This window comes from Vipera ursinii (genome assembly GCF_947247035.1).
Source record: "Vipera ursinii genome assembly, chromosome: 17".
Taxonomy (NCBI): domain Eukaryota; kingdom Metazoa; phylum Chordata; class Lepidosauria; order Squamata; family Viperidae; genus Vipera; species Vipera ursinii.
In genome coordinates this window covers 1,730,029-2,007,728 of record NC_139530.1, presented here as the reverse complement: position 1 = coordinate 2,007,728, position 277,700 = coordinate 1,730,029, and the positions used below count along the sequence as shown (strand labels likewise).

The 277,700-nt window shown below is 46.7% G+C and overlaps 14 protein-coding genes and 1 long non-coding RNA gene across 29 annotated transcripts in view; 9 read left to right on the top strand and 6 right to left on the bottom strand.

The window, feature by feature from the left end:
- LOC310648058 (ATPase family AAA domain-containing protein 3-like) overlaps window positions 1–7,490 on the bottom strand; it is a 12,120-nt gene extending 4,630 nt beyond the window's left edge. The window contains exons 1-12 of the mRNA XM_083375716.1: window positions 7,074–7,490; window positions 6,036–6,112; window positions 5,124–5,225; window positions 4,191–4,250; window positions 3,772–3,841; window positions 3,072–3,237; window positions 2,790–2,859; window positions 2,268–2,423; window positions 1,786–1,842; window positions 1,122–1,247; window positions 671–795; window positions 65–116 (exon numbers count right to left, since the gene is read on the bottom strand). Coding sequence (XP_083231842.1) covers window positions 65–116; window positions 671–795; window positions 1,122–1,247; window positions 1,786–1,842; window positions 2,268–2,423; window positions 2,790–2,859; window positions 3,072–3,237; window positions 3,772–3,841; window positions 4,191–4,250; window positions 5,124–5,225; window positions 6,036–6,112; window positions 7,074–7,287 — 1,275 coding nt within the window. The 5' untranslated portion in view covers window positions 7,288–7,490. The remainder of the gene's footprint in view (window positions 1–64; window positions 117–670; window positions 796–1,121; window positions 1,248–1,785; window positions 1,843–2,267; window positions 2,424–2,789; window positions 2,860–3,071; window positions 3,238–3,771; window positions 3,842–4,190; window positions 4,251–5,123; window positions 5,226–6,035; window positions 6,113–7,073) is intronic.
- A 33-nt stretch (window positions 7,491–7,523) lies between these two features.
- Window positions 7,524–13,131, top strand: LOC310647872 (uncharacterized protein). 3 transcript variants are annotated; one of them, XM_083375438.1, is made up of 7 exons: window positions 7,524–7,727; window positions 8,391–8,527; window positions 9,332–10,145; window positions 10,879–11,052; window positions 11,279–11,449; window positions 12,142–12,256; window positions 13,000–13,131. In XM_083375438.1, coding segments are annotated over exons 1-6 (1,347 nt in total). In that variant the 5' UTR covers window positions 7,524–7,677; the 3' UTR covers window positions 12,143–12,256; window positions 13,000–13,131. The 3 variants fall into 3 exon arrangements, with proteins under 3 accessions (XP_083231564.1, XP_083231563.1, XP_083231562.1); XM_083375437.1 differs by having other exon boundaries at window positions 11,279–11,491; window positions 11,948–12,256; XM_083375436.1 differs by having other exon boundaries at window positions 11,279–12,256.
- A 1,722-nt stretch (window positions 13,132–14,853) lies between these two features.
- VWA1 (von Willebrand factor A domain containing 1) lies at window positions 14,854–30,291 on the bottom strand. Its single transcript, XM_083375434.1, has 6 exons — window positions 29,415–30,291; window positions 20,681–21,256; window positions 17,140–17,418; window positions 16,386–16,658; window positions 15,855–16,124; window positions 14,854–15,074 (listed from the first exon to the last, which is right to left on the bottom strand). The coding sequence occupies exons 1-6, from the start codon at window positions 29,485–29,487 to the stop codon at window positions 15,034–15,036; spliced, it is 1,512 nt and encodes a 503-aa protein (XP_083231560.1). The 5' UTR covers window positions 29,488–30,291; the 3' UTR covers window positions 14,854–15,033.
- Window positions 30,292–54,653: 24,362 nt separating this feature from the next.
- On the top strand, window positions 54,654–63,090 carry LOC310648194. Its single transcript, XR_014494031.1, has 3 exons — window positions 54,654–54,668; window positions 56,890–57,053; window positions 63,019–63,090. It is a non-coding gene; the product is annotated as an uncharacterized lncRNA (long non-coding RNA).
- TMEM278 (transmembrane protein 278) lies at window positions 61,001–67,615 on the bottom strand (the record flags this gene model as incomplete). The annotated part of the gene is made up of 2 exons (XM_083375945.1): window positions 61,001–61,270; window positions 67,346–67,615. 2 exons carry the CDS (start codon window positions 67,613–67,615, stop codon window positions 61,001–61,003), a joined length of 540 nt encoding a protein of 179 aa, XP_083232071.1.
- A 7,070-nt stretch (window positions 67,616–74,685) lies between these two features.
- LOC310648192 (large ribosomal subunit protein bL20m-like) lies at window positions 74,686–87,769 on the top strand. Of its 4 annotated transcripts, none has more exons than XM_083375942.1 (6): window positions 74,686–74,730; window positions 80,264–80,454; window positions 81,085–81,313; window positions 82,458–83,007; window positions 83,482–83,913; window positions 86,264–86,374. In XM_083375942.1, exons 2-5 carry the CDS (start codon window positions 80,448–80,450, stop codon window positions 83,878–83,880), a joined length of 1,185 nt encoding a protein of 394 aa, XP_083232068.1. In that variant the 5' UTR covers window positions 74,686–74,730; window positions 80,264–80,447; the 3' UTR covers window positions 83,881–83,913; window positions 86,264–86,374. The 4 variants fall into 4 exon arrangements, with proteins under 4 accessions (XP_083232068.1, XP_083232067.1, XP_083232069.1 ...); XM_083375941.1 differs by lacking the exon at window positions 74,686–74,730 and adding an exon at window positions 78,377–78,481; XM_083375944.1 differs by lacking the exons at window positions 74,686–74,730; window positions 80,264–80,454; window positions 81,085–81,313; window positions 82,458–83,007; window positions 83,482–83,913 and adding exons at window positions 85,365–85,590; window positions 86,953–87,030; window positions 87,501–87,769.
- A 1,836-nt stretch (window positions 87,770–89,605) lies between these two features.
- CCNL2 (cyclin L2) lies at window positions 89,606–103,804 on the top strand. 3 transcript variants are annotated; one of them, XM_083375711.1, is made up of 11 exons: window positions 89,606–90,166; window positions 92,663–92,737; window positions 93,768–93,877; window positions 94,528–94,648; window positions 96,295–96,359; window positions 99,597–99,696; window positions 100,105–100,209; window positions 100,523–100,661; window positions 101,290–101,410; window positions 101,784–101,879; window positions 102,322–103,804. In XM_083375711.1, the coding sequence occupies exons 1-11, from the start codon at window positions 89,621–89,623 to the stop codon at window positions 102,680–102,682; spliced, it is 1,839 nt and encodes a 612-aa protein (XP_083231837.1). In that variant the 5' UTR covers window positions 89,606–89,620; the 3' UTR covers window positions 102,683–103,804. The 3 variants fall into 3 exon arrangements, with proteins under 3 accessions (XP_083231837.1, XP_083231836.1, XP_083231838.1); XM_083375710.1 differs by having other exon boundaries at window positions 100,105–100,251; XM_083375712.1 differs by having other exon boundaries at window positions 100,105–100,251; window positions 101,784–101,961; window positions 102,322–102,462.
- A 91-nt stretch (window positions 103,805–103,895) lies between these two features.
- AURKAIP1 (aurora kinase A interacting protein 1) lies at window positions 103,896–109,292 on the top strand. Of its 3 annotated transcripts, none has more exons than XM_083375714.1 (4): window positions 103,896–104,434; window positions 106,101–106,163; window positions 107,438–107,910; window positions 108,972–109,292. In XM_083375714.1, exons 2-4 carry the CDS (start codon window positions 106,112–106,114, stop codon window positions 109,077–109,079), a joined length of 633 nt encoding a protein of 210 aa, XP_083231840.1. In that variant the 5' UTR covers window positions 103,896–104,434; window positions 106,101–106,111; the 3' UTR covers window positions 109,080–109,292. The 3 variants fall into 3 exon arrangements, with proteins under 3 accessions (XP_083231840.1, XP_083231839.1, XP_083231841.1); XM_083375713.1 differs by lacking the exon at window positions 103,896–104,434 and adding an exon at window positions 105,806–105,846; XM_083375715.1 differs by lacking the exon at window positions 103,896–104,434 and adding an exon at window positions 105,881–105,899.
- An 11,949-nt stretch (window positions 109,293–121,241) lies between these two features.
- Window positions 121,242–135,475, top strand: MXRA8 (matrix remodeling associated 8). 2 transcript variants are annotated; one of them, XM_083375873.1, is made up of 10 exons: window positions 121,242–121,896; window positions 126,181–126,204; window positions 126,800–127,099; window positions 128,189–128,290; window positions 130,067–130,525; window positions 132,180–132,338; window positions 133,276–133,306; window positions 133,604–133,680; window positions 134,248–134,325; window positions 135,351–135,475. In XM_083375873.1, exons 1-10 carry the CDS (start codon window positions 121,848–121,850, stop codon window positions 135,374–135,376), a joined length of 1,305 nt encoding a protein of 434 aa, XP_083231999.1. In that variant the 5' UTR covers window positions 121,242–121,847; the 3' UTR covers window positions 135,377–135,475. The 2 variants fall into 2 exon arrangements, with proteins under 2 accessions (XP_083231999.1, XP_083231998.1); XM_083375872.1 differs by lacking the exon at window positions 135,351–135,475 and having other exon boundaries at window positions 134,248–134,484.
- A 4,844-nt stretch (window positions 135,476–140,319) lies between these two features.
- DVL1 (dishevelled segment polarity protein 1) lies at window positions 140,320–176,651 on the top strand. Of its 2 annotated transcripts, none has more exons than XM_083375871.1 (15): window positions 140,320–141,401; window positions 154,634–154,703; window positions 157,387–157,508; window positions 159,853–159,965; window positions 161,680–161,818; window positions 164,318–164,411; window positions 164,877–164,946; window positions 165,139–165,278; window positions 165,506–165,582; window positions 166,901–166,968; window positions 167,918–167,995; window positions 169,863–169,994; window positions 170,507–170,674; window positions 171,563–171,769; window positions 174,239–176,651. In XM_083375871.1, the coding sequence occupies exons 1-15, from the start codon at window positions 141,232–141,234 to the stop codon at window positions 174,658–174,660; spliced, it is 2,070 nt and encodes a 689-aa protein (XP_083231997.1). In that variant the 5' UTR covers window positions 140,320–141,231; the 3' UTR covers window positions 174,661–176,651. The 2 variants fall into 2 exon arrangements, with proteins under 2 accessions (XP_083231997.1, XP_083231996.1); XM_083375870.1 differs by having other exon boundaries at window positions 167,918–168,067.
- Window positions 176,652–179,361: 2,710 nt separating this feature from the next.
- CPTP (ceramide-1-phosphate transfer protein) lies at window positions 179,362–185,357 on the bottom strand. 3 transcript variants are annotated; one of them, XM_083375867.1, is made up of 3 exons: window positions 185,320–185,357; window positions 183,749–184,078; window positions 179,362–182,188 (listed from the first exon to the last, which is right to left on the bottom strand). In XM_083375867.1, exons 2-3 carry the CDS (start codon window positions 183,868–183,870, stop codon window positions 181,666–181,668), a joined length of 645 nt encoding a protein of 214 aa, XP_083231993.1. In that variant the 5' UTR covers window positions 183,871–184,078; window positions 185,320–185,357; the 3' UTR covers window positions 179,362–181,665. The 3 variants fall into 3 exon arrangements, with proteins under 3 accessions (XP_083231993.1, XP_083231995.1, XP_083231994.1); XM_083375869.1 differs by having other exon boundaries at window positions 183,749–183,950; window positions 185,320–185,332; XM_083375868.1 differs by lacking the exon at window positions 185,320–185,357 and having other exon boundaries at window positions 183,749–184,094.
- Window positions 185,358–185,788: 431 nt separating this feature from the next.
- Window positions 185,789–194,735, top strand: INTS11 (integrator complex subunit 11). Of its 2 annotated transcripts, none has more exons than XM_083375925.1 (18): window positions 185,789–185,808; window positions 186,059–186,153; window positions 186,879–186,976; window positions 187,482–187,555; window positions 188,194–188,422; window positions 189,089–189,187; window positions 189,489–189,523; window positions 189,761–189,899; window positions 190,301–190,365; window positions 190,721–190,910; window positions 191,087–191,170; window positions 191,572–191,661; window positions 192,085–192,247; window positions 193,013–193,120; window positions 193,283–193,344; window positions 193,646–193,788; window positions 193,942–194,071; window positions 194,165–194,735. In XM_083375925.1, exons 2-18 carry the CDS (start codon window positions 186,126–186,128, stop codon window positions 194,228–194,230), a joined length of 1,803 nt encoding a protein of 600 aa, XP_083232051.1. In that variant the 5' UTR covers window positions 185,789–185,808; window positions 186,059–186,125; the 3' UTR covers window positions 194,231–194,735. The 2 variants fall into 2 exon arrangements, with proteins under 2 accessions (XP_083232051.1, XP_083232052.1); XM_083375926.1 differs by lacking the exon at window positions 185,789–185,808 and adding an exon at window positions 185,957–185,974.
- Window positions 194,736–194,825: 90 nt separating this feature from the next.
- LOC310648136 (lysophosphatidic acid receptor 6-like) lies at window positions 194,826–196,952 on the bottom strand. Its single transcript, XM_083375856.1, has 2 exons — window positions 196,781–196,952; window positions 194,826–196,432 (listed from the first exon to the last, which is right to left on the bottom strand). Exon 2 carries the CDS (start codon window positions 196,282–196,284, stop codon window positions 195,193–195,195), a length of 1,092 nt encoding a protein of 363 aa, XP_083231982.1. The 5' UTR covers window positions 196,285–196,432; window positions 196,781–196,952; the 3' UTR covers window positions 194,826–195,192.
- A 727-nt stretch (window positions 196,953–197,679) lies between these two features.
- PUSL1 (pseudouridine synthase like 1) lies at window positions 197,680–209,787 on the bottom strand. Its single transcript, XM_083375620.1, has 8 exons — window positions 209,675–209,787; window positions 206,776–206,833; window positions 205,233–205,420; window positions 203,394–203,543; window positions 202,161–202,334; window positions 200,140–200,194; window positions 198,441–198,603; window positions 197,680–198,017 (listed from the first exon to the last, which is right to left on the bottom strand). Exons 1-8 carry the CDS (start codon window positions 209,731–209,733, stop codon window positions 197,998–198,000), a joined length of 867 nt encoding a protein of 288 aa, XP_083231746.1. The 5' UTR covers window positions 209,734–209,787; the 3' UTR covers window positions 197,680–197,997.
- Window positions 209,788–213,999: 4,212 nt separating this feature from the next.
- On the top strand, window positions 214,000–267,176 carry ACAP3 (ArfGAP with coiled-coil, ankyrin repeat and PH domains 3). The gene is made up of 24 exons (XM_083375455.1): window positions 214,000–214,204; window positions 236,846–236,903; window positions 237,885–238,004; window positions 239,759–239,812; window positions 246,692–246,750; window positions 247,507–247,690; window positions 248,695–248,739; window positions 249,126–249,221; window positions 249,868–249,942; window positions 256,982–257,094; window positions 257,577–257,628; window positions 257,859–257,959; window positions 258,783–258,894; window positions 259,152–259,360; window positions 259,776–259,845; window positions 260,384–260,478; window positions 260,766–260,980; window positions 261,309–261,407; window positions 262,097–262,198; window positions 263,084–263,176; window positions 263,295–263,515; window positions 264,216–264,325; window positions 265,173–265,283; window positions 265,546–267,176. Exons 1-24 carry the CDS (start codon window positions 214,158–214,160, stop codon window positions 265,691–265,693), a joined length of 2,589 nt encoding a protein of 862 aa, XP_083231581.1. The 5' UTR covers window positions 214,000–214,157; the 3' UTR covers window positions 265,694–267,176.
- The last annotated feature ends 10,524 nt before the right edge of the window (window positions 267,177–277,700 follow it).

Below are 277,700 nucleotides of genomic sequence, written 5' to 3'. Positions count from 1 at the left end.
TGACCAACCCAGCAGTATCCAGGAGTGAGCATACGGATGATGGGAGAAACAGGAGGAGACCTACCGTTGCTCTTTTCCGCAGGAATGCATCAGCTTCATCCACGAACAGCAAGAGGCTGGAAAGGGAAAGTATTAAACGCTAAAAATTAACAAAACCCACAGTAAGGAGCTGAAGATTTTGTCTGGAAAGCTTCCTGGGTATAGATAAATGTGGGTGTCCGGTTGTGAAATTCATGCGGAAGGCCCTCTTTCCCCACCCACCCCACCCCCCGGCTCACACTCTGAATTTTAGGCCCCAGATAGGAGATTGGCGAAGGGCTGGTGGAAATAATCACAATGAATCTGGGTCCCTAAACACCACTCTAAAGGAGTTTGTTGGGCAGACTTCAAAATGTGTTTTTTTTTTAAGCGGAAGATTTGTCTTCCCCACCCCCTGCATCCTTCTATTTAAAGAGGGAGGTGAAAAGCAAGGTGCAAAATGAAGACACTGGGTGATAAAATGTGGCAGAGCATCACGGCGGACAATGAGAGCGTGTGCAAGCCAGAATGGATCAAAGGACAAGCGTGTTACCTATTAGTGCCACCAATCTGAACTCGTTCCCTGTTCCTCCTTTACTTGCTCCCCTCGTGAGATCAAAAGCTCCGGATATCCATCCCGAAGCCAACTTACCCTCTCCGGCTTGTGTTGGCCCAGTCAAAAACTTTGTGCATGGCAGTCACGCCTTCACGCCCCATAGGGGCCACATCACCGCCCGTCATGATGGCGTAATCCATGCCAGAATGCATGGCTAATTTCTAGAAAGGAAAAGAGAGTTTAAGAACAAAGGTCGACTTGGTGAAGGTCATAAGTATTTCGGAGCATCTAGTATGAAAGCCCACTATGGACTTTTTGGGACCCCCCCCAAAAAAGAGAGAACTTAATGATTTGTGTGTTTGAGGACTGCAGAAGATAATAGTCCCCCTTCCCCCCACCACAGATCCCCAAAGCCAGAAACGTTGGGGAACTCTGGACTAGCAGAGCTCCACGATTCCTTCCAATTCTCTTATATTAGCCTGGAATCAAAGCACAACCAGGTCAATAACCCTCTTGGGACAGAACGATGATAAAACTGGGGTGCTACCTTGGCAAAGAGGGTCTTCCCTGTCCCTGGAGGCCCATACATGAGGATATTCCGATACAGGCTTCTGTTATTCCTTGTGTTCCGGGTCGCAATGGCTATGTCTCGCACCCGCTCCTCCAGCTTTGGCTGCAAAGAAAGGGACACAACACCCCGCAAACAACATTAAAGCTCAGCAGGTGAAAAGTTCAGTCCTGGGTATTTCCTGACCCTGCACCGTGTTTTCAAAATGGCCAATCTTTTTTTAAAAAAACCCTCATTAAAGCAGCCATTATTCACACATCTTTTGGCCACAGGCACCTATAAAGAGCTACACTGGGCTAGGGATTAAGGCACCAGGCTAGAAAGCAAGGCACCGTGAATTCAAGTCCTGCCTTAGCCTCAAAAGCCAGCTGGATGACTTTGGGCCAGCCACTCACTCTCTCTCTCTCTGTCTAACCCACCTCACAGGGTTGTTGTGGAAAATAGGAGGAAGGAGATGTGTTGGACAGGTTAGCCCCACCTTGAGTTATTTGCAAAAAAATAACAAAAGGCGGGCTACAAATAAATAACTAAAGAGGATGGAGTTTTGATCATGTGGTTGGTAGTTTTGACCCGCAATTAATGAATACGCCCAATGCCAGTGGCTTCATTCTGGTATAGCTATCAAGGATAATTGTTCACTCACATTGAGGACGACCCCTTCCAAAGCGTCCTGGGCCTTGCTGGTCAGTCGCCTGCCAACCTAGAAAACCAAGCAGACAGGAGAAATGATCCTCTACAGAGAAGGTGGGGATAATCTGAACACAGGTATGTCTGTCTGAGCTGTTAAAGAGACAACAAACGACAACTGATCAAGGGGAAAGATATGAGAAAGACCCCAAGGAATCCCACCTTAATTCTGTCTTGATGGGCTGAGAGAAATTCTGGCAGGCCGCCGGTCCTTCAGAGTAGACCAAACGTGGAAACCAAAGACACACAAGCTAAGGCTATTTCTATTCGAAGTTTGTAGTAGCCAAATCTTGCCAATCTGAATGGGGCTTAGGTGGCGATTCCTTCTACCCATTGCAACGGGCTTTGAAGATTTCCTTCTCATACCCAGCAAGGTGGCCTGTCTAGAATGCGGTGTGTTTCCTCCCTCGGCCTAACTCAAAAGGCAGAACGTTTCACCTGGATGGGATGCTTGAACGCTTCGAGGACGGTAATACGGGAGGTTTCTCTCACCAGCGAGGGTTTGCCCAGCCGAGCTTCGATGTACCGCCCAGCCACAGCGGTGGCGTTTTTGGCACTGTAGATGCCAACGGCCAGCAGAGTCAGCCCTGCCACCTGCCGAGAATCGGAAAAGAGTTGCTTTCAGATCTTTTTTTTTTCCTCCCCAACCACGCGTATAATTCGAACCGTGCGGGGATTTTTTTTTTTTTAAGGAACAAACCCTGGGAGGGATTCTGAGGAAAGAATTCTTTTTTTCTCCTTGAACCGCAAAACCTGTTGGCTTGGCTCAGTGTGTGAATAAACTGCGATTTATCTGCATCTGTTTCCCTTTGGTGGCATGCCCAGGCTGTGTTGGAAGATGTATTGACCAACCTCGGGATTTGCCTTAAGCCCTGGCAAAAACTTAACCCTTGCATTGGTCTCTAAAAATCAGTCCAGAAGAGAGATGGGGCGGTCTCTTAAATTTGATACGTGGCTTACCGTGGCTGTTACTTTATCCCAGTCAGTAACAAAGGCACGGAAACCTTCCCCAAACAGGGTCCCAGCTGTCCTAAAGAGAAAAAAGAGCAAACCCTTTTTAAAAGCGGCACATCCTGACATCCATTTGCAAACCTGTAACCTAATAACGTTACTGTGTTTATTCGCTAAGGGTCACGATTTCCTTTTTCTCCCTCTCCACATTCTCTTTTCCTCTGCTCATTTTGCCACCGCAGCCTAGTCTTCCACAAACCTGCCCGTTTTCACGCTTCTAAGCAAACGTACTTGAGGGAATCCAAGACAGTCTGACGGTGCTCGGCGGCTTTTAGCCGGATTTGTTCCCGGATGAGATCCGCGTTGTCTCGCTCCGCCCTGGCGCGAGCCTGGGCTTCCGCCTCGATACGCAGCATCTCGTTCTTGTGTCGCAGTTCCATCTCGCGCTCCACCGTCGCTACAAAGGAAGCCGAGAACTTAAATCAATGGGAAAACAGTCATCCGGGGTCGCAACGGCCTTCCGAATTTCACCGGCCGATGCAGCCACTGGCAAAGGATTGCGAGATTCTGGGGGAGACGGGCGCTGTAGTTCAACCTCCTTTCCCAAAGACCACTTAGGTAGAGCGTTGTTCTTTCGTGCTGGGGGCGGAGCAGGGGATTTGCTCCTCCCACCCAGAAACGAGAAGTTGCCTCTGCATGCTAGCTGAGGAATTCTGGGAATTGAAGTCCACACCTCATCATAAAGATGCCAAGGCCGACGTAGCAGATAGCAGGGAGGGAAAACACCTATTTTTACCTTTGAATTTCCCTTTCTCAAAAATCTACCCACCGTCCCCGTATTTCCTGGTTATTTCCTTCCAACTTATCCTGTTCCTTAGGGATTCTTCGCCCTTCCCTTTAATATTTTCTCCAGCCCCCCTTTTAGCATCTCAACTCTTAAAGGCCTTCTGGCAGACCTGAAGGAATCTGTCCCTTTGACACCGTCCCCTACCTCTCCTCATGGCTTCCTGCTTCTGAACCGATTCTTCTTGCTTCCTCAAATTATCTTCGTTAAGGAGTTGCTGGGGGAGAAGAACAGAGTTCAGTCTGCGGACAACTGGGAAAGCCACTGGGCTTAAAAGAACTTGCTCCTTGGTTTCTATCTCCCCATAAAAACAGCAGCGGCATATTTTCCAATGTCCAACTACTGGGTATGTTTTCCCCCCACCTTGTTTACAGTGCAGGCCATCGCCTCCCTTTCCACACAAAAGGCTTTTAACTAACCCAGGCGAAGGATCTGTGCAAGCAGCATTCCTATTTATTAAGTAATTCTTAACCCACTGCCCCACCCCTCGGAGGTACCGAGAAGTCGATGGTTCCCCCTCTGTGATCTCAATCTTCCCTCCCCACGTTTAAGAAACGGGACCCCACCTGCTGTCGTAACTGGTCCTCGTAACGTTGCCGGGCTAATTTGTCCTGGTACTGGGCTCTCTTTAAGATAAAAACAGACATAGGGGAAATTGAGTGACACTTAAGAGGAAAGTGAGACAAATCTTAAGACAGGGAAGACTGCAACCCCACTCGAGCTGAATTTAATACCGAAATAAATCTATTTCCCTGATATATGTTACGGAGGATTGAACCTGGGATGGCTTTCCTGCAAAGCAGCAGCTATGCTGCTCGGTTGTGGGGAAACGACCACGGTTAATAGTAATGCTTATTAGGTCAATTCTTCCTTCCCCAAGATGGACTTGCTAATTAAATTTAAGCTTTGGAGGCACAGAAGATCTTTGGGGGAAGCCGATCTGCTTGGGGTAAACCTCTGCAGAGGTAGGGAAGGAGTGGCAGAAGCTGGGGCTGGAATTAAAAGAGGGATCACTTTAGAATCTTTTGCCACAAGCAAAAGCAGTCCAACCCTCCCCCCCCCACACACACACTTGAATTCCAGTGATCCTTAGATAAGGATCTAACCAAGTGCTGACCATTGAGAATGTTTTCCTGTGCACAGGCACGAGTAGCAACCAATCAGCATAATTGGACCTTCATCTGATCTTTCATGACCGACAGGTTGCATGCCTTTGATGGAAAAAAAAAGGAGGGCTCGCTCCCAAGCGTTGGGTTTCAGACCAAAGCATTTTAAAGTTCAACAGGGGATTCCAAGGATGCTCTGACAGGTGACCGGACAAGCGAGGCGGTCCCTGTTAAGTCATTTTCCTCTACACAGACAGTAAGAGAGCTGCCAGGGGTTCAGGAATGGGGATCCTGCTCATGCCAAGTGTGAAATACGGGTCTGGGTAGGGCACTTTATTCATCTGGTCATTTTAACTTTACACGGCTCAGTAAAGAGTAAAACAGCCAAGTTACCGCTTGTTGTTGCCTTGTCTCTTCGTTAAGAGTTTTCCTCCTCTCATCCGCTTGTATCCGGACTTGCTCGTTCTTCAACTGTTCTATGGCAGCTTCGTATTCCTAGGGATGAGGAGAAAAATCAGTCAGGAATTATAGCACAAACCTGCGGGAAGATACGTTCACCTCCAGCTTTTTCATACAAGAAATTCTGTTAAGTTCCCCAACTGAAAAGAAAAAGGAAAAAAAAAAGGCATGGACTTGGATCACGGGGATCTTAAAAGTGCCCTAGGGAAAACTTGATCTAATAATAGCCACTTGCAACATCAAGATGAGAATTTTTACAAATAACAGGATGAGAGAAGGGACCTCCTGATTGAGCAAGAAATCCTGTACCATTTCAGACAAATGTCTGCCCAATCTCTTCTTAAAAACCTCCATGGAGCACCCACAACTTCTGGAGGCAAGCTGTTCCACTGGTTAATTGTTCTCAACGTTAGGAAATTTCCCCTTAGTTCTAGCTGCTTCCCTCCTTCATTAGTTTCCATCCATTCTTCTTGTCCTGCCTTCAGATGCTTTGGAGAATAGGTGGGCCCCTTCTTCTCTGTGGCAGCCCCTCAAATATTGGAACGCTGCTCTGATGTCTCCCCTAAGTCTATGTTTTCACTAGACTAGCCATACCCAATTCTTGCAATTGTTCTATGTATATTTTGCCCTGTAAACCGCCCTGAGTCCTCCGGGAAAGGGCGGTATATAAATCTAATAAAATAAAAATAAATAAATAAATATTTTAGCTTCCAGGCTCCTAATTATCATTGCTGCTCTTCTCTGCACTCTTTCTAGAGCCTCATCATCAAATGATCAAGCAAAAAGGAGGGGGGAGAAGGGGAATCAACTGTAATAGCACAGCCTGAACTGTTACGTTTTGCTCACCTTTACTTTAGACTGCTGCTCCAGCTGTAGTGTCTGTTCCTGTAGCTGAGCTAAGCCTAGGGCTTCTTTGGCATGTCCTGAAAAGAAAATATTGCCCATCAGTTGTTTTCCATCATTCAAAAAAATAATTCTTAGAAACCACTCCACCCAACAGTGATTTTGTCCATGATAATTTGTCGCAATTCTGGTTGCCCAATGGTTAAGCTGTATGCAGGTAAGCCCTGCTACAAATGACACAAGGTTGTCCGAACCAGAGATTCTGGCTCGTGCATTGCAGAAGGAAGAAAAATGAAAAAGGATGCTCTTTTTTGGTTTAAATTTTGGCTGCTCCTAACAATACATCAGAGTTAAAAACTCTTTCGGCCAGCCCTTCCTGGCTTTGCTTTCAGGGGCAAAAGCCACGCTAGAAGCTGAAGAAAATCACATGGGAGCTAGAAGGTCAAAGGTCATTGGTGATGGTGTTCTCACGTGCCAAGAGCTTCAGTTCAAATAGTCTATAGTCTTCGACTTACGACAGTTCGTTTAGTGACTGTTCCAAGTTATAACAGCACTGAAACAAAGGACTTAGGATCAGTTTTCTCACGTACCATGGCCACGGGATGAAAGTTCGGGCGCTAGGCTCATATTTACGACGGTCGCAGTGTCCCAGGGTCACGTGATCGATCGATCCCCTTTTGTGACCTTCTGACAAGCACGGTCAATGGGGAAGCCGGACAAATTTTGGCCTCTAATGCGGTCGTAGGCCGAGGACTACCTTGTAGTCGCCATTCAAAGCTCCGAATAAGAATAGAGCTGGAAAGGGACCCTTGGAGGTCTTCTAGTCCAGCCCCGCCCCCCCCCCCCGCTGAAGATCCACTGAGCTTTTCCTCGGGGCCAATTCCTGTTCCGTCGCGCCCCACCGAAAGCTCTCCTCGGGACCAGATCCAGGAGGGGGTGCCTAGCCAGAGGATCCCTGTCAATCTAGTCACGGGATCCAGTGGATCTCCTCCCCGCAGGGGCTCCAGGCAAGAGATCCCGCCACTCCCCCCTCCGACTCACGGGAAGCGTCGAGCTCTCGGGCGGCCTTGGCAGCGCGCTCCAGGCCGGTGGGATCGAAGTTGCTCCATTTGTCCTTGGGGCGGCTCCCCTCGCCCGTCCCCTCTTTCGATCCCCCGCCGGGCGGAGGCGGCAGGGGAGGTAGCCCGGCTCCGGGACCCGCGTCCCCGCCACCGCCGCCGCCGCCGCCGCGGTTCAGCCCGAAGAGCCACGACATCTTCCCTCCCAGGCGCAGCCCAACCGGCAAGTTGCGAATCCCCACTCAACACACACGTGGACCCCCTGCCGCCGGTTCTGCGCAGGCGCCGGCCCGCCTCTTCCGTTCCCCGCCGCTGCTCATTGGCGGAAAAGCTCAGCGGAGCCATAGAGTCGCGCTGTCGTAGAGGGCAGAGCGAGCCAATAACCTCCGCTTGTCTTCTTCCCGCCCCCACCTCAGTCACGTGCGTTGAAAGAAAAAGAAAAAAAAAAGCACGGCGAGGGACGGTCTGCGAAGAGGGCCAATCTTAGTCAAGCGCAGTCGTCCAGGAGGCGGCCCTTCACCCGTAGCAACGGGGATGTTGAGGCCGTCGCTAAGGGAGACTGAGGCGATGCCCCAGGTAGGCCGCGCATGGCGGAGGCGGCCGCTTTGCGAGTGCGAGGCCGCGGAGCCTCCCTCAGGTAATTGGGCTTTGGAAGGAAAGGAGGTTGAGGACCTCCGCGGAGGTTTCCGAGGAGTGGGGTTGGTGGCTGGGGAGGATGGGAATTGTGCTCCCTCCGGTCCGGAAGGGAGTATAGGCCCCTGGCAGAGAGAGGTTGGATCCCAAGCCCCATTCCCTCCACCCACCCAGCCACCCCCGTGCCTATGCTGGTTGGGAACGATGGAGGTGGCAGTCCCAGCCCTAGAAAAGAGGGGGTGTATTTTAATGCAGTTGTTTTATTTTACTTATGCATTTCTCAACCACTTCACTATAAATACTTGGGTCATTCACAAAGTTGTTGTATACTGAGGTTCTGGGCTCCTCAGATCTTCTTTATTTATTTATTAAACAATATTAAATGGCCACCCAACTCATTGACACATGAGCATTTTTTGCACTCAGGGCCTTTCTCAGCCTTGTGAGAGGGGAAAAAAAAGCTGTTCCTACTTTGGTTGCTGCAAGCATAATTTTTTGTTTAAAAAAAGAAAAGGCCCAGCTATGTCTTTTGGGGTGAGCTAAGAAAAAAAACAACCCTATACCAGTATGGGATAATTCTTAAAAATATATGGAGACGGTTGTTGTTTCTGGATTAACTTTAACAGCCGACACTAAAGTGATGTCATTTTCTTCTTTCTTTCTCTAGAGAGGCCTCAAAGGAGCTCCTTGGCAACAGCCAAAAAATCAACACAACCCACAACATTGACTTTCTAAACCTAGGGAGGTGCCCGGCTCTTCATGAGGATGAGCAGAGAAAATCGTTGTTGTTTGAGGAAGAAAATGGTAAGAGTGCTGAGTGGACCCAGGTTGGAAGCCTCGTAGTTCTGGGGAGCATGCAGAGTGACTTTGAGTGGTCATAAGTCCCTTTTTTCAGTGTCATTGTAACTTTGACTGGTCACTAACTGAATGGTTTGCAAGTCAAGGACTACCGTTATTCCTAAAAATCTTGAAGTCCTCAAAAGAAAACTGCTTCTGTCTCCCTCTTAACAGTCAGTGGTGACATTTTGGCTGCCTCCAGATACACATTTATTTCTCCGTATTGGGGAAAAAGGGACGCGGTGGCTCAGTGGGTTAGGATGCTGAGCTTGTGGATCAGAAGGTCGGCAGTTTGGCGGGTCGAATCCCAAGTGCCGCATAGCAGAGTGAGCACCTGTTACTCATCCCGGCTTCTGCCAACCTAGCAGTTCAAAAGCACATAAAAATGCAAGTAGAAAAATAGGGACCGCTACGGTGGGAAGGGAACAGCGTTCCGTACGCCTTTGGCGTCTAGTCATGCCGGCCACATGACCACGGAGACATCCTCGAACAAGCACTGGCTCTTCGGCTTTGAAACGGAGATGAGCACCGGCTCCTAGAGTCGGAAACGACTAGCACGCGTGTGTGGAGGAACCTTTACCTTTACCTTATTGGGGGGAAAAAAGAGAGAACGGTATAAACGCATAAGAAATCAACACAGTGTCTCCTTCAAAAGAGAGGCAACCAAGAATAATAATTGGCTGTCATTTTGATTGAAATTTGGTAGTCTTCATTCCGGGTCAGTTTATATTTTCAGTTTTCTAACTGCATGGATTTTCCACTCTGTGACAGGGGTCTCCACCATTGAAGACTTGGAAGAAAGCTTACGAAAACTGAAGGTTCAAGTGGACAGCTTAGCCTCCAGTCTCACTGTCCATCCAGATCGAGATGACACTTCTGCTCTTGAACACGCGGCTGACCCTGGACCCTTAATTTCCCAGTGGCACCCATCAGGGCCACCCACTGAGACCGAATGCTTACCGAAACCAAAGCATCTTGCGAGACCGTTAGGGGATAACTTGAATTTGATGGATTGGGCCATTCCAACCTTAGATTCACCCCCACTGAACGAAAATTTAGGTTTACTTGGCACTGCGACTGTGAGTCGGAACTCTCCCCTCTTGGCGGGTCTTGCTGTCCCTTTGAAACTTGGGGCCCCTCACGTGATTGGCGTCAAGTCTTTGCTGCCCCCCACGATTCCAGTCCGAGCTTGCTTGCCAGAAAGGTCCTCTTTCACGCTCCGCCGAGGCCGTTCGCTTAGTCACTCTGAGGCCACCCGCTCCTGCTCCTTCTCTCCGGATGCCAAACGCCCGCGCTGGCTCCGATCGCGCTCTCAGTCTCCGAGGCCTGCCTGGAGACCCACCTCGGCTAAGGCTAATGCCTGTGCTCAGCCTCCGCCTCAGCTGGGGAAGCCCAGGGGAGTCAGAAAGAAAAGCCTATCCAGCAGACAATCACGGTTGAGGTTCTTCAGGCCAGGCACGTTAGCCTTGAAATCCTGGACTTTCACCAAGGCAGCTGGAGAGAGGATACCGAGGGAGTCTTGGAGTCCTTACAGTTTGGCTTCTCCTGGGATCTCCTCGCCCACGGCAGAGGAGATCCACAAGCGGTAAGAAGTGGCCTCTGGGCCTCTAGCAGACTTTACTCTGAAATCAGAATTGAGAACAAGTGAGGAGCATCTGGCTTCATAGCATACGCTAGCTTTGTTATACCTTGAAGGAGCGGTTTCCTGGGATGGAATGACAATAAAAGTTGAGCCTCAGCTGAGCTCAAGAGATTATCTGAGAAAGAAACCAACTTCGAGGAGCTACAGAGAGGGATTAATGTTTCTTATTATTTAATTTTGTTTTGTGGGTTTTGTTAGAGTTCATTTGTTTGTTTAATTTATCGACAATTTTGCCACAAGATACAATATTTTAGTATCTCAGTGCCAGCTGCCTGTGGTTGTAACATTTAATGTTTCTTGTTTTTTTTGTTTTGTTTCCTTTTAGCTTTGTACACCATCCAGAGTCTGCTGGAATTGAGCGGCTAATACTTTTTAAATAAATAATAACACGTGAGCCCAGTAGTGTGTTGAAACCTCAGTTCCCAGACTGTTTTAACAAAAAAAGACTGGAATTGCTTGTCCTGGGAAATTTCCCCAGCTTTTTGGCAAACGGCAAAACGCTCAATTAGGCCAGACAATCTCCTGCCCGATAGTAGTTTCTCGTGCAATAGTCCTTTGCAGCCCATCACCAACAAAATAAAGTTGGGCACAGAGCAGTGTTTCCTAGAGAGCAGTTGGCTTGGAGAAAGCGCAAGACATTTAACTATCCTTTTTTTTATTTTTATTCGGGGTTCAGATTCCTGCAGACGCTTTCTGAAAGCACGGTGGGGCGAGAGCTGATTGAAATGTCTCCGTACCAGAAAGAGCTGGCTCGGCTCCGACTCGAGCGCCTGCGTGTGGAAGAGGGCTGGGTGTTGGAAGTAAAGAGGCAGCAGGAACTGGAACGAACCCGTGGCCCCAGACCCAAGTGGTGAGGACCTGCTCTCCAAGGCTTGGGCCGGAGTTGTTGATTCTTTGGATTAGGGGCTGAGAGTAAATTCGGCAGGGCCATATGGAAATCTGGTGAGATTTGATGGACCCATGAGAGATATTTTGGACATACTAATCCTGGGGTTCATTTGTAAGCAGAGTGCCAGCAAGACCCCCTCTGCGCCCTGAATCAAGCCCCTTTTCTCCTTCCTTCCTTGTGGTTTTAGGTATGAAATGAGGGACTCTCAATTCCACTACGAAGCCCACAAGAACAACAAGCTTCTGAGAAGCAGCCCGGAGACACAGTCCGTCTTTGGTTACAGGGAGGCCCTATCGAGAGCATCGAGTGAGTTCCAGCAGCGGCAGAAGCCCACTTCCACCTCCCTCGAGGCCTACTGGTAAAGAGCCAAAGGGCATCAGAGGAGATAGAAGAAAGGCAGGTCAGGATAAACAGGGCATTCGTCTGTTCCCAGTGAATGATAATGGCTTGTTTGGAGGGATGGCGGTGTGATTCCGGTGTGATTCCAGCCCAGCCATTTTTGTGCCTTGTTCTCGAGCGCTCAGAGCTGATTTAAACCTTGAGAAGTGCCACGGGACAGGGTCTGTTTAGTGGAATGAAATGAAATGAGCCAAGATTCCTTGCTAGAGAAAAAGGTGATGAAATGTCCTGGTTTACTGGGGTGGGGGAGGGAACTACACAAAACATCTGACATCTCTGTGTCAAAGGCAGTGGTGGGCTATTTTCTGGCTTGGTGTGTGCAGTTTTGATGTGTGCACGTGTGCGTGTGCCTTTTTCAAGACCATGATTTGATTATTATTGCCTGCAGTCTCAAAACTAGTTCAGCAAAGAACATTCACTTTGGATTTTCTCTCGTTTGTTTTAACTCTTTGATTAGGAGGGCACTCTGAATAAAAAAAAACTTGATTACCAATACTTCTTTGGCTCAAAAAAACCCCACATAAATATTACACTAGAAGAAAAAATCACGTACATTTTCCATCTTTTATAGAACGCTTCTATGCCTGGTTGCTTTCCTATTTCAATGTAATGGTGGTTTTAAATATTTTTTGAGGTTTATTTAATTCTCAGATTTGCAAAGAGAAGATATTTAATCTGTTACTGACATGCCAGAGCGGTTCTAGATGGATGTATGTCTTTTATTTATTTTTATGGCTGGCCCACAAGCATTTTCGTATCGTCCTTGGTGTGTAACTGCAGAAACGTTTTGACATAGAATGAATCTAGCCGGGCAACCAAAACCATCTCCTTACTAGCAAAAATTATTCTGTGATGAATTATCTTCATTGATCAATCAATGCCTGTGCCCTGAATTTGTGAGTGAAACGGCAGATCTGAAAAAAAACAAAGGCAGCCTGCATTAACAGCAAAGATTCCTTTGAAATAGCTATTCAGACCAGCTTTCCCAAACTTCTTTTCACCTTTACGGAATCTTTTATCCAATCAATCTTTTATTCCTTAATAGGATAGCAGTCTTGAGTCCATACGTTCCAAAACATTTGCATTTTATCCAGTTTCATACTTAACAACTTGCCGGTTGACAAGAAAATCCACGCTGGCCAAGGATGGATATCTTTTCTCCACCAATCAATTTTGTTTGTAGAAGCTCTCTTTACTGGTCTGATTTTGCTAGCTCACTCGATGGAAAGATATTTCTTTTTATTATTTTCAAACCTGGAGATTTTTAACTGGTCTTCTACATTGACTGTACAGACGTCATTACACTGGCAATTTGCTAGCAAGCTAATTAAAACTACAGACTTGATCAGCCAATTAATCTCTTCCCTCCCTTTTTAAACTTCTGCTCCTCCCCACCCTACTGCGTGGTTGTTTATATACTTCTGTTGGTTTGATCTTTCCTGACATGACACAGGATCTGAGTGTCCTCAAGTAGCCTGTAGGAAATTAAATCTCTCTTTCTTTCCCCAGTTTCTGCTCTCCAAAAATCCCGTGTCAACAGATCACAATGTTCCCGAGTCTCATACCTTGAAAATGAACCGTGAATGCCATGGCATTGCATTTGGTGGGACCGCATCCAAAAGAGAAAAAAAAATATTCCAAATTACCCGGCTCATTTGTTCTCTCTTTAATTCACCTTATTTCAAAGGATACATTACAATGTTTCTGAAGTAAGCTGGGGAGACAATGGCTACTGTATTAGTAAAACCGTACACAAAAGAATTAACAGAGAATATGAAATGGGTTTCTGACTCGCAAGATGATTTTGACCATCGCACACATTCTGAAGCAGGAAGGAAGCCACCGTAAGCTTTCGGGTTTCAAAACAAACAGCAACAAGCCACAATGTTACTTGCATTATTACAATTGTCTCTTTTTTAAAAAAAAAACACAAAAAAGACACTGCCTTTCTGTTACCTACTTTGCGCTGAGAAATTTCACTGTTAACTGGGCTAATTCAATTCTCATGCAGGTGGAGGCTGACATGATGAAACCGTAAAACAAAACATGCACGGAAAAACAAGCATTTCAGGACTAGCTGAACTTCATCTTGAGGGGCTAATTGTCTAAGATGCAGGGATTTATGGCAGAGACCCTTGCTTGTGTGTCTTAGGTCCACCATCTCCAGTTGGGTGGTCCCCAAATCTATTGGGGTCCGCCTCCCAGGATGGTCATGATAATACTGTTATTTTTCAACTTGCAAACTACTTTTTTCCCCAAAGGGCCAACGCAGCTTGGGAACAACGTCCCCGGTGCCCAACAATTTTTGTGAAAAAGTGCCTCAGGCTGTGACTTCTGAACAGAACATCTGATTTTGCTGGATGATCTCAGGTTTGAGGCAGCCCAGCCACCTCTCTCACATTTCCAGAAAAGTGCAGTACGTCTTCTGCATAGGTCACACTTCAGTCCAGGCAGTCACAGATGGATCCAGCCACGTGTTATGATCGCTGCATTTGCACAATACACATTACCTTGTTCCCAAAGTGACCCCGCCGAGCATCTGAGCTACCCTCTGATCTCTATCTTCATCTCTGCTTACGAGGTAATTCTCTCTGCTACTTCCCAGTATCTGTGGCAGGGGCGCTCCGTTTTATTTCCCTAAATGATTGCGTGCCCCCCCCCCAAAAAAATGTAATTTCTGATGCCACCCAAAGTAGAAGCGAGGTTAAACATGTTCATCGGCCTACTAGTTTCACGGTTCAGTAACCGTATCTCTCGATTTTATTCGGTCACATATAATTATATCCTGGCCCACTACTCAAAGGTTAATGTGACACTTGGCCTGAAGAAGAGTTTTACATCCTGGCAGTCTTAACTATTTCCTTCCAAGAACAGAGCAAAGGTGCATAAATAAAAACAGGAAATATCGGTGGGCAGCGGTTTTGCTCTCAGCTCTCCCTCAGTCTCAAGGAAGTCTTCGGAATTCTGTTATACCTGGTTAATTCAGATGGCAACCGCGTTCAACTGCTTAAGATTTGGGGCCACTGCCAAGGAATCATTTTGGATCTGCTGCGTGCTTCTAATTCCTCTCCCCCACCCCCACCAAAACTGCCATAGCTTTTGAAGCAGAAGGATATTCTTAGAATTCAGAATGCAGGTTAGAAGGTGAAAGTTCTCACTGGCGGGTGAGAAAGGAACCATGATTCTTTTGCTCTCTCTCCTCCCTCCCATTTAATACAAAACAAATAAATAAGAATGCAAAGGAAGTGGGAGACGATTCCCAGTCTTTTAGCTGGAATCCCAAGGAAAGGAAACAAAACCCGGTGAGCAAGGATTCCTTTTTCTAGCAAGATCCAATATCCCCCCCCCCCCCGTGAAGCTGTGTTTTTTTTGTAACAGCCAAATTGGGGCATTTGTAGGCAAGCCAGTTGCAAAAGAGAACAGGGTGGGTAGCCGGAGGTTGAAAAGGCTTGGGGCTGTGGTCTTCCTCATCCTGGCGTCTTGCTACCTTTTGTCCCAGGCCATCCTTGCCTTCTGACCCGCAAAGATTTCACTGGCAAACTCTCACGGGCTCTGCCGTTGCCTGTAGCGACCTGCGGCTGAAGCTGCAGAGGGAAAGAGCCAAAGAATCAAAATCTTCCTCAGGTGGACGAACAAGGTTGCCTTGCCAAGTCTCTCTATTTGCAGAATACGCTGAAGTGGGGGAAAAAGCTATAAAAATTACAAGTCGTTATGTAAAGCGATAAGAAGCTCAGGAAGTAGCAGTATAACGAGGCTTCTGCAGAATTCCCTACCGGCTGGGTACCCCTGTTTCTGCTTAAACTTCTATTTCACAGGGAACTTTTCAGGGAGAGCCACCAGGGGGAGCATGTTCCTTACAAATTCCTTATCTGACTCTGAATTCCTTATCTGCTGCATTTGGGGATTAAAAAAAAAACTTGTGCCGTGTTCCCTCCTCCTGCTTAAAACTGAAAATGCTTGGTTACCTTCCAGGCGCAACTGGAGACTTGGAAAGAGAAGTCATAAATTTCTTAGGAAAAAAAAACAACAAACCCCCCCAAAACCCTAAATTTCTCTTTTGGGCACCTGGCACTTATTCAAGGGATCCAGGCGAAAATATTGCCCTGCCTTCCGAACCATTGTCTTTTCTTCCTTTCCGCTATATTCGGTTAGAATAACTCTTTAAAAAGTTTCATCCAGTGAGAATTCAAATTGGTTCAGCAACCGTGGACAAGCAGCTGTGCATTTAAAACAACAACACAGCAACTCTCGTGTTTCTGCCTAGTTTGCTTACCCTCCCTTCATCCTAGAGATTCCTGCTAAGATAGCAAGGCCTATCACAGGGCAGCAGAACCTAAATTATTTTCCTTTCCTGTGCCTCTTACCAGGCTGCTGGTGAATCACTCGACACAGTCTTTTCCCAGGATGGGTTTTGTACACAGGCTTCACACACACTTTGTTGGTGCTGCCGGGGGTCAGATCTGACAGCAAAACGCTGTGGATCTGCGGTGAGACACTGAGGAGGGTCGAAGGGCCGGCTTGCCGCCGACACAGAACACGGTAGCCCAACACGTCTCCTTCTGCTGGATCCCAGGAGGCCTTTACAGAGCTGGGGCTCAAATCTTTAAAATGGAGGTGCTTTATTTTGGAATATTCTGTCCATCGGAGGAAAGAAGAAAGAAGAATGAGGATGGTTGCATGGGCTTTCTCCAGTGACGGAGGCAGAAACGGGGTTGGGGGAAATAATCAGAATTTGTGCTGGGATCAGCCAAAAGTGGGCAACCCATGAGAAAAGGAGATGTTGGCATCCTAGCCAAAGGGTGACAGTCCATCAGCCTTATTCTGCAGCTGTTTGGGATCCTAACGGCGCCCAGTTCTTCCCTCCCCTCCTTTCTTTGTCGTCTTTTCCTACTCACCTTCCCGCGTGCAAGCTTTAGCGGAGAGGCCTTTCTCTCTGCCAGATTTGTAAATGGCAGACACCGTCACCAAGTAGCTGGTGTTGGCCAGAAGGTTTTCCAGGACGGTGCTATTGAGCCTCCCGTCCACCTCTTGCAGCTGGACTAAATTGTCATTCAAGGGACCGTACATGACTTGATAGGCAGCCACGCTGTCTAGGATGGGAGACCAGCTGACCCGGAAACTGTGGGGCTTGGACTCCGAGATAAGAATCTGGGCCGGGCTGACCACCTCTGCGGAGAGAAGCAACGCAATAAGGAAGAGAGCCTGGCCAGATCAAAGTTTCCCAGATTTTTTTAAAAATATATATATACATTTTTTTTTACTGCAGAAATGTTGAATGAGCGAAAAGCAGCACCATTGTCAGGAAAGAAGCAAAAGAAAAGGCAGACCTTACAACGAATAGCTAAGACAGAAAAACACGGTGCCTTCTGATCTTTTTGACAGCAGTTATAAACGTGCAAGTAGCCTTTGACACACGACCGCAGCTGACCTCCAAATTTCTGTTGCTAAGCAAGACGGTTGTTAAGTGACATTTGCCCCGTTTTATGACCTCTCATGCCACAGTTGTTAAGTGAATCTGCCGAACCGGTGCGAACCGGCTGAATCCCACCACTGGAGCTACCGTAATTAACCATGGCAAGGCGAGTCCTAGCCAGTCAGATGCATATTCTTAAAAATTAAAAAAAAAACAACCAATGGGGCAATGTTTACCTTCCAGCGTGGTGACCCTGGTGGTTTGTGGCGGGATGTATTTCTCGTTGGACTCTGGGATGAGAGCAACCTCATAGGTGGTTTGCGAGTCTAGCTGTGTCACCACAATGCTGGTATGGTCACCAGTGAGTTGTTTGGTCACCTTCCGCCGGGGCTGGCCACTCGGGGCGTACTCCAAGATGTAGTAGCCGGTGTCCCGTGTCAGGAGCTGGGGCCAGGTGAGACGGAAGCTGCTTGAGGAGATATCTGTGGCTCTCAGGCACTTGGCCTGCATGGCGGCTGAAAGGGAAGAGAGGAAAGATTTGGCTGTCTTCCTGCCACCTGGTTAGCTTAGAGTAGGGGTCCCCAAACTTGGCAACTTTAAGACTCGTAGACTTCAAGTCCCAGAATTCCCCAGTCAGCGTGGGACATTCTGGGAGTTGAAGTCCACCGGTCTTAAAATGGCCAAGGTTGGAGATCCCTAAGCTTAGATGGTTCCTCTCTTATTAGAATTTGCTAAACTTAGTTTTAACGTGAGTTCTTTTTTTTTTTTTTAATCTTGGGTTTAGTCCTACGAAGTCAGCTCCTTTGGTTGAGAGATGATTGAAGGTGCAAACCCCTAATTATATAATGCTTTTCGATAGACCAAATCTAAGAGTTTATAATGCTTATGCTAGATCAAATATAATAGTTTTTCATACATGCTAGACTGAGCTAGACCTACCGTGCGTGTGTTGGATCAACTCTTTACCTGGCAGTTAGAATCATAGAATCGTAGGAGGTAGACCTTATATTGAAGGGTGTATTTAACATCTCTGTGGGGGAAGTTTGTGGTGTACAAGATAATGCAAAAAAAGTGGGTAGGATTATGTTACCTGCATGATTTTATATTCAGGTTTAGTGGGTAATGTTGGTTCTCCCTCCTGCAATATTTTTTAACCTCCCATTTTGCTGCTTATCCACTCTTGGTTATCTCTACTGGGGCTTCCTTCTGAGATCTGAGGGACCTGTAGCTTCTAGAGAGACCATGTCTCTTGCCTACAAACCAACAGAGCTAACTCCAGTCTCCACCCTTTGGGGACTTGTTGTAAAAAAAAAGAGGAACAAATGGGGAAGGGCTGGAGTGTAATTTTGCATTATACGAAATGTGGAAAGATGCTTTTAGAAAAAGCAGGTGTGTATCTCCGATCTCGCCAGCAGATGGCAACAAAGACTGCAAATGCAAGGATGGGAGATTTTTTTTTTCTTTTCAAAGTTCCCGCTTAGCCAAAAAAAAAAATACAAGCCTTAAACAAAATACCAGAGTCTTACCATCATCTACTGGATTGAAATGTCTCTAAGTCCCGAATTAGATCTCCAAGGAGATACTTGCACTGCGTTAAAGGTGTAAGTCCCATATTACATATGTAGATTTATGTAATGTATGAAGGTATGTCATCTGTATAACCTTAAATCCTCTTTCCTGTTTGTGTTTTTACACGGTCTGAGTTTTAGACTTCCTTATGTGAGCAGGTCCACAGAGAATCCAGCCATACATGAGGGTTTTAAAAGCAACCAACAGACCCTTAAATCTTCTGGTTTAGCCTCCTAGCCTTGTTTAAATTCCTAGGTTTGCAGACAGCCGATCTCTGAGGGTTTGCTAGAGAAACATTGTTTTTTATTTTACAAGCTACTACTTTCATAAAGATTCATGGTACTCAATTGCAAGAAAGAAAGAAGGAAGGGAGGGAGGGAGGGAGGAAGGAAGGAAGGAAAAAAATATCTTGTGGAACTTGAAAGAGCTTATTATTGGTTTACTATCACATGTGCCTTTCTGGATTGCTATGCAGTGATTCTCTGGACTAACAGAAACACCACAAAATTAATGGTTTTTCATCCACAGAAGGAAGGAGAAGCTCTCTCTTGCCAATGAACTGTTGCTGTCGGTTACCACCAATACCTTTGGCAGCGAACCACGGCAAGTTGGTGCCAGTTAGCTGTGGCCACTGAAGTCCAAACAACAAAGCCGGTTTGGTGAGCTGGGTGGCCTGTGCCTTGAATACAAAATGACAGCCTCAGGTTTATGAACGTGAGTAACCTGTATTTGTTTTGGATGAAGCCTTGCCTAGCCCAGAGTATTCTAACCACATCCCGCAGGCCCTGGATTCCTAGGTTTCCCACCCGAACAAGCAGCCCGGGCTTACGTCTATTCAGGTCTGGCTGTCGAACGCTCTTCAGGTCTGCACATTTTAGACTTTCAAAATGCCAGGCGTGAGTCTCAGGTGTTGTGGAGAATAAGTTGACTGCCTCTTCTCTGTAGTAGCCCCTCAAATATTGGAAAATGCGATCACGTCGCCTCTAGTAAAGTTAGACTTACCCAGATTTAACAAAAATTACCTGCTTGTTTACTTAGGATGTCAAAACTACATCTGGGACTGTTGTGTCTGTCTGTCTGTCTGTCTCTCTCTCTCTCTCTTAACCGGCCCTCTCCCTCTGGAGAGCTGGGTTTGGTCCCTCAGCACTGGTGTTATTATAGCCTACCCAACAAGAGGCTCCATTCCAAAGGGGATAGGCAGGCAGTTATGTCTCTTCGGTTCCTCAAAAAGTTGCCCGCACTCCACTGGCGGATCTGAGGCATTCAAGAGAAAGACAGGCCCATCTGAAAAACAATGCCCTTCTGTGCTACCACAAAGGGAGCCTTTGACAAGATCTCATATGATGTGATACTACAGTGCCGTTTCTGGGTCTCTTCCAGCCCTGGAGCCCAGATTCCAGTCTTCAGTCGCTTTGTGTCCTTCCAAATGTACACATGGGAACTAGCTGGAGTTGGGAAAACCACAGGCCCAGGACAGAAAAGGAGAGTGCTTGGCTGTATCGGATCCAAGTTTGCTGAGGATTGGGCAGGAACCTCCCTGAGGGCTATAATTTGTTGGGTGTTTTTTTTTTCCTAAGATGGCTGTATCAACTACACAGAGAAAAGGTCTGTTCATGCCTCTTAACTGGGCTGATTGCAGTCCACCTCTGAATACGAGACACTGACTAAAGCAACGTCGGGATTTCAGCTGGCCCTGTGGTGGACAGAAGCTTTTGAGGCCGTGGAACAGCCGAGTGAAAGTCTAGTTTAATGAAAAGGAAGACTAGGGATGGCGTGATGATAGCGGCGTTGCAATATCTGAGGGGCTGCTACAAAGAAAGGGGGGGGGGTCAGCCTAGTCTCCAAAGCACCTGAAGGCAGGACAAGAAGCAAGAGATGGAAACTAACCCAGGAGAGGACCAACCTAGAACGGAGGAGAAACTTCCTGACAGTGAGGACAATAAACCAATGGAACAGAAGTTGCCACCAGAAGTTGTGGGTGCTCCATCACTGGAGCTTTTTCAGAAGAGCCTGGACAACCATTTGTCCAGAATGATACGGAGTCTCCTGGACTAGAAGACCCCCCAAGGTCCCTTCCAGCTTTGTCCTTCTGTCCTTCTGTAAACCACCCGATGGTAACGACGGCCGATGAAACCCATAATAACGCTCCGCGCTCCCATTTAAACTCCCCTGGGTCCCCGGGGAGGAGAGGGCGCTCTCTCCCAATACCTGCAATGGAGTCCTGCAGCTCCTTGGTGATGAGGCCCAAGTCATCCACGTCGACAAAGTGGAGGTGCTTCTCCGGCGGAGGGCTGGCCGCAGCCGAGAGCTCCACGTAGTTTCCCCTCCCCGTGCTGACGATGAAGACGGTGACCCCCAGGTCCTTCAGAAGCTGCATGGGCTGGGCCACGTCGCCCTTGGAGAAGCCGTCGGTCACCCACACCAGCACTTTGGGGACGTTCGGACGGGCCCCCGCTTCCGCTGTGAAGAGCTTCTGCTTGGCGAAGGAAATGCTCTCGCCGGTATTGGTGTCCCCCATCACCTGCTTGACGTTGCGGACAGCGTGCTGGACGGCCTGGGTGGAGGAATGCCGGTCGAAGGGGAACTCCAGGATGGGCGTGGTACTGATGTGGACAATGCCAGTCTGGACATTGTCAGGGCCAAAGGCAAACGGGAGAAGCAGCTCAGCAATGAACTCCTTGATCCTGGAGAATTCGTAGTAGGAGACGCTGCCGGAGCTGTCCAACAGGAAGAGCAGATCCCCCTCTAAGTCAGGAAGGGTGGGTTGAAGACCTGGGAAACACACTGGAAGAGAAACGGAGTGTCTCGTGATCAGGATACCTCCCTAAGTTCAAGGCATAAGTCAGAATCAGCTGGGAGCCTAAAACCACCCATTTCTGAAGTGTAAAACCCTTCTAAGATAAACCAAAACCGGGCCTTTTACCACCCGAGGAAGATCACTCAATAAATTGAGCTTTCTTCCCGGTGTCTTCCTAGCTACTTCTGCCAGGCTCTGACATTTTTAATTTCATTTTTTTTTTGTCGTCTTTTAACTTTCCAGTCTGGCCTACAACCTGAGTTGTTCCTTTGGAGACTTCCCGTCCACGTACTTCCGTTCTCTTGTCTTCCTTTTCCCCCCTCCGCCCCCTTTCGCTTCCCAGCCTGGTCTGTTTTTTGGTTCTGAAACTTGCCAACGGCGGAGTCTTCTGGTGGCAATTAGCGGGCGAGCTACTCCGGGAGCACTCGGGATGCGGAAACAAACAAGCCAGTTAATCGGTTTGCTTCTGTAAATGCAGACCCGGATCTCTGGCAGCCCGAAATGGCAAAATTCATCCCAGATGGGATGGGAATCTCCCTTTTGGCCAGCTGGGAAATTGGCCCTCTTACACTCTGGGCTCCCAAAATGCGAGTCTGGGTTTTGGAGAACAGAGAGACCCTCTCGGTTTGGACTCTGAATGCTTCAGATCCATGCAGGCTTTACAAATTGCCACCACAAGCAGAATGGAAACCTTCCCAGTAGCACATGATGGAAATCAGATGTTCCACAGCTCCGGCAGCCTTTTCCCTGCTTGGGGAAACGGCCTCCTCCTTCTCTCGGCCATGCATGCTGCCCAGGCCAAATTTTGCCAGTTATATTCGCCTTTCCCCATCCGGTAAGAAATTCGGGATGGCTCCGCCACCCTTGAGGGCATGCCTTAAATCTCCCCAGAGAGATTTTCTTCTCCATGTTCCCCATTAAAAAAAAAAACACCGTTTCCTCCAGGATGGTTTTCAAGCAAAGGGGGAAGAGATTTGTGCTGCTATTGGGGGGGGGGAAAAGGAGAGGGCGCCGAATGTGACTTTTCCCAGAAGGCGGCTGAATTGAGAGGCGATGCCCTTTTTATTTTGTCTTAAAGCTCATTCACACACGGATTTACACTCCTCTGCGGCAGAGGGGGGAAAAAAGGGCCACCCCCACAAACAAAGCATATTTACTTAGGGTCCCTAAATAAATTCTGTCATCTCAGCCTCCAAACTGGACCCCGGAGCCTGAATGTCTCTTCTGAATTTAGACTGTCTGTCTGAGCCCATTTGGAAGTCATTGTTGCCTCTGGAGGACACTGGTTGGAATAAGCTGTTTGGCTCTTTGGGGGGAACCCTAACCCTCACCCCCAATATATCTGTCAGGATTGCTTCCTAGACTTCAGCCTCTTAGGAATCTTCCGTCCCGTGCGTTTTTTCACCGCGCTTCAAAAGGAGAGAAGTCCCTGGAAAATCACAGATGGGCTTGTTTGAAGAAAAAAGGGAACATTCGAATCCCCCCAAACCACAAGAACCGGGCTTGAGATGCCAGCAGAGTTATTCTTAATATACTTACATAGCAACAGACTCAGATGAAACGCCTCCCCCCCCACCTCCCCTTCTCAAAGAATGCACAGACAGGAGGAGAGGACTTGGGCTGCGTAAACAGGAGGTTGGCCTAATGTTAGCCATAAAGAAAATCTTTAAACCTCAGTGGGACTGGAGCTTAAGTCTTGTTTTGCAACTGCAAAAGGAGGAAGAATAAATGAAACCACACCGCCAGGGAGACAGTGGAAAAATTTTACAAAAGTGGAAAGCAAAAAAAAACAAACACACACACAAAAAAAGGGATGCTCTGTTCCATCCCCTTTTACCGAATTACCCGTCATTTCGAGCCAGCTACATTGATTACTTTTCAGCTGATGCACCTCATTGGTCTTTCAGCGATAAAATTGCGCTGTTGTGTTTTTTTTCCTTTTCCACCCAGTTAGCTTCAAAGCCGCTGCAATCATTGCCGCCGAATTACACTTCTTAATGTGGCAGAGGAGGGAAAAATCAACCTGATGGCTGTTTTTTTTTTTCATCGCATCATTGGGATTTTTATTTGAACGGAAAGAAATCTAACCCCTAGGCCAGCTGTTTGGAAAGGCGTGTTCCCTGCTTTCCCTACTAATAACTCAAGCAGAGAGGTGCAATCCTGCCCTCTCCCTGTTGTATCTGCACAGCAACAAACCCTGTGAGGGTGGGCAGAGGAGGCCAGCTAAACTCCTGTAAGGCTTCTGATCCAGGCTCTGTCCACTGCTCTGTCCTGTGTGATATGCACTTGGTCTCTAACCCTGACAGATATATACATACAGGCAGTCCTCGGCTGATGACCACAATGGGTCCCGGCATTTCCGTTGCTAAGCGAGACAGTTGTTAAGCGAGCTTTGCTCCATTGTGTGACCTTTCTTGCCACAGTTGTTAAGTGAACCCCTGCGCTTGTTAAGTTAGTAACACAACTGTGAAGTGAATCTGGCTTCCCCATTGGTGTTGCTTGTTGGAAGGTTGCAACAGGGGGATCACACCATCCCGGGACACTGCAACAGTCATAAATACATGCCAGTTGCCAAGGATCTGAATTTCAATCACCTGACCATCGGGATGCTGCAGCGGTCACAAGTGTGAAAAACTTACCGTAAGTCACTTTTTTTCCAGTGCTGTTATAACTTCGAGCGATCATTACCCAAATGGTTGTAAGTCAAGGACCATCTGTAACTGATTTTTTGGGGGAGGGGTGTCCTACATCTAAAAACCCTGATCTGCATTTTCCCTGGAATTTAAATCAAAGATGGAGACATTTGCCTCCAGAAATAAAACAGGACCTACTACTTCTCCAGAGCATTGCATCAAAGGAAAGCACTAAACTCTATTGTTTAATAATTAATTGTCCTTCTGGCCATGTGCTTAATCATGGACGATGACGAGGAAGAAATAGACCAGCAACGGGAGCGGTTAAGCAGAGACGGAATGCAAAATAAACCTTATTATATTACGTCTGTCAATGATTCCCAGCATCCGTTGTAATTCCAGCAGTATTTTTTACTGAGTTGCCGTAGTGGGCTCAGCCTAAAAGTCTGTGCGATGCTGATTTCCATTCCCTCCGGTCTGATTGCCCTATTATTTCCCTTAACAAAGGAGACAGTATACCAGTATTCTTTAGCTTCCTCGGTGTAGGTCCTAATAAGGAATACCTCTGGATTTTTTTTCCCTTTGGCAGAGGCATTTTCTTAAACCCCCCCCCCCAAAACCCTTTCTGCTGAAAATGGGAAGGGCTGAGCTCAGCCCTCACTGCTTCCGAAGCAAGGGTGGGGGACGGCCTCATCTCTCCTCCCGTGGTGGCCTTTTTTTCACCAAGTCAACCGACCAGACCAGCTGATTCTGTCATCGTGCCCGCCTGCCTTGGTTCCTCAGCAAGCAAAGGCCTTGGGCCGTCCCCGTGGAGGGGCTGCTGCACGAGTGCTCTGCCTCTCGATTCCTACCAACTTCGACGGACCTTCTGATCAGAAGGTGGCAGCCAGTCTGTTCTCTCCATTGCACAGACTTTTCTAGACCTTCCCTCCCCCTGGCAGATCCCATGGTTTGGGGGGGAAAGAGAAGAGCTAAGACTTAAGTGAAAGTTCAGATAACAATATGGAACCAGGAAAGAATATAGCACAGGGGACAAATTGGAAGAGCTTCACATCCTGTTTTTATCTGTTTTCCTGGGAGATTTCCAGCAGGCTTTTGTTAAAACAGGATGCTAGATAGGGTGATGTCACCTGCCTAAGGATATTTTAACAATTTCCAGGAAAGCATGCATCTTCCTTTCCTCTCCTCTCCTTTCTCCTCTCCTCTCCCTAAATTTAAGTCCAGGAGACAAGGGATGCTTCATCTCCATCGAGGTTGACTACATATGGTGGAGTTCAGGCCACGTTAATTGTGCTTTCATTCACAGCAGGAGATTCTAGTCCACAATGGAGACGTGGCTTGCGTAGGCAAGGACTCGAATCCTTGACCTGGATCAATTTCCTGCCCCAATTGGATGATGTCTGTCTAGAAGCCGTTAAACATTGGCCAAATCTGGAGATGTTTGTGGGAAAGTGGGAATGGAAAACACACTCGTTAAACTTTGGAGCTTACGGTTTTCCGGCCTCTTTGAGTTATACAATGGCAGGATCAGCAATTAAGCGGCCACATTCCTGGTAACCTAAAGGGGATGCGAAGCGAGTTTTTCTTCCCCGAAGGGCGTCCAAAGCCAGTTGGCTTTCATTTTTGGAGTGCAGAGGACAATGCAAACCCACTGTTAAGCTTCATTGGCAGTTCTGCTCAGGTTTCCAGAAACCCCATTCCTCCCCCCCCCCAGTTTCTATTATTCCAGATGTGGCTCACTCTGGGTTGTGTTGCAAATACTAGCTGCGTGGGATGCTGGCTTTAGCTAATTCCCAGGGCCCCCAGCCTGCGAGACAGAGAGATTAAGCAAATTCACCTAAAGGAGAGAACGGCTCTTGGTTCGGAGATGGCACGGAAAGACAGGTGGTGCTTCCTCTTGCTAAGAGAGACGTTTCTTAAGTGGGTTTCGCCCCATTTTACCACCTTTCTAGGCCCAGTTGTTCAGCGAATCACTGCAGTTGTTAAGTCAGTCACATGATTCTGAAGTTGAATCCAGCTTCCCCGTTGACTTCGCTCGTCAGAAGGTCGCAAAAGGGGATGGCGTGACTCCGGCACACTGCGACCGTCATCAATGTGAATCAGTTGCCAGGCTTTTGAATTTTGACCAGGTGACCACGGGGACGCCGCAGCAGTCGTTAAGTGCGAGAAACAGTCGTAGACTGTCACGTTTTTCCCCCAGTGCCGTTGTAACTTCAGATGGTCACTAAATGGAACAGTTGCAAGTTGAGGACTACCTGTATTTAGACCTAGTCTATCATTCAACAGCGGAACAGAAAGATAATTTGGGGCCTCCGACTGATGGTGCTCGCCTTTTAGATACTTACGGATGTCACTTTAGCTGCAAAACATCACAACTTCTATGTGACCTTTCGGAACCGGTCTCTTTCTTTCTTTTTTTTTCTTCCTCCCCCAGCAAAACAGAACCGAAGGCAAACATCCTGCTAGGTCAGCAAAACTTTTGCATTTCCATCAGGCCTTACAAGTGGGTGGCCAAAGGCAAGCGGTGATGCAGCACGCGTGGGCACTAGAAAGTGGGAGAAATCCTGCCTGGGTGCCAGAACTGGGACGCCGTGTCACTCTAATCTGCTGGGATTCAGGAAAAGAAAAAAAAAACCCAACTTATTTATACTTCAGTTGCTGCAGTTTCTCAAAAGTGCCAATTCCCCCAGGGCGGGCAGGGGAGCCAAAAATAAATCTGGGATTGGCGTCATGATGCTCAGAGAAAAAGAGTGGCTCCCACTTCTCAGAACATTCTCGTCCACAGAGTTACAAACCGTGAAGTAACTGCCTTTCAATCTTTGGTCTTCCGATACGTTGACATGTTGAAACCGATTGGGCCAATGCCGCTAATCAATAGCGCACCGCAGACAATCTTATCTAGGACAAAATGCTTTAAAAACTAGGGCTGCAGCTCTGAAGCTATGCTGGGTTGGTTGGTTCGGCGTGGATACGTGCCCGATTGCATCAGAAATCTCTTCCAAATGGATTTTGTGAACCTGGGCCCGCCTTTTGCATTATTTCATCGTCTGTTTCCATCTCTCTTGCCGTTTGCATCACGTCTTTGAGCTCTGAAGCCTGTAGGGATATCCACCTTCTCCTTTGATTTTACACAAATCATTTCTGGAGCTTTTCCAAGTTTCAGCTCTGATTCAGTAAAGCAAGAATTTATTCCTGTCCCAGGTACTGCCCAATTATGTCCAGGATGACTGTGCTTGTTCCTTCAGAAAGAAGGCTGAGTCACATACCTTGGAAAGAGGTGTGGCAGAACATTACGAATATCAGCAGAAAAAGTTGGAGGTCGTTTTATAAAAGTCCTGTTGCTCAAACTGGGACATATAACGAGGTTAATTTTAAGCATCCTTCTCACGTTATACTGAACAAGCGTGGCAGACGTCTTCTGGATATAACTATTTCTCTCTCTCTCTCTCTTCCGTTCCCCTCTCCATCCTCAAGGGAAAATGTAATATAGAAGAAATTGGAAGAAGGAGAAAGAATTTCAACACTTTTTCCCCCCTTGCCCAGATGTTGCAGTTGGAGGGGACTGTGAACTTTAGGCAGTCTATTCTCTCGCTGGTGCGGTGAAGGCAAATCCACCCCATTCCTGACAGACACACCTACTACGAAATCCGCTCTTTATCTCACAAAGTTCTACTCAAGGTTGCCTCTCTTGTTGGCTTAGGACCTTCCCTGTCTGGGTAAACTGGAGAACACACACTTTGACCTCCTCCATCAACCAACCAAGAGTGGGATAGCTCTTCCCACAGAGATGGTGGCTGGGTTGCCAAGAGAGAGGCAGGTGCTTGAAAGAGTCACGAAGGCTAGGAGAATGGATGGCTCTTTTTTCTTTACTGGAAACGTTTTTTCCTAATTTCTCTCAGAAGCTTGTTGCACAGAAACCTATTTCCTGACAGTCATGACATCTCCTGTCTTCCCCAGCGAACACTGATGATCTGTGGGAAATGAGGTGTAAGAAATGCATTTGGACCCACCGTGGGTTATGAGTGTAGGAGGAACAGCAGCTGAAGCAAAGATGGATAGAGGAACGGAAAGGAAAGGAAGAGGAAGGAAGGAAGGAAGGAAGGAAGGAAGGAAGGAAGGAAGGAAGGAAGGAAGGAAGGAAAGAAAGAAAGAAAGAAAGAAAGAAAGAAAGAAAGAAAGAAAGGGAGGGAGGGTTCATTTTGCACAAAAGTTATTTGGAAAATTGGAATAAGTGTTGACATATAAATTAAGAGGCAGATTTGGCCAAAGTTGATCTCTGCTGCATTAGGACCACACCTTTTGGCTTTGCCTCCGAGAATTCTCCAGAAAATAACCACCTGCGGAGTGACCACCTATTCAACCTTGAGTTTGGGAAGCCGAGCGGGATCTTGTCCCATATTCCAGCACAGCCTCTGCCTTGCTTGCAGGAAGCTCTAAATTCCACGGCCAGCAGCTCCCTTATCAAAGAAGAAGGCCGAGAGGCCTTAGAGGGAGATTTTAGCCAGAGCAGAGGACACCGGCTTCGACGGAGGGGTGCAGCGGTCAAATTAGATCCCTCATGTGGCTCAGTGACGGGGCAACTGCTCTGCACACTGCGGTTCTTCCTGGCCACTTCCAAGTAAATAGGATCTCCTGTCACTCTGGGAAAGCTCCAACTCTGCTTGAAAGCTCCAAGAGCCATCAACAACGGCAGCCCCAGACTGGGCTGGACACACGGACGAATGGATCCCCATCTGCATTTAAGCAGTCGCAGTCCGTCTCCGAGCCACTCACGTTTCCCCTGCCAGAAGCCATCGAGCTGCCTCAGATTGCAGCTTCCCATCATCCCCAGGCAGCCGGGCCTGGGGGGAAAACGGCTCCGCCACCTCTCGGCATAACTCTGGGGAAGAGGTAGACTTCCTAGCCAAACCAAAGTTCTCCCTTCATTCCCTCAACGTCTTGCCAGCCGCCTTCAGACAACACCCATCCAAAGGCAAATCGATGGAATAAAGGGCCCGCCAGTTTCTCGCATGGTTGTTGCGGCTTCGTGAGGATTTCAGCCTCGGGACCTCGCCTGGCTTAACCTGCCTGTACATGGGTAAAAAAAATCTCCAGTTTTGTGGCTTGCATTTGCTTCTCCCCTGAATCAGGCCACTGCTAAGACAGAGGGGAGCGATTTTCAAAGGAGGGCAAAACCTCCACCTTCCTTTCCTAAAGCCAGGAAGCTTCAGTCAGGACCTAGCCAGCCTCTTAAAGTCCCACTGCCTTCACATCCACCCGGATTGGCCAGCTCTGGCCCCCTCAAGACCCCCTCTTCAAAACCCACACTCAAAGCCCGATCTTCCCAGGATCGTAGCCTCCCATCGTCCCCCCCAAGCAGCCAGACCTTCAGGAAGGCTACTCCGTGACCCGTCTGCGCAATCCTGGTGGAGAGGTCCTCTTTCCCAGCCGTGCTAAAATCCGAATCCAAAACCCCATCTCCAAAACCCAACGAATCCGAATCCAAAACCCGGTATCCACTGAAGCCGCTCACCTCTTGCGGGACCTTGGGCCAGGACAGCGCCGAGCAGGCAGAGCATCCGGAGCAAAGCAACTGGGGGACTCATAGCAAGTCGTCTCCGAAGCGGATGGGCAGCATCTACCTTAAACCCAACGCCTTGACATGGGCGAGGAGGCCAAGCGTGCGTCTGGACTCAGGCATGTTCTGAGGTCTTGCAGCTGGAGAGCTAATCGGCGCTTTTATCCTACCCTGGCCTTGACTGGGACAGTCACCCTCTCCAGCCTTGAAACATATACATATTTCTCCCCTCCCCGCAGGGTTGCGAAATCTCTGCGAGTTAGTTTCTGCCACTCTCTTTTCCTTTTTCCTTTTTTTTAAATCTCTCTCTCTCTCTCTCTCCTCTCTCCAGAGTCATGAATCCTTTCTGACACAGCCCTTTCCCCTCCCCTTACCGCTGCTGCTCTCCGCTGACTTTCCGTGTGGAGGGCGGAATTTGGTGGCGGGCGGCAGAAAGGGCGTTTGCCAGCTTTCCCCAAACTTCCTTCCCTGTCTGGCAGCCAGCCGGGTTGGTGTCGGTTGGTGGGCAAAATTTAGCGGAAGAGGGTGACTTCCAAAAGGGGGGGGGGAATCTGTCTGCCGGGTGGAAATTGGCAACCCCAAAAGTTGATGTGTCGTGATTTAGAAGGGAGATTGTTTAGATTTCTCAGTCTGTTAAATTAGGCAGGGATGGAGCGGTTTTTTTTCCTGTTTTTCTTTTTAAAGTTAAACATGCAGTAAATCCATTTCGCTTGAAACCTGTGTTTCTCTCGCAGGCAAGAAGCCTGTATTTATTTTTCTTCCCGGAGGTGAATCCCTCTGATCCCAATTAGGCTTTTTAAAAGCTTCCAATCAACTCTTGAAAGTTGAATGCTTGGAGGCTGCCAACTCTTCCCCCCACCCACCCAGCCCTGGGTTTTTAGAAAATTCACAAGCCGCGCTGGTCTTCAGCAAGCAAAGTTTTTCCTGGCCCGGAGACTCAGGATTGGAAGGGGTGGGTGAATTTCTCCTGATGCAGCCGTTGGGATGCAGAGGAGTCTGTCGAGGGGGTGGAAACGGGCAAATCAGTACTTACAATAAGAGATTGATTGTCCCCTCACCAATTCTCCTGTACAGGTAAGTCCTTGACTTACGACCACAATCGAGGCCATAATTTTAGTTGCTCTTCACACACCCCTCCCTTTATAAAATGCACCAATGCTTTAGCACTTAACTGTACTTTTACTACTGTCCCAGCCAAGGGTGGGAAGGAAAGAATAATTTTTTCCACAGAGAGTAAAAAGGTTTTATTTTATTTCCCCCCCTCCCATCCCCAGAGGCCACCTCAATTCCCTCAAAGAAATTACACCACACACACACACACACACACACACACACACACGGATGATGAGTTTGTACAGACGCAACAGTTGGCTTCCAAACTTCCATCATCTCTTGGTCATCCTTAGTGACAAATTTCCCAGTGCGGAAAACTGGAAAAAAAAACAGAACTGAGAATTTGCTTCCAGTCTGAACAGCATCTCTCCTGCTAGGTTTTGCAGTGGATATAGAAAACTCTTGTTCTTCCTAGTCTCAACTCTTTCAAGAGCCAAGCCACACACACCATGTGCCTAGGGAGGAGATATTTGCCTTTTTTTTTTTTTTTACAGACCACTGTGGTGCAAACTTCGTCATGCTTAACTCGTAGCCGGTTGCTTCTCATACAAAAGCAGGGCTTGGTTTGCACACAGGGCAGATAAATTGGCATGCTGGGGGTGCCGTCGGTAACGTAACCCATAGCCCAGTCTCATTTGGTTGCCAACACCTTGACCCACTCTGCCAAGTTGAGGGCTGTTGCAAAGCACAGCTGCAGAGACCTGGGGAAAGTTGGCAACTTAAGCGCCGACGAAGAGAGAGGCAGACGTCAGAGGGCTAAAAAACTTTCAAGCTTCTCCTGAGCACGCTTAGATTAAAGATCAAATTACCCCACTGGGTAACGGATCAGATTCCTGTACCCTCCTTACCTTCCCTCCTCCGTGGGGTTATTATTATATCAGATGAGTTGCAAGGGGTAATGTTTATCCAAGAAATTACATCTGACTGCTGCTGCTGCTGAATTTTGAATAACCCTATCTGGGTGATTCAGCCTCCCCTGCCTGCTTATTCAGAAGACCCAGAATAATTTTGCAAACCTAACAAAACCCAGGGCTGTAGCATGTTGTGACTGGTGGGGCGTGAAGGCAGAAGAGAGAGTGTGAGTTCTGTGATTTTGTTTGGGGGGAAAAAAAAGCAATTCCATTCCGTTATTTGTGCCAAGGGCCAGGCCTGGCCTGCTATCACTGCCGTCTGCAAAGTAGTTCGGACGTGGAGTAGAAATCAACTCCCAAGGAGGAGTGAGGTTTGAACCCGGGTCCTCCAGTCCTGATTGGCAAGGTGGCAACCTGAGTTGACATTGATTGATCTTAAGAAGTCAAATTCATTTAGGCTTGGGTTGTTCTCGGCTGGAAGCTCCAGGACACCGGAAGGCAGTGGGCTAGACTGGGAAGGAAAATGACAAATCTTCACAGAGAGATGTCCATGAAGTCAGGAATCAAACTGGACTTGAAGGACTGTTTTATTTTCACCGTAGACATATACTACCTCTATCGTAGCTTAGTAGTTCTTCATCCCATTGGCTCTGAAAGCCCATCCTCTGCCTTTAGCCACACCCACCCAGCATTCCCCTGGCACGGAAACTTAATGCCTGCCTCCTGTGATCCCCGCCAACAGTAGCATACCTAACAGAAGACGATTCAATCAACTTAGTGAGATTTATATAACTCCCCAATTTCAGGAATCCAGTACAGTTGCCATCAAGCTACGGAACAGACAATCCAATTATTCCCTGTGGCTCCCAGCTTCTTAGAACCGGTTGATCTGCTGAATGCTGCCCTGCCACTTGATTTATTCATTTCTGCGGCATATGGCATATCCTACGTGGACTTGCGATGTGTGTTAACCTTTCTTTAAAAACACAGCAGAATGTGAACGTTGTACAACTTGGTAGGAGACGGGGTAGCCCGCCGTCGCTGCCCCAGCAAAGTTGCGACTTGATCTGACCAAGCGGACGTTTTTGCAACTGAAGCCCCAGCGTAGAAGAAAACTCGGTGTGAATTCCGGTCCTTAAAAGAGCAGACAGGTTCCTATTGGAGAAAATGATTTTTCAGATACCTTGTGCCGAAGTTCCACTGTGGTTAATCTCACTGACGTGGGATAAGATATCAGCTGACTGAGCCAAGGTTTCTGGAGGGGGGTTGTGTTTTTTTGGGGGTGTGTGTGGAGGAACAAATGGAACGAGAAGTTTCCACCGGAGTGCAAGAAAGCTTCTTGAAAATGTCCTCTTTGAAGGACTGAGCTGACCATCACCTCAAGGAGCATTTGGGGAAGAAATCGTGACGCTGACAGGCATCAAGCAAAGCCATTTTCGCCGATATCATGGAGGCCACTTTCTTCCCAACCCATGAAAAGTTCCCCCAATTTTTTTTTAAAAAAAGTAGGCTCTGAATTAGCTGCTAAGCAGGCTGGTAATATGACAGAGGGAAATCAACAGAAGACAAGGTGGAGAAAAGTAGATACCCCCCTCTCCTTCAGTAGAGAAGTCTGGGTGCTTATCCACTCTCACCTTGACATGTTCTCCCATGGATCTTGTAATCTGACTCTCCCCACTTGATCCCTACCCTTTGTTTTGATCAGGATCCCAGGTTGAAAGGTGACACCTCAGATGGTTCATTATTGACCTTCTGTGACTCGTTGGTCTACTATTTATACTACATGACCGCTGTTTATACTGCGGGGAGGAACTATGGACCCAAAACATGTCCTCATTCAACCTTGCCCGTCAGAACCAGCAGTCCTGAGCTGGTGGGACCAACGGTCTGATCAAGGAAAGCATTTTCCTTTGAGGGAGAGACAGCTACTTCAGCGGCAGAGTATAAATCAGCAGTTGAGTATCCATGATGCATGCAGAACAGTCCACCAGGATTTCCTGTAATAGAATTGGGCAGCTTATAAATATAATAAAATAAAGGAAAAGCTGACTCTTTGAAGGGCAGCTTCAAATGTCCCTTCCGAAGCTTTGATGCATCAAGCGATCCTGCGACCAGCGAAGACCTGTTGCTAATCCATCAAAAGAGAGTAAAAAGATGTACAGCCGGGCTGAGCTTTGCCAGAACAATAAAAAATCCATCCAATATATCTGTAGAAATATAAGCCTCCTTCATAGAACTGTTTTGGAATATCCCGCCTCATATTCCCCAAAGCACCTGAGGGCAGGACGAGAAGCAACGGAGAGAAACTAATCAAGGAGAGAAGCAACCTGGAACTAAGGAGGAATTTCCTGGCAGTTACAACAATTAACCAGTGGAACAACCTGCCTCCGGAAGTTGTGGATGCTCCATCACCGGAGGTTTTCAAGAAGATCAGGATGGTATAGGATCTCCTGACTGAGCAGAGGGTTGGACTAGAAGACCTCCGAGGTCCCTTCCCACTCTGTTATTCTGTTGTATATATTGTCTTGGCACTCATTTCGATAATGGCTGCTTAAAATGGCCTGCAGGATTTCTTTCTCGTTTGTTCAATTTGTGGCTGGTGCCATACCTCTAAGCAGAAAGGATAGCACGTGTTTCTGGTTTCATTAGACCGGAGACCCTGGAGTGTGTCCTAGACACAAGGGGAACCAGTGGGCCACAAAATTCATGTTTGTGTGTGTCTCTCTCTCTGTGTGTGTATAAAAGTGCAGGCTCTGAGCTAGTGAACGTCCACAAACTTCGCTTCCTCTATCAGAACGCGAGACCCATTACAGTGCCGACCACAAAGGAGGATTATTTTAGATTAACGAGGCTGGATGTGCCGCGAGGGATTTTTGCGGAGGACGGAGCAGTCCTGATCCATTAGTGGTTCGCCGTGAAGTCGCTCTGGATCAGCCTGCCTGTCATTTGAGGCCGCCTGGGGAATGGCGGCCTGTCGTGCTGCACCAGTCATTCATGGCCAATCGCAGAATTCAAAGTGATTTGTTTGGCCACGTGCAGGGGAAGATGGTCTTTTGGGGAGAGAGGAGTATCACTAGGCAATCCTTGGTTTTCTAAAAGAGACTTGGCCTGTTCTTGACTTGTAAGTCCTTGACTTTGCAGCCACTTCTTTAGCGGACGTTCCGAGTTACAACGGTACTGGAAAAAAAGTAACTTTACGACCGTTTACACACAATCGTTGGCGCATCCCCCACGGTCAGGTGGTCAAAACTGAGACGCTTGGGCAAGAGATTCCTATTTAGGACGGTTGCAATGTCCTGGGATCACGCGATCCCCTTTTGTGACCTTCTGACAAGCATAGTCAACGGGGGAGTCAGACTCCTTTAATAACTCCAGGGATTCACTTAACGATGGCAGGAAAGGTCGTAAAATGGGGCAAAAAACCCTCACTCAGCCGTCTTTCTTAGCCATGGGCTCCCTTATGGTCGTAAGTCAGGGAGTGCCTGTACTGCCATTGTTGGGAGAAGCTGAAAAGGCCGGCGCAAAGCATTGTGGAAATTGTGGGGCTTACTCGGGGAAGGTGTTTACCAATGGGACATTGATGGCCGGTGGCTAGTATAAGCAGAGAAACCACCCGCTTTTGATCAGAACTAATGGAACAATAGGGACGCTGATGGCTCAGTGGGTGAGGACGCTGAGCTTGTCGATCGGAAGATCGGCAGTTTGGCGGGTCGAATCCCGAGTGCCGCGTAGCAGAGTGAGCGCCTGTTACTCGTCCCAGCTTCTGCCAACCTAGCAGTTCGAAAGCACGTAAAAATGCAAGTAGAAAAATAGGCACCACTACGGTGGGAAGGTAACAGCGTTCTGTGCGCCTTTGGCGTCTAGTCACGCCGGCCACATGACCACGGAGACGTCCTCGGACAAGCGCTGGCTCTTCGGCTTTGAAACGGAGATGAGCACCGGCCCCTAGAGTCGGAAACGACTAGCACGCATATGTGGGGGAACCTTTAGCTTTAATGGAACAATCTTATTTTATTCGCTGCCTTCTTTCTGTCGTTCTATCTCCTTTTTTTGCTCTCCATCATCCCATTTCTCTCTCCCTACCTCTGCCTTTCACAGGAAAGGGATGTGCTGTTTTTGCCAGATCCTTTCCAGGGTTCATTTACTGGCCAAAGTTCTTTTTCTCTCTCTTTCCCCCCCCCTTCTGCCCCCTCAGTCCATCTCCTGCTTTTGCCGGTCAGCTCCCAATAGGGAGATAGCAGAAGATGCCTTTGGGTTTGTGGCTTCTGGAACGCCGCACACACACTTGGATGAGAAACCCTCATTCCCAGCGTGGATTTATAGCTTTGCACTCTTCTATCAGCCCAAGCTCTTGCTTTTTTTAAAAAAAAATAATCTTAAAATCCTCCCTTGCTTTGTCTTCTTAGTTTGGAGTCTGTCAAAGGAGCCGTGGCTTCATTAAAAGCTTGCAACGTGTCTGGGTGGACACGCCATACTGGTAGCACCCAAACTTTGGGAAGCTAGCCATGACCTCCCCTCTTCCCCACCTAAACACACACACACACACACACACACACACACACACACACACACACACACACTTCAGTAGCAGGATAAAGTAGGAGTCTGGAGGGCCTCCAGAGGGTTGGAGAGGGGGATTGTGAAACGGGCAAGCCGCCGGGCAGATTCCTTGGGAGGAATTCTTCCACCTCAGCTCCAAATAAATTATTCCCTGGGATTGTCTCCAGATAAAGACTGCAGTCAGGTCATCTTGGCTGGTCTCAAGCTGCTGAGAAAGTGGGGGTATCCGAGCGAAGTAAACCTCGGTGGGAGAGGAGGAGAAGGAAGGGGGTCTTGAAAGACGCTGTCCGGAAGGAAAAAGGTGGGAATCCGGTAGCAGCCAGAAGGACCTTTCCGACGCGGGTTCATTTTGAAGCAGCTCAGCAGGGTCTGACTTGCTTAGAGATGGATGAGGGACCACCAGGAGAGCCTAGGAGGTGCGAGTGAAAATGGGGGAGGCAATGCAATGCAGATTTCTTCTGCATCGTTGCTCAGAAAAACTGGAAAGACACAGTTGTGTCATGAGAGGAGTTGGGCTCACCCCTAAAGAGGCTTGGCCTTTTAAAGAATAGGTTTCAAAGCATGAGAAGGGTAAACTTAATTGATGCTTACGTATTTTCCGAGTTCTCCTTTAAAACGCAAAACAGAGGTCCCCTCCTTTGCGTGTCCTGAGGTTAAAGTCTGGCTTTTGTCCCACCCCACCCCCCAAGTTCTTATTTTCATACTGAAAGTCACTGGGGCTCTGTCGAGGGAAACATTATTATCTTCAGGGGTGCTTCCCCCCCCCCCTCTTAAGTGGAAGGAGCAAAACAAAATAGCTGAGGTTTTTCCTGCCAATAAATCAGTAGCATGGCCCTTTCTGGAGACCTGTATATTTATTTCCTGTTGTTGTTGCTGCTGCTACAAAAAAAAAAGATCTTTAAAGGAGTCTGCGGGGAGGGGGGGTAGAGATAAGGAGGCAAATACTGCAACTCGAAATTATTTAAAATGAGGTCTGCTTGGGGAGTTCAGATTGTTTGCCTGGACGAATGCTGGCCTATGCAAGCAGACTCAAGGTGCAAAGCCAAGACTTAAGATGGTGAACTTGCCAGATTCCAGGCAATAAATGACTGCTGCATTCCGGAAATTGTGGCCCAGCCCAGCTGGTGCTTCTGCACTGTTTATTCCTCGGGGTGTGCTCCAGTGACATCCCCTCCATTCTGCATTCTGCCATTAAACAAAGGAGATTTCCTGCTCCAAGTGATCCTCTGCTTTAAGGGGAAGGGGCTGCGGCAAAAAAACAACAAAACAAAAAAAAAACACCCAATCTGGAAGGGAGGAAAAAGGAGATGAAGTTGCCAAAAGGGGAGTTGGAGAAATGTGGATTTTTACGCCAATTTGGACGTACACTGATTTGATTGACGGCTTCTAGGCAAACAGTTCCCTGTTTGCGATGAGGGAAGAGAAGCAAAAAAACCATGTCCTGTTAGGGTGCACGAGCCAAATATGGCAGGGGTGTCACATTCTCTACAAATCTCTCTGGTTCCATCGCATGGACAAATAAGGGCCCGTGAATTTCCCAGATCAGAAGGTGAGACTTCGTAGGAAGAAGACGGATCAAAGAATGAATGCCAGACTTGCACCTTTCGACATGCTGGTGTTCTTTGCATTTTCTAAAGCCGAGCCAGGTTCAATATTTACCCAAGACACTGGGGAAAAGCCATCTGCAGCTGGCCTCCTCCATTCTTTGGTGAGTGAAATGTGCAGGTCACACCCCTGCGGTCCCATTTCACCATTGATGTTTTTTTTGGCAACCATCCTCAGACTATTAAAGGAGCAAACAGGAAGCCCCATGGGAGGTCTCGGAGACAAATTCAGGATGTCCTGGAAGAATTACGAAAGAATCAAGAGAGGTCCTTTGTTCTAAGGGTTCCCCTTCTCTGTTGCCTTCTTTAAAACAGGCTTATGATGGGCAGATCTTGTAAACGGAAGACAAAGCTCCAAGATTGTTCTTGGGGGACCACTAAGAAAGGGAAGGAAGGAGAATTTGGGAAATGTCATAGATTTTAACTGATTCTCCTCCTCCTCCTCCTCCTCCCTTCCCCGCGGCCTGGTGGTAGATACGATGGTACTTCGTCAGCATGCATAGCGACCTCTTGCCAACCATAACACAGGTGCAGACAATAGCTTTTACAAAGAAACCTACTCAGGCTCCAACACAAGGAAAAGACCCAAGCGTGAAAGCCAGGAGCATTTGAAGAACCCAGACAGAGACGCTCATTTGAAAGACAATGTCAATCACTGGAATTCTTACGTTAGGAATTTAGCCTTTAGTTCGTGTTCTTAACCAGTCTGACTCATGGTTGGATTAGTTGCTACCCTGAGTTTCCAGCCTTGGGATCCTTTACCATAGGCTGGCTGGGGTGTCTCTTTTAAAAAATTTTTTAAAAATGGGAATAATTTTTTTTTTAACTCTTCACATCAACAAAATGAGGCGAAGCACGGCGGCTGGATTTTCCCCAAATCATTTTGCTTAGGGTTTGGTTTTTTTCTTCCCCACTGCAGGGAGAAGCTTGCTTTGCTCTTTTGTCACAAGTTGCTCTTAATCTTTAGTCCTCTGGTAGATGCTTCTCTTCCAGAACTGAAAACTCAATTTTTTTCCCCCCACCAAGTCAGCCTTTGCAGCTCTTTGGAGCAAGGCAAGCTTGAGCAACGGAGAGGGTTGGTCAGTTCCTCAGCCAGTCGAAAGGTCCTGATGCTGAGACTGGGCTGAGATGAAAATGCAAAAGGAGACATTTGATCTTCCGCCCGATTGGTCGTGGAAACTGGGAGCGCTATAAGATGCCTCTGGGGGAAAGAGTCCCCAGGGCTGGGATTTGACCACTGAAAGTCATATACAGCACCTCACAGGAAGCGGAAAGACAACTGGACTGAATTAACCCCTTTCATTCCTTTCCCCATCGGAGCCAAATTAAAAGATCCCGCCGACTCAAGGCAGGATTTGGGGATGTCTGGAGCTTGCCATCTTGAGGCTAAGGCGTCCAATTTCTGTGTCTCTTTCTTTAAAAACTTCCCTTTGCGCATCACGTACTCCCTGTGACTGGCAGCATGAAAAGAGAACAACAATGGTAACAATTATAGGCACGGAGAGACAAGACAATTACAGAAAGACGAATAGGAGCATCTGCTGCGTCAAATAAGACTATCTCTCTTCTGTCAGTGTTCTGTCTCCACCAGCCTGCCAATTGCCGGATCTTTATTGGATGTCTGCAAACACAGACTTGTAACTAATTAAAAAAGATAAACAGCATTGTTCTGCCTCTAGTTTGGTAATAAGGGGCATTCAGAAGTACAAAGCCACCAAATGGGAAGGCTCCAGTTTTCCTCTTCCCTCCCCAGCAAGTATTCTTCTTGTGCCATCCCCTTTTCAGTTAATCTTCTTCTTCTTCTTCTTCTTCTTCTTCTTCTTCTTCTTCTTCTTCTTCTTCTTCTTCTTCTTCTTCTTCTTCTTCTTCTTCTTCTTCTTCTTCTTCTTCTTCTTCCTCTCCTCCTCCTCCTCCTCCTCCTTCTTGGAATTTCCTGGATTGCAACCCAACCTTATGGCTCCAGTCTTTTCTAGGAGAATTTTTAACCAGCCACAAGAAACAAATTGTCAGAATCTCTCCTTTTCTTTTGGCCAAGGCTGAAGGTTAGCAGAAAAGGAAGGAATCCAGTAAAAGAGTTAAAAATAGATAACCTTTGGGCAGGAAAGTGTGATTTCCCCCCCCTTCCCTTATATGGGTTTTTTTCCTGTGTCTCTAGTGATTCAAGGAAATCCAAATTCGGGGGGGGGGGAAACCGGTTGTTTAAAATTAGAAATGACCCCAGAAAACTTCACGTCTCTCCTGCTTCCCTTTTAAAGTGAACCCATTGTCCAAGGGGTCCTGGAAGGCTATGCCTATAGAAGGACCCAACTTATAAAATGCAATCCTGCTTGGCTTCTTGCCCTGGCTTGGTTGCTTCTGCCGTTAGCTGTTTGTCATGGGGAATGACAAGAAAAAAGGCAACCAGCATTTAATGGAGCACCATCAACTCTGTTTACGCCTCTTTCAACTGCAGTTAGACGTTAACAACCTAAAGGCCACTTTGGATGATAGCATCCCACACATTGGTGAGGAGGTGAGATTTAAGTTTCATTTGCTTCGGTCTCCTGGAAAAATGGTGGAGCGTGAGTGAAAGGCCGGGTTTTAACCCACACACCCCCCTCCGAAAATGCAGGACTGTTCAATTTCCAAGTATTTACCTCTCCATGTATATTTTTTTTCCTTTACTTAAATTCCAGGGCTGACTCTCAGTCGGAGGGAAAACATTGTGGGATTAATGCTTCTTAAGAAGAAACTAAATAATTCGGAGACAATTCGACCTTCTTTATCTCACAGTCTTTGGCTACCGAAAAAACACCCTGGCATTCTGCCTTGAAACCATTCATTCATAAACCATCCCAACAACTTGGGGGGGGGGGTTCCACCAGATATTCTTTCTGCTGCTTTTGCATTGCTAATTCGCTGAAGACCTTTCCCTTGATCTGTGATGGGTATGGAAAACGTTTGCCATTCTGTTGGCACCAAAGGGGACCATTTTCTTTGGACCTCTCTGTGGAAAAGCTGAACCATTTTGCTTTTTTACAGAGAACAAAAAAGCATCTGTTCCAGAGTTTATTTGGGTCATGGTTTGGCCTTGAAAGGATCGGGCAAGATACTATACTGTCCGCCTCCACTGGATGACGCCATTAGAGGAGAGAACGAGAGACTTTTTCACCAGAAAACAGAGCACTTTCTCCTCTGCCCGGCATATAAAATGAGCTTCTTGTTTACTTCATCCAAGAAACATGAACCAGGATCCTGGATAAATGCACCCAGTTTGGCGAGGAAAGGGAATTTCACCTACTCACGGGCTGTGCGTTATTCTCTAAATATTTACTGGACCAAACATTTATCCCACTCCATTTCCAAAAATGGAGGAAAAAGGAAAACATGGCATGTTTCTGGGAGATGTGAAGGACAGTTGTAATAGAATAAGAGAGTTAGCAGGGACTTGCAGCTGTGGCAAGTAAAATGGGGCAGAACTCATTTAACCACCGTCTTGCTTAGCAACAGAAACTTTGCGCTCAGTTTTGGCCCTCGTGTCTTGTAAGGACCCAGATGGTTGGGGGCAATAAGCTGACTTTGTAATAATGCCGCTTGGGGGTGGGGGGGACGAAAGCCCTAATAAGTAGGCATATACATAGAATGAAGGCTATTGCTAAGCACATTGATTTGTGCTTTAAAATTGTAATCCGCCCTGAGTCTTCGGAGAAGGGCGGGATGTAAATGGGATTAAAATAAATAAAAATAAAAATAATGTCTCCCTGAGATATTTCCTGAGCTGTGGCGCTTCCTCCTGTCTCCCAAGGTCATTCTCACAGCCCATTCTGGAGATTTTTGGAAGCCTGGGAAAGATACAGAGCTGACACGAGGAGGAGACGTTCCTTCTGAGGGCATCCAGTCAGATGAACCTGTGTCCTAATTTATTGATTTCTCTTTGGAGAGCCACCAGAAGATGGCCTTCTATTGGAAGCATTCTCGGAAAGGACCATATAAAGGTAATGGAGAACAGCACAAGCTGCAGAGTCTCCCTCTCTTCCCATTTTACTTATAGCCATTATTTTTACATTTGCTTCTCCGCATATGAATGAGCGCTAGCAAAACTGGATCCAGGATGACGCAGGTCCTCTTTGGCAGCTGAGGGCAGCTCTATAAAAGACCACCTGCCTCCCCCCCCCCTCCAAAGCAGGTTAATGTATGCCATTGAGCTAACCTTGGCTTGGGTTGAGAAGAAACACAAAGAATTGGACCTGGTTAATGCTGGACGGAGGGGCCGCAGGAGACGTCCAAATAAAAGCAAAGGCAAACCACTTCAAACAAGGCTCCTGCCAGGAAGAAACGGACAGGAAAGGAACCATTCCTCAATAACAGAACGAGTGCAACCACGCTGAAGCACGTATGGCTGGTGGCCTGTGGGTCGAAGGAAAGCCAGGTTGTCCGGAAGGCGTCCACGTGGCTAAAAGTTACTTCTAAACGTTTTGGAATGGTTCTGAGTCGAGACGCCAACTGATGCGGACCCCCCCCCAAGTTTTGTCCTGAAACAGAAAGGAAAAAAAAAATGAAGACATCCAGTCAAGACATTTGGGGCATTTTATTTTTAAAATTTGAATTTGAAGAAGATTCCGAGAAGGAACGACATAACCGCCTCTGTAATATTGGAGAAGCTAATTGCAGGGGGTGAAAGAGAAAGAGAGAAAAGGGGAAAAAAAGAGCCTGTCTACTTAATTACACGGTCTCCCAAGTTTCTAATTGTTCTGTCAGTGATGGGTCGTTTGGGGGGGGGGGAAGCATCAAAATCTGTAGAACTTTAATGATTAAGGTTACTGGTTGTTTTTTAAGGCTTCGTGAGATCTATTTCGGTTCTTCTGTTAACGCTTGAGGCGGTCCGGCTTCAGAACAAAGCCTGCTAGGAAAAAAACTAACATTTGTGAATTTATTGCATTTGTTGTCCTGAGTTGAACTCTGGGGAGAAAGTATTTGGAACCCAGCAAGCTTTTGGGCACGGGTGCTTTTGTCTTACAAACTTCACCGGTGTGCTGTTTCTAACAAAGTACAGAGACCGAATTACAAAGAGGAGCTCTCCTCTCATCCTACCCCCAAACTCTGGAAAGTGATGATTCTGAAATATTATTGAAAGGTGGGAAATCCCGAGTCTGGTCTTATTTTGTCTGTTCTGCAGAAATGCCAAGTCAGAAGACTTCTCTTGGATCCCAACGCAGGAAGTCAAGATGTTAAAGCAGCTTCCCCCAAAATCTGGTGTACTCCAGATGTGCTGGGATTACAGCTTGCCAGATGCTCAGCCAGCAGGCCAGCAAAAGGCTCATCTCAGAAGAAAGACAGAATCCAGACGGATGTAGGCAATGCCTGGAGAGCTGACAGCCAGCGTTTTCTTTGCCGTTCTCCATCTTGGCCGAAAGCCTGGCTGTGCCAGAATTTCAAGAGAGCAGCTTTTCGGCGGATGGAGTTGGAGAAGAAGCCTTTCTTTGTCTATAATTTTATGAGGGAAGGGGGTGGATTAGAAGTGACAAGGAAGAAAAGTTGGAAACAGTCGCCTCTGGGATTAATAATGCCATTTAAATGCTAAATAAAGGCCGGCTCGGCTGAGCCAGAATGTAAACTGTGGAGAGAAAGCGCTAAAAAACAATGAAATAACATCCAGGCTATTCATAACCCTTAAAAAAATTGCACCTGTCTTGGGAAGATTAGAGACATTCATAAAATCTGGAACTCTCTTTTGCATTCCGGGACAGTACGTGAGTAGCAAATCGTTAATTGAGGGCATTCCAGTTTAAGACTCTAGAGGCATAAACAGGCATCTTTACTGGATCTGTCAGCCTTATAAGGTAGACCAGACAGAGAAAAAGCTACTGCGGGGGCCTAAAGCTACTTTTATTAGAACAGCTGTCATAACTGAATCTTGCAAAATATGCAGACTTCTCCTTCCTCTTATTTCTTCATGCTTAGAAGGGGGAGGGCTGTCTGTGACGATCCGGTAAATCTTTTTTTCTTGGTGTGGGCTCAATCCACGTTGTTGCCATAGTGAAGGATGTCCCTTCTGTCCATCACGGTTATCCTCCAGTCCCCTTCAGATGTTTGTCCTCTCCAACATGCTCCAAATTCTGACCGTTGGTGTCCTTGGTCCTCATTAAATAGCCTGGTTTGCTGCTTCCAACATCGTCTGAGGGCTGGTGGCGACTCTCCTGAGCTCAAGGATTCGAAAACAGGCTATGCCTCCCTTAGCGCCCAATCAGCGGAAGAAAGTTTCATGTTGCTGTCATCTCTAGCAAGGGTAATTTATTTATGATATTCCTTTTTTCCCCAGCCAAGTGCTTAGAAGAGCTTCAGACAGATAAGGATAGAAGATTTAAGAGCTAAGCATCTTCAGATAAAATCTGCCTGGATTACGTTTGGCAAGCGCTGCATCTTCGTGCTTTCTCAACTTGCAAACAAAGGGAAAGAAACCATCTTTGGTGATCTTGGACTGCCTCGCAAATGTGACAGACGCAGGAACACAGGAGCAAATCCTGGCAAATCCTGGCACACACTCGTCTTCTCCTCACCATTTACTGTATCCTTGAAGGCACCAGACAGATAATAGACGAAGAGGGACATCACAGGAAACTGTACCTATTCAGTCTGAAACACTAGGAGAGATTTGAGGGACTCGGAAACAAAGCCGCAAAGACAAAAAACAGATTTCCAAGCTTGGACAACTGTGGAATTGGAACATAGCTTGCAAAGATGACTTGAGAAGGTGTCAGAGAACTAAACCGGCATCCTCAACGTTTACAGCGGCTGATTTTTATTTCCAAAAGGAGTTGATTTTGCCGAATCTGAGCTGGACTGGTTAACAAGCTCTCTCCAAGTTCTTGACTGCCCCTCCAAGAATTCTCCACGGCATGTCAAACTTTAATCTCCGTTATCTGGCAAAACACACCCTGCCAGAGAAAATAAACTCCGAATCTCTTCTTAAAACCCTCCAGTGATGGAGAACCCCTAATGTCTGGAGGCAAGCTGTTTCATAATTGTTCTTATTTTCAGGACATTTCCCCTCCACCCTTAATTCTAAGAAATTTATCCTGAATTCTCTCTTTGATGAGTTTCCTTCCATTCTCGAAGTTCTAAAAGTAAGTTCTCCCCAGCCACAAACTTCCCCCACCCCCTCAATTCACGCAGAGCTGTGGAACATGATGGGGTTTTCAAGTGGAAAGCTGAACCCCGTCAATCGGAGAGGAAACGGAACAACCAATCGCCCTGCGTTTGTAGGAGGAAGCAGGGTGCAAGACGTCAGGTCACCGTGTGGGAGCTGGGAAGAAAACAAACATTGAGAGCTTTGGAATGTCAGAATCCCCCCATAAGAATCCTCTTCTTTCCAGTCTGATGCAGCTTTATTTCGAAGTCCTTGACTTTTCCTGGCGGCAGCAGCGATACAACAACAACAACAGCAGTAAATCATGAAAACTGGTGGAAATTGCGAGGCCTTCTGTAGCTTTCTGTTTTCTCAGATGGAGAGGTCATGGAAAAAGTTAAAATCTCAGAAAGCTCCCCAAAGATCTCTTGAGAAACCCCAACTCCTGACCTCTAAATTCAGCCTGAAGCTGAGGGCTTGAAATTCACCCCCAGAGCTGATTTATCCCTCTCCTTGGATTATCTTCTATTAGCCTTACAGCTTCTATCATGCTGTCATTCCCCAGCTAATGAGATAATTTGGAGGCATTGGAAGTCGGTTTATTTATTCAGCCCGGCTGATCTGCTTGTTTACTTTGCATGAGATAATAGCCCACTGTCCAAGATAAGTTATCTGCAAAAACCCTTCAGCAGAGTGCAGGCAAAACAAAAGAAAAATGCGGAACAGCATTTTGCCTAGTAAAACGTGTTGCCAGGTCTCTCTTAAAATCCAACAGTGAAAAAGAACGAAAGAGAAGATTGAGAATCCAACCTAATGCCCAGGTTGAAAACAAATGCGGTACATATTCTTTCCGGAGCTGCAAGCCTACTAAGGGACCGGTGCTTCTGACTCATCAATTAGACATCATCCAGGAGATGAATAAGCCACCATTTATAATCCACCTGGCGACTAGTTGGAACTTGCAAACTTTTATGTTGGGGAGAAGATAAGGCAGTCAGAGTGGCCAGTTGGCAAACTTGGGTTTGAATCGGAATCCAGAGCCGGGGAGTCACTGCCCACCTGTCACAAACCAGAATGACATGGTTCTTACTCAACATTTGCTTGTTGGAACAGAAGACAAGCTCGGTTAGGAAGGAACCAGTTTATTTATTTAGCATATGACATATCATACATGGGCTAGCAATACATTCATCTAGATTAGTAGAACACAACAAAATGTATACGTTAAAAAGACATGTGTTCAAACACCAAAGTCTGGACCAACGTCTAGTGATTTGGGATTTTTTAAAAAAAGGAAGAAAAACAAAACATTGAGGGAACCATTGATTTGGGACTTGTCTGAACTTCAGGAAACCACCACAGGAAATAAATTTTTGGATGTCACCAGATTACAAACACTTCCCAAACAAAGCCAGGTGAGTGTGCAGAGGGGAACGGGGACTCACACCCCATTATCCATGTCTGCCTAGATAGTACCTTTTCTAGGATCCACCAAAAGGGACACCAAAGGTTGATCTTTTTTTTTTTCAGTTTGTTGGACTTTTTTTATTGGACTAAAAGAAAGAGAGTTGGAAGGGACCTTGGAGGTCATCTAGTCCAACCCCCTGCTCAGGCAGGAAGCCCTATACCAGGGGTAGGCAACCTCGGCTCTTTTATGACTCATGGACGTCAACTCCCAGAATTCCTGAGTCAGCATAGCCCCGATGCCAGGTAAGAGAAGAATGATTGAATAGGTCATCCTGAAGATGCCCTTGCCAGCAGAGGAACGAAAAATCTCAACTTGAGAACAGACGGCGATGAGATATCCTGTCTCCAGAAAGGAATGTCCCATCCACACCCGGATTTCCTCTCGGGCTGAAGCTCAAGTTCTGGGTAAAACAGCTCTTTTCAGGTTATTTTTATCTTTCCTCTTCCTGGCCCAGTTGGAGAGCCCTGCCTCAGAGGATGCTTTGCTCAGTTCATCTGCTGGTGAACTTCCCTTTGACAACTGGGCAGTCACAGTGGGAAGAGCCTGTTGGGCTAGCTAGCCGGAATGGCCACTGGATGCACATTAAAAAAAAACAGCAACAAATTACAAACTGGAAAGTGACAGGGGAAACCATGAACCCAATGTGTCCAGTTAGCACCAGAGGTGTTTTTATTAGGGACCCATTCCTTTGGAACATGGTCCCTGACAGCTTCAGCTTATTTGTGCATTCCTCCTTTGTCTAGCCCAGCACACGCTTACCTTCTTCTACAAAGGTCAGGGAAAGGTATTCGGGATCCTTCACCCTTTGGAGCATGGATGGAACAGGGGATTTTGGCGGGCTGCACCGTCCCGGTGTCTCCAGTTCTTTCCAACGGCAATGCTGGAATGGTTGAGCGAGCTGCCCTGGGGAAACCTCTGCTTTGAAGGGCATCAGTTGCAAAATTAATCAACTAGCTCATTCAGAAGTCCCTGTCTCTGGCCACTGATGAGAGCAGTGGGAGAAGAGGATTCGAAAGAGAGAGATAAACGGGGGAAAAGGAGAAACAAGACTGTGAAGCAGACAGGCTCAGCTGGTGGGAAGGAAGATTTGACTTCTGCACACCCATGGGGTCTCCTTCGGCAGCCACGCACACTTGCCTCCTTCCTGTGCTGAACATCATCTGTAGGCGATGTTACATCGCTGTTAGGCCCTAACCACTCTTCAGCCTTCACCAGGGGCGATTGATCCATGGCCAAAGAGATTTGCATATTTTTTTCCAATCTTCAAGAACACAGTGTGGGGGCAGGTGTGGAGAGAAAGAGAGAGAGAAGGAAACACGCCCATTTATATTCCAGTGGCTGCTCGGTGGCTACGCCAGCATTGGACTCATTAATTTTCAGGGTTCCGTGGTTTTCCCCCAAGAGATAGCCTTCAAGCAGGTGCTAACACTGCAGTACTCTAGTCTCCCTGAACGTGGAAAGTTAAGCGCGGCTCTTTAGAATACCGATGGAAGCTCAGGAGCTGAGCTCCAGCGGATGAATCCAAGAGGTTTTCCAGGCAGTAATTTAGGGCATCTTCTGCAGCCGTTCAAGGTGGTTGTGCCAACTCACCATCATCCTGAGACAGGCTTTACCGCTATCAAAGCGATAGTGACTGAGTGAGCGGGCGGCTTGTGTGATTACTGGGGACGTAGCTGTGGATGAGCGAAATCCCAACGCCTACTTAATTTCACTTCTTCTCCAAGATCTGGAGTAGCCTTTTGCCCACTAATACCTTTATTCCGCCACGGGTCAGCATGTTCTCCAGCTGTCATTGCTTGCATCATGTCCTAAACATTGTGTGCTGGCCTGACCGCAGTAAACAAGACGTCCTTCCAACTCTGGCAGTGAAAAGGAGGATTTGAAGGAAAGCCCCCTTCGTTATGGTCCAGATCTTGAGAGCAGCTGCTCTAAGAACGGATGCATCCTTACGCCACGAGTGGGACTCGGATTCCTCCAGAGACCTCTTTATGTTTCCTCTTGTACGCAGACAATACCGCACTTCCCATAAGCCTGTCTAACCCATGAGGTCATTTCTGGAAATTGGCCCACTAGCCAACATCAGGCACGGTCAGTCTGGGGGCAGGAGGATTAAAAACAAAATTCTTGTCGGCTTCAAGCCACCCCTCCTCCCACGCTTCTTTCACAGACGGAAGGAGGCACCTGCTTTGATTCTAGTTAGCTGTAAAGCCAGTTCCAGCATGTAATCAGCGTGAAGGGCACTTCGTGGACTGAATTAATTTCCTCTCTGTTGTTCTGAAGGATGGTTGCTGGGGTTGTTCAACTGCTAAGCCGTGTCTGACTCTTGCAGCCCCGTGGACCGCGGCACGCCAGGTTCCCCCCCCTGTCCTCCAGTGTCTCCCTGAATTTGCCCAAACCCATGCCCGCTCTCTAGCCATCCCCTCCTCTGCCTGCCGTCCCCTTCGCCTCTTGCCTTCCATCTTTCCCAACCCTTTCCCCGTGAGTCCTCATTTGGTGGCCCACGTTTTTGATTCTTCCGCTTCAGTATTTCTCCTTCCAAGGAACGAGGCGTGATTTCCTATCAGACTGACTGATTTGATCTCCTTGCAGTCCATGGGACTCCTCAAGAGTCTTTTCCCAACATCACGGTTGGAAAGCATCCATTTTTTATGGTCCCGTTCTCACAGCCATACATTACGATGGGGAAACCGTAGCAACGATTGTACGAACCTTGATGGGCAGCGCGATGCTTCTGCTTTTTGATATGCTGTTTCTGAAGGATGGTGCTTGCATCAAATCAAGGGTGCCCTACCCGCCCATCCCTTGAACGTCTGTTCTTGTGAAAAGAAGGACTAGGGGTGATGTGAGAACAGTGTTCCAATACTTGAGGGGCTGCCACAAAGAAGAGGGGGATCCAGCTATTCTCCAAAGCCCCTGAAGGCAGGACAAGACTAATCAAGGAAAGAAGCCAGCTAGAACTAAGGAGGAATTTCCCGACAGTGAGAAAAATCAACCAGTATGTTTGAACATCCACTCCCAGGATTCGATGCTGGCTGGGGCATTCTGGGAGTTGTAGTCCACATGTCTTCCAGCTGCTAAGGTTGAAACGCACAGATTTAAAGGCTCGGAAAGTTTTTGCTCGGAAAGTTGAACACCCAGTTCGTAGGAACAGAACCACATTGCCATCTGGAGGCAGGTGTGGGATGAACATGAAAAGACAGGGGGGATTCCAGAAAAAGAGAACAAAGATAAGCACCCCCAGTATTGCCCAATCGTTATACCATCCTTTCTTTTCAGGGGCCTTCAGCATCTACAGAATCCCTTGTGGCTGGGAGCAGAAAGCGGAAAGGGTGATCTCTCCATTTGTAGAGCATGTCATTCTGCGAGTGAGGCGGGGCCTTTTGGAGAGGCACTCTCTGAGATGGACGGTATTTAAACTTAATAAATAAAATAAATGCACCGCTTCGGCTGCAACTGGGAAATACGGAGGTGAACACCATTACAACAAAGATGGGGAACTTTTATCAAAGAACAGTTCTTCCCTCACCACGTAAAAGAGAATATTTTTTCCTCTCAACCAGCTTTGACAAAAGGTCTGGAAGGTCTTCTAGTCCAACCCCGCTGCTGATGCAGGAGAGACCCTGTCCCATTCCAGACCAGTGGCTGGTCCAGTCTCTTCTTAAAAGCCTCCAGGCATGGATCACCCAGAAGTCCTGGAGGGAAGCCATTCCACTGGTTAATTGTTTTGATTTTCTCATCCTCTTTTTTTTTATTTTAGGAGTGGAGGAGCTTTGATGCTCCCCAGAGTTTCAAGCTGAAGCCTTCCCAGCCATTCTTGTAGATGCCAAGGAAGGAAGCGGGCACAGTTTTTCCACACGCGAAGCATGTTTTGCTGTTGCTGTAATGTAATTTTTACCCCTCTAGGCACGGCTCTTTTTTTTTTCCATCTGCAAGAAATTAATTTTGTTCTTGTTCGCTAATTCCCCAGTGCTTCTGTGGCCTGGAGCAAAATAAGAAAAGATGGCTATATATGCGGTAAAGTTCCTGGAAGTTGATTAATTCACATGTAAGAGTGCATTTTGAAATAGAGACGGAGGGAGAGGGAGGGAGGGAGGGAGAGAGAGAGAGAGAGAGAGAGAGAGAGAGAAGAAAATGTGACAAACACAAGTAGGATCAAAGGCAGAAAAGCAGTTTGAATGGGAGTCTGTTGAGCATCTCCTAGCAAAAAGGGAGCTGAACTTTCAAAATGGGTCCCCTTTGGAAGGTGGTCACAAAAAGACAACAGAGCAAAAACTGCCGCAGGACAGGACATTTGTTTTTTTTCCCCTAGTGAGAGAGATGGCCAGGGTTTTGTCTTGGTTTTGAACACTGCAGGGAAACAAAAGGATTCGATTCAGGCACGCCTTTTCTGTTCTTGTTCTGGCGGGCACCTTCTTGGAGCTTACAACGGAAACGAATTGCTGGGCGAGATGAGCTTTAGTTGCGACGCAGCAGCACGAAGCTCTTGAGGGTGAAACCTCGTCGTGTGCCTTCCCTACTTTAGATTCTAGCGGCATCCATTTTGGCGATCTGGCCCATAAACCACCCATTTGCAACCCCAGCCAGAACACACACACACACACCCATTTAAGTGTGCGATGCTTTGTTTTTCCCCTATTTATCGTTTTCTAATTCGCCATCAGCTAAGAGTTAATTAATCCAAATTTCACGTCAGATGCGCAGATCCCGTCCATCCAAACAGCAGCCTTTAAGGATGATCGATAAGCGATGAAATACGCAGAAGCTTGAACAGAAGCGCTGGCAAAACAGCATTTCATGCTCCTGTGGCTGTCAGCCCTTCTCACATAAACAATGCAGAAATAACCATTTGGCTATCAACCTGTCTGACTCGGCACATATTCTCCAGGCTTTGTAATGGAGTCACTATTTCTCCACCAACAAATGGAAGAGTGCAGATGCCTGTGTGTCAGCCAGCCACATCAGGAGGGTTTTAATCTGTTTTCCCTCGGAGGCTGATGGGGAGAACAACTGGGTCGGAATAAATATAGATGCTCAGGACTCTTGATTTCCTCCCCCCTCCCCCTTCCTCTCCGCTGTGCCTTTCCACTTTCCAATGTATTGCTAAAAAACGCTGCCGTATCACCTCTCATTAACCGCTGCAGAGATGTACAGATGGATGGCTTTAAACCTGGCAGCAAGTGAGGTCGGGTTATCGTTTTTATCACCGCAGCATCCAAAATCAATGTGAAAAGTGCGGAGTGGGAGACCTAACCGTGCCTCAAAGCGATTCTTTTCCAAGTACAATTCTCTCGGCATCTTCTTTAATAAGATTTATTAAGACGAAAGGAATGGGTTACAAGAATACCTGCAGCCGGAGTCATTCCCGGGTATATTTCCAATGAATACATCACCCGGGTCCCGGGGGGGGGGCAGAGAGACCTTCTAAAAGCCTTTCAGTAAACTCTGAATTCTGGGAGTGGACGTCCAGGCATCGTCAAACTTTTGCCAAGGTTGAGAAACAGTGGAGTGAAGTGAACTTCAGAATGGAAACTCTTGATAACCAGAATTGATAGCCTTGAGCCGACATCTCAATCTTCACACCCATGATCTGTCTGGTGGGCTGTTAAAGAAGGATCTGGTCCTCAAAGGAAATTACCTAGTCCTTCCACCTGTCCACAGAGTTGGGACTCCAAGGGAGAGCTCCACACTTGGGTCTTACCTGGACCAGGCTGTGAAGGGCCTACCTGGATTGCATCCCTCCTATGGAAGAGAGCCATAATGTAACTGTGGCAGAATAAATGCCGATTAGCAATAGCACTAGGAGCTTAGACTTATCTACCACTTCACGGCGCTTTACGCAGTGGTGGGATTCAAATAGGTGAACAACCTGTTCTCTGCGCGGATGCCGCTTCCGGAACTCCGTTCTGGGCCTGGGCAACAAAGAATTAGCTACCGGTTCTGCCAAAGTGGTGCGAACCGGCTGAATCCCACCCACCACTGGCTTTACAGCACTTTTTAAACAGTTTACAACGTCAGCATATCCTCCCCGACAATCTGGGTCCCCGTTGGACCCATCTCGAAAGGATGGAAAGCTGAGTCAACCTTAAACCTGTCAGGATCGAACTCCTGGCAGTGGGCAGAGTTAGCCTGCCGTGCTGCGTTCTAACCATTAGGCCACCAGAGATTCGCCACAGCACCCCCAGTTCTGAAACGGGCTAGTAAATATCGGGCTGCCTACCCCATCTGAGATTAACACCCCCCCTCCCAATGTTTCTGCTAAGGAAATATTAGTGAAAAAGCCCCACTGGGAACTTGCAGCAAAATTAATGCCAGTCGACCTCCCCACTCATTTTTCAGTGTAATAACTGCTGGGGAAGTGCCGTGCATCCCTTGTAACACAGTCAAAAAAACAGATTGTCTGGGAAGTTCATTTTTTTGTTAGTTTTTTGCGGTGTTTGTTTCTGTTTGCTGGTCGCTCTTCTTGTTCACAAACAGCCTGCTGTTCGTGGCAATCGAAAGCTCCCTCGGTCTCCACGCAGTCTGCTTTGTAAACCGATTATCCGTGTCAACGAGACATCTGCACTGCCTTGCCAATGTCTGACTGCAAAATAACTTTGTTTAACCTTGGGGGTTTGGGGGTTTTTTTGGGGAGGGGGGTGAGGCGGGTGTGGGTTCAAACACCTCCGTCTCTAAAAAACGAAAAAATAACCATATAAAGGATTGCTAACGTTTTCTCTCCTGCCTTTTGTTAGTTTCTTCGTTTTATCTCTCTCACCCAAACAGAATGCAAAGTGGAACCGTGCAGATTAAAGGGTGTGATCCTGCAGATGATACAAACTGGCTTTTCTTTTCTTTTCTTTTCTTTTTTGTATGCACAGTCAGTTTTATTAAAGGCAAGCTGGTTAATTTAATTAATTAAAATTCCGCTGGTTAATTTAATCAAAATAACAGGGTTGGAAGGGTCCTTGGAGGTCATCTAGTCCAACCCCCTGCTCAAGCAGGGAACCCTATATCATTTCAGACAAATGGCTGTCTAATCTCTTCTTAACAACTTCTGTTGATGGAGCACCCACAATCTCTGGAGGCAAACTGCTTTCTGTAATTATTATTATTATTATTTTTGGAACTGGGCTTGCAGCTTGCTGGGCAAACTCTCCTTGACCTCGTGTTCAACGGAGCAACCCGTTTTGTTTCCAGGGGCCAGTTTCCAGAGCACCTTTTGACTTTTTTCAACTTGGCGTAAATCAGCAGAGCCCCGTGTGCTATTTTTCACTTGCTTCATCTCCGACATAAATAATTTCCAGGCCTTCCTGAGCTATTTCTCATAAATGTTTCATAGGGCAGAAGGCAGCAGACAACCCAATTGTGAAATACGTTACAAGGCTGCTGGAATGGTGGTTTTATAGGTAACCTTTATAAGCCTAGATTCCCACCTCTCTCTTTTGAAGCTAAGGAACTTACGAGGGTTGACATCAGGAGATTTCGTACAGCTCTCCACTTTTTCCAGAGGTGATCCCAGCCGAGTTGTTAGAACAGCAGCCAGATTCAGTTATTTTTTTAATTGATCGGTTAGATTAAATCTCCTTAGCTCAGGTTATTCTCCTGACAAATTGCCCCCTGGTGAATATTTAGGGAGACATTTTGAAAAAGAAAAGGTAGTGTGCCTTATAGCAAAACAGCTCTGCTTCTTTTACGCTTCCTTATCGGCTATATTTCTAACGCAGGGTGAATAATCTGTAACTAATTTGTGCTCTGGGAGATCTTTCGAAGCTCCCATTGCTTTCCTGGCGCCGTGAGGTTTGGAGAGAAAAAAGGATAACCCAAAAAAATGGGGGGAGGAGAGACTCTTCTGTTTAGACCCCCAATTGAAAATGAGAAGAGAGTATTTGTGCTCTCTGAACTGAGTGGTTTTCTTGTAGACGTTTCATGATCAAACTAAGTAATGTCATCAGTGCTAGAAGAAAACGGGGTGTGTGGAGTAGAAGAGAAGGAGGGGAGGGGGAGGAAGAGAAGGGGATGAGGATGAGGAGGGAGGAGGATGAGGAGGAGGACTGTGGGGTCCTTGGGGCTCTTTGAGTTTGGTGATTTTCATGACCAAACTAGGTAACATCATCACTTATATCAGCTCTGCTCCGAAGAGCAATCTGACAAGTACGTGTGAACGCATCATAGTTTATTGCTTCCCCACTCACTTAAAAACACAGACATCCAGGTTGCTACTGTTTTTTCATATCAAAGAAATTGTAACAAAAAGAAGAAAGAAAACTTTTTTCATCTCTCTCCTCTTGATTTTAATTTTGTTGTGGTTACTTTGTTCTTAAACAAGTTTCTGTAACACTTTTGGGAACCTTTCTTTTTTTTTTTTAAATCTGCCTTGAAGTTGATCAATGTCTTATGTATTTTCTTTTCCCCCCAAATTTGGAGGCATTTCGGAGATCCGGAACAAATGCATTTTTGCTGTAGCCCCAGATTGCATCAGAAAAATCGTCCAGTTAACGGTTTTGTGTGGACAGCTGCATCCCAAACGTGGTAAGTCTGCATTAAAAAAAATATAAATTCAATTAAGTTCTGCAGTGCGTATAAGAGGCTTGGTTTAAGATGAAATGACTGAAGATCAGTTATTTTTTTTAACCAGTCCTGAAACTTGATTTTTGTACAGCTCTTTGATTTTGCCAGGGATAATCTCTTATCGAGTAGGAATCACGAGTCGTAATGCCACCCAAATGTAGTTTGGGAAAGTAACTCTTGAGTTGAGATTTCTCTTGTCTTAAGTAGAGTTCTCTAAACTCTCGACCTTGGCAACTGTAAGATGGGTGAACTTCAACTTCTAGAATTCTCCAGCCAGCCTGCTGACTAGGGAATTCTGGGGGTTGAAATCATCCATATTTCTTAAAAGTTCCCAAGGTTGAAAAGCATTGCTGTAAACTGTCATGTAATGTATTTATTTTGAGTTTAGAGCAGTCTGTGAATTGGGTCCCTGATGGCGATTTAGTCAGATGCATGAACATGACTTTGCGAGTGATTTCTGGCCTTTTAATCGTGCACGAACCTTAGAAACTATATCCTGCCCTATAACAACATACTGAAATCCAGTTTCACTTTATTTTTCTATTCCCCTAACTGTTAGGTCTTCTAGGTCAGCTGTTCCCAACCTTTCCAGCTTTGCAGACCCGTGGCTCTTGCCTGCCTCTTCCGCAGCCCAGTTCTGAATGGGCCGCAGTTTCACAAGCAAAATTTTATTTTAATATATCTGGCGTCTTTTGTAGTTATTCCCTCACTGTTTTCCTTCCTGTCTAAAATTCGTAACTTTGATTAGCTTGCCCCCTTTCCTTAAAGCACTGTGGACACTGTGTGTATTTGCAGTACAATTTCTAGCGTTCACATCCGGGTCAGTACAAGAGACTTCATGGACCTTTATTTTGTTAGAGAAGGTATTTTCCAAAAGGTTTTGAAATGCTGACTGCCAGCTTGGAGAACCCAAGCAAGCTGGAAATTCAATTTCAAGCGATGACAATCCCTGCTTTTCGCTCTAAATAGGCCGATGTTTTCACCATCTCTCACACAGCCTTCAGCGTGGCCCTTTTTGCATTTAAATACCCGGTGCCTGATGCACACACCTCATCATTTTAATGTCGCCCATTTCAATTCGGCATGAAACCATAAAATTCCAAGCCACTAGATTCCAATCTTGCACTTTCGGGTATTAGCCACATCGGTGAGTTTAGCACTGTTTATTTATAAACACTCGCAAAGTTGAGTGGGAGAATATAAATTAATGCAGCGGTGGCATATATATATTTTTTATTAAAAAAATTGCCAAGGACTGGGTTTCAGCCGAGAAGCGATGCAGAGGCCGTATGCAGAAAGGGTAGAGATTCTGCAGTAGGCACCGCAATGTTTTTCAGTGCCAGAAGAAGTGTCTTGCATAAGTGTGTTTGGGGGTGTGTGCGCGCGCGCTCGCCCTGTGGAGAACAATACAAGTGTTTTTCTTGCTTTGAATTAGATCAGGTCCTACAAGTGAGGTAGGTCAGCAAAGCAAAGGTTTTTTTTTAAGCTTGTTTGCAATTATCAAGGGAATCCAGAAACACACAAAAAAATCAAAACTGCTTAGAAGCTTTCAACTTTGGCCCTTTCTCTTGGGGGGGGGAAACAAATTATTTAAATTAAGTTAAACCACCCCCACCCCTTGCTTGCTAAGCCTTTTGTATTTTTCCTTTGTTTTTTCTTTCTCCTTGTTCTTCTCCAGTGTCAAGATAAACGGCTCCCTCATTCTGTCATAAAATCCAGCCAGGTTTTCTGGGTTGTGTCGAGCATCTGTTTGTGCAGTTCCATAAAATGCTGGTTAGGAAAAAAATATAGGTGGGAAAAAAAGCTGCCCGTTTCTTTGAAGGACACTGGGCGGTTGGTTACGTGGCAGACAGGCTCTGTCAAAACCTTGATTAAAGCTGCACCAGTATGAAGGAGACAGCCCTGCCCTTTCCACCCCACTCGGCCAGCTTTGAGTCTTAGAATGGGAAGGCTCCTCAGAGGACATCTATCCCAACCCCCTGGCTTTGTGAACAAAATTAATATAAAGCAGAAACGGGCCTTCTTTGGGTGCCGCTGAGAATACAATGGGTTGCCTCTTAAGCAAGCTGGAGCAAATTGTTTGCCTTCTGAATCTGCACTGGATTCAGAGACGGATGGGAAATTGCTGCCTGCCTAATCATCAACAGAGCCCAGGCTGAATTGCTAACCTTGTTTCATCCAGTTGTGCCTAGCTGCAGCACTTCCTGTCACATAATGGTGCAGAGAGGATACCGTTACCATGGAAATACAATTTCCCCCCATTAACCCAACTAAGGGGAGAAAGTTGATTTGCATTCCCTGCTGTATGCCTGGAGACTCATCCTGAAGAGGCTGAATTCTGCCCAGGTAAGTCCACTTATTTATTTATTTTCCCCCTTGGATTTGAAGAAGCAATCGTCCCCTCTTATCTTTTAGGCTCCTTTCTAGTCAATCCATGCGGTCCTCAATTTAACAACAGTTTGTGTAGTGGCCGTGTTGCAACGGCACTGAACAAAGTGACCTAGGGCCATTTTTCACACTTAACGGTCGTGGCGGTGTCCCCATGGTCACGCGATCAAAATTCACATGTCCGGCCTGTGTTTATGACGGTCGCGGTGTCTCCATGTGATCCCCTTTTGCGACCTTCTGACCAGCCAAGTCAGTGGGGAAGCCAGACTCACTTAACAACCGTCTGACTAGCTCAACAACTGCAGGGATTCACTTCCTCGCCGTGGCAAGGAAGTCACAAAATGGGACAAAACTCACTTAATAACCGCCTCGCTCAGCAATCTTGAGCTCGCTTGGGGTCGTAAGCCGAGGACTACCTGTAATTACACGGATCGGGCTCGACTTCCCGCGAAGCTTCTTTTTAGGTCAAACCCCATTTCCCATGAATCTTGCTGCTGTGGTTTATCTAACAAACCGTGTTTCGGCTTTGCTGCCCAAGTTCTCAGGCTGGCATCTCTCCCAGCCCTAATTTAAAAAAACGAGATCTTTGGCAGGGAAAGTAGGATACAGAATTCAGCCCTGTTAATAGTTGGTATAAACGGCATTTGAGTACGTAGGGCCTGGTTTTCCAAGGAGGAATTTGCCTGAGGTTAACTTACTGCGGTGTTTTCATTGCGATACCGTAAACCCCTTCAAAACACTGCCACAGAATTAATTAAGGAATTGATTGACCTGGGCAGTAAATGAACAGAATATCCAGGATTTTAGGATTTTGCAGGGGTTGATATCAGAGAGCACCAGCAGCCTAGGGCAGCTGAAGGGGTTAAGAAAAAGACAAGCCATCTATGAAAAGCCCGATCATGAACAAGACATTTAGGCCGCTGGTATCCGATCAAGAAAATAAATGAAAGCTCTTTTAATTTCACCCCTGAAAGAGTTGGCTCCAAGACTGAAGGTTAATAGCTCTTGTTCGGCACATCCATTTTCCCCAATCGACAGTATTAACACTTCCCTCCAGGAAATAAAATCGGCAAATTAAATCTCCACTGATGTGCCTTAACCAGGATCATTGTTTTTCTGCATTTTTATTAGAAAAAGCAGCGCTGAGATCTGGGGAAAAGAGGGACTCTATCGTTCCCTGTCTCACATGACCAGAATTTGGAGCTCAGATGGAAACAGGTGCCCAGCTGGTCCTTAACTTACGACTGCAACTGAGCCCAAAATTTCTGTTGCTAAGCAAGACGTTGGTTAAGTGAGTTTTTGTCCCACTTTACCAACTTTCTTCCCACCGTTCTTAAGTGAATCACTGCAGTTGTTAAGTTAATAAGATGGTTGTTAAGAGAATCCGGCTTTCCCCCATTGACTTTGCTTGTCAGAAGGTCGCCAAAGGGGGATCACGTGACCCTGGGGGACACTGCAACCCGTCATAAAGGTGAGTCGGTTACCTAGTCACTGAACTTTGATCTCAGGAACATGGAGATGCTGCAACCGTCGTAAGTGTGAAAAGTGATCATATGTCACTTTTTTCAGCGCTGTCGTGACTTCGAACGGTCATTAAACAAACTGTGGTAAGCTGAGGACTGCCTGTATTTCCACGGTGTGCAATGTATTTCCCCAAATTCAGTAGATGAATAGCAGAACAGTTACAACCAGGACAGAGAAAAAGAAGACACTTAAGGAAGTAGAGGTTGAAAAATGTAGTTAAATACTGTAAGTCAATGAAATGCTGAATGTTGGAGGCAGAGGTAAAGATTGTGTTGACAGTGACCATTCACGAAACACTTGCAAGGTGTGGCACATTCCCTCCAGGAGTGTTAAGCAGTTCAGAAGACACATTTCCTGCAAGGCAGAAGAAAGACCAAGACGGTGGACGTGCATCATTTAAAAGAATCTTTAATGTCTAGCTAGAGAGCGAAAGAGCATCGGGCATCGTCTGTGGTGTCCGCAAAATACTGATACACAACAGCAGCTGGAAGAGTTACACAGGACGGGAAGAAGAGTAGCCAGAAACACCACTCCGAGGAGTTCACAGTCAGTGCATCAACAGGATGTATCCAGTGGTGGGATTCAAATACCTGAACAACCGGTTCTCTTATTGGATGAAGGCCTGGGCCACTGAGGCCTAGAACGGACTTCCAGAAGTGGCATCCACACACACCTGGCGGGCCGCTCTAGGCCTGGGAGGCCTCCTCCAAGCCCCTGAGGACTAGAACAGACTTCCAGAAATGGCATCCACGCACTTCTGGAAGGCCGTTCTAGGCCTGGGAGGCCTCCTCCAGGCCTCTTGAGGCCTAAAACGAACGTTCCAGAAGCATTGTGCCGGTTCTCTGTGCTCAGCAAAAAAATTTAGCTACTGGTTCTAAGGAACTGGTGCGAACGGTCTGCATCCCACCCCTGGATGTATCTCTTTGTCCCGACAATTACCTCTTTCAGAAATAATACCAATTGCACCCCGTTCCGGTTTTAAGGATAGCCACGAGACGTCGGTTGGGACACAGCTGGATTGTTGAGCAAAAATGCAGCCGGCTCGGTGATTCAAGAAACATTTTGCCCCGTTTCAACCACACCTCATCGATGCCCTTTGAAACGCAACTGCCGAGCCGAATCGCGATGCGCTTACAAGCTCTGGGAGTGCAGAGCTGGTGTTTCATGGACCCCGCCTGGCTGCCCCCGCGCCAGTCTTTTCACTGCATTCAGGGGCTGCACATCAAATCCGCCGGAAGCCATGAAAACTGGTTTGGTTTGGATCCAGCTGTGGCCTCAGCACACTACACTGCGAAGCACGGAAGCTGCCTCAGCTGGCAGAGGGTGTGAGGGCGAGGCAAATCTTGCTCATCGGGATAAAACTCGAAAGCTCGCTTTGGATCAAAGCCTACATCGAAAACAGGGGGCCCTACTTTCTTTCCCCCCCATGCTGTTCTTTTAGGGGCAGCGAGGGAAGCAGAGATTTTTTTTTGTGGGGGGGGGCTGCTATTAACCAGAAGCCTAGCTGGAGCCCAGAACGATGCAATCTCCCCTTTCTGAAATCATGGCCCTTGTTCTTTTTTTTTTTTTTCAAATCAAAAGGGCACTGCTTTCGCAGAAAATAAAATGACCCCGAGAATCTTTGGTTCCTGAACGGGTTGGCCAAAAGTTTCCTTATTCCTGAACTGGGACACCTTGGTCACCACTCACCTGCAGTTAAAGCAGACAAAGGGCCAAGTTCCCAGACATTTTTCAGTGAACGAAGGAACTGAGCCTCCTCGGGTTATTTTCCATTTGAGGGAGCCTTAAGGGACCTCAGCCTGTCTTCCGACTTCTACATTTTAAGAGGTGACTAAGCTGCCTCCTCATTTAAAAAAAAACACACATTGAAAGGAAGGATCGGTCATCAACCTGCAAACGAGGGCGTGAGACGGAGGATGGTTGCAACCGGGGCACATCCTACCTGATCCCGAATTAACCCCATTTCCTGGGTTTGCCACACACGTTGACCTATAAACCCACCCACAATTGTGGATCGCAAAAGGAAGGGAAGTTGCAGGAAAAACCAAACCAGAGACTTGAGGTCATAACACGAACCAGTTAAGTGAATCAGGTGGAAAAGGTGTGCCACCCACTCGGGGGTGGGGGAGAGGGGGGGGCTCTGGCCCCACCCACCCCTGCTTCGGCCCCGCCCCTTGTGCAGCCCACAGCGACAGATACAGGCGCACCCCGATGGGATTATCTACAATTTGCCTTGAAAATCCAGGGAGGCCTTTAGCTCCTTAGCCCAAGGAGCCTGCGTGGGGGGGGGAGAAAAACAGTGGTGGTGGGTTACCGTCACGGCTCTTCCTTGGTGCCCCCGCTGAAAATAACCGAACCGCACGGAGGCCGGGAGGCCCAGCTCAGACCCACGCCTTGACGTGGCGGTTCCACTCCTTCACACACCCGCACAGCCCCCCTTCTTCGTACCACTGCCACTTCACGCCTTTGTAGACAGCCCGGGCGCACGGCTGGAAGCAGAGGAAGAGGTGCAGGCGGCGGGCCAGGCTGCAGTAGAGGGCCATGGAGACCACGATGAGGGGAGACATGATCACGAAGCCCAGGATGATCAAGGCTGAAGAACTGTTGTCGTCCAAGACGGTCTGGCAGTAGTAGGCGGTCGAGTGGAGCACCTGCAAAGGGCAGAGGAAGCAAGTCGGGGTGTGGTCATTCCCAAAGCAGTGTGGCTGGAGACGAGGAGCTTCAGAGCCAACGGTTGTCCTCTCTCCAGAACCAGCCTCCTCAATCCCAGGAAGCTTTTCTCCCCACCCCACCAGTTTAGCTTTTCTGATCCTACCTCTGGAGGGAATCTGTGTTTATCTCGAAGCGCACATTGAACCGATCTCTACTAGAAAAGCTGGCCCAGATTGATTTTCTTCCGCCGATCGAGGCTGGAATCGCGTTTGCTAAGATGAAAGCCTCTGCCGGGGCCCTCGGGGAGCCCGAGCAAAAGCAATCTTGATTCAATTTTATTTACATTTATGGATAGTTCCAGTCCAATCCAATCCACTCTCTGTCGTGTTAAGATGCCCGTTTGATGGCAACCGACTTTTGCGTGGCCGAAAGGAAAACAGGGGGAGCGAAAAGAGAGGTTGGGGGGTGGGAAGAATCAGAAGGAAACACTGGGGGGGGGGGGAAAGGGCCCTTAGAAAATACCCACTGCTGTTTCTGAAGCCCCCCACTCCCTTTTTGGTTTGCTTCCCTTGACTGATTGATTGATTGGCTATATGAAACACAAATAATATCCTTCTACGCTCCCTAACTTATCGGGAACGGCCAAATGTTTGGCTTTTATTTTCAGAGAAAACTCCCCTTGGGCTTGGTGGCTTCTTTAACACTCTACACTGGCAGGGCTTTTGCCGTGTGTTAAGCCAGGGTTTGTTTTGTAAGAGGGCTGGAGACACGCCAGGCAAAGCCAGAATCCAAAACTCACCTCTTGGCTTGGCCTCTGTACGTAAAGTTAAACCAAGAGTTAACGTTCTATCAAAGGGGGAGTGAAAGAAAGGGTTAATTACATCTCTTTTTCCCTAGCAAATTGCCCTCTTTCATGTTTGGTCTTGACTGATTAATTTATATGGCAGCCTGTCAGCGGGTACCCTCTGGGCAGCAGGCAGAGCAAGGCAAACAAAATAAAAACGTTACAGCTTAGCAAAATGGACTGTAATAAATAAAAAAGAAGAAGACATTCAACCCAACGAAACTTCAGTGAAAGAGAGGCGTTGCCTGGCTGGGGAATTCTGGGAGTTGAAGTCCACAGGTCATCAAAGGGCCGAGTCTGAAGACCCCTGCACTGCACTCTGATGGTATCTTTGCCCCCAGGTTTCTCTTTCACCCTGCTTGCTTACTGATCAACGTGAGTTGGCTTCGTAAAATAACCTGTGCGTTGTGTGAGGTGCCTTCGCCTTAATTCAAGGTGTTGGCAGTCACCTGTAAGGTCCTACCTGGTTTGAGCCATTGTTCGTTTTGAGTGATACGGACCTTTTGATTGCATCTAATATATTTTCTACCTTTTGAGGATAGGCCCCTGATTTTTTTTCAGCTTTCTATAGATGCCTAGATGCTAGATCAAGGATAAAAGATCCTAGCATCCTATAAATACATGGGCCCAGGCCATCGGGGTATAAACGCTGTGAGCCATTTCACCTTTTCAATATTCCCTGTTATGCCAACATGCAATTTATTTCTCTCACCTCCAGTGAGAGGCATTATTTCTGCTTCTGCCTCTGTACCTAAGACGTGTGGCCTTCGATTCAATTTTTTATCATCTTTTGGGGAGGGGATAGTATAAATGGCAAAAAGACATGTGAAACCCTTGAGTTAATGGGGGGAAAAAACAAGGCATTAAATTTCATTTTCCCTCCCCCTTCTTGATGCTTTTCAGGAGGGACATTGGACACAGAAGAAGTACGAATTGCGAAGAATAAAATCTCCAGCAGCCAGAGAGAGAGAGGTGTTCCAGGCCAAAGGAGATCCATCTTGCAGAAAGAAGGTCAGCGGTGCGTGTTCACACAAGACGGATTTAGTAGCTGTAGTTGTCAGGCCCGGATGGCAAAGCAGATATTTTGTTATCTGTCAGCAGTCAAAAAGTCTGGATTTGTATTAAGGAGACTTATAGTTTGACTTGGCTCTGATGGCTGTTGCTTTGCTAAGGACAGAAATAATTTGAAATGCGTATAACAAGCTTGGTTTCCCTGAGGGCAAGCCACCCTGCAGACCCACACTCTGCTTTTCATCCTCCCTGCTCACCATGACAACCATGTGGCAATGAGTTTACGTGTGATTCAACAGTGGAACTCAGTGCCACAAGATGTCATGGCTGCCACTTCAGGTAGCTGGAAAGGGGAAGAACGGGAGGGAAGAAATACCTTTGCCATAGTTGAAATCTCCAATAATTTAGCAATATTTGTCAAAAGACCTAAAGGTTTGCAAGACTTCTAACTCCGCCCTCCCTACGTTCTTATTTTCCTGAATGTCAGTCTTCCCGCCTTCTCCTTTAATTGCCCACTTTCTAAGCTAAATCTCACCCCGAAATTCCAAGTTGCCTTGTAAGGTTCTTCTTCTGCGTTGTCTTCTCACAGCAGCAATATTTTTTTTTTTTTAGAACTGTGATAAAATGGTGGGAATTTCCTGCAGTCTTATGGCAGGCAATTAGGGCCTATAAAGCCCAGGAGAGTTCGATTGTCCTTTAATGTGCGGTAATAAATAGTAATAAACAACTCCAGGGAGATGAGCTCAACGCCTGCCCACATTAAGGAAGTGTCTGCACTAATTTCTGCGGGGATGCGAGGTGGTGGAAAGAGAGAGACCGGGGCAAATTAAATCATCAGCTGCTTCAGAAGTTCCCAATGCCTTTTTCCTTCAGGACTGGTGGGAGCCTGTTGCTCTTAAGAAACAGGAGCCTCTGAAGATTTACACCCTTCGGATTCTTAAATCCATTCTTGTCCCTGAGCAAAACAGATGCAAGGGGCTTTGGCCACAGCTGGAAAAGCAGTTGAATCTATTTGCTCAGAGGTGAGCCGATGAAGGGGCACCACAGATATATCAAGTCATTTGGCCCTTTAAGGCGGAAAAGGGACTTCAAACCGAGCTGGCCGTGGCTGCTTTGCAGCAGAACCTGGCTCCTCATTCCTTGGGACTGGATTGGATTGACCACACTTGGAGTACTGTGTCCACGATACAAAAACGATATTGAGACTCGTGCAGAAAAGAGCAACAAAGATGATTTAGGGGTCTGGAGGCTAAAACCTATGACGAGCAGTTGCGGGAATTGACTTTGCCAAGTCTAGCGATAAGAAGGACTAGGGATGACATGATAGCAGTCTTCCAATATTTGAGGGGCTGCCCCAAAGAAGAGCGGGGTGGTCAATGTCTTCTCCAAAGCAGCTGAAGGCAGGACAAGAAGCAACGGATGAAAATGAATCCAGGAGAAAAGCAGCATAGAACTAAGGAGAAATTTCCTGACAGAACAATGAACCAGTGGAACAACTTGCCTCCAGAAGCTGTGGGTGTTCCATCCCTGGAGTTTTAAGAAGGGATTGGGCAGCCATTGTCCAGAATGGTACAAGGTCTTCTGTGTGAGCGGCGGGTTAGACTAGAAGACCTCCAAGGTCCCTTCCAGCTGTGTTATTCTGTAAAAAACATCTGTATAGGGCTGACGTAGGAATGGCCCTGGGGAAGAGGGATGCTGGGAGTTGTAGTTCCACAGCACCAGGAGGACCATCCCCATCCTGGAAGGGTCTCTTCCACCTTCCAACCGTCTGCTAAAAGTAACTGGGAGTTCTAGCAGATGTGGGCAAGCACACAGAGGCAAAGGGTTTGCGTGTCATCCCCAGTTGGCCGAGGAACCGGTAAGCTGAGTAATGGGGAAGTGAGCATGCCTCGGCTTTGCATTCCCTAGTGTCCCATCTGTCAGGGACGGCTGAATGACTTTACAGAGAGTGTCCTGCTTGCCTAACACGACCAGTATTCAGTGCGTGGTTCCGTCCCATCGCTGCTCTGCGGGAACGGCTGGCCTCCAAAGCTGACAGATTCTGGGGAGTCATTAGCTAACAACACCCTCGAATACCCAAAGGGGTCATTTACCTCTGCTTGCAAAGACAGAAAGGAAAATAGCCATATGGCGTCTCCTGGGGGTTGGGTAGATAGGGTAGGTTCCGTTTGCTACTCATCTCAAAGCGGGGCTGGGCTTCGAGCGCCATGGAGCCCGCTGGTTTGCAGCAGGTTGCCATTGATTCCACAGAGGTCGTTTAGAGAACAAAGTCCCTATCCAGGATTGATTTAGTATTTTAATAGCCCCCCTTTAATTAAGCTGATTTGAACCTCCGCTGGCGCTCCTGCTCTTCAGTCAATTGAAAAGTCATTGGGAGCCAGAGAAAGCCAAGGATTTCGTCAACTTGTCCCATCAGATCTCACCGAATGGACGTGACGTGGGCCCTGCAGAATACTTAACAAGAACAAAATGAGTTTGTCAGTCGGAATGAATCAGAGGTTGCTCAGGACTGTCTGAGCCCAAATCTCCACACTGAAGTCATGGATAATATTGATTCAGAAATTTTTCACCCCTCTTTTGTGTTTTTTGGTTGTTGTTTTTTTGGACTGCCCCACCCTTTTTTCACTCCTTAATTAAGCACACAGATCCTGGAGACTGATTGTGGCAAGCACGGGGGGGGGCACCCTTAATTAAAAAGACATTAAATGGAATTAAATCTGTGCCGGCAAATACAGACAAAAGTTAAGGACAGGAGGGGAGGATAGAAGAAAAAAGAGGAGCAAGTCACACACACACACACACTGTTACAATTAAATGAAAATTCTGGGGAAATTAAAGTTCCTGTCCTTGAAGATCTGGAATTTATTCACATGGTGCCAGAAGTTTCATAATTACTGAAAAGGAAATTTAGATCTGTGTGTATTTTTTTTTTTAAAAAAGAGATGCTTGTACTTCTTCTTGTCTGGTGGATTCATATATTCCACCTTCCGAGGTTTTCATTCCTTCTCCTTTGCAGATAGGGGTGTTAAACTGGAGGTTAGCCCAAAGCAGGCAATGTTTATTTGTTCACTTACAGAATATACCTATTTCTCAAGATTCCAGGAGTTTAACACTAGAGTGGAAGAACAGAGATGGCAAAGAAGCAGATGTCAACTAATTCTTGGGAGGAAAAATAGCCAAACACTTAGAATTCTTGAACAGCTGACACCCATCTCTGAAACCGTGTTTCCCAGAGGACTTTAAAGAAAGTCACTTGAGTGGGAGACCCCACGGCTGTTGGCTAGACTGGAAGCTGAGTCCCAGAAGAGGAATGTGGTTAAACCAAGAAGTCGAGAAGAAGAAAAAAAAAAGGAAAGGGGAGATAAAAAAATCCTGCACAAATTTACCCGTAAAATCTCCAGAAGTCATGTTTTCTTCTACTCTAAATAGACTTAAGAGTGTGATTATAGCTTTAAGTGAGGAAAACAGTTTTCACATCTTGCTTTGCAGCGTCTGCATCGAACAAGATGGGCGGGCAAAAACGACTCTTTGAAGCTTCTAAATGGTCTTCAGGCTACACGGTAAAGTTGCTGGGCTGATCACATTTTCCTGGATAGCCAAACTGTACTGGCTGACCACCTCCGAATCAAACCCTGGCACTTGCTAGTATTTATCCACTTTTCACAATCATTGGAAATGAGCCCGAAGTTTCTGGAATCCTTCCCACGCTGCAGCTTTTACAGTTGCTAACTTCGCGTGGTATCCAGGGTCTGTGCGAAGGAAGCCCCTGTGGCTGGACGTGAGAGGCTAGGTCAGAGGAGAAGAAACTACATCGGGTCCTCCTAATGTGCTGAATCACAAGCTAGTTACTCCTACCTTTGCTTAGATGACTACGTTGTGAGTACCCAGGTGCTTAGTTGAGGTTGCTCCTTAGAACGTCACGTTTTAGAGGCACCCGGAGCAACTCTCGGCAGGTTGAAACCGATCCCACTGCGTGTGCTGAAAACAATCCGGATCAAGTCGGCTTTTTAAACAGGATGGGATTTGGAAAGCCAGTGAACAACAACAACAACAACAAAAAGGCATGGACTCTTTTCAAGATTACGGTACACAGAAGACAGACGATGCCTCTGAGAAGGGACAGAGTGCACGCCTCTCCTATCCACTAGACAAAGTCTTACACCCTCCTCTGTTTGGGAGCTTCCCCAACAGAAAGTTCAATTTATTGTATAAGACTTACCCGGGAGTGACACTGGAATCCAAAATAGACCACGACTATGGCGGGCAAAAGGACCAACGAAAAGATGGCAGCCATCAGAAGGAAGTTCAGGAGAAAAGCGAAAAAGTTCATTGCCCCCACCAGGCAAGTCCACGCCCAACAGCCACAGGCGGTGCGACGCTCCATGGGCAGGAGCTGGTCCTCCATGTTATAAGGTGGAAGAGTTTGGACGGTGTGCGAAGTGTCAGAGAAGTTGTCCCCTTCGTAGTCATCAATCTCCTGATCAGACATCTTCCAGAAGATCAAACTAGGCGTCCCCTTTCCCCCTATCCCTTCGTCCAATTCCCCTTTGCCTTAATTCCTCTTCCTTTGCCTGTCCTCCAAAATGGAGACCCTGCTCAGTCTTCTCACTTAGGTGAGGAGATGGTGGCTGAGGTGGGATTTCCCCAGAGTAGCCGCCACTTCCGGGAAACGGGAGACCGGACGGAGGTGGGCTCGAGAGCAGTCTGAGAAGGAAGTTCTTACATGTCCTTTAGGGATCCGGTGGTTGCCTCACATGGAATGGGACGAGATGGAGAAGACTTTCCAAGAGGTGGGATGAACTTTTCCAGCGGGCAGGCAGTTCTCCAGGTTTGCCTACTGGTCCAAAAAGTGCTGGCCGGTGTGAAATTTGCAAGGAAAGGAGACAGGAAGGTGTGCCATCCTCCGGTTCCACCTGGTGGGCTGGAGTTTCCAGCTAAGTGCCCAGTCTTCCTTCAGCACTCTTCAAGTCTCCACGGCAGGTTGCAGTGGGTCCATCTCCAGAATAGGATAGGATAGAATAGAATAGAATAGAATAGAATAGAATAGAATAGAATAGAATAGAATAGAAGAATAGAATAGAATAGAATAGAATAGAAGAATAGAATAGAATAGAATAGAATAGAATAGAATAGAATAGAATAGAATAGAATAGAATAGTATAGAATAATAGAATAGGAGCTGAAAGGGACCTTGGAGGTCTTCTAGTCCAGCCCCCTGCTCAAGCAGGAGAACCTACACCGTTTCAGACAGGTGAATGTCCAGTCTTTTCTTAAAAATCTCCAGCGATGGAGCGTCCACGATTTCTGGTGGCCAGCTGTTCCACTTTGATTGTCCTCGCTGTCAGCTGATGGTCTTGGCAAAGTTCAATCCTTGAACTTGTCGTTTCCCCCTCCTGCTGTTCTGTGATGTTTTGTGATGTCCAGACAAAAGGGAGGCTCCCCGCCAGAGCATCCGGCTCCTTCCCCTGTTCTGAGCCGGCTCTGATCGCGGTGCAGCGTGTGGCCGTTTAGAGGGAGTTACAGAGAATTCTCCTGCAGGCATCCAATCCTTTGCTGCTGCCGCTGCTGCTTCTCTCCACCCCTTCCTTCGAGTTGCTGGCTACACACAGTTCCCATCCAGCCGGGCCCAGCGCTGATCTTTTCCTTGGTGTTCCTGCTCTCTGTCTCCTCTTGATGGGGGGGGGGGGACGAGACCAGCGGGCTGACAAAGGGGAGGCTGGTGGCCGGCAGGGGGGAAAAAAGGCAGTTCATAAGAAGGGATGAGGAAGTGGGGGAGGCTGTGCCAGGTCTGCACGAGGCACCCAACTCTACCTCTGCCCCTGACTTGCAACTTCTTTGTATTTGAGGTTTACGTCTGGGGCAAGCCACCCCATTGCAGCAGCTCTGGGAGACTTGCAAAAACTTAGCAATGAGAGCGCGGCTGCTGTTAGTCCACCTTGGTGCTAGCTAAGGTGGGTTCGGGGGGGGGCTGGACCCATCTCATGGGCGTTTCAGGAGTGTTCGTGGAAGCACAAGGGAAGAAACGCAACTACGGGGTAGTCCTCAACTTACAGCATTTCATTTAGTGACCATTCAAAGTTGCAACAGCCACGGAAAGAAAAACGGCTGTTTTTCACATGACGGTTGCAGCATCCCCAGGGTCATGTGATCAGAATTTGGACGCTTGGCAACTGACTCATATTTATGAGGGTTGCAGTGTACCGGGGATCACGTGGTCGGTCCCCTTTTGCGACCTTCTGACAAGCAAAGGCAACGGGGAAGCCAAATTCCCTTAACAGCGGTGTTGCTGACTTAACAGTTGTGGAACGAAAGGCTGCAATATGGGGCCAGACTCACTTAGCAAATGTCTCACGTAGCAATAGGAATGGAATAAGAATAAGAATAAGAATAAGAATAAGAATAAGAATAAGAATAAGAATAGAATAGAATAGAATAGAATAGAATAGAATAGAATAGAATATGGAAAGAATAGAATAAAATAGAATAGAATAGAATTAAAAATAGAACAGAACAGAACAGAATAGAATAGAATAGAATAGAATAGAATAGAATAGAATTATGGGATGGAATAGAATAGAATAGAATAGAATAGAATAGAATAGAATAGAATAGAATAATAGAATAGAATAGAATATGGAAAGAATAGAATAAAATAGAATAGAATAGAATAGAATAGAACAGAATAGAATAGAATAGAATAGAATAGAATAGAATAGAATAGAATAGAATAGAATAGAATATGGAAAGAATAGAATAAAATAGAATAGAATAGAACAGAATAGAATAGAATAGAATAGAATAATAGAATAGAATAGAATAATAGAATAGAATAGAATATGGAAAGAATAGAATAAAATAGAACAGAATAGAATAGAATAGAATAGAATAGAATAGAATAGAATAGAATAGAATAGAATAGAATAGAATAGAATAATAGAATAGAATAGAATAATAGAATAGAATAGAATAGAATAATAGAATAGAATAGAATATGGAAAGAATAGAATAAAATAGAATAGAATAGAACAGAATAGAGCAGAGCTGGAAGGGACCTTGGAGGTCTTCTAGTCCAGCCCCCTGCTCAAGCAGGAGAACTTATACAGTTTCAGACAGGTGATTGTTTAGTCTTTTCTTAAAAATCTCCAGTGATGCAGCGCCCACGATTTCTGGTGGCAAGCTGTTCCACTGGTTGATTGTCCACCCCCCTCACCCCTTACCGTGGGTTTAGCAGTTACCACAGTATGATCACTAACATTTTTAGCACACCAACAGATGGGTTCTAGTGGAGAAAGTTAGATCAGCCTCGCTTTCAGGATGGGGTGGGGGGACCTCACGTGGCAACGAAGAGGCATAAAAAAAATAGGGAAGGCCTCCTCCTTAATGGAATGGGAGCTGCTGAGAAGATTGGAGGTTTGGTGGCCGCGAAGGCTGGGGACCTGAAAGAGCACCTGCCTCGAAAGTGTTTCGTGCCAGGTTCCATCTCATGGTTCTGCAGAGTCTCCCTCGTCTTCCTCCTCCATCCCACATCTCAAAAAGTTGTTTATCCTCCGCCTCGGCCTGTGTTGCGAAGCCGATAATTGGCGAGGGGAGAAGGTAGAGAAAGGCAGCGTGTAAAAATAAAAGAAAGTGCCAAGAGGCGTCTTAAAAATAGACACTTCAGCTGGCAGCATCGAGCGTTTCCCCACACCCCCCACACCCCCACCCCCAGAGTTGCGCGAGGAGAACGATAAAACACACGGTTCTCTGGCAGAAAATTAGAGATGCCGTAATGATTCCCTGGGCGCTTCAGAGGAAGGAAGTGGTGTGAGCCTCGCACAGGTGCATTTTGGCGAATGTGGATATGTCTCTCCTTGTCCAGAGGAAGCGTGCACAAGGACCAGAGTCTATTTTTCAGTCTACTCAAAAACTTCGTAACTTCCCATGTGGGAGGAAGGGAGTGAACGAGTTTAGGGATAACCCAGCAGCTTGCGAAATATGTAAGCCGACTTGGTCTGATTTCTGCTTATAGCACCTGGAGCCAGTCAAGCACAGGGCACTGGGCCTAAGGTCTGTTTTGGGGAGCAGCTAGAGGTCTCCTCCAGCAGGACGAATAGAATCAGGTCAATTGTGTCCGGGCTGTTGTCGCTCTCCGTGGTGCTGAATCTGGGCTCCTGTTGGATTTCTCCAAGAGCTTGTCAACGCTGCCAGAATACAGCTGGAAGGGACCTTGGAGGCCTTCTAGTCCAGCCCCCAGGGCTCAAGCAGGAGACCCTAGACCATTTCAGACAAGTGGCTGCCCAGTGTCTTCTTAAATACCTCCAGAGATGAAGTACCCACAACGTCTGAAGGAAAGCAGTTCTCAGTGTCGGGAAGTTCCTCCTTAATTCCAGGTTGCCTCTCTCCTTGATTAGTTTCCATCCGTTGTTTCTTGTCCTGCCCTCTCTGGTGCTTTGGAAAATAATTCAACCCCGCCCCCCTCTTCCTTGTGGCAGCCCCTCAGATACTGGAAGACTGCTATCATGTCTCCCCTAGCCCTACCGAAATCCTGTAACCGTTCTTTGCATGTTTTAGTCTACAGGCCTTTGACCATCTCAGTTGCTCTTCTCTGCGCTTTTTCTAAAGTCTCAACGTCTCCTTTGTAATGTGGTGACCGAAACTGTTCTGGGTGTGGCCTTACGACACTTACCGTGTACGCATGTATCCCAGCTCTCTTGCCATCAGCTGTCCTGTTTTGACTTCTTTTAAACAAGGGGAAAGCCCATGGAGGAGAGATTCCAAGGAAGTGGGAACTGGCCCATTTTTTGAAGCTTTGCTTGCCGAAATCCACTTGCTTCTTGTTGAAACTGCTTCGTGCTTTCTCTGAATGAAAAACAACTAACCACGACCTGATAAACGAAGTGGTGGATGGGTTAGAAGACCACGCTCCTGTGCTTTTAAGAACTGCAGACAATACGCCTTCTTCACGACTAGCATTAGAGTCAGCTGCCAACCAGGTTAATTTTTAAACATGAACTAGTAGTGAGAAGGCATTATTTCCCCCTGGGGGAGCCAAAAAATATGGAGAACCACGGCTTTTGAATTTCACCTTTCCTCTGATGAATATTTAAACCTATTTGCAGCTCTCTTTCCAGCTTTGAAGCAATTTATTCCTTTCCTTTCTCAAACATAGCCCCTCATCTTAGCTCCAGAAGAAAAGTTGCACGGCTGATTTTATCCGCGGCCATTGCACTTAAAATAGCCCGGAATAATTGCATAAAATCCAGATGGCATCCAGGGCGCAAACAAACACGATGGATTGCACAAAATGTTCTCAAGAGATATGCAGTGTTTGTGCTTCACAATTGCTCTTTCCTTTGCCCTTTTCCTTCCCCCCCTCCCCACCGCTTTCAGAACTTAAAACATAGAATAACAGGGATGGAAGGGACCTTGGAGGTCATCTAGTCCAACCCCCTGCTCAAGTAGGAAACCCTATATCATTCCGGACAAATGGCTGTCCAATCTCTTCTTAAAAACCCACAACTTCTGGAGGCAAGGCGTTCCACTGGTTAACTGTTCGAATTATTAGGAAGTTTCTCCTTAATTCCGGGTTGCTTCTCTCCTTGATTCGTTTCCATCCATTGCTTCTTGTCCTGCCTTCTTTGGAGAATAGGTTGACCCTCTCATTGCTGTCACAGCCCCTCAAATACAGAAAGATGGCTAAGATATCACCCCTAATCCTTGTCTTTGTTAGACTAGACCAGGGGTGTCAAACTCAATTTCATTGAGGGCCGCATCAGCATTGCGGTTGCCCTCAGGGGGCCGGGTGGGTATAGCCAGGGTGGGCATGGCCTACTGGGTGGGCATGGCTAGAGTGGGTGTGGCCTACTGGGTGGGCGTGGCCAGCTCTACATCGTTGGCATCAAGGTTGCCTATGGGGGCCTGGGCAGGAGTGAGACAGATCTGGGGGTCTCTGGCAGGAGGAGGGTCTCTGAGCCAGGGCCAAGGCAGCAGAGGCCGTTCCCTCACTGTTTCCAGGATGGCTTCGCGGGCCGCATGAAACCACTTCGCGGGCCAGATCCGGCCCCCGGGCCTTGTGTTTGACATGTCTGGACTAGACATACCCAGTTCCCTCAATCGTTCATCGCACAGTTCATCTTCCAGACCCCTTACGGGCTTTGTTGCTCTTTTTCTGCATTCTTTCTAGGGTCTCAACATGATTATTATTATTTTTTATCACGATGACCAAACTGGATGCAGTAATTCCAAGCGCTCCAATTTCTTGCAGGTTTCCTCTCTAAGCAATGGCTTCCTGGATTTTACTTTAATTAGCGAAGAAATTGGGCATAAGGATCCACACAGTTGGGCGCAAAGAATCTCACCTGAAAAAACAGAGGTAGCATTTTTGGCATGCCTGCACCGTTTCAACAGCTTGGTCTTTTAGTTATGGGTCTAATTAGCTTCTGTTATTGAAGATGAACCTCCGGGGGAAAATACGCACCCTCGCAACCGCACAATCATGCTGCAAATTTTTATCATTAGGTGGACAGCCCACAGCTTGCCTCCTGCCTTGGTTAATGTCTTAATTTGCCTTTTAACCATGGGGTTAGAATAATGGCTATGCCATTTCTGGTACAGTGGGAGTTGGGTAATTGGACAAGCAGAGAGGCTCCAAATCAAACACCAGCAGAGGTGATCTGAGGTAGGGCAGAGAAACATGGTCAGCTTGAAATAGTTTTAAACCACAGGGGGCAGGTTATCTGAAGCAGGGGTCCCCAACCCCCGGTCTGCGGACTGGTACCGCCCCGTGGCATGCCGGCAAATGGTCCGCACAAAGAAGCAAAGCCCTATCTGTGGGATGCAGGCAGCACACAAACCCAGGCACCCTCCGGTCCGTAGAAACACCTCTCTCCACGAAACCGGTCCCCGGTGCTCAAAAAGGTTGGGGTGCCTCTGATCTAAAGGACCGTCTCTCCCCAGTGACATCCACCGGACCCACCCAAGCAGGGAGGCAGAGAATGTGGTGGGGTCCCCTCTCCTAAGGAGGTACATCGGATGGGACCCAGAAGAAGGGCCTTCTCCGTGGTGGCCCCTTCCCTTTAGAGCATCATCCCATGGAGATTAGACTGGCCCCCACTTTGACACTCTTCCACTGAAGGCCCTGAAGACCTGGTTGGCCAATGAGACTCGGGGAATCCCGAGTGGGATGGAACCCCTGAGGAGGCTCGTTTGAGCGACTGCTGTTTGCCAGAGGGTTGGGAGACCTGTTGTTAATATTGATGGGTTTTTATTCTTTGCCATCTGCCCAGAGTCACCGAGAGCGAGTGGGTAGCCCTCTATATTTTCTAAATACATAATTAACCGAACGAGGAAGATGATGGTCCCCTCTGGAATGTTGAACAACCAGCCTTATTTTAGCTTTTATGTGACCTCACAGCAAACCAGACTGTTGTTGGTGGGAGCTTGACCACCCCCTCAAAAAGAAACCTGCTCATTAGCCAATGCAGCAACACAGATACACAAACACACACACACCGGCTTTTTTTAAAATTTACTTACAGATTTATTTTTTCTTTTCCAGGATCTGGACTGCTGCTCTCACACCTCCTACTGGGAAAGCTCCGAGATCCTGGAGCGTTGGGGAAAGGTGTAAGTGGGCAGATCTAATTTCAAGCAGGCAGAAATTAGAAAGTGTTCGGAAGTCAGGTGGGCAGGCCGAAGGAGGAAGGAAGGAAAGGGAGGTAGAGGTGAATATTGTTTTGGGTAGGGGGGGGAGGCTGTGCTCTGGATTAGAGAGCGAAGACATCTGTAATGTGTCTGCAGACGAAGAAGAAGAGTGGCATTTGAACAATTAAGGAAAGGCTGGATACTAACCCAAAGGCATTTGACTTGCCATTGCTAGTTGCCAAGTCAACAAGAGCCTGCTTCCTCGTTCTCTGCATTTTTTTGCACCCACACAGGCAAATCCAGTATTTGCCCAGTACACCAAGACTGTCACGTATCCACCTCATTTGCCTTTCTTTACGCCTCAGCACATCTCTAATGACAAAGGCCCATGTGAAGAGTATAGGATATATTCTCACTTGCCCCAGGTTGGCTTTTATTACACTTCTCTCTCTTCGCCACCGAAGCCTTGAAATATTGGGGGTTGTAAAAATAAAAATAATAATAGTAAACCCCGAGCCTCCCAAAATTGGGAGAAAATAGGTGAAAATGTCAACCTTGCCTGCTCCAATGGCATGACCTGCCATCTGCTTACAGCCCTCCTAAGCCAAAAATGATCTTTAAAAGCTCAAATTGAAGATGGTTTCGTTGATGGCTCCTAGGTGCAGAAAGTTGTTGCACCGATGCCTCTTCCTTGGTTTGAAGGAAGCCAAGGGAACAGTGATTTGGTCTACTGTGCAGCTAAACAAAGTCAGTCCCAGTCGAAGGAAGGAAGGAAGGAAGGAAGGAAGGAAGGAAGGAAGGAAGGAAGGAAGGAAGGAAGGAAGGAAGGAAAGAAGGATCGGAATATTGCTTTTTAGGCATTCCAAGATAGTTGTTTGGACTTTGTGCCATACGGAGGACTTTCTATTTACCCCCAATTTTATCCTAGTGCATTCCAGTTCATCTAATAGGCTATATAATTCTCAACAGCAGCATTTTTTTCATCCATCTTTTAGCCCTGTAAACTATTTAATTAACAGTCCCCCTTCCACAGCAGTCTTTTTCATTCACGCTATATTTCTTCTGCTGCCTCTTCTGGCGGTTTTGAACTCTGCTGTAGCTTTGAAGTCCATTGCGAAGCTTCCTTAGCTGCTCCTGGCTGTTGCCCAAAGACACTTTCTAACACTTTTTCCTGATCTCGCCCCTTCCTTATTTTATGCAGCCAAGATTTTATTGATTCTTCTGGGCGGTTGAAGCTTGGAGCACGTTGGCATTGGGAAGGCCAAAGATCGTAGAATTGAGATGGGTTGGTTCCCACCCATCCCTTAGCATTTCAGGTGAAGTTTGAAGAGCAGCACAGAAGAACTTTTGAGTCTAATGACCCATCTGGATCTTGTCTGACCAGAAAGAAGTTCCTCCAAAATATATTATGGAGAGCCCTGTTGCAGAACGGTTTGCTCCTCTTCTCATTAGCATTCCTAACAAGAGGCTCCGTGGAAGGACAGGGTTGGCCTTCTCCTTTAAAGGGCCTTAATCATAGAGAATTGCTATCATCCCCCTTCTTATAAAAAAATAAAAAATAAAGATTTAGTTTAGGACAAATTTCCAGTGGGTGCAAAACAGTGGAATCCATGCAATTAAGTCCTTCGGCGTCTTTTGTCATCCCTTAATGCATCTGTTACCTTTGTTTCATTCACAACGCAGGAGCCTGACTGGGTGGCCTCTTCCAACACAAGGGAAGCCATGGAAACCAGCGGGGGCAGGGACAGCGGCATCATTGTTCTCCTATCTCTGCGAGGATTTCATCTTTGGAGTTGGATCTGAAGCTCTTTTTTCTCCTGGGAACAGTTAGCCGGAGACGTTCCCCCAACCTGCCTTCCAAGGAGCACCTCTGGAAAGCTAGTCTGAACCGGGTGCCCACCCCAGCTGCCCAAACAGCAGTCCCAAAAGCTGCAACTTGTGGAGTCGTGGTTGTGGAAGTGGCTACCTAAAGAGCAAGGAGTGAAACTCCAAGAACTAGTATTTTGTCAGGTCCCACTTCACCTTAACAGTACCATTACAGAGAGGGATTAGTCTCTGGAGGAACCATTTCTGATCCCAGAAGGTAGATCAAGGGGAACTGGAGACCCATAGACTCCTGAGATGGCTTCCACGGTGGATGTTCCTCTTGAGAAGATGACGATTCCAGAATTGGAAGAACCGGACAGCCCAAGCGCCACCTCCTCTGAACGTCTACCTCCAACCTCCAGACTGAACTTGAATCCCCACCTGGTAGCCTTTTAGAGATCCCTGGGATCTACTCTGGTGAAGAAGACCTGTTCTGAAGGTAGAATAACAACCACCTACCCCAAAAAGCTGCTTTCTCTCTGGGAACTCGCCTTCAGTGGAGATCCATCCTGGACAAAGAGCTAAGCAGAGCTTTGTCTCTGCAGCTCAGAGGGAGATGCTCTGTAAAGTATAACTAGATCCATGGAATGGATGGAAAGAGAAGGGATTTATTTGCCCTTCAGAAGAAGTTCCTCCTTTTCCTCCCAAAGCTACGTACTCTTTTCTGGCGTCTCCTGATTCGGGGGGGGGGGGTTCAGCAAAAAGTAGGACACCAGATTGAAGTGGTCAGGAAGTGCTAATGAAGTTAGCACAATAGCCTTAGTGTGATGAACCACTGCCTAATTGGCACAAGTAGCACTCTTCTTTGGCATTTTAACTCTCTTCGGATTCAACAATCCTCATTTTATTCCTCCTCCGCCCACGGTCCCCGGAAGCCACATATAAAAAGAGATGACAGACTTCTTTCTGTGGCCACAAACAGCTACGGTGCCGTCTCTCTTTGTGTTCTTTGCTTACAGCACCATCTTGCGTTCATCTAGTTGTGAGGAAGATCTCCTCCTTGGAGCACACAACCCAAAGGTGCTTTTTCAAAAGGCGACTCTGGACTTGCTTTGTTTTTTTCCTCGAAGACGTTTCGCTTCTCATGCGAGAAGCTTCTTCTGTTCTGACTGAATGGTGGGAAAGTCAGAAGCGAAGAAGAAGCTTCTCGGATGAGAAATGAAACATCTCCAAGAAAAAAATAAAAATAAAACCAAGAATGTCTCATTGCCTTTTGAAAAAGCATCTTGGGGCCAACCATGACCTGGATGTCTGAGAGTCTCCACAGACATTTAGTTGTAGCAATAATAATAATAATAATAATAATAATAATAATAATAATAATAATAATAATAATAAGAAGAAGAAGAAGAAGAAGAAGAAGAAGAAGAAGAAGAAGAAGAAGAAGAAGAAGAAGAAGAAGAAGAAGAAGAAGTAGTTTGAAGGGATTTTGGAGGTCATCTAGTCCAACCCCTTGTGCCTGATTGCTCAGGGCTGGGCACTTTTAAAATAAAGCCAGCAAAGGGATTCTTCGAAAAGTGAAAAAGGGTCCAGAGAGAACTGGAAATAAGCGAAGAGTGATGGGGTGGAGTTCCCTAGCCTAACGGGATTGACATTCTGAAGTAGAGGATGGAAATGTCATCAACGACTAGATAAAAACAGGGCACAGCACAGGGCAGCTTTGGGCCCATCCATTTAATGGTGTCCCTCGGCTTTGTGTAACTGGCTGATTAAGAAAGATCGGACTGCTAACGTGAGCAGTGAGTGACGTGTGGATCTTGAACACAAGGCCTTGGCGGGTGAAAGGAAGCAGCACGATGATAAATTACAGAGCCGGGGATACAAGTATTTCCTGGTTTCTTTTGCAAGCTGCAAAGCTGGAAGGAAAGTGAGTGGAATGTGGCCTAGCGGGTGCGCGCGTTATTTTATGCACATCGAGGAGCTACCTGATTCTAGACGGATGTTAGCCCTGAAAGGTAGTCTGGACAGGAAGCACAGTTTTTATTGTCAGGTTACGAGCCTGACAATATTTCTCCCCTCCATTTAATCTCTGGAAAAGAGGAAGGGGTCCCATCCTCCTGTCGGCCAAGATATTTTTTTGCATGCCAGTTGCCCCCATCTACCGCTCTTCTTTCTGCCCCCCCCCCCCAGGTCATTCCTGCAGACCATTGCAGTGGCTTACAAATGATTTGTTTTTTTTTAAAAAAAACAGGACCCTCTTAGATTTTGGATCCCTAAGCGGTTCGGGTGCCCGTGATTAATTCCTGGGCCATTAATGCAACCTTTACCTCTCAGAGCGTAAAGATCTGAGGGGGGTTCAAGGTCTTCAGGCTTGTACGCTTTTTAAAAATTCATTGTTTAGTTTACAAGCGATGGATAATGGTTCAGAATGCCAAAAGGCCAGCCGGTGAGGCCACCGGAGAGGAGTCAGGTTAATGATCAGTTCTTCTGCTCTAAATCAACTTCTCGACACAGCTCTGGGTCCAAGGATAATCACTGCGCGATCGCTATTCTACCTATTTATTTACGGTTTTTAAAAAATGGTAAGTATTCGGCATAGGCTCTTTCCTTTGGATTTTGTTATTCTAACAAGTGACATTCATTTTTACTTTTTTTTTTAAAGGAATTCCAGGCTTGAGTAACAAAACAAAACAGGGCATTAAATAACAGAAGTAACCTCAGAAAGGGGACATGTTGGAGCATGCCAGACGGTCTGTAAGAAAGTCGCCCACTTGACTTTTATTTCCCTTTGCGCTGCTTCCAAGGTTAAGTGTCCCTTTGCCACCAAGCTGCCCATACAGGGTGGTTTTTTTGTTTTTTTTTTCTTCCCAGAAGCCCCAAGTGCAATTGAATCAAACTGGGGTGCTCACAAAGGGGCTTTCGTTCTTCCCCTTCCCCTTAATACGGTGAAGGATGAGTGAGGATCTGGTTCAACTGATATTTTAAAGGGTTGTTGTTGTTGTTTTTAAAGAATCCAGCAAAGCAGACCTTTCGGTCTGGATTTGCTGAGGATTCGCAAACATTGGATTTGATTTTTCAAAACACACTTTGTGCTGTCCTGATGGAGGACTCCTGCAAATCCTAAACGGGGGGGGGGGGGTTTCATCTGGGAGGCACCCCCATCTCCTCTTCCTCTTCCTCCTCCTCTGGCAGCCTCAACCGTTGTTAATTGATGTCGTTGTAATATGTCTTTGATGTTGTCTCTCCATCTTCTTCTGGGTCTGCCTCATATTCTTTGATCTCCCCCCCCCCACACACACACCAATCACTACTGCATTATTTTCCTAGCTGCCTTCCCAGACCTGAAGTCCATGGCTGTGTTGGATTAGAGCCCCCATGTCCCTCAAACATCAGGCTGCTTCAAATCTATACAGGCTTCAGAAATGTTTCCGTCCGGGTGTCTACCGTCTTTGTGTATACACAAAAGGGAGACGAACTAGCTAGGTGACATCCAATCAGCGATGCGCGGACACATTTCCTTCCCTCCTTAGGTCTACTTAAGTTATTGAATAAACAGCTCTTTGCACACTCATGCACAGGTTGCAAGGAACAATCCGCTGGACTCAGCTCGCTGGCTCCATTCCTGGAACTGACTGGATATTTATGGAGCAAATATTGTCAGAATACAATAGGCCTAATTCTTGTCTTTCTCTGTTCCCTTTCTTTACAGAGCTGCTGTGGAAATTTTGCTCCGTGTACCACAAGTAGCTACTGCACTGACCTCTCGGGTGATAAGAAAAGATTGCCAAGCTTTGCGGCAGCCCCTGGGACAAAAAAAAAAGGGCTTGAACACGCCCTCATCATTGGAAAAACAACACCGTGTGGTAACCAAAAGTCAGCAGCAGAGGAGAAAAATGACTGGTAAGAAAAAAAACAAGGTCTCACGTGCTTTTTATGCTTCTAGAAGGAAGTTAAAAATCTCAGTTTGGACTGGGTGAGAGGATGTCCTTACCTTGGACTTCATCTCCCAGAAGTCTCCAGCCAGCCCTTCTTTTTACTGTCACGCTAGCTGGGGAATTTTGAGAGTTGAATCCCGCAGGTCTTGGAAGTAGCCAAGGTTGGACGCCCCGGGATTAGATTGACTTAGTGCAAAAATCCTACATAGTCGGCTTTACCTGAGAGTGGATAATTTCTCCCTTTAGCTCAAAGTTCCTTAGAAACGATTGGCTATTTATCAAAGTTTGAAGCAGAGATGAATTTTGAATGAATTTTTTTTATTCAGGGGTCACGTTTTTCTCAGAGTGGACTTGCTGAAAAGTGTGTGTGTGTGTGTGTGTGTGTGTGTGTGTGTGTGTGTGAAGTTCACATGGATGGGGCTTATGCGAGGAGTAGGCGGGGCTTCTCAAAGTGGGCGGGGTCTCCCCTTTCCTTTTTGATACCTTCCTATCATCCCATTTTTCTCTCTGCATCTCATTTTTTTTGTTTGTTTCGGCGCAGGCTCTTAACGTTCATCCGTTGTTCTTGTTTTTTCCCCCATTCTTCCTTCAACAGCGGCAAAAACCCAGGCCGAGCTGGTGAGAAAGTGGATGGTGCTGGCAGAAACCATCGGCGAGGGAATCGGAAAAGGGGAAGGCTTGGAGCTTGCCATGAGCGGTGCTGAAAATGGTTTGCTGCCGACAGCCAAGGCACCAGGATGGAGGGAGCTCCATCAGGCAGCCAGGAATGGGGACCTGCGACTGGTAAAGCAGTTATTGAAGCGAGGAGCGTCTACAAACAGCAGGTGAGGTCCGGGCGCACGGGTAGAAACTTCCTGCTACTGCTTTGGCCGGGGGTCTGTTTTAAAAAATATTAATTGCGTTTATAGCCTTCTTTTTCTCTTGAAAACACCAGCCAGCTTACAGGGAAGTGTGGGGTGCTTGGTGTTCTCTGAGCTCCGTTGTTTTCTCGCAGACGTTTCACTGCCAAACTAGGCAACGTCATCAGTGCTGAAAGGGGGTGGGGTGGGTGTGCTCTCTCCCCATGTAGCACTGAAGATTTTACCTAGTTTGGGTGAGGCAACGTCTGCAAGAAAACCACCCAGCTCGGAGAGCACCAAGCACCCCACAGTTCATCCCTGAGCTACAAATAGGCTCTTCTGTAGCTACCTGGAAATGTCTCCTTTGTTTTATCCCCAGCACAACAATCCTGCAGTGCAGATTGATCAAAAGAGTGGCCCATTTCCCCTCAAGACAGCTCCCTGGCTGAGGAGAGACCAGACCAATTTTAGTAGCTAAAATTGGGTTGATTCAGAGTTCAACTACAGATCGTTTAGCTGGACTCTAAATTAACCAGATAAGTTGGATTCACTTGGTTCAATAAACCACAGTGAGGGGGGAAAAATCCCTCACTAAAGTTATACAGAATAACAAGGATTAGAAGGCCTTCTCATCCAAGCAGGAAATGCTGTATACCATTATTTTGGACAAACAGCTGTCCAGTCACTTCTCACAAACCGCCAATGTTGGGAGGTTAAACACTAATCACAATTAGCACCTAGCTGCCAGTTTGCCAATGGCATCAAATTATCAGCCCTTTGGCTTTTGAGTCTGGCTTTCCCAAAAACACACACAGGAACTGAAATCAGTAAAAGGGGTGGGCGGGAGGATACGAGAAAGATAAAGAAATGCAAAAGAAATGCTCCTTAAAAACCAGTTAGGAAAGCCAGAAATTCTTTTGCTGGGTGAGAAAACATTGGAGAAATTGCAGCCTGCCTTTTAGGCACAGCGTGTATTGAAAGCCACACATTCTGGGCTTCGAAACTACAATGAATTGGCCGATACCAATTTTATGCCTCTGTCTCTAGAATTACACATCCCAGCATTCCTAGCTTTCCATGCAAGGCCTTCTCAGTTCTCTCTTTTTTTAAAAAAATGAACCCTTTTTAGAGACGAAAACGGCTGGACTCTCCTGCACGTCGCTTCCTTGCATAGCTACCTCCCCTTGGTAAAGTTTCTCATCCAGCGTGGAGCCGTGATCCGTACCGACACCAAGGCCGGCTACACACCTCTGCACCATGCTGCCTGGAGCGGCCACACCCAAGTGGCGGATCTCCTCTTGGCCCGGGGGGCTCCAGCGATGGACTCAACCAAAGAGGGCCTTACCCCGTTTCATTGCGCGGCCGCCAACGGCCACACCTTGATGACGCAACTGCTTCTACGGCACGGGACAGATCCCAACGCTTGCGACTGTAACCAGTGGACCGCCCTGCACTGGGCCACAGCTGGCCACCAGCTTCACATAATGAACGAGTTGGTTGCCCAAGGGCTGAACCCCAATCTCCAAGGCAAGGGAGGCGTCACCCCTTTACACATAGCTGCTGAGATTGGGAGACCCGAAACCACACGTCTCTTGCTTGTCCAAGGGGCCGACGTGAATCTCCAAGACGACTGCGGAAGGACGGCGCTTTCTGTCGCTTCTAAGAACAGCCATCATGAGGTGGTCTTAATTTTTAGATCAGTCCTATACTAAGATCACTGCTATAATTCATCGTAATAATTAATACTATTATAGCGAAGCTGGGGGTGGGGGGTGATTGTTGCTCATTATCAGTGGGGCTGTTTTTATTATTGTTTATCACAAGCAGAGAAATATTTGGGGAGTGCTTTAATAGAATAACAGAGTTAGAAGGGACTTTGGAGGTCATCTAGTCCAACCCCCTGCTCAGGCAGGAAGCCCTAGACCATTTCAGTCAAATGGTTGTCCAATCTCTTCTTAAAAACCTCCAGGCTTCCTTGCGGTCGCAAACTTCATCCATCTCGCTTTCCAACGGATCGAGAGCCCAGATCTGGAAAATCAAATTATTTCAGAGACTCAGTGAAGTTTAGCACAAAACCTGTGGGATTCTTGGATTCTTCCACTGGAGCACGACTTTGGTTTGCTTTCTCAAGCTTTTCCTGTCTCCCCCTTCAGATCGTGAAGCTGTTGCTCCAGAGCCAAGCGGATCGAGACTTAGCAGACCTCCGTGGTTGCACCCCGCTCCACAAGGCAGCAGGCGCCGGGTGCCTGCGGTCTGTCTGCCTTTTGCTCAGAGGAAGCTCCCCTGCGAGCGTTAATCGAAGAGATGGCCTCCTGCTCACACCACTTCACCGCGCAGTCCTGGGTGGTCACGCCGACGTCGCCAGTTGTCTCTTAGAGCACGGAACGGACGTTAACGCGGCTGGGTGGCTGGGCAAAACCGCCTTGCATTTGGCTGCGGAAAAGAAATTCTTTCCCTTGGTGGAACTTTTGATCGCCAAGGGGGCAGACCTTAGCCGGAAGACTTGGTGGAAGGAGACCGCCGAAGAGGCCCTAACCCAGAGCTTTCTCTAGCTGTGCTCTCCCTGGCTGTCGCCACGTGCATAGGTAGTGCTCGACTTACGACCATAATTGAATAATTTCTGTTGCTAAGTGAAACGGTTGTTTAAGTGAATTTCTGCCCCGTTCTGCAGCCCTTTGGCCAACTTTCTAGCCACCGTTGTTGAGAAAATCCCCGCAGTTGTTAAGTTATTAACACGGTCATTGAGTGGATCTGGCTTCCCTGTTGATTTTGCTTGTCAGAAGGTCGCAAAAGGGGGATCACGTGACCCTAGGAGGCTGCGACGGTCATAAGCACGAACCAGCTGCCAAGCATCCACATTTTGGTTATGTGACCAGCTGCAATGGTCCTACGTGTGGGAAAATGGTCACAAATCACTTTTTTTCATCGCCACTGTAACTTTGAACTAAATGAACTGTTGTAAGTTGAGGAGTGCTTGTAAAGAGCTCCCAACTTTTGGGATAAGTTGTAGTGTGCTCAGGATTGGCACCTGCACAAGACGGTTAGAGCTGGGCAGAGGAAAGAGCCGAGAATGGGGTAGGACAGATGTCCTTTGGGCTCTTTCTGCCACTCTGTCAGGTGGTTACACAATGACAACTTGCAGGTACGCGTCACACGACAATGCCCCCTTGTGCAGTCCAGCTTTCTAGATACATGTGTGCGTGAAAAATACTGTTTCTGTTTGCAGAGTGGGCTGGCCCATGCATGCAACGATCAGCTCACACGTGTGGCTTGTGTAAACCCGGTGAGTTCATTACTCCGTGTTGGATGCAGATATGGGAACTGGCTCACTCCCAGAGGCAGGTGGTTGTGCAAATGCGGGCTTTTGAGGTGCGCAGGTCAAACCAAAAGCCTTGCAAGGGCTCTAAAAAAAAAGGCCCCTCAGAGCCCCACCCGGTAGATTCCTACACCCATCTGCCACAGCCTGTCCCAACCGGCGTCCCGCGTTCCCATCTCTGTCCACCCGTGCGGCTTTTTCCCAACAGGACCAAAGTTGGGTCGCCTTCTTGCAGGAAGCTTTATCTCCTCCCGAGCCGCTGGGCTTTCCTTGTGGTCTCCCTTCCTAATGAGGCCCGATCCGCTATATAGCCTTTCCAAATTAGCCAAAGGGGTTTTTTTTATTTTTTATTTTATTTTAAAAAAATCGGGAATGGCCACCTCGGATTCTTTTAAATCGCCCGCGGGGCGCGTCGATCAGAACCGCAGCTGCGTTTCGCCCTTGGTTCGGGCTTTCCTCTTTCCTCCTTGAGGGGCGGTTCCCATTGAAGTCAACGGGAACAGGACGCGAGGAAGATCGCATGGCGGGTCTTCCGGGCTAAGAAGCGACAATCACCCCCTTTGTCCGACCTCCCCTCCCGACAACCCCCCCCCCAATCCCGATCTGAACGCTTCGGCGTGGCGCCGGCCTTCCTCTTCCTCCACTCAAATGGCGAGTCCCCAACAGGGCCCGGAAGTGCGGGGCTGCGGGTGGCGCGCTCATCCGCTTTGCTCTCCCGGTCGTTTTTGCAGCAATTGCTGCGAAGTCTCGCCCGGCGGCCGGAGGTCGGGAGGACGGAAGGCGTTGCACCGCGTGGCTCGGTCACCTCCCGCCGGGCGACCCCTCCGCCCTTCCCTTTGCAAAGCTCAGGCTCGCTGGCATGGTTTTCCTCACTTGCCCGCTTTGGCTCCGCAGCCGGGTGACCGACCGCTTCTGGCGCAAGCAGAAGATTCTCAAGCATGCCCTGGTAAGGCAGGAAGGGGTCGCCGTGCACCCCCGCCAGTCTTCCTTCTCGTCCCCTTTTAGCCCCCAGATGGTTTGATAGCTTGATGTTTTGGGAGCCAGGCGGCGCCCGGCCTGGCAGCCAGGGATGGGAGACCACTAGGAAAGGGCAAAGACACCTCTTGGAAGAAGGCGAGAGCACCACACTTCCGGGTGGTTGCCTAGAACGCAACAGGAGCATAGTTACTTAAGAAATGCTGGAAATTTACTCCTAGTAGTACAGCTCTACTGTTGCTCCTAGTAGTAATAGGATGGCTCTTAGTACTGCATTGGACTTACTCTGTTATTGCTGTGATTATTATTGTTCTTGCAAACTTAAGTCACTGTAAACTACATAAGTTCCCCCCACCAGATGTTTAGAACTACAGCTCCCAGAATTCCCTATTCTCCGCAGCCTGATCTGTTGAATGGGACTTCTTGCTGCAGATGCCCACCTTGCCAGTGCTCAATTGGTGGGCTGAAGGGACAGGGTAACAATTCCAGGTTCTGCACAGCGATGCCAGACTTCGGTTGTGCTACGTATTATTTTAACACATCAAGCACCTTCAGGTTGGATTTTGTGAGTTGGGGGGTTTCTTGTTAACGAGGGCTGGAAATATTTTGATTTTGCTATCTTTGTGTCCTTCCCATCTCTCCAGCATTTTCGTGGACGGAAGAACCGTTGTTACAGCTTGGCATACCGAGCTGTCCGGAGGGCCTTTGTGTACGCCACCAAGGCCAGATTGCTCAAAAAGAGAGATATGAGGACGGTAAGAAAGAGCCAAAACGTTTGAGATGCTTATAAAATATTGTGCATCCTGAAGTGCTGGGTTTCTACCTTCTGTTATTGCTGGGTGCTCATTTAAGAAATTGTGCTTTATTTATTTACTAGAACAGAGCAAAGTTGCATAACCAAGAGAGAAAAGCAAGCAACAATGCAATTACAGCAGTGTAAATTATGCCCTTAAGGGCTTCTCGTACAGATGTATATGACATTTTATGTAATAGTTTCAGTTAAGGATGACCGTATTTCAAAGTCATTGTCCATGCATAAGCTACATCTGTCAGTAACATAATATCTAATGTCAAGTCTTCAACTCACGAAGTAACGGGAGCCGTAAATTTATATTCAGTTACAATTTCTTCAACTTTCAGTTTTGCAACTACTAAGATTATTGGCAGAGCAAGTAAAAAAATAGCCAGAGAAACTATTGAAGCCTAGGAAACGCCCCCCCCCCCTCAATCAGTAGGATAGGATTGTATGCCAGGGATGGTCCGCAGCAATGCAGACATCTTAATTCCTATGTTCTTTACCAAAATCTTATGAATATTGCATTTTCCCTTTTAGCTTTGGGAAACCAGGATTGAAGCAGCATCGTTGGAACATGGCATTAAGTACCGTAATTTCATAAGTGGCCTTTATAAGGTAATTGTGTTTAATTCTTTTTTCTATTTTAGATTCCCAAATGTTTTTCAACATTGCATTCTTCCAGACAGCCTGGAGGTGATGAAATGACACCACCAATTTTATCATTACTGTTGCTAGTGTTGCTTTATTTTGTCCTTTTAAATTTATATTATGAATGTTTTATTACACTTTAAGGTGATGTGGTTTTGTTTTTGGCTTGTTGATGGCCATATGGCTGTGGTTCATAACTGTGAGCATGGGTGACTTTAAATATAACAATTGTTGTTTTTTTTTAAAAAAAAAACGGGGAAGGATTGCAGCAGGCCTTAAAAAGTTTGCAAAAGACTTTTTTTCTCTACAAAGTTCAAATCTGCTTTTTCTTCATTGAGCTTTTCGTGCATGGACAGGATAAAAATGCAGGAAATGTAAATCTCGACTCAGGCCAAGTCATCCATCTCTTTTTTTTTTCTTTACTTCTCCTGCATCAGTGTCAAGTAGAACTGAACCGGAAATCTCTGGCTGATCTAGCCATTTATGAACCAAAGACCTTCAAATCTTTAGCTGCCTTGGCGAAAAGAAGAGGGGAAGAAGGGCTGCTGGCCGGCCAGGAAGAAGGAGGAAAGGAACCCGAAGGAATATTTTCCCGCCTAGTGAAATATCCATGAAGGGAACGCGCTTCCCAATGAGCTTTGCTCAAATTAAAAAAGGACATTTTAGAAATAAAAATATTCATATATTTTTTTTTTCTCTCTCTCTCTCTCCCTGCTTGAGCCGAAGCCATGATTTCTGAACGTCATCCAGTTTGGTCCGTGGTTATGTGGCTATTCAACTTGGGCCATATATATCCGAGGTATCTCCCATCTGCAATAATTTTTCCCCCCATTTTTTTTTATTCAGTAAAACAATGAAAGCAAAACAAAGAAAAGGGGAAAGAATATATAAGATGGACTTTAGAGCAAAGGGCGACATGAAAAGAAAGTTTGATTGGGTTGGTTTTTTTTAAAAAAAAAAGGAAAATTGAAAGGATAAAAAAACATTGCGGCTGAATTATTCTAACCGCCCTCTCTCCCAGCCAATTTCTGTTTTAATGTGGGAAACATCTTTTAGGCCTCTCCATTCTCTGGTCTCTCATCGTTCCCCATCTTAAATATTCTGGGCTCTCTGCTCAGCCTTGTTTTCCCTTGCCAAAGAGCCTTTTGCTGGTTGGAGTTTGGCAAACAAGGTCAAGCAGCTCTGCAAATGCTCCCTTGCGTTATTTTAAATACAAGAGACAGAGATAAAATGCCCTTTGCAGTTGGGAAGGTGTCTGTGTGTGAATAGGGTTCCTGGACCTCACCTTAGAAAGTTCAGTTTGACCTTAGCTTCTGGCATAATCTATTTCCATTCAAAGCTAGCCTGTGAACTGCAATTGGCAGCTACTAAGATGGTTGGACGAGCAGGCACAAAAACAGCCAGGGAAGCGATTGAAGCCTGGGAAAAGTACTTATCAAAGTACTTGGAAGATGAAGGCTGAGCAATACAAGCAAAAGACAGTCCATGACTTAAAAGCCAGCCATCAACACACCCCAATCAACATCTAAAAGGCCGCATGCATCAGGCACCCTACAAATAATACCTTGCACGGGCAGCAGGCACTCAGTTAAGAGAGAAGTCCCCTGAAGATGGGCTCCAGTACAAATCCAAAAAGCTCGGAAGACAAAACCTCTGGTCCCAGTGACCAACACAGATTGGATTCTGCAATATTATCCTGATGTGTATATTCACCTTCCTTTGTAACGAAGGTGTTTTGTTTTTTTTAACCAGGTCATTCAGATCAGCTCCGCATGGCGAGTTTGTACCTGGGGTGGTGGTGTGCAATAGCCCCCCTTGAGTGAATTCATTAACCAGGCCCAGTGTCCTCACAACCACTGCAAGGCCCATATAAGGAAATTCACCTCTGATTGTGTGCCCGGCACTTTGTAAAGCTTTACAATGCCACTAACAGTAGGAAATGCTGCAGTGGATGGGACCCCTGGGGTATTTCCATTGCTGGGGAAGGGAGGACTACGCTCCCTATAGCTCTTAGCTGGCAGGGGAATTATCATCGAAGTGTGTGTGTGTGTTTTGTTTGTTTGTTTTAAACAATTTGTTTTAATTTTAAATAATTCTGCCATTCTGGGCATTGAATCAAAGGAGCGGATTGGCTGCCCATTCAGAACTTTGCCTTCAATCTGGGGTTGTACCATTTGAGCGCACGGGGGGAGCCGATTTAGAACGTCTCCCGCCTGTGGAAAAGGTGAACACGGTAGGAAAGATTCCCCAAAGGTCTTCCCTCGCCGTGTTTTATTTCTCCCTCCAGATATTCGGCAAAATATCCGAACCAATTCTCTGAACCGGCTAGGGGTCCACCACCACCCACCCTACCCCCCGCATTTTGAAGTGGTAGAATCCCAACGTTTCCTGAGAAGAAGGCGAAGTAGAAGCGGCGCGCGCGTTGCACGCCGGGAAGCCCGATTGTTCCGCTCAGCCTCTCCCAACGACGTCCAAACCCGCCTGGCCCCTCCCCCCTCCCTTTCTTTCGCACTTCCTCGAGAAGGAAAATTGAAATTTCCACCGTTGCGTCACAAGGATGTTCTTTAGGCGCTGGCCAATCGGGAAGCCGACGCCTCCCGAAGGCGGGCCAATCGGAGACGCCGCAGCCTCGGGGCGGGGCCAGAAGCCTGGCGCGGGCAGGAAGCCGGGCGAGAGGAGACCGGAAGAGGAGGTGAACCCGACGGAGATTGAGCGGAGGTGGCGACGTCGTCTGGACAAGATGGCGGCGATGTTGGCGCCCGCGGCGGCCACAGCGGCCCCGGCGGGCTTCGGACTCGGCTCGGCGAGGATGGCCGCCGCTTCGGCCGGCTGCTCGTCCTCTTCCTCCTCGTCGTCGTCTTGTAGCGGCGGCCCGGGGCCTCTCCCGCCGCCTCCCGCGCCGCCTCCGCCCGGGGCGCTCCGCATCGGCGACCGGCTCTACTCGGGGGTGCTGCTCACCCTGGACAACTGCCTCCTGCCGGAGGAGACGCTCCGCTTCACGCCTTCCAGGAGCAACGGCCTCGACGCCGAGACCGAGGCCCAGCTCCGCATCACGGGCTGTGAGCTCGTCCAGGCGGCCGGGATCCTGCTCCGGCTTCCTCAGGTGCGGGGAGGCCTCCTCGGGCCTCAGTTCGAAGCCGGGCCGTTGGAAGCCTCCACGGCGGCGGTTACAGGCCGGAGGGGGGGGGGCGGCGGCGGCGAGGGAAAGAGCAGGGAACGTTAGTGCGGAGTACCTTGGACTACAATGCCCATCTTCCCCTGGGGAGAAGTTGGGAGAAGTCCCGTGTTTCTCAATCTGGACCCCTTGGAGACTGACTGGGGAATCCTGGGGCTTGAAGTCTCTCCCCTCCCCAAGGGGTCCAGGTGGAAAAAACTACTGGAATAGGTGCTGCGTTGCAGTTAATAAGTTATGCTATTTCAGATGATTAGCTTATCGCGTTTAATATGTCAAAGCTCTGTTCTTTTATTACTGTCTAGAATTTCATCACCTTTTAAGTGGGGGGGATGAGTCCCTGAGGCTTCGTTTTCTTCCTTATCCATTGTAAGGGAGCTTGTAACCAGAGTCCCATTAGCATTTTAAAAGAAGGACTTAAGCCTGCCTAAAACCTTTATGCAGATTCCTTAAAGAAAAAGAAGGGGGGAAAAAAACAATGCCTCTTGGGCAGATGATCCACCCCCACTGTGGGTGGAGAGGGAAGGCATTGTTACCAATGGAAGCATTGTGTTGTCCTTGTAGCCTAATCTCAAATATGCAAAATCTGCCTTTCTCAGAAAGCTTAGATCCTCTAAGCCAGGGATCCCAAACTCTTGGATTCGCTGAAGGATTTTGTAGCCCGCCCCCCCCCCTAGTGCTTTTAGGAGCTAATTCCAAAATTTGATATTTGGGGATATTCTGTTCAGATTGCCAGTTTGGATCTGTACAAATCAAGACCAGTACTGAGCAATAGGACAGAGATAGTGAAACATCAGAATGAAACTCAAAATTCCAGACAATACTAGATTATGACTCATATGGTACTCTTATGACATCAGTGGTACTGATCTATATGGTAATAATCTGATTCTCAGATATGGTAGATAGATAGCTCATCTTTATTTATTTATTTAATCCCATTTATATCCCGCCCTTCTCCGAAGACTCAGGGCGGCTTACAATCTAAAGCACAAACCAATGTGCTTAGCAGTAGCCTTCGTTCTATGTATATGCCTGCTTATTAGGGCTTTCGCCCCCAAGCGGCATTATTACAAAGTCAGCTTATTGCCCCCAACAATCTGGGTCCTCATTTTACCTACCTTGGAAGGATGGAAGGCTGAGTCAACCTCAGTCTTTATTGTCATTTTTTACTGTGGGCACAATGGCACACATTTAGATATACCATATACAACATATGTATAGACCTACACCCTTACTTATAGTAATGTAGTGATTCAAAGCTTTTTTGCTTTGCTCAGATAAATGAAATATAATAGTGATAACCTTACCCTGTGTTCCTCAGGTTTCGTTTCTTTCATCTGAATGGTTCATCCTTTCAAAATACTTTGGATGTGTCGTAGGAAGTTTTGTGATTCTTAAGTACAAATGTGTTCTAAATCTAGGAATATTTAGGAACTCTAAATATTTGATCAGTTGATTCTGCTTTTGTTTCCCAGGCTAGGGACTTTTTTTATTTTTTAAAGCAGTTAAACCCAGGCTTGTAAAAATAAAAACTTCTTAAAGGGGAATCACGATAAGGAAGCCAGAAAGCAAAATGGCTTTACTGGAAGTTTTCTAGCACAGCCCAGAGGCAAGCCGGCATTCTGTTCCAGGAAGTGTGTGACGCAACAGCCCTTTGGCCTGAAATGACAGTGATTCCCTCCCTCCCTTGCAATTTCTTTGTTGTTTGCCAAGGAAACTAACTGATTACTGCTCTTTTGAAGGCAGACTGGATTACTGGATTATTTTGGAGCTACAGCTCCAACTTGCGCTTTGGCTGATTTCATCCCCAAATTCCCTTCCCATTGTTGAGAAATCTTTTCTTGGTTTTCTCCTCCAGAGCTGTCTTTTATACGGAAGAGTGGGTTTTTAATTGCCCCTTGGTGTTTTTTTTTCTTCTAATTGCGCCTTTTGAGCAGTAAAGAGCCGCCCGGCCCTTTCATTTTTCTGTCTTCAGAGAAAGTGGGCGGAAGGCCATAGAGTGTCTTCCACCTTAGAACCCTTTTAAGTTGTTTGTCGGTACCAAACAAACAATGCAGTTTTCTCACGTGCCTGCTATTTTAGATACCAGGAGTGGCGACTACACAGGGCCATCCTTTCAAATACATGAAAGAGTATCTTCCCCCTCATTTCCTTGGGAACTAGGAAGCTTAGCCTGTACAGTGTGTGTGATTGCCGATAAAAGCATTTTTGAGTTCCTTCCCTTAAATAAGGAAAAACCTGGATGCCTTGGAAGTGTTTTTCTCAAGCCGATTTAGGTATAACGCACACATCTTGGAGGAGACATATGTGATGGGGGAAAAAATATAACTGCAGATTCTTTATACATTCAGAACTCATGTTCCATTATCGTTTCCTCTTGGAAGAGGATTAATATATATGCTGGCTTTGCTTTTTGTTTTCCAGGTGGCCATGGCTACAGGGCAGGTGCTCTTCCAGCGTTTCTTTTATACAAAATCATTTGTGAAGCATTACATGCAGGTACGTAGTTTAATTTTAGGAACTGCAAACTTAGTTGTCGTTTTTGGAACCTATTCTGCTTGACATCCCAGGCTGATATTACTTGCTGACAGTTTAGTGTTAACATGAATCTGTATGTGTTTGTCTTCTTGGACGATATCCGTAATAGATTAAATTGATGCTAAATTTGGCATTGATCGAAATATGTGCTGCTTTTCTTTCATTGCTGACCTTTAAGCAACTCTTAAAAGAGGACAAAATTCTACCTCCTGCATCAGAAAAAAAAAGGTGACTCACCCAAAACATTAGGGAGAGACTTTTTTTTTTTTGGTCTTTCTTTCAAAAATTATATGAAGGCACCCCTTGAGGTCGTTTGGAAAGACCTTTGTTGGAGTTGCACCAAGAGGTTCTTAATGATAAAGTCCCTTCCTCAGTCTCAGAAGTTGTGTGTGTGTTGGGGGGAAAAGTTAACATTCTTGGTTTCTTAATGTTAAACAATGCAGCTAAGTCCTTGACTTACAACCACAGTTGACTCCAAATTTCCCCAGCTAAGTGAGAGAGTTGTTGAGTGACGTTTGCCCCATTTTATGATCTTTCTTGCCACGCTTGCTAAGAGAATCGTTGGCAATTGTTAAGTTAGCCACACGGTTGTTAAGTCAACCTGGCTTCCCCATTGACTTTGCTGGTCAGAAGGTCGCAAGAAGGGATCGCGTGAACCCGGGACATTTCGACGGGGTCATAAATAGCCAGTTGCCGAGCGTCTGAATATTAATCCCGTGATCATGGAGATGCTGTAATGGCTGTAAGTGTAAAAAAGGTCAGAAGTCCCTCTTCGCTGACATGGTAACTTCAGTCACTAAAGGAATGGTTTTATAAGTCAAGGATTACCTGTTGTTGTTTTTTTTTTAAAGATTGGATTGATCTCAGAAACAAATGGGGCAGCTCAGTGAGATTGGATGTGTTGTGAGAAAAGCGGCTGAAAATCCAGCTGTACAAGTTGGTCTCTCGCTGCTCAGAGTGAAATTTCCCTTGACTGCTTTCCTTCTTCCAGCACGTGTCAATGGCCTGTCTTCATTTGGCTTCCAAAATTGAAGAAGCCCCACGGCGCATAAGAGATGTCATTAATGTATTCCACCGACTTCGGCTACTGAGAGAGAAAAAGTAAGTCTGAAATGCAACCGGCTCTGGGTCAGTTCTTGCAGTGGTAGTTCAGCCTTCTTGCAGTAATTCTTGGAAGCCTTGGGAATGACCGCCTGCATCCACTTGCTTTGCCTCTCGCGCTCTGGCCATTTCCCCTGCATCCACACCCAATGTAGGGGCGTTTCAAGGATCCCATCTTTCTTGGATTGCGGATCCCAATCTGTTCGTGAAGACGACCATCCCTGGGGTTCTGATCTGCAGGTTTTTTTTCCCACCCCTGATCTCAGCAAGAGGGAGATCGCTGTGTGGTGGGAACGAGCCCCCGTTTGCTCGAAACAGTATAATTGTTGGAGTTGCCTCAGTAAGGCTACGCTAGGGAGTGAACTCATTCTGGGGCTGAAGGATATGTTAAAAGAGGGTGAATCTGAGCTCGAATCAGGCGCCTGGCATTCGTCAAAAGGATCATGGGGGTTCCAGATGGAGAATTTAAAGCTTTCTCCACCTGGTTCCCTTCAACTGTATGGGATTGCTCCAGGGGATGAGGGTTGCGGCCTCGGTTGAGCTGGTTTTCCCTTTCAGATTGTACAAAAGTTTTAACAATGAAACTCCTACTGCGGCGTTACATTGTTGAGGTTTCAGCCAAGACCTTCCTTCCTTCCTCCTCCGCGCAGGAAACCTGTCCCTCTAATACTGGATCAAGAATACGTCAACTTGAAGAACCAAATCATCAAGGCAGAGAGGAGAGTTTTGAAGGAGCTTGGATTTTGCGTGCACGTGAAGCATCCTCACAAGGTGTGTATTTGGGGTTCCTGCTTTGCTTTCCTATACATCTGTTGACTGGACAGACCAAAGAGTTGGGGTTCCCCCCCTTTGAAGAAAACTCTTTCGCTTGTGACTTGAATTGACGGCTTCCCATTTTAAGCGTCGATTACCTTTCTGTATTAATGGATTGCTGGTTTCAATCTTTTAGCATAACAGTTGTCTTTTGTATGTCCAGGTAACACTGTAATTTTTCGGTATCAAAACCAATCTTGGTTGCGGCTCAGATCTTCCCCTCTGCTCACATCCTCTCTGCTTCGTTCTGTGGCTTCCCTTTTTCTTTTTGGACTTGGCAACATTTTAAGATAGGGCCACTGCCTGTGAACGGTGAAACAAGCTGCAGCCCGGGAAAGTAGGGGAAAGAAAATGCCTTTGCTCGGTACTCTTAACCCTGACCCTCTTGTGCGGTGGCCTCTTGGGCAAGGGTGTCCCATCAGAGGGGCTTGAATTACACTGGGCCTCACAAAGGGCTTGGCCTTTTCTCTGGTTGTGCCAGGAAAGGGCCCCTTTGCAACTTCACAACCAAATTGCATCCCTCTCGCTAATCTCTGCGATCAGAGCCCCATCTTAATAAAGTAAATTATTGCCAGTAAATGACTGGAAGTTCTTGAGACGCGGAGCGTGGCGAGTGGACTCCTTGTCCTAAGCTTGCTCTCTGACCCCCTCACGCTGCACTGTTCCCTCACTTAACCTTGAAGTCAACAGAGGGGAGTGGGGAAATCCCTGGATAAAATATGTTTGCACGAATGAAATCTGGTTGGTCAGCTTCAGAAATGAGGATTATCGCCGCCATGGTTTAGGATATCTGGATGGGTGGACGCACCCATTTCTTACCCACTGCTGCTCCTTGAATTTTTCTCTCCCACCATGCTCTGCTTAATTCCCTTTCTGGGAATTTTTAATTTATTTAAATTTTTTTTTACTGAGCCGTGATGGCACAGTGGTTTAGAATGCAGTGCTGCTCCCTGCCAGCAATTTGATCCTGACTGGCTCAAGGTTGACTCAGCCTTCCGTCCTTCCGAGGTCGGTAAAATGAGGACCCGGATTGTTGCGGGGTTGGGGACTATACGCTGACTCTGTGAAGCGCTTAGAGAGGGCTGTCAAGCACCGTAAAAGCGGTATATAAGTCTTAAGTGCTATTGCTTCTCAGAATATAAGCTCCAGCTTCTGAATCAGTTTTAAGTACCCTAAGCCGCCGCCTCCTCCCGCTGGCCAACTCTCTATTCATTTCTAGCGCGTTTTGGAGCCCAAAGTAAGATAGATTGATTCTTTTTTTTTTCTCCATCTCTTCAGCAAGTAGTGCAGTTTTTGAGGTGGACACTGAAGGAGAGAGAGAGCTCTCTCCAGTTTTAACGTTCTTCGGAACGGGAAGGCAACCTGCGCAAGCTGAAGAGGGAGCCAGGGCCGGAAGCAATAAATGCCTAGGAGGAAGCTTTGCGCTGTGTGTCTGTACTGTGAGCTTCCCTTCCCTGCTTCTGGAGGGCCTCTGTCTAGAGTTAGCTGTGGCTCAGAGCAGCTTGGCAAGAGGGCATTAGTTCAGCTGGACTCTTCTCTGAATGAAAAACCTCTTCCCCCCCCCACTCGATCACCTGTATAACTCCGTCACCCGTATCTTCCAGATAATCGTTATGTACCTTCAGGTATTAGAATGTGAACGTAACCAGCACCTGGTCCAGACCTCATGGTAAGTTGACGTTTCTTGTTTCTCTTGAGGCCCGCGGGGCAGTGGCAGGAAAATGTGTCATAGTTGGGGGCTGCGCGCGTGTGCTCCACTGCCACGTTCGCGTGGCCTTCCTCTTGTTTGTTGTTTTTGGAAAAAAAAAAAACCGGAACGCCACCTCCTGCCCCTCCGAGTGGACGGGCCTCTTTTGCTAAAAGAGTCAGACACGCTGTCTTAAATGGTAAGAGAGCGGATCCCCCCCTTTGCTCTTCTTTTCTCTCCTGCTGGGGGGTGGATGGGGGTGAAGGAAATTTCCGCGTGGGGTTTTGAAGGAGAAAATCTGCGCCCCGCCCCGCCCCCCCCCCCCAAAAAGGGAAAAAATCCATTTTCCAGCAGGACCCAGAAGAAATTAACCTTGGAAGGGGCCAGAAGCAGCGGTCATTCAAAAACACAATGCCCTGGGTGGGCCTGTGGGGTGGCAGTTTTTGTTTTTTTTTTAAACACAAGGGTCCCTAACCCCCTGGGCTGTGGCCCATTTGGAATTGGGCCACGTGGGTGGTAGACAGGCACGCACGCTGCCCGTGTGCGAGGGGCGGGCCAGGGCGGGCACACATCTCAACTTGTATGGGCTGTCGGACACTTACGCGGCCCAGTTCCCCTACCCCCAGCCCGGCCGCCAAGCCACAACGGTTGGGTATCGCTGTTTTACCACATAGCTTTTGGGTGGCTAGTGGACCCCTGTCGCCTTGCAACGCCCCCTCCCCTCCTTTCCAGCTTTTCTAGGTTTTAGACTCTTAAATAACTCTGCTCTGTTCCATGTTTGTGTTTCCCGAATCTCAGTCCTAGCCAGTCTCTCCCCCCGTTCTAAGAAAGGTAGCAGCTAACCTGTGTGAACCTACCACCAGGGTGTAAACGTAGAACTCAAAGCGATTGTTATGAACTGTCTGGCGTGGCTTGGAAGGAGAACCTGTTTTGACTTTTTCTTTTTTCTGTTACTCTTTTGATCGAAGGGTAGCCTCTGAGGGTAAGTGACTAAGACCTCTCCTCTGCTGCCCACGAACAATGGTGCAGGGATTACTGGCGTCTTCAGTCAAACCCGAGCAGGCTCCAGAGAGAGAAGGCTGACAGGTGGTATGCGTCCGCTAGTAGAGTTTAAAAAAAAAAAACCTGGCCGAACTGCTGCTTGTGATTTTTTATTTTTATTTTCTCCTCTGTTTCCAATTTCTTTTTTTTCCCCCGTTTTGTTTGCACACTTTCCCCCCCGCCCCCCACCCACCCCGGATGGGCCTGTGTTACTTGTCCAGATGCTCTGATGCTTACTTATCATGTTTCGATATCTTAGTTCAATGCAAATGTTTTTGATTCAACTGGGCTTTTTTTAAAAAAATAATAATAAAAAATAAAATAAAAAATGTGACTGAAGTTTGGGCTGGGAGGGAGGGATGGGACTCTGAACGCTGGTCGTTGCACCTGTAAAATCTATTATGCTTTTGTATTGTATTGCAATTATTTATTATTTTTTTTAAAAAAGATGTCACCTTTCCGGGCTCATCGTATGGCCTAGATCTTCTGTTTGGACTTCTTCAAAAGTTGGATCTTCACCATTTCCTTCCGGAAAATTCCTTCAATTGTGGTTGAATTAGAATGTTTGCTTCTCTGCTGGAATTAGTACTGTCTGAAGGGTGTGTGTGTGGGGGGGGGGGGAAGGTCCAAGATCTTAATGTTGCATAACCACACTTATTCAGTTGTTTCCAGGTGCTGCCCTTGATCACTTAGGCTCTTGTAACTCTGGGAAGCCACCAACCCTTAGTTCATTTTGGTGTGTGTCTTCTAAACTGAAGTAGCCACATTCAAAGGTTGGTTGTTGTGGATCTAGACTGCCAAAGTCCAAACATGGTTATTATTAAGCCCTTCTTGACATCCCCTGGACTGGTTTTTCCATGTCCCAAGACGGTTGATTTGGTCAAAGACGCCTTGGCATAAATACAGGCAGTCCTCGACTTATAGCAATTCATTTAGTGCCTGGCTGAGGAATTCTGGGAGTTGAAGTCCACAAGTCCTAAAAGGGCCAAGTTTGAAGACCCCCTGATTTAACCTGTGGCCACAAAGGTCACAAAAAGGGGCCAGGTTCACTTAACAAATATCTCACTTAACAACAGAAATTTTGGGTTCAGTCATGGTTGTAAGTCAAGGGCTCCCTGTATTTTGCACGAGAAAAGGCATTCCTGTTAAATGTTGGTTTGCCGCCTTATTTTTATTGTTGTTATTATCTTTTTGCTGTGTTCTTCCATTTTTGCCTCTATTTAGACCCAAGCACGGGTTTAATGGCTAGAATGCAGCTCAGAAATTAAAATTACCCCCCTGTGCAAATCTTCACAAGAAATAGGTGCCCGTAGCGTAAGAACAGCGTATATGTTCTAGGCTCATCAACCCAATCCAGCGGACGACAACTTTGGGCAGGGGGGGGGGAAACCACTTGGAAAAAATATTTAGCTGGTGGAAATGTACTGTGTTGCTTGCATTGCCTTCCGTGTTCCAGTGTGCAAAATGGACTTGATCAGAGGTCGTGTGCTGTATTTTATTTTTTTTACTTCATTCTGTGAACATTTGTTTTGAGAAACCATGTTACAGCCGGGCAGGCTAGAGAGGCCTAAGTACAGCCCAAAGGCACCGTCGGCTTGACTCATGCGCCCGTTGGCAAAGGATGGACGTTTTTCAGGCTGGTTCCCGCCAACGGAATTGGGCCCAGTGGTTTCGTCAAGCGGAGAAGCTACCCTTCAGAAGCGGCTTGCGACGGAAGAGGCCGGCTGTTGGAAAAGCTCTGGATTTCTGCCCCTTCCCTCCTTCAAAAGCCTGGAGCCTGTTCCTGCGGACTGTTTGTTTTTGCATTGGCCGCGTTGTGGTGGGACGGGCTTCGGACTGCTACTGTTCACTGTAACCTTGTGCTTTGCGTAAGACCAGGCCAGCAGATTGTAGCTGAGAGGAAAGTTAAAAAAAAACGGGTTCTCGTTCCTAAAAAACGCCCAGATCCAGTTGATAACATTCCAGATTGGTGTTCTAGAGTGATGCTCTTCCGCCAGATGAAGCAGCTCGCTCCCTTTCCATCCTGTTGGGGTTCACAGGGTTAGCTAGCGAACCCACCTGGCGGTAAAAAGTTAGCTCCATTAGATTGAAAAAAAGGAGGCTTAGTCCTGTATAGGAAGTAATTTGGGGCAGGTTAGCAATGCCTTTGGTTTTCTTTCTTTCCCCCAATTCTCTCAGGAATTACATGAACGACAGCCTGAGGACCGATGTCTTTATGAGGTATCAACCGGAGACGATTGCATGTGCCTGTATTTACCTTGCTGCTCGGACTCTTCAGGTGAGTGTATAAAATTAGGTCATGTTGTTTTAGGAGGGACCTTCGTGTTTCCTAGCAGGACTGCTCTTTGCTGAATGTTTTCACCACAAAGAAGAGTGTGTGTGTGTGGTGGTGGGGGGTGTCAGCCTATTCTCCAAAGCACCTGAAGGCAGGCGAGGAACAATGGAAGCAAGGATGGGAGCAGCCTAGAACTAAGGAGGAATTTCCAGACAGCGAGAGCAATTAATCAGTGGGAAAGCTTGCCTCCAGAAGTTATGGGTCCTTTTAGAGTCGTGACCTTGATGTTAGCCCAACCCTTGGGAGTTTGAAAGCTGGCTGTTAATGGTTTGAGGCCCATTAACTGACTTGCCGTTAGCGCTACAACGTCTCACCCACGGTTGATGAGCCGTTGATGCCTTTTCTTGGCAGATTCCGCTTCCAAATCGTCCTCACTGGTTTCTCCTCTTTGGGGCCATTGAGGAGGAAATCGAGGAGATCTGCCTGAACATTTTAAAGCTCTACGCGGTGAAGAAGGTACGTGGATGCCGATCTGGGGCAGATTTCCGAAATGTGAAGGTAACAGAGGTGGATTAGCCCACTCTTCTCCCCTCGATCAGCTTGTGTGGGAAATGGTCACGTTCTTTTTTTTGGGGGGGGAGGGGGGTCTGTTGTAACTTTGAGCGGTCACTAAACAAACAGTTGTAAGTTGAGGACTGCCTGTGCTTTGCGTTCTTTTGCCCCTTTCTTCCCCACCCACCTCTTGTCGCCCGCCCTTCCTTTCTGTGCAGCCTTTTCAGGTATGCAAAGCTTCCCTTAAAGCCATTGCTCTGTCTCTTTGCCTCGTCAGGTCGACCTGGCCCTTCTGGAAAGCCGCGTTGAGCAGCGGAGGCTGGCCATGGAAGAGGAGAAAGCCCAGGCCAAAGGCCTCGCGCCAGATAGAACGCCCCATCTGGCAGTGTCAAGTTTTTCTCCCGTCCCCAAACCAGGTGGGTGTTTCCCATCCTGAAGCTAGGTGGGAGAGGCTTTTTCGGGGAAGTAGCCATCAAAGGGACAATCCGTTTGCCTTGGCCAGCATCTTAGCCATTGAGCAGAACAATCTGGTTGGAAACCAGCCCATCAGTCCTGGTGGATTGGTGGGTTTATTTTCCTGAGCTTCTAGTTTGAACTGCCCCTTCTTTGACCTAGCCCAGAGGTCCCCAGCCTTTTGGGCACCAGGCACCAGTTCCACGGAGAGCGGTTTTTCCGTGCCTGGTTTTGCGTGCTGCCTGCATCTCGCGAATAGGGCTTTGCTTGTTTGTGCAGCCCGGGGGGGGGGGGGTGGGATGGTTGGGGACCCCGCCCCCTACTAGCCCTCCCTCTCTGACATCCTGACCCAGGCTTCGGGCCCAGCAGAATTTGTAAATCATCGCTTTATAGACCCGGCAGGCATTGGAGGTTTTATTGGAACGGAATCCTAGGCTGGACTTGCAGCCTTAAGTCCCAGGACCTTTCTTGTTCTTGGTTCCCCGAGGGTTTTTTTTTCTCTGTTCTGTAGCCCAAGAATTGAGCAGTGCTTTGCCTAAATTTCCTGGATCGGCTGGATTTCCTGAACTTTGTCCCTTCTCCTTTCACTAGAATCTCCGAAAGATACCAAAGGCAGCATTAAGCCTTCCCCACTGCCCGTGCAGGTGGTCAAAAATGCAAAGCGGAAGACCGAAGGGATGAAGCGATTAAGGTCCAAAAGTCCGATCAATGGGTAAGGTTTGGGGCTGGGGGTTCCCCTCTGCTTAACAGAAGTCGTGTCGAGGAGGGTTGGTTTTTCTCCCCCCCCAGTTTGGATCCAGATACTTTTTTCTCTCTCTCTCTCTCCTGCAGCGTTTCCCAACCTGGGCCGCTCTTAAGATGCGTGGACCTCAACTCCCAGACTTCGCCCAGCCAGCCGTGGGGGATTCTGGGAGTTGAAGTCCACGCACCTTAAAGTAGCCCAGGTCGGGGAACCCTGCTGTAATGAGAATCTCTTTTGAAGATTACCTTCTACCGTGAGAGTTCACTGACTGAGAAAAAGAGAGGGTTAGACAAAAGAGACAGATAACCCGGAACATCACTTCTCTCATTCTTTGAATCTGCAGCGTTCAGAAAGGGGACCGCGAGAGCAGGAGTCGCAGTAGAAGCCGAGACCAGAGCTATTCTCGATCCACTTCGCACTCGCCTTCTCCGAAAAAGAGGTTGGTTGCCGAAAGGCTGGGGCCGTCTACCGGCAGTTGGTATTAAGAGAGAAGAACAAGCAAAGGGGTCTTGGTAATAAAAGTAAGTCAGCTGGTACCTGGGGAATGCAAAGCCGGAGGGAAAAGGTTTTCTTGAGACTAAAGCCTGCAGACAGCAGTTTTGGCAGCCCGGCCTAGCTCATTGTCCAGCCAGGCACAGTCACTCTGCCGGAGATAGGTGGGGCTTTTGCTTGCGGTAATGCAGGCTGAGGAATTCTGGGAGTTGAAGTCCACATGTCATCAAAGGGCCCTGCTTTAGCCAGTGTAACTGCAGGATGAAACGAAAGGCTTATCCAGGCCAACTGTTCTAATTTTTAAATGTTTTTAAAATCTGCCCTGGCGGGGCCTTTTTGCTTAGCAGCGAGAGGTAGCCGTCTTCCTCTTCTCCCTCCCCCCCTTCCAGGAAAAGTGAAAGCCATTCCACCTCCAGCTGCTCCAAGTCGCACAGCCGTTCGAGGAGCCGCAGCGATTCACCTCCCCACCAGTTCAGCCACACCGCCCCCAGCTACCCGAGCTCCAAGATGCGAAACTACAAGAAAGAGAAGGGATACAAGTACGGTTCTCCCAAAGCCCAGCGGTCCCGCAGCCGCAGCTCCTCAAGGTCCCGCAGCCGTTCGCGGGAACGGGAGCGTCCCGAGCACACGGGCAAGTATCGGAAGAAGAGCCACTACAGGGATCAAAGGCCCGAGCGGCACAACCCCTACGACAGGCCGAGCCATCGCTACGAGAGAGATCACCCCGGCCACAGCCGACACCGGAGATGAAGTCAGACACATCACAGCCAAAGCTTCCCCCCCCCCACACACACACACCCTTTCCCGGCTTCAGTCGGGCCTTTCTTTTGCCTAAAGCTGGACTCTGGAGCCTGACAACCACCTTGGCTAGTTAAGGGCCCGGGTGGCACGGACCGTGCACGGGCAAACGATGAGGTTTGAGGGACATTCTTTGGCTGTTTCCCCCTTGTCTTGATAGAGGGCTGTTGCTTGTCTGCTGGATTTTGTGTCTGCTTCATGCCGGTGTGATGATGTCCCTTTGAGCTGTCAAAGCAGGAGTGTGGCCTGCGTCGGATTCTATGAAGGAAAACCTCGGAACACTATTCAGAGGGTTGAGATTTCCCCCCGGCTCCCAACTTGTCAATTTTTTAAATATTTCTTTCTCTCAGAGGATCTTGGAAGATCACCCCGACAACATTGCTAGGTGCTAACAGCATTTTTTTTCTTTCTGTTTTCTTTCTTTTTCTTTTCTTTTCTTTTTTTTTTTTTTTGATCATACAGTGAACTTGTTTGCATTGTTATTACAGAAGGTGATTTTCGGATTCTTAAAACTTAAGTGCCTATATTAGGCAGTCTTGGAGGGAAAAAGTACCTGATGCTGAAATGGGAAAGATGGAGGAAAGCATTAATTAACCCTTTCAAAGTGCAAATGCCGTTTCAAGTAATTTTGGAACTAGGAAACCCGCATCCTGAGAATGCAGATTTTACATTCCTTAACTGGAGGTTTTTTCCCCACAGGCCTAATTATTATTATTATTGTTATTATTTCTTTATCCCCAGCAGAAAGAACTATGGAATAGTATTTAAATTCCACAAGCTGAAAGTGGGTGGGTGGTGTTTTTTTTAAAGCCTGGTGCTGGCCACCAGTTCTAAGCTGGGGATGATTTCATAGAGCTTAATCTTTTATGTGGTTTAGGTAATAAAACAAATTTACTCAGGATCTTTTCAAAAGTCTGAAGAACTGATTGCTTTTGTCTGCTCTTAGCTTGCTGAAGAAAAGGTGTTTATATTAAGAGAGAAATGTATGCAGCACAAGAATATCCGTTTTAGTGGTATATCTGTGCTGTCTTCCTGTTCCTTAATTTCATTAAAGTATTTGATTTTGTATTTAAACAGTTGGACTTGGACTCTTTGACTTGCGTTGAATGGCTGTTTTAGTTTGTGATATGTGTTTTCTTTCTCCCCGGTACCAGATTTTAGCCTAAGCTTCCAATATTGTGTTGTTTGTCTTTTACACAGAGCAGAACGTTGAAGTTTGGTGTCACATTGGATCTAGGGCCCATAGATGTGGTTTCTGAAAAGTTGTTTTTTTTTTTTAAATAACAGCATACTTTGCCTTAAATGTTTCATTATCCCCAAAACACTTCCATGCTCTGAGTGGTTTTCTGCAGAAAGCACATAACAACAGTTCATAATACACACCCTGGCTTTGGTAGGTGAGAGCTTGTGTGGATGGAGCAGAGGCCAGGAAGAAGAGTTGGAATTGAATAAAAGCGTAGAAAAACGAGAGTTTAGTGCGATGTGTGAATTTGGTGTGGCAGCTTCCAGATAATTCTGTGGAAGAATCACCCTATACTAGCCCACACAAATGGGATCACAGCCTTTTTGGAAATAAGATCGTCCTTCCAAGCAAGAGGCCAATTTCTTCAGCAGCGCACTTGGAAGATGTTCTGAATCTCAGGATTCTTGGCTGGAGCAGACAATGTGAAAATAATTTATTCTACTATTACTAAAGACTTTAGGGTTAGTTTCTAGGTCATTTTTTAATGTCTTAATAAACTTTGTTTGCTTTTGAAAAGGCATTTCAATGTGACTTCTACTAAATGACCCTTGAACCCCCATCTTCCCTAGACATCCATGTACTTAGTTGTTTCTTGTATTAATGAGTTGAATGATGATGATTTTATATGGTTGTAAATGAAAACACTCCCCACGCAGGAAGAGAAAGTATCAGCAGATTTCCAACTCCAAAGTAATTAACATTATTAGGCCACAATGTAAGCGAACACACCTTTTCCCCCTGGCATTATCTCCCAATCACAATGTGTACTTTGAGGGCCAAATATGGCTCTAGGCATGTGTATTTTTCCAAGGAAACAGATCAAGACAGGAAATTCATTTGATTACAATTTATTTATTCGGAATGTTTGAATTAAAAAGTATTCCTTTCAAAGGGGGAACCCCGAGAATCATCTTACATTCCCTTTTACAGGTAAGAAAATTATAAAGAGGAAAGTTGATTGGACGGGACAAAAATAACTTCCCCTTTGCATAGAAAATCAGTTAAACATGTTACTTGTATGTCCATTTAAATGAGCTCTGACTTAAGTAGGGGCGTAAAATTTAGCATGCTTAATAAGAATAGGTTGTTCGAAGTTCACAAAGAGACAACCATCCCTATTAACACTAACAAGCTCTCTCTTTTCAGGAAACATTCTGAGCTGGAGAGGTTTTGATCGTGAAGTTTAGGAATGTTAGAAGTTATCAATCAATCCATACAGCAATAAAATAAAGAGCGTTTACATTCCAGTCTGAAATGGTTTGTTAAACCATTCACGTCATTTAAGAGAGAAAAGTCTTAATTAAAATACAAAATAACTTATGTTAGCAAGTACAACAATACTTGCTGTGTGGCTGTCAGTTTAGGCCAAATGGAACTAATTTCTAACTCATCAGCATTCTCCTTGTTGCTGCCAGGGAAAGCACTAATATTGGAAGACTTTAAACTCTAAAGCCGAGTCTGAATTGTGAAACTTCCATAGCAATTACATCCGCCCAAATTCCATTAGTTCATAACTGCCACGTAATACAAGTATTACCTTAAGCTTCTGTTGGGGGGGGAAGAGATATAAATGATATAATAATACGGGTATATTAGGAAGTGGCAATTATGCAACACTGTTGCAGCAATTATGCAACACTTGCAAAAACCTTGTTTAGTAATATAAGTGTAGGGTTTGTTGTTTTTTGGCTGTCATCAACCTCCTGCGCTATTGGATCCTTAGAGGGCAGCAGAGACAATAATAGGGGAAGGAATACAGGAGCGGAACTTCCCTTTAGAGCGCGCGTTTCCGGGAGGGACTCTTAAGACAGACGGTCCGGAGCGCCTGACCGGAAGTGCGCTCTCGTATTGTTTCCCCGACTTCAACTAGATGGTAAGCGCCTCGGTGAGGAGGCATACGGTTGTGTGTGTGCGGCCTTTCTGCGTGTGCGTATTTACGTATTGTGTGTGTGTGCTTGTGAGTAAACAAAAGGCTTCCTGCCTTTTCCAGAACGGGCCCCGGCCCTTCTGGAAGCCTCGAAGGCCTTTTCCTTAGGCCTCCTTTTGCCCGAAAGGGCCTCTCTTCGCGGGGGCTGCCCGGCCTCGTTGACCTGACCACCCTTCCTCTTCCTTTCTCGTTTTTACTAGCCGGCCTCGACATGCTGGTCTCTCGGCTGATGGCTCCCCTGGTGAGGGCATCGCGGTGTGCAGGTAAAGAGCGGCCTGGGCTGGGGGGTGGAGGTGGGGGTGGGTGGCCAGTGTTTGGGGCCAAAAGGGGCCTTTCCCATCACCTCGTGGCTCCCGAGTGGGGAAGTAGGTGGTGGGTGGATTAATAACTGACCCCATCCCCACCCTAAATACTTTCTGTGCCCCCCCCCCGCTCCCCATCTTTTAATCGAAACCTGTGTTTTCATTGCATTTAAATATACTGTGTTTATTATTATTATTATTATTATTATTATTATTATTATTATTATTATTATTATTATTATTATTATTATTATTTGGATTTATATACCGACCTTCTCCCAAAGGACTCGGGGCGGTGTACAGGGCAATTAAAACACAATATACAATATACAAAGTTAAAATGAATTAAATTAGCCCTAACAAGTAAAACACATTCTAAAAATTTAAAAAAGATTAAAATCCCAATCCCTCAGTCCAGGCCGGCAAGCTCAAATAACCAAGTTTTCAGGTCGCGGCGAAAGGAGCGAAGGTCGGGAGCCATCCGGAGCTCAACCGGGAGCTGGTTCCAGAGGGTCAGTGTGCCCACAGAGAATGCTCTCCCCCTGGGGGCCGCCAGTCGGCATTCCCTGGCCGACTGCACCCTGAGGAGGCCCTCTCTGTGGGAGCTCACAGGACGATGGGAAGTTGACGCCGGCAGAAGGTGCTCCCGTAAATAATCCGGACCCATGCCATGTGTATATTGTTATGGTTTTATTGTTTTAATGCAAGCCACCCAGAGTCTCCTCTTGGTAAGTGGGTAGCAAATAAATTAAATAAACAGTGTCGCAGTGCAAGTGTTGGAATAGTACCCAGAAAAGGATAAAGGTGTGTGTGTGTGTGTTAGAAAGCAGCCCACTTTCAGCCATCGAAGCTCACCACGACTGATGAGGAATTCTGGGAGTTGAAGTCCACGAGGCCTAAAGTGGTCAAGGTTGGAGACCCCTGCTCTAAATTGCATTAGTTCTTGGTGACTGTAAGGACACAACTAAGGAAATGGGAGTCTGGCTTCCTCCTTGACTTTGCTTGTAAGAAGGTCGCAAAAGGTGGTCACGAGGCCCTGGCAACCGTCATAAATAGGAAGCCAAGCATTCCAGTTTTGATCACATGACCATGGAGCTACTCTAATGTGATAAAGCGGCCTTTGTTCAGTGCTGTCGTAACTTCGGTCCCTAAACGAACTATTGAAAGTTGAGGATTAGCTATATAAATATTCTCACAAATGCCTATTTATGAATTTCCTTCCCACTTGTCCATAGGGTGTTTTCTGTCCAGACCACCTGTTGTCCTTCCACTTCCTAGAGCAGCCGTTCTAGCAAGTTACAGCACACATCCCTCGAGCAAAAATGGAACCCGGCCCCACCAGTGGTTTTCACTTGACCCTGAGCTAGAAGAAATGCTGGTCCCTCGCAAGATGTCCATCTCCCCTCTTGAAAGCTGGCTGACGGTTCAGTATTTCCTCTCTCAAACTGGAGGCATCATAAACATTCACGAGAGGAACAGTCCCCGGCCACTCCAACAGTATGATCTCCCTGCTCCTTCCAGGGGCACTGAGGCAGAGGAGGAAGAGGAGGCAGAACAAGGAGGGGAGATGAACCGGCCCAGAATGGAATGCAGAAACATTTTGAAGATCCGGAGGAGAAAGATGAATAGGCACAAGTACAAGAAGCTGATGAAACGCACAAAATTTGCCCGGAGAAAAATCTTGGAACAGCGGATGTGGCGGAAACAGGTGAGTTGGGCAGGTAATGAAGAGGCCCATCGACCTCTAGGTGAAGAGCATTTGTGGCTGTACAGCATGGCTGAATCTCTCGTCTCTTGATGAGTACACATTAACTATACATGTGCCTCTGTGCAGCAAAATTGCATAATGATTGATTGACGACCATTTTTTACATGACCGTCACAGCAGTCATGTGATCAAAATTCAGATAGCAATAGCTCTTAGACTTATATACCACCTCTCCGTGCTTTGCAGCCCCCTCTGAGCGTTTACAAATGGCAGCCTATTTCCCCCAATAATCTGGGTCCTCATTTTACCAACCACGGGAGGATGGAAGGCTTGAACCGGTCAGAATCAAACTGTCGGCAGAATTAGCTTGTAATACCGCATTCTAACCACTCAGCCACCTGGCAGATGCTTGGCAACTGACTTGTCTTTATGACTGTTGCTGTGTCCTGGGATCACCTTTTGTGACCTGACCAGCAAATCAGGAAGCCGTATTCACTTCACAACCCTGTCACTAACTTAATAACTGCGCTGATTGATTCACTTTAACAATTGTGGCAAGGAAAGTCGTAAAATGGGGCCAGACTCACTTAAAACAACTGTCTCCCTTACCAACATAATCTTAATTCTTTCACTCTTCTGATTGCTAAAATGCTGTTCCTCCAGCATTGGAAAAATAGTTCTTAATTTGATCAGAAACAAGATAAGGCAAGTTTTTACAGGAAAAGAATACTTCATTTGGCCAAATATGATTTAAGACACACAAGGAATTTGTCTCCAGTGCAGAAGCTCTCAGTACAGATGCAAACCAACAGAGTAATAATAATTACAATAATGATACCAAAAAGAGGGGCTAGTAGAGAAGACGAGGAGGATAATACTACAGCCATACAACACGGGTAAATTTGCTTAGACATAAGACAGTATGTGTTCAGCAGTTGTTTTTAGTTGTCATACCCTGGAACATGATGATAGAAGATCATAACCTAAACTCAGACTGTGTCCTGTGAATGCTGTGCTTTAGAGCATCGTTTCCAAGTTTTTTTTCTCCCCTTTCTTTATAGAAAAAATTTGAAAATGAACTGAAAAGGATATGGAAAAAAGCTGGTTTGAAAAACGCCCCCGAGGGATGGGTAACTCCGAAGATTTATCTCAGAAATGTGAAATCTTGATACCGCTTTTGAGTAGAAATGTCTTTAATTAAAAACATTATTTAAAAGGCAAAGGTAATTTTCTCGTGCCCCCCTACCCCGCCCCATTGACAATTGTATCACAATTATACAAGAATTTGGAAATGGAGCCTTTTAACGGTCATCCTTATGGCAACCTTGTACTGTTGAATATATTACAGATTGGTATGAATAAATACATTTTGCTAGAGTGTACTTTTTAACATGAAAGGGGATTTTTTTGTGTCAGTCTGTTGGCAGGTGGTTAGTAGTGACACCACAATGCAATTTCAGTGCTGCGTTCCCAGCCTGTCTCTTTCTTGAATTAAAGATGGGTGGGCATCGCCAACCTCTGCCTCGAGTTTGTGCCATGTGAATTCACCCTCTGTGGCTAGAATCAGCCATTATTTTATTTATGCCGCTCATTTTAAGGTGCCATCCTCAACGTGAAATGGAAAGTTCCGGCTGATCCGTCAAGGCATCGCTCTGCTCTTCTTCCTGTCCCAATTTTCAGTACAGATGTTAGATTGAAGGTGCCATCCTCAACGTGAAATGGAAAGTTCCGGCTGATCCGTCAAGGCATCGCTCTGCTCTTCTTCCTGTCCCAATTTTCAGTACAGATGTTAGATTGTAAAGGTTGAGGTGACCTCAGCACACACACACACACACACACACACACACACACACACACACACACCTGCTAAAGGAGGTGGCAAGGTGCAGGAAACCCCATTGGGAATTGGGGGGGGCGGGTTTTCTGTCTCAATCAAGCTAGCTTTAGAGTTGCAGGGATTTGGATGGGAGGGCATATTTGGCCCTACTTTTAAGACTTTGTACAGTTTTGGGGCAAGATATCCAACAGCCGGGAATGCGAAGTGCAAAGTGCATGGCAGAGATGGACCAGCACCAAATACCCAAATCTAGCTCCTCGTTTCTCACCCCTCCTTTCCAGCTCTTCTCCTAAGGACCCCTTTGAGAAAAATTAAGAGGGGGAGGTTTCAATGCTTCGCAACATGCCTTCACATGTGGACTGCTCGCTCTTTGCTGAATTTTTGGTACTCATGCAAAAGCTTATCCTACTCTCCCCCCCACCTTTGCGGGTGACTCCTGCCTTCTGCGCCACCCTCGAAACGGGAAAAACCCCCTCTCACACTCACACTCACACACACACACACACACACACACACACACAAAAGTTGCATCTGCAGAAAAGCAAGAAACGGTTCTGGCAAGCAGGAGGCATCTGGCCGGCTTCGCTTTCTCTTGTGCGCGTGCGCCGGGCTCCGGCTGAGCGGCACAGCGCCGCCTACCGCTCCGTCGCTGCATTTCCAAGCCGCCGCCGCCGCTAGTCTTCCTAGGCGCGCGCGTGCGCACAATATCGCCGCCCTGCTGGGGCGCGAGCACGCCCTGGGCCGCGCAATTCAGCTTTAGCCTTTTGGGGACGCGCCTGAAGGAAATTGGCGTCTTTTTTGGTTTTGAAGGCTATAAAATTTGGGAGCGGGGTGGGGGTGCCTGGCAAACCCCGAGGTTGGGACGAATGAGAGTTTTCCTTGAGATAAAACAGCAGTTGTGCCTCGTGTTAAGCCAGGGTTTGCTTCATTGTGGCTTATGGAGCAACCGTGGCGTCGGGCATGCTGTCCCTGAGGTAACCTAGGGCTGCAAACCCACACCAGGTAGACAAGAGGTGTGGAAGAGGTTTATTCTTTAGCCCTCTTTGATGGGTTTCTGGGTGTTTGCAGCATGAGCCCTGGGCGAAACCCCCGTGGCAGCCATTTTGTGAGAGCACCCTCCAGCCAGCTTTCACAAGCCTGAGTGGCAATTCAAAAGGTCAGCCTTCCAACTTAGACCGAAATACGTTTGCCCAGGACTGAGACTGGCTAAAGGATGCCAAGGAAACTTGCCTATTTGGTTTGTGAGCTTTCCCACTTAGCCTCCCAATTGCCCCAGCGTTACTCAGGAATTTAAAAGAGCCAAAAGGAACTCCTGAGCCAATGTTTCAGCAAGCAAACCACTTTTATTTTGATCAAAATCAGAGTTGGGTGGCCACATTTCCCTTCGTGGCTGGTCGAGAGATGAAGGCAACAACCAGGAAAGGTGTCTTCCACCTTTTATACCTGGTCTTGGTACTAGGAACCAAAAGGTACAGAAAAATAATTCCTAGATGATGACTCAAACACAACAACCCAGGTTCCACCCTAACTCCTTTTCTCCCTCCCCTGACCATGCTCTTTTCATGTAAGCAATCCCCTGCACCTAAAGCATGAAACATTTGCTTTTATGTAACTAATTTCCCAGTATAAAATACCTACAAAGCTGCTTGCACATAAACAAGGATATGTGAGTACAAAGTATCACTACTAATATCAACCTTAAGCATAACAAAATCCTTTCAGCTTCACTAGCTAGTTTATTTATTTAGTGGGTTTCTAACCTTTACTTCAGGAAGTGCTTTTGACAGTTATAAATGCTGTGTTGCTAACTATCACTGGTTTACAGTGACACAATGAGTCAGTTTGAATGGGGGCCTGCTTTGAGACCTATTACTGTTCTATGATCAGTTGTCTAAGGGATATTTATTAGGGTCTAGCTGCTTAGCTGAAGGGAGTAGCATGGGAAAGACAAAATTTGCAAGCAATGGCCACTGCAAAGTCTAATGGAGGAGCTGGCCGTCACAAATTCTGAACTGTAAGCCATCCAGAATCATAGATTGAGATGGATGGCTATAGAAATTGAATAAATAAATGTCACTGAACTGAGTTGAAAACACCAAAGGAATGACATTGCAATGGGTTGGGTTGGTTTTATTTTTTAAGTATGAAATAGCTAAATGGACATTTTAAAAACAATAGAAGGAAAAGTTAAGCATTTTGATAAGATTAAGAGAATATCATTCTCAGGCTGGAAAACTACATTGTATAAAGATGACCCTGTTTGGCCAAAGCATCCCTAATCATCAATAGGAGTATTTATCCCAGGCAGCAATTGCCTGAGTCAACTGCAAATAAAAACCTTGGAGTACCAGTTAGAACTGGCTGGAGTTGATGCATCTAAACCAGGGGTGTCAAATTGGCCCATGGGCTGGATGCGTCACATGCAGGCCATGCCCCCTCCAGCTCTGCAAAGGGGAAAATGTGATATGTGATGCAATTGAGTTTTAATACCCATTATTTAAACCATATTTGTGCCTAAAGATGTCAGCTTCTGATCAAGACTCCGAAGCTGAACTTTTGGGCTCCACTAATTCTGAAGAGGCTACCACTGTATTCCTGGTCAATGAATACAAACTCTGGACGGTGGGCTGACTGGCTGGAACCAAATGTGCTTGACAGATTCTCTCTTCAAGGGACCTTCAAAGGTAAGCCTATGTTAGCATATTGGAAGAATCAAGGGTGGAGAGGATCCACAGCCAGGCCATAGAGATGATTTCATTAAATTCCTTTATTTTAGTAGAGATGCAGTTTCCCAAGATCAAAACATCTTTATTCCTTCTTTATTCATCCCTAATTTATATACTGACTTCTACAATAATTTTTCAATTCTATGTAGATAAAAATGGCATTGTTTATGGATGGTATGATAAAGTTGCATAGACAAAAAAAGACCATAAATGTTATTCTTTGGCTAACTTTTATAAGTATACCCTATACAATAAAAAAAATCTTTGGCAAATATAGTTGTCATTTTCTTAATATTTTTTCTTTATCAAATCTGTTCTATCTTTGAATAAATGTTAAATACAGAAATACACGCACACACATTTACCTATGAAAAGTTCATGGATGTGTACAGTATTTAATATTAGCCATGGTTTAACTGCTGGGAACAGTAGGAGGAGCCCCCACACAAGGAATTTGTAAGCAAGGTCAGATACTCTAAGCCGGGCTGCAGAGGGCAGGTGATGCGGGCTCTTATTAAGATACAACAATCAAAGCCGAAGCAGCCATCGCAGCTCTTTGCGTGTCAGAAGGGGAGCAACTGCAAAGGGATGAATTGGTCAAACTGGAGGAAGAAGCAGCTCAGATGGAGGCTGGACGAGAGGCTGAAGCAGCTCAGATGGAAGCCAAACGAAAAGCTGAAGCAGCTCAGATGGAGGCCAGACGAAAGTGAGTTCAGGCCAAGCCTGACTTTCTTCAGCGCCAGCGGGAGGCGTCAGAAAAAGCAGCGGCAAGAGCAGAAGCCTTACAGAAGGCAGTCCAAGGGGCCACCTTCACACACAATTTGGAAAGGCTAGAAGTTGTAAGCCCACAGGAACATGTGCAAGCCTACGTTGACGACCAGAGCGCAAGACGACAGGAGCAGACAGGAGTGCCGCAGTTATCCACAAGTCCCCCAAGACCAAGTGGACAGGAAGGAGAATCTCCACGACCAGATGTGCCAATCAGCCAGAGAGCCGACAGTGCACCATCTGGATCACGAGACCTTCCCTCCGGAGCTACACAACTGACTCTAACGAACCAAGCCAGAGATGGTAACCAGACAGGTCCATCTGCAATGGTGACGACTCCACAACAGGAAGAGCAGATGCTACAGGACGAGATTGCCAGGACTCAGGCCAGGCTAGAGTTTCTACTGTGTCAACGGGAAACAGCATCCTGAGGCACTGCCTTCATGCCCGACCACGGAGGAGAATCTCGGCCACCAGATGTGCCAACTGGCCAGGGAGCCGGCAACGCACCATCTGAATGACAAGACCCCGCCCCCCAACAAGTAAGCACACAAGAAGTCAGGCCTCCTCAGCTTAATGTAAAGGCAGAGGAATTCAGGCCAAACCCTCAAGGCCCTTCGTACGCACCATGGCAAGTTACCCTCAGCAGACAACATGCTGAAGAAAATTACCTGCCAGCCCAATGCACCAATTCCACCCAGGGGGCCTACGCAACACCAATGTATCCTCAAAAACCAGATTTGGCATCCAAAGGTATGCAGAAATTCTCCGATGAACCGGGGAAGGAATACATATTGTGGAAGTATGCATTCAAACAAGCCCTCCATGACGAAGGGATATCCAACTGAAGAAAGGTTTTACACAGTATCTACGGTCACAGTGCCTCGGAGCACGGCGGGGAGGAAAGCCTATGGACTGTGTATAGAGTTGTTGGAAGCTCACGGCTCCGACTGCCACCAGTGACAGAATGGGACTCCCTACCAGATGACCGCAGTGAAATTCCAACACCAGACGTGGCGAGAAACATACCTTACATGTCACACATAACTTAGATCCCGAAGCCAAAATCTTACTTATGTTGGGAAAAGACGCCCCCGACTCTATGCCTATCATGATATGGTCAGAGGCACATCAGGCAGCCCGATTGCCCTTAAGACGGAGCTTGGATGGATCATCACAGGAAGGGTCTGTGTCGATCAGCTGCAAGCCCCAACCCAAACATACGTGGCAGGGACCTCCATTCTCAGGAATGGGAGAGCATCTCATGAAACCTTGCCAAGAACACTTCACGCTTTCGACAGCCAAGCCTGCTTTATGAGCGACAGTGTTTCAGACCAGCAAAAACGACAATGACGGCCCGTCAGTAGAGGACAAAGAATTTCAAGAGCTCATGGACAAGGAATGCCTGCAGGATGCCTTAGGGAGTTGGGTAGCCCCACTACCTTTCCGTATACCCAGGCAGCGCCTACCTAACAATCATGAGCACGCTTTCTCTCGCCTCAACAGTCTGAGGAGAGATATGAACAAAAAGCCCGAAATGAAAGCTCATCTAGTAGAGTTCATGGAAAAGATGTTCCAGAGTAGACAAGCAGAACCTGCCCCACCACTGAAGAAAGATGAAGAATGCTGGTACCTACCATTCTTCAGAGTGTACCACTCGCAAAAGCCAGGGCAGATAAGAGTAGTCTTCAATGCCAGTGTACAGTACCAAGACATCTCTTTGAACAAAGTCCTTCTCACAGGGCCTGACCTCATCAACAGTCTGCTTGGAGTGCTCATCCACTTCAGAAAAGAAGCTGTGGCAGTCATGGCTGACATCTAGCAGATGTTTTATTCCTTCTACGTCAGGGAAGACCATCGCAATTACCTGTGCTTCCTGTGGTTCAGCAATGACCATCACAACCAGCAGATAGCAGAATACAGAAAGTGAGTGCACGTTTTTGGAAATGGCTCTTCCCCCGCAATTGCTAACTACAGCCTGCAACGCACCGCCCATATAGGTGAAGCCGAATACAGTGCAGACGCCAGACGCTTCGTAGAACAGGACTTCTACGTCGATGATGGCTTAAAGTCTGTACCACTCCCGCAGAAGCTATAGACCTACTAAAAAGGACACACCAGATGTTAGCGGCAGCTAACCTTAGGCTGCACAAAATTGCTTCCAACAGTGAAGAAGTGTTGACAGGCTTCAATCCTGAGGACCACGCTAAAGGTCTACAGGATCACAACTTTGGCACAGATGGTCCTCACTTCCAACGTAGTCGAAAGCTTCTTCTGCGCTCACTCTCCCAACACACCTCAGACTGGGACAAGCCACTTCCACCAGAGCACAAGCAAGAGTGGGAGATGTGGTGCAGATCCCTAAGTTGTCTCCAAAGTGTCCACATACTGCGAACATGTGTTCCCCTTCCACTTACCACTGCAACAAAGAAGGAGCTGCACGTGTTCTCAGACGCTTTGACGAAGGCAATAGCAGCTGTAGGATACATCAAAGTCTACAGCGGGGAGAGTTGCAACGTCAGTTTCGTCATGGGAAAGAGGAAGCTGGCATCACTACAAAGTCACACCGTGCCCAGGTTAGAACTCGGCGGTGCTTTTTTAGCCAAAGAAATAGCAGATCTGATAACTGAAGCAATGGACCTTGAGTTTCAATCCACCACCTTCTGCACAGATAGCAAAGTGGTTTTAGGCTACACACATTAAAAATGGCATTTGTAGGAACTAACAATTCATCAAATTCCAGGAATCAAGGATATCACTGAGAAATCAAAAGGGATGATGGTGTGGAAACTTTGGCTCAAACCTGAAAGATGTACGGCCTCTGTAAAGGGAAGCTGAGCAAAGAGAAGGAGTCATCAGTGAAGTGTGTTCAGGGGATTGGAAGAACAGGGAGAAAGCCAAAAGCAATGTGGTTATGGATTTAGCCTTGATCTCCATGGCAGTTCATTGCTTTAATATTCCTGAGCCAAGTCCATTTCCTTTCTCACCATCCTGGTGATTTCATCCTGGGCGGTTGTAAAAGATGATCTGCAAAAGGTTCAGGGAAAGTTGTTGTACAGGACCAGCAGTTTGAACTCAAGTCATCTTGCCTGAGAGAAAAAAAAGGAGGCTTAATTGCTGGGAAAAAGCCAGCTGGATAGTCCATTAGGTTTGTCTTCCCGACTGACCACACAACTGGTCAGGCTCCTTAGCTCTTCCTTCCAACATCATATTGCCACTTAGCATATGTAGCCTGAGACCATTGCAAAAGGAATGAGATCCAGATCTGAATCAAAACCAAACAGTAGGTTATGGAATAATTTGTGAACCTATCCTTAAACCTTCCTCTTCAAAATCTATAATGCCTGGGCTTAGATGATTAGAAACCACAAGATGTTTTTCCAGCATTCCAGTCTAGTCTATGAGCCTGGAATTTCCTGATACTTTCCTTCCAATTATGAGCCAACACTGCTTAGTCTTCTAAGATCAGGTTGATTAAGTGCTGCCACCAGAGGTGGATAGGAATGAAAAGTGTGCCACCTGCACATTTTTCTCAGGAATCCTTAAAGTAAGCCATAAGGAAGAATATTCTAAAAATATTTCTAAAGGGCAGCTAAACTTTGGCTGGAATTCCAAGAGATTTACCAGCTTCAATTACGCTGTTGGTTTGCTTACGAGTCCTCAGCTCCCTGTCCTTGTCCAGCCATCCGCCTCTTTGATTCAACATCTTGAACTTGGAGTCATATAGCTAAGAGATATTTATTCTCAGGATGAAACTTGCTAATTTCAGAGTTAAAACGATGTCCTGGCGGTGGTCCCCTCAGTTCCTCAACAGCTTTGGGATAACAAAAAAATAAATAAATGGCTATACTCCATCTCAAGGCCTCTACATTTGGCACTGGAATTCTTCTACCAACTAAATCATGCATGGCCCTTTTTTTGCAGCCCAGAGATCTATTTCAATCTTATTTTTTATAAAAGACAGTGGTTTGGAAAGCTCAGGCAACCTTTAAAAACAATATTTTTAGGAGAGGTGCAACTTCTAACGCAGCAACCGAAAAATAATTCTTTGATCTTGTGGGTGGTTTGGGAACTCCTTCATTTTTTTGGGCTCTCCAGTAGGCTGTGATAATAGGCAGGTTTGCAAGGTAGGGAGTAATTTAAAAGGGGACAAATATGTTCTTTCAAAAGGCAGAGATACCCCAATGTGGTTTCTTAATGGAGGAGGCAGAAATGCTGTGGTTTAAAGCATTGGCAAAGCTCCCCAAATCTGCTGATCCAGAGTTTGCATAATTTCCAGCAAGTGGCTGGGAATTATGGGACTTGATACCCAGCACATCTGGAAACCACCAGCTTGAGTAAAACTGGACCACATGGGTTGTTCTCACACAAAAGATCTTGGCAACTGAATTCATTCATTTTCTGGGTTTATACAGCAGGTTGACTCATAAGGTAAACCAAAAGGTTGGATTGCACAACTCCCTAACCACCAAAACACTAACCATGTTTAAGTGTGTTGTGCACATCAAATGCCACCACTATCTTCAACTGGGGAAGTGTATGAACAAAGTCTTGGTGGCAATCTGGATTTTCAAAATTATTTCTGGTAAAAAGAGCATATTTCTTTAAAAAATACTTGATGGTCTTACTTTTGAAACATCTCCAAAACTGCTGGATAGAGATGAGTAACAGAGCATGGAATTTTACTTTCTGACTGTTAGGGAGATTTTGGAAGCAAAGCCAGTGGGATGAGGCCTCAATGATTCTGATTTGATTGTTCTGTTATTTTCCTCCCAGTTCTCTGTCTCTGATTTATTCAGACAGGAGGAGATGTTTCCCCCACAAAAGAAGAATTAGAAAAATAAAAAAATACCTTTTATTGAGTCAATCTGTCTCATTCTATCCTGATTAGCAATTGATCTCCAGGGTTTCATGAGGAATTTTTTCCCCATCATTCCAGGAAATTGAACCCAAAACTTCTGGCATACAAAACAAATACTCGCTTTACGTAGAATCTGATTTCAAGAATGGTGAGAACCCATGTGGCCCTTTTCTACCTGTGGTCAAAGGAATTCCTTCAGTAATCAAACTTAGCCAGTTTCCTTAACTAGAGAAATCAGCAAATACGTTAAAATCTGCTCATGAATTCTTGCCAGGTTAGGCTGCTAGCTGCCTGTTGTAAGAAAGCAGAGCGATACATGCTCATAAGATGCTTTTTGTATTGATTTGTAATCTTTAAAAAGATATATACCCACAGCTGCAAAATAGTTGTTGTTAGTTGCAAAGTCGTATCCAACCCATCGCAACCCTATGGACTACGTTCCTCCAGGCCTTCCTGTCCTCTACCATCTTCTGGAGTCCATTTAAGTTCACGCCTCCTGCTTCAGTGACTCCATCCAGCCTCCTCCTTCTCTGTCGTCCCCTTCTTCTCTTGCCCTCAACCTTTCCCAGCATTAGGCTCTTCTCCAGTGAGTCCTTCCTTCTCATTAGGTGGCCAAAGTATTTGAGTTTTAGCTTCAGGATCTGGCCTTCTAAAGAGCAGTCAGGGTTGATCTCCTCTAGGACTGACCGGTTGGATCGCCTTGCAGTCCAAGGGACTCGCAGGAGTCTTCTCCAGCACCATAGTTCAAAGGCCTCAATTCTCTGTCACTCAGCCTTTCTTATGGTCCAACTTTCACAGCCATACATTGCAACTGGGAAGACCATAGCCTTGACTATGCGTACTTTTGTTGGCAGGGTGACGTCTCTGCTGAAGAGACTCAACTTTTCCTTTTTTCTTTTCCTTTCACCCCCCCCTCTTTTTTCCCCTTTCCTTGTGTAATACGTTTGTATTATTGTTTTGGAACATTTAAAAAAAATCCTGGGTGAACCTAATGTTTTTGTAAATGGTTCTTATTACTGCTGTTTTTATGAATTTCAGGAATTAAAACTATAATGCTTGCCAGAATTGAAAAGCTGTGTTTTGAATGTGTTCCATCCCATAGTATAGGGAAAGTATTTTCTGTGAGCATTGAAATAGAGCCGTAATCTGCTTAAAGCCTACTAGTAACTGGTGGGCTAATAGGACGAGATCACTGCTATTAAAGCATTGTAAAATATCTGGCTAATTTCAAGTCTGCTTTACTGACTATGATACAAACAGAGAAATTCTGGGAATCCTCATATACTAAATTGCCTAAGTCCAATTCCTAGAAGTTTTTGGAGAGAGGCATCCACCATTATCACATCTGTTATTGAGTCCATAGCAGGCATGCTGGGAGATAAAGTCTCCTTTGAGTCAAAACTGTGATGGGCATTATAAATAAGAGGGTATTGGAAAGGCAGCCTAAAGGGAGATGCAAAATTTGGTTTCTGACCAAAAGTCAAAGGCTAATTTAACAACATAATAAGGCTTTAGTCTCTTGACAGAGATGGAAAATGGACCCAGCAACCATTTCAAGCTTTCTACAGGACAGAATGCCTCTGACCGTGCACAGAATTCTCACCTTTGGAGAGCGGCTAGCAGTAATCGCATGAAACGCAGCACAGAAGCTGTCAGCTGAGTTTTCTTTTGGTTCAGTGAGAATTTTCTGAGGAGACCTTAGATTTGCATTATTGCTCCTGTTCAAGGTCCAGGTGGGCAGGATTCCACAGGGATGGAACCCCCCCCCCCAAGTGTCACTTTGTACGGGTGGGGGTAAACCAGGTGCTAGAGCAATCAGAGCACAGAGAGACTTCTATAACACAATGTCCCCAGTAGATTCCAGGACGGGTGAAGTCATGGGAATAATAGCAGATTACATCTGGCAGGCCTATAATTGTGGCTATATTTCAAGGGATGCCTTTATTGAGCAAGAAACCCGCCCTGCCAGCAGCAGATCTTTGTTAACCCTGCTCGCTGGATTCCTTTTAGACGCCTGGCTGAAGGTTTGCGATGCTAACAGGTCCTGATAGAATAGTGTTATATCACAGTTGCCCCCAACATTCGGTTACTTGGAGAAGAATTTCCTCTATTTGCCTTTGTAGGAACCTTGATCCTTTCTGCATAAAGGAGATAGGTGTATTGGGGGGTGGGGGGAACACTCCTTTGAGTCCAAGGTCAACTCCTGCAAACTTTGTGGATATGTCCATGCTGCCTTCAGTATGTAAGTGGTTTGCTGCTGCCCTTTTCCAAGAACTGTTTTGACTTCTTGCCTGGATTGCAGTCCTGTGATTATCTGGTGCTCCCCCATTCAAGGATTAATCAGATCCAGCTCTTTAACACACACTTGGTTGTGCGTAAATAACAAGGAGGTCTTGGCAGGGCTGTTTGCACCAGTATGTATTTTGGGTACTTTGCCTGAAACTGAATTTCAAGGAGCTTCTTAAACCTCTCTGTCCTGCAATTTAAACATGAGTGATGAACTCAGTTTAATATTTTGTCCGAATATGTTTTGGGAGGCAGAAGGAGACAGATGGACCTTAGATTAACACAGTTCTTGTGAATGGAAAGAGCTAACGCTTCAGTTTTGCAGCAGAATTGCTCAGAAGGTACTATTTCCAAGGGATCCAAGAGTATGTTTTTAGGGGAATATTTCTGCTATACAGCCACGGTCTATAATGTAGCTTAGCTTTGATCACCGTGCTTCTGATAGGTAGATAAATTGGAATTCCATTATCTTAATGTCTGTATGTCCCTCAATGTTGGGGCCTACCTAATCTGTTATTGGATTATCAAAGCCAATAATGTGAATGATAAAGAAAGGTGCCAACAAAATGCTGAAATCCAAGATAGTTTGTTTATAAAAATGGCACTCATTAGGACATGCATCACAACCTGCATGTTGGCAAAAGCTGCAGAAGAAAATCTGTTTCGGATTATAATGAGGTTCTGCATATGTTAGTTTACAAACTGACACAGAAATCTGAAAAATACGAGTTTATGGGTGAAAACGGAGGGAACTAAGACACACTGAATATTTAATGAGGTCACCTGCCCCTGGAAGGTGTAAAGATTTTAAATCCAAATGTTTTATTCCTATAGAAATGTGATCTAATAGGGATGTGTCGGTAATATCAATTTGACCTTGTTTCATCCATGTTTTTTCCTCAGGTTGTTTTGAAACTGTCAGCAAAGCCACCTACAGTTGACATGGACAAATCAAAAGACTAAACTTTAAGGGGGGGGGGGAAGGGAAACAGGGATAATGAAAAGATATAGGGCTCAAGAAAACATCTGGCAGAAAGTCAGCCTAAGTAGGAAAAAAAAAAGAAAACTCTGTAAATACCCAGAAAATTAATACCATATATCCAAAAAAGGAGGAGGGTGGGCGGAACTGTCTTTGAAACTTGGAGCTGTGAGGAGCGGAGCCAGCAAAACAACCCTAGATTTTTTAAAAAATCACTGTTACGTTAAAAATCATTTAGGCTGTGTAAGGCTGCAGAAAGTTCGGATAGTATGTATGTTATGTAGAAGTTGAGCCCTAAGGTTGGACAGAGGTGGGAGGGCTGGCAAGCCAGAGAAAGAACGAAGGAGACAGGAGGGAAGCATTGTGCTATGGAAAGAGGCTTGCTGTATGTCCATGTTTTGGGGCTGTAAACGCATGAGAGCATAAGCGTTTTCAAGCAAGCAGCAAGGGGAAGATTTGAAGGAAAGAAGGAAGAGAGACATGGAGCAAGTTAGCAAATTCCTTTTAGCTCTCTTGTTGGTTGTCCAAGGTAAGTTTGAAAAATCGGGATTAATTTTCTTTGTGTGTCCCTGCATGGCCCTCTTTCTTCCTCTTTTTGGCAGAAATTAGATTTTGCACATACTTTGGGAATGATATATGTAAACATGGGGGGGGTTGCATTATCCTAGTTAATTGGAGGACTGTCTGTAGCACTTTCATCAGTTACTCCATTGGAATGAGAGTATGTTTTGTGAGTTTTGTACTGCTGGGAGGAAGGGTAAAATATAGTTTTGCTTGGATAGAATTTTATTGATTGGTTGGCCATTTGGTTTTGGCTAAGAAGACCCTTAGCCACAATCTGGCTTAAAATTCAAGCTTGGCTTGAGTTTATTTTGGCCATTTTTGATTTATTAGATCTATTTTTTTTAATGACAGCACGAAGTATATACTTTTATTAGATGCTATCTTTCTGGTTCCGCACATACAATAAGAAATAGTTTATGTGGTACATGTCTCTCAACCAGCATAAGCAGAGGAACAGAATCAGCAGGGAAAAGTTAATAATGTTGTCATCCTGAGAGTCTGGTTGAGAAAACGTGGGACCTTATTTTTCTGTCAGTGATTTAGTGTGAATGTAATTCCTCTAGCTACAGTTGTACGCTTGCAAAAATGGAGCTAAAGATCAAGTAACTATGCCTTGCAGGAAAAAGGTTTTGCCAAATAAATGTGAAGTATTGATGAAAAAAGCAACACATAACGAAGGGGAGAGAGGAAGTATTAAAATAACTTTTAGAAAACAGGGTTCTTTAAATATTAAATAATAGCAGTGGTAGAATGGTGAAAGTGAATTTGGTTAAGTAACTGGAGATGGCTAATTTTAATCAATTAGGTTGCTATTTAATAATTAAGATCCTGAGGTTATGGTATATTGATTGTAAACATGATGAAATCTTACATTTTTTAAAAAAAATCTTGATGGTGAAGGAGCTACTTTAGAAAGATTTATTTATTTGATGCCAATAGCTGTCCATCTCAGTTATTCTGGGCAGCTTACAACTCCAAAATTAAAAACAATAAAAACATCCAAAATATACACAGCAGCTGATATAGTTAACCATTTAACACTAAGCCAAGATCTGGGAAGACAAGATCTGCCAATGCAAGCAGATGTACTTTTGGATATACTGAATACTTCCTTAAATAAACAAAGAATTTGGTGACTTAAAAAAAACCCTTCTCGTAACTTCTGCCTTCTCTGCAACACAGATCCAGAAAAAAAAAGACTTTGCAGTCCTTGTTTTTCTCTCTTTATCAAAGAGAATTTGATTTAAGTAATCTCTAGCAAATGTAAAAGTTGTTCTTGTGATTAGGGATTTGGATCTATTATAAACCAACAAAAACCTTTCATATTCAGCTGTGGAAGTTATTTGTAATTTCTTCCTCCTTTCTGAGACAAAGTATTACATTTGTTTTTTTTTAAAAAAATGAGATTTTGTGATCATATCTAAAGTAAAAATATTTTATAAGAGCCATATAGAAAATATTGGGAAATGGGTGAAACTGTTAACAGTTATCCCCTCTCTCCCATTCTGGGCCCTTTGGTTTTTCACCAATGTATAAAAAATGAGAGGAATATGCAAAGATTCAAACGAGATTCAATAGTGGTCTGATCATATCTCAGGATCAAATTTACTTTCCAAGCTGAATTGAAAAGTCAAGTCTGGTTATCAAATTCTGTCAGAGACCTTCTCCAAATTGATTTGACCAATTGCTTCAAAAAATTCAGATCAACCCAATTGGATAGTTTAGTCTGAATGTCCGAATTGGATCAGATTGATTTTCTAAATCAAGCGGGATTACATCAATTGTCTGACTCAGATCAGTGGGTGCAAAACTGATTTCACCTACTTCATGCAAACCTGGTTGAGAACTCTCTAAGCTGTTGGGGGGAGGAGGGGCTCATAATTTCACTAATTTTTATTTGATCTGAATCTTTTTTTCGGGCAATTTTTAAAAACTTTAAAAACTTACATTTTTTCTTACAGTGAGAAGGCTCTCCCAAGACAGCCTGCACTTAAAACAAAAGCACAAGCACAATTAAGACTAAATTTTAATACCTTACATGTTTAATGTTTGCACAGAGAGGAAATGAGACTGCAATCTGACAATTTGGAAATTATCTGGCTGGATCAGTGGTGTCATTCTGTTACTTGACAGGGCAAAACATCTGAGCCGGAGGTCCTTGGAAAGCTCCAAAGATATAAATGTACATGCATGCAGTCCTCAACATTCAACCATTCATTTAGTGACTGTTTGAAATCACAATGGCACTGGAAAAAATGACTTATGGCCGTTTTTCACACTTTCAACTGCCTCCCCACAATCCCATGATCAAAATTCAGACGCTTGGCAACTGACTAGGATGGTTGCCATGGTCCCAGAGTCACCTGATCCCCTTTTGCGACTTTCTGACAAGCAAAGTCAACGGGGAAGCCAGTTTCACTTTACAACTTAAGTTACTAACTTAAGAACTGCAGTGATTTACTTAACTATGGTGACCAACGTCATAAAATGGGGCAAGGCTCACCAAACAACTGTCTCACTTAGCAGTGGAAATTTGGGGCTGAATTGTCGTAAGTCAAGGATGACCTGTATTGTTCAGGTGTTATCCTGTGGTCTTCCAGGTGTGGGACAAAGAGGTAAGGTGGAGTCTGCCTTGAATCTGTGGAATCCAGTCTTTGCTTTTCCATAGTGCTGTGCCTCAACCACATCAGTTGTGGTTTTTTGGGCTAGATTGTCTAGCACGGCATCCCGTTTCCAATAAGTGCGAAGTAGGGCATGAAAAAGAGGCTTCCTTTTCAAACCTGTCCCTGCACAGCAATGAAATTCTGAGGTAGACTGCCAAAAAAGCTAGGGTTCTGTTGCTCCAATGATCACAAAACCGCAGGCAAGGAGGTAGAAAGTGGTAACCTGATGCTTTCCCAGTGGGAGTTGTGGAGGGAAAAGGTTGTCCACTTTGGTTTATAAACATCTGAGTGCATTTTTTTTAAAAAAAATAATATTACTACATTTACGGTCCTGAACCAAACAAACACCCTTTGCTTTGATCTTCAACTAAGGTTAGCAATGCCAGCAGATCTGGGGATTGTCTGATCCCTCTGCAGCTAAATTTGGCACAATGGGGGGAGGGGAAAGGGTTAAAGGGATCTGTGCAATTCTGAGCACATCTGGTGAGTTTCCTGCTTTCTTTGGAAGAACGACCCATCTCTTTTTATTTATTTATTTTTCAAATGAATTTGTCAGAAGTTGAATCATTGCAATCTGCAAGTATATTCTTTACATTGAACTAGGATGCACAGCAGGGTGAAAATTCCTCCCCAACCCACAAGTGGAGGATAGCATGGAAAAGATGTGTTCCAGGGTGACTGACTTCTGTCAGACTAATCTTGTTGAAACAGGAGTGAGAGCTTTTCATACAGGGAATGTCCAGCACCCATTTAGCAAATCTCTTAAGAAATCACTGAAAGCATGAAATTCAGGTTTTGACACTAGAACTCAGGCTGGTTACATCTTCTCTTTCCAGGAATAAGGAAAGGATTTGCCAAATGTTCCCTTGCCTCAAGTCTTTTAAATAGAGACTTCAAGGCTCAGCAAAGTTCAGCTTTTTTTTTTATAACAACCAGACTGATGGACCATCTACTTAAGGTGTTAAAGAAAGCATCACCACAGATGGTTGTCCAGCTTCAGTTTGAACATCTCAGCACTGAGTCCATCGCCTGTCTGGATTATTGCCTCCCCCCACCCCTTAGTTCTTGTCAAGACTATAGCTTAGTTAATGAGTAACAGTAGCAAGACAAGAAGGGAATTAGATTCTGTGCCGTTCTCTGTGAAACATTCATGGAATAGGGAAACTGCTGGTCCTGTCTTTTGAGCTCAGTGACCACCCATTATGAGAAAGGGGGAAGAGCTTATCCTTGGCCTCTGACAGGCCTTTTTATTTTTTATTTTTTTTGCTTTGAAACAGCCATAGGTTGAAAACTGCAGCAACAATAAGGAAGCCACTTTAGCTTAGTGCAATAATGCCCAGCCAATGGGAAGGCCCTCTTTGAGTGGTCTCCTGAGATGAAAGATCTGTAACCAAACCTTCCAGTATGAGATCCAGTTCTTCAGACCTGACAGATAAGCCCACTCCTGCATCTAGGGTACTTCATCCCTTGGCTTTCTCTGAAATACACCTTCTGTCCTGTGTAGGACTTGGCACTCGTGGCGGTGGTTGATATTGTTATTTTAAACTCTGACACAAAAAAAATTTCTTCTCTTTCCTCTATTTTAGAAGCTGCTGTTCATCCGTATTCAGGTAAGTGAGAGTAAGACTGTAGCTTTACACTCCTACATTTTTTTAAATAAGAGGCATGCATTCCATACAACAACCCTGTTGTATACCAGGTGGATTATTCTCAAGTAGCAGAAGTACCGTAGTGGATTTATTTAAAGACATGGTTGCTTACTGGAGGCTGCCAAGGGTTCCTTGGAATAATATTTTAAAAACAAAAAACATGTAGATGTGATTCTTTCTGAAATGACCAGGCTGCCTGTAACCCTTGCCCAAGAAGGGGTTTTCTCATAAGCCCCCTTTTATTTGCAGGAGTTAGGAACTGAGGCCGGATCTCTTATTGTGCCTCATGCTATGGGCCCATGAAGCCTTTGCATGAACCTCTTGGCCTGTTGCCCTGCACTTGCCTCCTTTGGGCTAGAGGGAGCAGAGAGGCCATCTCCTCCCTAACTTTTGTTAGGTTTCAGATTCCGTATATAGATGAATGCTTCCATTTTCAGCTGCAGCCGTCTATTATTATTATTATTATTATTATTATTATTATTATTATTATTATTATTATTATTATTATTATTATTATTATTATACAGCTCCTTTCTTTCCTTTCTTCCTGTTGCAGTCCCAGCAGATGCCTCCAATCCCGAAGGGATGGTGGTGTCCATAGTAAACATCACCGCCAAGGCAGGTTCCCGCACAGTTCTCTCTTGCAAGAGCTACCGGATGGTCTGGACTCAGGACAGTCTGAATGATCACCAGCGGGTGGTTCATTGGGATCTCTACAGACGTCAGCAGGCTGCGGAGAGGCTGTGCGACATGTACTCTGCCGGGGATCAGCGGGTTTACCACACGTACAACCAGGGACGGATCTCCATGCCCGAAAACGCATTTACGGAAGGAAACTTTTCACTGATAGTCCAAGGTAACTGCTGCCCTGCACACATCCATTAATCTGCTCTTTCCTAAAGAGAAGTGTGGATTTATTCATCAGCTGAGATTATTTCTCGTCCTGCTTTAAAAAAAGGATGCAGTTTCCAAAAGGGTTTGCCAAAGGAGTAGTTATTGTAACCATAAAACCCATAGACATTTGTGTCAGATAAAATAATGAACAATAAAAACGCAGCAGGGTGAGTGGCTCTCAGATGCCAAATATTTTCATTTCCTCTTTTGGGGTCTCCTTCTTCCAGATGTGCCCACTGAAAAGCCACCTTTCCACCGAAGGAAAATATTGGCCCTCTCTATGGTACAATACATACCAATGGGTTCCTTATAAACACTGGGTTTATTAATAGATAATACTGAGATTAATTCTGGGTTTAAAAGTTACAAACTTTTCTCAAGCTGACTTTCACTGTTAGTGACTACATGGATTGTGGCAGGTAATTTCCTTAGCCACAGTACTAAGGTGATTTACACGTGCTGTCAGCCACAATGTTTCTCGTTTCCTTCCCAATTTTGCCTACAGCTGTGATCCCCTTGGTGGTGCCCTATCCAAGGACCAACTAGATCCGACCTGGGTTATCTTTTTTCAAATTCTGCCAAGATCACTGCTCAATTCACCAGCCTTGAAACCCCAAACAGATTAGCCTTGCCCTGTTTGTTTGTTTTGCATTGCAGATAGTTAATAATAATAATAATAATAATTTAATTTCTATACCGCCCTTCTCCCGAAGGACTCAGGGCGGTGTACAGGGCAATACAATAAAATACAACATACAAGCACTCCCTTCAAGTGCTCATTCTCTTAAAATGGCAAAAAAGTGGGGTTTGTAACCAAGAGGAGAGATTTTCCTAAGGTTTCACTGTAGAAGACACTTTCTGGAGAGGTGGTAAGTTCCCCTCCCTTACAGATGTTTAAAGTCTGTAAGCAAACAAGCGTTTGTTTTGAGTACTTATAGGATTCCTGCACTGTTTTGGATCGAACTTCCAACAGCATGCCTATATGTCATTCACCTTCTCCCTATCATTCTAATACATAAATTATCTCTTTCTCTTTATTCCTCTAATCAAGATGTTGCTCTGAGTGACCAAGGAATTTATTCCTGCAACCTCCACCACCATTACTGCCATCTGTATGAAACAGTGCAGCTGCAGCTTGAGGTCACTGAAGAAGGTCAGCAGTTTTGGGGCTAGGGTGGGGAACCTCCTGAGTGGGAATCAACAGGAGGAATGTGTGTGCACGTGGCTTCTTTCTGCAACTTTATTTTTACTCCCCTTCGGAGGGTGTTTCTCCGTCATCAAATCATGTAGCCTTGTTTGAAGCAAATTTGGAAGGGCCTTTCTGCTGTGTAGCAAGGAGCAAATGAGAAGCCTAGAGAGTTGTAATTTAGATGTTTGTGGCCAACCAAGCATTTCCCGTCACAAGGCTGCAGAGAAAAGGCCTGGAGAACTAAGTAAGATATGCTTCTGTTACTGAAGAAAATGGGATTCGCAATTTTTGGGGAAGAAAACCTTTCCTTTCAGTCTTGGAGGACAAGTAATCTTGCTCCGACTGAGAAAATAGAAATATATCAATGCCTGAGTTGACCCTATTATTATGCTCCTAGGGATCCTTCTTGGATTTTTTTTCTTTCCTTTTTTCCCTGCCTTGTGAACTCTGCCTAATGCATCTGGGTATAGATGTAGGATTTAGAGCCAGTGTGATCCCTTTGGCTTGATCCAGGAGAATTCTCACATTTTGTGTTCTTAATGAAATTTTCTCTGTAAGATTCTTACCAAGCAATACCATTTATAGAGGGGAGGGGGGGGGTTGAAAAAAAAAGTTATCCTCACCTACACACCCCGCAAAAGTTTGCAGGACATTTTTAAAGAACTTTCCAAGAGCTTCAATACAGCATTTCTTCCACTTAAGGAAGCAAAGGAAATTTACAATTTTCCTCTTTTGGACAGGCCGGAAACAATTTGGCAGTTTTTTATATATACCTTATATTGGAGTAGGATCCATCTCATTAGAAAGATAGAATACCTCCTAAAAGGTGTGTTTTATTTAAACCACAAGCCTGCGAAGTCGGTTCAGCTAAGAGTTAAGAGTAAGAGACACATCAGCTACATCCCTGATATGGGATCGAAAGTCGAATTTTTCTTGTTGTATTTGATGCATTGAAATTAGTCAGATTTTATTTATGAAAGATGCTTATTGGATATTTTTGCGGCAATTCATTCTTCTGTCAGAGTTACAGCACACCATTTGTACAGCCCCTCTGTTCTTCTGTGCAAAGTGGAAAAAAAACAAGGCAGTTGATCACCATCTGGGTTTTGTCTAGCGTAGCCAGTGATAGAGACCAAGATATGGCTTAATGGACAATTTGGCTTGGGTAGCTGATGTCTAAAGCCGCTTCAGAATGTACGGTATCTTGGCTCCCACATGCTTCACACAAAGAATCAGTGGAGAGAGTTGGAAAGCTGTGATGGATCTAGGTTTTGTAAAATTGTACTTGTTTTTTGCATCCTCCCTGACATCCGATTATTTTTTTTAATTAAAATTGTTTGCCACCTATCTCTCTGGGCGACTTATTATTGTAGAAAAGATACTCTGAGGACCATGGGTATGAAGGGTTGCAATGCTGTCTGTAAGAGAATTGCCCTTTGGAGGGAACTGTATGAAATGGCATTGTAGGAGATGACCAAGTAGGGGTCAAACACATCATCAGTCAGGGGTGTCTTCATGCCCACAGGAGATCTAGGTCCAGCCTATCTTGAACTCCTTCGAGTCTTACCTATCAATTTGCTTTAACTGTTTACAGTTCAGATTCTTGTAGAGAGCTTAAGCTTGCAATAAATCTTTATATTCATTTGAAGTGCCTGGGCTTTCTGATTCCCCTGGCATTTGACAAGCATCCCTGGGAGCAAATCTATTCTTTTCCTCCCGTGTGTACGGTTTCTTCTACAGCCGGGGAAGTCCAGAGATTCTGGGATGGAGAGAAAGTGGTGATTGTTGCCCTGAAAGGGAGTGCGGTGATACTTCCTTGCATCAACCGGAACCAGGTTTGGACCGGACGAGATGAGGAAGAGGATCAGCAAGTCGTCCACTGGGACAGGCAGCCCCCAGGAGTGCCTCATGACCGGGCCGATCGGCTGATTGACCTGTATGCCTCTGGCGAAGGCCGTTTGTACGGGCCTTTCTTCCTCCGGCAAAAGATGAACATCACCGAGAAGGCCTTTGCCCTGGGTGACTTCTCACTCAGGATCTCGTCTTTGGAGGTTGCGGATGAAGGGATCTATTCCTGTCACCTGCATCACCACTACTGCGGCCTCCATGAGCGGAGGATATTCCAGGTCTCTGTGATAGAGCCAGAACAGGAGAAAAAAGTGGTGGTGAATCTCACGCGCCCCAATCCCCCAGCAGCAGGTGAGCGGTTAACTTACTTAAGCCATTAACTTGAAGCAATTGATAACTGATGTCTTTAAACAAAAACAAAAAAAGGATGGGCTTTCTCATCTAAGAAGCACTTCTAAATTCCAGAATCTGTCCACATGTTACGTTGCAAGGACTAATGTGAAAATTTATATGTATATATATATATATATATATTTGGACTTGCTAATTCCAAGCGCTTTTGTGGAAAAACGTCTTTTAGGGCAGATTTTTTAACTGAAGCAGTAGCCAATTTTATTGCATTGCACATTATGAACCAAGGAGCCAGCTTTTCCATCTTTCTAATATTAACTTTTTTTTTTAATCAACAGAGGAAAATCCTGCAGTTTTAATCAATAAAATGCCTGACAAACAAAAAGAGCAAAACTGTCAGGCGTACTTCTTTGTTTATTAACAATCTAAAATATTTATTGCTTGTTTAATATTTATTCACTACTTAATAACATCCCTAGCAGCGCTGCAATGAATTTTTTAAATGGCCCAGTAGTACTGCTAGGTTTAGCTCTTCCAGGGCTTCAGAGAATTTCACCACGAAGGGGATGCTGAGAAAACCTCAGGGACCATATGGCAGATTTTTCCAAGCCAGCTCCTTCTAAATGGCTCAGGGTAACTCTTCACAGCATGGTGGACAGGGACAATGGGACAGGTCCTAGGTGGGAGAAAGCTAGCATGGCAGAGGCAGTCCTAAAGAGCGGGCTGAACTTCTGTTTCTGGGTTCTAGATGCATGGTTTGTTGAGGGTTGCAATCAGAAAAGTAACAGACTTGGCGAGGCAAACCCAGCATTTCCCTTTATTTCATTCACATTGTGTTTCATTTACATTTACAATGTAAATATAGCTCATAGGATCACTCTTAAGGCATTGTTTGACCCAGTTTCTGAGCTGTTCCACTCGTCTTGTCTTCTTGCAGCTGCAACCAGGAAATTGGTCCCAGATCCCCAAGAACTTTTTTTCTATCTTGTGCAAAACATCTTTTCTTTTTTCTTTTTTCTTTTTACAAACTCAGACTTCCGTTGAAAAATCCGTTCAAGGAAAGCTCACTGAATCAACTCCTTTCCTTTCCTCTCCTTCTCCCCTTCTGGACCCTAAAATATGCAAAGATCTTTGTTTAACAGCAGGAGAAGTCCAGTTGGTCCCCCAACTCGGGGAGGAATATAGCTTTTTGTTTCAAAGCAGGAGCCAGAAGCTTCTTCCTTGGAACTTTTAATGCCAGGCATAGTTCCAAGGTTTGGAACCCTTTCCTAACAGGAAATTTTATTCTGCTTACAAGATCAACACGGCCTATTTATTTTTTACTCCGCCTTCCATCAAGACCTACTGTTAACTCTTTGAGGCTCTGATTTTTTTAAGTACAAGATCAATCAGACTCCTGTTCTTTTTCAGTCAGAATTTTGGTGTGGATTGATGAATGGTGTTATATCATCGCTGTGCTGCCTTTAAATACATGTGGCAGTTCCTTGGATTTTGTTGCCGGCTTCTCCTCTGTTAGCCCCCTCTCAGGAATGGTTTGTCAGAGATAGATTTGCTTTGCATGTGGAGGTTTTATTACAAATCCTCAGGGTTTTATAAATTGCTTGAGAATCGGTCCGCTGATTATTATTATTTTTTATCTTCCTCTACCATCCAGATCCTAACTCAGGCCAGAACCACAATGTCATCAATGTCATCATCCCAGAGAGCCGGGCTCATTTCTTCCACCAGCTGGGCTATGTTCTGGCCACTCTCTTGCTTTTCATCCTGCTATTGATCCTGGCAATTCTCGTGACTCGCCAGCACCGCAGGAGAGGTGAGTGCACACATCTGTTACTCCTTCACTACTCCGAGGGATGGCTTCCTCCTCGTTTTAGAGGGCCCCATTTTCTCCCGAGAAGATAGAACTTATGGTTATCACATCATATCTCCTTTACTTTTAAGCTGTGGAATGCCATTTCTCACTGCCAGGGCTTAAGTGAGCTTATGAATTCATCCAGATGCTACATGGAAGAACTGGATCTGAAGGAATTCTGCATAGGAGCACCTTTTACCATCCATGTGGATAGGATACATAAGAATTAAGCGGAGTTCACTCCATCCAATTTGCATGCCTTTTAAACCAAGCATAAAAGAAATAGTTGCAGACCGATATATTTTCAGGAATACGTTATCATCTTTCCTTTGAAAGTGGAGGGGGATGCGTTGGTGGTTGCCCTTATGCGGTTAACATTTTATTTTCCCAGAATCCTCGGAGGCAGCATTGTTCAGCAGTGGTTGATAAAAAAATTATACAGTGTTTGTCATTGAGGAGGGTACCCTTTTCTCCTCAAATACCACAATGGCTGACAATGCTGGGAAGACAGAATGGTAGCTGCCAAGAGACAATTGCCAAAAAAATGTGGAAGAGACAAATGCATCTTCTGTTGCCACAAGCAATAGCAGAACAAAAAATTCAAATACCCGTTTCACTAGGGTCCAGATTGGATATGAGTGTATATTCTTCAATGAAGCTCCATCCTTTTATCGTCTCAACTCTAAAACCACTTGTCTGGGATGGCACAGGGTTTCCTGCTTGAGCAGGGGGTCGGACTAGAAGACCTCAAAGTTCCCTTCCACCTCTGTGATTCTGTTATGATGATTATTTCCATAAAGAAATCCCCCGTGTGGTTTTATTATGCTATACCTATTTAACTATGTTGGCAAGTATCTCCCTGGATATATGTTGATGTCTGGTTTTTTTTTATTTTTAGGTTTCCAATACAATGTGAAAAAATATGATGAGTAAGTAGACACAGGTTCCTTACGTTCAAAGATATGTGATCCTAGAAAACGTCTCTCAAAATAGCTATATTTACATCTGAGAATCATCTGCATTCTAGCAGCCATCCGATTCTGGGGTAGCGTTCAGACGTCTTTAGCTATTAATTGCATAACATCTCTATACTCTTCTTTGTATCTAAAAATGGATCAGATCAGTAACTTGGAAACATATCTATTGATTGCTGCTTATGCCATGCTGATAGTAATACTGCAAAAATCAAAACAACGCCATTTATAATTTAACATTTGCATTTCCAGAAAAGAACTGACTCTAAGGGAGGTTCCACTGGATGCAACAAATTTGTCAAACTACAAAAGTGAAGATTTTAAATTGGGTGAGTCTTGGAAGATGGAGGGTTTGAGGAGGGGGTGCTTTTCCATGTCCCATTGCCACATACTGACCTTTGTGCCATGCAGCAGTGTGTTTGGTTTGGCATTAGCACAGTGTGTGAACAAACCGTTGGATTGTGCAAATCCCACAACACATCCCCAGTTGTGATATCCTCAGCAAATTGTGGTTAAAACAGCCAAAATGTCCAGTCGATAGGGGAGTTCACTCCAAGTCTGTCTTCGCCCTGAAGCTTTAAACCTCCAGTGGCTTCTTCAGTCTCACACATATTCATCGATCTGCATGATTGCCTAACTTTAACCTGAATATTTAAGATCTAAAAGGAAATGCCAGTTCCTCCTCCCACTGCATCCTGCTCCCTCCTTCCCCATCTGTTAACTGCATCTTCACTTGGACTGTAATTCTATTTTTATGGTTTTTAGAAATAGTTATCTATAACGAAAAAGAAAGAAAGAAAGAAAGAAAGAAAGAAAGAAAGAAAGAAAGAAAGAAAGAAAGAAAGGCCTCCTTTTTCTAAATTGTGTTATTCCCTGACCAATTTCCCTCCTTGCAGATTACAAAAATAATATCCTGAAGGAGAAAGCTGAACAAAATAAGATTCTCCCTGCTAAGAATATCGACTTAGACAAAGGTGAGTGGGCAGCAAGAGTAGATGGTGATTCCCCCCCCGCCCCACCGCATTTAAACGTCCCGTTCTCTCACTTCTGAGAAACCGTGTGTCACCCACCCTGTTAGCAAAGAAAGGGATATTTGGAAACTGCTTGATGAAACTCAGCCTTGTAGAGTTGGTCCTTCCCCAAAGTCTTTCATTAGCTCACCACAGCTGGCTGCCAAGGGGCTTATTACAAGTCCTTCACTGCGGGTGAGTCACTCTTTCCCTCCAGGAAAGGCCGATGGGATAGGATTCCAATGTGCCAATATGATCTTTAGGGGACCAGAGTTGTCTCTGTTTGCTCCAGGCCCAAGAACTCTTTCTGCTGCTTGACAATCTCTTTTGCCATGCCAGACTTCACACCCTAATTATCGAACGTGGATTGCATTCTAAGACAATCCACACTTTGGCCTTTAAAAACTGTGTTTCTGTTCCTTGAAAACAGTAAGTCGGAGCGGGATTCCAATTCCCGAAGCAGCTTGGGCAGTGATACAGAATGATGGGAGATGAAGTCCAGTACATTAATGGCCAGATAGTGTTCTTCTTCTTAGACTGTAATTCACTGCATATTTCTCCACTACCTTAGCTTTTTCTTATCCTTTCATTTGAGAATGCTTGAAAAGCCCCCCCCCATCCCTCATCTGATGCAGTGGACTACAAAACCCATTGTCCAGCAGGTGATTTAATCCGGTGTGTTGGGAAAAGCCATTTTGAATGAATGCAGCAGGCCTCATAACCTGGAACCACAAGCACTTTAACATCTGACATCTTGACATTATCAGGCAGGCAAACTCGGTGTCCTTCCATGGTTTTTAATTTGGTCTTGTGAACAAGGGCTTTAAGTTAAAAAATAACATTAGATTCTACACCATGCTTTGCTTGTCAGTTTTCAGAGAAAGTAGTGAATTAACAGCACCTAAACATATGGAATTCTGCCTCAAAATTCTGTCTTGCCTGAAGTTTAACCCACCACTAATTCTAGATTTCTTCTCTCTTTTTTTCAGAATTCAGGAAAGAAAATTATAAATGAAAACAGCAACTCAAAGCTACTGGCTGGACCAGAAGCTCCCTTAAGAATTTAAAAGTACAAGAGAACTTTCTTTTGCTTTTTTTTTTTGAAAGATCATCCTTCCAGTTACCAAGAAGTTTCTGTAGACTTTTTTTCCATCCTTGGGCCTATGAAAGCATACAAGACACGTAAGCTGTAAATCCTATGCACACTTATTTCATAAGGTTTGCTACCAGGTAAACCAGCGTAGGGCTGCCCTGTAAAACTTCCTCTTTATTATCTTATAATATATATGGGGTTTTTTTAAGGGAGGGTGCAGGTCAGCTTCTTCGTTCTTTCATCTTGTGAGATTGCTTATACTTTCCCCCTGGGGATTTTATCTCTTTTCTTTAAATAGTCTCGTTTCAGTTGTATTGATGATTTGAGGGTTTCTTTTAATTGTTTAAAAAAAATAATAAGCTGACAAATTAGATGCTTGGTTTGCTATTAAACACAGAGCAGAGAACATTTTTTTCCCCTGGCACCAACATTTAAAATATGGAGTTAGGAAAGCAAGAAAGAGGGGAGCTTTCTCCACCACTGAGTTAATGTGCTATCCGAGTCTCCTTGAATCAGGAGAAAAACAATATTTTCCTTACTGGCTACCCCCATTGCCAATTCTTCTCCAGTTTCTCTTGCCTCTGTTCTTAGTCGCTGCCTTCCAAGATAATGAGTAACAAAACCTAACAGATTTTACACTCTGTGAGTCTGCCATTTGATGATGCCAAAATAAGGAGGAAAGAACTACATTGAAAGTCTTACGATGAAGGACAGCTAAGCCTGTTGCTTGCGGCTGAGATGAAGGCAGCATTGAGGGAACAAGGAGGTAATTGCTGTTATCAAGGAATTATTATGCCGTGATAAAATATAAGCGATAAAAGGCCAAAAAGAAAGAGACTTGACAATCACAACATGGACCAGGTTCTTAGTTTTGGGGACATGGCGACATTTGTATCCTGCAGAACTCTTCATCAGCATATTTTTCATCCAAAGTTTTGAGTCAGTAGTCTGAACTAGTCCAAACCCATCCGGTCTTTTCTTGGTAGTAGAGTCTGCTTAAGAGAGAGGTCTGCGCCAACCCCTGGAGTCTGAACCAGCCATAAAATGACTTAGATGACCTTGCCAATCTGGGATGGCCTTCCTGCATTGTCGAATCCACAAGGATGGCCTCTGTTGGATCTGAAGTTTCTACCTAGGCCTCTTCTTCCAAGTCTTCCCGACTCCCTTTGTTTTACAGTATTTGGCTCAGGAGAAGCAGGGATTTGAAAAGGAACCAGAATCCTTGTCTTCTTTTGGAAGCTCACTGCAACTCGGCGATGGTTCTGTTCCTCCCAATTTTCTCTTGTCTCATGCGATTATGACAGATAACCCTCCGTCTCCAGCTGCACAAAGATGACAAAAATAGGGGTTCCGTGGTTGGCTGTAATCCTTGGACACAGCAAGACATGAAATGACAGTACGAGAACCTGTAAGATCTCCCAGGATTGGGGAGGATACCTTCCCATCACTTAGCTGGAGAATGGAACAACTGACCTATGTCGTCCCTCCAACTCAAGATTCCTCAGTCTTCCTACGTACAGTATATGTAGTGGTGAAACCGTATTCATCCCTCTATATTTAACCTCTGCTGAATTGAGGGAAAGGACACAACTTTTGAGAGAATAAGTTTGAGCTACTCAGAGTAAACCGGGTGCAGAAAAGCCTATAAAACAGGCTATTAGCCAAAAAAAAGTGGGGGAGGGGGACTGGCTCTGATCAATATGGGTGCCTGGAATATTTTTCCTAGGCCCCTAAAATCATGATGATCTTTCACAGTTAGAAGGCATGCTGAGAAGAATTCTTTAAGAGGTATTGCTAAGGACGACTACCTGATCTGGCTAATAAAATGCTAAACAAACTGACTGATGTTTGGGCAAGAGTTTTTTCTTTGCTTTTATGTAACCAGGAACTTAGCAGAGGGAGAGAGATTTCGTGTGTATCTTGCGCTTGTGATGGCTTCTTTCAAGCATTTCCTGCCATCCAAAATTTGAAATAGGGTCACTTGGCCATCTGATCTCTCTGCCACGTTAATATTTTTCTTTCAACTCAGCCTGGCTTCAATACTGCTTAAAAGAGAAAGAAAAAAAAAGGGTGGGGGAGAGAGAGAAAAGGATTGCTGTTATTTCTGTATGACATTTAGATATTTCTTTTACAAAGTGGTAACTTTTCTACTGTTACATTTTGTGTTCTACTGATTTTCTGCCCAGTAAAATCACTTAGTAACCTTTTCTAGGTGACTGAAAAGGATTCTGGAGGATTCTGCACAGCATTTTCATATGCATCAGTGTATTTAAACATACTATCAATGTCAACAGAGAAATTTGAGAGCCACTGTTTTGTCATAAAATCTCCCACAGGTTTTAAAATCGGTACACAGATTTTCCAAACAAATCATTGATAAATTAGGAATCTGTTACTCTCTGCCAATCATTTATATTTGCTTGTCTTTACACCTGGAGAAATTTTATTGCTACACCGTAGTAGTAATATGAAAGAAGACTTACTAATTTTTGCATGCTTAAACAAATTCAAGAAACAGTGAAGAAGAAATAAAATACTGCGTTTATCAAAATGGAAGGCGATTTTTAGGGAAGTGTGATATTCTACAACTTATACATTCAACTATTCAGAAGAAATAATTTTTAAAGCAGAGGGAAGGAAAGGAAAGGAAAGGAAAGGAAAGGAAAGGAAAGGAAAGGAAAGGAAAGGAAAAGAAAGGAAAGGAAAGGCCTCTTAAACACAGACGGATAATTTGATTTCATCCTTCAGGAACTCTGAAATCAGTATTTCCTTGTGCATTTTCAGCCAAGAGAACACTCTTATGAGACACACGCACACCCCAGTGGGTTGAGAGTTGCTGTGGGAACAAAACCCGAGCATTGCAGCCTGCTCCAGAGCAGATATCAACCCTTTGCCTTGATCGTCCAGTACTGAGGGGGCGAAATGCCAAGTCTGACCTCTGCATAGGCCACTTGGAAAAAGTACCCATGAAATGGCATTGCAAAGTTCACTGGGGTGAATAGCTTCTTTATCCGGCTGTTCTGACTCAGTTTGAGTCTGGGGTCAAAGCCAGTAAAGGGAAAAAAAAACTGTTTGGAAGCCTTGTGATGTGAAAGGGGGCAGCATTTCTAGCAACAATTGACAAGGGAGGCAGTTCTGCATGGGTTGGAAGTGTTACCCGTATAAACCCCACGCACGTCCCTTGATTAGCCAACACGGTGGTGAAACACCTAGTAGGAACTTGTCTCTTTCTTGGTTCTGTAATGGTCTTCCCAGAGCTGCTGGTGGTGGTTATACTGCAAGCATCATGACGATAATGATGACTGCTAGGCTGTCTTTCTTTCAGACCTTGCGCATTTTCAGCAAAGAAAATTTCAACCGGCTGTATGTCCCTGTACTTAAGTCATTTAAAGCATTCGGTAATTTGAATTTCTTTTTTTCCAGCTAAGGGGAGGGTATTGTGCTGGGTTTTTAAAATTGTTTTGATTACATTGTGATATTTTTGTTTCTGCATTATAAGACATACATTTTTTTTTTAAAAAAAATCACAGTATACGAGTCTACGACAGCTACACATTGTAAAGCAGTGAAAATGCAATTTAATAAGTAATCTTACTTCATTGCTAGCATTATCTGCTTTCTCATACCGCTGGTTTCACAGAGGTAGCCAAATCAAGCCTCTTTTGACTTGTTCCCAGCAATTTCATAGATACCTTTGTGTCATTTTCCTTATGGTGTCTGTTGTACTAGAGAACTAGTTTGGTTCTATGGGTTTGCGTCCCCCTAGTGGCCATTTCTCTTACTACAGCCTTTCTGAACCGGATTAAAATTGAAGGCAGCTCCAGGCTTCCAAGATCAGGGGGATTCAAGGGGCTCAACCGTGGTTTCCTAATTGGCCATGGGCTGAGTTTGCTCAAGATCCTGAAACGAGGCACCCTGGTTTCCACGCCATAGCACTGGCATTCATGCCACGCATTAAACCAGAGGTGCCATGTGTGAAACCAGCTGTGGTGAGGCCAAATGCCAGCATTTTTTTAAAAAAAATTACACATGGTGGGAAGTTTTATCAGTGTGGGAGCCAACGGTGTGACCGATAGGAAAACAAATAGACGTGGGGCCCTTGATGCTCCGAGTAGGTTAGTGGAGGGATTTGGGGGGATTTTTTGCAGACGTTTCATGACCCAGCTAGGTAACACCATCAATATTAGGAGGGAGTAGGGTATGCTCCGTCTTGGGGAAAGTCTCCTGAGTGCGGGAACTCTCGGAATTAAATGAACTGCCGAAGGCCAAAGGTTGATCTCTGGTTTTACCTGGAAGGGAAGAATGCTCTGGGGATTTTTATCCCAGCATCTGGTTACCCACTGGGGGAAAAAAGACTGCAAACCTGGTTTCATCCAGGGCCAGCTGATTAGCAATGGCCCCTTTGTGTCCAGGCAGCCCCTCTGGAAACAAACCAGGATCCAGAGGTATCCAGGATGGAAACTAACTCTGGTTTCATTTCCTGATTAGGGCATCTTCCGGGTGCTTCTTTCGAGATCTGGGAAGATCCACGTATCACAATCACAATCGGAGGTCCTTCACCTCCCACCGCTCCCAGCCCTTGGAGAGGCAGGGGGTTCCCCAACCCCGCCTCCTGGGGAGAAGGGGATTTGTAGTCCCCGGCGTCCACAGTGGGCTTCTCGGCCCTTTTTTTGTCCTTGGAGGTCTCAACAAAACCAAACCAGGAGGTCCGCCTCCCTTCCCAGGGACTCCCATCCCACTAGGAAAGGGGGTGTAGGCAGCACATGACCTCCCAGGAGCCATTCCATTGGGTAGCTCTGCAGAGGAGGAGGAGGAGGAGGAGGGGGGCTGCTCTACCCCGCTTCTTAAAGCGGCCCCCTTCTGGAGCGCGTGCACGTCTGAATCGGAAGGGGGTGGGTGTGGGGGGGGCAAGGTCCTCTTTCACCCCGCCTGTCCTTTTGATCGGAGCCTCCGCGCGGGCGTAACGACGCGGAGCCTTTGGCCCGGAGGAGACGGCTTGATGTTTGTTTGTTTGTTGTTTTGTACGTGTGCGCGTTCGCTCGCTTGCAAAAAACAAAAAACAAAACAAAAAAGGGGGGGTGGGGAAAGCCCTAAGTAAAATCGGGTCCCTTTAAACTGGGTGGGCGGAGAGGAGATTGCCAAGGAGAAAGGAGGGCTTTGGAAGCGTTGCTTTCGCTCGCCCTCTTCAGCTAGAATCCCTTCAGTTTGGGGGGGGGGGTTGCCTGTCTCCCCCAAGCCATCACCCTCCCAATCCAAAGCTGCCCGGCTCGTTTCTTAGCATCGCCAATATTTGCTGTCGGCCCGGAGAGAAGTAGCAGCCGCTTTCGTCGCTGCTGTCTCTCTCTCGCGCTCCCCCCGAGTCTTTGGGGTACAATTTTAATGCCGCCGCTGCCCCTCCAGAGCGGGGAGGCCCGGCCGAGCCCCCTTTCTCCTCTTGAGCCGCTGGGGGGCGGTATGGGGCGCCTCAATCCTTCCGCGCAGGCATCGCGACCGTAGCAGTCGGGCATTTCTCCCTTCCTGTTTGGAGACCAACCTTGCCTTGTTTAAAAAAAAAAAAAAACTAGAAGACTCCGAGGGACTGGCACCTTGAACTTGGCCTTGATTTATTTCCCCCGCCCCTCCTGTTCTCTCCCTTTTCCACCCCCTTTCTCGATCCTTTCACCCCACTCCGCTCCTCTCTTTGCCAAACCTCTGCCCTTCTCCTGCTGTTCTCCTTCCCCTCTTCCCTCCCCACCCCCCCTGTTCCACCCGCCCTCCCTCCCTCCTTTCCTTCTTCCATGGCGGAGACAAAAATAATTTACCATATCGATGAAGAGGAGACCCCTTATTTGGTGAAATTGCCCGTTTCTCCGGAAAAAGTCACTTTGGCGGATTTTAAAAATGTCCTCAGCAACCGGCCGGTGCATAGCTACAAATTCTTCTTCAAGTCGATGGACCAGGATTTTGGGTAGGTTGGTCTCGCCTTATTGTTTTTATTGTAAGATTTTTTCGGCGGGTTGTTAAGCATTGTAACCGAGCAGGTTTTGCTGGCGTTCGGGAACATCTGGCATCCCCTGCCTGCCTTTTAACAAGCCTCGGAGTGTATTTCTTAACATTTTAGGGGTGGGGGCAGATCGGCTTGGTTTTCACGGAGCTCCCTTGCCATGCACCTGTTTATACCCCATGGGGAAGACCAAATTATATGCTTGCTCTGAATCCGTGTGTAATTCTCTCCTGTCTTAGAAAAAAAAAAGTCTGTACGTCATATGTCATGTTTTACAGAAGAGAGCCTTTTTTGTGTGCTCCCGGTCAATAAACAAGTCCCGGCTAAAATGGGGTATGTGAACCTCTGGGATCAGATTTAACGTCCTCTTGTGTTCTACCTATGTCCTCAAGAGTCATTTGATGGCAGCTGGATCGAAATTGTGGTAAAACACGTGGAAAGAGAGATACGTTGAGCCACACTGGCAAAGGTGGGCATGTTCAGATGGCAAGGGCAGAAATATGAAATTTAAAGAGGTGGAGCTTACATTTTCCAAAGTAGGAGGCCCCGGACAGAAGCTGGGCATATGTGACACTCTGATGGCCTGAAATTATGAAAGTTTTGGGAGGAAATTCTGTGAGTGGTTGGGCGGGGGTGGGGGTGTCCGTCCCTTTACTCCACCTCTCTCCAAAGCAGCCTGAAGTTTAGTGTTCAAATGCCAGGTATGCAGCACCGTGCAGGACCAGCTTTTCTGCGGCCTCTTTCTGAGTTGCCAAGTTAGGCCTACTGATTTATTTATTTGCTCTTGCTATAAAGTAAGACTTGACACTAGGGAAATGTTTAGGTGCCATTGATTTTTTTTTTCCCCTAGAGGGAGAGAGAGAGAGAGAGAGGATAACGCTGTGATACCCATCATTCACTTAGCACAAGGTTTTGTGTTCTTTTTCTCTCTTGGCAAAGCAAAACAATTATGTTTCTGCTGGAGGTTGCTTTTCTCTTTCCTTCCAGTCCGGGTGATGGTGTCTAAGCAGGGATAAGAAATAAACTGAGTTTGCTAAAGAGAATTGGAGTCTCTGGATCATACTGATTATCTTCTTCCAACCTGCGATGTGTTCAAGATTGGTGTTTCACAGTAAGAAATAGCGGTGCTTGTTTTGGCTTCGGCGTCTTGGTTAACGGCAATATTATTGGCAATAATAGTGTAGGAGTGTTGCGCTTAAAAGGTTGGGTTTTTATTTGTTGTGGGGTAAAGATGACATTAGCTGACAACGTCAGAGCAGTTTTCTGGGGCCACAAAGCCTTCTTGGTTTGGCCATTGATAAATGGCCGGGGCATTGGGATTTCTATGGAATGATAATTATGTTTCAAAGGCTGGGCGTGACTTTTAGGTAAGAGAGAGTCAGCCAGGCTTGCAACATTATAAATTAAAAAAGAGAGAGTTAAATGTAATAGTATAAAGGGAAGGGAAAACCCCAAGAGGCGTTGTGTCTTCTTAATAAAAGAAGCAAGGAGGGGAGAAAGGCTGTGTCTTGGTGTCATTTTGACATTAGCAGCACCGTGCCTGTAAAATGCCAGTTGCAGAAGAACCACGGCGAGAGAGGACAATGTCTCTGACACCCCTTCGTCAGCACCTCAAAAGTATCTGGTTGGATATAGTAAAAAAAAAAACAACAACCCAGAACTGCTCGACTAAGTGGACTTTGGCTTGATCTAGCAGGGCTGATCTTGTGATGGTCTCCTGGGAAAGCGAGGAGTAAAGACTGAGCACTTAAGTTCCAAAAGTTTACTTTGAGCGGCCTGTTCTGAGGCTTTTGTTACCGTTTGTTGTGCAGGAGAAGAGACGGCTAAGAGGCTTAGATCACCAAGTGGTATAGGCAGTGGCCCCCAATCTTTTGGGGACCAGAGACCGGTTCCACAGAGAAAGGTTTTTCCACGGAGGGGGCGTGGTTTCATGTGCTGCCTCCACCCCACAGATGGGGCTTCACTTGTTTAGTGGCCCGGGGTGGGTGGGCTGGGAGTTGGGGACCCCTGGTATACGGTACTCAAGAAAGGGATTTACCAAGTTCAAGCTTTGTGAATTGCACAGCAGCAAAGGAGGAGAATTTCCCTGAATAAATTAGTGTTCAGACTAGTTTAAAGAACTTTCAACACAAATTGTTTAATTGGGTTTTTTTAAAAATAATAATAATAATAATGGGTTGGACACAGTTATAAAGGAAATGTCTCTCAGTGATCATTGACATTATTTGATGAAAGAGGGATTAGACGTAGAAAATGGTTCCAGATGCGGGGGATAAACAAAAGATAGCTGTTAGTTTATTTTTAGTTGTGAGTTTTCCAGAAGTACCTTTCCCAGTAAACTGGATCAAATTGTGCTTTATTATGTCTGAATGACACGAACTGTGAGTTGAAATATGAAGGCGCCTAATTTAAGTCCTTTAAGGTGGAGTCTCCCCCCACCCCCGTCTTTTAAATCTTTTGATTTGTTGGCATTTAAATGATTTGTTTTAAAAGAATCGTAACACCCAGTTCTTTTATTACTGTCATGAATCAGCATTTGAAATGTAATAATTGCTTGGTAATAAAATCTGTTCCTTCTCCGTTGGATCTGTGGTACCTGGATCTATTTCTGGCTTGAGGAACTGGTGTTGTGTATCATTTGCAAAGGTCAGAACCAAGGAAGGAAGGATTGTGGAAAAGCACCAATGGATTATTTTTATTCCCTACGATTCTATAACATGAGGTCGAATTCTGCACCTTTGTATTTATTTATTTTTGCCCTTGATTCCTCCTAGTTCTAGCCCTTCAGATTATATAAAGATGTATGCCCACAGACAGGGAAGCAATGGAGCTCGATGGCCAGATAGTATATTTGCCATATTTGTGGTTCTGTGTTTAATTCCCGGCACTGGTGAACTTTGCTGTCTCCCTGTTCCGACACGTGAGCTGAGGTCCACTGTGCCTCGAGTGCCCCAATCCACTTTTGCTGTATCCGGAAAAGAAATTCCATTACTCAATCTTCCCTATCTACAGATAAAGGAAAAGCAGAGTGGACTTGCAGATGGATGTACAGTTAAGGACTTCAAAGACGAGGAAGCCATTGAACCCACTCGGGATAAGAGTTTTGGGCAGGGTGGGAGGAAATTGGATTGGGGTGGAATGGAGGATTGGTCAAAAAAAGGGCACTGCTTAACTGGCTGGCGTCCTGGTTAGCACTGGTGCCCAGTTGTAGAATATAGATGGGAGGTGTTCTTGGAACCGTTTCCTGTGGCTGGGCGTTTGCAAGCCACTGCAGGCCAGCAGTTCTAAGTAAGCTGCTGAACCAGGCAGGGTAAAGCTTTCTCGACCAGCTGGGTGGGGCATGTTCTTTATTACACACACCCATTATGGAAAACACGGCAAGGGATGCTGGAGACCGTGACTGTTTCCTGCAGTGTGGGTTTGGAGGAGAGGCCCGTTAGAAAAACAAACAAATGGCAGGACTTTCCGTACTGCCCTTTCCAAGGAAGTCGTTTTTCCCTGGTTAGGGGTTTTTTTTTTAAAGAAAGATATATTTCTTTGCCAATATTGAAAGTTCTAAAGAGGGCCTCTGTCTCCAGAAGCTGGATGCTAGTGAACTTTGCCTGCTAAGGAGGTGCGGTGGAAATACAGTTTGCTCCCTTTGTAAAAATGCTCGTCCCAAACGGTTCTGGCAGGCAGAGTGGATCCTCAATGGGGCTTTTCTTAGATGAGGAGGAAGAGGCCGTATCTGAAAATGGCAGGGATCTGTGGCTGAAGCGTAGCCTGCTGCCTTCTGCAAACTGAGTAGATGAGGCCTTCAAACTTGGCCCTTTGATGACTTGTGGACTTCAACTCCCAGAGTTCCTCAGCCAGGCACGCTGGCTGAGGAGTTCTGGGAGTTGAAGTCCACAAGTCATAAAAGGGTCGTAGTTCCCTCACCCTGGCTGAGGAATTCTGGGAGTTGAAGTCCACTCAAAGTCTATGCCAGGGGCCTTCCAGCTTGGCCCTTTCATGAATAGTGGACTTCAACTCCCAGAATTCCTCAGCCAGGCACGCTGGCTGAGGAATTCTGTGCGTTGGTCCGCAAGTCATAAAAAGGCCACGTTTAAAGACCCCTGACCTAGCAGCTTTATTTTGAAGTGAATTTTTGCACTGAGCATGAGAAGGTGAATTTACAGCTCAAAACATGTGCCTTTGGGGCGCTGGCCAAGGTGTGTCCTCCCCTCCCCCTGCCCCCCCCAAACTGGCATCATACGCGGTGCATTTTATTTTTTCACAAGTGATTTTTCCTCTTCTGACATGCCCCTCTCTTGCATTTTGACCCGGTGACTGGTGGGTCAGGACAAAGAATCTGGATGCAACCCAAAGCTTGGTTAGCTTGGACAGCTCAGAATCCATTTACAGCTTTTCTTTTTTTTTTTCTTTTCTTTTTTGAGCGAGGCTTTGGCCCTGGGAAATGCGAAGGAATTCCAAGGAGCCGGGTGTAAGGATATGAATTTTTTTAAGAGAAAAAAAAATGAATACTTCAAAATTTCAAATTAAGATGGGAGGGAAGCGCTGTGAAGAGCAGCAGGGGTGCAGTCGGAAGGTTGAGGCTGGGTGGGTTGGACAAGGAGATTGGCAGAAGATTGCGAAGAAGGTGGGAGTGGGGTGGATGCCCTAAGTGTATTTTTATGCCTTCGCAAAACAACAGATGGATTTAACAGACGTTCGGGTGGGGAAGGAGAAGAAACTCTGAAAAGTCAGAAAAGCAGTTTGGGGGGGAGGGAGGGATGCTGACAAGACTGGGGATCCCTGTTCAAGATTTGGGGGTTTTGCGTTGGCATCGGGCTTTGCAAAGCACGGAGTGGGTATTTCTCCTTGAGGTCATTTGGTTTCCCTTTGAGGGCACGCGTGATTGGCAAGGAGGCCTCAAGTACAGAAAGGCAACCAGTCTCAGAGGTTGTGTGTGTGTGTGTGTGTGTGTGTGTGTGTGTTGTTCTACCAGCTTTTGCAACCCTGGTCTGTATTTTCCTTATTTTTTTTATTATTTCTGGATTTTTTTCCCCCCTCTGTCATTCCAGGAGTGTGATTGAAAAGATACATTGGCTGTCTTAATTCTCCCCTCCTCCCCTTTTTCTTCTTTCTTCCATTTCCTCTCTGTCTGCCTCTCTGCTTAATAAAGTCACCTCCCTGTCTTTGTGGGGTTCCTTCTGGCAAGATCTGTCAGAGGAAAAATGATCAAGAGGTTGCCTTCTTTCTGCGTCCATAGTTTTTTGGATCAAGGCTCCTCCAAGAAATAGAATTTACCTTTCATCCCTTCTCCTTAAGTATGGGAAACGGCTCCAACCTGCTGGCTTTGATAAAGTTATCTGGGGTGTGAGTTGGACCTTTTCTGTTTTGTACTGGAAGGGAATCTTTTGTATAATGATGGGTATTATGGTAAAAAGAAGTGCATTTTGCAGAGGTCTTTTTTCTTTTTTAGTTCATTCTTGGGGTGCTTTAGAATTTGGTTTCTTTCTTAAAGGATATGTGTGCACTGCTTCTCCTGTTGGGGAGAATCTGGGATCTGGGGAGCATCTCTCTAAATCTTCCTTTACTACTCACAGTTAATTGGGGGTGGGGGGTGGGGGGTGGGGAGAGGCTCAGGAGGTGTGCCTTCATGACATCTTTCTTTGGGAGGGAACGGAAGCCTGGGAAAACTATTTTTTTTGGTATGGAACTGTCTCTTGCTTTAGGAAATGGAACAAAATCCCTGGGAAATGGGGAGGAGGCTTTAAATCTGAGTGTCCAACTTTGGCAACTTTAAGATTAATGGACTTCAACTCGCAGAATTCCCCTGCCACCCAATTCTGGGAGTTGAAGTGCACAGGTCTCAAAGTTGCCAAAGGCCTGCTCTACATAAAACTCAAGCACAGAAAATAGATATTCGTATCCTGGGAAGACCTCATTAAGATGCAGTACCTAGCTACCTCTGGATGACCTGACAATGCTAAGCAAGTTCATACCTAATTAGGAGTTAGACCAGAGAACACCAGAGAATCCCACAATTAGAAGCTGAACTGGAATGTTGGAAAAACAATGTTGGCAAAGTGTCTCCATTTTGTTGCCAAGCAAACCATATGAATGTGTCTGTCATGTTACCAAGACTTGGCTCAATACTAAAAAAAATAATAATCCTACTTTTGAATTGCAACATATAAACAACAACCATCTCCTCTCCTCCTCGTGATCCATAAGGCCACCAAATCCAAAGGCTCTTGGACAGAGAGGGTTTTTTCCCCCATCATCTGCTCTGGGGATCTTTAAAATGGACAGGCTGAAGGTCGAGCCACTTCCGTGAACAAAGTCAGGGCTCCACTACAAACTTCTGGTCCTCTGACTTGAGTCATCCTGTAGAATCAGCAAAGTCAAGAGCAGGAAATCAAGGTCCCAGGATTGAGGGTCTGATTAAGATTTCTTTTTTTCTTGTGTAGAACCCATTCCTTGAGATTTGGGGGAACAAAAGGACTTGCGTCTTCATTTACTTCGGCTTTCCTAAGAGACGTTAAGTACATCCGCTGGCCATAATAGCTGTCCGGCACTAACTTCTGACTTTGCCGCTTTAAATTCTAAGTTTTGTTTGAAATTCTGGATGAGATCTTTGCCTATCAGATGTTAGGTATTCCTACCAGCAAAGTAGTGCAGACAGTCATTATCCATTGAGTCACCACATTTCCTTGAACTGAGTCCTTGGCTGCTGTTTTACATCTGGCTTTGGCCCATCTACTTGAGAGGCCCATGGGACATCCTAACAAAACCATGTGCCCATTTCAGGACCTCGGAGAGTTCCAGAGAAAGTAGATGTTTTCCTTCATCACAGTATGACTGATCTGGGACTTGGATCCATTCCTCAGGGTGATTATCAGAGTAGTTGTGCTCAATCAGGAAGCACTGCAAGAATCACAGTTTCCCCAATTTTGTGCTACGATATTAATTGGTGCTTGCAGATTAAGAAAATTGGCTGTATACTATGTGATAAGCCAAGCTGAGGGAAGAATGGCAAAATCTTTAGTCTGACTCCATCCATTTTGAGCATCCCCTTCCTGCCTAAGAGTTTCCTGTCTCCAGCATCAGACTACGCTGGAGGTTTTCAAGAAGAGATTGGATTGGACTCGTCTGGAATGGAATAGGGTTTGCTGCCTGAGCAGGAAAACCTCCAAGGAAAACCTCCTTGCAACTCTGTTATTCTATTGTGCTGTTACAATTTGACTCTAATGATTTGTTTATTGAGACACTGTTTTTTGGTTTTGCACAGTACTTTGAGCACAAACCAATGTTTTACTAACTGTAACAACTAGAGCCATACAGCATGCTAAACTAAAGTCAAATTTACATAATATTTTTTTGCTTTAGCACAGTGTCTGAGCCAGGTTTGTTTATACATTGGTTTATACTCTTAGTTGCTGTTTAATGGAAATACATTGTACAAAATGAAATGTTGGGTTTTTCATCTGCATTTTAAAAATAAAGGCAGATGTATCAATAGCTGCCTGGAAGGTTTTCAAGAATAACAAAAACACTAAATTAAATATTAAATTCCATTAATTCCACCACTGTGCAGAGACGAGGCTTGTAAGTAAAACAAATATACTGCGATTATTATTATTATTTCATGACTTAATTATCTGTGGCTTTCAAAAAATGGAGTAGGAGATCGTTTTTCTTTCTAGCCAACCACGTTCTGGATGAGTCTGTGAGCATTACTTAACCTAAGAGAAGAAATATGGCCAATAGTGCAAACTTTCCCATCTGCTAAATATCATCTTGGCATAACCATCATTCCATGGTTTCGGTGGAAGAAACCATCTACTTTGGGTCGGTTTTTCTGGAACGAATAAAAGATGCCTCTTTCTCTGTATAATTTGGCGTCGCAAATAATCATCTCTAGGCTCAGCCAGCAATGGAGGTAAATGCTAACCAATTATTTCCGGCGTGGTTGGTTTGCCTTGATTAAAAGTGCTGAAAGAAGGAATCTCTTCTTGCCGATGCATTTTTATTGGCTTCGTTTCCTTTGCTGTCTCTCGGGAACAGTTGCCTCCCCCTGCCCCCCCGCCAGTTCCTCCCCCCTCCCATATTGTGACGCTAGGGAAAGTGCTGAAAAAAAGATGAATTGGATGCGTTCTCAAAGGGGCAGGGAGGAAAAAAATTGTGAAATTAAATTGACTCCAAAGGACTGCATGGGCAAAGCCGTGACATAGCGTATAGAATAACAGAGTTGGAAGGGACCTCGGAGGTCATCTAGTAAAACCCCGTGTTTGAGCAGGAGAATCTATTCTATATCATTTCAGACAAATGGCCCTCCGGTGTCTTCTTGGAAGTCTCCAGTGATGGGACATCCACACCTTCTGAAGAGTTGGAAGGGATCTTGAGTGGACCTAGACCTGCAAGATCCAGCCCCGCCCCCCCCAACGTCGGCAAGACTGATTGTGTTAATCTTAGATATTTGAAGAATGTTAGGGATAGGAAAGAAAGGGGTACAAGGGGAAAGAAAATCCCCCTTTAAAGGGAATCGACTTTTACACCCCCTTCTTGCTCTTCGTGTTTCTATCTCCTCCTGCTCTTGTTGTCGAAGAAGAAAATTTCACGAACAAAACCAGGCCAAAAGCAATTGCAGGCAGAATGTGCAGAAGAAAATTTTTAATTGGAGGGAGAAAGGACGATTGGGTCTGCGGCTGCAGCCCGCCTGAGACATAATAGCTTTTGCCAAGCTTGACAGGCTGACAATGAGCAGGTCCTGAACGTGGCTTTAATGCCTGATTGTTTTCGACAGCCTCGGGTCTGTAGCGGCTGTCGTCAGGTCGCTTTGGCCCGAGACAAAACTCTGCATTGCCTCCTACGCTGTTGTCTTCACGTCACGCAAAGATGGCTAGTCTGGATTCCTGGCCAGCGTTTAGATGCCATGGCCCCTATGCCTGGTCAGTGCCCCCCCTCCCTTGGCCTCCTAATGCTTTCCTATCTCCATGTGATGCACAGCTGGAGCTCCCCCCCGGCTGAGCACAGCCTGCAGAATTTACTCAGTTTTACAGGAAGTGGATGAAGGACCCATTGGGGGAAAAAAAACCCTTGGTAATCTAGATTCTGTCTTGGTGATTCTTTCAAATTTGAGCCCATATCTTCTGCCTGCCACTCTCATCGCTGTTTTGTTGATGGGATGTGAGGCCTCATCCTTTTCATGCCTGGTGCAAAAGCCATCCTTCCTGGTTATATCCAGCATGTGTATTTGGAGGTGGAGTGCTCCTGACCATGGAGGTTCCATTAGGCTTGGATTAGCACACATGGACATTCTGCTTATTAATAAATATCGCTTCCTCTTATTGCTCTGCTAAACGGAGGGTTTACAACAACCCCAGGCGTTTTGTAATTTTAGCTAGAGAATCAAAGATTCTTGTGCCAAACCTGGCAATCTGTGGCATAAAGTTTGGCACTTGTTCTTACGTTGGGTTATGTTCCAATACTTTATGGAGTTGCTGGTACAGGAAAGGAACAGAATGAATGTCCCATTGAGAGGATCAGGAAGTGTGTTTTGACTGCCCTCTCCCACTTCTCTTTTCTGCCCCAACAATTCCCATTTTATGCCAAAACCCATCTTTGCCACTCTACCAACCCAGTCTTACTGGGGCGCAGTGGTTTTCAATGGTGCCTCTGCTCTGCGAAATGCCCTTCGATAAACTGGTCCTTTGCTTCCCACATTGCCAGAAAGAGCTTTAGCTAATGTAAAATTCTAAAGGTATCGCCTGGCCTTGGGGCAAAACTAGTTAGTTCTCTGCTTGTTATCTGACAGATTTGAATAATAATAACTGCTTTCCTTGGTGTGTTTTTTTTTGAGCTTGTTAATGGCATTACGTGCCTGAACAAGAAACCTGAAGGACAGCATTAAGAGAGCTCAGCCTATCCCAAAATGTCTTTCTCCCAGCTTTTCCATGGATGAGAGGGGGAAAAAGCTGATTGTTAGAGCTTGTGTTGAGTTTGGAAAAGGGAGTCCTTACCAACTGCCAAGCATGTGTTTCATTTCCAAAGAATACACTAATCAAAAGTTCTCTGAGCAGTTAATAGTGAAATACAGTACAGTCTGACTAAAAACATATATAATCAAATGAAATTAAATACAAAATAAAACACCCTATAAGCCAGGCGGGTATGGTGCTCAGTCAGGTGAGCCTTTGTGTGTGTGTGTGTGGGGGGGTGATCTTGGCTGCTTTATTGGTTGCGAACAACCTTTAAGCAGTTGAGGTAAAAAGCAGTTGCATCAGTTGTGGCATATTTGTATAAATGGAGACGGGGAAGCAGATTTGGCCGGAAACTTTAGGAGACTGATGTGGGTCTGGGGAATTCAGAAAAAGGAATTTTCCAGGGCTGCAGGAACATGGTAGCTATTTTTTTCTTAGCAGAGGGTTGAGGCAGATGACCTTTGAGTTTCTTTATAGCCAAATATTTTACGTAGGAGGTTGGGAAGAGAGGCTGGGTCAGAAGTCAAAGATTTGTGTTGACCAGAGCAGGAGAGTTTTCAGGATGTTGTCTATGGTCCCTTTATAGCAGACATGTCAAACACAAGGCACAGGGGGCCGGATCCGGCCCATGAAGTGGTTTCATGTGGCCCACGAAGCCATCCTGGAAACAGTGAGGGAACGGCCCCCACTGCCTTGGCCCTGGCCCAGAGACCCTCCTTCTGCCAGAGACCCTCAGATCTCTCCCACTCCTGCCCAGGCCCCCATAGGCACCCTTGATGCGAACGAGGTAGAGCTGGCCATGCCCACCCAGTAGGCTATATGTTTAAAACCAGTAGGTTTTTAAATACCCTGTAAACTGCCCTGAGTCCTTCGGGAAAGGGCGGTATATAAATCTAATAAAATAAAATAAAATAAATAAATAAATATATGCACTCTAGCCACGCCCACCCAGTAGGCCATGCCCACCCTGGCCACACCTACCCAGCCCCCTGAGGGCAACCTCAACGCTGACGCGGCCCTCCATGAAATGGAGTTTGACACCCCTGCTTTATAGGAAGGCTGACATTTCCGATTTCACCATGTTGAGACCAAACCTCCCTGGGTGGTGCCCAGGCAGGAGTGTGATGCCTGAAATTGTGAAAAGCTGCTAAGGGCCAGAGTTGCCTGCTTGATCAAGTTCAGCCTCTTATCACTAAATGTCAGCTTCGTTCCGCCTGGCTGCCTGGCAGGAATTCCTTTTTTGCCCTAAGCGAGTGGTGTTTTCTGTACAGGCCTGTGCAGATTTGCCACTTGCCCCAGACAAGGGGAATAAAGTGGAAAGAGAGGTTAGGTGCCGTCTCTCTTCTGCCCGCTTCCTTCCCACGCTGTCTTCAAGCTAATGACGCTTCCTTTCCTTTCCACAAGGGCTTAAGAGAGGCTTCCAAAAGAGGGTGAGACGATGCAAGGCTTCTTTTTGCTCGTTCAGGGCATTACGTTGCTCCTGTGTCAGAAAGAAAAAGGGGGAGAGCCTGTTCTCCAAAGCGCCTGAATGTAGGTCAAGAAGTAGCGGGTGGAAAACTATTAAAGAGAGAAACCCAACCTAGAACTAAGGAGAAATGGCTTGCCTTCGGAAGCTGTGGGTGCTCCGTCACTGGAGGTTTTTAAGAAAAGTCTGAAATGGTACAGGGTCTCTTGCCTGATCAGGGGGTTGGACTATTGAAGACCTCCAAGGTCCCTCCCGACTCTGCTATTCTGTGTGTTTGTGAAGCAGTAAAATAAATGCAGCCCAGATGTCACCACTGACCCTGACACTCTTAACATTTGGACAGACAACTTGGGTCCAAAAACAGGCCCTGTTTATTGTGTGACGCATTTGTACTTCAAATCCGTACATGTCTCCCTGTGGCTTTGTTGACTTGTTTTTTGCGATTAGACAATCTGCTTCTCCCGCAAGCTCTTGCAATCTGTGCAAAGCGTAGTAGACGACTTCCCGGGTGAAAAAATAATTTTCTCCTCTATCCATGGATATTTTTTTTGTTTTTTTTTTTAAAAAATATGGTCTGTTGCTGTATCCCAACTTGGGGTTTGGGGTGTTTTTGCTGGGGGGGGGAGCCTGCTGCTTCACTGTCACGACCGTAGGAATTGAATTGGTCATTCTGAATTGCTGCTGGGGGTTCCTCAGCCACATCGCTTGGATGGACGATACGGATTGCAGAAGGGAAGGTCAGAATTCGTGCATGCATTCGTGTTTTAGAGAAGGACTGATTGAAAACTGGCAAAATAAAAGCGTGGAGGTGGCTAGGGAATAAAAGTTCAGAAAAGGTAACAGGAGAAGCAAAACCTGGAAAAAGATTCAGAGATAAAAAAAATAAACATGAGGAACGTAGTTTCACTGGATAGTCAGAAAATATATTTCAAATAGTCTAATTCTTGCTTTCTGGATTATATTTAATCCTATATGCCTTTAACATTCCTCTATGTTGGCTCTGCGGTGAAAATGAAAGATAATTTGGAGATACTTGGAAAAGGAAAGTTCGGATTGTATCCTGATGAGCCTTAAACCTCTCTGAAGTGAGGATCTCAGTGTAAGTGGGAATAATGAGCAACTGCCCTGTTGTGTGCTTGGGATGAAGTTCCTCTCCGAATCCATGGAACAGCTGAGTGTTTTATTGCTGAGCAAAGGCCCTTTTAAAAGCTGCTTTTATAGCTGGTTAAAAGTGCGGTTACTTAAAATGGGGTTGCGGGTTTGAGGTCGAAACAGCTTCATCTGCTTGCTCCACCCTTAAGGCCTTGTGGGTGGTGCGTGTAAGTGCACATCCCTATCCCAAGATTCCTTTGCTCACATAGAGGAATTGTGCACACACGTGTGTGCTTTTCTGTGGTGTCAGATGCACAAGTCGGGCATCTCCCTGTAGATATATGCTTCCCACTGAGCAGTCATGCACTGATGCTTAACCTTTCTCAAGGCATGTGGTTTATTTCTTGATTATTTCCCCCCCCCCCCACATTCCCTTCTAGCATTTTTTTGGCTGAGCTCCCTCCCATGTGATCCTTGGGAAGGGGCATTTCTCCTTTTTCCTCCTGGAATCTGAGCCTTGGCTTGCTTGCTTGATCTTGGTGTACATGCTCATTTTGAGAATCTTGCAGTCGAACGATGCCGATGTTCAGATGCCGGCTATTCATTTGTGGGCTCCTGTTTCGCCTTTTACCTATGCTCTGTTAAGTTTATCATCCAATGGAAAGCCTTGATTTTACTTTCTTTTCTCCCAGGGTGGTAAAGGAAGAGATCTCGGATGACAACGCAAAGCTCCCATGTTTCAACGGACGTGTCGTGTCCTGGGTACGTGGGGTCACTTCTGCCAGATCATTTATACGAGCAAAAGATGCAGTTGGGGGGAGGGGGGGTGTCTCTACAAAATGGGACCCATCACTTGCCAGGTCTTGGGTCCATCTGATGTATCTCTAGAAGACAAAACCCATGAGACACCGGTGCACACAAGAGGATGCAAGGACAGGTGACCATTAGCCACAACTCTGGGGTGCAAGCATCTCACCAGATGCTGAGTTCCTTTTGCTCTGATTACAAATTCTTCCGTTCGTGTTCTGTGGCAAACGCCCACCTAGCCTCACTGCAGGGTCTGTCCGCCGCCCGTTCTGAATTCCTCGCTAATTGCCTTCAATGGTTTGCGATTTTGATCCCCGCTTTTGAAAGCCTCCTCCATTTTTCGGCTCATGAATCCATGCGCAGCCACCCTGCTGAGGTTGACTTTGTTTGCCAAAAAGCCCCTTGTCTGTCTGGGGCGGCGTGCCGGCTGACACAGGTTGCGCACAGTGGGTTGGCCATTGTAGGCAATTTTCTGTTTCATCGGCTGCAATAACGGAATGTCATTTCCCCCCCCCCCTCTTGGGAAAACCCTAGCCTAGCTGATTCGCCGCTTTGGCTTTGGCACTAGTTCCTGATTGGCCAAGGATGATGTCATGCTTTCCCCCCCCCCAACAACCGCATCCCGCCATCCAGGGTGGTACTCCCGCCCCCCGCAAGACTCCGTGGTATGATTCCCCTTTTCATGAGCATGGTTCTTTCCCGGGTCTGCTACTGATTCGGATAAATGGATAAAATCTGTTCAGCCTTAGATTGTTCCGAAAAACAGCAAGGCAGAGGGATGGGTGCAAAACAGTTCGCAAGCAATCCATCATGGAGTAACAGTGGCTTTCTCTGAATGGAAGGGAACACATACTTCAGCATGGTGGCCTGTTCTATAGAGAATTGTCCCTTAGAGCTGATCTTGTCTTCTACAGCCCCAAACCTCGGTCTCCGATGTTTAAATCTAAATCTAGCTTATAGTAGTCTTAGGTGGTTATGCGTTGTAAAAATAAAAGCACACTCTGTTCTTTATATGATTAAAATCCATGCAAGCTCTCACGTTGCGTTTTAAATGGTTTGGCTTTGCTCTTTGCACATGCCCAGAATCCCTGCAATGGGCAACCTTTCTTAATGCCTTAGCTTTAAATTCTCAGTTTGTCCAGCAAAGTATTAAGCCTTGGTTTTCTGTCCCTTTAGAAATTAGAATTGGCGGGTCTTCAGATCTTTTAAAAGTCATTACCTACCCATATTTTTAGAACAACAAAAAGTAGATTTTTTTTTCAAGGGCGTGTGTGGATCTTGGCTCACTGACTTGACTGCTGCAATCTCTGTATTTTTGTTCTCCAGTCCTATAATTTTTTTCTCTCTCTGCGCTCACTTGTTAGTCTTTTAATGAAGACGTCATTCACGCCCACCTCCAAAAGCCACCTACCCTGAATTCCCACTCTCTCTTGGGGAAGCATTTTCCTGTTAGCAACCTAATCGGAAGAAGAAAAAACACATGTAACATTTGCATTTTTCTTTGATTTCCCTCCCCCTCCCTCCTCCTCCTAATTCATGCAAACCTTTTCATCAGCAAAAATGATGCCAGAGGGGTAGATGGTCCCCTGGTATTTTCCCCCGCCATTCTGTCAATCCACCTCTTTGACATTTCTTCCCGATGAACATTTTCCCTGCAGATCAGCTGGGGGAATATCAATTTTATGCCTTCTGTCACTGTTTGGTTTTGCCTTTAGTATTCTTTTAACATTTCCCCAGGGGTTACTCTTTCGAAATTGGGGAGAGGGGCGGGCTTCGCTGGGATGAGAAACACGCAGCTATTTTGTGCTGAACCTCGTTAAGAGTGTGAGCGTGGAAAAAAAGGCTTGCTTTGGGAAGTGAATCTGTTAGGGTGAGACATCTCTCAGGCTGGAAGACAAAGAGAGACAATGAGACCCAGACTAGCTTTGAATACAGTCCTGCTTCTTGTGCCTAGAGGGCTAAAGTAGCCAACTTGTTTGTTTGTTTGTTTGTGTGTTTGTATTTCACATTTCTGGACCTCCCATCTTTCTCAAAGACGGATTCGGTTGGCTTCTGTTTGCATCACCTGCAGTTCGAAAGTCTGGATTTCCCTAAGTGGTGGCTCAGTGGGTTAGGACGCTGAGCTTGTCGATCAGAAGGTCGGCAGTTTGGCGGGTCGAATCCCAAGTGCCACGTAGCAGAGTGGAGCGCCTGTTACGCGTCCCAGCTTCTGCCAACCTAGCAGTTCGAAAGCACGTAAAAATGCAAGTAGAAAAATAGGGACCACTCCGGTGGGAAGGTAACAGCGTTCCGTGCGCCTTTGGCGTCCAGTCATGCCGGCCACATGACCACGGAGACGTCCTCGGACAAGCGCTGGCTCTTTGGCTTTGAAACGGAGATGAGCACCGGCCCCTAGAGTCGGAAACGACTAGCATGCATGTGCAGGGGAACCTTTACCTTTTAACTGTTTAGTATCGGGGTCAGACGGACAATTCTCCTTTTTCAGTCTAGCAAGCCGGTCAGGAAGAGACAGGGAGTTCTTTTCAGAAGTCCGGATGATGGTTAGCAAGGCACTCTTTTTCACAGCATGAAGTTGTGGACGGAAGGTGGTGTATCCTCGTGCTGACATCCTCATTTAATTCACCTCTTTGTCTTGCAGCTGGTGCTGGCCGAGAGCTCCCATTCAGATGGCGGATCGCAGTGCGCAGAAAGCCACACGGATCTTCCTCCTCCCCTCGAGCGAACCGGCGGCATCGGAGACTCTCGCCCGCCTTCCTTCCAGTATGGTTCGATTCAAACATTCCGACACATGCTCATTCTGCTGCATGCAATATTCACCTGGGCATATTTTCCAGAGTTTTTTTTTTTAAAATGTGGGGAAATCTGTGGAAGGTGTTGATCTCTCCACGTCCAGCAGCTGGAGTGACCGATGGTCAGGGAAGATGGGAACTGTAATCCAGCCAAAGCTGGAAACCTTCAAGTTGTCCACTCTTTGGTCTTCTCCGAGACGCTGGATTGCTCTTTGCAAATGCTCATTTTTCCGTAGAGAATAATGTCTCCTACTCTGGTGCTAGTTTGACTGCCTTGGTGAGGGAAGGCGGTGCTTGTCATCAGATAGGGAGAAGCAAGCAGGGATTTTGTTTAATCACAGCCATCACGTAATGATCAGATACGGGTTTAGATGGTTAATATCCAGTGTTATGCAGGTTGGGTATCCCTGTTGCAAAACTCACGTTTATGAAAAATGCTGGCAACTTTGACTGAGCGACTCTTCCCCGCAGACAAAATATTTTCCCTCCATTCAGAATATTTGTTAAAATTGTCAGGCAAAGCTAGTGACAAGGTTCTTGTGCAAAACAGGGCTTAAGAAATAATGTATTAATGGGATATTTCAGAAACATGTCTTTTACCACCTTTTTTAAAAAAAATCTACATCATTGGATGTGGATTTGTGTTCATGCAGATACAGGTAGACCTCGGCTTATGGGAAAAAATGGAATTAAAATTAAAATTAAATTAAAAATTATGATCGCAATAGAGCCCAAAAGTTCTATTGCTAAGCAAGGTCGTTGTTAGGGGGGAGTTCTGCCCCATTTTTATGACCTTTTTTGGCCACCGTTATTCAGCAAATCACTGCAGTTGTTAACTGAATCGTATGGTGATTAAGTGAATCTGGCTTCCCCCATGGACTATACTTGTCAGAAGCCAACTGGGAAGTTTACAAATGGTGACCGCATGCTCTCGAGACACCGCACCGTCATAAATACATGCCAGTTGCCAAGTGACTGAATTCTGATCATGTGACCTTGGGGATGTTGCAACGGTCATAAGTGTGAAAATCCATCATAGGTCACTTTGTTCAGTGCCCCTGTACCTTGAAATAGTCACTAAACAAATGGTTGTAAGTAAAGGACTACCTGCATTGTAGCAGGTCAACATCTGGAGGGTCACGGGTGTCTTATTCCTCTTTCAAACCTTCTTGTAAAGCAGTTTCTACAAAGAGAACAGTTTGGCCTGCCCTCAGTTTAAAGAGTGGGATACCCTAACCACCAAGGGTTAACCCGTTGAGTTAAAAATAATGCCGATGATAATAATAATAATAATAATAATAATAATAATAATAATAATAATAATAATAATAAAAATAATAAAACAAGGAATACAGCACTTAAATCTGATAAAATCAGGAGCTCTGAGTCCAGGACAATCTCTCCACTTTTCCCACCCACCCACCCCGTCCTGGGAATGGGTCACACCCTGCGTAGCATTTCCGCCTAGAACAGTTAGAGAGAGAGAGAGATTGATTGCTTCTGCCAGCAGTGATGTTTTGCAGTGATGTTTCTGCCCTCTCCTGGCTGTTCCCTTGCATGATCTGAGAAGACTGGGCTTTTTTTAGTTTCCTTAAGACACACACAAACAGCTGAAGACTTGCTTTTTGAGTCTGTCCACCACATTCACCAGAAGGCGGTGAATGCACTTATTTTATTTATTTTTATTACATTTATATCCTGCCCTTCTCCGAAGACTCAGGGCGGCTTACAAGCTTAGCAGTAGCCTTCATTCTCTGTATATGCCTGCTTATTAGGGCTTTCACACACACCCCAAGCGGCATTATTACAAAGTCAGCTTAATTGCCCCCAACAATCTGGGTCCTCATTTTACCTACCTCAGAAGGATGGAAGGCTGAGTCAACCTTGAGCCTGGTGGGACTCGAACCTGCACTAATTGCAGGCAGCTGGTGTTACTTAAGGAGGCATCAGCCCACTGCTCCACCAAGGCTCTTGTGTGAACCCAGCCGAACAGTAGCCGTTAAAAAGACCCAGTCATTCCCAAGAAACGGCCACTAGACGAACTGTTGTAAGTTGAGGACTATGTGTGTTTGTCTTCATGCATATATGTCTGGCCTGGAAGCACACCCACAATTTATCATGGGTTTAGTAGTTGAAACTTTATTAATTGGAAGGAATCTGCCAGCACCTTTTCCAGTTAACGCATTTTTACTCAAAGTCGTAAGACTTCGGTTAGCTTAGAATAATGGAGATTCATTAAAGGGTTCCACATAAACGATTCCGCCTGGCTTAGTGCCTGCACTGCATTGGATGCCTCTCTTCTTCCTCTTCCCCAGCCCAAACGCCTCAAGCAGCCGAGATGGGCTGGACAACGAAACAGGGACCGAGTCAGTTGTCAGCCACCGGCGGGATCGTCACCGGCGGAGGAACCGAGAAGGTCACGAAGATGGTAAGTTTGGCTCTTCTCCTTGGCCTCTGATGCCTCGGGTTGGCCTGCGTTTCTAAGGTTAGCCGGGAGCCCCAAACACATCGTTAAGAGGATTCCAGAGAAAAATCAGGTCTGAAACAGTAAAAGGTTTTAAGGTGTCCGTTGCAATCAGCAAACACTCAGCCCTTACAATGCCCTCAGAGGCATGTAATGACGGCCGACAAACATTTCTCACGTGTCCTCCACAAGCGGGCAAGTTCACGTAGGGTGTCTAAATGGTTTTTGAAAATGCAGAATCTCCCTTTTTTGAGTTTAACTCCTGGTGCCTTTGGGGACGGTTTGGCGCTGTTTTCTTGGCAAGAAGGTGGAAGTAGCTTGCTGCTGCTTTTGTCCGAGGTATTTCTTCAACTTACCAAGCCTCGCCTCCTGCCTTCAATATCTTCGTGGTCTTCCACCTCTGATTTAATCGGGACTGACCCAATTATTTATGCCACCACAACAATCAGCGGCAAATGACAGGCTGTTTAGGCTTCCTGCTTTTCTCTCTTTTCTGGGTGTGCATTTTTTTTTAGTATTTTAAACATTCCCTGAAGATTTAGAGGGTGTTTTACGTCAATTCCTCCAGCAGCCTTACTCATCAATGCTAGGATCGAACCTCTCTCAAGTACCAAGTAATCTGGGATTGTTGTCTGCACTGCTCTCTCTCTCTCTCTCTCTCTCTCTCTCTCTCTCTGTGTGTGTGTGTGTGTGTGTGTGTGACTCTTTGCTTGCCTGCTGATCCTCTTTTGTGAGGATGCTGGCCATTTCAGAACCCAGTCGGGAAAACAGCTTTCTTCTGAACGATGCCCTCTGTAGTTGTCTTCATGCCCTCTTCACCCTTTTTATCTTTGGAGGGAGCCATGCCATCTGTGAAGCAGCAGGCAACAGCTCTCCTCTCTAACGCCAGCGTTGGCCTTGGGCACCCAGACCCTAAAACAAGCCTGTGGGAGGGGACAAGTCCTTCTCTGCTGAGGAATAATTGCACTGACAGGGGGTGGGAGGTATGGAAAGAAGCCAGAGATGGGCTGTATTTTCCTTGTGTGCCAAAATCTGCTTTTATCCCTGTTTGGGGTCTAATTAAGGGAGCTTCTGTCTGTGAGTTTGGTCGTGTTTTGTTTTATTTTAATGGGAAGCAATATGCCTGCTGTCACAGCAGGGCTGGGGGCTGAGTCCCCCACCCTGGTTTGAAACAATAAACGCCACGCAAGGTTGAGACAATTGGCCAATGCTGATTAAAAGGGAAAAGCAGAATACTTAATTGGAAGTTTAGGAGGTCTCTTTGGGGTCCTCATTATGAACTGAGGCTTCTTTGTAGCTACCAACCCCGCTTCTTCTGTTTCCTAAAGAGGCGCATGAAGGGGAAAGCTCTGATTAGAGAGGTAATTAAGAAATGGAGTTTTGTTCAGACTTGGGATTTGGATGGGGGTCAAAGGTCACCCTCATCATTTCACTGCTTGTTCTCTTCCTGGTCCGGGTAGGGTAAGGAGGTGGATTTGACTGTCTGAACCTGGCAATCCACGTTGGGCATCCCCCAAAGGCAGAGTTTCTGCTCTTTCCAAAGACCTCAGTTGGCCAAGCGGCAACGGGAATTCCAGCCACTAACCACTACCCCATGCTGCTTCCATCCCGGCACTTGCACCTGTGGCCCACTTGGTGTCAGATGACCCATTAACCTTTTTTTTTTTGGTTTCTGCAGTCTCTCGCATCAATGGGCATCCGAAACTGGACCGACTCTGGGAGCCTCCCCCCGGTTACGATAGCTCCTCCACTGTGATGAGCAGCGAACTCGAATCCAGTAGCTTTGTGGATTCAGACAACGAGGAAAACACCAGCAGGTGAGGGTGTCCTTTGCCACACCACAACACTTTCCAGGAGTGTTTCTCAGCCCTAACCTGGGCAACGGTGGGCTCTGTAAATACTTTGGAGCACAACGTCCACCGTTGCCCTTGAGTTAGCTGGCTGGGGCTGATGGGAACTGAAGGCCGAGGCTTTTGAAGGTGCCCACAGGTGGTTGCTTTGTCCACATGGAGTCTGAGCTGGATCCAGACTGGTTTTCCCTGCAGCTCAATGGGGCTAAAGAATCTCTGCTTCAGAACACACCATCCCTTTTGGTCAGCGCTAAACGGTTGGACAGGAAGGCCTGGAGGAACATTGTCCATAGGGTCGCGATGGGTCGGACACGACTTCGCAACTAACAACAACAACAAACGGTTGGATGTCCGCTAGATGTTTGGGGCTGCAAAAAAAATAATAATAGTGAATCTCTCACTGTTTGCCATAGAAGCTAGAATCTGCAGAGGAGAGCTGCCTCTGCGACTAATGCCGAAAACTGCATGGCCTTTTTTTTTTGCCACAGCATCATACCTCTGGCTCATCATGTTCGGCTCTGGTCTGCTGCAATCTGGAGAGGCTTTACACATCTGTGGTCATGAAATCAAACCCCTCTCCCATTGTCTACATGTGCATTGCCGACTCCTACGCTGGCCTGGCCTTGTTCTTCTAGGTTTGGTTGCAGCTCCCATGGGCTGGGCTGATGGCCTACTCTATAACCCTAACCCCTATGCTAGGAGGACCGTCCATTTCAGATGGACATTATGGGCTTCTGCGATTGGGTCCACCACTCCACTTGCCTTACATCGAAAAGGGAGTCCAGGAGTGAATTTTATTTTAATAATAATAATAATAAAGTTGGAAGGGACCTTGGAGGTCATCTAGTCCAACCCTCTGCTCAGGCAGGGAACCCTATACCATTTCGGACAAATGGCTGTCCAGTCTCTTCTTAAAAACTTCCGGTGTTGGAGCATTCACCGCTTTAATTCTGTTTTTTTTATTCTTTTTAAATGATTGTAAGCCGCCTTAGAGTCGCCTCCAGGTGAGATGGACAGCATATACGTTGAATAAATAAAGAAATGAAAAATAAAAGCAACAATAAAAAAACAACCCCCCTCCCTCTTTTGCACCCAAACCCCCCCAAACTCAGAAGCCGTGAACAGGGCAGACTTTCCTTTCTGAGCCGGCCAATCTGCTGGCCAGGCAGCCAGGCAGAGCAAGAGAATGGAATGTGTCCAGGTATGTTCTTCAGTCTTACAAAGATGATTTTCATAAAGCCGTGAGGCGTTCTGGCAGGAGGGGAGTGATGAGGAGGGGCTGCGCTGAATGGGGCAGACAAGGACGCTTTTGTCCAGGGCTGCAAAAGGGACACTTCCAGTCAGTATTGAGTAGGCCTGTTGTGGCAGTTGGGGGGTGGAGGGTGGGTGGGGGGGTTTCAAAGCTTGTTCTGTTAAAAAGGGAGCAATGGTTCGGTTCTGCTTGTATGTGAGTATCGGACTTTTTTCTCTTTGTCTTTTTCTTGATCTCTCTGTGCGTCTTCATCCTTTTCATTCAGAGAAATGATCTTTCTATTGGCTTCGATGTATCGGCTTCAGCTTTAGATAAGGGCTGCGGACTGGGTTTGTTGTTTTTTTTTTAACTCACCCGGGGCTTGGCCAGGGTGCTTCTAGGCATGTGAAGAGTTGTGAGTCATCTTAGCCAGACCTGTTTCTTTTAGCCTGGAAAGAGGCTGAAATTAGAAAAGGGGTAAGACTAATCCTGAGTTTCCTTGGTCTTTGCATCCCATTGTTTCTTTGGTGGCATACGGTCTCCTTAAATCACGCAGAACTTCAGCACCAATTTAGTGGAACTTCTGAATCCGTTTCCCGGATTGAGCTGGAAATTTGAATGGAGTCAAATTGCCTCTTTAACTAATTTGATTGTGGGGAAAGGCTTTTGGGTACTGAAAAATCTCGCTTACTCTCCAGATCGGTTTGAAAGATCAAATCGGCCCCCTTCCCTATTTTGGATTGAAGACTCCTTTCACTGGATTTGTAACGCGAAGATCCACTACTGGGTGAGGTAGTTCAAGAGCAGCACAATAGTAGATCTAACCCAATTGTCTCTCCTTGGCAAAAGAAACAACAATATTGGGTGGAAAAAGAACAGCTAAAGTCTTTGAATATTAAATCTGTAAGTAGGGATTCTTTCCTTATAGCAAAAACGACTAATCATAAATTCTTGAGTTCATGTAAGGTGGCCGGATTAATTCCAGTCTGACCTGCCTGTGGAAGCCTGGCAGAATTGAATGAAACTAGCCATGTGGAGCTGATCCAGATTCCTTCATTTTTTCTCTCTCTCTCTCTGACTCTCTCGCTCGCTCTGCATAAGTGTCTATCTCTATAAAGCCTGATACCTCACTGACAATGTCTTCCTCTCGCAGTCCAGAAGCAACAGCCTTCCAAGAACCAAAAGTGGCTGAGCTGAGCTCCGCTTTCTCAGATCCTGTTTTCTTCTCCCTCCAGGCTGAGTAGCTCCACGGAACAGAGCACTTCGTCCCGTCTGATTCGCAAGCACAAGCGCAGGCGAAGGAAACATAAAATGCGACAGATCGACCGGGTGAGAGGCTGAGATGGCAGTGCTTTGCAAATCTAGATTTAAAACGTTCCAGCAGTTGCTGTTTCTGGATCGGGCTGACATTCCCAGCTTGGGCGGTAGACTCTGACATAGATCAGAGATAGCTGCAGCGAGGGATGGCAAAGAAAAACGAATACAAGAACAGCTTTTGAGGGCCTTACGGAAGGCACCACGGCATCTGCTTCCTCCTCTTCCTCATTTGAAACCGCCAATCTCTTGGCCTTCCGCAAAAGGGGTCCTTGTTCTATTTATCAATTACATTGTACACTGCCCAGAGCCCCTCTTTGAAGGAGATAGGCTGTTCAGAAATACGAAATATAAATAAATAAATTGGTGGCAAGCAGCAGGCGCTCCCCGACAACTTGAGATGTTTTTGCAGCTGGCTCTGGCCGCCAGCATGTTGAAACTATGCCATCTTACCACTCTCTCTCCTCTTCTGTCTTCTAGTCGTCCTCCTTCAGCAGCATCACCGACTCCACCATGTCCCTCAACATCATCACCGTCACCCTCAACATGGGTAAGATTCGTAGGCATTTAAATCTTCAGAGCAAGAGAAAATTTGACAATTGGGGTCAAATCAGCCTTAGAGTGCCTTGGGCAACTGCTGTCTTTCGCTCCGGTTTCGAGGTCGTAACCCCATTACACAGTGGAAATCTGCGTTAACTTTCTTTGTGCGTAATGTATTGTTGTTGTCTTTCTCGGGTGTCAGAAAAATACAATTTTCTGGGAATAAGCATCGTTGGACAGAGCAACGACAGGGGAGACGGCGGCATTTACATCGGCTCCATCATGAAGGGCGGGGCAGTGGCGGCGGATGGGAGGATTGAGCCAGGCGACATGCTTTTGCAGGTTGGTTGAGAAGGTGTCCGCAGACGTGGCGTCTTAACTGGGCCTCAGTTTCCTTCCTTGGCATGTCCGCTTTCTCCCACACGGCGTTTAAATTTCCAAAGGGCCGTTTCGATAAGCCCCAGCCAGCATGTGTGAGGATGATGGGCACCTGAAACGCCCGAAGAAAATAGCACTAGGGAAGGGTTGGGCCTCCTCCTCGCTGACAAATAAATTCTGATATGTTGCAGGTGAACGAGGTGAACTTCGAGAACATGAGCAATGACGATGCCGTGCGGGTTTTACGGGAAATTGTCTCCAAGCCCGGGTGAGCGAGGGAATGCTGTCCAGCTTGTGCTGCTTCTCTTCCTAGTGAAAATAAATTAAGTTTAGGGCTTTGCCCCTTCCATCCGGCAAATTTGTGTGGATTCTGGCAAATATTTCTTCCTAACACCATCCCTTTCCTTTTGTGGGCACCTCAGATTTGAGAAAGCCAGCTATATATTCATTTGGGTTATGCTTTCTCTCAAACACAATATCCCTTTAAAATAGAGGGACAAAGCCTGACCTTCCAGATGGAATTGTAGTCGATTATGGGTTATATTTTTCGATTTTTTTTGTGGACCGTTGGAGGGACGTAAATTCTCCCTTTCTGTTTTGGAGCCAGCCCTGTGGGTTCATTGAGGCCATCCTGTGTTTTGGCTTGAGAGGAAATGTTGGTGTTTCGATTATTCTCATAGGATCATAGGGCTAGAAGGGACCTTGGAGATCTTCTAGTCCAGCCCCTCTTCCAATTTAGGCAACGCAATAATTCACGTGTGGTTTGAGATTTTTACCTAGCAAAGACCCACTTCAGTAATCTGAATTACTTCCCAGCCGGAAGAAGAGAAATCAGGACACTCCCTTTTTTAGCATTCTCTTGGTCATCCTAGGTCACTAGAAATTGCATGCAAGAGCCTTGGTGGAGCAGTGGGCTAATGCCTCCTTAAGTAACGCCAGCTGCCTGCAATTATTGCAGGCAGGTTCGCACCCCACCAGGCTCAAGGTTGACTCAGCCTTCCATCCTTCCGAGGTAGGTAAAATGAGGACCCAGATTGTTGGGGGCAATAAGCTGACTTTGTAATAATGCCGCTTGGGGTGTGTGTGTGAAAAGCCCTAATAAGCAGGCATATACATAAATGAAGGCTATTGCTAAGCACATTGATTTGTGCTTCTTAGATTGTAAGCCGCCCTGAGTCTTCGGAGAAGGGCGGGATATAAAATGGGATTAAAATATAAATAAATAAAAATGTAAGTGAATACACGGGATCCCTGCAGTACAGGTGTGTGAGTTGGCAGGGAAGAAGCAGCCTATTCTCTGCCCAGCGTAAATGTTCAGGGGACAAAGAGGGGGAAAAAAAAAGAGCTAAAGAAACAGTCCAGGGGTGGGCAACTGTCCCCTTTATGACCTGTGAGGGAGGAATTCTGGGAGTTGAAGTCCACAGGTCGTAAAGGAGCCATAGCTGCCCACTCTTGCTCTAGTCTAGTCCATCAGCCCAGTTGATTACTTTTCAGATCCGTCACTTCATGACCCTGTTGGAAGGACAGACGCTGATTTCTCTTTTGCTTTTTTTGTTTTTGTTTTCCTTTTGCTTTCCTTTTCCCAGACCTATCAGCCTAACAGTGGCCAAATGCTGGGATCCTACCCCCAGGAGTTACTTCACAATCCCCAGGGGTGAGTGACCGCTCCTTGCCACCGTTTTTTTTTTTGGCGTTAAGGGATATCGCGTTTTTAGTCAGCACCCTTCTACGTTTGGTCAAACTGCAAAGAGCACGGCTTCGTGTTCATATCCCCTCTAAACGAGATGGGCAGCGTGTGCCTTTAATAAATAAATATTTGGGAGCAAATATTTGTTACCAAATTTTCTCAGACTTTTTTTTAAAAAAAATGGGAATGTGATGATGGCGGGGCATGTCTTAGTTTTTCTATATTGCAAATATAGACGTTCTATAGAGAGTCGGGGTAGATGTTTTGAAACTACCCTAATGGTTATTGAATTGTGTGGTCTCCTTGGGTAATACGCATGGTATTCTGTCAGTATTCTCCCTCTTAATTCTAGGAAGGAAGGAAGGAAGGGAGGGAGGGAGGGAGGGAGGGAGGGAGGGAGGGAGGGAGGGAGGGAGGGAGGGAGGGGCTGTGGCAGTGAGGAAAGCTATGCCAGAGGAAGATAGATAGATTTCTTTCAACAGCCTCCTATGGTGCATCTATGTGGCAGAACACAGCTCATCTTGGCTGATAAAGGGTGTCGTCAGGCTAGTCCTGGAGGAACCAACCAGGAAAGCTCAAGACAAATAGGCAAAAGTCAAAAAACATTCCCTATCAGCCCAAGAGCAAACTGCTTCTGCCACCGTGGCTGCAGAGTTACTAATAGCTGAGCTCGATTAAGGGAATCGATGCCTTTTGAAAGTCTTGGCATTTTGGAGCTGGCCCTAAAGAAGAGGATTATTTTGTTTGTTTCTCGTCCGCAGTGAGGTTAGAAGAGCAGGCTTGTGAGCATTTTGCACAGCCTCTTAACTTGGTTCAATACTCCCCCCCCCCCGAGGTTAAATGGAAATGGAAGTAACGTTTGGCTGACTGCTTTGTTTTTTTTCTTCTTCCCGCCCTTCTCCCTCTCGTGACCCAGCTGAGCCAGTGCGGCCGATCGACCCCGCAGCCTGGATTTCTCATACCACGGCCTTGACGGGAGCATACCCCCGTTACGGTATGAGTCCTTCCATGAGCATCATCACTTCTACCAGCTCCTCACTAACAAGCTCAATTCCCGATTCGGAAAGTAAGTCACCCTGACGCCAGGACCGGGCAGGTTTCCTTCCTGCGCAGGGCTGGCAGAGTAGAGATAAAAAGAGACAGTGGCCCCCCCCCTCCACCCCCCCAAGCCATCCCTCTTGGCCCTCAAACCTTAACCCTTCCCCCAAATAAATAGGCCTTAAAATGATTCCTGGCCCCTTTAAGAGAGAGAGCAGCCATAAAGGAAGGCCAATTCTTCCATGCCAAGAGTCTCTTCCCAACAGTCACCAGTCCAGATGCTTAGCGCGCTGGGGGATTAAAGGACCTGCCTGAGGGTTCCCATCCAGAGCAATCACGTGCGGTCTTTTGGTTCGGAGGGAGCTTAGAGGTCCTCTAGTCCAACCCAGTGCAACTCTGACAGAGGACTCTCCGGCCTTTGTTCCAAAATTTCTAGCTGCACGGCCACTTGTCTGGAATGGCATTGCTTGAGCAGGGGCCTGGACTAGAAGACCTCTAAGGTCCCTTCCAACTCTGCTGTTCTGTTAAATGGAGAGAGGACAAGACTCAGAACTGTGGCAATCGGCAGTGCCACTCCACCTCCGTTTCCAACGGGAACACCGCAAGGCAAAAAAAAAACCCACCCTGCTTTTCTTGCTATTAACCAAACTGCCTCCAACATTCAGTGCCCTCCAGTTTCAGTCAAGGCTTGGTTGCATCCACACGCCAGGAGCCTTGGGAGGAAATGGCACGAAGGGCTTGATGCTACGGCATGCATCTTGCATCGCATAGCCTGAGACATGTGAATGCTTCTGTTGTCTCCTCACGTCCTGTTGCAATATTATCGTGGCTGCTTGCATGGTTTTAGCCAGACGGGTAGCCTGGATTTGGCCTTTTTATCCACCCTCCAAGTCTATCCCAAGGATGACGGTATGACTGCTTACAATTTCTGAGCACAGGGTGCAGGAAAAAGATCTAGGAAGAAAACTCCCAAACTTGTTCCAGCTTTCTGCTATCATCCAGGTTTCCCTTCCAACCCTTCCCATTTTTAAAATGTTTTCGCCATTTACAGATCAAGCTCTTAACCACGGGTAGAGTTCAACATCTTTCCTGCAGCGTTCAGGATTGGATTGAAACTTAAACCTTAGCTGGAGAGCCAGAGGCAGACAGATAGCAAAATGCCAGTTTGCAGTCACTGGTAGGTCGCCATAAGGTGAAGAAGACTCCAGGGTCGCTATTAGCCCTGCAAACGGCTACTTTTGCTTGGGCTGTTGCTCCTTGCTACATTTTGCTCAGTTCACGGGCTTCTGCATAAAAGGGTCTTTTTTTAAAAAAAATAAAAAATAAAATAAAAAATGCTTGCTCTTAGAAAACGCCAAATTCATTCATTCTTTAGAAGAGAATATTTGTAGCTAAGGATTGTTCTCTGGGGTCCTTGGTGCTCTCTGAGCTTGGCTGTTTTCTTGCGGCCGTTTCGTTACCCAACTAGATAACCTCACCCGTGCTAGGAGGGGAGAGAGCAAACCCCAGGCCACCTGAACACTGATGATGTTACCTAGTTGGGTAAGGAAAGGTGTGCCAGGAAACCACCAAGCTCAGGACCCCATCAGTCCCTTATTCTTTTTAATTAGGCTCTCACCAAAGAACTTGCTGGTGGATACAAATCTGGTTATGACAGTCGCCCGCCCCCCCTCTCCCCCCAAAGCAGAAATTTCCACTCCGTTCTCGGGACAGGCTGCCCCCGTGTGAGGTTGCTTTCTCTCCCTCTGCCTTGCTCTCCATTGCCCCTCCTGACGATGCTCCTTCCGCAGAATCAGCACCTCCGATCTTCCTTCCCCTTTCAGAACTGGATGAGACCCCTTTGACGGTGAAAAGCGACATGGCCACCATTGTCAAAGTGATGCAGTTACCAGATTCAGGGCTGGAAATTCGGGACCGGATGTGGTTAAAAATCACCATCTCCAATGCGGTGATTGGTAAGTTCTTCCGAGCCTGAATCAAATTTCTCACTAGATTTTCTTTTTAACTGCGGCCATGAGGAACCTGGTAAAAGTTTGGCCAAAATCAACAGTGTAGGAGTTGCTCAGGATTTTCCCCCTGATCAATCCAGAATGACCCTGGGCGTTCACTAACTTTAACTTTATTGTAAGGTTCCATTAACAGAATCTTGCCAGCCTGCAAGTACCTCTCTTTCCTCCCTCACCTTTCGTGTCCAAGAATGCCATGTCCACATTCCTGTTTTGGGCTCAGCTTTCGCAGATAGATAGATAGATAGATAGATAGATAGATAGATAGATAGATAGATAGATAGATAGATAGATAGAGAGATAGAGAGATAGAGAGATAGAGAGATAGAGAGATAGAGAGATAGAGAGATAGATAGATAGATAGATAGATAGATAGATAGATAGATATTTGATACATAGGTGGATGGATGGATAGATGGCAAATAATCAAGTTTCCGTGTCTTCCTGTTTGTTCTCTGCAGGAGCAGATGTCGTTGATTGGCTTTACGCCCACGTGGAGGATTTTAAAGACCGTCGAGAAGCCCGCAAATATGCCAGCAGCATGCTGAAGCATGGCTACCTCAGACACACTGTGAATAAGATTACTTTCTCAGAACAGTGCTATTATGTGTTTGGAGATCTTTGTGGCAGTAAGTGACCTCTGTTGCATGTCTCCTTTGGATAAGCTGCTCCTTTAGTCAGTTTACCTTTGCTTATTTCGGCTGGTGCGTTCTGCTTTTGGTCTGCATGTATTTAAGCATGTCTGTCTTGCATCCACAACTAGAAAAGGGTAATTTTACTTGAAATTAAAGCAAGCACTTAAACTACCAACTTGCCACAAGTGTCTCTATTTGTAAAACTTAATCATTGCCTCTTTCTCATTCTTGCTTCAATAGTTGACAGCTAGCTGACCTTGACTATACATGGAAAAGCTGGTTTGTTTTGGGATGAGAGACCACCAGGAAATCCCAAGAGTGTAGACTGGGATTTTTTTTTAAAAAAAAAAAACCTTCCCAAAAAGAAAGTAGCAAGTTGCTTCTATAACACCTCCCAAGAGTCAAGCTTGCCAACTTACAGATATTAGCATTTCTACTGAAAAGACTACTTTCATTGAGCAAAGAGAACCAGTTTGGTCTAGTGGCTAAGCACCTGGTCGAAGTCAGGAGACTGTGAGTTCTAGTCCCACTGTAGGCATCAAAGCCAACTGGTGGGTGACTTTGGGCCCAACCCGCCTCACAGGGTTGTTATCACGGGGAAACAGGAGAAGAAGGAAAATTAGATACATTCGCCGCCTTGAGTTATTTATTAAAATAAAGTGGGGAAATTAAAAATGTTTTAAAAAATTAAAATTAAATGCATCGCCCTGAGTTTGGTGGATCAGCTGAGATCAGAGATGCCACTTTGAAGAAACGGCAGGCAGGAGTGCGCTTGATGGAGCCCTCTGCTTACCGAGCTGTTCTTCTCCTTCTTTGTCTCTCTCCCTCCCTCCCTCCCTCCCTCCCTCCCTCCCTCCCTCCCTCCCTCTCTCTCTCTTCCAGATATGGCTACAATGAACCTCAACAACGGTTCCAGCGGGGCTTCTGACCAAGACACCCTGGGCCCCCTCCCACACCCCTCGGCACCTTGGCCACTGGGGCAGGGTTATCCTTACCAGTATCCCCTCGCCCCTCCGTGTTTCCCGCCAGCCTACCAGGACCCTGGCTTCAGCTACGGCAGCGGAAGTGCGGGAAGCCAGCACAGCGAAGGTAGGCCCTCGGGCGCCAGCTTCTGCCTTCCTTCTCCCCTGGCTCCTCTGCGCATTCCTCCCTCCCCTGCGCTCGCTTTACCTGCCTCTTCTCACGCACCCTTGCGTCCCTCTTGCACGCAGCCTGACTCCTAGCTACGGCCATCAGGGAGGGGGGAACAAGGTTCGGCTGAGCTACCTGCATGGATTTCACACGTGTTCCTTCACCTGGTCAGGGAAAAGTCTAGCAGCTGCAAGGTTTGCTGATAACCTGGCTTGTGGATCCTCAGGTTGTGGCTTCCCACGTCGCCTGTTTGACGCATTGGCGATTCACCCCATGCTGTGCAGACCTAGAAAAGGGGTTCGGTTCAGCCAGCAACTTTCGAAGTACGAGGGTTGTTCCCAACAACAACACTCATTCCGAGTTCAGAACAGTTCAGAACAATTCTGAACCCGGTGCTGGTTCTTGCAGAGCTCCCAGCTTGCCAGCAAAGCACAGGTAGTTCTCGACTTACAGCACTTCAACTAGTGACCGCTCAGAGTTCCAACGGCCACTGAAAAAAGAGACGACTTGCAACCGTTGCGGCATTCCCCCAGGGTCACCTGATCAGAATCCAGACGCTTGGCAACTGACTCCTATTTATGACGGCTGCAGCGTCATGTGGTTCCGATTTTGCGACCTGCTGACCAGCAAAGTCAATGGGGAAGCCAGATGGGCTTAACAAGCGTGTGGCTAACTTAACCACTGCAACGGTTCACTTAACCACTATGGCAGGAAAGGTCGTGACATGGGACAAAAACTCACTTAGCAAATGCCTCGCTTAGCAGCAGAAACATGGGGTTCAGTTGGGGTTGAAGGTCGAGGACTACTTGTACATGGCTGTCTTACGAGTGTGTTTGTGTCAAGAGGACCCGAGTGGTCTCCGGTGGCCCTTCTGGCTGACGTGTGTTGATGTCTTAAGCGTTGCTGCTATGACACTCCTCCCGGTTAAGGAACTTTGCTTTCGGTAATTCCTCTTTCCTTGTTTTATCCTGAGCAAGCCTTAGATTGAAGGATTCGTAAAGGATTGGTAAGCATATTTTTCCTCCCTTCCATCGATTCTCATGTCTTTCCTTTCTCCCCTCCTCTGGAATTTTGAACTTGTTCCTCCCCACTTCCTCATCTAAGTCCTTTATTTATTTATTTATTTATTTGCTTTGGGCACCTTGGACCCTGGCCTTACCACTTGCAGAATTCCTGGAGAGTCAGAAAACCGATCATGGTTGTTGCCGCTAGAGTTGTCCGAAGTCAGTTAATCAGCAGTTTCAAATCACACCTCAACCTTTTGTGGACCACACTTCAGCACCATGGAAAGCTCTGCACCCAGAAAGAGGAGGTTTCAGCCAAGCTAGCCTGTTGAGCAAACAAGGATTGGAAGCTAGCTCCTAGCTTGCTGCCATTCAGCATCTTCCCAGCGGAAGTTGACCAAAGGAAGGAAAGAAGCCAGGTACCCGGAGGCGGAAAAAAACCCCTCTAGCTCTTGCACATCCAGGAAAGTCACTTTTCTGTTAGAAGGTCAACAGTCTGTTTTCTGTTGGGAAGGAGCTTAGGATTCGTATCGTAACACCCCCCCCCAAAAAAAAAGTTAGTCTCCCCCTCATTCTCCGTCCCTGAATTTCTGAGCATGGGCATCGGAGGATACCAACTCAAGGACTTTCCTTCATAACCCTAAGAGGCTTTATCTATTCTCTGCCTGGCGACTAATTTTGGAGACTTCCATCTTTGGGGAACTATTTTCTCATGGTTCAGACCCACCCCCACCCCCAGCTCTCCTGGCCAGGGTTTGTTGTTGAAGACAGCCTGTTTGGCGGGAACCCTTTCTTAACCACTTGCGCCGTGCTTCAGTCGAGTTCTCCTAACACTCAACTTCCGTGCCGAGTGCCGACCAGCTTGTAGCCAAAAAAGGCACTGACTTCCTTGAGACATGCCAAGCGTACAGAAGCGCCGACCTGTTTTTCAAAAAAAAACAAAACAAAACAAAGGGGACAAATTCTTCAGGAGAGACAACCTCGCCCGCAAGCTTGTGAGAGCAGAGTGGCTATTGAAAAAGAAAGGGATATTTTACTAGTGAGGGCTGAAAACAGCTGGAAGGTAGTCACAGTACAACATTTTGTTACAGGGTCCCCTCTGTAAATCTATACTCCTCCCAGGGACTCCCTATTTGCACAGTTCTTTATCCCGACATTCACTTTCCGGAATGTCTCTTCTTTCCTTTTGACGTGGTCTGCTTTGTTTCATCCCCTCAAATGCAACATCGCAATTATGTACCCGCTTTGCTTTGCTTTGAGCATCTCCGCATGTTTCCGCATCCATCATCTGCATCCATCCCGCGGTCTCTGCTTCATCACTCCCCGGACTTTTCCAAGGCTCCCAACCACCTTTTTTCTCCTGGGCCTAATCCAGCTTCGTCTCCTCCTCCTCCTCCTCCTCCTTGTCGCCCCTCCCTTCCAGGAAGCAAAAGTAGCGGCTCTAACCGAAGCAACAGTGAGAACAGCCGGCGTCGAGAGAAGGACCGCAAGTCAGCAGGCGGCGGCGGCAGCAGCAGCGGGTCGGACCCAGCCACCTGGAGCGGGGGTGGAGGGAGCGTCCTGCGGCACGAGAGGCCCCCCAGCCACCTTAGCCACCGCAGCCACGTCTCGGCCACTCTCAGCGAGAGAAGTCCTCGCAGCCACCACTCTTACGGCCCGCCGGGAGGGCTGCCTTCTCTGGGGAACTTCCCAAAGCTGGGAGGCAAAGTCTACGCCACCAGCGGGCCGCCCGGAGGGCCCCCCGTGCGGGAACTTGGCTCCGTCCCTCCTGAACTGACTGGGAGCCGCCAGTCCTTCCAGAAAGCCATGGGCAACCCGTGCGAATTCTTCGTGGACATCATGTGAACAGAAGTGCCTTCCTAGAGAGTCCGCGCAGAGGGTTCCTGTTCTGTCGGCAGACCGGCCTGGGACCTTTTTTTTTTTTCTTTCAAAGCAACGGGGAAAGAGAGTGAACCCCCCCTTCCTATCCCCCTGCCCCCCCCTCCCCGACAATCTTTTGCATGTCACACCCTTCTGACTCTTGATTGTGTTTTGCCAGCAAACGGGGAAGAGCGATTCCGGGGATGTTAAATCTGCCAATCAGGCATTTTTTTGTCTCTCCCCTCCCCTCCTTTTTTCTCCTTCCCATCCCTTCTGTTTTCTGACTGTGATTGATAGGTGTTCTCCCCAGGTATCTTAAATGAGCTTTGTTATGCCTGGCACCTTTTCTCAGTGCAATTTTACTGTCTTCTCCTTGGCTTAACCAAGGGATCGTATTTTATATAATAGGGTTTTTTATATATATATAAAAAAAAGACAAAAGCAACACGGCAGTTCTCCAATCCTGCATATTTTGCACCTTTAAAAAAAAAAGTATATTCTGGTTCCTTTCTTTCCAGTCTGGGGGAAATAAAAACTTACCGTGAGAAGGATTTGCTTTGATGAAGACAGCACAACTAACTAGGGGCAATAAAATTGGGTTTCACTTGTTGAACCCCATTGCAACAATGGGTGAAAATCTCTCTCGTTTCCTTCTTCGTTTGGGCTACTTTTCTTTAAGGTTTTGTTTGCACCTGCTCAGCCTGGTTCCATACTGGCCTTAAGAAGGGAAAACCATTTCGTGAGAAACTTGATGGGTTAAATTTCTCCTCCAAAACCATGAACTTTTTGGTTGCCTATTTTACACCTTGAAAGAAAATTCTGGTGATTGTACGGACTTCGGCAGGTATTCCAGCCCGGTGTTGCCAATTGGTGTTTCATCCATCCCTCTCCTTGCTCCGGACAGAGGGAGAATTGTTGCCTTGCTTGGTCATAAACCCTAAATCTGGCATTGTGTCTTGCCACACTCTCTCTTATTCAGTTATTCTGTTATGTTTTGGCTGTTCTCCTAGCCAATGGTCAAGCTCTGTCTTGGAAAAACATCTCTTGGTGGTGCTCTTGTTTCCAGAGAGGATTTTTGGCCCAAGTGAGGTCCTTTCCTTCGACACCGGTGTTATGTGTTGGAAACAGCTGAAGCATTAACACAAACACACTCACTACCCAGGTTTCCAAGCTGGGTGGCGAGAAAGTACATGGTTTTGTACTACCTATGTTGCGGTGCATTTCACCCAATTTTACACTAAGATGCTTTGGTTTATCATGGCTATGTTTGCATCTGGGTATTGTTTGCAGTTTCTTTATGCTACTGATTGCCGCCGCCCCCCCCCCCTCCAATTGCTCTGAATTAAGAACATTTTATTGGGCTGGAGTGCAAAGATCCTGGTTTCCTGAAAGGCCAATCAAAGTAGGAAGGAAAGAAGAGGGATGTGTAGGAAGGGGAAAGGAATTATAGAGGGACAAAGTTGTTCTCTGTTTGTGCGACGGTATCACCTGTATATTTTTTGACTTCAGGAGAACACAGTGAAAAGGCAGAGAGGGAGAGAGACAAAAGAAGTTCCAGGATGATTTGAGGAAAATAGAATGAGAATTTCAGATGCCAGTCAGCCATCTGTGCCCTTCCCTCAAGGGGCTCCATTCCGTGCCTCCCTCCAACTTTGACCATTGGGTATGGGAGTGTGATGCAAAAATGCAACACAAGGCAGCTTTTGTCCTGTACGAACGTTGCAGTACTATACTACGGGTGTCCCTTTCCTTGGATGTGGATGATGGGAATTAATGGGCACCAACCTGGCAAAGGCAGGTCTTCAGTCACACCTATATATAAAGGGCAGGCAGGTGGGTCTCTGTGAATCTCCAAGCACTTGGAGAGACTTTGTTTTTCCAGCTCTGTTAATCAACGGAGATCCTTCAAAGTAGCAAGGGAATCTGTTCCCAACTGCTGACTCAAGTTGCTTTTTCACACATACCACACACACACACACACACACACACACACACACACACACACACACACTGTTTTTCTCTCTCTATGGTCCTCTATGGTAATGGAGATGAAACAAGTTCCCTTGGCTGGCTGTTGTTATTTTTTAAAAAAAAAACAATTCTGGCTGATACTTGGATTTTCACAGCTAATGGCAAACTGTAGCAAATGTTTCTCTTTGAAGAAATTGTATTGTGGTTCCACGTGGCTGGTTTATCTTGCTGGCCAGCAAGATAAACCGTATAATCATGCAGAGAAGCTAGTCCTCATGAATTCGTTGAAACAAGCATGTTTCAGCTTACTGAGTCAGAGACTGTTTTGAAAAGATGTGTTTGACATATGTGTTTGACATATTCTCTGACATATTCTTTTCTGCTTCAGAGAGATCCCCAACTCCCAAATATTTTACCTAGCTGTGTTGGGATAAGCCAGCCATGTTTTGTGGGTGTGATCTTCTGTCAGCTTTCTCATTCATCCTTCCTGTTGCCAACCAGTGAGCCTGTTTTGGGCCTGAAGAAAACATTGAAATTGGATATTTTGAGTTAGCTGCTTCTTCCCCTTTAAAGTTGCATTTTACTGGACAGTAAGGAATAATGTCAAAGGAACAGCTTAGTTCTAATCAGGAATTAGAATGACACATACAGAATTTATGTACAGTACAGGAAAAAAAATAGTAAATGAAATTAAAGGCAGGAAATGAAATCCCTGCCCACCGACTCTCTAAATATCTTAGCATTGGGACATACCCAAGATTGTGTTCTTGACGATGTGTGAATGGCCAACTCCCCTTATTTCCAACATCATCTTCCTTTTTCTGAATTTTGGGGAGGGCTTGTTGTAAATATTGTATGAAAAACTCCAGTTGTCTGTATAGTTAATATATAGCTGCTTATGTGTAAATGCTATTTTAAACTCTAAAAAAAGCTTTTACTTTTATGTGACAAATGCACTTTTGTGATTTTTCTTCATTGGTGGTGGCAACATTTTATTCCGAGATATTATATATATATATTTCTGTTGTCTCTGTCTTTTATTGGTTCGTTCCATGATCAGCGTGCAATTTCTACCTGCTGTTTTCTCTGGTAAGACCCGGGGTGAAATGGGGAGGATTTGGTGCTTGTCCGGCGGTAGTGGAAACATTCAAGGAGAACACTAAAGTTTTGCCAAAGCATAATCCATAATAATATATTGACCTCCCTTCCGTTTTGCTATTATTGACTATATAGAGAATTTTACACGCCCCAAAATCATAAACAATGGATATCATAAAAATGTTGCATTCTAAATGATGCATATATTAACTTAAGGAAGCATCCAAGGCAGCTTACATCTGTAAAACAAAATGCAAACGACAGCTGTGAAATTATTGCAGTTAAAAGCAAAATCAGTGGCAGTAAAACATCCCAAACGACAACTCGTCCTTTGGATAAGAAGTCCAAAAATAAAAAGGACGGGGAAATGAAATGAACTTGTTTGAAAAAGGCCATCGCGGCTTGGCTGTCAGTCAGAACAAAAGTTTGCGGAGGCCCTTCGGAATGGATTTGCCTTCACCGAGGCTTTAACCGGAGCTAAAAATCCTGGATCTTTGCCTCTCATACCTGGCTTGTGTTGGCTTTGTTCTTACCTCCCAAACTGTTGTTGAAGCTCTGGCAGAGTCTGGCAGCTTGGCAGTGCCAATTCTGAATGGAGCAGCCCACCCAAGACGTAGTCTCAGGGCCTTCTAAAATGGGAAGACAAGCAGTTGTGTGGCAGGGCTAAGGGCAGCATGGAAGGCAAGCCCCGGCCACTGACAGAAATCTCATTTCCTTGTGCTGCATTGAAAAGCAGCTTTTGAGTGAGCAGCAATTCACCGCTAGAAGCCTCTTAGAAGGCTAAAACGCATCGTGAGTTGCAGGGAGGGAGCGTCCAAAGAGAATTTGTTTAGCAAAATGTCACATTTCCAGAGGCGGGGAGGAAGGTCTGACTGACCCACCTGGTGATGTGGTGTTCTGCCCTGAACTGTGTTGCAGATTTCGTGCTTTAATACAAAAATTGGAGGCGATCCCCAAAGGCAAGGATACGGATTCTCCGCAGGTAAGACTCTGTGGGGCAAGTTTTTAAGAAGAGACTGGACAGCCATTTGCCTGAAATGGTATAGGGTTTCCTGCCTGAGCAGGGGGTTGGACTAGATGACCTCCAAGGTCCCTTCCAACTACTACTACTACTACTTCTTCTTCTTCTTCTTCTTCTTCTTCTTCTTCTTCTTCTTCTTCTTCTTCTTCTTCTTCTTCTTCTTCTTCTTCTTCTTCTTCTTCTTATTATTATTATTATTATTATTATTATTATTATTATTATTATTATTATTATTAGGGTCCCCCAAACTTTGTGACTTGGTACAGTAATATATACTGTGATGTCAAGCATTCATCAAATGACGAAACGCAAGTGTCTTAAATGCTTGAATTATTTCCAAACTCATATTTGGCGCTGCTGGAACATTGTTCTGTTCGCCTTGTCTCCTCCGGCCTCACAGTGCGAGGCTTGTCCAGACCTATGCTCAGATGTACTGCTTGGAAAGGGAGGGGCCAGTCTGCTCATATTCTAAAAGGCTAGGAGGGTCATGGGGTGGGGTGGGGGGGGGTGAAGATGAAGGGAAGGACCTTTCTGTCCCTAATTTGTTTCCTGCCATTTTCCAGCTGTCAGAAACTCAGAAAAAGAAACGCATCTGCTTCAAGCTGCAGTAGAAATGTTTATTTCAGACGGAGCAAGGCAAGCGGTAAGGACCAGAGTTGTTGCAGAATACATCCAGGCTCTAGGGGCGACCTCCTTAGGGCACCCCAAACAAAGCACTTGTTTATTTAAACAGAGTGGAGGTAGAAAACACAAAAACATACCTTAAATACATCGATACCAAGAAAGAAAGAACAACAGGGAATCCTCCCAACGGACCGTGACAAAAAAATATCCCATTTTGAGAACACACACAAAAAAACAAAACATAGTCGGATTGTCTCAATATCAGAGGTACAGCAACAGCCTTAATCTGTGCCGAATTTCAGTGCTTAGTAAAGTTAGGTCTTGGTGTGACAGAGGCAGGGTCCTCCCCCCCCACACACACACTTCCCTTTGAAACAACAAAAAAATAATTGCAGGCAGATATTCAAGCCGTAATCTGGAGGGGAAGGGCTGCTCCAATTGTTAGGGGGTGAATCTCAGCTCAGACTCCCTTTTACAACAGAAGGAAGCGGCGGAGTCTTCAGATCTAAACGCGGTAAGGTTGCAAATGAAGGAATACTGGCTTTAAATCCTGCCCTGGCTTTAAAAGCAGGACGTGTGGTTTCCTTCAAAGCAGGAGTGTAGCTTATAAGTTTGTGCCCCAGCTGTCTAAAACTGCAAGTATTAACAGTAAGTACTGAGATTGGTTACCGGATCTATAAGGAATGAAATTTTCAAGTCACCGGTGGTTTTTTTGGCCCACGACACAGAAAGTCTGTCTTTTCGTCTCTTGGCGTAGCCCTGCGCTGGTCAAACGGCACGGTTTTTTGGCGTGCAGAACAGAGCAGACCCAATAATTCAGTTCTCAAGGAAAGAGGTGAGGCCCTAGAGGAGCTGATTGTCTTGTCCGGCTGAAGCCTCTTTCAGGACCAAGCTCTTGCGTAGGAGGCTGTGAAAGTGCAGCCCTAGAGACTTCCAAGAGGTAGAGGGAGAAAGGTTAGGGGAGAACCTTAGTTGTGTGAAGAAGTGTTGGGAGACAGCAAGAAACGAAAGATGATAATGAAAGCAGAAAAGGCATTTCTGATGTACATGTCAGTGGGAATCAATGGATTGTCTTAATGGCTAATTTTTTTTTCTTCCTGTCCCAAAGATTGCATGCTTTCCAGTTGCTGAGCGATGATGCAGCTGTCAAGTAACCAGCACACTGGATAATCACCCTCCAAATCTACCCTTGACAAAGAGTCACAAACTGAAGGGAGAGGTTAGCTAAGCTTCCAGCCTTCAGAGAGATTGTTCCCAGGGCTTTGGGGAAACTCCTCCTCCTCTTGGAGGTTTGGCAGGAGGATCAGCAGTGAGATTTTGTGGGCCGTTTCTCAAGCACACACTTCAGTTCTTAAAACTGCTTTCAGGATGGCCTTCCAGATGCTGAACTACAACTCCCAGCATCCTTTCCATCACTGGGATGGGAGAAGGGTGCCAAGAGATAAGGCCCAGAACTCCCGAGAGGGCTCCTTTGGCCCAGTGATGCCAGACGTCTCTTGATCAGAAGCATCCTCAGAAGCATCCGTGTCTCCCCAGCGCTCTTAACTATTAGCTAAACGCAAATCTTTTATCAAGGGCCCTCCCTGCATTTCCTGGGGCAGAATGCTTGATTGTGGGTGGGAGGAATGGCTCGGGCAAGGTGAGTTCTTCAGATCACACGTCTCCTTGCACCTAAGTAAATCCTCCCACCCTGTTTTCACCTGCACTTAAAACCCTTGTCATGCTTAATTGGGTTGGGATAGAGCAGCACTTTCATGAAGCAGTCCCCGGCATTGATCGATTGGTTGACAGAACAGAAAGGAGAAAGAAAAAGAAAGAAAGAAAGAATGAAAGAAAGAAGAAAGAAAAGAAAGAAAGAGAAAGAAAGAAAGAAAGAAAGAAAGGAAGGAAGAAAGAAAAAGAAAGAAAGAAAGAAAGAAAAAGATGGAGGGAGGGAGGGAGGGAGGGAGGAAGGAAGGAAGGAAGGAAGGAAGGAAGGAAGGAAGGAAGGAAGGAAGGAAGGAAGGAAGAGAAAGGAAGATCAGGGACTGGATGCATTTCTGGATCAAAGCTTCCGGAAGGAGGAAAAGGGGCAGAAGGAGAGCTTCCTGATTGGGGAAACGGCATAAAGGCTTTTTTTATCTCCTCTCCAGTGCCAGAAACCCAAACAGGGATGGCTTGAAGGCCTTGGAGCTTTCCGAGAAGAAAGCTGATTGAGCAGAGCAGGAGATTATTTCGAGGAGGCCCCAGCTGCAGCCGCAGGAAGAGCTGCCACTCTTGGGCAGGCCCCCGGCCCCTCAGGGCAGGTCGAGGAGCTTGTGCTCTGCGTAGAGGTCTTCCGTGATATCGTAGACCCTGCTGATGCTGGGCAGAGCCTCGCCCAGCATCTCAATCGCCTCCTCGGTGGTGCCCACATTCATGTTCTCCAGGAAGGCATCCCGGGTGGGCAAGGCGTAGAAGGCCATGGTGGCTGCCTTGCGGACGATCCAGGGGTGGTAGTTGGCCAGGGAGGCGTTGTAGGAATCCGTGCACAGCGTTGATGTCTTGGAACGTGGGCCGCTAGTCCTCAGGCCCTCCAGAAACAGGTGCAGCCAGTGCAGGGCCCGGTGGAGGCGAAGGATAGTTCGGCAGCCTGAGGCAGGGTAACTGCCGGGCTCCCTCAGGTCCACCAGCCCGTTGGCCAGCTCGTACTTCACCATGGCTTGGAGGGTGACGTAGTCCTCCTGCTGCTCACTGCTGCGGAAGTTCTCCATGATCTGGATTTTGGTCACCGCGTCTTTGGAAATGAAGGAGAAGATCGACCCCATCGTGTTTAGGAACCTCCACGGAGAGAGAGAAAAAACAAAGATGTCAGGATAAAGTAATGGGAATTGTTCTGTCAAGCTCCAACACCTACTGGACAGAGCGGTGCAGTGGGTACAATGCACTTTTGCAGGCTAACTCTGCCCAGAGCCTGGAGTTCAATCCTGACGGGGCTCAAGGTTGAGTCAGTCTTCTATCCTTCCGAGGTTGGTAAAATGAGGACCCAGATACAGAATAACAGAGTTGGAAGGGGCCTTGGAGGTCTTCCAGTCCAACCGCCTGCTCATATACCATTTTCAGATTGTTGGGTCCTATATGCAAATAATGCCTACATTGTAAACCGCCCAGAGAGTGCCGAAAAGCGCTATGGGGTGGTATGTAAGCCTAAAATGCTATTGCTATTGGCTGGGCTAGTGGGAATTGGGGGACAAGGGTCTCCGAGCCCACCAAATGTTTCTTCTGTCTACATGGGAAAGAGACATTGAATGCAATAAAATCTCAAGAACCTAACTAGGGTTGGAAAGGTTTTTTCTATTATGTCTTTTATGTAATTGCATCAATTATCCAGGCAGCTTTGGAAACAAGTGAACACCTTGTTTAAGGAGCAACTTCCTGACAGTGAGGACAATCAACCAGTAGAACAGCTTCCTCCAGAAATATTGGGCACTCCATCACTGGAGATTTTTAAGAAGAGACTGGACAGTCACTTATCAGAAAGGGTCTCCTGCTTGAGCAGGGGGCTGGACTAGAACACCTCCAAGGTCCCTTCCAGCTTCTATTCTATTCTATTCTATTCTATTCTATTCTATTCTATTCTATTCTATTCTATTCTATTCTATTCTATTCTATTCTATTCTATTCTATTCTATTCTATTCTATTCTACTCTACTCTACTCTACTCTACTCTACTCTACTCTACTCTACGTTGTTGTTAGCTGCGAAGTCGTGTCCGACCCATCGCAACCCTATGGACAATGTTCCTCCAGGCCTTCCTGCCCTCTACCATCTTCTGGAGTCCATTTAAGCTCACTCCTCCTGCTTCAGTGACTCCATCCAAGCACCCTACTCTATTCTACTCTACTCCATTCCATTCTTCTATTCCTATTCTATTCTATTCTATTCTATTCTATTCTATTCTATTCTATTCTATTCTATTCTATTCTATTCTATTCTATTCTATTCTCCTATGGGGTGAGGTCTGAACTAAAAAGTTGTCAGATAAGCTGACGGTTTGACAGTACAGAGCATGACGGCTAGAATGAACGGTCGCTAACTTTAATTTCCCATCCCCTTTTAAAACTGAAGGTTACGGAATCCAAAGCTGAGGTTTGGACCCATTTTAAATTGGGTCGGCGGTGGTTTTGTTCACGTGACCTGCTTCTTTCTGGCTAATTCAGCTCTGGTTTCCTCAAGTGACATTTTTTTCCAGAATATATTTAGCCTGTAATATAGAAAACAGCCTCATTTTCTTTATTGGTTTCTCTAATGTATTCTAATCCCCCCAATTTTGTTTTCCTCCCCAGCTTCAGAACGGACTGGGCATTCCGATCCCAGGTCAAAGCAAGCGATGAAGTTTACCTGACAAGTCCTTTCCAGCCTCCCAAATATGGGTCCATGAGGATTTCTCCCTTGCTGTTCAGACACCTCTGGAACATGACCAGCACCCCTTTCAAGCCGTGAATGTCCTCGCCGTCGGCCATGGCGAAGCTTGGGAAACGGAGGAGATTCCCGGCAGATGAAAAAAGGGCCTCGGGAGGGAACCTCCAGGTAGAAGATCTTTCTGTGAGTGGTTGCAATAAGTCTAGAAAGATAGTCCTGGCAGTGGGTGAAAGCGAAACCAATTCTGAAGAGTCACCGAGACGGGCGTGGTGGTGTGACGGAAGAGGTGATCCAGACCTTTTGGTCAGGCTGTCAAAACATCCTACTTTAGGGCAGAGCAATCTCTGTCCAGTTTAAAAGCATGTGTTTGTTTTGGGGGGAATGGGGGGGGGGCAGGAGCGGAAGTACCCATCAGTGTTTAGCAGGTTGAGCTGGTCTAACTTGTTCCTCCTCCTCTCCTCCCAATGACTTCAAACTCCAAAGAATTGCTTGGATTGCCTTGGTACAGGCAGTCCTTGACTGACCAGCACAAGTAAGCCCCAAATTTCCACTGCTAAGCAAGGCAGTTGCAAAGTGAGTTGCCCTCCATTTTGTTAAGTGAATCCCTGCAGTGGCAGAGTGGTTGACTCTCCTTTGTCAGAAGGTCGCCAAAGGGGATCGCGTGACCCCTTACGAGTCGGTTGATGACGTGACGAACGGTCACTAAGTGTGGGAAACGGCCCCAAGTCACTTTTCCCAGCCCCGTTGTAGCTTCGCACGGCCACGAAACGAACGGTTGTAAGTCAAGAACCGGCGGTTGTACGAAGCGGCGCTTCTTCCGAGACTTGAGTCTCGATTCAGTTACAAAATCTACTAGTCGGTTTTAGTCCTGGTCAGCCTGGAGGCAGGCAGGCAGCCAGATCCAAGGGACTGGGTGAAGATTTAACCCCTCCCTCTTCCCCCCAGTCAGCCCATATTAACACCAGTGGAGCCTGGCGTGGGGGTCCCAAAGGCAGCGACCCCCTTCGTCCAGGGCAGAGCGCACGGGTGTCGCTTTCCACAGGGCAAGAGAGCCCTGCCGAGCCGACCCGTGAACTCTGGCGGGACGAGCCCAGCCAGACTGGGGGATTTTCCTCCTTTTTCTGCTTAATGTCGAAAAGGCAACCACGGAAAGTCCCGGGGCCGAATTCCACCCGAGACCCTTGGGCTGCTCTTGAATAACCAGCGGAGAATCAGAAGAACCGGTTAATAAGCCTATTGGGTTTCGGGCTCAGCGGAGCCAAGTCTCAAAACGCCAAATCATTCCTAGGAAAAGCGTGCCCAGAACTCAGCATGTTTTGAATCCAGAGCTTTGTCTAGGATTGGGGGTGGGTGGGACAGAAGGGTATGCTTATTGTTATTACTGTTGCTGTTAACCATCTTGGGATCAGCCCAAGCTAAGACCCCCCCCCCGGGCTGCAGAAGCCCCCCCCTCTCTAGGCCTCCCCCCCTCCCCAGGCTTAGCCCCGCCCCGCCCCGCAAGGGGAGGAGCTTCTCCTCCAGGGGGCTTCCCAGCCCGGCGCTTCACTCACCTTAGCAACCCCTTCGTCCTTCCCCGCTTCAGCCAGCCCCTTCCTCGGATCCGCCAATAGCAGGTCTCCTCGTGCCCCTACGGCCCGCCTCCTCCTCTCGCGAGCCAATAGGCTCCCCGCTGGCCGGCTTCTGCAGCCGCCGGCCAACGAAGGCTCGGAAGCTGCTGGGAAGCTCGCGCTTCCGGGGTCTGCCGTACGCATGCGTGACTCTCCCACGGGCTCCCTCGTCTCTTTTTTTTTTCTGGAAAGAATAATAAAAAAAAATCAAGACTTCTTGGATTCGCCTGACTTCAGTTTTTATGTTTTTTTTTACCAGTTTTAGGGCAGAGTCGTCTGATTTAACCGGAGAGGCGCTTTTTTTCCTTTCTGTACCCGGAAGAAAAGGACCTGTGGGGCAGTCTAGCCTTTTGCTTTCTCTATAAACCCAGGAGGCGGTGCTGCGCACGCGCGCCACTCCACGGGCGAGCCAGGCGAGTGGCGGAGAGGGTGGTAAGCGACGGATCGCCACCTTTCCGGGTTGGACTACACTTCCCAGCATCCCTGGGGTTAAAACAATGGGGGAGGGGGTTTTCCACCCCTTTAGGGCCTGCGTCCGCGCGCATTGGCCACGCAACACTGGGGCCGATGGGAACTGTAGTCCAGGCTTGACCCACGGGTACTGGCAAAGAATAAAGGTGTTTTTTTTTGTTTTTTTCCTCCTTGCTTGCATGGCTCAGCACCCTCTTTTGCTCCTCTCCAGGAAACTTTGGTCGTGCTCGCCGGCAATGCCGAGACGGTGATCGCTGCAGAGCCACCTTCCTTCCGGGATGCCTGAAATAAAAGTCACTCCCCTGGGTAATTATTATTTATTATTTATTTTATTATTGGGACTTATATGCCGCCCTATCTCCCGAAGGCTAACAACAATAACATACAATAAATACAGAAGTGAAAAGAAAATTAATGGCCCCTGTAGAATAAACTAAAATAAGTTAAAAATTACAGTTAAAAATTAAAAACATAATTAAAATCCCTGACAGTCCAGGTCAGCCAGGTGGAAAAGGAGTGTTTTGGGGGGTCAGAAAAAGTGGGGATCTGAGCCGGGAGACTCTGCCCTTAAGAGAGTCCCCTTCCAAAGTTTGGGGAAAAAATCGGACATGACAAATCACTACACCCTACATTGGGCAGGGTGGAGGAGAATTGGCAACGTTTAAGCTGAAGGTTGCTTTGGATCAGTGGATTAAATAACGCGGTGGGTTGTTTGAATCCCTGGCTCTGGATTGGCCCAAGCACATTTCTATCATGTATTTTGTCGAGGTACTGAAGCTGGAGCATCCTTTATGGAAGCTTAGTAGGCAGCACAGGTTGAATTTTTTAAAAAAAACAGTGAAAGGAAAGATTCATCCAGTGATGATCTATCAGTTTTTCTGCTTGCCTGTGGAATTCCTGGCTTGCCTAGGGTAAACCAGCATTAAATGCAGATGTGGCAGGCGCCAGTGAGAGTATCAATAAAAACCTGCGTTTTTAATTAAATCAATTCACTTGTCTGTTCTCTCTCTCCCTCCCCCTTGCTTTTTCAGGAGCTGGCCAAGATGTGGGTCGCAGCTGCATCCTTGTGTCCATTGCAGGGAAGAACGTCATGCTGGACTGCGGGATGCACATGGGATTCAATGATGATGTAAGAGGGATTGGTGCATGGCATGGCCCACTAACTGAGCTGGCTGGAGGTTACTCCAAAATCTCCATGGGAGATTCAGTGTGGAGCATAGAAAGGCTGGCCTTCACCTCCTGTAGACTTCAGCTGTCCAAGTAAAAGGCTGTGGGATGGCTTTTGTAGTCCCTCTAGATCTGTGCTTTGAAGGTTCTCCTCCTTAAATTTGTGGTGGGATGGCCAGAACTTTCTCCCAAACTACTTTTGGAATGGCGGTTTCCCTGTCAAAATAATGGGAGCCTCTTCCAAGTCCTCTTGGGTTTTGGGTGCTGGAGGCTAGGCGGCCTCCCTGAGGCAGAAGTCATGCTGTGTTTCATCTTGTGAAGGGGGCTCTAAGCTCTCATCCTCCTGCACCTCTGGCTCAAAATGGCCAAAGCACCGTGAGATCTGAGGCTAGCTAGGTGGAAAGCAGAGAGCCAGAGCAGGAAAAAACAAAAAACCCAGACATGCTAACATCCTTTGTGTCTTCTAGAGGCGGTTTCCTGATTTTTCCTACATCACTCAGAACGGAAGGCTGACTGACTTCCTGGACTGTGTCATCATTAGGTGAGGGCATCTCTCTTTATGTTTTTAGCAGATGGGGGGGAAAAAAAACCCTAGCATCCTTTACTACCTGTGTGCTGACTTGACTTGTGCTGCCTGAGATGCAAAACAATTTTGACTGCAATTGCTGGCCTTCGCCGTCTTATTTCCCAGTCTCATGTTTGCAGTTGTCAGTGAGATCCTGGTGTTTCCCTCCAAGAAATAACTTAAAAACCTCTGGAGTTCTTGTAAACTTCACCCTGGTTTTCCTGCTGTGCCTCTCCAGTTCTGCCCCTTGCTGTGTTTTGGGGAGATTTTCATTCAGAGTGTTTTCTGGGCCGGCAATTTTGCCAGAAGATAGTTGTTTGACATGGTTTATTTCTTTGGTTGACATTTTGGGGACAGTTTTTTAAACAAGCACATCAGATTAATTTCATGTGCTGGATCAATCTCTAAATAGGTTAGAGCGCTCAGAAATAGAATCAACAGTTAGAGGAAACAGTCTCTGCTGAAGATCTATTAGTTTCAACGCTATTATGTCTAGCTTAGAAAACCAGTTCTGAAACTAGTTTCATTTGATAGAAACCAAAGTGGAGTTGAGCTGAAATTGAAACTCCCTGAGTCCTTTTTTAAAACCCATCTTGGATTCGTGTCCTTCCCAGCCACTTCCATTTGGATCACTGTGGGGCCCTCCCCTACTTCAGCGAGATGGTCGGCTACGATGGGCCAATTTACATGACCCACCCAACGAAAGCCATTTGCCCCATTCTCCTGGAAGATTTCCGGAAAATCACCGTGGACAAGAAAGGAGAGACCAACTTCTTCACGTCCCAGATGATCAAAGACTGCATGAAGAAAGTGGTGGCTGTGCACCTTCACCAGACTGTGCAGGTAGGGAGAGGGGACCTTTGGACCGCTTAGCTCAGATTTCCAGAACATTCCTCGGGAAGGATTTTTGCCCAAGTTGGGAAAGTATCTGGATACATCACCCTCTCTGCGTATTGAACAAAAAATAAAAGTCATATCTGTAGCTGCATTTACTCTGGGATCTGTACTCATCCCAGTTTGGATCTACTCTTACCTTAGATCTGGTTAGACCAAGGAACGAGGTACTTGGTCAAGAAAGGCACATCACACCCCATTCTTGGGGGAAGGACCCAAATTTAAGTGAGGTAAAAGAAAAGAGCATTTATTGCATCAGTGTATATTGTAAATCCTCCTATTTCTAGTTCCGGAGGAAATGACACACCCTGGATCACAGGATGGCACAAATGACACACTACATAACGTGCACAATTTGGACATGTTTGCGATGTCATGGCTTAACACTGGACACTTATTCACACAGTGGGTGGCAAACTGCCCAGATTTGCTATTGAAAAAAAACAACAGCTGGGATGACTCTGTTACCCGGTTCAGTAACTGGTTAGGTCTGGTCAGGTTCTGACTGAATTTGGGAGATCCTCCATCGGAAAAATCTTGAAGAATTGTTATGCAGCCTTCACAAAATGCTGCTTTGTTGTTACTGGCTTTTCAGTCACTTTATCCTGTTTTTAGGTGGACAGCGAGTTGGAGATTAAGGCCTATTATGCTGGCCACGTCCTTGGGGCTGCGATGTTCCAGATCAAAGTTGGTTCTGAATCGGTGGTTTATACTGTAAGTGTCCTGGATTGAAACTGCCACATCTCCACACGGTCCCTTTCAACCCGAACTCTGCTTTGTGTGAGGTCCTTGTTGTAAGCTGGAGCTCTGTTTATCGGGGCAGGATATCATCATCCTGTCATTCCTGAGTTGAAAGACCAAATGAGATTTAATTGTTTAATTGTTCAAACCCTGAGTATTTTAGGCGCTGACTAAAGAACCGACTCTACTGTTTCTACAATGTTAAACTTTGATATGAATAGAAGAGGATGTAAATGGAATAAATGAAATATTTTCATTTCCTTCTCTTTATTAGGGTGACTATAACATGACTCCAGACAGGCATTTGGGGTAAGCGCTTTGGATCCAGGAGGAGGAATTGATTGGGATCACTGATTTAATTCCACTTGTTTTGGAGGGATGTAATAAAAGAAAACTTGTAAGCCCACAATTTAATGGCTTTTAAAATATTGTATTGGATAACACTCCCAAGTTGGCAGAGGGTGGTTGGTTTTTTTTAAAGAAAACAAAAGGAATCCAGCGATTGGCATATTAGGTGTTCAATCCTTCAGTGCTTTGCTTTTTCAGGGCTGCCTGGATTGACAAATGCCGTCCCGACTTGCTGATTTCCGAGTCCACATATGCCACCACCATCAGGGACTCCAAACGCTGTAGAGAGAGGGATTTTTTGAAGAAGGTCCACGAGACCATTGAGCGCGGAGGGAAGGTAGGTGACCCCAGAGACTTTGAACTGGACCGCTCTAATGACAGAACCGTTTACCATGGAAAAGGTCTGCTGTGGGCAGAACGCCAGAAGCTGGCATGCTGAGGGATGGGGGGAGGGGGCAGTGTCCCCCTTTCCTCGAATCACAGCAGTTTGGAGAAAAGAGAGAAGCGGAACAGAAAGAGCATCCGATGACTGAGACGGTGGCTTCCCACAGTCACTGGGGGACAAATCACAAGTCCTTTGGCTGCCTCTGAAAGGCTGAGACGTTGCACGCTGGCATAGAGCAGAGCAGACCCAACACCTCTTCTCTTACCTTGTGCCTCCGCCACTCTCAGCAGGGACAGCGGTGGGCTGCAGTTTTCCATTTGAAGTTAATGCTTGCTCGCTTGCCTTCCCCACAGGTTCTGATCCCAGTCTTTGCTCTGGGCCGGGCTCAGGAACTCTGCATTTTGCTGGAGACTTTCTGGTAGGCACCAATCCTTGGTCCTTTGCCTTGAAACCATCGCTCTCTAAAGCCCATGCTGCTGCTTGTAGGAATCTTCACCCCCAAGCATTGGGATTGGCTTACAGCAGCACTTTGGCAACTTTAAGGCTTGTGGACTTCAACTCCCAGGATTCTCCAGCCAGCCCTGCTTTAAACCCTCCCCCTCCTTTATGCCATTTAAAGCTGAGCTTAGGGACGAATCCCTTTCATCACCAGCCCAGAACAGGGAAGGGGAGTCGGGCCACATAAAGAGAGGAAGCGGAGGCAGAGTCCTCTCCGTTGCCTCGCCTTTGAAGTGCGAGAGTCCCACGCTTTGTTCCCCCTTTTCCCACCCAAGGGAGCGCATGAACCTGAAGGCGCCCATCTACTTCTCAACGGGGCTGACGGAGAAGGCAAACCACTACTACAAGCTCTTCATCACGTGGACGAATCAGAAGATCCGGAAAACCTTTGTCCAGAGGAACATGTTTGAGTTCAAGCACATCAAAGCTTTTGAGAGGACCTACGTTGACAACCCTGGGCCCATGGTATGAGCGTGGAGGGGCGGGGCGGCCCTTACAACCAGTTGGCCGTGGCGAGTTGGTTGCAGCGAGTTGTTCTAGACTCGGATGGGCAATGGAGGAACCCATTATATGAACCCCCAGTTTAATCTTGGGTGGATTGATCTAAGCTTTTTCCTTCTCCCATCCACCCCCTCCCCCAGGTTGTGTTTGCTACGCCAGGGATGCTGCATGCGGGCCAGTCGCTCCATATCTTCAAGAAATGGGCTGGCAACGAGAAAAACATGGTAGGAGAAAGACGGCAAGTCCGCCATTAAGAAATAAATTGCCCAGAGGTTGACGTCGTCTGCTAAGAGTCGCTTGCATTTTTCATGCCTTCACATCAGAAAGACTAGAAAGTATTATTTCAACAGCCTGGGTGCTTGGGAAATTTAAAACCAGGCCGCTTGTTAGATCAGTCCTAAAGACTCCTGAGCCCAGCAGTCTCATTCTGAACACTTCCTTCAGCCTTAGCTGATTGGCAGCAGACTGCTACTCAACTGTTCTTCCAATCTAAGAAAAGCAGCTAATGGCTACTGAGGGATCACTCCACAATGGCATCGTTGTGTGGGGACAGTTGGCTGCTTTTTATTTGTATTCTCAAAGTCGTTACGGCCTGCTTTAATTTCTTTCTGGGTTTTCTCCCCAGGTCATCATGCCAGGGTATTGTGTCCAAGGAACAGTGGGCCACAAAATTTTGGGTGGACAGCGGAAGCTAGAAATGGAAGGAAGACAAATTGTGAGTTGGACCCTGGGAGAGGGCAGGGGGCTGGGGTGTCCAAAACAATTGACGGCTGTTAAAGGATCTCTACTTTTAAAGAAGTGGGACAGTTGCTTATTTTTCAAAAGGAGATGGGGTTGCAATCTGTACTTGCTTGCTTTTACTATCAATGAAATATTCGTGGAGTGAAGGAATGTGGCAAGGTCCAAAGGTCCAATTTAAAATGGGGAAATTAGTGTTTAGCTATTCACAGCAAGTGGTCTCAGCACTGTTCTGAACTAGTATGCTACATCTAGGGTTTTGTTTTTTTTTTTTAAAATAGAGAAATATTCTAAATTGCAACCAATAAATGAAGGTTGTCGTGCCCGACACCTGAGAGTGCTGCCATGCTTTTTTTTTTGCCTCCTCTACCACCACCACCACCCCCGCCCACACACACAGCTGGAAGTCAAGATGCAGGTGGAGTACATGTCCTTCAGCGCACACGCCGATGCCAAGGGCATCATGCAGCTGATTCGGCAAGCCGAACCCCGCAACGTCCTCCTGGTCCATGGCGAGGCCAAGAAGATGGAGTTTCTGAAGCAGAAAATCGAGCAAGAATTCCGTACGTGTCCAGTCTTGAGCAGGAGTGCTGGGAAACTTTGCTGGGCAGCCTTTTGTCCCCTGAGGTTTGCGAGGGTTTCTCGAAACACGGAAAGCTTGAATGGGTTTGATGCGAAAATGGCTCAGAGGGAGGAACAGGGAACCCAGGTCGGGGTCAGCCAGTGATTGGGCACATGTTCGCAAGTGGGGTGATTGGCTGGTTTTCTGATCCAGCTCTGCATTTCCTGGGAACAGCAGTGACAGCCAGCCCTGGAGGCACAGTGGTGAGAACGCAGTATGGCAGGCTGACTCTGCCCACAGCCAGGAGTTCGATTCTGACCGGCTCAAGGTTGACTCAGCCTTTCATGCTTCCGAGATGGGTGAAATGAGGACTCCGATTGCTGAGGGCAATTTGCTGACTCTGTAAACCGCTTAGAGAGGGCTGTAAAGCACTGTGAAGCGGCATATAAGTCTTAAGGGCTATTGCTATTAAGCGGCCTGACGTTGGTTTTATGGCATGCCACAACTACGTTTGAGCAACTTGGGTATTTCTTTAACAGTGCGCAGACGGGCAGGAGCAAAAGGGCTGGCAGGGTTTGGTTTTGTCCGCTGACTTGGGGCTGGGGAGGTCAGCTACAGTGGCAGACTCTAGGATTTGCAGCAGTTGCTAGTCCAAGACGGTGGACAAGGGCTGGCACCAGCATTGTGGTCCTTCTAGTCCTCCCTGTGGGATTAGACAAGAAGCCTCAACAGAGCTAACAAGGACCCCGCTTTTCTTTGCTTGCAGGGGTCCAGTGCTACATGCCTGCCAATGGGGAAACGGTGTCCATTTTCACCAATCCTAACATCCCGGTGGATATTTCTCTCGGGCTGCTGAAGAGAGAGCTGGCCATCAGTAGGTTTCATGTGGGAGACTGTGGCCCTGCCCTGCCCACCGCCATCCATTACAGCCGCCAAGGGACACGGACTGGAGGGAAGGAATTTGGGGCCCAGGAGCTGGAAATCCAGGGGGCCAAAAGGCTCTGCTTTCCTTTTTCGTTCTTTTTTCTCTCTCTAGGCCCCTCGCCGGCCTCCAAGAAGCCGAAGCTGTTGCACGGCACCCTGATCATCAAGGATAACGTGAGTGTGGGGAAAAGGGAATCCAGGTAGATCCCTAAGGCAAGTGTGACAGCCTTGCCTCTGAGGACGTTAAGCCCGAGAAAGGAAGGCTTTAAAATGACACGGCTTAAAAGAATTTATTTGGAGGCCCACACCTTTCCTTTCGGGGGGATACATTATGCCCAAACTGGGGGGGAAACCAGCAGTGTCAGACTGGGTCTCCTGCCCAGCGAGCTCAGAGCGAGTCTTCGTGCAGTGCAGATTCTTTCCTCCTATCCTGCCGCGCAGGAATTGCCAAGGCTTCTCTTTTGCTCCTTTGCAGAGTTTCCGCTTGGTGTCTTCCGAGCAAGCCCTGAAGGAATTGGGGCTGGGGGAGCACCAGCTGCGCTTCACCTGCCGGATCCACTTCCAAGACCCCCGCAAGGAGCACGAGACCGGCCTGCGCGTCTACAACCACCTGAAAAGGTGAGCGCTCAAGAGCAGAGTCTGCACAGCGGCAGGGTTGGCAGGAGCCGCTGGGGGTCCCAGGCAATCTGCCCCACCTTGAGGACTAGAAAATTGCTCCGGTTGGACAGGGAAAACTCACGTGTTTTCTCTCTCCTCCCCCCACCCCCGCAGCGCCTTGAAGGATTATTCCGTCCAGCATCTCTCGGACACCTCCATCATGGTGGAGTCCATCTTGATCCAGGTTACGGTCCAGTCTGAAGATCCCGCCACCAAACTTCTGCTGGTGTCCTGGACGTACCAGGTGAGGTTTTAAATCTGATTTTCTGAGAGGAGACCCTAGTCGTAAGTCGAGGACTGCCTGTATTGAAACCTTAAATCTGGGTTGCGTGTGCAGGATGAAGAAATGGGGAGCTACGTCACCTCTCTGCTGAAAAAGGCCCTGCCTCAGATCACAGGATGAAGCCCTGGATGCCTCCGCCTGCTGCCACAGACTTTTAGCTGCAGAGAGTGGCAGGTTTGCACGAGAGGCAAGAGTTGTGAGTTGGCAGAACAGAAAAACCCATGTTTGTTTTAGTCATTTTGGAGGGTCTGGGATGAAGCAGTTCAGGTGAGCTGAGTCCTCCTCTCCTCCTTTTTCCGTTCCGCGCTTCTCATCCATCTTCCCGGCACCTTCTCTTCCCTCAGCCATTAACAACATCCTTGTATGCAGTATACTCCCCCCCACTGCCCCAAATCCCCCCCCCACCTCATCTTCCCTTCTGTCTGCCTCCTCAACTTCAACACCCTTGGTCCACCACCACCCCTCCTTTTTTTTTGGTCCCAACTGCTTCTGCCCAAACAAAATGGCCTCATTTTCCACGCAGGGCAATTCCTGCCCCAAACATGTGACGCCACCCCTAAAAAAGAGCAGCGTAAATACTTGTGTCCTATCTCTCTGTTTTAATAAAGACATTACACTTTTGGTATTACTGGTTTTCCTGGTCACAGATGGCCTGCTTCCAGGTGCCAGGCGTCTTGTGTGAAAACGCCCTGGCAAAAAGTCTCACCAGGCATCATGACCAAGGAATGAGCAGACCTCTTCCCTTATCTTGAAGCCTTCTGCAGTCTCAGCAGCAACTCTGTTTGCAGGGCTACAGGCATATTGATGTCTTAAAACCAAAGAAACCTCAGTTGCTGCAAGAGGAACCGATCTGCGTCCTCGTTTCTCTGACCCAGGCAAAAACCAACCAGCACACACACACCACACACCCACAGCTTCGTTTAAACAATCTCTTTGCTTTCTGAAAATTTGACAATTTTAAGCACAACTGCCCCAACACAAAAGAACAAGGGAAATGCCCCAGCCAGTCAATGCTCAAACACCCCGCTGATCTGGAAAGCCAGACAGTAACTCCTCTCCAACGCCCAAACTGACACACATAATTAAACTTTTTGCCAAACGACAGCCCCTGAAAGCCCAGCCAACTTTCTCGGGGGCATCATCAGCACCGCATCACTGGCAGCTGGGCTGCCCCATCGCCCGCTCCTTGACGCCGCTCTCTGGTCGGGGCGTCCTCCGCGGTCACCGTTGACGGCGTAGACTCTGGAGGCTCGCTTCTGCCAACGGAGCTTCCAGGGGCACCACTTGCTGGCCAAGGTGTAGTAATACAAGACGGGGTTCAGGCAGCAGTTGAAGCTAACCAGGGCTAAGGTGATCCGGCGGAGCTGGTAGATGGAGGCGGCCAAGTGGCAGTTCTGGATGAGGCCGACTCGCATCAGGAGATGGAGGAGGTGGGTGAGGTGGAAGGGAAGGAAGCAGGAGACGCAGATGAAGAGGATGAGATAGATGGTGTTCAGGGCCTTCCTTTTGAAAGCGCTCTCGGCGATGTGCGAAATTCGCCGGGCGATCAGAGGGTAGCTGATCAAGATCACCACAAAGGGGACCAGAAACCCGAAAATCAACACACAGATGTTATAAGGCAGCATGCGCCCCTTCCAGGAGGCTTCCCCAAAGCTCTCGAAGCATACCTGGGCGCTGCTGACGTTGGCGTTGAGAGGCCCTCCCAGGATCAGCGAGCCGGCGATGCTCAGCCCGGCCGCCCAGAGGAGAACGGAGACCAGGGTGTAGTGGGCGCTCTTGACCCTGACGTACGCCAAGGGGTGCAGGACGGCCAGGTAGCGGTCCACGCAGATGGAGGTGAAGAAGGCCACGCTGAGGTAGATGTTGAGGAAGTACATGCAGCCCGTGATGCGGCAGGCCACGTCCCCGAAGGCCCAGTTGTTGTGGTGAAGGTGGTAGTGGATCTTGAAGGGCAGGACGCAGACGAACAAGGTGTCCACCACGGCCAGGTTGAGCAGGTAGACGTAGGAGCGAGGGGGGCGCGAGACCCGGCAGGTCAGCAGGTAGAGGGCGGCCCCGTTTTCCAGCAAGCCCAGCACGAAGACGGGAACGTAGATGGCGGGGAAGAGGAAATACTGGAAGTCGGCCCTAAGGCTGCACTCCTCGCTGGCGTTGGCCGCCGTCTGGCTTTCCATCTTCTCTGGAGCAGGATTCGTTCCCTGGCCTTTGCCTGCTGCAGGAAGCCTCTTAGCCCATCATCCTGGGAGCGAAGGCAGCCGTCCGCCTCAAGTCAGCTTGGAGAAACGAGGATCCGATCCAAGGAAACCGCAGGCACAGGTAAGGCTCAGGAAATGGACAAAAGAATTTTATAAGTAAAACCCGCAACTGGAATTGGCTACCCTGACTTTGGTTCAGGTTTTGGTGGAGTGGGCAATACCAGGGCTTAGCCAAAGCACTGGAAGTCTAGCTGTGGCCCCTCTTTATATATTGGACTGGGGCACCCGTCGTTCCCAACCACGGTAGGTTGAAGAAAGCAGGAAGGACACCAGTTTGCCACTTGCATAGAAGGGAGACGTTGCTCGCAAGTTTGGGCAAGGTTTTCAGGACTGTGAAAATTCTGAAGGTGGGAGGTTTGTTTTAAGGGGGCCTTTGTGCATTTTCATCACCCTAAATACAACGTGAGAAACTTACCCGTTTGCATCTGTCTTTAGCCGTCCTGTTAAGTCTTGGAAGATATAACTGAGCTTATTTTTGTTTCCTTTTGACTTTTAGGATGTTTCCTCCCCTTACTCCCCGCGCGGTGTGTCAGAGCCTCCTACACACCTTTTGTGCAGGAAGCGGGGAGAGAGGCTCTGCTGCTGTGGTTTGCAAACTGCAACCGAGGCAGCAAGAAATAAGACAGTTCAGTGTTAGATGGTGGCATTTCCCCCAAGATTTTAGAGCAGAAGGGCAAAGCTGGTGGTCCAGAGTTTATAATCCTGATTGTGCAAACCCCCGCCTCTAATAAGGGGGGAGGGAGGCATGAGAAGACAGCAGAGTAATAACAGAATAAAAGGTTTGTTTGTCAAGCGTTTTAACGAAAAAGCGCGATCAAGTCTCTAATATTCTGCTGAGATAAACTATTTTGAAAGTGAATCTTAAAAGTGTTTTGCAATCTAATCCAACGGGTTTGTGGCACAGGCGAAAGCTGACAAAGGGTTGTAGTTTGCTGGTGGTTGTGGGGAAACCAAGTTCTGTACCCAGCAGTAGTTTCTTTAATGTATCGCTAGGGACTGGAAACTTAAAATTCTGTTGAGAATCTCGAGATGGCACTTGACCTGGTTGAACTGACTAGATGAATTAACGGCAGAACCCTTAAAAGCTGGTGCACTCGCAAAGAGGCATGGAGGCCACAGATGTAGCCTAAGAACTGGAATATCCTGCCATTCTCCAAGATTGTAGAAAGCTAGTGCTAAAAACGCTCATTAACAACTGCGTGTATCTCCCACGATAGTACGGCAATTACTCGAGAAACTGCACTCCAGATGTCAAGATGAAATTGCTGATCCCGGATGGGTAACTGAAAGGGGGAGGAGGATATAAAACGGGATTTGTTTTTGCTTTATTGAGTACACACCCATTTGTGGACCACAACAACAGCAGAACCAGCCCTTAAAAGCAGGGATGTTTCCAACAGGCCCTCTCTCTCGTCTGCTTATCGGAGAATGTCTTAAGAGGGCCAGGAAGCAGCTGAATCCGAACTCAGAGTCCCATCGCTTCCTTAGAAGGAATAGTTTTCTTGGCAGAGGCAGTGGAACTTCGGATTAAGCAAGTTTATTAACAAAATGCCTGCGGAGCATGAGAAAATGAGAATTTTGCTTCCTCCAGCAACGTAGTATATAAACCCTGGGCAGAAATTATAGTCCATTTCAATCTTCTGTCTCCAAGTCTGCAAGATAATGAAGGGGGGAAAGAAAACAAATCGAGAATTACAGAATATACAGCAGCGGTAAGACTCGGCAGTGAATTGCTTTCAACCTCGTCTCCGAGACAACTTTAGATAAATTGTTGATATGTCAGCCTCAATTCTACTTCTCTCCCCCCTCCCCCCGCCGCCCCACAAATTGCAAAACGGAGGAGATAACCACGGGGTCTCCCTGATAGAAAGAGTTGTTCTTGTGAGGACTGCAGTGCAATAAACGTGAAACAGAAAAAATATCCACGGTCAGTCCAGCTGCTTGAGCTGGTTCTTGTGTTCATGAGGACTAGAAGTCAGACTCCAGAAGACATCCTGGATGACCTGTGCTCTGCTTCCATAGCCTTGGAACTGGAGGGGGAGCCCAAATTCAACCCGATGCATCTGTTTGCTCACCACTTTGGTAGTACTCGACCTGCTTGAGGAAGAGCCCGTCTGGGGGCGCGATGGTGTTGTGGGGATAAGCCATCAAATCCCGGGCCGCCAGGAGTTCCTTGATGTGATGCGGTTGTAGCCGGTTCTGACCCACGGCTACCAACGCCCCCACCATTCGCCGCACCTGGAGTGAGAAGGGTTGAAAACACCAAAGTTCCAGAATCCACACAATTGGGGCAAAATCGGGGAGTGGAATCATGGCACTGGAGGGTTGGGTGGGGTCCTTCAGCAGCCATCTAGTCTGACCCTCCCGAGAAATAGCCATCTTCTGGGTTCTCTCAAGCCCAAGGTTTCTTTTTAAATCTTCAGTCCAAATCCGTATTGGATCCCAGCTTACCTCCTCTTCCACGAGACAGCCCTTCACTTCTTGGGAGAGGAATACAGGTAGTGTTCGACTTAACAACTGTTCGTTTAGCGACTGTTCAGAGTTACAACGGCACTGGAAAAAGTGGCTTATGACCATTTTCACGCTTACGAGCATTGCGGTATCCCTCTGGCCACATGGTCAGAATTGGCGACTGGTTCATATTCATATTTAGGCAGTGTCTGGGGTGTGTGTCACGTGATCCCCTATTGCGACCTTGCGACAGGCCATGTCCATGGAGGAAGCCCCACTCACTTAACAACTGTGTTGCTAACTTAACGACTGCAGGGATTCACCTAACATCTGGGGCAAGGAAGGTCGTAAAATAGGACAAAATTCATTTAACAACTGTCTCGCTTAGCTACAGAAATTTTGGGCTCGATTGTGTCGTGAGCCGAGGACTACCTGTATCGTGTGCCTCTTAAGCTAGCCAAGCTTAGGGCCCAGTGACCTTTCTACGAGCCGACCGAGGTGGGCTCCGTGGTTTGGGAAAAGCAGCTCTTTCCTTTAGCAAAGGAGGCGAGGCTGCTGCTACCCACCCCGAGTCTCTCACGTCATTTACACCAGCCGCAAAATTCTCGGCTCCTGCAGGTTGCAAGCGGCACGTGGCCGCCCGCCCGCCCACAACAGAGGGAGGCAGCCGAGGCCCAGGAGCGTTTTGGCAGCTGCTTTAGAGCTGTTTTCAAGCAAGCGACAAGACGGTGGGGGAAACGAAACCCCCTAAGGCTTTTTTTATTTTTGCAAGTACCAGCTGAAAACAGACAGCCAACGCAAGCGGAGGAAGCCACCTCCTCTCCTCGTGGCTAACCAACTGTAGGTGGGCGCTTCTGCGAGAGCCAGCCTCACCTTCTCCCTTGCCTCTTGAGTCACCCCCAGCATGATTCATTTATTCTACCTAACTGGACACAGCCAGCTGTGCCAGGGGCCTGCCGAGAGGCATCCATCCATATTTTCACGGTGGGCTGTTTGCCAGGTGGCCTCACGTGCAAAGCTCTCTCGGGCTGGCCAGATCAAGCCTCTGGATGGCCGTGGAGGGGAGACGGCTGGCGAGTTAAGAAGGCTTCTTTGGGTGCTCCAGGGACACGCGCTGCTCTCCTGCGTAGGCCACCAGAAGGGGCCGTTGGCACTTCAAGCTGACTTTAAAGTTGAGAGTCTGCCTCTCAAATCGTAAAAACGTAATACCTAGGCTTGGGACGAGAGATAAAACGGCGACAGGAAGCACGCAGGGGCCACCAAACAAGTCTGCCTCGACGAACGCCGCTATTCAAAATGTCTAGTTGGAAAAATTCTCCGTACCTGTTTGTAGAGGAAAGATCGGCTTACAAATTCTAGTTCCCAAAACTTCAGGTTGCTAGAGGGAAAAGAATGGGGAAAAAGGCAGCATTAAAAGCCATATAGGAAGATGCAGATTATTATTTATTAAACTTCTATGCCACCCATCTCCTCTGTAAGGTGACTGCTTTACTGCCCTACCCTGGAGCAGTCGGAGGTCTGCTCAGAAACAGATCCTCTGTGGACAATCTGAATGCAACACCACACAAAATAATCTGCACTCTTCCATGATTTCAGCGAGGGACCAAAATGGGTATCTTGTAACACAGTTCAGAAACGGCTGGGGGGTCTTCATGTCTCCTGCCTCAATTTAGCCCCTGGAACTCTTCCCTAACCATGTTGATTAAAAAACATGCTCCGTGGCTCCTTTTTCAGACCAACTGCAAGGCCTTCTTCAGCTGCACGGAACGCTAAACTTCGGCTTGAGCACCCTCAGCTGCAGCATCAGCAAAACATTCCCGTTCACCCACAAGACTGTCGTGGGTTGATCCGAAAGTGCTAAAAAGTCCCCCTCATGTACAGGGGCAGTCTATCTTGGACTGCCCCTGCTGGTGTTGGGATGCCTTATGGCGCACAGCCAATGCAAAGCAGGCATCGGAAGAAACTTCAGTTCGATGATGAATTTTCCCTGCTGACATTTCTGAGCAAAGGCCGGGCGAGCGTCCGTAGGTGGGCATGCCTCAGCGGATCAATTGTCAGCCTGGATCAGCGTAGGAAAAAAACAACCCTCTTGAAAATTCGTGGGTTCAGACATGATGACTTTTTTTTCCCCCTCCCTCGGATCACGTGGAAATGCCTCACTCAGCTAGCAGGAGGTCCTTCTCCCACTACCTGGCAGGCTGAAGCAGCCCTGAAGGGAAGCCACAGGTGGGCTTTGGATGCGAATTCAAATCCATCCTTCCTCCTCCTCCTCCTCCTCGCATTCAGGTGGCTTTCAGGTTTTGAAATCCAGCCTTTGGGATGGGCAAAGGAAGCTCTCTGTTTAAAGTAAGACCTGACTTGAACCTCGCACTCAAAAGTGAGTTGCGATCGTGTTTGTTTCTGGTTGCGGAGCTGTACCTTTTTCCCTGCAGATAGAAAGCCAGCAAATCGGGAGAAGGCTTCCACTCCACTTATTCTTCCTGACAAGCTAGCTTGCTCTGTGCAGAGATCGAATCCTCTTTCGTTGGTCTCCTCCAAGCATCTTGGGAGAGCCCCAACCTACAGCTATGTCCTTAAAGAGCCACACGGCTTTTCTGGGGGTGAGGGCGTCTTGTGGCCCTGCCCACTCCTTACCTAACTCCTCCCACTACAAGCCCAGTCTGAAATAAAGGCACAAGACAAGAGTTTTTGGGTAACCACCCCAGTCTTTTCCCTTTTGGAAGCCCTTCTGACAGACAAGTTTCTGGTCCTTAGATTTGCAATGAAGTTGGCAAACACTTGGGCAGTTTTGGAGTGGGAAATTTCCGAGTCTTGAGCTTCAGCAAAATAGAAGAGAGCACGATTTTCAGGACCACGGAGAGCTCTTGGACCTTCCCTGCCAGTGTCCATTTCACACTAAAGTTAAATCCTTCAAAACTCAATTCCTGTGATGCAAATTGCTTAACACCAAACCCTCAAAGGAAGGTTGCTTATCCATGGAGGCCTATTAATCCGAGCTCCTCCCTGCTTCATTTTTGGTCCATTTTTAGTAATAAAATATTCCTTTCTCTCCCACCCCCTTCTTTTTTTTTCTTTCTTGCTTCCTGACACCCTTCCAGATGACACTTGTCAACCTTGGTGTTTCAAAACCCATCTCTTAAAATTAATATTTAAAATTAACATTTTCACCACACACACACAAACAAACAAACCTCGGTTAAGAAAAGCAACTGCCGCATCCACACAACATGGAACACCCAAGCAGAACACAGTGAGTCTTTGACTAGCAACCATCAGGAAAAAAAAATTATGGGGAAAAGAGAGACAAGGTGCAAAATTACGAGTGAAGTTCTGGGCAGTCTCACCTGTCCTGGCTGTGCTCGGACAGGAAGCCCTGGGCAGGCCTCACCTCCACCCAGTTCAGCGTCTTGATGGGGCTTCTGGCAGGCATCTCTGAGCTGGCCGAGCAGAAGGTGGAGAAGTCGTGGGTGCCCATCAGACACGTGGCTGCTTCCTGCATGGCGGCCAGGTTCAGGTGCCTAAACCAGAGGAAGAAGACTGAGGATGTGCCATCAAGCCCTTTTTGACTCCCAGTGACCACTGTCCCTAACTCGTCCTTTGAAGATTTCGGAGAAGGAAAATGCACCGCAAAAAACCTGCTTCTGTTGGCCTGTCTCAGCATCTCTACACAGCCCTACAAAACAGCCCTAGCAGTCCTCCCCCAAATATTAATTTGCTCTGGGGGAAACTCACCTGACTTTTCGAAATGGTCTAGAGGCTGCAAAGTGAACAGAGGAAAACAGCGAAAAAGCTAACGTTCCCAAGGATAGAAGGACATCATTTCTGTCTTATTTTATAATAGCCGAAGGCCCCGGTCATCTGAAAAAGGCCTTTATAGAAGAGAATTCTGACTGATGCCTGTTTAGAAATTCGGTCCATTTTTTCACCTGTTGTTTTTCTTACGCCCATCGAAATAAGAGCACGGATGAAAGAAGAAATTGCAAGAAAGCAACAGCGAGGCTGCTTCCAATTCTACCAAGAAAATTGCAGCCACATCTACCGAGGCACCAAGAGAGCAGGCCTTATGGGCCGTAGGACCCAATCCCTTGATTGGATTGGATTGGATTGATTGAGACCACCATCTTTTTCCCGTCAAGGCTCAGAGAAAATACGCATCTTTTTCCCGCCGAGGCTCAGAGAAAATACGCTGAGCCATTGAGATCGGATGATCCCTGGTGAGACTCAGTGGCTCTTTCAAGTTTCAGATCCAACAACTCCCGGAGAGGAAGCAGATTGTGGAAGTATGTTCAGAGGAAGCAGATTGTGGAAGTATGTTCACCCACGTCTTGGCACATCCAGTCACTGCATAATTTACGGGTGACCTGGTTACACTGCAGATACCAAGGTCGTTTTCTCGGAGCCAGCTCCGAATTACTACTCAACCCCAGATAAGTTAAGATCTCGCAGGCCCAGCTGGGGATCCACAGTCCTGATCTTGTGTCTTCAACATGGGAAATGTTAAGGCTCAAAGTGGGTTTGCAAGCAGGAGGGGGAAGCAAGTGGCCGGATCCACAAACACAAGAGCTTCACCAACTTACCCACGCCAGTTTGCCCAGCAGAGATCCCGTTCAAAGACCGGCAGATCAGAATAGGCTGTGCAGCCGGTGGCCACCCGATAAAGGTACGTCCTGGTTCGCGCCAAGAAGCGGGCGTGGAAGTGTCTGGAAACCCTGCAAGCGCTCAGAACGCTTTCGGAAAGAAAAGGGGGAGAGGTAGGGATTTGTTTTAATTCCTCTGCGGTCTTTCACTCAACGTGGCTTTTATGTAAAGACAGCTCCTTTCGTTTTATCCACTCGACCACAACGCTGTGAAGGAGGTCAGGGAGCAAGACAAGAGCGCCTGTCACAAAGTTCTCCAGTGAGGGTGGACTCGAACCCGAGCCTTCTCAGTCCTGATTCAACCGGTAATAATTCCGAGGGATCCGGTTGCCCGTTTGAGCATGGACAGAGATTGACAAAGGGCTCTCTTTTAACGCCTCGGAGCAGTGGGGTGGGTTATCAGCCTGATACTTCCTTGCCGTTAGGAGGTCCTAGGATCTGCGTAGCCCAGCCGGTTCCTGACACACACACACCTCCCCAAAGGCTGGGGAAGGGCCGGACGTCACATCTTATCATTTCTCCTCTCGCAAAGGCTCACCACTCTCCAGAAGACAGGGCCTCTGGCTCCGCCATTTGGGAAACCAGAGGCAAGGAAATGTGAGCCTCGGTACTGATGCGTTTATTTAAGAAGGAAAGACTTATTTGGATTGTTAACCAGGGAAGGGACGGCTTCCCTTCAGACGCTGTGGATGCTCCGTCACTGGAGGCTTTTAAGAAGAGACTGGGCAGCCCTTTGTCTGAAATGGGGCAGGGTCTCCCGCTCGAGAGCGGGCTGGACTCGGAGACCTCCGAGATTCCTTCCAACTCTGTTATTTGTGGGGGAAAAATAATGTAACCTCGGTTTCAGGCAAAGGCACAAACGTTAGGCGTTGCCAGAAAACTCTTCTGCAGGCTGGGCTTGGGGGAGAAGGGAAGGGAATGCAGCACATTCAACGGAAAGCTGGAAAACATGCTGGGTTGGCCTCCGAGTTGGGCTGTCAAACAAAACACAGATTAGGGGACAAAGCAGTGGAGGAGGGAACGACCAGAGTGGGTGAGCGACCCAAAGCTTTCCCATTCTCTTGGCAAAGACAGGGGCCGAGGGGGGAGGAGGGAGGCGAGAGGGGCTTATCCCAAGAGGGGATGGGAGCTTTTCAAATGTTCAAAACAGGCCTTTTGTTTAAAAGCCACAGCAGAAAGGAAGGAGCAAGGTTGGCCGTGACCCTGGAGGCCCAGGTTCTATTTCATTTCTGGTTCACAGTTCAGGACCCTTTGACGGGGCCGACGACATGAATCTGGAGGCTGAAGGGGAAGCCAAGGAGAAGGAATGGGGAGGGTGGGAAGAGAGGCCTGTTCTGCCCTTCTCTGGAGTGGAACTGGCTCTCCTGCCCTGGTGCAGACGTGGGGGCGAGAGGACCCAGCTTATGTAACATCTGAATGAGACGCAGCTCCCTCCTTGTGCCCAAGTAGCCCAGCCCACCAGCCGAGTAGGTGCGCGCACTGAGAACGGTGCCCCATTGCAAGGATGCCATGACAACGCGTGGAGATCACAGTGGAGAAAAGATCTGGCAGCGTGATCCACTCTGATCTGACTTTCAGGGCCACTGAAAGAAAAGCCCACAGGGAGGGGGGATAGACTTGCCCTAAAATGAGTACTAGAGCCACGGTTTTACAGAGTAACACAGTTGGAGGGGACCTTGGAGGTCTTCCAGTCCAACCCGGCAAGCCAATTCCATCTGGCTCAATAGCCTATCACCAAAGAGATTAAATCCACATTTCTGGAAACTTCCAGAGACTCACCGGATGGGCTCCGAACGGAGATGCTTGTTGAGCACCTGGACGAGGAGGTCTTCGGAGAAGGGGGGCTGCCCCTCCTTCCTCTGGACATCCAGGTGGGCAGTGTTGCAGAGGGCATGCACCCCGGCGTCTGTGCGGCTGGAGACGACAAATTTGATGGGCTCGGATGCTCTCAGATTTTCGGCAGCCTTCTGGGAAGGTGTGTGTGTGGGGGGGGGGAAGAAACAGACCCTTAGCTGTTGGGGGTTTAGATGTCTTTCACTTACAACAGAAAAGGCTGGAGGAGAAAACTCACAGCGGCATCGCAGCCCAATTTTGCTTGACGGTTGCCTGGAAGTTTTTTCTTTTTTTCTTTTTTAACTCCCTACATCAGAGGTCCCCAACCTTTCCAGGGAAAGGGAAGAGCAAGCGAATTTGCACGTGCGTGCACACGCATGTGCAAATGGGGCTGCCAGCGCCTGTGCGACTGCTAGCACAAGTAGCGGGGAGTGTGCACGCACCAGCCAGCTGTTCCAGTGGCCTGCAGAGCATGGACCACGGCCCACAGAGCATGGACCCCTGCCCTAGATGACCAGGTGCAAAGAGCTAGTTGCAAATCCTCCTCCTCCTCTAAGGAGGCGGCAAGTTGGAGGGTCGTGGCCGAGAACAGTTGGAAAAGCTCTCACAGACAGGGATGGGAGCAGGATCCAGGATGATCCTGTTGCAGATAATCCTCCCAAGGCCAGCAGGATTTTCTTTACCTCTCCTGCATTTCCCTCCCCTCTTCCTGTCTCTCCAAGGAGCTGAGCCGTCCTGGGCACCCTTCCTGCTGCTTTTGATTGCCTGGGAAGAAATTCTTGGCTCTGGCACAGACTTTTAGGGTCCAAGAAAAAGATTTCTTTTTCCCTTTAGGCAGAGATCTCTTCTGGATGGATTTCATTGCAAAAAATAAGGGGGAGAGAGAGAGAGGGGGGGATGAAAGATTCTAGCCAGGAAAGTGAGACAACCCCCTCTCGCTGCATCCCAGCCAGCACATTTAAAAGATGCAAAGCAAAGCACACAATTCAGCCATGCTGGTTTCCTTGGGAGAGCGCCAGATTTTTGAAATCATCCTTGGGAAGAACAGCAGGCCCAATTTTGCCATTTTCCCCTTTTCGTTTTGGGGTAATTAATAAAACTGCTGAAGTGGCTGTTGCTTTCTCAGCAGTGGATCAGCCCTGGGCAAAGGGGATTCCTTGGAAATGAAGCATACCAGCCCGGCTGATCTCTAAAGATCGCAGCAGCAGCGAGCGGTTGGGAGACAAGATCACCAGGAACGTCATAAGCTCCGTGGGGCGCAGCCTAAGGGAGCCCAAACAATCCAGAAGGGGGCAACAGTGAGCCAAACAGCACAGAGGCAAGCCAAGCTAAGCTGACTCCCCCCCCCCCCTTAAGGTAGCTGGTGACTTTGGGTCCTTCTGGGTGTGGAAAAGCTGAGCCTCGCCTCCTTTTGAAAGGGGCCCAACGCAGCAAACGGGACCCCTTTTCCCGCCCCAGGTGGTGGGTCAATCCTAAGACAGTTCCTTACCTCCAGGTGATTTTCCACACCAACAGCTGACATGCTGGCGGGCAGAGCCATCACACCACTGCAGGGGACGAAGAAAAAAACGAACAGCGAAATTATTCTTTCACGGTGATGTCAATGCAACACCTGCTGCATTCCAAGATGGACAAGTCAGGTGCTTTGAGAAGATGAGAGGTAACCCCAGTCTTGGGTGTTTATCACCCTTTTTCTTTCAAGACTTCCCTATCCAGCTGCCTCTAGTGGATTCCCAGCCATCAGCCGAGAAATTCTGTATATTCTTCTTTGCTATCTAGAATTCCTTTGATTTTTTTTTCCTCTGCACCTTTTTTTGGAAATCCCATTGGCCTGTTTGCCCCTGGCAAGTTGTTCCTCAACAACATACCCAGGTCTCTGTGTGCTCAACATTAGCAAACCCAAAGGAACAGAGACGTGCCAAAACTGGTAACTCTGGCAATTTTTGAACCCAATACCACAGCACTGTACTCTCCTACCGGTCATTGTTGAGCGGTACATCCCCACAAAATTAACTTGTTCAGCTGCCTTAGTACTTCTGGCTGTTTCTGTTAATCCAACAGCAGCTTCCGTTCTCCATTTTTAAAGCACAATACAGATAATTGCAGTAAAAATTATTATTCCCAATTCATTATCTGCTTTTAGTCTCAAAGTTAAAGCAAGCAATAGTTCTGAAGGCAAGAACCAAAATATATCCACTCAGGGTAGGTTAAAAGAAGAGTTTTGCTAAGAATGAGTGGCACAGGCTTTTGTGTGAAATAATTGCCTTTTTAATAGTAAAATGCCTAAGAAGGTTAAAAAGCAAGTGAAAATATTAAAGTGGCAGGTGCAGACACAAATCCATATATGAATAACAGCTGTCACTGACGTGCTAAATTCCAATTATTCCAATTCTTCCTGCCATCACTCAACCTGGCAGATTTCTCATTGCCTAAGAACAGGGTTTTTTCAGACTGTTCTGGGAGCCCTGAGGTTTTGTGAAAGACTTAAGAGCAAAAAAAGGAAAAAAAAAAGACTTGAACCCAGCCGTTCTTCAATCCTGAGAGCTTTGCCTCCTTATCGTGATTCTGAGAACCATTTTTTTTTTTAAAAAAAATCTTGGTCTAAAAAAGTTGGAAAACCTCTTGTCCAAGCTAACAAATTAGGGCAAGAAAAAAGGGGTGGGGGATGGTTTTACCCTGTTAAAACTGAGGGCGGGGGGGGGGGGATATGATAATCCTCCCTTATTCTCCCAAACGGCTGAGTTAATCTACGCTGCGTCCCAACAAAGGACTTCAAAATCAATTCTGAAGCAGAGTTGCACGCTGCTGAAACTTGGCTGGGTTCCAACAGTATGGAAATGCAGTATAGCCCCCATCTCATTTGATATGGCTTCTTCAAGTCTTGTGGTTCTTGAAAGATGAGCCTCTTGAAACCTGGATGACGTTCCCCATTCCTACGTTATTAAAAAGTTCAGACTTATGTTGTTTCTCTCCTTAGTGAACAGAAGAACAGACTTGGAGGTCATCTAGTCTAGCCGCCTGCTCAGGCAGGAGACCCTAGACCATTTCTGACAAGTGCCTGCCCAGTCTCTTCTTAAAAACCTCCAGCGATGGAGCACCCACAACTTATGCAGGCAAGTCCTTCCACTAATTTAATTGTCCTCACTGCCAGGAAATTTCTCCTTAGTTCTAGGTTGATTCACTCCTTGATAGGTTTGCATCCATTACTCTTGTCCTGCCCTCAAGTTGCTCTAGAGAATAGATCCACCCACTCTTCTCTATGGCAGCCCCTTAAGATATTGGAAGACTGTTATCATATCAGTCCTTCTTTTCACTAGACCTACCCAATTCATGCAACCGCCATATATTTTAGCCTCCAGTCCCCTTAATCGTCTTTGTTGCTCTTCGGTGGCCAAACGGGATGCAGTATTCCAAGTGTGGTCTTCTGACATGACGGCGCAGCGACAAATTTCTTAGCAGGCAAAAGTTTTAGGTTCCCCCCATGGCAGACCGTGTAATTTTGATGGCATATTTGTCTTGTAGCTCTAATTTCTAAGCCGCAGCACAAGACTGCCGTTTGTAGAAACACCTTCAGCCCTGCGGCTAAACCCAAAGGGACGTAAACTTTTAAAAGGAATGTTTACATGCCAGGCTTTCAACAAAGCGAGGCCTCTGTCGAAGCAAAAGAATGAGAAAAGTGCCAGATTAAAAGAAGCTTTTCCACTGATGGCACTTTTAAATGCATTTGAAGTAACTTGCCTTTTTATGGCCATTTTTGACATCCCAAATACTTGCTTCCCCTTGCGATTGAGACATTTACCGGACGAGGGTGACTTCATTTCACATTTCCCCCCACATTTCACATTTTTGTCTTCCACAGTGGGCTGAATCGGACTGTCAGATAGAGGCAGGGTTGTTAACTTTGACCCAGAACCCAAAATGCTAGAAAAAAAACCACAATAGTTCTGTGCATTCACATAGGACTCCCTTCAATTTCAGCAACGATTCAATACAAAATAGCAGAGTAGAAGCGGGAGGAGTCTAGAACAGCGTTTCCCAACCTTAGGAACTTGAAGATGCGTGGACTTCAACTCCCAGAATTCCCCAGCCAGCTATGCTGGCTGGGGAATTCTGGGAGTTGAAGTCCACGCATCTTCAAGTTCCTAAGGTTGGGAAACGCTGGTCTAGAAGTCCACGCTTGGCACATGGCCCCGGGGTTCCTCTCTGGCTAACGCACCCCGTAAAGGGCATTCCTAGCGATTGCAATGAAAAACTTAAATTTCCTGCCTCTAGCCTTCTGCATTTAATCCTCAAGATGACCCAAGGACCTCCCTCCATCGCTGTTTTCTCCCTCGTGGTTTGCTTTGGTTTTTCAAGGTTGCATTTGTACGCGCTGTTCTTCGCCTTACCTATATTTGGCCCCGAAGTATTGAAAGAATATTAAGTAGCGAGTTTTGGTAGAGTTCATTTCGGCTTTGCCCCCCCCAAATAAAAGTTGCAATTCCCATCAGCCTGGAAAAAAAAGCATGCCCAAGAAAAATATTGCTTTGCAAAGCAGAGGGATTGGCTCGCCTCTAAAAACAATGCAATTATTATTATTTTTTTTTGCTTTAAAAATGGTTCTTTAATGAAACAAGACAATCCCCCGGCTGCTGGTCCAGGATTTTTTTCCCAGGCTCTAGGCGCCTGGCGATAAAGGCCCCTTCCAAGGTGTCTATCCGATTGCCTGCCCCGGTCGAATACATTAACTCGACCGTTTTCAGACATGCCCCACGCTAGATATTTCTCTCTTGCTTGGTTATTTCCCTTCCCCTCTTCCCCGGGGCCGGTAATGGATATTCCCCTGCCCCAACTGGTTACCTCTTGCTGGCAGTCAGCCGGCCGCCTAAACTCGGCCCTACTGAAAAGATAGGGCGATTGCAAGGGGACCTACAAGGGGCGACGTCGCGCCTTGATTGCAACCTTCGCCTATAAATGGAACGGGCGGCCAGGAGTGGGAGGGGCTTATTCAGCCGGAGCTTTCCCCGAAGGGAGCTGGGGAAAATTCTCAGCCTGGCAGAAAAACGCCCAATTTCTTTTGTGCTAAATAAATAAATAAATAAATAAATAAATAAATAAATAAATAAATAAATAAATAAATAAATAAATAAATCCCAATATATCCAAGCAAAGTTGAAAAGCTAGGCGCGTTTTTCATTGTGGTTCTGGGACATCCTAGAGGCGTTGCGCCTCTGACCGTGTGCAGAATTCTTTCAGTGAGAAAATATTCCAAAGCACAGAAACATCCTTGTGGATTGTGCAGACTAACAACTCTTAATTATTTACCCTCTTGTCGGTCATTGGTAATGGAGTTTTCACTAAAGAAACTGAACCTCTGACTTTTATAAACCCCTGTCAAAGTGATGAATAGGAGGTTGAATCTGCAACAAACGCCCATTTTCTCCTAGATATGGAGGAAAAACACTTTGAGTGACGCCAGAGAGAATGTATGGGTGGGTACCGACTGTATCAGTGACGGCGAACCTTTTAGAGAGCAAGTGCCCAAGCTGCAACCCAAAACCCACTTATGTATCGTCGGGTACCATTGGGTGGGCATGGCTGCAGCGGTAATGGCAGACTGGGTGGGACTTAAAGGTTCAATCAATCAATTCCAACTTTGCAAGATCTTTTTTTTCCTGCCAGAAGTTGAAATTGATTGAACTTTTTTCTTCTTCTTTGTACACGGTGGCGGAAAGCGAAAAGGTTTTATAAAACCCAGCTGAAGGCCTACTAGGACGGGGGCGATGGCGCGCGTGCCCACAGTGAGGGCTCTGCATGCCACGTGTGGCACGTGTGCCATAGGTTCACCACCATGGGACTATATCATGTTAGCCATGGTTAGTTCAGGGCTTGTGGTTTTTTCCCCCCCTTCCAACTCTCCATGTTGTGAACAGGCCAAGAATAAATTCCTAGTTGGGCCCGCAATTCTTTTTGGCAACTAGTGAGAACTCTGCTCCCAGACAGAAAAATGAAACAAGAATGAAACAAATAAACAGCAAGCCTCAAGGCTTGGCAACCGTCAGGCATGAGTGCTTCTAAAAAGACCACCCATTATGATACCCACCACAGACGTCTGCCCCTGTAAAAATTCGAGCTTCGGATTAAAAATAAACAAGCATCTATCCCTTTTGATTGCAGAGATACCTTCTCCTTTGTAAGCAAGGATGTCTTGTTACATTCTCTGGGCTGATGTGATTGAATTAAGCTGTTCTAGAGAGGATCAAGATGGAGATTCCCATTCAGGCATGAATGCTGCTCTTATCCTGCTTCCCTGGGTTGTTGTACAGCTAAAACAGCTGGCTGGCATCTGGAAGGAAGTTCAGAGACAAAAACTTCAGGACTTCAAATTAAGACCCGGAAGAGAACGAGCAGGAAGTAAGTTGCAGTTAAAATTATGCTTAAATTCTTCTACGTAGGGAAGCCCTGATATATACACACTCATTCATTCTTGGTGAAGGCAAGCCTGATTTTTTATAAGGCCAGCAATAACTTAAATCTACTACAGTTGACCTCCCTCCCCCCAAAAAAAGGCTGGCCTACAGTGAGAAAAAGATTGCCAAATGTTACAATTTTGTGTGTCACTTGGAGTTTGGAGAAAAAGGTTCCCACGGCTTTGTGTGACGCAGGATGAGGATTAAACAGCGCACCCTCTGCTGCTGATTGCTGTTGAGGCCTCACCCGTGCTAGATTAATCTGTTCTGGGCCCAGACAGTCTTTGAGATTGCAGAATTGGAAGATTATGTCCTCAGGATCTTTATTCTAAATGCCCCCCCACATATGGAGGCTTCAAAGGAGCAGGGAGTGAAGCATTTGACCCATGTCCTGCAATCCAAAAGACTCATTTTTTTTTAAAAGAGTCCCTAATTTAGGAGTTTGGGAAGACAGTGGTGGGTCCTCCAAGTAAATTTTGGAAGAATTTACAGGGCAAATTCCTGGTATGTTTTCAGACATCCTTGCAATCATAAGGGCTAGAGACTTGGCTTGCTTATAAATGCGTCATCCAGCCTGAAGGAAGTCCCTTGACTGTTTCAGCATAAGACATTGTCCTGTTACACACACACACACACACACACACACACACACACACACCGTCGATGAAGCAAAGGACAGAGTAATGAGCTGGATTCAGTTCTTATTTAGGAGCAGATTTCTGAAAATTCAGACGGGACTGACTGCCTAATCTGTAAAGGCAGTGTCCATTCTTGCCTTTTTTTTGTTTTGTTTTGTTGAGTTTCTGCAAACAGATCCCTGCCGAAGAAGCACATGATAAAATCAGCAGTTCTTTCATTGCAAGGCCGTTTCCAGCTGCAAGTTACAAATCGGCCAACATTGGAAAGAGCCGCCATCTCTGCGGGAAAGCCATTGTGAAGGAATTGGGAGAATTGAGGGGGGGGGGGTGGGGCTTGCTGGGGTTTAGGTCAAAATAATCCATGGGAAAGTTTCTGAATCTGCAAAGCACATATCAATGTCAAACTGAGGATCCTCCTTGGTGCTTTTTAACTCCCTGGATGAGCTTTGGAGAGAGGCAGATTAATGTTGGCTGCCGGGTGCTCTGAATTCAGCTGTCTCTACTGATTTATTTCTGTGGTTATCCAAAGAGAGCTTCCCTCCTGCACAGTTTGTCCCACAAGGATCCCGACAGGTAAACTAGCAATTCCCCCCCCCCCCCGCCCAGGTTCATTTACAGGTAGCTCTGGACTTACCACCGCAATGGAGCCTCCAAATTTCGGTTGCTAAGCGAGATTTTTGTTCAGTGGGTTTTGCCCCATTTGACCAGCTTTTTCACCCCAAGTGTTAAGTGAACCCCTGCAGGCGTTAAAGTCAGTCACACGGTCGTTAAGCGAATCTGGCTTCCCTACCGACCGGTCAGAAGGTTGCAAAAAGCCATCCCCTGAGCCCGGGACACCGCAACCGTCATAAAATACGAGTCAAGTTGCCAAGCGGTTGAATTGGGATCGCGTGACCACAGGGGGGGGATGCTCTGCAACTGGGGGGGGGGGCGTAAGGGTGCAAAGCAGTGGCGTCTGCTTTTCAGTGCCATGGCAACTTCAAGCGGTCACTACACGAACCGTTTTTGTAAGCCGAGGACTACCTGGACTCAACCAGAGTCTAAAACTTCCCCTAACCCGCAGAGCTGTTTCGCCTGCTGGGCTAAGCGCTGGCTGGCTGGCTTGCGGTTGATTGGAAAGTGGTTGATTGGAAAGTTTGACCTCTAAACCCGAGTCTGGGCGAAGAGGCTGCCTTACCCGGAGCGGCTGAGATAGGCCAAAGTGGGGGGGGGGGACCGGACCCCAGTCCCTTCCCCAATTCCTTTGGGATGGATTACCCTGCCCCAGGTGAGGCGCGGGGCCAGCGCACTCCCGGCTGCCCTCTAGGGGCGGCGGGAAGGTTTGCCAGCCGGATCGGCCCGGCTCCGAGCGCAGCAGCAGCGCCGGTGCCAAAAAACGGGGCCGGGGCTGCAAAGGCGTCGCCTTCCCCCCACCCCACCCCACCCTCGCCGCCTCCGGGAGCTGGGCGAGGCGGCGGCTGGGCGTCGCTGCAGCGAGTGCCGGAGTTGGCCGACGCTCCCTGGGCTGCTGACAGCTCGGCTCCGCAGCCTGCCTCTTCTCTCCCTCTCTCTCTCCCCCCCCCAACCAACCCCTCCGCCTTTCTTCCAGGCGGCCAGCCGTGCGCCGAGGCGAGGGCGTGCGCGTTGCGCAGGGCGTCCCCGGACCGGCTCCTTCGCTCGCTGGCTGGCTGGCTGGCTGGCTGCAGCTTCTGGGCGCCCGCTTGGAGATGCGCCTGCCCGGCTTGTGAGAGCGGCCTCTCGCTCTGCCCCCCCTCCCGCCCGCCTCCCCCCCCCCGGCGGCCAAGATGACGGTGGAATTCGAGGAGTGCATTAAGGATTCGCCCCGATTCCGGTAAGGGAGGCGTCGTCTCTCCCCACCACCCCTTTTGCAAAGCGCGGCCGTTTTCTCCCCTGGCCATGGCTTTTGCCCGCCGCCGGGTTGGATTGGCGGGGTTCGAGGTGGAGGGAGTTTGGGGAGGGGGCGTTGGCGAGCTTCCTCCGGGGGGGAGAAGGAGGGAGGGGTGGCAAGGGCCGCTGCGGGTTACACGCGCAACGCGCCCTCTTCACACGCGCAGCGCGCTCGCCTATTGTTAACATTCAGCCCTCGTTTCGGACGACGTCCCCGCCGCCGTGTCAGCGACGCCAGGAGGCAAAATGGGGGCGGTGGAAGAGGCTCCCCGTTTTTTCCTCCCGTTTGCCTACAGCTGCTTGCACGGGGTGGGGGTGGGGAATAGAGAAGGTATCCTTTAGGGCTTCCCACCCCCCCCCCCCGCCCGTCCCCCGCCTTCGCTACCTCGTCGGGAGGAGAAAGGACGGGAAGAGAGGGAGCGTGTACTTGCCTACAACTAAAGCCTTGCCCTAGGCTGATTTCCCAGGGGATAACAGCTCGGCTGCTTGGTCTGCCTCATGAGAACTAGTCACCTGGCTGGCGGTTTGCAAGGGGCCCGGCCTGCTGGCCCACACGAAGCTTGGTTCCATTGACTTTGCTGGGGGTGGGGGGAGAGAGTGGCATGCGCATGGCTGGGCGGTTGCAGGAGCCCCACGCCAGACGGCGGCGGTGGTGGACCAGGGGCCTCTGTGCATCTGCAGATGCCCATCGCCAGCCTCCTTGTCTGGTGGAGGGAAAAAGGCTGGCGCGGAAGCATCCCTCGAAAGCCAGCCTGGACCCCGTCCTCTGTGTGTCTCTGTGTGTGTAAAAGCAGAACAGGGGGAGCAGCTTGGGAATGGTTGCGATGGGCTTCGTCCCTCTGCCCCCAGACCCGCGGTGGTGACTTAGCACTGGGGAGGGAAGGAAGGAAGGAAGGGACTGCTGCAATCTCCCCCTCCCCTCCTTTGGTCACATCAAGGTCGTCCGTGGCCACGCGTGTGTGCTGGAAGGGTGGAGGCTGGGAGGGTGAGACAGACACGGCTGGCTGCCATCCTGATGCACATGGGCTTAATGGACAGGCCGGGATGCGCTGGCTAAAAATATGTTGGAAGGGGCAGTCTGGCTCAAGGAAGGGGGGGGGAAGCCAGCCCTGTTCCCAAAACTGGAAGAGAGCAGTGTGTGTGTGTGTCAATTGCTTGCTGGCGGGCGGACGTGGGAGTGTGCTAATGTGTGTGCCTGTGAGGATCAGCACTGTATTGCTATCTGTTATTTATTAGGTATTGATTGAAGCATGAGGTCTGCTCCACTTTTCAGCCCAAAAGGATCCCAGAAAGGAATTAAAGGAAAAGACACAGCATAAGAGGATAAGAGGAGGGGGAGGGAAGTGGAAGTCCCAGCCTTGTTGAGAAGAGAAGGAAAGGCCTGTGTGTGTGTGTGTGTGTGTGTGTGTGTGTCACAAGAGAGCTGTAATTTACTGCCCCCCCCCCCACACACACCTGTTAATTTCCTCTGGGAAGCTGAAAAGCAGGGAAACAGTGGCATGTAGTCTCTGAGCATGCGCTGAAAGCTACTAGATCTGGGTTGCCGCTGTCCAGATGTCTCTTAGATGGCACAGGAAAGCTAGTTTCCTCTTTCTTTTGCTCGGCCTCTCGGGATCGCGCTTTTGCAGCACTGTTCTGTTGCAAGGTGGTAAAAACGGTGTGTGTGTGTGTGTGTGTGTGTTGTTGTTTGGGGTTTTTTTTTTGCTTCAGGCCTGGCCATCTGGATCGAATTTTCTTTTCTCTCGGCAGTGGCTTCCCCTGCGATCCTCCAGGATTAAGATTAAATATTAAGCACCGGAAGCAACATTTGCGTATTCAGGGTTTAGGAGCTTCTCTGTTCCCTTTAGTACCTTGAAAAGGTACCGGATTAGGTAAGATTTGAATGCTCCGATTCCAGGCCTTTGCTTGGGTCTTGATTCTGTCCATTGCCTCCGTTCCTTCAATAGTGGGAAACAGGTGTGTGTGTGTGTGTGTGTGTGTGTGTGCATTATGATCCCTTTACGACTTCTGGACTTCAGCTCCCAGAATCCCAAGCCAGCCATTCCTGCTGAGCCATTCAGGAATTCTGGAAGTTGAAGTCCACAGGTTGCCAAGGGCCATAATTGCCCACCCCCGTTCTAGATCATTATTTAAGGACTAGTCCTGACTGTCGCTGTCCATGGTACTTAGGGTACTTTAGATACCCAGAATTTGCAGGGGTTCCCCTTCTTTCTCTTCAGGTGTGGCCGGCTTTCCCAGCCACACCTTTACCACGTGAGAATGCAGAATGAAGAGGATGTTTGATTCTTGTGGGATTTACCGTTGGGATCCAATCCTACTTTTTTTCAATAAGGCCATACGAATTTATTTGCGTACAAAGCCCATGTCCTGAGCTGTTCCGTTCTCCGTGGATGAGCTTGGATGCCATTTCCTCCAAGGCAGAGCTTCTCAATGGGGGCAGGCAGAATTCTTTCCTAGCCTTACCTGGAGATATATCCCAAACCTCCAGGGACTTTTTGCAAAATGAAATTGTTGAAGCTCACATTTTGCAGCATGACCCGGGGTTCTTGTGGGTATGCAAATATGTGCTTCCTCCACGAGAGGATTGTGGTTTGCCAGCTCTCGGCGCTTCTGAGACAGAGGTATATTTGAGAGGCTTTGTTGCTCTGTTGGCTGGGAACAGCAAGCCAAAATGATGGGAGAGCTTGCCTAGAAAAATTGCATTATACTTTTGAGGGATTGGGGATTTCGAGAAGAATGGTCTTATTGACAGAAGGCAACCTATTTGCGAGACAGCATTGAACCTAACTTGACACAACCCGCTGAGTGCAGTGTGGTTTTCCTTTCAGGTTATTAGACAAGGCATTGTTACTTGTTCTCTCCCCCTTAACGTCCAGTTGTTTGAGCATTGGTTTGAGAAGTATACTACTTCGCAAGCATCCAATTAAAACAAAAACTGGCCCGGATTGGGAAAACTGCATTCCGTCAGGATTATAGAGGCATGTTGGTGCTCTGATGTAAGTTACAGACGTTGCTGGCCCTGATGAAATCTTGAGATGAAATCTCCTCCCTCGGCTTGTTGAGTGAGCAGGGCTGGGGAGTTAAAGCTTGTGGATCTTGCTTTCAGCCCCCTGCGTTCTCTGCTTGGGAAAGGAAGTGCAGTGGCTGGGTTTTTTTGGCAGCCGACTTACCCAGAAACTGAAGATGCTATTCTACCTTGACCTTTCCACGTTTCCAACTTGCCTGTGTGATTTGCAACTAGAGGCAAAGCAAAAAGTCCCAGATGTTAGAGAAAAACGCGTGCACTCTGTAAAATGAAAGGCGAGGGCAAATTGGGGTGTCGGCGGCGGGGGGGTTATGTAAAATAAGAGGAGTGCAAGACTAAGAGAGCATTTGAAGAGAGGTCCCTGCATAATGCTGCTTTTGCACGCGTGCTTCATTTGAAATGGAACTTTGGAGGTGAGATCTACACAAGGCTGGTGAAACGGGGGGGGGGGGAATTTGGGCAGAGTTTTTCCACTTGAGTTGATCATTTCCCTCCCCCACCTTTCCGACAATCTAACCTGGCAGATCAGTGGCTGCGTTTCAGTTCTGTTGCAGGGAGGGGAGGGATGGGTGGGCTGGAAATGCATCCTTGGCCATGGGCCAGATCAGTGACCTCACTGATCAGATAGCCTCCCCCTGTGGCCGTGACCCTTTGTGATGGGACTCGGAGGTGGAGCGTACGGGCTTTGGAGTGTGTTTATTTAACACATTGCTGTGGGGCTCGCCATCTTTGTTGGGATGTGCTCTTTCGACAATCCCAGGCGCTTTGGTGTCGTGGCAGCCGCCTGTCGTTTGTGCTGAGCTGTTCACCCTCACCGCTGAGTTTGCAACATTCGGCTGGGTTAGGGGCAGGGGGCTGCTTACAAATCGGGTGGAAGATCAACAGGAAAGCTCAGGGCAGCCAGATTGGCCAAGAAGTTGAGAAGGCATCCTAGAAAAAAGGCAAGCAGGAAATTGCGTAACACCACACTGACAGGAAAAATAGAGGGATGGGTGTCTATAAAGCCACCAAGAGTTAAACTCAGTCCCAAAGAGACTGAATGTTTGTTAATGTAATTGTTACCCGGGTTGGGCAGTCCAGACAGATTCAAAATGGATATCAGGGTTATGGGGTTCAGGATCTGGACATCTTTCAACACTGGGTTTCAGCTTTTGGATCAGATCAGGGCGAAATGTCAGATGGTTGTTTCTTAAACTTTTCCAACGACGGAAGAGCGAACGGTTATTTTCTTTTTTAAAAAATGCAGAATGCCTGTGGTTGCTTTTTTAAAAAAAGAAAAAAACGGAGGGAGTAACCAGAATACTAAAAAGAAAGCACGTTTTAATGACACTCTGCTTTTTCCTAGCTTTTAACGCATTGATGATAAATCTCAATAGAATGAATGAGTTTGTGTGTGATGGATCGTTTCTTCTTGCTGGGCTTGTGAGTTGTGGAAGACAGTGGGGATCGTTGCAGTTCATGGGTCATTTGGCCTGTTGGAAGGTTGATTTAAGTGTATTGTGTTTGAAAAGCTTTACAAACTTTTAAAAAAAATCAGCTGTTTTTTTAGCAGCCCTGTGGAAACGTCGCTGGGGAAGGTACCGCAGCGCATCCCTTTTAACGTAGAGATAACGTAATAATGATAGTCCTCAACTTAGGACCACAGCTGAGCCCAAAATTTCTGCTGCTGAGCGAGACGCATGTCAAGCGAATTTTCTCCCATTTTATGGCTTTTTTTTGCCACAGTGGTTAAGTGAATCACTGCAGCAGTCGCTAAGTGTGAAAAACGGTCTTAAGTCCCTTTTTCAGTGCCGTCGTAACTTTGAACGGTCACCAAACGTCGTAAGTCAAGGACTGCCTACAATGATTTGCTTCCTGGGCGCCAGGTGTCAAAGAAAAGGTTTTGGCGCTGAGTCCCCGTTTCGGCATTCACCTTTGTGGAGTGTGAAGCTGCCAGCCCAACCACCTTTTCGAATCGAAATATAGCCTTTCCAATGTTTTGCATTCGCTTTCTGCTTTCTCTGCATATTGTTTGCACTTCTTCTTGCAGATCTGCACTTCGGAAAAAGCCGTATCGACAGTGGTTTTATCTTATTTAGAAATTTATTTGCAGGGGTTTTTTTTGAGGGGGGGATGTCCCCCAAAAGATGATGACCTGAGACAGTATCACAGTGGGTCCCCAACACGAGGCCCTCCTGATGGTTCTCCCAGTTCCAATTTCATGGACACCGACTGGGATTTGCAAGAGGCTCAGCCCTGTAAAATATCCAGCTGGAGAAGGCCGGTGGGTCAGTCTGAAGACAAACAAATCAAAGTCCTATAATGGCATATTTGCAATTCAGAGCTTGCCTGCAGCATTTGGCTCTCCCTTCTCTCTCCTAATTCTCTTTCTTTTGTCAATTGGTTTTCAAAAATGTGTCTTAAAATGTGAACAACGACGGAATTGGTTAGCAAAGGAGGCCCAAATCTATAAGAACTAGGAATATAAGAAATATACAGCGAGTGCAAAGTAAGGGGAGTGTCTGTGGGGTTGGTTTGTTGGTTAAAACGTTGCTTGTGCAGTTGCCTTGAGCATAGATCTCAGGAACAGCGGATATTCCGAGAAAGCAGAAGAACGAATGAGTACTTGAGGGCGATGGGAGTTGTAGTCCAGCCCATCTGGGAGACCTAGGCTGGGAAAAGCGGATCTGAAATGGATGTTTTGGGGGAGGCGTGTAAAAGTGAATTTAATTCTGTCTAATATATTAAAAAAAAATAAGATGGGGAAGAGTCGACTTAGATCTGTGTTGATCCTATCCAGCCTCGTTGGTACAACGTGGACCTTGTAGAGGCAAGCCTAATTTCAGGAAAACAAATCTAATTACCTGGAAAGACCTGTTTGGAGTGCATTTTTTCCCCTTTGGTTCTGCTCGGGTTCACTCACCCAATCGGCACTCACGGTGTCGCCCGAATGAGGAGTCACGGCCCTGACGTCAGCCGCCACGGCTTGGCTGACTCACTGTCACCTGTGACTGGGGATGCCGCTCGGATCTACATTAGGAAAGCGGGAGGTGGGTTTGTTCTTTGGGAACCCCATCACACCAAGCCACAGCTTGCTTCATTGTGGGCCAGTCCTGAAACCTATTTTTTTAAAAAGGGCACCCAGCATTTTTATGTCTTTCAATGGGGACGTGTTGGGAGTAATGTGATTCCAAGGACGGCCCCTTCAAAACGAGGGATGAAAAAGTTATCCTTTCAAATAAAATTAAACCCCTCGCTCTCCTCTTATAGGATTAGCTTGAGGATATCCTGGGGTCCAGAGTTATATTTTCCGGTGATGCCCAACGGGATCTTGTCCACGTTGTCAAGGCGTCACATCCCTGATCTATTTAGGTCGCTAACGGCAACCTTGGGAAGAGAGTTCTAGGTTTATAGGTAAAACGTTTCCTTAAAAACCAACCTAGACACCCCTGCCTTTGTTCGCGTTACGCCAAACCTTTAAGTTAGTTTCCACGCTGCAAAAGTTTATTCTGGAAATGAGCCAGGCTCGAAAGCTAAGCCCTTTCTGTCAAGACTGGTTGGATGGATTTAATTCTTGGGAAAATAAACACAAAAGGTGTGTGTGTATGTGTATCAGCCCACACTTTTCCCCTGCTTTGGATCCCATTTTCAAGCCAGTCTGTTGAAAGGAAAGGAGTCAGTGAGCGCAAAAGGCAGGAAGGTGGGAAACGGGGGATTAAGGCGGGTGGTTCAAATTCAGAGGTGGAAGCCCCGGGCAGTAACAATTGCTCGGCTGTGAAATAAGTCCCCAGTTAGCTTAGTCTAAACAGATTTATGCAATTCTGGCCTGTGAGATAATGTGGTTTCCCCAAAGAGAGATGGGAGGATGCAGGTCTGGTGCTAATGAATAGCCAAAAAACAATGCTGCAAACTGCAACTGCAAACCAAGGACGGAAGGAAGGAAGGAAGGAAGGAAGGAAGGAAGGAAGGAAGGAAGGAAGGAAGGAAGGAAGGAAGGAAGGGAGAGAGGGAGGGAGGGAGGGAGGGAGGAAGGACCTTGGTTAGTATTAGTATTGAACTTGGTCTATTTTTCTCTGAGTCAGTGTGGGCATTGTGTAACGGCAGCCTAAGATTCCAGGCATTGTGTGAATCCAGAAAACGGGCTAATTCCATGTGCAGGGTTGTTCTCTTGAAGCAATCTAGCACTCCTCATCTCTGAAAGATGGATGTTCCAACCTGACTCTTCAGGGCAGTGAAAAGATTTCTGCCACATTGGCTTTAAAAACAGTTTTTTTAAAATATCCCCCGTGCTGGGCTGATGCATTGCTGTAGTTATAAACCATGATTTGAGGAGCCAACAGTGAGTTGGGTGCACATTTAGTCATGGTGTGTTTTAACCACGTTCCACTGACGGCCTCGTGCATTCGAAGCTAAGGCTTGTTTATAAACATGGTTTAGGGGACCATTTGCAGTCATCTGAATTAAGGGATTACAGGGCCGTAAAAAGGGGGGCTTTGCGTCCACACCGCGAGGCCGACCAATCAGTCGCATCTGGATGCATTGTATTGTGCGAACTGAACTTCTTCGTTAGTCCCAGGATGCTGTTTTCCTTAACCAGCAGCGGCTCCTCAGGCCTACGGAAAGAAGCCTTTCGCATGTCCGAATGTTCATCTTCAGAGTTTGGCTTAGAGGATTCTGAGATAATTGGATTCGGTGGTCCGGATTGAAAAGTTCTCAGAAGTTCTGGGGTTGCCGCTTGCTTTGACCCAAGCCGGTGTTTCTCCCTGCCTTGGAAGCTGCACGTTGTTCACCCAAAGAGAGACACGGAAGGATCTTCCTTAAACACACTGTTGATTCCTGGGGTCTCACCCGGGGCTCTGAGTTTGGGGAGCCTTTCATGGAAATCGCTCTAGCCAGAGCAGACAAAGCACCTGCTTTGTTCTTCCTGGGAATCTCTTGGAACGGCAGGAAGTAGGGGCCTCGCTCCTCCACCGCGGCCGGACGTATCCTGAGGGGCCATGAAATGGCCTTTTGTAAGAGGCTGGCCAGAAAGGAGAGGCCGGCTCGCTCCTCATCTCTGCCGAGTTCCTGCGGGGGCTGGCGGAATACTAAAGCTGCCTCAAGGGCTGGTGGATATACAGGTAGTTCTCCAGTTATGACAGCAACTTAGCCCCAAATTTCTGTTGCTAAACGAGACAGTGGTTAAGTGAGTTGGGTTGAAGATGCCTCGCTCCGAGGGTCTGAGATTTTCCTCTCGCAGGAGGACCATTTTGACCCGAGCCACCCCAGAAGGGAACCAGGCTGCCAACCTGGGAGTTATAAATATACAGGTTGCTTCCAGGGGGGGGAAAAAAGAAAAAAAAGATGTGGGTGAGAAGTCCTCCAGGCAAGATAATTGGTGATTTCTATTCCAGGATCATCTCATGATGAATGTCAGAATAATAATGATCATTGCAGTGTTTTTAGCCCTGCGTTGGCATCTGAATGAGCCTTTGCAAATAGTAATAATAATAATAATAATAATCCTGAAAACCCATAATTTCAAGCTTGATGCCTCTGCAGGAAACGGGGTGCTGGGCTGGAGGAGAGTTGGGTGGGAGGGAAGCTTATCTTGTGCAGTCCAGGTGCAATTGGAGCCCACCAACGTTCATCTCTGTGTTGCTGGTCATTGTTAATCCAGATGTTTCCCTTTGAGTTTTGCCATTCAACCTGCCTTGGGCAAGGAGACCATTAGCCAAGAGTGAGGAGCCGATAAAGCAGCCACAAAGAGCTACTCCTTGCATGCAGCTGAATCCTTCAGCCATCCGCTTCATCTCCCTGATTATTTGGAACTTGATGTACTGAAAGTCCTTGAGAACTGCGGCAAGGAAAGTCATAACATGGGTCAAAAGTCGCTTAACAAATCTCTTACACTTAACAACAGAAATTTTGGGCTCAATGGCGTTCACAGGTTGAGGACCCCCTTGTATAGTTAGCGAGGAGCAAGATCTCCAAAACGTAGTTTTTAGCTTAATTCTTTTCCTCTTCCCGTCACTTCTTCTGCGGCGATCGTTTGCAAACGGGATGAACTTTGCAAACTTTGTTATCACTTCCCTACAGCAAGGAAAGTCTGTAAATTGCCCTTGCCGTTGGGAGAGGGGTGAGAGAAAATCTCTAGGAAGATTTCCCCAGCCTTTGCTCCTGGCTCTCGCCTTGGATCAAAGCTAAAGGCAGCTGCCTGCTGAGACACGGTCAGACCCTCCGTGCCTGGCTCTTCTCCCCCCAGGAGAGAAGGGAAGGAAACAGCTTCAGCAGGAGAGGCCTTGGGCCTTTCCTATGAACTGAGTTAAAAGTCCATTTTTTGTTTCCTGCCCGTGTCCTTAGATTCAGGGGTGAGGTTTCTGCTGTTTGGCTGAGGGTTCAGGCCCAGCGTACATTTTCTCAGCCTTGACTGAGCTTGGCACGGCTTAAAAGGTCTCAAGGCTGGTTTTGAAAGTTGCCTCCAGCCTTCGAGGCTTTGTATCCGAAGCCATGGAACGGGCATAATGACGGCTTTGAAGGGTGAGGATAATGGCCAAGGGTGCGGGGGGGGGGGGGTTTCTCCCTTCCCCTCCCCATTCCTTTCGTTAGAAGTTTTAAAATAAACATCTAGGAGTGGGAAGATGCGGCTCCAAAATGATGGACATGAGCAAGGAAAGAGTGACGCTTTTCCTGTTTCATCACCTGCCCTCAAAAGAGAGGGAGGGAGAGGGACAGAGCGGGGGGGGGGGGAGAGGGCTAAGTGGCTTGACCCACATACAGCCAGCCAGGCCCCTGGCCTTTCTTTGCCCTTCTCTTTAATTCACAAGGAAATCCCACCCCTTCTACTCTTTTCAGCGACCTTTCCTTGAGTTTCCCAGGGAATAAATCTGATGAAATTACAGGAGGTGGGAAACGGGGTGGTTGGGGTGGGGAAGGTCTCCCTGCCAATCTGTCAGGAGGTGTGTGTGTGTGTGTGTGTGTGTGTGCAAGGGGGGGCTGGCTGTCCATCCTCTTGGAAATCAGCCTTGCATTTCCAAGCAGCTTTGGCTCTCTTGAGTCCGGCCATGACGAAATGGCTTTGGGAAAGGTTCCTCGCCCTCCTTTGCAGGAATTCCCAGAGCAGACTTCGGCTTGGTTAATGCTTGGAAAGGGAGGACTTAGATGGAGAAACTGTAAAAGTGTTTTGGAGGAATGGTGTCCGGCCACTACTACCGTAATATAGCAAAGACATTTGCAAACCTCAGCTCACGCAGACCCCGGGAATTGAGCTGGGCTTCCATGGCTACCTAAAATTAGCCTCCAAAGGAAGAGACTTAATTCAGGAGCTGAATTCCCTACCCAAACGGGAAGGGCCCTATTTTGCCAGTCTCTTTCAGTGAAGAAGTTCTGACAAGTTTGGGGGTGGGGAGCTGCACCCCAAATGGAGAAGTCGTTCAATCCTCTCCTGGGGGGGGGGTGCTGGAAGTTTGCGGCAGGTTTCCCCGTTCTGAAAATTTCCCCATGCTCGCTGGAGAATCCTGGGAGTTGAAGTCCACAAGTCTTAATGCTGCCAAGGTCGGATGCCCCTGGCTTACAGCTTAAACAGAAGCGGGCCCCTGGCTAGGGCTTAATTTAAAGCAGGGTCCTGTTTGCGTTTTTCTGCTAAGGAAGGAATGAAGAGTGGAGGAAGCTGGGAGAAGGAATGACAGAGAGAGAGAGAGAGAGAGAGGGAGAAAGAGGCTGACCTCGGGTTATTTCCTTGCTTGGAGAGAAAGATGCTCATTTTTTTGTGGGAGCAATTGGAGGCTTGCACAGAAGGCAGCCCATTGCAATTTCGCATGGCCAAAACTGCAAACTGGCAGAACCTGTGGGATGTTCAGTTGGGATGGATGGATGGATGGATGGATAGATAGATATGTATGCATGTATATATGCATATATAGAGAGGTGTGTGTGTGTGTGTGTGTGTGTGTGTACATGGAGAGGTCCCTGTCCTCTGGCTGCTGTGAAACCTGGAGCTGTAAACCTTGGATCGGGTGCCACGGGCAAGGAAATTCTGTACAGAAAGGAGAATTGTTGGAAGACACAGCTGTTAGTGTTAAAAACACTGACAATTCAGTTCCTGTCGCAGAAGCTGGGGAGAAAGAGACAGAATATTGTCTGGCAATTTTTTAAAACAAAAAACAGAGGAAAATAGACTCCAGTGTTCCTGAGACAAAAAGCTGGGAGCCACTTGGGTCCCACAAGCTTGGAAAAAAATGAAAATGGACAACGGACGAGAGAAGGAGGATGAGGAACTCTCCCTTGCCAAACGCTTGCTCTGTTGAGGACGGACGATGGAGCGATGTGTAAGTCAATTGTTGCCCGCTTGATGAAGTCAGGCCGGGGAAACAGCCTCTGGAGTGTGAGTGCGTCCATGAGCCTGTGATTTGTGAGCGTGGCGCTGATCCCTGCCCAAAGACAGAAACACCTGCGAACTCTGACTGGGAGCTCTCGGCCTCGGTGGATTTCGAACCGGTGCCAGCTGCTGGCATGGTTTATGAATGAGGCCGGGCGCCACTCCTGCCAACGACCGGGAGAAGGAAGTTGGCATGAAAGCCTCTCCGTGCAGCTGTCGAAATCAATGGACGGGGCTCTTTCTCTCCACCCCCAGGTCCCTGCGAAAATAAAAGAGGGACGGGGATCTCTGCCAGGAGGAACTGGCCAGGAGTCCAGGCCACCGGAGCAAACGCCAGCTGCAAATAGCCCCAGAGGAGAAAGGAAAAAGAAAAAAGAGAGAGGTTTTTTTCCCCTCCCCTAGTTTGAGGAAAAATCTCAACTTGTATTTCAGGTAGTCTCCGACTTACGACCACGGCAGAGTCCAAGATTTCTGTTGCTAAGCAAGACAGTTGTTTATGTTGGATTGCTGGATAGCCATCTAATGTTGTCGTTTGTGTGTGATGTGTGTGTGTAATGAATCTGGCCCATGGCCCTGCGTCAGGGAAAGTTATTTTGCTGGCTGAGGCCCAGGCTGAGTATTCGCTACTTTTCCGTTCAGCAAAGGAAGTCCAATGTTGGAAGCGAGAAGAGGACATTTGTTGCTCACGGTTGAGTTGTGGGATTCTTGGTGCTCTCGGCGCTTGGTTGGTTTTCTGCAGATGTTTCATGACCCTACTTGGTAATATCAGTTTTGGGAGTCCCCGTGAGGTTGTGTGAAGTTGGGGGTGAATGGATGCATGATCCCAGCCGATCAGGGTTGCTACCTGATCCCAACCAATAAGGAGTCGTGGGGCAGCACCCCCAAATACAGGGACAGCTGGGGAGACTGGATAAGACCTATGACCAGGAGCCATCTGTTCTCTCTTAAGGTTGTTTAATGTAGTTACAGGGGTGTCCAAGCTTGGCAATTCCTGGGACTCCCAGAATTCCCATCCACAAGTCTTTAAGTTGACCAAGCTGGACATCCCTGGTGTTGGGTCTCAAAGAACCTCGTTGCTTCGGATGCTCTTTTACGGATGAAGCTGTTTATGGAAATTCACTCCTCCGAGGATCCCCATTTCTTTTGGCTTGGAAAAAGTCCCCCCTCCCCACCCCCGTGCGACATCCCCTCCGAACATTTTTGGCGCTTCCCCATAGTCCTTGGCATAATTTAACTAAGGGGGGGGGATTCTGGAAAGGAAAAGAGATTTCCGGAGCACAGCTGACTTTGTGTAAACAACTACCCTGTTTCAGGGGAGGGATTTTTTTTTTTTGGAGGGGGCCATATTTTAAGAATTGCTTTGCTTGTGATTTAGTGATGGCTTTTTCTGGGCCATGATGGGAATTTAAAGCATTGCTATTTGAAGGGCATCCCCGCAAGGCAGTTGGTTTTAAAAATAAAAATAAAAAGAGACAATTCTTTCATTCTGACCTTTGGGTTCCAAACTCCTGCCTAGAAAGTTAAAAAGCCACATTTTTTTTTTAAAGGCAGGCGGGCCTGGAACACACACAAGGCATTCCATTGCGCGTTCTAATGGACTGCAAGATCGTCAAGGCTGAGAGGAAGTTAGGAAGCATTCATCTTGGTTTGCTGATTTGTCTCTTTGATGCGGTGGCTCAGTGGGTTAGGACGCTGAGCTTGTCGATCAGAAGGTCGGCAGTTTGGCGGGTCGAATCCCGAGTGCCGCGTAAAAGAGTGAGCGCCCGTTACTCGTCCCAGCTTCTGCCAACCTAGCAGTTCATGTAAAAATGAAAGTAGAAAAATGGGGACCGCTACGGTGGGAAGGTAACAGCGTTCCGTGCGCCTTTGGCATCCAGTCATGCCGGCCACATGACCACGGAGACTCAGGGCGGTGAACAGGGCACATATAAAGCAGACCTTGTGAAGGCAGGGTGGACCAGCGTCTTCCAATCTTGGCAATATTAAGACCTGGGGACTTCCACTCCCAGAAGTGGGGGATTCTGGGAGTTGAAGTCCACAAGTCAGAAAGTTGCCTAGGTAGAACACCCCTCGTGCAGACCAACCTGGCCATTTTTGATGTTGAGTAGGCTGCTCAGTGGGTTAGGACGCTGAGCTTGTCGATCAGATGATCGGCAGTTTGGCGGGTCGAATCCCGAGTGCCGCGTAACAGAGTGAGCGCCTGTCACTCGTCCCAGCTTCTGCCAACCTAGAAGTTCAAAAGCACATAAAAATGCAAGTAGAAAAATAGGGACCACTACGGTGGGAAGGTAACGGCATTCCGTGCGCCTTTGGCGTCTAGTCATGCCGGCCACATGACCACGGAGACGTCCTCGGACAAGCACTGGCTCTTCGGCTTTGAAACGGAGATGAGCACCGGCCCCTAGAGTCGGAAACGACTAGCACGTATGTGCGGGGGAACCTTTACCTTTACCTCTTTGTATAGGGTGCAAATTGGTCTGGTTTGGTATATTTGCAGTTCAGTTTGGACTTGCCCAGAAAAGAGGCAAGAGAAAAAACAACGGATGGAAACTAATCAAGGAGAGAAGGAATCTGGAATTCCTAACAGTGAGGACAATTAAGCAGTGGTTAATTGTTGCCTTCAGACTGGACATCCACTTTTTTGAAAGGGCATAAGGTCCCCTGCTTGATTAGGGGGTTGGAGTAGAAGACCTCCAAAGCCCCTTTCCAGCTCTTTTCTGATTGATTGATTGATTGAGGCTAATTCACTTAAATGCAGTCAAGGATTGAATTTATCACCTATTAGTTTTAATGGCAAAGATGTTTCTAAAGATACTTTTATATCTGTGTGTATTCTTCTTCTATCGGAGAAAGAGGTGTCAGAGCTACCTCATTCTGTCAGTATTACGGTTCATCCTCAAAGTGGTCTGTTTACAGGTAGCCGGCAACTTAACGACCACAATTAAACCCAAAATTTCTGTTGCTTAGCGAGACACTTGTTAAGGACGCCCTTTACTCATAATATCGCAAGCAAGTCTGCATTCTGTATTTTTATTTTTATTTTAATAAGAAGAATCGGGATTCTCTGAAAAAGAGGGCAATGCACTGGAAATCTAGTTTAAATATTTGTCTTAGCTTGGAATGTTTCAATCCCTGGATATTTTTTTTCTTCTTCTTCTTCTTAAACCAAAAATATTGGGGTGGGGGGTGGGAGGGATTGAGTTCCACGTTTTAACTTTCTCATGTGCCAAATGAGGTCTAATCTCAGGGAAGTTTTGCTTACCCACATGGAGGGAGAGAGGGTGGTGGATTTGTGTATCTTGGCCGGAGGAAGAGAGCCACAATTAATTCTTGATCTGTTTTGTCTGCTTCATCCTGCTTTATGTTCCCACCAGCCTGCAGGAAATGGAGTAATTCTGTTCCGCTCAGGGGTGGCTGATGGGAAATAATCCTGGGCACATAATAAGCAGGGAACACATAATTATCCTGTAATTTGGGGAACAACTAGCTATTTGGAGATATGGATCTTTGGCCAACAACTTATTGGTGCTATTGAGCACAGAGCAGTAATTCTCAATCTTGGCAACTTTAAGATGTGCAGACTTCAGTTGGAAGGAAGGAAGGAAGGAAGGAAGGAAGGAAGGAAGGAAGGAAGGAAGTGTATTGCCCTGTTCACCGCCCTGAGTCCTTCGGGAGAAGGGCGGTATAGAAATCAAATTATTAAATTAAATATTAAATTAAGGAAGGAAGGAGCAAGCCTCTAGGATGGAGGTGCAAGAGAGGAAGTATTGTGATGTGTGCCAAATTTTGCAGGTTTAAGTAACTTTTTAAAACCTAAAGCCTTGCCCTCCTCCTTCTGCACAGTACAGTACAGTGAAACATATTCCAAGTGCACTAAATGAAATTTATTTTCAATTAATTCTTAATACTCTCTCTCTCTCTCTCTCTCTCTCTCACTCACACACACACACACACACACACACACACCGATGACTTGCAATTTTGACAGCCAGGTTTTTACTAAAAAATATGCGAAGGGCCTGGTGCCAGGTTTGACAGGCCACGTGAAATCTAGAGCCCCTTTGAGGGATTGGAGCAGATGCCAACTGCGGTGGCCATCCCTGGATCCCCTGAGCATGGAGACGGTTGCCATGGTGAAGGGTTGCCATGGTGCCGTTTTTCTCACATGGGGAGAAAGAGAGAGCGAGGGATGTGAAGTGATGCTGCAAAGGTGGGGAAGAAGACTTTGCAAGTGTGGGAGGTGTGTGGAAGAAGCCTGGTTGGGGGATCCTTGAATTTGTGTTGGCTTTCTCGCGTATCTGGCTGCGTTGACTTGTCTCTTAAGGATTCTTATGGACTGCAACAATTCCCTTGGCAGATGAGTCCAAAATGCCCAACTTCCGGTCTCCAGAGATGCTTAAAAAGCACAAATAGGCTAACACGAGGGCCGATCCATGCTCCTCATGCTCATTTGTCAAAAGTACTTATAATTTTAACTTTCTCACTAGTGGTGGGCTGTCAAGCGATGCGAAGCTGGAATTAGCTAAAGATCAAAGCGGAATAAATCCTGGAGAGTTAAAGCGTGCTTTTAACTGGAGCGAAAGCGGAGAGTAGAATCTGTTGCATTTGGTGTCAAGTTTGCTAAGGAGCCAGCAGGGCTTCTGCAAAAGAGAAAATGGATGATTTTAACTTACGGGTGGTCCTCGATTTACAACAGTTCATTTAATGACTGTCCAAAGTTACAACAGCACTCGAAAAAGTGACTTACAACCATTTTTCACACTTACGACTGTTGCAGCATCCCCAGGGCCAAAACCCATGTGCTTGGTAACTGGTTCATATTTATTTCTGGCTCGGCTAGAGTATAGCCAAACGAATCCCACGAATCCCAGCCACTGGTAGGCTTTTTTCAGAAATGATATTGTTCTCCCCTGGCATGCTTTCTCAAGCGCACGATGCTAAGGTGGCATCCTTTCGTCATTCAGCATCTTGTCAGCAGCAGGAAAACACAGGTAATCCTCCCCTTACAACGGTTCATTTAGCGACCGTTCGAAATTACAGCGGCACTCAAAAGAAGGATATATGACCCTTTTCACGCTTAGAATTTTAATTTAATTTATTTCTAACTGTGAAGCTTGATAACTGGTTGCATGCAGAGGCTGCTGGCTGGCTGGCTGTTCCTTTCATGTGTCTGAACTATTTTACATGCCTGATTATACTGTAAGGCTTTCAAGCATCCATAAACGGGAAGGCATCCTATTAAGTCTCGCTTGATTTAACGTTTATGAGATGTTCGTTCAGGCTAGGTTTAGTTTTGTACCTTGTACCCACTGACTTCATTGCTCTGACTATGCCTACTTTTCAAGACTGCATCCTGCAGCTTACGAATTTCAGGCCAAGAGTGCCGGTCAGCCTGGGGGAAAAAAAAGTGTCCCTCTAATGGTATAGCGTCTCCTGCTTAAGCAGGGGGCTGGACTAGAAGACCTCCAAGGTCCCTTCCAGATTCTATTCTATTCTATTCTATTCTATTCTATTCTATTCTATTCTATTCTATTCTATTCTATTCTATTCTATTCTATTCTATTCATTCCTGTTCTATTCTATTCTATTCTATTCTATTCTATTCTATTCTATTCTTCCATATTTATTCTGATTCTATTCTATTCTATTCTATTCTATTCATGAAGGCAGAGATAATATTCTTCGATCCTTTGTGAACTGGTACGTGTGTGTTTGTGTGTGTGTGTGTGCATGTGCATGTGCATGTGTGCACATTTGAAGCCATAAAGCTCTACACAACGGGCTGTGAAAAATTCTGCAATGCTCGCAGGATAAATTATGCCAAAAGAAAGTTGCAAGACGTGCAGTTAGAAAATCTTAGGGGTGACTGGTCGGATTTGCTTTTGCTCAGTATTCACAGTCCAATCTTGGCTCTTTTTTATAGACAGAGATGTAATTTTTCCACGCCCCCCCCTCCCCTCAGGTGCCTGGTGGTTCTTCCTTTGCTGGCCAGGTGTGAGGGGAGGAGAGGGAACCACAAACACCCCCGTGATCCAACCAAGCCCTGCATTAGACATGGCTACAACTCATTACCGGTCTGTTGGCAAAATGCCACGGTGGCAGAGCTCATAAAGCAATTTATCCGGGGTTAATGTGCTTGGCGCGTGCCATCCCGTGGGTGGGGTGGGAGGGTGGGGGAACAATGCGACCCTTGGCAGCCCCAGAGGAAATTCACAGCCTCGCCCTCCTGCTTTTCCAGCCGCAGACCGACTGGCTCTTGGAACTGGTGGGATTTGCTTTTGTTGGGGGTTTTCATCTGACTGTGGTTTGTCGCTGTGTTTCTGCTCTGCGACATCACTGAAACCTGGAAAGAGCTTTAGACCTGGATCCAAAGAACTTAGGTGAAGCCAGTGCAGGGAAGAGATTGTGTGTGTGTGTGTGTGTGTTCCAAATCAGTCCTTCAAATTCCCAACGAAATGCTTCAAAACAGAGATTTCTCTTGAGTGACTTGAAATATGTTAACATTGGCAGGTAAAGTAAGTGCAGGAACATCGTGCGATGCCATGGTTAGAATTTTCAGCATTGTCTTTCTTGTCCCCTTACCTCCTCCTCCTCCTCTGAAAAGTCCTTCCTTCCTTCCTTCCTTCCTTCCTTCCTTCCTTCCTTCCTTCCTTCCTTCCTTCCTTCCCTTCGCACTTATGCTTCTCTCTTCAGCACTTGCAGCTGAGATAAACCTTCAAGAGAAGCATCCCAGCCAAACAGACAGGGAAAAGATTTCCATGCAGAGCCCACGTGACTTCCAGGCCAGGAGAATAAAAATAGCGAGAAGGAATCAGCCCAGGAGAGGCATGTTCATTATTGTATTTCAGAAAAGGCAAGGCCTTGCCAACAATATGGGGGGGGGAGGAGGGGGGAGGAGGCTAAAAAAGAAGCAGGCAGATGCAGAATATATCTCTTTGGAGCCAGCTTCAAGAAGGATGCATCAAATGTGGTCCAGATTTGTGGCATAGATAGATAGATAGATGATAGATAGATAGATAGATAGATAGATAGATAGATAGATAGATAGATAGATAGATAGATAGATAGATAGATGATAGATAGATAGATAGATAGATAGATAGGTGAGTCATTGCAGTTGTTAAGGGAGTTAACGCGGTTGTTAAATGAATCGGCCTTTCCCGTTGACCTGGCATGCCGGAAAAGGGGATCGCGTGACACACACTGTGACCGTCCTAAGTACAAGTCAGTCGCCAAGCCTCTGAATTTTGATCACGTGACCCTGGGGGCGCTGCGAGGGTCGTAAGTGTGAAAAATGGTCATGAGCCCCTTTTTGTCCTTGCTGTTGTAACTTCGAATGGTCCCTAAACAAACCGTTGTAATTGGAGGACTACCTGTAGTGTGAAATCTTCCAAGAACAAAAACGTCCCAGCAGATGGAAATCTTCATTTCTTCTCCTGCTACGTTAGCAGGTATTTCTGCTGGTCTCGTGGGAAATGGAGCTAAAGGCCAGCTGTCCTCCCGTGGACCACGTGGCTCCTTCTTCTGTTTTGCTTCTTCCCGTTCACTGTTGTTGACCGAAACCAGATCCCTCCTGTCTTATGTAATCCAGATTGGTGATTAATGGCTTGAAGCGTTTTGTCCATTTTTAAAAAAATAGTTTTTGTGATGCTTATTTTCTTGAAGTTGAGGCTTAACGTGTCTGGATGCCAAGTTGTCTGGGTGTGAGTGTCCTTTTTTTTTTTTTGCCCAGAGGGGTATCCTCGCACCCTGTCGTGACTCCAGGGGCTGTTGCCAACTGGGCTGCAGAAATCAAGCGGGGCTGCCTTGCGCCGTCAGGGAGAGACAGACTGTCTGACGTAGGAATCGCAGGCATCCGGCTTGAAAGTGCAGCAGGGTGCCAAAGTCAATCTGGGACTGAAAAGATCTCCAGCTGGCTGCTACTACCGGTTGGTCTCGGAGAGGCGAGCTGGACCTACTGGGTTAGGAGACCTGGCCTCCATAAGCCTAAAATGCAGAGCTCTTTTCTCATAGAACGCTCAGAACGGAGTTCCGGCACCTTTTTTGGATGGAACCTTGTAAGGGTAGGCAAGGCGGGTTGTATGACGTGTGTCAGTTCTGGCACCTTTTTCTTTTACAAAAAAAGCACTGCTAAAATGGTACTGAGTTGCACGGCAGATCTCTTGGGAAGTGACCAGAAGTCTTATCAGAATTCAAGATAAAGAGAATGTCTAATGTTGGGTTGATGGGGTGCGGTGGGCCACAAAGCATTTAGAAGCTTCTTCCAGCTGCCAATTTCCAGGTATCTCGGGTATCATGGCTGTTCTGACCTCAGTTGGTACCTCTAAATCTGCTAAGACAGCAATTTCTCTCCACGGTAAGGGATGTTCCCGTTCTGGGATCCCGGAAGGCTCATTCCACGTGTTTTTTTTGACTAATAATACGGTCAGGCACCTGGTTTCTTCAAGATGTCTTCCTGTGGGCACTTGCTCACTGTCTCTGGTGCTCCTGTCTCCTCCAACCTCACAAAAGGAAGAGGGAAGAGGTCACGCAAACTCACGTGGCTCTACCTTCCCATGGATGCCGTGATCACGAAGTGCGTGCCATTACCCTCTCTCTGACTCACCTTCACGAGAGCTTCCAGAGGGAGCTCTCCTGCCCCGGGGCCGTTGTCACGTCTAACAGATTGTAGAGTTCTGTGTACCAATCACAACTGGGTTCTCCTCCTGAAGGCCGGGCTCTTTCTGCCTGCTTCTGGCCCATTTCTCCCTGATTGCAGGAAACCAGGCAGATCTTTTGAGCGCCTGGCTCACTTGGATAGCAAAAAAAAAAAAAAAAAGAGGGATCCAAAGCTGGAAAGGTGTTAGCTGAATCAGATGGGAAATGCGTTCTTCTGCACGAGGTAGAAAGAATCTTTGGGCAATAATTGGGAGTGAGGTGTTTTTGAGAAGTCTTTCTGTTCGTGTATGTGTGTGTGTGTGTGTGTGTGTGTGTGTGTGAGAGAGAGAGAGAGAGAGAGAGAGAGAGAGAGAGAGAGAGAGAGAGAGAGAGAGAGAGAGAGGAGAGAAGTGGTGGCTTCGTCAAAACCTGAACTCAGGTGGAGAATACCAAAAGAGATGACAGACATAGAATGTTCTATGGAGCAGCTGCCTAATTCAGAGATTGGCTTATGTTCCTCTCTGCTGGGTTCAGAAAACAGCCAGATCGACCCCTACACAATTTCACCTTCCAAGCATGAGAACGCCAAAAAGCTGGGGGTCCCTGAATCCTAGTTTACTCCTGTCCAATTGTTTTCTGTGGGATGGACGAAAGTTCTGGATCCACCACAAAGGTGTCAGGAACGGGCTCAGCAAAGGTGGCCATAGATCAGGGGTGGGCAACTGTGGCCCTTTGATAATTTATGGACTCTTCACTCAGGAATGACGCCAGCTCAGGAATGCCGGGAGTCGGAAGTCCACAGGCCGCAAAAGGGGCCACGACCGCCCACCCCTGCCATAGCTCTCCCAACCACAGAAGGTTTTCTTCTGCTTTGATGCACCCTCTTATTTAATAATAATAATAATAATAATAATAATAATAATAATAAGAAGAAGAAGAAGAAGAAGAAGAAGAAGAAGAAGAAGAAGAAGAAGAAGAAGAAGAAGTAGTAGTTGTTGTTGGAAGGGACCTTGGAGGTCATCTAGTCCAACCCCCTGCTCAGGCAGGAAACCCTATACCATTTCAGGCAAATGGCTGTCCAGTCTCTTCTTAAACCACACAGCCGAAGAGGTTCTTCAGCTCTCCTCTGAAGTTTCCAGACAGAAGTGGGGAAACTCTGCTTCGGAAAACGGACGGGTGATTTGGCTCGGCGTGAAGCGTCTTCCTATGTCCCTGAGTTTGAGACCCTAAGAAAGCCAGCGCTTGGACTTGAAGGGACCCAACCATGGTGATGGCCCACCTACCCAACAGTCCTCCCTGTTCTACTACAACATAGAGTGTGTTTTCATTTAAATTCCCCTGGGAGTAAATGAATGAAGAAAAATGGCTTTGGGTACAAACCAGGGTCTTCTTGACCTGGTTAGCTGAGATACGTTTCAGTTTAAGGAAGGCGAGGATCTTCTACCCTCTTCAGCAGAGGGATAATGCGCTAAGTGGAGCAAGATGGAGCTTGCTGAGACGAATGGATGCCGAGAAGAGGAAACGATCAGAGAGTGGAAACAAGGGGCGTGTGTGATGTCAGAATGCTGGAAGAGAGCAAGCCAAGACATTTCGCAGGCTCTCCCCACCCACCCACCCACTTCTCTTCTGCATCACAAGCCACACAATTAGGAGTTGCAAACCCCTGGGATTTGGCCAGGCTGGTAGGTGGGTGGACGGACAAGTTGGCCCCATGGTTTATTGCCCTTCCAGGAGAGAGTTTAAAGGAACCATTGTCTGGTTCTACCACCAAAATGAACTCCAGAAGAAACATTTATTTTCTCTCTCTCTCTCTCTCTCTCTTTCTCTTTTTTTTTTTTTGGCTCACCCGTACTTCCAGATTGACTAAATTCTAAGTCCCAGATCTTGCCTTATTAATATTTTTTTCCCTCTTGAGCGCCTCGGTGTATGTGCATAGTTATGGGGGCTGCGGGGGGTAGGGTAGCTTGCTAACTTACGCTGGAGATTATTCTGGACTATATTTCTTTAAAGCAATGCCTTTCAAACAGAGGGAAAACAGCCCTTGACAACAGGCTGATGAACTTTTCCTCTGAGCCATGGCTTTGCTGTTAGGGCATGTGAAATTTGTGCAGTGCGATGTGAAACGAAATTCAGATACAAAGCGGGAGGGAGCATTGAAAAGAAATTGTTTTCCTTCCTTCCTTCCTTCCTTCCTTCCTTCCTTCCTTCCTTCCTTCCTTCCTTCCTTCCTTCCTTCCTTCCTTCCTCCCTCCCTCTTTCCCTCTCTCTTCCTTTCCCTCCCTCCCTAGATAACCTCCAAAACATCTCTCCGTGGGCCTAACTTACAAAGTGAGCCCCAAAACGGATGGAGAAATAGTTCAGAAGTTGAACAGACGAAAGCAGTGAAATGAAGCCGATTTAACAGGGGCTGCCAAGCGACTCTCCGAGCCGTCATGCAACGTAGACTTCAGCCCAAAGAGGGTACCCCTTCCTCTGCTCCCATCCTGTCTTTCTGCTGCCCTAGTGACACTTTCTCCTAGCTTAGTACTTGACGCTTCTGTGTGGGATGGCAAGCCGGTGTTTTAATCTCCATTTCTCCTTTTTTGCAGGGCGACCATAGATGACGTAGAGACGGATGTTGTGGAAATAGAAGTCAAGCTTGATAAGGTAAGAAAGAGACAAATCTCACGAACCCATAAGCCCTGGCCAGCGGGAAGAACCAGGGGTTGGGATCATCATCATCATCATAATAATAATAGAGGGGTGTGGCCAATCAGGAAACACTCATTTGCTTAAGTGCAAATTTTGTGTGTGGCAGCTGGCACATGCGGTTCTTCCAAGCAGTACACCTCTGCCAGACCTCTGTTTCTGATTGTGGGAGATGGATGCGCCACAATTAGTGTGAGCGTCTAATTGCATTTCGGGGCTCCCCCCCCCTCTTCAGCTCCTGTTGCAAATAACGTACAGCTTTGCTTAGCTTTTGGTCAACACAAAACCGCACTGCAGAAACTGCCACGTTGCAAGAACGAGCTTGCCTTGCTCATCCAGAGGCTGACTCGGGAGCCTCCCTACTGCCCATCTGGCCGCCAGATGTGACCGGGAGCTGCATCTGTTTGCTTTTGTTCCCTGGAATCAGATGCAACAGTGCAAAGGAGGTTGCCAGCAACCTAGGCTTGCCTTGGCAGATGCTGGGAACAGAGCGAGCGAGGGATCTGTCCTCAGATTTTATTTCTTGTCTGGCCCTTGTGAGCCCTTTTGTCTAAAATCAAACTTTTTGGAAGATTCCAAGCGTTGGGTCTTTTTCCCAGGGTGGAATTGCAAATCTGCCTTTCCCCAAAACCTAGGACACAACTGAATATAATTTCTGGTATAATTTATCACTTGTGCTCCAGAGGCAGTCACTAGAGGTTTAGAATTCAATTTCCTTCCACAAGGGGTTCTGGGAATTGTAGTTCAAACCTCTGGAGTGCCCACTGTACATAAGCATTGGCCGGGCAATAAATCCCATTCATCTGCAAGTTCACCAAATTTACTCTTGCTGAACTGACGCGGGAACCAAAATCTGATCAACCAGCTCCCACACTAAAAAAAAAAAAAATTGCATGTCATCACCAGGTGGTTTACTTTCCTTCTTTCTTTCTTTCTCAGCTGGTAAAGCTATGCAGCAATATGGTAGACGCCGGGAAAGCGTACATCATCACCAACAAACAGTTTGTCGGCGGCATCCGAGATCTCTCCCAGCAGTGCAAGAAGGACGAAATGATCTCGGTAAGAAATGAGAACTTGGAAATTGTGAGGGTGTACAAAACGCTGACCAGGCTCAGCACGATTTGAGTTCAGACTTGCCGCTGCAGATCTGATGATAGGTTGTCATTCTCACAGACTTGGTACAGACTATGACTGTCTGAGGAATTCCGGGAGTTGGAAGTCCACACCATTCAAAGGTGTTAAGTTTGGAAAAACACAGCTTTGCTGTTTCTCTCCTCCCAATCACACTGGGTTTTTTTTTCCTATTTCATTCAGAGGCAACTTTTGAATTTGTTAATTCTGTGTTTGGAAGTGACCGAGCATCTGATTTTTATCACACAGAGACATTATTACATTGTGGGGTTTTTTTGTTTGTTTCTCTCTCTCTCTCTCTCTCTCTCTCTCTCTCTCTCTCTCTCTCTCTCTCTCTCTCTCTCTCTCTCTCTCTCTCTGTGTGTGTGTGTGTGTGTGTGTGTCTTTTTAAAGAAACTTTGGCCAAAAGTGTTCACAAAAACACACAGATCCTACGAGGTTGGGATGGGATAATGTTACTATCTTTTATTCCAGAGCAGGTTGAAATTACAAACAAATAAAGAGAGATTTTGATTAAATATTTGGAAGAAAGACCTCAGGTTTTCAGCTCTTTAATAGCAGGACATGTGTCTCTGAAGCAGAGGTAACAGATTTACTGCAGTGGAGTTCAACTTTTGAGTTCAATAGTATAGCTGTACCCACTTATTGAATTTACCCATTTCCTGTGTTGGCACAGTGCGTGGAAGCAAACAGATGGATGTTCACAATGTGCTAAGCTACTAAAGATTTTACTCTGGTTAGCACAACCAAGGTTAGGGTGGTGGGTGAAAGCACCTGCTGGGTGAAATGTGTCATCTGAAAACAACATATGACTTTATATCTGAGGAACAGATTTGATGCTTGGATCATATTTGGAATTGTTTGAACACACCCCCACTGGCCAGAAATGAAAATATTATTCATGTTCTTAGTAGGCCAGCAGTGACTTAATAAGCATGTTGAAGCTCATGTTTGCGATGAATGTTAAAATGTTCTAAATAAAGGCACCAAATCAGACCTGAAAATTGCAAGCAAATAACCACCACCACCACAACAAAAAAAAGGTGAGGAAGAATCCCACACAAACGTTGCTAGTTCCGTGCATTTTGGGTGCAAAGAATAAACAGAAATGAAATGTTTGGCTTTTGTAACTCGCAATTAAGCCACACACACATCCACAGATTCCGTATGCAGCTAAAAATATCTGAGGCATTGGATGCCATAAGAAATTGCGTTGTTTTCTCAAAAGACAGAATGCGAAGCTGCTGGCGGCTCTGAACTAGGTCATTGAGCATCCATTATTTGGGAGAGGGGAGACAGGCATGGGGAGGAGATGAGCTGGGGGGGGGCGGGCTTTAGGACACCCCTCCAGGGGCGGCTCATTTACATTTGGGGGCTGCAGTTTCGTGTCAAACAACAAGCGTTCCAGCAGAATCAGTTCTACTACTTGATAGAGGGGACCAAGAGTGTCAGAGAGCAATGAGGGGAGCCTTAAAATCAAGTCTATGGCCTCTCTCAGCATTGAACCAGATTCATTGGTTCTCTCTACGTGGGCTGGCTGGGGATGAATGAGTTGAGTGTTGCCTTTCTCTGCAGGATGCAAAACATCGCCAGAAAATAGCTTGCACTCCCCTTAAGGCTGCTAGAGGAGACCCCTCTCTCTCTCTTATTTTTATTATTATTATTATTTTTGCCTTCTACAGGAATGCTTGGATAAATTTGGAGACAGTTTGCAGGAAATGGTCAACTATCACATGGTGAGTGGCGTCCTTTCCCTCAGCTGTTTTCTGTGCAGAGACGTTCAACGGATGTTCTTGAAGTCACCCAAGGACATCTGAATTAGGAGTTCCAGAACATAATAGTTGGTCGGTGTAGACCCAGCATCTCTCTAGCCAACAGCCAGATAATTGGGGAAGTGGTGTGTAATAAGATATCCCTTTGATCTTCGTGTCCCCACCTGAGATGGCCAACACTCTCCCTAGCTGAATTTTTCATATCTTATGCAGGGCTTTTTTTGTCATAGAACGCTCAGAACGGAGTTCCGGCACCTTTTTTTGGATGGAACCTTGTAGGGTAGGCAAGGCAGGTTGTATGACATGTGTGAGTTCCGGAACCTTTTTCTTTTACAAAAAAAGCACTGATCTTATGGAAAACTGGATCTCCTACAGTCTAAAAAAAAACCATCTGGAGTCTTGAATTTCATTAGCTTGTGAGGACAGTGCGTTGTTTAAATATACATTTTTATGCAGCTGTTTTAAAAGGACCCATTCTACCCCCCCCCACCCGATAAAATTGAGACGGTCAGAAGATAGGCTGATCCTTTTTTTGCCGGACCCTACAGTGGATCCTTTTCAGATGCGTTGAAATCGGTGAACCCAGAGTTGAGGTGAGGGAAGGTGGGTGATCTAATACTTTGGGTGGAGAAATGGAAAGAAAGAAATGATGATAACAACATTCTGCTGTTTTTCTGTGTACCCCAGTCAGTACTCAATATGCCAAGGGTCTCCAATCTTGACAACTGTTAAGGCCTGTGGACTTCAGCCCCCAGAATTCCCTGCTGGCTAGGGAATTCTGGGAGTTGGAAGTCCGCAGGTCTTAAAAGTTGCCAACCTTGGAGATCCCTGCTGTATACTATATAACCAGCACTCTTTTTCTGCCTCTTTTCATGCCCAGATAAGAAGGAAAATAAAAGGTGAAATGTTTGGGATTATTTTTCCCTTTGCACTGTTTCCCAGATTTTAATTAGTAGATTAATTAAAAAGGAGAAACTCGCAGCGTACTGAAATGTCCCCATATCATGTACCCACATTATAGTCCCTTCTTTAAAGGTTTGCCCATATTTTCCTGACACTTTTTCAAGCCCTTTTAATACTATTCCATATCCTTCTCTGATCGGAATTATTGTCTGTCGTGAAGTCAGAGGAGGACTGTTAATGACCAAATAAATAGGGGTGGTGTGTTTTTTCCCCCCAGGATAGTCTCTCCCCTTTCTCTCTCCTTCTCTAGAAATGAGATATCCCTGTTTGTAAGTGAGCGTTTCTGCGACCTCAGGAGGCCCCTCCCTCTTGGGATAATAAGATATCACCTTCTGATTAAGAGAAACATCATTTTTTTAAGATCTTAAGAAAGGGAGGGGGCAATCACATCTACTTTGGGAACCCCGCCCCCGACAAAATGACATACGTGCAGGGCTTTTTTTGTCATAGGACGCTCAGAACGGAGTTCCGGCACCTTTTTTGGATGGAACCTTGTAGGGTAGGCAAGGCGGGTTGTATGACGTGTGTCAGTTCCGGCACCTTTTTCTTTTACAAAAAAAGCACTGCATACGTGGGTTGCATTTTGAACCTCCAAGTACATTTGTGCAACTGGCCCATTAGTTCATCAGGGCGGGCTTGGGGTGGGTTCCATAGGAGCTGCTGACTTAGCCTCCAGCTGGCCAAAAACTCTTGTTGGCAGCCGAACTCCAGACAGAGGGAGTGGACGACTCCGGAAGGATTACGATGCTCTTGGGAGGGGAAAAAGGAGAAGATTTTGCTCCCAGGGGGTTAGTAGGTCTGAGCAGGGTGGAGCCTTGGCTTTTTTTTTTTTTTACCCCCGCCTTATCTTGATGGATCAAAATCGGTCTCTGGAGGTTGTCTGGGGGCAGGCAAGGGAGGGTATAAAATCTGTCCCTGAGAGAGGAGGGGCAAAGGGGGGGGCTTCGTTTCCTCGGCTGGATTCCGAAAGGGAAGGAAACGCGAAGCAATCGAGGCTTTAATTTCTGCAGGCCTGTTTTTGCGGTTGCCGTCCGTTTCCTCTGCGACGGGGAAAATCAAGTTGAAAATTCTTCCCCCAGGAGTTCTGAACATCTGTCATGGCAACAGTGGAGATTCAGAAGCAGAATGCGGCGAGGGGGGGTGGGGAATCGGCACCCGCGGGGCATTTGTGGGTGCACGGGTGACCGCGCGGGAAGCCGGGATTTTGCTCTCTTTGCTCCAATCTTCTTCGGTGGGAGGCGCTGGGGGGGGACGCCTCTGCCTCCCCCTGCCTCGGGCAAAGGCCAGCCATGTGAGAGAATGAGTTCCAGTGTCCTCCTTTGGAGATGCTGGTTCCACGGCTTCTCTAGGAAGGCCCCTTGTAACTATTCCCCGTGGAAGGTGGACTTTGCCGCCGGTGGGTGGCGAGTGTCAAAGCCCCTTTCCCTCTCGCTCTGCAGCCTTGGGAAGGTCGCAGGAGAAATCTGCCCTCCGCTAGGAAATAAGAATGTGGCACAATTCTCCGGCTCCCCCGTCGCTCGCTCACTAAGAGCGGACTAATTCCACAAGGGGCTGATGCTCTTAAGAGGTCTGTAGGTTGACTTGGCTTCGAAACACTTAATCTGATTAGCTTGGTGAGGCTTCCTTCTGCTTTTTCCACTGCTTTCTGGGTGTGCCTTGATGGAGGTTCTGCAGCTGTAGATTTATTTTGCCCGTGGCCGATGCTGGCGTGAGGAGTGGGCTGGAATGGAGAAGAGAGAAGGGGAGACCTTAGCAAGTCCGCTCTGAAATTGTTGGACCTTTTGCGAACATTGCAGAGATGGAACCCTTTTCTGAAGCCCCTTTCCTTCCCCCCCCCCGTCACTGTAAAAAAACAACAACAGGAAGAATAATGAAGACTAATGTGGACAAACCACCACGGGATGGGGGTGGGGAATTGATGGCCCCAGGACTAAAGGAATCTATGCATCTAGAAAGTTAGCATGCCAGGATGGGCTGGTTTTCTGGCTGCAGGATATGTCTGTAGGTACGCTTTCATCTTTTGTTTGATGGAGAAGCATCCTGCTTTCTAAAGAAAACCAGAAGACAGTGGCTGTCCTAAAACGGTTGGCTGGGGAATTCTGGGAACTGAAGTCCACAGATCTTAAAAGCTGCCAAGGTTGGACACCCCTGGTCTAGACAGTAACGTAGGAGCTATGATCAGTTTAACTCTGGCTTCAGAAGGATAGCAGAAACATCTCTTTCTCCACTGCTGCTAAGAAAATCTTCTAATGAATACCGATTGATTATTTTCAGCTTTAGGGACTGTTGCAACTTAGGCAATGAAGCAATGCTATGTGGGACATCATCTTGGAAGCTAATTTATGCTTCTTGTTCTTCTAAAGCTGAAATCACTAACACTGGGGACACGCACTCCCAAAAGAATGTAAAAAACATGGAAGATGAACCATTCTACAAAATAAAGAGGGTGTTGGGTTGTTTTTTTTTACTAGAACTGCAAACTTTCTAGTTAATTTGTTCCACTTTCACCTCCACTGCCTCACTGGAAAAATATTGTGTGATGCCATCCTGAAATTTTGGCACCCCAAGACTGGCTTAGGTTGACTTTATGATTGGGCCGGTCTTGGAGCCGGGACTTAATCCGAGAGGAACATCTCCATGTAAAGTGACCAGTGCTGAGTGATTCACATCCTAAAATCTTGGTGATTACTTTGGAGCTGGGTGGGCAAAAGAGACAGACTTTCTGGAAACTTTTATTTTATACAATCAGCTCCAAGCCTAGTTGCGGAGCCAAAAAAACGACTTGAGAAGTTTAAAAAGCATCAGGGTTTTTTTTTAAAGCCAAGTTCTTTTTAAATATAAATATTTAATTCTTTTTTGGGGGAAAAAAGTAATATTCACCTCTCTGCAAATTATCTCCAGGGGATCTTATCGAAGTTTGAAAGCTGATCGTTCAAATAGCTGTTTCTGTGACTTAAATCTGTGTGATGGATGGGAAATAGGATTTTTTTTAAAAAAATCCCATAATTTTTCGCAAACCACTTTTGTGAACTGCCCAAAACCTCTCTCGTGCTGTCCCAGAATTGAGTTGAACCAAAGGACATTTTTACCCTGCTTGCTAGTTTAAATCATCTAACCTGGACACCATCATTCCATTGTGGGATGGACAGTTCCACAGGTTAATTAAGAAGTCTAGGTTAACTGTTCTAATTCTAATATTAAGTAGGAAGATGTCAGTTTTTCTTCTTTGTTCCACTTGTGAACTTCTTCCAAGTCACTTGAATTGTTGTCAAGTGCTAGTGAAGTCAGAAGATTCGGGCAATTCAAATGGGTATAAATATTTATGGAAAGCTTAAGCTCTCTACAAGAATCTGAATTACTCACAGTTAAGGGAAATTGAGTGGGAATTAAGAATGGAAAGGACTCCAAGGTGGGCTGGATTTAGATTTCTTGTGGGCGTGCAGGAACTCATGACTGATGATGCATTTGACCCCGCCTTCGGGCTCAACCTGGTCATCTACATCTGGGTTTCAATTAAATTAAATCAGATCATTAAACCCCCCATGGAAATTGTGTGCCCATGATTTAAGAGTTATTCTCTTGATCAAGAAGAATTCCAAGGCGGACTTTGGGAGAAGAAGCCAATTCTGAGTAAGAAGACTGGAAATTAGTGTGTGGAAGTGATGGAGATTTGTTTGCCCGGTGCCAAGCCTCCCATTTGGCTGCCTGAAGCTGATGGATTTGTTGAAATTGGGACCCGTAAACAACAACATTCTTCTCTTTCCCAACATCTTCAGTCTACTGAAATGGGGACCCGTAAACAACAACATTCTGCTCTTTCACAACATCTTCAGTCTACTGCCATCTCCTGTTTGTCATCCTCAGCAGTCAAGATGGAAGCTATGGGTCTAGATGTGGCTATAGGTACATTGGACTCTGGGCTTCGAATCCTGCAGAAATGCAGGCCTGTGGATTCTCAGTTTGCTGAATCTCAGAATGGAGAATCCTCAGCAAGCATACCTTTGCCAGAAATTTCCATCTCTGGAGGTGAAAACGAACTTTTCCCTTTATGGTTGTTATGAACTATCATTGCAATTGCGTTACGCATCCCTGTGTGCTGTTGGAATCTTTGGGCATATTATTTATTATTTATTTATTTTTTAAATTTATATACCGCCCTATTCCCGTAGGACTCAGGGCGGTTATACAAATTAAAATCAGTTAAAACTATGATTAAATCACAGTCCCTGAAGTTAAACTAAAACCCAATTAAATTAAATTAGTTAAAACCCCTCAGTTGGTTCCATAGGTGCGGCGCGCTATATACGTTGTGTATGATTTTTCATCTGCATCACCGGGGCAAAAAGATGGCAAAATGCAAAGAGAAGCTTGGGTGGTCTTTCAAACTTCCTAAATGCTTGCATCTGTTTGCATTTAAAACCCACTCAGGACCATTTTCAAGCTGGTGTGTCTCATGGGCTATATTCCCCTTTTGGCCAAAGGAATTGATTGAGCTAAAAAGACTTCAGGGGTGGGCAATTGCTCGTGTACCCCCTTTGCCAGCAGGATGATGGGTGCTTCAGGCCTCTGCTCGCGAAAGGCTGCCTTCTGAAGGAGTTTCAAATAATATCGCAGGAAAACCAGACTTGAATAAACAAACATTTATGTTATTTCAAGTGTGGAGGATGTGAATGCCAGTGCTTTGGGGCACAGAAAGAGGAAAGTGTGAGTGTACCCAGGGGGATACTGGAGTTTTCAGAAGTCAAAAGAATTTGTGGGAGGAGAAAGATCATATTTTCCCCTTTTTTCTGAAGGAAACGCACAGACACAACTTGGTGTGGGTTCTAGCTGCGTGGCCATGTTAGCCTCAAAAAAGTAGGACTAGGTCCAGTTCTTGAATGGAAAGCCGATATGAACTCCCCAAGAAACAGCTTGGAAGAAGGCAACGGGATACTGCTTCTGTCCTGTTGCCAGAAAAATGACAGGAGCCAGAAACCTAATGTGGGGGCTGGAGGTTGGCTGGAATTTGAAACTGGAGGATTGTTCCCACCTTCTTATAAAAGAAAGGATTTATAAAGGAAAGAAAGTAGCATTAGATTAATATAAGGAGCAGGAGAAGACAGGATGGGTTCAATAGCCTTTGAAGTCGCCTAGAATATTAAGACGTTGAGAAAAGGTTTGATGGTCGAACAGGAAAAGAAATGAAAAGGTATTAATGACATAGTCATCGCAGATTTCGATAAATTAGAAACAGCTGCTAGACATAAGTGGTCATACTGATGCCAGCAAAGATATTGGCCTCTGGAATGAGGGTGCCCTCTATAGGAAAAGGTGGGGAATGCAACTGGTTTTGTTTATCTCCTTCAATTTCTTGATTGATTTTTGTTTTTAAAGCTTTTTTTTTTTTAAAGGTACTTTAACTGCTGGTTGTTGGTTCATTAGCTAGTTTGGCCGCCTTCCAGACAGACCGCAGCGTTATCCTTTCTATAAGTAGACATATAAATTAAATAGCAATTCAGCGGAGCAGGGCGTCGTATATTTTGGAGCGGACAAAAGTCACCCCTTCTTTGGATGATTAATCTATGGGCATTCTCTCGTGGAAAATAGAGTGACGACAATTAGGTCTGGAGCTTCCAGGCGTAGAAGTAGTCTATCTCTGAGTAATGCTGTGGGGGAAGGAACAATGGGGCACTGCTATTGATTGTGCTACTTGTGGGTTCCTCCCAGACATACGCTTAGTGCTGTCTTGTGTCTTTTAGCAAGTGGCTTATGTTAACAGACCACCCCCCTGTTTAAAAATCACTGGATTGCTGAAAGAATCCAGAGTTAAATGCTTTTTGATGGCCTTATTTGTTTTTTTTTTTTCGCCTTCTCTGCTTGCTCTTTCCTCTCTATCTTTAGATCCTTTTCGACCAAGCTCAGAGGTCTGTCCGGCAACAGTTGAACAACTTCGTGAAGGAGTGAGTATCCGGCCCTGCTTGGCTGGGCTTTGAATGCCAAGCCAATGGTTCAAAGACCCCTCCTCCCTTTCACGAGTCTGTGATTCTGTTTCTCATTCATTTTCATTTCATTTCATTTCATTTATTATATTTGTATACTGCCCTTCTCCCGAAGGACTCAGGGCGGTGAACAGGGCACATATAAAGCAGACCTTGTGAAGGCAGGGTGGACCAGCGTCTTCCAATCTTGGCAATATTAAGACCTGGGGACTTCCACTCCCAGAAGTGGGGGATTCTGGGAGTTGAAGTCCACAAGTCAGAAAGTTGCCTAGGTAGAACACCCCTCGTGCAGACCAACCTGGCCATTTTTGATGTTGAGTAGGCTGCTCAGTGGGTTAGGACGCTGAGCTTGTCGATCAGATGGTCGGCAGTTTGGCGGGTCGAATCCCGAGTGCCGCGTAGCAGAGTGAGCGCCTGTTACTTGTCCCAGTTTTTGCCAACCTAGCAGTTCAAAAGCACGTAAAAATGCAAGTAGAAAAATAGGGACCACTATGGTGGGAAGGTCACAGCGTTCCGTGCGCCTTTGGCATCTAGTCATGCCGGCCACATGACCACGGAGACGTCCTTGGACAAGCGCTGGCTCTTCGGCTTTGAAACGGAGATGAGCACCGGCCCCTAGAGTCGGAAACGACTAGCACGCATGTGTGGGGGAACCTTTACCTTTTAGGCTGCTGAAGTCAGGCAAGCTAATGGCCACCCCAATGCTTTGCTTTGCAGGGATGTCCGCAAGTTCAAGGAGACCAAAAAACAGTTTGATAAAGTACGAGAAGACATGGAGATCGCCTTGGTCAAGAATGCCCAAGCCCCGCGGCACAAGCCCCACGAAGTCGAAGAGGCCACGGGCACGTTGACAATCACCAGGAAATGCTTCCGGCACTTGGCCCTGGATTACGTCTTGCAGGTGAGATTTTAAGGTGGCTTCCCAGAATTAGGCAGAAGCGCTAAAACAATTTTGTTTTCCCCTTGAGTTTTCCTTCTTTGTGCCCACCTGTGGCCTGCTTTGGCATTAGCTTGAGCGTTGCTTTTTGAAAAACATGTTGAAAAGCGACCCATCTTTGTGTGTGGGGGTGGGGGGGTGGAGGGGAAGTCCCAGGCTGGAAAACTCCACTCCGTTGAGCAAGAGACAGGAAATAGGAAACAGTTCCTGACCCACATTTTGCTATGAATTGGGTGGAATCGCGCCCAATTACTTCCTTACCCGGCTTCCTCTTATGCGGATCTGGATATGTTGTCATATCTGAGAAACGGTTTTCTGGACTGAGTTGTCTTTTCCTGACTTTCCGCTACTTCACCCCACCCCAGATTCCAGGCTAATATTGATCCAAGCTGCTTCCCTGCCCTCCCCCTTGAAAAAAAGCAGCCAACCTGTTCTGTCTCATCCTGGGACAACATATGGAGTCATATCCTGTGGATCTGTAGGAATGAGCAGCCACTGGCTCTGGGGGAAACACTGGGAAGAAAAGAAACCAGGAACCTCAAACTTTTCTCTGCATTGGATAACCTGCTGGTGACCAAAACAGGGGACAGCTGTTTTTGGCTCCTGGAATCCTTTAAAAAAAAAAAAGTCTGGTTGAACAGTCCATTTTAGCTTAGTAGCCTGGCGGAAAGGGTTCCACCACTAGGATTGCCGTCATTCCAGATATTGGCTATGCTGGCAGTGTTTTTAGCAGGGTGGGCAGGTGAGAGAAAGTTTCTCCCCCCCCCCCCCACACACACACCTTCTTCACACTTCTGCAAAGCCAGGAGGTCCTGCAAACATGGCAATAAAATGTTCATGTAGATTCTGCCGTCTTTGGCTCATGCTGTTCTGTGTGTGTGTGTGTGTGTATACTGATCCATCTAGTTTATTTCAGATTCGTCGTCACGCGGTGAAATTTAGCTTCACCCATTTTTGTTTCATTATAGATCAACGTTCTCCAGGCCAAGAAGAAATTTGAAATTCTGGATGCCGTAAGGATTTTTATTAAGTTCATCCTTCTCGCTTCCCCACCCCGCAGCTAACCTACGAACGATGGTGAAGACTTCCATCAGTGGGGATGCTGCAAACCAGGTTGAACTTCTCCCACGCATGTAGGAGAGGATGGCTTGGGTGGCCTTCTCTGAGAAGAGGACCTCCTCCGTGGCCTGGAGGGAAATCTTCTTTCAGCCTCATTTGAAGAGCGAGAGATCTCCCTCTCCCCTCAGGCAGAGAAAGGATTGCCTCTCTAGATCCACCTTGGAGAGGCATCTTCCTTTCTTCCCTTTTCAGAGAAGGCCTCAAGTACACAGAAGTGCCCCGAAGGGCCACAGGTCACCTAGGAGTGGGTCGTAAAAGGACTTCCTGTCTTCCTTGGCAGATGCTTTCCTTTATGCACGCCCAATACACCTTTTTCCAGCAAGGCTACAGCCTCCTGCACGAATTGGATCCTTACATGAAGAAACTAGCTACTGAGGTGAGGAAGCCTTTCGTGTGTGTCTGTGTGTGTGTGTGTGTGTGTGTGGGTGGGTGGGTGGGTGGGTTGGTTGGTTGGTTTTTCTTCAAATCATCTCTTTGTTCTGAATGATGAGGACTAGAAACTATTCTAAACTTTCTGACGGATGATTTGTGATGCAGCTGTGCCTAAAATAAAGTGGGCAACTTGTGGCCCTTGGCCAATTTTCCAGATACTGGTTTGAAATCTTTTCTTTTCTTTTCTTTTCTTTTCTTTTCTTTTCTTTTCTTTTCTTTTCTTTTCTTTTCTTTTCTTTTCTTTTCTTTTCTTTTCTTTTTCCTTCCTTCCTTCCTTCCTTCCTTCCTTCCTTCCTTCCTTCCTTCCTCTTTCTTTCTTTCTTTCTTTCTTTCTTTCTTTCTTTCTTTCTTTCTTTCTTTCTTTCTTTCCCTACACTCTACCGCATGGGGGTGGGAGAGAGAAGAGGGTATGCTTTGGGCTACCCCTGCCTATGTGACTTTTAGCCCTGTCCAGCATGAGGTCTCCTGGGAGAAAGACAGTTCTGCTTGGGCAGAGAGAGAGAGAGAGAGAGAGAGAGAGAGAAAACCTGAGAGAGCAGTAAATGAGTCTGTCTCCTCTGCCTTACGTTTCTTCCCGTTCCCCCTTGAAGCTGGACCAGTTGGTCATCGACTCGGCTGTGGAGAAGAGGGAAATGGAGCATAAACACGCCCTTATTCAGCAACGGGTGAGTCTGAATCCCGAAGTCACACAAGCGGAGATGCAGCATCCTGCTTTCAGAAAGAATCAGCCTGCTGCCTCAAAGAAATGCAGCCAAGCATGACATAAAAACTCTGCTGCTCCTCTCTTCTCAGACCCAGGCATCTGCTTAGATAAATTGGATCGTGCTTGCGCATGAGAAGGCGTTTGCTTTCCTGGCCTAGACGTTCTCTCTCTGGATTAGAATCCCCCTTCAAACAAGAGCTGCACCAGGGAAAGATAAATTTTCTTTCTCATCCCAGCATATAAGAATGGGTCAGTGTAGGCCAGAATCTATGTTCTCCATTGAGCTTCCTGTCCATAAAAGATTAAAAACGCAGGCAGGGGTGGCGACTTTACACCCTGTGGACTTCCAATCCCAGAATTACTGAGCCAGTAATTACGATATAATTAAGCAGAAGGGTTAAATTCTAAAGCTCTTTTTTTTTAAAAAAAATTAAATTAAATTTGAAGTTTTCACGCAAGATGCACCGCCCTAACAAAAATATCCCTGCAGTACAGAACTATCGGATGACTTGAGAATAAATCCCACAGGATTTGGGAATGGTACATAAAGGCTCTTTAGCTAGGAAGGAAAATGAGTGATTCCCACCAACTATGAAGAAGCAAAAGTTTTCTCTTACCTTCTCGCACACCTGCCCACTGGGCTTCCCGTCTCCTGCTGGCCCAGCAGAAAATCCAGAGCTGGAATCTTGTGGTTTTCCTATCTCTTGGCCCACAGGGTTGGGTCGTGCCGTAGGGCCACATCAGACGGCGGCACTAAAGTGTTTCCTGGACCTGAGATCTGAGGGGGGAGGAGAGGAAAAATCAGCTTCTTTTTTTTAAAATTCCATTTATATCCCGCCCTTCTCCGAAGACTCAGGGCGGCTTACAAGCTTAGCCGTAGCCTTCATTCTATGTATATGCCTGCTTATTAGGGCTTTCACACACACCCCAGCGGCATTATTACAAAGTCAGCTGAATTGCCCCCAACAATCTGGGTCCTCATTTTACCTACCTGGGAAGGATGGAAGGCTGAGTCAACCTTGAGCCTGGTGGGACTCGAACCTGCACTAATGGCAGGCAGCTGGTGTTACTTAGGGAGGCATTAGCCCACTGCTCCACCAAGGCTCCTTTTCTGTCTCCAAGTATGAACATTATCTCATCAGGGAAGGTGGTGCATGCAGAGATGAGGCGAAAAAAAGTAGATCATGGCTAATCTGCGGTTTCACAACTGAAACCTCACCCTGCAGAATGGCACTGGTGAAGAAAGACATTTGGCCAAACCATTGCTTGTTGTGCATTTTATACTTATACGGAGAGAGATGCCGTATTACTGCCAATTGCTTCTAACTTTCCTAATTTGTGGTCTTGTCATGGCCTAAATCAGGGGTGCCCAAATCTTGGCAACTTTGAAGACTTGTGGACGTCAACTTCCAGAACTCCTCAGCCAGCCATGCTGACTGGGAAGTTTTGGGAGTTGAAGTCTACGAGCCTTAAAGCTGCCAAGGTTGGCCACCCTCGGCCTAAATATTCACCTTTGCATCCTTGAGGTTCCTACAGATGTGCGGATTCCAATAACACTGTTTATTTCCTTTTTTTCCCCTCGCTCTTCTTCAATGTCCATCCAGACTCTTTTACAGGTGAGTACCAGCTTAAGTGTTCTCTGGTTTGTAGGACTCATTTCAGATGATCGAAACGCCTCGTACTATTAGTTCTGTTCTGTCTTCGGTCGGATGCTGGTTTAGTTCATTGTTTCTGGGTAAACAGGGGCGCCCACCTTAGTGGTGGAAGTTCATTAAATGACTTCAGACCAGTTCAAACAACAGCCTTGGATCATTTTAAAGAAAATGCAGTCGCATTTGCATCGCAGACTTGCCGCAGTAGTAGTGGTCGGTATTGGCTAGCATTGTGTGGTCTGTTTATGGTTTAGTGTGTTTTGTGAGCTCAGAAAACGGATAAATTTAGTCAGCAGGTTGGGTGACTGGGTGAGCGCAACCTGTCTCTCTCCACCTAGCTAGCCAATCTTACAGGCTTGTGGTGGGGATAAATTGCTAGGGAACCTGCCTTGACCGGAAAGAGGGCAGGATGTGACACATAAATAAATGACTATCAAGTTAAAGTAATAACTTCTGGTATGGTTAAAAATTAGGAAGAAACATGGGAGTATGACCATTGGGAGGATTTGTGATGCCTTACGTTTGTAGCACCTGGTATAGACTGCCTCTGAATGTTGAGGCTCCATTTAGCTGTTGCAGCTCATACTGCAATTTATCGATCCGCCAGAGCTCTTGATATATCGGCATGAATGTGCAACGTGGTCAGCCCGTTACAAAATCCCAACACCGAGTAGCAGGAGATTCTGTGCTTTCCCACCCCACCCCACCCTCCTCCTTGCCCAAACAGTGGCCAATTGCTTAAGGAGAGGTGCACTTTGATGCAAGCAGAATCACACAGACACACACACACACACATATAAATTCAGGGGACTTGGAGACCTGCCTGGCATGTGAAAGCATGAGAGAGAGAAAAAAAACGAAAGAAAATGAAAGTTGAGGATACCAAGCTTGGGCCTGTCGCATTGATTTAAAAGAAAAGGCCTGGTGGGGGAAAAAAATCAATAAAACTGGCCGGCCATATGACCCTGTTGTACAGCTTGTCACTGGGCAGGAGTCAATTTGGACTGGCTCATGGCTGCAGCAGGAGATGTGTAGAGGCTGGGGTCTCGTGATGACCCTTGGTAGGAAGTGGACAATCTTAGGGGTCCTTCACAACGTTCTTGGGGGTGCACAATTATTATTTTTTTAGTGGTTTAGGCACTGCAGCCCTCTCTCTGCCTTTGCTGCCCTCCCCACTTCCATCCAGAGGCGACAGCTGTATGGAAATGAGCTTGTGCAACTAAGCTGATTGATGCTGAAAGGGAAGCCGTGGACCCTGGGGGGGGAGGACTAAGGGGAGGGGGACAGGCAAGTGGTCCTGAAGCCAGCTCTGCACTTGGGTTTACTCTCCCACGTCTCTTGCTCTGACAGGACCCGGCGGGCCAGTCTTCGAGCAAGGAGGGGTGAGGGGGGGTGGGGTGGGATAATACAAACCACGTAAGAAAGATTTTCAGCACACAGCACATGTGTGGAGGGTGGGTGGACAGAGGAGGCAGGAGCAAACACCCTGCTGGGTTAGTAATGCCATGTAGAATCACATGTTCGGAGCGTGACCGCTTGTACGCTTGGAAGAGCTCGGCCACGCAGCGCAACAGGGGCATCATGAAGATTTTTGGAAGACTGGAGTACCTTCTGGTAAGGGAAGAGAGTGGGGGGGGGCCCTTTTCCCATCAGAATGGGGGGGGAACAGGAGGAGGAGGAGGCTGGGAAAGGATTGGTGCAAAAACCGCAGACTGCTATGGCTTGATTTGGGTTCGGAACGATAGAAGGGGCCTTAACGCAACCATCTCCATCCTCCGATCGCTCTCTTAGAATTTGCTGTCTCCTCGTGGTGGCATTTGATGTTTCCATAGAAACAATTGTCCAATATTGTTGTGGGGGGGCAGAAAACCCTTCTCTACACAAGACTATTATAATGGCCAAGGACTCTGCACCCGTTGTGGTTTGGTCTTGCCTTTCCATTCTTGCAGGGGGCAGCCCCTGCCTTCCTGACAGATCAAGCTTGGTTTTTTTTGTTTTTTTTTCAGCTCCCCAAAATAGTTTTGCATTCCTTGCTTGCCTGAGTAATAAACAGTTTGTGGGTGTGCAGGAAAAAACACAAGACTTTTCTTACAAGGAGGGATAAGCCGCAAGCTACAACTTTAGCCCTGGTTAGGTCTCTTGGTCGCCAGTGGATCACGTTTAGGCAGAGATTTTCTGCCCAGCCCATGTCGTTGCTTTCTCCATCCAATTCAGTGGTACTACTGATATTAATTTATTACTTGTATGTTGCATTTGTGGCGGGGTGGGGGTGGGGGGGTAGGATTGGAAGCCCCCTCTGCTGCTCTAGAAAATTGCTTTGGTGTATATTTTTGCCAGTCAAGATGGGGAAACGAAGGAAGTAGCCTACGGGTCAATTCCGGTGATTTTTTTTTTAAAGGTTGAATCAAACATAGCCCTTTAAAACCAATTTGGACACTTCGTAAGGATGGGCCAGTGTGTTCTTAACCTCCGAATCAAATTGGGTTTGATTTGCAATTTGGTTCAGCTTAAGAGTTAGAAAAGGGATCTGTCCGTGGTCTAAAATTCACAAAAGCAGCCGACCGCTCCAGATGGCTTTTTAAGTCAAAGATAAATTTCCAGGAAAAGCTCAGCGACACGGTGTCACTCTCCCTGTAACTTGTGTGCATGGAAGCAGCCACCGATGGGCTCAGGCTGTCACTGTTCATGAGGCTCTTGCCAGCTATGCAAAATCTGGCTGCCACTGTGTATCAGAGCCATCCGGGCTGAAGGATGCGTGGCATATCTGAGTGTCTGCAGCGTTCCTTTCCTTGTTTTTCTTGGTGCCTTTAGCGAAGCCAAAGGAAAAAAAAGAAGAATGGCATAACGGAGTGAGCAATTACGTCTCTGGTGTATGAAAACACTCACATAAAATATTAAATCAGGGATTATAAATAGACCCTATATAATGTAAGATTTCAAAGGGGGGGAGGGAGGGAGGGAAGGAGGGAGGAAGGAAGGAAGGAAGGAAGGAAAGAAGGGAGGGAGGGAGGAAGGAAGGAAGGAAGGAAGGAAGGAAGGAAGGAAGGAAGGAAGGAAGGAAGATCGGACCCAGACTACTCTTGGCAGTACACTGTTGCAAATGAAATATGGATTTGTCTTTCAAATATTAATTTTACATGTGAGTCATCTTCCCCCACCAAAGCTCTATTTGTTGATACCTTGATAAATTCCAAATATTGGAGATATTGCAAAGAAGACTCTTTAAGTGCCATTGACAAGCTGTGGTCCTTCAAGTTAATAATCCTTAGAACAGAACAGAGCTGGAAAGACATCTGCAAGGTCTTCTAGTCCAACCCCCTCGCTTGAGACCCCACACCATTTCAAACAAATGGTCGATCCAGTCTCTCTTTAACAGCCTTCAGTGGCGGAACAGCCTCCACACCTTCTGAAGGCTTTGGAAAGGCTGAGTTCATTTATTTATTATTTGCTTGCTTGCTTGCTTGCTTGCTTGCCGAACATTCAAATCACAAAGGCTAAACTTGGATCAATTGCTGGAAAAAAATGAAAACTCCGTTTTAAATGTTCCAGGTTTTGTTTTGTCTTGTCTTCTAAATGGCTGCAACCAGAGCAAAGCACTCATTTCCCACGGGAAACCGATTCCCCGAGAAGTCAGGGTTTGGTCAAAATGCCAGGAGGTTCCAAGCGTCCCTCGCCAGCATTAGGTCATATGGCTTTTATTCTCTTTAATGTGACATGAGGCGGAGTGAGCCAGCTTTATGGGGTGTGTGTGTGTGTGTGTATTGCACTCATCCTAAGAAGAGAGGATGGTTTGTTGCCTAGCAACTGTGCATGCCAGAGGCCGTGCTGCTCCCAATGAGCAAAAAAGCTTTCAAGCTAATGGTTCTTGCCTTGCAACTTTCTATCGTTTGGCCTCCGTTTTTTTATTCTGCAAGCCAAGATCTCTCTTCGTTATGAGACGAGCAGCAAATAAATTCAATAAATAAACAAACATCTCCGAGGACGAGAATGAACCCTCCAACAGAAAGGAGGCAAAACGGATGCAACCAGGAGTGACGTCCTCGGCGTACAATGCTTCATTTAGTGACCCTTTGACGTTACAGTGGCACTGGAAAAAGTGACTTAGGACCATTTTGCACATTTAACTACCATTGCAGCGTCCCCTATGGTCACATGATCAAAACTCAGAGGCTTGGCACCTGGTTCACAGTTATGACGGTTGCAGTGGGGATCCCCCTTTGCGACCACCCGATGTGCAAAGGGGGAAGCCAGGTTCACTTCACCACCGTGTGACTAACTAACTTAACTGTGGGGAGAGAGGTCGTAAAACGGAGCAAAACATACTTAACCGCTGTCTCGCTTAGCCACAGAAATTGGTGGTTGTAAACTGAGGACTTCCTGTAAAGGAGGATTTAATTTGGAGGACTAAGGCTTTGAGATACAGGGTTGCAAACATGCCAGACTGGGGCTCCCAGAATAAGAGGGGGCAAATCGTACACCCAAGAAAGAGATCTGGGTTTTTAACAGCGTACGCTGAGCAGGTTTCCATATAGCCATATTGTTTCTCGAATAAATCACATTTGGTTGGCTATCCACACCGGGCAAGGCCATACGTTGTGGTTTTCCAATCTGGGGTTGGCTGGATTCACTCAACACACCGACCCTAAACATGCATATATATTTACTTGTTCTCCATTTATTTATAGATGGTTTGCTTTTTCAGGCCCTGTTTTGAGGAGGGAAAGTAGGAGAGACGTCTTGTATGTCAAATAAAAATAAACCAAACCAGACAAGCCACAATGCTGGCTTTCCAGTTTGCACATCTGGACGGCTCGTGGCTTCACTAGGATTTATTGAAATAAACCCACGTGTAATTAGATCAACATTTTTTTTTAAGGGAAGGGGCATCCGAGCCGTTTTGTAAAAACGCATTGCGATAGAGAGTCATACTGAATACTTTTTGCAAAATGAGTGAGGCTGGGATTTTCCTGGGGGGTTTGTTCCCCTCCGCCATTGTTCAATTGTGTTAGACTTATTGTAGGACCATGGCTACTACCATTTTTGCATTTTTTACCCATCTGGCCATTGGTCCTCAGCCGTTGGGGTTGGGGTTCGCTAATCCAGAACCAAACAAATCCACTGATGGCTTAGCATAATGGATGAACATGGCCAAAGGGTTGCAGCCTGCTTCATTAATGGGCTGGCTCAACGTTCATCCAGATTATGGCTATGATCCTACGTCCTTGCTCAAATCAAGACGACCTTCTTAGCATAAAGATACTCAGGGTCGCTTTGTTGTATCAGCCAAGCAAAGCAATCCTAACACCGGCTCATGTCTTTTCCCCTCCTCCCTCTACTTTGGGCCTTCAGGATTTCTCTTACGATGAATCCAAGGTGGAATTCAACGTTGACGCTCCCAACGGAGTAGTGATGGAAGGATACCTCTTCAAGAGAGCAAGCAATGCATTCAAGACCTGGAATCGGTGAGCCATTGCGAAGAGGCCGTGAAACGGGGGCATTGTGGGCGGTTGGGAGGTTTAGAACCAGGGACGGGAAGAACCAAGTCAAATCATCCCCACCCCCTTCTGAGATATGTACCATGCCGCATTCTTTCTGCTGGCTCCTCTGATTATTGTCTAGCCTGTGGTTCTTCCTCCTGTCCTCCACCTACCATTATATCAGGACAGGAGGTTGTGGAAGGCCATGTTAAATTGATGTCACAGCTGTTTGTCAAAGCCAATACTGTCCTGCAGCTGCCTCTAAAAGCTTTTTGGTTGTCATTTTCAGAATCTGTTCCAAGTCTACATTTATTCTGAAAGGCACTGTCCTCTTTCAAGCTGTTTTCGTTCTTCATTCATTCCTCCTCCTCCTCCTCCTCCTCCTCCTCCTCCTCCTCCTCCTCCTCCTCCTCCTCCTCCTCCTCCTCCTCCTCCTCCTCCTCCCTGCTACTTGTTTCTCTTTTCAGGAGATGGTTCTCCATACAAAACAGCCAGCTGGTCTACCAGAAGAAGCTAAAGGTTAGTTCCTTACTTTCGGCGACATGGTTAACTGAGCTGGTTGGTGCACAAGACTTAAAAACTCTTATTGTATCTAGGAGAGGAATAGATTGGGGGTGGGGCGTGCGTGCATCCGATGTTTTGACTCAAACAGAAGCTGTTACAAAAACAGAGACTATTTCAGTGTCTTAAGCCATAGGAAATCCAGTTGCAGGGAGGCTGAGACAGATGTTTCGTTCTTCCCTCTGCAGGATGTGCTCACAGTGGTTGTGGAAGACCTCCGGCTTTGCACGGTCAAGCCTTGCGAGGACATAGAAAGGAGGTTTTGTTTTGAAGTGGTCTCTCCCACCAAGTAAGTAACGTGTTCCTTAGAAGAGGGGTGTGTGTGTGTGGAAAAAAAATCCATGTATCATTTGTGCCATCGTGCCAACAGCAATCTTGAAAAGAGGCGAAGGAAGGAGAAGGGGAGGGGAGATGGGGATTAAACAGGGAAGTTATCGGCAGCAGGTTTTCTGAGACACGTGGTCAGAATTTGTTCTGGAGAATGAATTACTTGGGCCAGCTCTAGGTTAGATGAAAGGTAAAGTAGCCAAGTCAGACATCTGGGGCTACAGAAGAAAAGGAAGAATTTCTGCTTCCTTGTCTGTCCATCCATCCATCCATCCAATAAATAAATCCATCCATCCATCCATCCATCCATCCGCTTTTTCTGCTAAAGAAGAATCCATGTCTCTCACTTAAAAAAGAGCCCAGATGTTCCTCTACCTATGTTGATACCATCATTACATAACGACCCACACGACTGGCAATTTGTTAGAAAGATGCCTTTAGAATCCAGTGACTTCTTCCTTATTCTATCTGGCTTTGCTTGTTACAACAAGTCATGATTTGCTTAACCACGACTTGTTGACCGAGCCCTAATAGGAGAACTTCACACACTGCTCCAAACCCCAGTTTTGGAGGGGCAGGGCGTGGGCATTAACCGTCGAGAACTGCTGGGTTAACTAAACAAATTTGCTGCCGCTGTGCCAAGCAGAAGTAATCGGTAAATAACAAGCAAAGGGGAAAATTAATATCGTCTGGTGTAAAAAGGGTGGAGAACGGGAGAATCTCCCAGGATTATGCTGCGAACTCTGTTCCTCCTGGTCACCATCTCTTCTGTTTTCCCACCGCAGGAGCTGCATGCTGCAAGCTGATTCCGAGAAACTGCGCCAAGCGTGGATCCAGGCGGTCCAAGCGAGTATAGCCTCCGCTTATCGAGAAAGCCCCGACAGCTGCTACATTGAAGTGAGTAGAACCGGCAACCAGAAGGCGGTGGGACAGGTGCAGGATTCGCACTCACAAATCCGTCATAGAACGCAGATACGAGGCCTCCTTTTTATTCCAGAACGACGGGAGGCACTTGCATCCCGTCGGCGTCCGAGATTACCCTTGAAACACGATACCAAAATATACTGGGTCGCATTAAGAGAAATCAGAAAGCAAAAGGCATGCTTGATGTTTTCGCTTGGTATTTCAGCCTTTGGCTTTTGTCTTAACTCCAGAAATTGGATCGGACAGCCTCCCCTTCAACCAGCAGCATCGACTCCGCCTCCGATTCCCGGGACCGAAGTGCGAAAGGGGAAACCATCCTGCAGAGGGTGCAGAGTATCTCGGGCAACGACCAGTGCTGCGACTGCGGGCAAGCCGATCCCCGGTGGGCGAGCATCAACTTGGGCATCTTACTATGCATTGAATGTTCAGGGATACACAGGTATCTTCCGCACAAGAGAAGAACGTGTAGCGCAGGGTTGGGTTCAACGGTGGGGCCCTTGGTGCTCTCTGAGTTTTGTGGTTTTCTTGCAGACATTTCATTACCCAACTAGGTTACATCATCAGTGTAAAGGAGTGTAGGGTTCACACTGACGGAGTTATCTAGTTGGGTAATGGAAACGCCTGCAGGAAAACCACCAAGGACCTCAATAGCACCGGGTACTTTCATGCATGCCTCCTTGAGTGCTAAGAAGATCAAAGTACCCCCAGCTTCTTAGCCGGCACAGGAGGCTGTACTCTTGCCAACGTGAGAGAGAGTTATTTCAGAACAAATGCAGCAGTCGAACTGCGGGTTGCAGTCTGACTTGGCTTAGCAGCAGGCGAAGCTGACCCGTTCTCTTCATCTTGCCTTACAGGAGCTTGGGAGTTCACTGCTCCAAAGTCCGGTCACTCACGTTGGATTCTTGGGAGCCAGAATTATTGAAGGTAAAGGCCAAACCCACCCCCCAACTAGGTAAAAGGTATGTGGTCAAAAGAGGAAGAATGAGGGCCTAAGTCACGTCTTGGAGTAAAACAACAATGCACAGACGCTCTTGAGGAAGAAAATGCTAAAACTTGAGTAGGCAAAGGTTTTACATTTCTGACACTCCGTTTTGCATTCCCTTTAAAAGTAAACCAGTGTTTACTTCTGGGAGTTGAAGCCCACACCTCTTGAAGGTGCCAGGGTTGAAAAACGCTGCTCTAAATCTTGCGATTTTGAGGGGGGGGGGAATTGGAGCTTAAGGACTAGTATCGTGTTTAAGTGTGCTGAATTTGAGCTGGGCAGAGCCAGGAAAAGTACAAACCCTGGAAGTAAAATAGACCTCTCTAAGGGGAAACCGTTCCGGAACGAGGGCATCGCCGCTGAGAAGACCCACGATATGATTTCAAACGGGGCGTTGTGTGTGAATGGAGAAGCCAAAAGAGCAACTTGGCTTCACCTGTTGTCCTGTTTTTTTTCTCTCCACATGCTGTTTTTCCAAAGCTGATGTGTGAGCTGGGCAATGCTACCATGAATCAGATCTACGAGGCTCAATGTGAGGAGATGGGGCTGAAAAAGCCCACAGCTGGCAGCTCAAGGTAAACCTTTTTTCAGTGTCTTCCTGCTCCCCGCCCGCCTCTGATGTTTTACTTCCTCCATGTCTGCTTCCCCATGAGTTAGCCCTGTGCCGTTGCTGTGTTCAGACAACACACACAAGCTGGTTAACGGAGTCACTGTTTCCCTGGGTATATCGAACCATAAACCACCATGGCCAGGGAGCAGAAGGAAAGGAAAAACCATAACTGTGGCCATGATTAAATAAGTGAGGCGTGTTGGGGTGCAAACCCAACACTTTTGAACAGCACGAGAAATGGCTTCCACCCAGGCAGGACAAAGAAGCATGGATCAAAGTCAAATACGTGGAGAAGAAGTTTCTGAAGAAGCTACCGGCGGGAGAACCCCTGGCCAACCATGAGCAGAAGCACCGCCGCTGGAGTGTGAAAAAGTGCCAGAGGTGCAACAGCACCACCAAAGCGCCCACGACTCGTCGGAAGTATCGGCACGAGGCGGGAAATGCGTCTCCGGCTGCCCACTCTTCAGGTAGGCGGCCCACCTCAGGAGGCCCAAAGTGGCCGCCATTTTGCGCGGCGGAAAGCTTGAGGGTTGGTCGAGACACCGCGTGGCCGCCTTTCCTGATATCCCTGAAGCGGTTCACGTCTCATGCTGTGATCTAACGTGGTTTGGATCTGGGCTTGTTGAGCCAACGTCCGGGTTTGCCGAGAACAAGTCATTGTCAGGGAGCTTAGCCGAGCGTTGTGAACCACAGTTAAAATATCCCAGCTTTGCCATTTTTTTTAGAGCTATTTGTATGAGTTGGTGTCTCTGCGTTAGCAAAATAGCAGTAACGTTATTTTTTTTTTTCAAACAGCTGCCACTTTGGAAAGAAAGTTCCGGCGAGATTCCCTCTTTTGCCCTGACGAACTGGATTCCCTCTTCTCGTACTTCGACACAGGAGCAGGCCCACGCAGTAAGTGCGGCAGATTGATCTGCAACCCTTCGCACAGCAGTAGCTCAGTGCTCAGCTACGAGAGAAAGGCGGTAAAGGGACTTTTCTGGACTTGCTCAAATTTAGCAGCTAGGTTTTCCCTCTCTTTGTTTTGTGCCAAATTTAAGCAGCTGGTCCCTCTCCCCAAACTCCCTTTTCTCCCTCCAGGAAGAACAAAATCTGTTTGATCCCTTAAAAAAAAGAAAAGAATATAAATTGCAATAATTGAATAGAGCTGGAAGGGACCTGGGAGGTCTTCTAGTCCAGCCCCCTGCTTAAGCAGGAGAACCTGTACCATCTCAGACAAGTGACTGTCTGGCCTCTTTTTAAAAACCTCCAGTGATGGAGCGCCCACGATTTCTGGCGGCAAGCTGTTCCCCTGGTTAATTGTCCTGACTGTCAGGAAGTTTCTCCTCAATTCCAGGTTGCTTTTCTCTTTGGTCAGTTTCCAGCCATTGTTTCTTGTCCTGCCCTCAGTTGCTTTGGTGGTGGTCTACTTTATCACATGCCTTACTGAACTCTAAGTATACTACCTCCACAGTATTTCGCTGGTCTATTAGTTTAGTCACTTTGTTAAAGAATGAAACAAGATTGGTTTGGCTCGGAAAACAACACTCTGAAAAATGGGCTCTGGCTGCCCATTGTCACGTTTTTCATCTCCTTCTCCGCAGGTGGGAACCAGGCGTCAACTCAACAGCCTGTGGGAGCCAGCCCATGGAGTGAGACCAGCAATGGCCCTGGAGGCAGCGGTTCACCGTTTCTCCTGGATGGAGGTAAGGCTGTAGAACATCGCTAGAGCCAAGTGCTGTCTGGCTTTGCCACCGTGGCCATCTAATCTCTTACTGTACCTCTGGCAACCTCAAAGTCGAAGGCTCTGAAGCCCTCTTCCCAGGAATACTGACTTTGAACAGCTTCAGGGGAATCCCAACTTTGGCCAAGCTCCAAGCCCAGTCTTTGAAATGTGCTTCCACACCCAAAATGGGCAGGTACGGCCTAGAGAAGAATCAGGGCAGAAACCCGGTTTGATTAAAGTTAAGTGGAACTGCAGTCATTATAATCGGGTTGAATGTCGGGATGTTCCTCTCCAAATTGTTCACTCTTCCTGACCTTTTAGCTTACTGATCTGCCTCCTATCCAGAGCTGAGAGTTCCCGTGGCAGATTTCTCTCTTTGCTCATTGGTCCCCATCCCTATTATTATTAAGTTCCTCGAGGGGAGGGGATTTCAGGACATAGCACTGGCCCATCGCTCCTTCGCTGATTTAAAAGGGCAAACCGAGCAGCGCTGTGTACCATGGGCTTAGTTGTCTCTCTCTGCTTTCTGGCTTTGCCCAGTTCTCCTTCTCCTTCTGTTTAGGGATGCCCATCTGCCTGGTTCCTTTGAATAAAGCTCCCAGACGCCCAATCTGGAACTCCTTCCACAAACAAAATCACACTAGTGGCAAGGGATTTCAAATGAAATGTGGGGCCTGGGGGAATTCAGGAAAAAATGGGGGTGGTGGGGTGGGGGTGGAATTAGGGCAGACGTGGTGGAATTCCATACCAGATGGGCAACCAGAAGAGAAGGACAGGAAGCTTGACCAACCAACACAGGAAAAGACCAGGAGTTCACGGCACCCACATATTAAAACTTTGCCCGGTTCCTCCTTTGATCTCTTAGGTCTAAGCAGCGACAGCGGACTGGGTGGCAGCACGGATGGCAGCACAGACGTTCTGGTCTTTGGCTCGGTGGTTGACAGTGTCACAGAAGAAGGTGAGATCTTCGTGGCAAAGTCCTTTTATCTTGCCGGGAGACACGAGCTTCGGTATCGACGCCTCCACCGGAGGTCTTTGGATCCCGGGATTTCATTCCGTCCTCTTCCTCTCTGCAGAGGCCGAAGCGTCAGAGGAATCCAGCGGGGAAGTCGAAATTGAGCAGGAGGCCTCCGATTTGGAAGACCTGAGGGCGCTCCATCCTGGCTTACTCGTTTACAAGGCCTCGAGGGCCAGGAACCTGCCCGTAATGGCGGAGGCCCTGGCCCACGGGGCCAGCGTCAACTGGGTGAATGAAGAGGATGAGAGCAAAACCCCGCTGATCCAAGCTGTCATGGGGGTGAGCGAGATCCGCGGGTCGCCGGGCCAGTTTTGAGGTTGCTCCATCAGGGTAAAAGCAGGTCTAACAGGTGTGCCTTGGGTGGGCTTCATCAGCACCACCTAGATTTCACCGCTTCCTTGCTAATTGTAGGCCAGAAAATTTACTCAGATGGAGAAGAACCCCAAATGTCTCTTCAAAATTGGAGGAGGGGGGATGGGCTTCTTCCTTAAAGTTACGTTGTACCAGGCACCGCCTAGCCACCAAAAAAAAAAAAAAAGGGTCACTTCGCTGTGGTAGTCCTTGATTGTTGGCCCAAAATTTCTGATGCTAAGTCAGACAGCTAGGTGGGTTTTGCCCCATGTTATGACCGACCTTGCCACGGTTGTTAAGGGAATCGCCGCAGCTGTTAAGTTAGCGACACCGTCATGAAGCGAATCAGGCTTCCCTGTTGACTTTGCTTGCAAGGCGGCAGCAAAAGTGGATCGCCTGACTCCAGCACACTGCAACCGTCACCAGTGCGAGTCGGTTGCCAAGTGTCTGAATTCTGGTCACGTGACCAAGGGGATGCTGCGGCGATCGTAAGTGTGAAAGACCGTCGTAAGTCACTTATTACCGTGCCGTTTTGACTCTGAAGGGTCACTAAACGTCGTAAGGCACGGACTACCTTAAGAGAAGTCCAAGACTCCAAAGCTAACTTTTCTTTCTCTGCGTCTTTCAGGGCTCACTAATAGCCTGTGAATTTTTGCTCCAGAACGGGGCAGACGTTAACCAAAGAGATATCCGAGGGCGGGCACCTTTGCATCATGCCACATATTTGGGCCACACCGGGTAAGTCCCTTGCTGTGCCTTCAGCTGCAAAAAGGTGGTGGTCATTCAAAATCCTGGGGAAGTCAACCGCTGTTTGCAGTTGAGACTTTGCCCCGGAGACACCGTTGCTTTGGACTCCAGAGATGGCGTATCCCAGCTAGCTGGTTTTCAAGGCCCTGGAGAGAAACCCAGGCACGGGCCGCCAATAGGAGTTGGGTAAATGGGCTTGAGACCAAAGCTACCGGCCTGGGTTAGTTAGAAGCAACTCTTGATGAATCTGAGCCAGATGGTGGTCATTTTCCAAGTGGAAAGTCTAAAGAGTGGAAACGGTCCAGGGTAAAGTAGCTTCTTATGAAAGTCTAGCGTGATACATTAATTGTCAACGCTGCAGACGTTGACATGTTTTTGCACTGACAGTATAAGAGACAGCCTTTTGTTTAAAGTGCTTCACTTTGAATCTTGAAGGGAGGGAATTTTCTAACGACTATTTTGAGAAGATTAGAAAAGCCGGCGTACAGAATGGGAGGAGAGACCTCACATGTAAAACTAATTGGATAATGTGATTTATGATGTGTAGATAAGGGCGGGGATTGTGTGTGTGTGTTACGATGGGTTTGGGGGGAGGAGATTTCAGATTCTGGCATGCCTCCATGAGCGCCGATGTTTCGTTTCATTACAAAGACTTTTAAGATAAATAATATGCCTGCAACTTGTTTGAATTGTCTCATTCATCGGAACCGTGACGTTAATGCTTCTCAACCTTGTGCCGTCCGTCTCTTCAAACTGTCCTTCTTCATCCCAGCATGTTCTTGGCTAACCTCGTTTTTCTCTCTCTGGTTTCTTTCTCTCCTCTTTCAACATTTGGCAGCCAGGTCTGCTTATTCCTAAAGAGAGGAGCCAACCAGCACGCAGCAGACGAGGACGGGCAGGACCCCCTCAGCATCGCTGTCCAGGCTGCTAATGCGGACATCGTGACCTTGTAAGTGGGTCCTTACTGCATCAGAGATGAGCTGCATGTCGGGACTGGAAGTCGCTGACTTGGAAACTCAACACCCCAGGAGTAGATTTGGCCGGTTGTGGCCAAAAAAAACGAGAACCGAGGCTTAGCCCTGACAGGCCACTGTCTTAAGCAGCTCTGCTGAAGGGCTTAAATCCCAACTGCCTGTACGATCCGTGTTTGACCCAAGCGCTGTCTTCTCCCTTGGCCAACTAAAATTTCTCTCCGGTTCTCGTTCCTGCAGGCTGCGTCTGGCTCGGATGAACGAAGAGATGCGTGAAGCCGAGGGCCCTTTCGGACACCCAGGTCAATATGCCAACAATAGCCCTACCGAGCTTCAGTACCGAAAATGTATACAGGAGTTCATCAGCCTTAACATAGATGAGTGTTAGTGAGAACTTCGGCAACCCTGCCGCCACCTCCGTGTTTGGGTCAAAATTTAAGGAAGCTGAATTGAGCCCGAGAAAAAAAACAAAAAAGGGAACAAACTCTAGACGTGTGTTTTGGGATAGGGGAATTTGCTGACCAAACGTTTCCATTCAGAACACTAAAGAGTGGATGGGCTGAAATCTGCACAGCGAGGAGGAGGAGGAGGAGAGCGAGAGAGGACCCTTAAAATCAACCGAGATCAGATTTTTTTTTTTTGCATTTGGTTCAGGAAGAGGGGGTGCATCTGAGCTTAAATCTGCCCTTCGGTTCTCCCTCTCCCCTCCCCCCCCCCAAAAAAAGCAACTGACTGTCTGAATGGTCTCTCCAGGCCTAAAAGCAGGGTTTGGAGATGAAATGTTTTTAGGAGGAAGGAACTGAAGCTACATTTGGAAAGAGATCCCCAACTTGAACCTGATGGAGGCTTATTCGTCATCTCTCTCTCTCCCCCCTTGTATCTGTCTCTCTTCTTTGTCTTGTGCGGATGGCACCGCGGGTAGGAAATCCAAATCCATCGGAGGGAGAACAGACACACGAGACACAACAAGCATGCACACATACACAGTTAGCACGTGGCCAGGAATGAGATAGCCCTGTTCAGAGCGCGGAACAGGCAGGGGTGAAGTTCACCCGGGCTGCCAGTTTGGTGTCTTCTCAGCACAGGCTGCAGTTCACGGATCAAGAGGCATTTGGTGTGGGGAGGGGGGAACCTCCCTCCCAGGGTCTGAGGTTCCTGCAAGCCAAACGCTTCCTCTCCGGTGACGACTGATTCATTGTGGGAAATTAACCAGGAGGTTATCTTAGCTGGTTAAAGCCATAACTCAGCCACTTCCAAGATGAGGACGCAATCCTTGTAGGGTGAAGACAGATGTTAATTCAGGCTAGCTTGGTTGGAAGAAAACTTGGCACGGGCTTGCCTTTGCACCGAGAACAACAGGATTCTGCCTCTTTGCAGGAAAGGCCTGGCCAGTTGGCTAGCAACAGGGAAGCCAGTGCCCCAAATGGTCCATCGGGGAATGTTCCTCCCCCTCCTCCTGGAAAATTCAGGATGGGTGTTTGAGGTGAGACGACTTCTGAGACACTTGATCTGGCCTTTTAGGAGGTACCTCTGGGTCCAGTCCTCAGAGCAATTCTCCTTAAGAACTTCATTGATGAAAGACGAGAGAGAGGAATAAACCAGTCAGGCAGCTGAAGGGTAATCTGATTTTGGACTGCTTGTGCTAGAAGCAATCGACTTGCTTCCAATGACTAATCTCATCATAAAACACACCTCCATACTAAAAATGGACGCGGTGGCTCAGTGGGTTAGGACGCTGAGCTTGTCGATCAGAAGGTCGGCAGTTTGGCGGGTCGAATCCCGAGTGCCGCATAACAGAGTGAGCGCCTGTTACTCGTCCCAGCTTCTGCCAACCTAGCAGTTCGAAAGCACGTAAAAATGCAAGTAGAAAAATAGGGACCGCTCCGGTGGGAAGGTAACAGCGTTCCGTGCGCCTTTGGCGTCCAGTCATGCCGGCCACATGACCGCGGAGACGTCCTCGGACAAGCGCTGGCTCTTCGGCTTCGAAACGGAGATGAGCACCGGCCCCTAGAGTCGGAAACGACTAGCATGCATGTGCGGGGGAACCTTTACCTTTTATACACAGGCCTCTGCCTCAGCACTCGTCTTTTGTAAACTGTATTTTATCCTACACACTTAAGCGCCTCCAGCCAGGGAACAAATAGGGCCACATATTCTTGAAAGAATACGTCTGTCTTCGTCCTTCAACTCTTGCACCTATCCTCACCTATCCTTGACTTCCCAAAGTGGTGAGAAGAATGGACTCATTGCCGGCGATGGGTTCCCCCCCTTTTTTTTCTTTCCTTCCCCCCCCTTTTTAAAAAACAACAACGCAACCACAGCCAGGGAGCAGTGTAACATCTCTCTCCCCTCACTTCTTGAAGCAACATTTAGCTAGCTAGCTAGAACAAACCTGGGTGTGGGGCGGGTGGTTGGTATCCCTACGCAACCAAATTCCCTGATCAAATCTCTTGGGAACTGGGGATAAAAATTGTCTCAGAAATAGTCTTCTCTCTTCTTCTTTTTTTTTTTGCATGTGCACTCTTATTAAGGTTGTGATTCCCCTTCTCACCAATGCATGATTGCAGAGGGCTCACAGAACTCCAGAATTCAGGTTATTGGGGGTGGGGTGGGGGGTTAGGCACTATTTATTTTATTATGGGGTTTGTTTTTTGTGGGGGATTTTTTGTAGAGCAGGAAACGGTTATTCTCGAAACCCACTCTGGGTTTTTAGGTGGTCTTGTTCAGAAGACAGGTTTTACTTTAGAGTTAGAAGGTAGGCAGTTTCTCTTGAGGGCACGTGTAAACTCCAAAGCAGACCCTGGTTCAGTGATACTTTGGAGGGGAGAGAGAAGAAGGATGGAAAAAGAGATGTTCCTCAGAGCAGTGGAAACCTCTGCCGTGCCTCCTTGGCATGGCTTGGGGTGTCTTAAGGCAATTCTCTTCTTCACCTCATTCCCCAGCATCAATTCATCGTCGCCTTCTCCTTTTCAATCTTCTGCTAAGCCATGGAAGGAGGCTGATTTGATCTGTGAAGTTTGGGAGTTGGGTGGTTATGCTTTGAGAACCACGGTCTAAGGCTAAAGAGCCTTGCAGCAACTGTGGCTTTTGCAGCAGACAAGCGAAGTCAGTCATGGCTTTGAATGAGGTCTAAGTCCAGGCGCATTCTCAGAATTCTTCCTTCAGATTTCCAGCTGAGTTTGGTGGTGGTGATAGAGGTAGGAAAAGGCTGGCCCATTGGGGGGGTGAGTGGAATATATATTTTTTCCCCTGAGCGGCTTTTAAGGCACGGAAGGGCTCTGTTCTTGCTCCTTACTCCTAGGAGCAATGGGGTCTGGAAGAATAGTAGAACAGGAGCAGCTAGAAAGCCATATAAAAGTGAGCAAGAGCTTCGACCCTTTTGTTTCACGGTTGGCAAATTGGGATGTTCCAGAATGTTGTGTTGATTCACATCGGAGGCTAAGGCTTGGGGATTTGGTCCCTGTGAAGAACAGAGAATCTACTGCACACGGGAGTTTCTTTCGGCTGGAATCCAACTTCTTGAATTGGCTTGGCTTCACGTTGCTTGTCAATGCTGGCTCCAAGCTACTTTGTTTCCCTTGATTGTTTCCTTCCATCTGCAGCCACCATCCCTTGGCCAGCTCAAGAGCACTTGAGCATCCAGGTCTCCTTGCAAGGTCACATTTGTGCAGTGGCCATGGCCTCCTTCACATGACTTTATCCGATCATAATCAACCTGGATTATGTAAGTCATCAGCCTAGCTCTCTCTCTACTACGAGGTCATCTTGTTTGGTGGACACGATGTGTCCAAAGAGATAGGGGTTCTTTCTGCCATCTGTCCTCTCAACTCCACTACCTCTGCAGTAGTGGGCTTCCAATTCACACCTTCTCCAGATAACTAGTGTAAAATGTAGAGTAGCTGGCATGTTGGAATAGCCATACATGCATGGTCTCCAGCCCCTATGCCTTCTCCTTAATGTACAACTTACCCTTGTTATATTTTTGCAAAAGCAGGAAGGCAGATATCATTTGCATTCCATTTTTCTGCTCAGGGAGTGGTGGGAGATGGTCTTTCTTTCTTTCTTTCTTTCTTTCTTTCTTTCTTTCTTTCTTTCTTTCTTTCTTCTTTCTTCTTTTTTCAACATCATCACAACCATCCTGCGAGGTCTGGTTAGGCTGAGCTTCTAAAATGGTTGGGCTGGAGTGTGCAGGAAGGTTCATGGCTTCTTTTTCCGTTGGTTTTATTTTTTGAGTGGATTATGCTTTTGACCATCATCCAAATTTTATCAATCCTTTGATAAAATGGAAACATTCTTTGCAAACACGTGTTAATTCAGTCTTCCCTCCAGGTGTCTTCAAGCTTTTTGATGATTTTGATACTTTGCTCATGAATTCTTGATTTCTCCCATCGCCTGCTATTTATTTCCTCCCTCGATTCTTGTTATTCCCTGATTCCATCTTGAGATCTCCTCCTCCTCTGGTTAGATTCTGCTCCATTCCAGCTGAAGATGTAGAATCAAGAGGAAATATCCAGATACATTCTTTACTCCACCCAGTTATCCTGCTGTGAAGTAACCCCTAGATGTAATTTTTTTAAGGGATGCACTTCTCATCTGCTGGATTAGGCTGTCTCAGTGCCTTTGGAGATCCAAACAAAGTCTGGTGGGACACTTAGACCCACTTTTAGAAACAAAAATGATGAAATTGACAACTTGAATTTTGGGGATGGTGAGATGCTGTGAGGAACACACAGTTCAAAGCAAATTGGAAACCATTACATCTTGAAAGTGCTGTAAGCAGGAAACAGAAGTGGACGTTGTTGCAAATTATGATGGCCGGACCAGCAAGCCAAACTAATTTAATCCTGATGCTGAGATGCCTTCTTTTCAAGTGGAAGGGGAATTTTACCATTTCTCAGCTACCGTTGAGTCCTCTGCTCAGGAAATTTGAAGGAAGACAAGGGATTTTTTTTAACCAGAGGTACCATTCTGGGTGGAAAGCAGCAGTTTCCCCTACGCTTCCAAACAAATGTGATAATGCCTCAGGATTAACAGCTGTTGCGTGGTATTATTAAAGAAAAGGATCACAAATGAAAGATGACCAATAATGAGAGACGTCCTTGGTGTTTTAGGCCATCCAACCAACCAACCAACCAACCAACCAACCAACCAAGAGGGAATTAGTTGCCCATCAGTTACCAGGATATCTATTCCTACTAATGCTGTTTTTATTTTTCTCAATCATTTCATTTTCTACCTGTCCAAAGCCAGTTCTTCCAATCTTGCGGTGATCCCTGTTTGACACTTCTACATCACCAGATGTTCCTTCTCGCCCAACCTTATCCAATTGCAATTCCTAAGGTTCTTGAAAGAGGCAGGTCCCGGGGCCAGCAGTCAGGATATTTCACCGAGTCCAATTCTGATCTAACACAGTTCCTCTGGCAAACAAACTCTCTCTAGGAGTGATTGTGCCCATGTAGAGGAAATGGTTGAAACCAGTTTGAGATCCTCCAGAAGTGCCCTTTGGGGGGAAACGTCTCCAGCGTATGAAACTCTGCTGTGATTGGCCCTGTCGTCTTTCTCTCTGACTCGGCTGCAACACATTTCTTCAGCTTGAGGTGGGCAAACAGGGCCCGTTTGAGGAAAGGCAAACGAGGACAGAAATGGCACGAGCAAAAGGGGGAGATCCACCATGAATGGCCTCTTCCGGGCTCTCCGTTCCATCCTAAGTGAGGAATTGGTCTCTGCTCTTCTGACACGGTGATTTATGTATTTAAGATGTACTTTCTCTAGATGCAATGTATAAAATTGACTTTGTGCACTTTTTCCTATTTAACAGTATTGGGTTCTCTCTCTCTTCTTTTTTTTTTTTAAAAAAAGATGTTTAACGTTCTTTTTATTATGAGTTACGTGCTGTCTTTTTAAAATGGGTGACGTTAAATATTTAATTTATTGCTAAAGATGCCTGGGTGGAGCATTGCAAGTATTTTTTATTTATTTTCCTCCACCCACCGACATTCAATATCCTTTTGGGTGTATTTAATGTCAGGATTTTTTTTTCCTTTTGTACAGTTGCTAAGGGAGTGTATCTTTTACCAAAAGAAATAATAATCAACCAATTCATTTCATTCCTTCTCTCCTCTACATATTATGTAGGCAGGTACACACAATACGTACGTACGTATGCAGAGGAGAGTAGGAAAAACGTATATTTTTTTTCTTGAAACTTTTCTTTGGCTTTGGTATAAAGCCTCGGAGTATCAGGGATGAAATGCATCACTACAGTTTCCAAAATCTGCTGGGTTGCCTCCCAATTAACTTAGTTCATCCTTTGAAACTAAGTAGGATTGGAGCCATGTCTAAAAGTGTGTGCACAGCTTAGGTGGCCAGTGGTTGTGCATGTCCACTGTGACAGGTGGGTGTGACATAAGTTGGAGACAAAATTAGGGGAAACAGTAAGAAAAGAACAGTAAGATTTAAAAAGTTGTGAATATGTTGAGTGCTGTTTCCATAGGAATTGGGGGTACCCGGGAGGGCTTTGTCCATAAGACTGTATTCGCACATGCCACAATCCTAGGTCTGCACGAAGCAGATGAAAATCATGGCATCAGTTCCAGTTAGAAAGTTGACCCGAGTCAGATATTGGAACGGATTCAAAAATAGGTTTCTCTACAGGAAAGGTCAAAATGTCCAAAGGGTAGCAGCTGTTCTGTTCAACTGGGTGAGTTGATTGACTAAATCTCCTAATCTGGGTCTCTGGGTAAAAAATTTTCCCCAGCCCTCTCTTTTAGAATGGCATCGCCTCCATTTACTCAAGGCGACTTTCCCTGCCTGCAATACACAACTGTACCACGAGGGGGCAAGAGGTGACCGTTGTGAATGCGGGAGTGTTTCAAGGAATGAAATAAAGGCGAACCAAGCCAGCATGCCTCCCGGTTTGGTTTGTACTCCTGGCTCCCAACTTCCGTAACGATGCAAGCTGGGAAAAGTTATTTCCCTCCCAGGAACAAACTGCCTGAGAAATGGGAAGTAATCCAATTTCCCATCCCAAAGCAGAGGGCGATGTCAAGTTGAGTTGTACCTAGCATCTCTTCCCTTGGCATGTCTTCAGGCCTTAACGCTCACGTCTTTTAGGGATTCCTTCATTAGATTTAGATAAGGAGCACAAGGCGGCAGATCCAATACGCCCGACTCCAGTTTCTCTAACTACCCTTGTGCAGCGGGCTGGATTGAGAAGAGTGAGTGTGACAGGCCCCCAAAGCAACCCAAGGTGCTTCCATAGCTGAGGCTGAATGTGAAATTGGGTCTTCCAACTCATTGTTCCCGTGCCTTAACACAGCGTTTCTCAACCTTGGCAACTTTTAAGACAGACGGCCGGCTGGGGGAATTCTGGGCGTTGGAAGTCCGCCTGCCTTAAAAGTGGCCGAAATTGAGAAACGCTGCCTTAACCAGTACAGTACAGTCAATCCCATGGAACGGCATCAGATTAAATCTGGCCGGAGACGCACGGGGTTGTGCTCACGCATTCATTGAGGAACTAAACCCGACTCATGGAAAGCGACACGTGGATGTTCTCTGCAGTGCTAGGCGTCCTCACCTCAAGGAAAACGTATTTATTTTTATACTATAAAAAGGAAGACTTTTTTTTTTTTGTATTATGAAGTTAGAATGCCGTACTGATTTCCAGCCTTTATCCAAGCCAGGGCCCTACACTTCCTATTTCAACAGCACTGAATTAAATAAAAGGGGAGGGCAATGGATGGTTGAGTGGCAGTTGTTTTTTTTTGTTTCCCCCCCCCCCGAGCTAGGATTTACGTATTCGGCCAAATCATTTGATGGCCCTTGCTGTCTTCAGTACCAGAGGAGATTGTGGGAATAGACCTCATCGCTCAGGAGAAAAACAGTAGTTAAGTGGAATAACCCAGTGGAGAGGGATGGAAAAGAACTTTTATAGCCAACTTTCCATCCTTGCCTCCCCAAAGGCAGCCACCTGTTTCAGCTGGATGCACGGCAATCTCTGAAAGCCACCAGATGTGCTTGCTCTAGTTTTCACGTTCCAGAAACGGTTGGGTTGAGGAACTGTAAATACATTCCTGCATCTTGATCCCTCTTCTATCTCTTAGACCCGCTTTGAGGACAGTCTTTGTTAATACTGGTTCCTTGTTTGTTTTGTGTTTTTTTTTAAATTTCCCTCCTCTTTCTTGGGAAGACCCCCACCCCCACCCCACCCCCACCTCTTACAACTTCCTATCTTCCTCACTTTTCGCCCTACCTGGGTCTGTCCGCTGAGAGCTGCTTTTGAACTTGAATTCTCTGTACGTTGTTTACCTTTGTATGATTTTAACAACAAGGAAAGAAAAGTTTGGCACCTACAGAGAAAAGCCGGGGGTGGGGGTGGGGGCAGGGGGAGAGAAAAATCTGATGCTCTGATGTCTTACTTCCTTCCTCTCCTTCCTTCTATTGTCTCTTGAAACACTGTTAATAAAAATCTAGAGTAAACACTTTTTATCTCCTCTTCTTCTTGCACCTTGGTGTTTATTTTCTGATCTCTCACTTCTTCCCCCCTGCCTTTCACCTGCATATTCACCTGCTCAAGCTTTGGGACACGAAAGAAGATGACTGGCCTCAGCCACAATGTAGGAGGAGATTTGGGCCTTTAATGGAGTTACGAAAGCACCCCACTAGAATTAAGCTGCTCCTGCCACGTTTTCCCCAGCAATGATTATTTGCTGTATTTCAACGAAGAGGTGCAGCTAATTTGTAGCTGGAGACATGCTTAACTGGCAAACGTATTTCTGAATATTGCATAGCATCATTTAATGTCACCAGATGCTTTGGGGAAGCTCGCAAGCAGAGATCTTAAGGTTCCTTCGTCCAGAGCGACTTCCATAAAGATGCAAGGTCTCCACTCTTCCTGAAGTCGTCCCATCCATTTTAAGGACATCTAAGCAAAATGTCCAGAGTCCACCTTGGCTGGACTTGAAAACTAAGCAAGATTAGAAACCAGTGGTGCTTGACTGGGGGTGGCCTGGGATACAGGCTAGACTGGGCGGTCAAGAAAATATCTCAGGAGCCCCAATGACAAAACTATCCAGTGCTGCTAAGAATCACAGAGCAAAACTCGGGGGGGGGGGCATTCCGTTCTGTGAAAAAGAAATTATTGAGCCTGGAATTGGCTACAATTACATTCCAAAACTAAGCAGGCATTCAGATGACAATCTTGGAAAGTGTTCTTAGCTCTTCTGGAACCGCCGTCTTCCAAAATCAGGCACGGACCTGCAGGGCTTCTGTGTGACCCACAGTGCACCTCACCTGGCCCACTCCCATCACACGTAGTTAACGGCTGCTTTCAAAAAAAGGACACTAGGTCAAAAGGTTGGGCTGTTGGCTTAAACGTGCAAGCTTAAACGTACATACCAGCTTTGTCCTCCAGGGAATCAGCTGTGCACATGATGGGGGCTTATACTTCAAAGTGTGGAGAGAGGGGAAAAAATATGCGGGGAGGAGAAATAGCACTTTACCTGTGCTGCCCTTTCATCATGCCAGCCTGCCCAGAGGTAATGTAGATAACAACTCAGGCAAAAACTCCCGTTTACAAGCAAGCTGCAGATAGCAATTGGAATGAGACAAAGCCAGTCTTGAAAGCTCAAAGCTAGGATGATTTGCAAAGAGAGCTAGCAGGAATCGGCCATCAGAAGCCAATAATAGCAGGACTTGCAAGCAGCCAAAAAAGAATGGATTCCCTGCTCCATTTGCACCCTTGATAAAGATCCCACTTTAATGCACGGGCCTTATTATTGTTACGATTAAGAAAACGGACTTGGTCTGTCTCCTTTTGCTCGGCCTGCCAAGACACTGCATAACCCCCTTCAACTTAGGTGTAAACTGAAGCTCCTACTATTGTTAACTTGAAAATAACAGAATGAGTTTCTCCTCAGTCTGGGGCTGTAAAGATTAAGTTGAAAGGATTGGTGGTGATTCCTAGAGCCAGGATTAAGGACGATGATTGCCACGATGATGATGATTCTCAGTTATCCCAAGCTTCCTGCTGATCGCTGGGTGAAGATCAAGGAAAAGAGATAAATTTACCTTTCTCTGCACCCTTACTAACATTTAACATAAGGATCTCTCCTCTTAATTATCTATTTCTGCCAATTTAATCTTCTTGCTGCATAAACTTTCACTGTGCTATTTGCTTCAGGGTTCTAGTTGCTCTTAAAAATTTATTTATTTATTTATTTATTTATTTCGATTTATATACCGCCCTTTTCCCGAGGGAGTCAGGGCGGTTTACAAGGCAAATTAAAACAGTATAATATATACAGGTTAAAATAAAATTAAATAGACCCAAAATAATTAAAAATTAAAACCTTAAATTGTCAAAAGCGTCAGTCCATTAGATTTGCTTCTCTTTCGCTCCCACTCTGTAATGGGTCACGGTAGGCCTGCTCAAATCTGCCCATTTTCCAACAATATGCTTCTGCTCCAAACCATACGCCGAGAACAGGTTGTGATGTGTAAACTATGGTTCTTTTACAACGTTCATTGAAAGTGATGTGGATATGAAAAAAGGTGAAAAATTCACACCTCTTTGGGGGCAGAATCCAGCTAAGTTCACTCTGCAGCCAGAGATGCTGGTGGTTGAAATTTTTGATGCTTTCCAGTTTTCCACAAATTCTTCTGAGACGTGGGCGTTCCAAATGATTTGATCTTGTTTCCAGCTGGAAAGCGGTTTCTTAAAACTCGTGCCCGGTTTCCATTTCCACGTTTTATACAAAATTAGGGCTGTAATCATCTGGACAATTGTAACGAGCGGTTTGTGTATGACACATTTTCCTAATACAGTATGTTAAAGAGTAACACACCAGTCACAGATGGCCCAGAAAGAACCTTCATACACAAATGTAGCTGTATCGAAGTTTGTTTTCCCTTTTGCAATGTTTGAACATTGTGGACATATGCATCGCTGATAAAAATCCGAACTGGGAGATTTCAAAAGGAAAAAAAAACCTGCTATGGGAGATACATGCAACCCTCAGTTTGGGATTTAATGCTTGAAATATCCTTTTGATCAAAATTCAGGAGGAAACAGGAGCCAAGAAGAGATGTTAAGATTCCTGGAGAATTTCCCTGAGCAGCTCCTTCAGGAAATGGCTCCAGGCTCTGTGCGTTTCTACAGTACACAATTTTTGGTCTTGTCTTCAAGATAATTTGCATGTGCATGTTACTGTCAAGCTGAGCAAAACATGCTTTTCTGCTGCCCGCAATTTCTGCCTTTTCCACCCAGAATGTTTGGGCTCTGTTGACACCCTGAAACGGAAATTAGCGTGCCACGCAAGAGCTTTTCTTTCGTTCTTCACAATATGTAACCTGTGCAATTTGTCTGATGGGCCAATCAAGAAAATTAATATTACTGATTACATTAGTCCTAGATGCCATATCCCCAGCCAGAGAGATTTACAAGCCGCTGTTTACCACTTAGCATGTGGCACAAAAACCAGTCAGTTGTGGTTTTTGAACTAAATCATGGCTTAATGGGATGTGTGAACATGGCCGGCATTCTCGGGCATCTACCCTTCTTCTCCCAAGAAACTCAGCTTAACCGAGATGTTGTATTTGCTAGGAGGAAAACCAACGTGCATGAAATCCCACCTTCTCTTTAAACTGGTGTGATCAATGCAAGTGTTGTGTTTTTCTTTCTCCCACAGGAGATGCCACTTACCTAGACATCTTCCGGGACTTTTCCCACATGGCATCCAACAATCCCGAAAAACTCAACCGCCGTAGCCTTCATTTCCACCCTTCTTACCGATAGCTTTCACCTCTGGCATTTACTTCTGATAACCTCAAAACAGTAACCAAGATGAGAGGTCCAATGTGACAAAAAAAAAAAAAACCAACCCAAGGAGTTGTGAAGAGCTGAGTCTATCCGAGATGCGATGTCTCTACCCATCATCCAAAATGTATACCACTTTCAACATACCTCCTCCCAGGAGTTTTTTTTCCCCCCCGTTCCGAAGACTTTCTGAACAATATGGCACGGCCTTGTAAATACACCTGCCAGAATTATTAGCCACAGAAATGGATTAACAAAAACGAGGTTTTTCTACAGGTTTCCTCCTTGGTAGCCACAGAGTCTTCTTCACCAGCTGCTGGCAGCTGGTTGCCAGTTGCGAGCATATGACAAAAAAAAAGGGTCATAATGATTGCACGCCAGCATCAGACAGGGAAGGATTATTCTATTTATTCTCATCTGTTACTAGTCTTGGCTCATCAGGGTCTTAAGGCTATGATTTAATTGCAGCTTATTAGAGAAAATACAGTTTGATGGGACACGTTCCAAGGGCAGCTGCATTATGGTTTAGCGTGAAGTCCAATTCAGACAATTTTGGGTCCTTCCCTCTTCTTTCTGGACT

Excerpts from the sequence above, each read along its gene's own strand:
- LOC310647872 (XM_083375437.1), top strand. The coding sequence starts at position 7,678 with ATGGCGGAGGCGGCCGCTTTGCGAGTGCGAGGCCGCGGAGCCTCCCTC. Across the intron at positions 7,728-8,390 it reads GGCCGCGGAGCCTCCCTCAG|AGAGGCCTCAAAGGAGCTCC; the intron begins GTAATTGGGCTT and ends TTCTTTCTCTAG. Across the intron at positions 11,053-11,278 it reads CGTGGCCCCAGACCCAAGTG|GTATGAAATGAGGGACTCTC; the intron begins GTGAGGACCTGC and ends TTGTGGTTTTAG.
- VWA1 (XM_083375434.1), bottom strand. The coding sequence starts at position 29,487 with ATGAGTCCCCCAGTTGCTTTGCTCCGGATGCTCTGCCTGCTCGGCGCT. Across the intron at positions 21,257-29,414 it reads GGCCCAAGGTCCCGCAAGAG|TGTGTTTCCCAGGTCTTCAA; the intron begins GTGAGCGGCTTC and ends TTTCTCTTCCAG. Across the intron at positions 15,075-15,854 it reads AGTGATTCACCAGCAGCCTG|CTTCAGCCGCAGGTCGCTAC; the intron begins GTAAGAGGCACA and ends TTCCCTCTGCAG.
- LOC310648192 (XM_083375941.1), top strand. The coding sequence starts at position 78,411 with ATGATAAATTACAGAGCCGGGGATACAAGTATTTCCTGGTTTCTTTTG. Across the intron at positions 78,482-80,263 it reads GCTGCAAAGCTGGAAGGAAA|AGCTGCTGTGGAAATTTTGC; the intron begins GTGAGTGGAATG and ends CTTTCTTTACAG. Across the intron at positions 83,008-83,481 it reads CTAAGAACAGCCATCATGAG|ATCGTGAAGCTGTTGCTCCA; the intron begins GTGGTCTTAATT and ends CTCCCCCTTCAG.
- CCNL2 (XM_083375710.1), top strand. The coding sequence starts at position 89,621 with ATGTTCTTTAGGCGCTGGCCAATCGGGAAGCCGACGCCTCCCGAAGGC. Across the intron at positions 100,252-100,522 it reads CAGATTTCCGAAATGTGAAG|GTCGACCTGGCCCTTCTGGA; the intron begins GTAACAGAGGTG and ends TTGCCTCGTCAG. Across the intron at positions 101,880-102,321 it reads TCGCCTTCTCCGAAAAAGAG|GAAAAGTGAAAGCCATTCCA; the intron begins GTTGGTTGCCGA and ends CCCCCCTTCCAG.
- AURKAIP1 (XM_083375714.1), top strand. The coding sequence starts at position 106,112 with ATGCTGGTCTCTCGGCTGATGGCTCCCCTGGTGAGGGCATCGCGGTGT. Across the intron at positions 106,164-107,437 it reads GAGGGCATCGCGGTGTGCAG|GGTGTTTTCTGTCCAGACCA; the intron begins GTAAAGAGCGGC and ends ACTTGTCCATAG. Across the intron at positions 107,911-108,971 it reads AGCGGATGTGGCGGAAACAG|AAAAAATTTGAAAATGAACT; the intron begins GTGAGTTGGGCA and ends CTTTCTTTATAG.
- MXRA8 (XM_083375872.1), top strand. The coding sequence starts at position 121,848 with ATGGAGCAAGTTAGCAAATTCCTTTTAGCTCTCTTGTTGGTTGTCCAA. Across the intron at positions 132,339-133,275 it reads TCGCCAGCACCGCAGGAGAG|GTTTCCAATACAATGTGAAA; the intron begins GTGAGTGCACAC and ends TTTTATTTTTAG. Across the intron at positions 133,681-134,247 it reads AAGTGAAGATTTTAAATTGG|ATTACAAAAATAATATCCTG; the intron begins GTGAGTCTTGGA and ends CCCTCCTTGCAG.
- DVL1 (XM_083375870.1), top strand. The coding sequence starts at position 141,232 with ATGGCGGAGACAAAAATAATTTACCATATCGATGAAGAGGAGACCCCT. Across the intron at positions 141,402-154,633 it reads TCGATGGACCAGGATTTTGG|GGTGGTAAAGGAAGAGATCT; the intron begins GTAGGTTGGTCT and ends CTTTTCTCCCAG. Across the intron at positions 168,068-169,862 it reads CTCAATTCCCGATTCGGAAA|AACTGGATGAGACCCCTTTG; the intron begins GTAAGTCACCCT and ends TTCCCCTTTCAG.
- CPTP (XM_083375867.1), bottom strand. The coding sequence starts at position 183,870 with ATGGCCGACGGCGAGGACATTCACGGCTTGAAAGGGGTGCTGGTCATG. Across the intron at positions 182,189-183,748 it reads GGCTGGAAAGGACTTGTCAG|GTTCCTAAACACGATGGGGT; the intron begins GTAAACTTCATC and ends CTCTCCGTGGAG.
- INTS11 (XM_083375925.1), top strand. The coding sequence starts at position 186,126 with ATGCCTGAAATAAAAGTCACTCCCCTGG. Across the intron at positions 187,556-188,193 it reads CTGGACTGTGTCATCATTAG|CCACTTCCATTTGGATCACT; the intron begins GTGAGGGCATCT and ends TGTCCTTCCCAG. Across the intron at positions 190,366-190,720 it reads ATTTTGCTGGAGACTTTCTG|GGAGCGCATGAACCTGAAGG; the intron begins GTAGGCACCAAT and ends TTCCCACCCAAG.
- LOC310648136 (XM_083375856.1), bottom strand. The coding sequence starts at position 196,284 with ATGGAAAGCCAGACGGCGGCCAACGCCAGCGAGGAGTGCAGCCTTAGG.
- PUSL1 (XM_083375620.1), bottom strand. The coding sequence starts at position 209,733 with ATGAACTCTACCAAAACTCGCTACTTAATATTCTTTCAATACTTCGGG. Across the intron at positions 202,335-203,393 it reads TGCTGGGCAAACTGGCGTGG|GCACCTGAACCTGGCCGCCA; the intron begins GTAAGTTGGTGA and ends CCTCTGGTTTAG. Across the intron at positions 198,604-200,139 it reads GATCTTTCCTCTACAAACAG|GTGCGGCGAATGGTGGGGGC; the intron begins GTACGGAGAATT and ends TTCTCACTCCAG.
- ACAP3 (XM_083375455.1), top strand. The coding sequence starts at position 214,158 with ATGACGGTGGAATTCGAGGAGTGCATTAAGGATTCGCCCCGATTCCG. Across the intron at positions 249,943-256,981 it reads ACGCCCTTATTCAGCAACGG|GATTTCTCTTACGATGAATC; the intron begins GTGAGTCTGAAT and ends TTGGGCCTTCAG. Across the intron at positions 263,177-263,294 it reads TGACAGTGTCACAGAAGAAG|AGGCCGAAGCGTCAGAGGAA; the intron begins GTGAGATCTTCG and ends TCCTCTCTGCAG.